This window comes from Carettochelys insculpta, chromosome 2 (assembly GCF_033958435.1).
Source record: "Carettochelys insculpta isolate YL-2023 chromosome 2, ASM3395843v1, whole genome shotgun sequence".
Taxonomy (NCBI): Eukaryota; Metazoa; Chordata; order Testudines; family Carettochelyidae; genus Carettochelys; species Carettochelys insculpta.
Window position 1 is genome coordinate 250,208,672 of NC_134138.1, and position 276,192 is coordinate 250,484,863.

The 276,192-nt window shown below is 44.1% G+C and overlaps 2 protein-coding genes and 1 long non-coding RNA gene across 3 annotated transcripts in view; 1 reads left to right on the top strand and 2 right to left on the bottom strand.

The window, feature by feature from the left end:
- The window catches only part of ZNF438 (zinc finger protein 438), a 7,619-nt gene extending 3,391 nt beyond the window's left edge, over positions 1-4,228 (bottom strand). The window contains 1 exon segment of the mRNA XM_074986291.1: positions 2,980-4,228. Within this exon segment, the coding sequence (XP_074842392.1) occupies positions 2,980-4,070 (1,091 nt within the window). The 5' untranslated portion in view covers positions 4,071-4,228.
- Positions 4,229-28,562: 24,334 nt separating this feature from the next.
- On the bottom strand, positions 28,563-95,183 carry LOC142008925 (uncharacterized). The gene is made up of 3 exons (XR_012644269.1): positions 95,091-95,183; positions 79,900-79,943; positions 28,563-28,619 (listed from the first exon to the last, which is right to left on the bottom strand). It is a non-coding gene; the product is annotated as an uncharacterized LOC142008925 (long non-coding RNA).
- A 1,149-nt stretch (positions 95,184-96,332) lies between these two features.
- Positions 96,333-240,629, top strand: LOC142008330 (uncharacterized). Its single transcript, XM_074985511.1, has 5 exons — positions 96,333-96,411; positions 98,929-99,210; positions 189,934-190,083; positions 234,353-234,492; positions 240,447-240,629. The coding sequence occupies exons 1-5, from the start codon at positions 96,333-96,335 to the stop codon at positions 240,627-240,629; spliced, it is 834 nt and encodes a 277-aa protein (XP_074841612.1).
- The last annotated feature ends 35,563 nt before the right edge of the window (positions 240,630-276,192 follow it).

Consider the following 276,192-nt stretch of genomic DNA (forward strand, 5'->3'; position numbering starts at 1 on the left):
GAGGAGAACAGAAAGTCCAAGGCAAGAACCACACTGAATTCTGGGACTCAAAAAGCAGGGGAGCATTGCTTGATGGGAAATCTCTGCTCCAGATACTAATGAAACCATGCCTGCACACACCCAGCTCAGCAGTTATTGGACCAATTCTAGTAAATAAACTCCTCTACTGGTACCCAGAATGCAGTTGTGGCATAGCAGTAGGGACAGATACGTGCTGAACCTAAGACATATGACCATTGCATCTTAAAGTGCTATTTAGCTGAGCCTGCTGCATCCAGGGCATATGAGGGTTATAGCGTGGCACTGCTATTCAACCCTGCCTATTGAGTCCAGGGACAGATAAGGGGTCAACCTGCAAGTGCTGATTTACCACTCCTCTTGGGAGCGCTCTGTTAGTGTGTGTGTTCATCTCATTCTAGACGTGGAAAAACCTGGCCATGGGGAACCTCGGTTCTGCAGGATAGCTCCACTGAGAGGGAACTGGCAAAAGGAGATGTAAACCTTCATGTGAAAACACAGATGACACAAGCAGCATATTGAAAGGATTACTGACCCCCATCCTCACCCCTCTCCAGAAAAGTAACTCATAAATAAGCATGCCCAAAAGTAACAGGCAAATCTGGTAACGCTACTTCAATACTAGCCACATTTGGAATTAGAATGGAAGTTCCTAATTTTCTAACTTTTAAGAGATGGAAAAGGAAGAGGGATTAATGGAACATCATATTTATTAAAACCAGGCATTTTTTACTGCAGTTAATAAAATGTCTGATTTATAAGGACTGAGAAAAAAATAAAATGATAAAATAGTAGGTAGTATAGAGTGAACAAAACAAATTTTAAATTGTACTAAAACTAAAGCTGTCAGGCAAACTATTGTCTCCAAAACTAGGCTGTACAAAAATAAATTTTTTACCAACTCCAAGATGAATTTGAATGACATGTTAAACAAGCAAACAAACAAACAAATAAACCCCAGCATATATTGGCAACCTAAATACTGCAGCACCCTGCTAGTAAGATGGAAATGAAAATGATTCCACATTCTACATTAGCCTACTTTCCTTTATTGACAGGACTAAAATCCAAGTCCTCTTTTATAAGGTAACAACAGGAAAAATAAAATGGATTTTTAAACTTTTTTTCATTTTAAAAGTCTAAGAAACTGTTGATTATATAGGTAAAGATTTTTAAAAACATATATTTTATAACCAATGCCTTTTTAATTTCTTTCTGTGACAAGACAAACTTGAAAGATAAAGGAAATATCTGTACAGACTGCATTTCTTTGATTTGAACAAAGCTTTCCACAAGGATCTACAGAACACTTTCCCATAGTAGCTGGAAAAATATATAACTCTTATATGGCTATTTACAAAACTGACTAAAATATTCAAACTAATAGAGTAATATTAAATGATTTATCGTAAGATGGACATTGAAAATGAACGAGGTGCAATGCTATTAAAATTTTGATTAGCATTTCAAAGGATGAAATAGCAAATTCACTAATCAAACTCACAATGGTACAAAGCAGAGAGAGGTCAAATTAAACTACAGTATGGTACTGACAGAGTAGGGTAACAAAATGAACTTAAACTAAATTTTAATACATGAAAATGCATACTAATACAAAATATGTCAGTATTTATATGATCATGAAAAGATTAGTTCACCAGAAGATCATACTCTGTAGGAATGAGTGCATTTTCTACTTTCTGTAAGAGACAGTAGGGCTGTATCTACACCTGCATTCCTCTTTCGAAAGAGGAATGCAGATGAGGGAAATTGAAAATGCAAATGAGGTTCTGATTTACATACCTTATGCTTCATTTGCATAATCTCTCTTTGGAAGAGATTCTTTCAAAAGAAAAAAAACAGTGTAAATGGGGCCTTTCGAAAATAAACCCCATCTTCAAAAGATCCCTTCTTCCTGAAACAAAATAGTAAAAAAGGTTCTTTAGAAGGTGGGGTTTATTTTCAAAAGAGCGCCCCATCTACACTGTTTTTCTTTCAAATGACTCTCTTCTGAAAAGAGATTATGCAAATGAAGCATAAGATATGTAAATCAGTGCCACATTTGCATTTTTTATTTCCCTTATTTGCATTCCTCTTTCCAAAGAGGAATGCAAGTGTAGGCACAGCCTAAAAAGCATATGTCAAATGCATAAATACGGACTAGGCAGCAGTACCGATAAGAAGGAACATACTGACTAGATTAAATATAAACAATGCAATGCCATTTGATATTTTGAAATGATACGCCAGTTCTGGATGCCATTCTTTTGAAAAATGCAAATTGAAAAATACATATTAGAACAAAGCTGAAAAGTAAGAATAAATATTAAGGAACACTTAACTATCAGAAGGTCAGGGAATGGAAAAAAACAGCTTCACTAGTACTTGTGCTGTTACAGGTTGAACTTCTCTAGTTCAGTATCCTCAGGACATGATCAGTGCAAAATGCAAAATCTGGTAAACCATGGGAGGTCAATAATGTCTAGCAGCATTACTAATACGTCTACTGTTTAGTGGATCTAAGTGGTAAATTAGAGCTAAATAACAGCATAGAACACTGAGAGCCAGGAATGGGGGCTGCAAATAAACTTTATGAGACCATGAAAAACTTGGACACACCGATAAGTGGACATCCAGCTAACTAAAATCACATACTTTGCCAGACTAGAGAGGTTCAACCTGTACTTTAACATGAAATAATCAAGACTAGAATAGACACCAATATGTCAATGAAGATTTAGGATTCATAAAGCCTGATGGACTGTGGAGGTAAAGGGATGGGCTGGATGACTAACAAGAGGTCTCTAACAAAATCTGCAGGCAGTTGTGAATCTCACCTTGGAAGAAAAAGATCATAAAAGTTAAAAAAAAAAAAAAAGTGTATAGTAATAGAAGCCCATATATGGTACTTGTATAAAGAAACCATTTTATCATTGCCATTTAACTTGCATATGCACCCACCTCTCTCTTGTTTTTTCTGACCCTTTTCTATTTAGATCTCTGCTCTTTAAAGCATCTTGCAACTGTTGTTCACTCATGGAGGACTCAGTGCTGATAACAACTCTGTGTACTTCCTTCATATGGCCAAAGTGCACTCTTTCATGGCCAAATACTTTGGCACAGAACTCACAACACACAAGTTTCTTGAGTCTACCTTCATTGTGATGAAGCTTCATGTGAGTGTTTAAGCTTCCTGAATGAACATATGCTTTATGGCACATTCGACAACTGTAAGGCCATCTGTTTGTGTGTGAATTCATGTGGTCCTGAAGATAGTGTTTAAATTGGAAGCTGTAGTTACAAACATGGCACTTATGCCCTGGCTTACGTATAATAGAAAATACATTTCCACATAGGTCACTTGGTTTAGTAGAAGTACCATCACTCTGCTTATAAAATAAACATTTATTTGGAAGTGAATCATTTAAAAGAATTTCTTGTTCTATACAGTCAGGAGTCTGAGTCTCTATTATAGGTGCAGGAGAAGTCAGTGAAGCTAACAGCTGCATAACTACTACAGGTTTCGGCCTAATACTACGATATTTTTTCACTGACTCAATCTTTCTGTCTTTTGGTTCCTGGAGATCAATTTTTATTCTTTCTTTACCATCTCTAAATTTATTAATGATACACTTCCTTCTTTTGGTCTGAACTGCCAGTATATCATCTGGGGTTCTTCGTTTTCTGCCTCTTCTCTTAGAGGCTACACCATTCATTTTCTTAAGATTATCAACATCCAGTTTAGTGGCTGGACTGAAGGTATTTTCAAAGCTGGCTTGTTTTGGTGTTTGTGCAAAAGATACAGATAGTAATTTATCATAAACTCTAGTAGAAACATTAAAGGTTTTCACCAAGGATGGTCTTTTTTCACATTCGGGTCTTTGCCTAAGAGTAGATGTTGCCACAATGTTAGAATTTTGTTTAGATTTACAGAACATCGCATTTTTCATTCTTGAATATGGCAAAATAGGAAGTTTTCCTTTTGGTGTGGACTGAGTCAATTGAAGTTCATTGTCAAATATTGGTGGTGACAGTATAGTGACAGAATTCATCAGTTTTTCTTTAAGTTTTTCAGATATTATGACCCTTTTGTGGTTTCAAGAGCTGATTTAATAGAATTTAGATTTATTTTAACATGATTATTTGCATTCACTGGCTTGAACAAAGGTTCCTTAAGGGCAGATGGTCCCAAAATACTAACTTCAGGAGTTTCTGTTTTGCTTTGTAAAGGAGAGACAGATTCCATACAGTTGTTTTCCCGGTGTAAAGTAGCAACAGTAATTTCAGTAGACCCACAACCAATTAAACTAACTTGTTCAGATGAATCTGTAGTAGAATGAGTTTCAGGAAGATCACCAGTTGTTGATGTCTGTGTTGAAATTTGCGCTGTAGTAGGAACCTTGATATGTGCACTTACAGAAGACGTTTGAATTGTTTTTTTTTGTCAATCAGCAATTTATGTTTTACAGATTGATACTTAGGAATAGGTATTTTGAGATTTTCAGGAGGGGTCACGTTTGATTGTTGGATTTGTTGTGCTTCCGGTGCAGGGGTAGAATGCGGCAAAGATATAAGAGAAAAAGTTCCTTCATGACCAGCAACTTGCATTAGAGTATAGTTTTGTGTTGGCATTATAAGTGGTTTAGAGCTTGCAGCTGAAATAAGGTTAATGTGTTCAGGAAAAACAGGTGGAAGACAGGACACCACCCCTGATGTTATAACTTTAGGTACTATTTTTGGTGCAATAGTCCTAAACTGTCTTTTATTCTGAAAATCTTTTCCACTTCTTATCATCCCAGAGGAGGCTTTCCATGTATCTGAAATAATGAAATACAACACACAAACGTAAGTATTTTTTTAAAAAAGTACTTCATCATAAAGGAACTCGTATAGGAGGGACTCCATTTCACAAAATTTACTACAAATATCTGACACATAAACCACCACTAGCTTAAATATAGAACTGTTCACTTCTCATAGACAAACAAAAAGACTAATAAACCTGAGAAATTTCAGCTAATGTGTTCAGCTATATTTAAACCCCTTCATTTTGAGTTTAAATTGATTTCTACTGAAACATTTCTGGGTTTTACAAAAAGTATTATTTTTCCTACTTTTCACCCTATTTTTGTATCATTCAAATATATATAAATAGCTTGTTTTATTAAGAAGATGCAATAGGTTGCACAAGATGTATGTATCATGATAATATTGATCAATGTGTATATGCAAAACTGCCTTTTGAAGTAAGGCCATAAGTTAGTCTAGAAAATACAAGAAATAGGCACGCACAACAGCTCTGATCTGTGTGTGCATATGAACATACTGATGAATCTCATGCCTACCATATAAACATTTCATGTTGTTAGAAGAAAATGCTTTAAAGATTTGATTCAATAAAAACAAGAAAACAAAAATCTGTATCAGACTAAGTTTCAGAACACAAGGAAATATTCAATAGTTAAAAAAAACAAAAACAGGAGAAAACAATGAAGTTGACTATATGCACTGCAAATGGCATGGTCCAATGATGAAATGTAAATAAATACTTATAGTTTAATAGTTACAGAGATGTAGCTGTGCTAGTCTGTATTTTCACAAACCAGAAAAGCAGTCATGTCATACTTCAGAGACGAACAAAACAATTTATTATTTAATAAATAAATAAATAAATAATAAATTATTTGTAATAAATTATTTTGTTCGTCTTTGAAGTGCGACATGACTGCTTTTTTGTTTTGTTATAGTTTAACAGTTCATGTCTACAACAGCAAAGTGTTTATTCAAAGGAAAAGTATTATTTGGGCATCAGAGATATAATAAACAACATAGTAAACACTGGTAAATTCCTAGGAAAAATTAAATGAAATTAACAAATGAAAATGAAGCCCCCAGCTGTACTTAACTCCTGCAAACAAAAACTTTAGTTTCTCTTCATCTGATCACTAATCCTAAAACATTTTTCACTCCACATCATACACTTCCTTTGTTTTCAGCACTTATCTTCATCGGCCGCTCGTACACTTGAAAATGGTATTAATATTCCAGCAATAACAACTCTGTATTGGTATCAGGAATGGTGTAAATGGTAGTGTAAACAGGGATCAGGTATTTTTATTACAGTGGCATGAAAATTTGCTCAGAGTGGTTGCAACTGTGGTGGACTATGTCTCCAATAAGAGCACAACTTTTTTCAAAGCAAACATACCCACACTGAGCATACCATTTTAGTATCTTGCAAATCCTTTTTACACCTGTGGGCTTTTTTCATACACACAGAGGCTCATCTGATATTTCACAAATTACTGCTACAATACATGTAAACGTATTAAAATGACAAAGTACCTTTGATAGGGGTTAAACAGGGCCTGTTGGCCCAGCCTTGCCTGGCCTTGCTCTCACCCTTTTACAGGTCCCATCAAGCGTGCCAAAGTAGTTGGAAAAACCCAGGTCAGCAAATCCCACGAAGACGACATGGAGGTCCCCAACACAGACAGCCCAGAGCAGAAGCAGGGTGTTTATCACTGTGACAACCTGCATGGGGCATGTAGACATGCACTTTTGAAAGGCAATCTTTTGTATTTCGAAAGTTTGCCTTTTGAAATTGCGCTGTAGTGTAGATGTAGCCCAGGTATATATAGTAGGCATCCTTCGATCCTGAGGGATCATGGGTTTGCGCTCCAGTTGGACTGATTCGAGCAGCATCTTCTGTGGCTGTGCAATCCAATCCGGGAGTGGCAGTCCCTTCTGCATTGTGAGCAGCAGTAGGCAGATGTTGCTCTGGTATCACGGGCATGGATCTTCCTGAGGGCTCTCCTGTCTTCCGCTTCCTTCACCAAGGTAGTTTCACACATAACAAGAGCTTCCTTCACCCCGTTTCCAGGCATGCCTGTCTGAGGCGAGAGAATGCCAGGTGTTCACACTGATAGAGAGAGCGCTGAGGTCATACTTGCATGTGTCCTTGTAGCGCAATTTAGGTCGCCCTTTCGGCCTCTTTCCAGACACCAGTTCACCGAAGAGGAGGTCCTTTGGTATTCAGCCATCCGTCATGCGTGAGACATGGCCCAGCCAGTGCATACACCTCTGTTTGAGAAGGGTGAACATGGAGGCGGTGCCTGCCCTCTCAAGCACTGCGCTAATGGGGACCTTGTCCTGCCATGAGATACCGCCTATGTGCCTAAGGCAGCGCATGTGGAATGTGTTGAGCCGCTGCTCTTGTTTTGAGTGCAAAGTCCACGTTTCACTGGCATACAGCAGTGTGCTCAAAACACAGGCTGTGTAGACCTGCACCTTGGTGTGTACGGTGAGCTTATTTTTTAGCCCATACTCTCTTCGTCAGCCTGGAGAACGTTGTGGCGGCTTTTCCAATGCGCTTGTTGATCTCACTATCAAGTGACAAGATGTCCGAGATCGTCGAGCCTACGTACACAAACTCATGGACGACTTCTAGTTCTTAGTCTAGCACGTTGATAGATGGCTTGTTACCCACGTTTTGGCCCATCACCTGGGTCTTCTTTAAGCTGATTGTGAGGCCAAATTCCATACATGCATCCGCAAAGCGAGTTATGAGTGACTGCAGTTCCTGCTGAGTGTGAACAGCAATAGCTGCATCGTCAGCAAAAAGGAACTCCCTTAGACACTTCGTAAGCACCCTGGTCTTCGCTCTAAGCCTCGACAGTTTGAAGAGGTTGCCGTTCGTTCTTATGCGGAGAGAGATGCCCTCTGTAGCAGTTCCGAAGGCATATTTGAGTAAAACTGCAAAGCAGATGCCGAACAGTGTTGGAGCCAGCACACACCCCTGCTTCACTCTGCTGAGAATCTCAAAGGGTTCGGATGTGGATCCATCATATATGACAGTCCCCTTCATGCCTTCATGGAAGGCCCTAATAATGCTGAGCAGAGTTGGGGGACAGCCAATCTTAGCCAGAAATGTATGATGGGATCAAGCAGGCCATCGGTCCCTCACAAAGAAAGACTGCCCCACGTAAGTCGGCCACAGGCGAGGTCTTGAAGGACAGAACCAAGCAGATGGAACGCTGGGTGGAACACTACTCACAGTTGTACGCCAGAGAGACCATAGTTACAGAGAGAGCCCTGAATGCCATGGAGCTTCTGCCCACCATGACTGAACTCGATGCTGAGCCCACCTTGGAGAAACTCAGCGATGCACTAAAAGCACTCTCTTCTGGAAAAGCCCCAGGGAAAGACGGTATTCCCTCAGAAATCCTCAAATGCGCCAATGGTACCCTAGTTTCAGAGCTGCATGGAATACTTTGCCAATGCTGGAGAGTAGCCGTGCACCGCAAGATATGAGGGATGCTAACATCGTTACTGTCTACAAGTACAAGGGTGACAAAAGCGATTGTAACAACTATTGCAGCATCTCCCTTCTCAGTACCGTGGGGAAGCTATTTGCATGTGTTGTTCTGAAGAGGCTCAATCTTCTTGCGGAGAGTCTACCCTGAGTCTCAGTGTGGGTTCAGAGCTGAACGATCCACCATAGACATGGTTTTCTCTGTTAGGCAACTACAAGAAAAGTGCAGGGAGCAGAACAAACCTCTGTATATTGCCTTCATCGACCTGACCAAGGCATTTGACCTCATCAGCAGAAAAGGTCTGTTTGCAAGCCCAGGTATACATCGACACTTAAAGATCAATATGCTGGCAGTCAATCTTCTGGGTTTCAATTTAGCGCGCCTAGTGGGGCTGCACAAAATCAAATTGTCACTGTGCCACCATTAACCCCAGTATTCCTGGCACTCCCAAGCAGTATGGGAAGTCAACAGGAGAGTTTCTCCCAATGACCTCCCACTGTGAAGATGGCAGCAAAAATCAATTATAAATATGTCAACTCTAACTAAGCAATTCTCAGAACTTGATCTGTGTACCTAAAATTGATTTTATCTCCTATTATAGAGCTGGCCAGAATATAATCAGAGTGATGAGAATATGAATTTTTAAGATTAAGGTGGTTTCTCTAGGAGGACATACTAATATAATTGTTCTTTTTATCAACCATTTGAAGCTTCTCCCTGGGGACAGAGAGACTCATTACACACTAAGTATCTGCTTCTGGGAACTCCAGATCAAAGATCCTATATCTGTAAAAAAGGGTGGACTAAACTTGTCCTTTGAGTGTCCTTGTTCAGAGCTGAAGCTCTGATGAACTTATAATCACAAGGAAGCCCCGAAAGTGGAGAGCTGTAAGATTGTTCTGGCCAGACCCCATATGAGAGTTGGAAAGAATTTTGGTAAGTTTACAAGGATTCATGGAAGTTTAAAAAAATTAAACCTGGTTTCTCTGTAATGATTTTCACCTTAAGAATAGAACAGGTGTAGCTAGAAAACTCTAAGTAGTAACTTCTCTATAGAAATTGTTCATCAGAACTTCCAGATCTGAAGAAATGGGTCTTTAAAGTGCTACGATTGCCTTTTTGTTTTCTAGAAATCTCTGTTATTAAAAAAGAGAAAACAGGTTTGTTTAGCAGACTGCCTTTACTGGAAAATGCACAGAGAAGTCATGGAATTGTGCAACCTGGACACACCTTGGTCTAAAGAGAGTGAGAAATGGGTCTCCACCCAGAAAAGCAACAGCTGGGCACCTGGAAGCTGAGTTTGAGTGCCCTTACTTGATCACTGAGGGGTACAATGGTTCTGAACCCGCTACGACTCAAGAGTTCAGTAATGTCAGGCACCATAGGAATGATTAATTTTGCGGTATGAGGCACTGTCTGTGAAATCAGCTGCATTAGATAATGGGTATTTTTGCATATTGTCCTTCTGTGAAACTCATGTATTTTCTTTATTACAAACTTAGAACAATAAAATATTTATTAAAAAGAATTCTCTACACAATCTTTCATTCTGAAGAGACAGTTTCAAAGTTCTTAGTCAACAGACTAATAATTTATGAAATGGCTTATATAATAATGGCTCTGTAGCCAACATTCATAAATTTTTATATTGCATATTGTAATGTGAAATGATTTAGCTGAGTTTGAGACAGTTTCTATACAAAAGCTAAAACATCCCATGTTTTGTCTGGGTGTTAAGTGCCCAACTCCTCCCACCCCCACTTTTTTTCTTTTTTGGCCAATCTTACATTAGCTAGTCTGGTGAAGAAGTGTGGGTTGCTGTGGTTTTGGTAGTGTAACAGAATCTGCAGAGGGTCATGTGGTCTACAGTAACACACTTATATCGTCACCCAGTGGGAATGCCTTTCAATCTAGGTCCCCATCCCAGAATGGGTTTAGCTTCACCTGTGGTTTACAATGTCTTTTCTCCTTTGTTCCCAAAGGGGGATGGTACAGCTGGTGTGGAAGCCTCAGACCTCTCATGCTACCAGGCACAGATCCAAGGACTGTCACTCTACAGTGCCTCTGCAATCGTCCTGGATCACTCCCTATTTTCTGTCCCTCCCCAGGGCTCCATGTTCAAGTCCTGTACTAAGAAACCCTCAGGATATGTCTGCCTTCCTCCTCTGCTTCCCCTTCTGAGCTGTGTTGCTCCCTATTTAAGCTTCCTCTCCAACTACGTATACACTGCAGGCCTGGAAGGGTGAGACTACCTGGGCCCAGTATTCTACCCCTTTGGGGCCAATGTGGCATCTGCACAAACATGCAGAAGGTACTCAGTTCTATAATTCCCTCTCACCCAATCCAGTTAGTGCAATTAAGATTCTTATCGAATAATAGATATTCTGATACTAGATGCAGACTAGCTGCGGTTCATTTGAGCTAATTCTAGTACATTTACTCCCCAGCTTGGTCTAGCAGAGCCAGATGCTGCAGGTTTTCAGGTGCAGGTAGCAATGCCTATTTTTCTCCGAAACTTTTAAGGCTATGTTTACACTATGAAATAAAGTGAAATTTATTAAAGTTGACTTTTTACCTCTAAAATGTGTTTAGTGTCCATACATGTCCAGAAAGTCAACATAGTGTGTCCCCATTACTTCTGCTACATTCAACTGTGTCAGCAGTGCATCGTGGGTACCTATCCCACAACTCCTACAGCCCCATTGAATTCTGGCTTTCTGTGCCACTGTGTTATGAAAAAAAGTGCACCACAAATTGTTGCAGGTGTCTGATGTCATCCTCCCACAGTGCATTGCCCTCTCTCTGAAAACAAATGGCCAAGGAATTTCTGCGCCACTTTTTCAAAGCCTTACCCTGACAAACGCCATAACAAGGGGCTAAGCATAGGTCTTGAGCATCTGAGAGCTGTTACCCAGTGAGTTATGGCTACTTCAAGAACTTTCCTGCAGCATCTTATAAGACAAAGCAAGTGGGAGGATGAGGAAGACGCAAACTTTGATACAGTGCATGTTGAAGAACAGGAGATCAGGAATGCAGTGTTAGTGACTACACTGGATGTATTGCATTCAGTAGAGTGCCAGTTCTGAAGCCATGAAACCAACTCATACAGGTGGGATCACATCATTTTGCATGGCATGATCAGCACTGGGTGCAGAACTTCCAAATGCGCAAGGCCACTTTCATGGAATTTTGCGATTTGTTGTTCTCCACCCTGCAGCGCTGTGACACCAAAATGAAACCTGCTTTGACAGTTCGCAAGTGAGTGGCAATTGCTCTGTGGAAGTCTGCAACACCTGACAACTACAGGGCAATGGGAAATCAATTCAGGGTGGGCAGATCTACATGAGGGCTGTGGTGATCCAGGTAGCCAAGGCAATCAATTCCCTTCTTTTGCGACAGACCATGATGCTGGGAAATGTGCAGGACACAGTGGACAGCTTTGCTGCCATGGTATTTCCTAACTGGAGTGGGGGCATAGATGGAATGCACATCCCCATCCTGGCCCTGGACCACCTAGCATCAGAGTACATAACCTTCAAGGGGTACTACTCCATGGTGTTGCAGACACTGGTAGATCATGAAGGTCATTTCACTGACACTTACATGAGATGATTGGGAAAGGTGCATGACGTGCATCTTTAGAAATTCAGCTCTGTACAGAAAGCTCCAGGATGGCACTGTCTTCCCAGACCAAAAAATCAAGATTGGTATTGTGGAGATGCCCATAGTGATGTTGGTGGCCCTGCTTACCCTCTGCTCCCTTGGCTCATGAAGCCATACACAGGGACCCTGGACTGTGGCAAGAAGCACTTCACAAGATGAGCAAGTGCACAATGGTAGTAGAATGTGCCTTTGGCTGTTTAAAAGCCAGATTCAGGTGCCTTCTGACCCGTTTGGACCTCAGCAAAGCCAACATCCTTGCCATGGCTGGGGCGTGCTGTATTCTCCATAACAATAATATAATAATCTTTGCAAGTAAAAATCCAATACTATTTTTATTCATATGAACTATACAGGCAGAGATCTTGTCTAAAAGGAGGAGATAATAATACTCTTATCAGCAGCTTTGCTACAAATTACTGATATCTAAAATACTCTGTGTTACTCTGGTCCTCAAAGTTTAAGAAGTATATGGGCAAGCTAGAGAAAATACAGAGAAAAACAAACATGTAAGAGGCTAGATACTATTATTATTATGTATGTGTACAAGGATTAGGGAGTATCACATGAGGAAAGAAATCAATTTATTACAGCTGTTAAACTTATTAAATTGAGTCCTCTTTCAGTGTGACCAGCAGGGAGCAGGAAGAGAGTGAGTGGCAGGTGCCGTAAATGTCTCCTTAAAGAGCCACATGCAGCTCAGAGCTGCCGAGCTGCCTTCCAAAATGGTGGCACCAGAAAAAAGGGTGTTGGAATACCATTCCATGGCATTCCAACAGGAAAAAAAGCCCTGATAACACAGAATATGAAGTGTACAGTGCTCACTTTATTTTTTATTACAAATATTTGCACTTCAAAAACAAAAGAAACTGTATTTTTTCAATTCCCCATTACGAGTATTATAGTGCAATCTTTTTATCACGGAAGATGAACTTATAAATGTAGAATTATGTACAAAAATATCTGCACAGTTTCTGCACATAATTGGTATGAATATACTCTCCTCTGGTGATTTATATAATGGTACTTGTATTGCGCAAAAATATTTTGACTGATTTGTTATATATCAATGGGACGAAATGCTCACATGTTCTCATTGCCCTCAGTTTCAGGACACTGATATGCAGAGTTGACTTTGCTGAAAACCAGTGTGTTTGAATTGTATTTTGTCATATGTGGGATCCCCAGCCCTGTAGCAATACATGTGCTGTAACTGTTAATGTCTGTGCAGTAAAAGGAATACTTTGTTGCACGTTGCAGGGTTGTGTCCACCAGTTTAGTGATAGCTTGATCCTCCATGGCATGCTCAGTTTTTTGTGTGTAGAACATCTGTGGGGCTTGTAGACAGTAGTTAGCCATGCCTGGAAGCATCTCATATGGAGTCTTGCCTATTTTACCACAAATGTGGTGACTGACATGTGACACAGCGGCTGCAGCATTGTTTCACTGTGATTTGAGGATTCTGCTGGACTGTAGTTATTAGGGTGGTCATGTTGTGATCTCTCTCCAGGGGAAGTATTGTTCTGGCTTGGATGGTATCCAGGTGTGCCCCTATAAAGTCCAGTTTTTGAGTAGGCAGTCAGGTGGGACTTGAAAACATTTACCTGGAACCCTGGGGCTGTTAGAGTGCATAAGGAGTCTCTTACTGTGTCATTTGCCTATTGAGCTGAGGTGGCAACTATCAGGCAGTTGCATAGGTGAGGAAAAAGTCTGATGCCCATTTTGTACAGATGATTTGGCTACCACAGCAAATATTTTTGTAAAGACCCTTGGTCTTGATCATGGTCAGTCCAAATGAGAGGACCTGCTACAGGAAGTGTTGATCTTTGATGTAGAATCCCAGGAATTTCCTGTGTGCTGGAAGTATTGAGATAAAAAAGCAAGCATATGGAAGGTTGAGATCCAATCTCCTGTGAGTAGTAGCAGGATTATTGTTGCCAGTGTCACCATCCTGAAATGTTCATAGTGCAGGTATTTGTTTTGATCTCATAGATTTAAGATGGGCCTCCATCATCCACTTCTCTTCTGGGTGAGGAAGTATCTTCAATAGAACTCTTTCCCCTTGTAGTAGTACCTCTTCTGTTGTTCTTAGGTAGAGTAGGTGTTGGTCCTCCTTTTCTAGGAGGGTCTCACGTGAAGGACCCTGGAAAAAGGACAGGGAAGAGTGGTAGAGGGTGCAGACAAAAAAGGGATGGAGTATCCGCTGGTTACAATCTCCAGTACTACCTGTCTGATTTGATGGTGCACCATGTTGGGTAGTATGGGAGGAAGTGATGGCTGACCGCGGCCCTGGAAAGTAGAAAGTGTTTTTGTTTGGAGAGATGGCGAACCCTCGACCAAGGCTTCAAAAGGACTATCTCGATATTGAGGGTTATGATAATTAGGACAAATCTTGTGCCTGGTGTCTGTCTCAGTCTCCTCTGTTAGTCATACAGTCTCTGAGACTGCAGTTGGAGAGAGAATCTAAATTTTTTGTTTTAGATCCTGTTTTGCCTCTTCTTGGGCCATGGTATGTACATGCCTATCATTTTTAAGGTGGCATGGGAATCTTTAAATGTCTGAAGAGAGGCATCTGTTGAGCCTGCAAATAGCTCCTTGACCTCTAATGATAAATCCTCTACTGTATTCTGAGTCTCCTTAGGGAACCCTAAGAGATGCAACCAGGAAGCTTGTCTCATTAAGACCATCATGGCGAGGGATCTAGCTGCTGTGTTGGCAGACTCTTAGGAGGCCTGGAGAGCTGTACTAGCAATGAGAAAACCCTCCACGAGCATAGACTTGAACTGTTCCATGGCCTCCAAGGTGTTGAATATGTACTTTGACAGGAGGGCGGCAGAAGAGCATCCCTTTCTCCCAAAGAGGTCCACTCCTCATCATAAGGGATAGACTTGAATTAGGTCTGTTTACTTCTGCAGTGTACTGTGGCCACAACCAGAGAGTTGGGTGTGGGGCACCTAAATAAGAATTCTGCACCTTTTGTTGGGTCATAATACTTCTCCACCCTCTTTGATGTAGGGGGTATAGTGGCTGGTGATTCCCATATTATTTTGGCTGGGTCCAGAATAGCCTTGTTAATGGGGAGAGCTTTCACTGAGGTCTAACCAAGCCAGGAGACTCCTGAATCTGGCTTTTAAATGGCCAAATGAACATTCTGCTACCTTTCAGCACTTGCAGAGTCAGTAGTTGAACTGATCCTTACTGCAGACCAGGCTGCCTGTATATGGCTCCATGAACCAAAGGAGCAAGGGGTGAGCTGGATCTCCTATTATCATTACTGGCATCTCCATATCTCCAGTGGTAATTTTCTAGCCTCGGAAGAAAGTTCCATTCTGAAGCTTTCTGAACAGACCAGAAGTCCTAAAGATGTGTGGAATGTGCACCTTCCCCGAACATCCCATGTTGATGTCAGTGATACAACTCTTGTGATCCACCAACACCTGCAACACCATTGAGAAGTACACCTTGAAGTTTATGCAGAGGGAGCTCCAGGGAGGACATTGAGGTACAAGAGGGGGTGCAGTGTCCTGGAGGGACTTCAAGTGAGGAGGGGATTCTGACCTGAGGCAAGAGTGCAGGAGGTGGTGCAGTGTGTGGTAGGAAGTTTGGATGCAGGAGTGGTTGGGGTTTGGGACAGAGTGCAGATGTAGGCTCTTGCTGGGAGGTGATAAGCACAGGTGGCTCCCAGCTAGCAGCTCAGTGGGTGCTGCTGCCAGCCTGTCATGGCCTTACACATAGCTCAAAGCAGCTACCTGCTGGGGACAGTGTCTCTCTACCTGCATGCCCCTTGGTGGGGTGGGGGGAAGCTAATTCCAGCCAATGGAAGCTGTAAGAGTGGAGCTAGGGGGTGGGAGCAGCATGCAGAGACCCACTGTCCTACTCACACTAAGGGGGGCACAGGCAGAGATATGCTTGCCTGAGCAGCCAGTAGCTTTCAGCAGCATGTAGGGCTGTGGCAGACAGGCAGCTTGCCTGAGTGCCCCAGTGAGCTATGGGACATTAGCAGCCTGGAATTTCCTGGTAGGCCAAATCCAAATGTGTGATGGGCCGGATTCAGACCTTAGGCAGAATTTTGCCCACACTTGATCTTCAGGAACCAGAAGTAATTCAAAGTCAGCAGGCAGCCTTCTCAGGCTGTCCTAAGTAGAGATGTCAAAAATTGTATTTATTCAGAGTACCCAGCAGTTGGTGTCAGGATATTCTCCCACTCCCAGGAACACTATTTTGAAAAGCAATGAGTTTGAAGTTGTCCTGTATCAGACAAAGCAAGTTAACTGTGGTGAGACTACTACATTGCTACAGTCCAACAGGGGATTTTGAACTAAAATAAAGCTCCTGTTTAAGCTGTGGGGTGTGAAATGGGAATTCCTAGCTGAGCAACAAAGTCCAGAAGAATGTGCATTTATGGAAAGAATGGGTATATAATTAATGTGCTCTCTCAACTTAGTATAGCAAGTGAACTATCCTACAATACACTAGAAACAACAGACATTTTAAACTACATCTTGTATGTTTGTAATACTGTTTTTATTGAAAAATATTATCTACTTTGAAACATTATATGACAAATCATGTATTACCTTCCAACATTAATTTATTTTAATTAATCTTTCAAAATGTCTCTTACTATTCAATCTTTGCATATTTGAAACTCTTCCTAATCAAACAAGATAGTTGGCGTATCTTTAAGTGCATGTATGTATATTTTAAAGCATGACACAGCTAAACCTGTAATTATTCCAAGTGACATATTTAGAATGTTTTGTAAGTAATTGTGCTGAAGTGAAACATTTTTGTACTCTTTAAGTGGATTGGCACAAAAATCACAATGGCAAAACCAATGTGCTTTGTTTTATGAAAAATATTAGCATGTTTATATGGGTTTCTATTCTTGTTTGTGGCAGATATTTGAAAACAAAATATAGTTGTCTGACCAACACCCAACAAATCTTTGTCAAAGTTTTCTTTTTTCATCATCGCTCAGCTCATCATGCAAGCAATCTGTATAAATAAAGATGTAAGCATCTGTTATATAGCAAGTGGTCTCAGGGACAGATGTTTTTATCCTTGCATTCATGTCACTAGGCTTAGATACAGCATTTGAACAGATGTACACAATCTGAAAGTGATGTGTCCCACAGTGAAATATCTCCAACTGCTTGCTATCAAAGTATATAAATGCTATTTGCACCTGCATTTATATTAATGATATAAAGTCAGCAGGGGTTCTGAATTGAAGTGTGATAGCTTTGAGCTCTAAATGACTGTACTGACATTGAAACACACTGAACTATGCTGTATGAACGATTTTTCTTAACATGAATGAATTGATAAGGCCTTGCTCAGCAGGAAACCTGTGATTTCAGTTTACCATTTGTAAGATTTTATCCACTGCATATTATAAAAATAATAGTAAAATACAGTACATTCCTGGGTACACCTGACCAGTTTCATGTTGTAAGACCAGTTCATATTAGTTTTATTTAGAGGAAAAAATTTATAAATCACACATTTCCAATATGAAGCTTTGTTAGCCCTCCAACAGCCTGATAATTCACAGTGGTATTTTGCATGCTATTAAGCTTTGGTTAAACCTCAGTTTCCAAAGTTAAGGTGAAAAAGATGCTTTCAAGGCCTTGTCTACACTAGCCAGAAACTTCGAAATGGCCATGCAAATGGCCATTTCACAGTTTATTAATGAAGCGCTGAAATACATATTCAGCGCCTCATTAGCACACAGGCGGCCGCGGCACTTCCAAATTGATGCGGCTCGCCGCTGTGCAGCTCATCCAGACCGGGCTCCTTTTCAAAAGAACCCTGGCAACTTCGAAGTCCCCTTATTCCCATCTGCTCAGAGGAATTGCATGGCCATTTCGAAGTTTTTGGCTCATGTAGACATGGCCCAAGTGAAATTCTGTGTCTAAGGTAAAAGCACAATATACTACTAACAAGTTACTAGCCTATGATGTTTCAGAAGGGATCTCAAAATTCTAGGAACCCGCCCCCCCCAAGAGTTTAAATATTTACCACAAAGACAATTCCTTTGTCATGTAAACAAATTCTCCATGAAAAGTTCTGGTCATAAAATGGTGTTTTCCTGGCAAGAATGTATGTGCCCCACAGGAATTTATTTTCAGAAGTACTACTGGTATTATATCACAAATGTAGACATAAAGGGTTTCAGTTGTCAGTCAAGGAAGTTGCACTTAGAGTTACTACTCTGACTTTATAGCTGAAAAATAATGGGCACTTTCAAAGAACAGATTTATAGGCTGATAAAACAAATAGCATATTGTGTGTGTAATTGACTGAAAAGTTCCACTTTCAATATCATTTGTTTTCTCACCTCGTATTCAAAAGAAATGTATCTGGTTATCATTGCACATAAATCATTATGAATTGTTAATGTAATGACAGAATTTTCACAGTGCAACAGTTTAAAAAAATTTTATTTGTGATTTAAAAGAACAGAACACAATTGATGGCAAAATACAATGTCACACCAAGGCTGCGTCTACACGTGTACGCTACTTCGAAGTAGCGGCAGTAACTTCGAAATAGCGCCCGTCACGTCTACACGTGTTGGGCGCTATTTCGAAGTTGAAATCGACGTTAGGCGGCGAGACGTCGAAGTCGCTAACCCCATGAGGGGATGGGAATAGCGCCCTACTTCGACGTTCAACATCGAAGTAGGGACGTGTAGACGATCCGCGTCTCGCAACATCGAAATAGCGGGGTCCTCCATGGCGGCCATCAGCTGGGGGGTTGAGAGATACTCTCTCTCCAGCCCTTGCGGGGCTCTGTGGTCACCGTGGGCAGCAGCCCTTAGCCCAGGGCTTCTGGCTGCTGCTGCTGCAGCTGGGGGTCCGTGCTGCATATACAGGGTCTGCAACTAGTTGTTGGCTCTGTGTATCTTGCACTGTTTAATGAAAGTGTGTCTGGGAGGGGCCCTTTAAGGGAGCGACTTGCTGTTGAGTCCGCCCCGTGACCCTGTCTGCAGCTGTGCCTGGCTCCCTTATTTCGATGTGTGCTACTTTGCCGTGTAGACGTTCCCTCGCTGTGCCTATTTCGATGTTGGGCTGAGCAACGTCGAAGTTGAACATCGACGTTGCCAGCCCTGGAGGACGTGTAGACGTTATTCATCGAAATAGCCTATTTCGATGTCGCAACATCGAAATAAGCTATTTCGAAGTTGGGTGCACGTGTAGACGTAGCCCAAGACTACTAAATTTTTTAGAGTACTAAAGCTTCACGCTGATGTAACTTTAGTCAGAGTCCTGTCAGCATTTCCTAAATAACACTTATTTCCAAGTTTTATGCATAGGCATTATAATTCACTCCAACATGAAACTTGGCACAGGACATCAACCTTGGATGAATTTTTCTTTTAAAAACAATTAAAATTTGGTTCTGCAGTTTCCAAGTATTAAAAAAAAATAGCTGTCTCACCACTTTATGGGGTTTTTTTCCCTATGACTTAAAAAAACATTTAATATAAAACATTATGGCCGTGTCTACACTAGCCAAAAACTTCGAAATGGCCATGCAAATGGCCATTTTGAAATTTACTAATGAAGCACTGAAATACGTATTCAGCGCTTCATTAGCATGCGGGCGGCCGCAGCACTTCCAAATTGACATGGCTCGCTGCCGCGCGGCTCGTCCCAACAGGGCTCCTTTTCGAAAGGACCCTGCCTACTTCGACGTCCCCATATTCTTATGAGCAGATGGGAATAAGGGGACTTCGAAGTAGCCGGGGTCCTTTTGAAAAGGAGCCTGGTCTGGATGAGCCGCGCGGCGACGAGCTGCGTCAATTTGGAAGTGCCGCGGCCGCCCGCATGCCAACGAGGCGCTGAATATGTATTTCAGCGCTTCATTAGTAAACTTCGAAATGGCCATTTGCATGGCCATTTCGAAGTTTTCGGCAAGTGTAGACATAGCCTATGTGTGATTTCCAACATACTCAAAAGCCTTTTATTATATAAAAAATATAGCAAAGACTTTTCAGTTAAAGGACCAAGAGCATATGCAAAACACATGGATTTATACAACAATAAAATATATCTCGAAAGAAAGAATGGTTCTGTGAGGCCTAGCATCTGCCAACAAAGAGGAATTTATAAGACATACCATAATGGCTTCCATAGAACATTTCCAGCATTGCATACAATAACGACTTTTTTAAAAATGTCAAAATAAAAAAATATATATAGTAATAGCTCTCTTTAGTCTTCAATTTTAATTTTTTTTTAAATTATGTGAGCACTACAATACATATTTAACAACAACCCCCTTCGAAATTCCTGCAGGTTATTATGGCTTATCACAACACATCCATGACACTTCTCTCAGGTTTTAATACTTCCATTAACAAGAATATTTTTAACTTTTGAATTTCAGTTTTGAAATGTTATTGTTACGATCACATTTACATAGTACGGGAACTGAAATTAGAGATGAAAATGCACAGAAAATGTCAGCATAATGAAGATGCATTATAGCATACATATATTCCTAACCAACAGCACTGACAATTGCTGCGGACCCTGGGGCAAGATGGAAGTGGGGCCTGACTCCATGTTCCAGAAGGACATTTGCCCCTGAGTGATGACCAGACTGAGGTGCTGCTCCCACTTCCCTCATAGCCATGCACAGCAGTGCTGTCCCAAAGTAGCAGTGGTGGCTAGAGGTCCAGGCTCCTTTGAAACACTGGGCCCATCGGCAACTGCCCTCTTTGTCCTCCCCCATCAGTGAGCCTGCTGCAATCAATACTGGGGGGAGGCAAAATGCACACTTTTTAATTCCACTAAAAATGAAGGAACAAAAGGGAAATAATATAAATACAAGGACTGTCCCTCCTAAGTGCAACAAGAGGCATATAAAGAAGCACTAAGCACTGGAATCAGCATACTTGAATAAAGATTTACAATTTTCTAGTTTGTATTAGTTACACTTAGTAACATTAAAACAAATATATGAAATAATAATGGAGAGAATATTTTGTAAATGTTATCTTTCAAAATTCCACTATAAAAGCTCAAAGAAAAATGAATATTCAAATAAATTTAATAATCTTCAAATTATTTAAAACAAGAAAAGATCCAAATTATTTTCACAATATAGGAGAGTACAACATTTAACCTTGCTGAACAAGCTATTATTATTTTCTATTTTCCATCACAGATGGTGAATGTATATAAAGTACATCTGCCAATTTTCTTCGGTAACAAAAAGTTCTCAACTGTTCAAGCTGCAACAGTGATTCTAGTACACACACACAAAGTAAAGGTAGAGTAATCAAAATCCGAACTCATTTTCATTTAGTTCTGCCAATTTTCTACCATATTCTAAATCACAAAACTACATGTTTTTGAAAAACTAATTAGAACGTTTACTATACCTTCAAAAAGAGCTAAAGGACTGCGTTATGCCCTCTGATAGTCACAGTAACTTTCCTGAAGAGGAGAAACAAATACAATATTTAAAAGCCTCAATGCTATTTTTCAGCTTTTTAAAGAAAAGCAACAAAATATTTCTAATTCAACACACTCAAATGTAAGATTATGAACACATTTACTAAAAATCACTGATTTTGGGGAGCACTGCTTTTTTTTACTGTCCTGAAGTTCTTGTTCATAAATGCAAGGGTCAACAGAATTAGCCAAAATGAAGGCTATTTAGTTCTAAATGTAAAAGTCAAGTTATTTTCCCCCCATACCTTTCCTCTTATTAAACCTATTTGTACGTAAAGTGCTTGGACCTTTACAGAACACCTTCCACCTTGAGAACTACAAAAGTATTTCATAAATGCTTTGCTATGAAACTGCCACCCTTAAGCATGGCTGTTTTTAAGGCCAATGAAGCTGTAGCTTCGTTTCAGAATGTATCATCCTTACTGTGATTTTTGCTTGCCGGTAATTTTCCAAAAAGTCACAGGCATACGAAATCACAGCATTAAGCATCTGCATAAAGAGTAGTTACACAAACGAAACAGTCGGTAAATCATACCATAGTCTTTATTTAGGGTGTGAACAAAGTCCAGGGAAGTTAATCACAAGGATTCATTTTTTCAGAAGACTTTGGACTAGGCTTTAAAGAACTAACAAAATATGATGCATACATTACTTTCACTGCTTATTTTTCTGTTAATATGTTACGTTATGCCCCAATCTTTACTCACAGGAACTACCTCTAGAAGTGACAGTTCAATTGCTAGGGCCCACTCAGTCACATGAAACTTTCAACGAACATGCCAACTGTATACTTAACACTCTATGGCTACGTCTACACGTGCCCCCAAACTTCGAAATGGCCACGCAAATGGCCATTTCGAAGTTTACTAATGAAGCGCTGAAATGCATATTCAGCACTTCATTAGCATGCGGGCGGCCGCGGCACTTCGAAATTGACGCACCTCGCCGCCTCGCGTCTCATCTAGACCGGGCTCCTTTTCGAAAGGACGCCGCCTACTTCGAAGTCCCCTTATTCCCATCAGCTTATGGGAATAAGGGAACTTCGAAGTAGGCGGCGTCCTTTAGAAAAGGAGCCCCGTCTGGATGAGACGCACGGCGGCGAGGCGCGTCAATTTCGAAGTGCCGCGGCCGCCCGCATGCTAATAAAGTGCTCAATATGCATTTCAGCGTTTCATTAGTAAACTTCGAAATGGCCATTTGCGTGGCCATTTCGAAGTTTGGGGCATGTGTAGACGTAGCCATAGAGTGTTAAGTATACAGTTGGCATGTTCGTTGAAAGTTTCATGTGACTGAGTGGGCCCTAGCAACTGAACTGTCACTTCTAGAGGTAGTTTTTTGCTTAACAAAGGACAAGTCCTCCACTTTGCTCTGCAGCTCCTTGGGGACATCCGAAGTTTGAAGCCAAGATGCCCTTCTCGTAACTATAGCCATGGCCATAGATCAAGCCACCATGTTAGCCACACCAAGGGCAATCTAGATGCTGGTCCTGGAGGCAGCATAGCCTTCCTGGATGATAGCTTTCAGCAATGGCGTCTTAGAGTCAGGTAAATACTCCAGTAATGATATTAGCTTGAAGTAGTTATCAAAGTTGTGTTTGACAGATGTACCACATAGATGGCCATTTGCAACAGAAGTGTAGAAGAGGAATAAATCTTCTGGCCAAAAAGGTCAAGACGCTTGGAGTCCTTATTGGTAGACATACTGTGGCGCTTTAGCTCTCTACTGAGAGGACTCCACCACCAGCGAGTTCAGCAGGGGGTGGGTGAATAAGTATTCCATACCCACTGATCGGACAAAGTATTTCTTATCTGCCCTTCTGTTGGTAGTGGGATCGGGGGCTGGCATCTGCCATATGTTGTCAGCTGGTTCCACAATGGCCTTACCCAAGGGGATAGAAATCTTTGAGGAAATGGGGGGCCTCAGGTTCTTTAAGAAGCCTTGCCTCCTCTCTTGGATTTCTGCCAGTTTAACACCTCGTGTACTGGCCACTCTATGGAATAAGTCTTGAAACTCCCTGAGATTGTCAGGGGTAGATGTATCACCAGGAATAACAGCCTCATCAGGTGAAGATGAAGACACATCAGGTGGCAATAATAGCCTAGGAGGAGCATGAGTATCAGAAAAATGGGCCTCCTCCTCAGCAGACTGAGGTGGAGGAAATGGAGGCTGAGACTGTAATGGTGGTGGAGATACCAGAGACAGGCTGGGAGACCAGAATGCCACAGAGTACCTTTCTGCTCACTCCCATCGTTCGTGCACGTCTCGTTCTCGATACTTATAGTCCCGGGATCTAGAGCAGCATGGGTGGTGACGATGCCTCGCAGGCAAATAGCATCTGTATGGGGAGTGGTACCTATAGCCATGCCTGTGTGAAGAGTAAGACTGTAAGCACCTGGACAAGGGATGTGGCGATCTGGAGGGGTGGCTACTCTGGCGTCTCTGTGATTTGGCCTCATATAAGAAAAGAAATCATGGCTTTAAAAATGGTGATGGCAACCTTGATCTGTGATGAGACAATGTGGGATGCAGGAATGGTGATGGAATCGAACACCATCCTGGGGATATCTGTGAGGTAGCAGAAACAGGTGGTGACAATGACTCGTGCGGTGGAGGCTCACGAGTACACCCGTGATTCGTCTTAGAATTAGCCTTAATGTGTTTAGTGACTATGTCTGCAGCTTTAGTTAAGTCCTTAGCAGACTGTGATACAGTTGCGGCAGGCTGTTGGTGCCAAAGAATCATGGCCAAGTGCCTGTATGTTCAGTGCCGATGGGGTCTGTGCCAGCATCAGTGCCGCATGAGTCGATGTCTTGATCGGTGCCAGGACCTCCGGTGCTGCTGGACTCGGGGCAGTCAGTACCAAATGTCGTAACACGGAAGCCGTCGGTGCCACCTTTGAACAGTTGGGAACCAATCTAGCAGTTAGTTCCATTTCATGCGCCGGTGCCATTGGCGGAACCGTTTTCTTCGTCTTGGCCTTTCTCCACATGCCAGAGACTGTTTCAGCAGTGCTCTCAGCCTCACACGCCATTCCTCTGGGTAAACTAGGCAATGATCAGTCAGGGAGGCTCTAGGATGATTATGCATCACAGCTTCAGTAGAGAGTACTCTGCCCTTGTGCTGGCTCTCTTGAGAAGGCTCATCACTTTCAAGCAAAGAAGGCTGGAGGGCCTTGTCAAAACAGGATCATGCATAGATGCATTTCCTGGTCTCTCCGGGCCCACGTGGTAAGCTTTGAACAATGTGGGCACTTCTGTGGAACATGCCCTTCCTCCCAAAAACCGGATACATTTAGAATGGCCGTCCAAGGCAGCCACTGCCTCACAGCAAGAGTCACATTTCTTGAAAACCGGCTATGCTGGGCATGATTATTACAGTGCTTTAAAATGTAGATTAAAGTACTTAAAGAAAGATAAGGAGTCCCTTTGCTCCATAGGGATTGTCAAGGAAGCTTAACTGGTCGTTGACTTAACAAGCAAATTGAAAAATTCAACTTTAAACTTCAAACTTTAAACTGTAATTTAAACTATTAACTGTAAGAAGTCTCTATTTCAGGTAACAAACCTGAAGAGAGGAGATAGGAGAAGAAGAATAAAGGTTGAGCTGAGGAACAGGTATAAGTTCCATCTGCAGTCGCTGGCAGTTGAGAGGAACTGGCTGAGACCAGACTGTGCATGTAGTAGAAAGAGCACAAAACCGTGTTTTGGAGCCTGCGTATGCACAGTCTAGCTGAAAACAGCTATCAATATCTCCAAGCTACGGTGCCAGGGCAAGCCTGACACCTAAGGTGGAGCACAAATGGGGACACTCAAAGAAGAACAGATTTTTACAGCCTTGTGGTGCCTCTGGTGGTTTAGACTGAAAAATTTCAAATCTCTTCCTCTCATTGCAGAACAACAGTTGGTTTGAAAAGTTCTTTGACCTCCAAATGGTAGAACTTTGCCTCAATAAAAATGTTGATAAATTGAAGAGGATTCAGAAACGAGTGACAAGAATCATTATAAGATTAGAACAACATTATATACAATGGTAGATTTAAAGCACTCAATCCATTTAGCTTAACAAAGAGAAGTTTAAGGGGTGACTTAATTGCAGTATGCATGTATCTGCATGGAGAACAAATATTTAACAATGGGATCAGTCTAACAGAGGAAGGTGTAACATGATCCTATGGCTGGAAGCTAAAAGTAGATAAATTTAGACTGAAAACAAGTTTGTTTGATTTTTAACAGTGAAGATAATTAACCGTTAGCAATTTATTAAGAGTCACAGTGGATTCACAATCTCTGACAATTTTAAGTCAATACTGGATATTTTTCTAAAAGTTAACCTATATAAGTTATTTTGGGGAAGTTCTGTTTCACAGAGGATCAAACTCACAATAGCTTTATCCAGCATTTGAATCTCTGACATGTGGTAACTTTTTCAGTGACACAAGATTGAAGTTTGACCCAATTAGCATTTACTGTCAGTCATTTATAAAGCGATCCTAATCAAACTAAGATCAATCGAAATTTAACTATTATTAATGATCATTGAAAAGACTACCTTGTGTTGTAGAGCTCTGATCATTTAGAGGCTAGAAAACTCTTGAAAATCATATATTACTTCTACACTGAGACAATGTACATATTGAATATATGCCTTTACTATAACTAAGGTTAAAATTACAAATGGGTATTTTTAAAAAAAATCAGGGACAAGTTGTGAGCAATAAGCCAAAATTCATGGATATCTGCAGCCTGTCCCTGGCATTTACTAAAAACATCTGGGAGGGCAGAGAGAGTGCTGCCAGTGGTTTGGTGCTGCTTTAGTCCCTTCTGCTGCTCCTGTGGAAGGGACTGAACACTGCTGCTCCAGCCCCTAGGAGGCTGAGCCAACACTAGCCACTGGTTAACAGACCACCAACCGCTGCTCTGGCAGTCCCAGGACCAGGCACTAATCAGCTGTTCTGGCATCTCTGTGGTTGACTGCCAGCCATTGCTATTCAGGTGGCAGAGATCACAGAAAACTACTGAATTTGTTGCCTCCATGACAGAGTCGTTGTAGGGTGCGAGAAGACTTTGTAACGGTCGAGAGTGCAGTCTGACCTCTCAGGAGAATCTAAACAGACCAGTCTGTGCAAGGTGAAAAGCTGCAAAATAACTGCCATGGGAACTACTGCAGAACAAGGCACGCTTGCCAAGACTTCGAGGCTATGCTGGCAGTAGGCCACAAGAGATAGTGATAAGAAATGCATAGGCCATTTTAGGCAATCTTATGTTAATGAGTTCAGCTTTATCAGCTAGTGTTAGCAGGCCTGTTACAGAGCCTCGCCCCAAGCGAAGCTCCGACACGTCGGGTTTTCCCCCACTGGTGACTGCAGAGTCTCCGGGGCTCCTGTCGTGGGTGTCACGTGCTTTCAATAAACCAAATATAGCACTCGCCTTCTGGGTGCAGCCTCGTTTCTGGGGAACCCGAGCCTGGTTGGTTACAGTCGTATCTTTGACTATACCGTAACCAACAGGCTACCCTCAGGCACTAATGACAGTGACTGGTTCCTCTGAATCTCAAGTACCTCGTGAGGACCAGCTGGCTGGTGATATGGAAGTATATGGCCTGCAACCACAAATGAGTGAGAACCATGAATGAGTCCTGAGCTTGCAGACATGAAATGATGGCGGCAAGCATTACCATCCTGAATGTGAGACAGTATTTGATGAATCCCCTCACATCTATAACACAATAAACATTCTTCTTCTTTAGCATATGGAAACATTGGAAGAAGAAACCTCTTCTGAGGTATTTCTTCTATGGCTCTTAGGCAAAGCAATTATTACCAAACGCAGAGCTTCCCAAGACTATTTGCAGCAGCCCCATGAACGAAGTGCAACAGGCAATCATCAATAATGCATTACACTGTTTCTGGCAACAACTGCATGTGGGATCCTCTCCTTGGCCTCAGTACAAAGACTAGTTGCACATTGATACTGGCCGCTTAAAAATCAGTTCAGAAGAGTTCATGTGTGATGTGGCAAGTCAATACTGGGTACATCCATGCTTGGGTCATTCACAAGAGACTGGTTTCTAATATCAACTGCAAACCACTCTTCAAACCACACTGATGCTGCAAACAAATCTCGGCAGCATAAGTGGGCCACAATAAGTTCTTTAACAACAAGCATGCTCTTGGATAGTCAAAGGAATCTGTATGTAGTGCTAGGTTTGTGTTTGCCACAATCTTCTTAACCTTCTGGCTGTGGCAACCTCACAACAAATGTATGAAGGAATAATGTTGCTTAATACAGGACACAACAACACTGGTGTTAGCCAAGCTGTCCCAAACACAATGAGTTTGGACAAGGGTAAGTGCATGTCAAACAATTTGAGATGTGATGAATGGAGCCAGATGAGAACACAGTACTCTCCTGCACAATTACAGAGGGTACCAGAAAATGGAATAATCAGAGAGTTTGAGCATTTGCTCCCCCTGGAATCCTGAGCAATTTGCTTAGCAGGTTGTTATACGACCCCATCTCTGCCCCAATTTTTACCTCGTGGTTGAGATACGTGACAGATCTATCTAGGGTTATTTGGATATAGACTTGGTGGAATGTGTGTTTCAAGCAACATCCATTGAGAAAGATATTCATTTCTGGGACTACTCTGGTATTAAGACTGAACATTGATTACAGTATTTGGACATTTCTAGTCAAGTAAGAATTTAGGGTGTCCTCAAGTTCCAGGGAATGGTTATGCTTGGATACCAATGGAAATGTCACCTGAGTATGTGAACTTACAGTATGGGACAAATGGTAACTTGTTTGATGTATACACTGAAAACTGTCAGTGTCAGCCAAGAGCCTCGGAGTAGACCGTTGTTGTCTCTTTTGTGTGTGCTACCGCTGTCCCCCCATGTGAACTCAGAAACATCATTTGCAGAGAACAAGGTCAACTGCATTGACTCCCCATGCTAGGAGTGCCCTTGACAATCTAAGACACCCTTTATATGATGATACAATATGCTTCTGTCAGGTTCAGAAATACAGCTCTGGTCTTCATTTTATTTTGAAAACCACTTGATTGCAGGTACACCAACCTCGCTGAATACCTGTTTGCTCGACGCTGGTTACTGATTCTCCTTGAGATGTGCTGGAGAATTAGATGCTCCACTACCCTGAATGGCAAAGACAACAGGGATATTGGTCAGTATCTTGCAGTATTAGCTGGATTGTTTTCCAGTTTCAGGAGAATAATTATTTTTAACATTTGCTACGTCTTTGGAAGTTGCTCTTTGTTTACTATTTTTATGAAGCACAGCATGGTCACTAATGAGTGTGAGTCCCAAGGCAAAGTAATAAGTCTTCTTCTCTTTTCCATGAGGAGGAAAGCATGCAAGTGAATAGAGTAACCAAGGGTGAGGATGTCCAACAACTTCTTGTCAGCTGTAATAGTAGACCAGGACAGGTTGATAGGGACAAGCAGTTCCTAAAGATGGGAGCAGGCATTAGATTGGCTCCCATGTGGGTCCTAACACTTTCATAAAGCCTACTGTTTGTGTGACAGTGTAAGACAGTGGTTTTCAATCTGTTTTATTTCTGGACCCCTAAACATTTTAAGTGGGTTTTCCCTTTGGAAATTTTAGACCTTTTAAAGACCCCCCCACTGGTCTGTGGACCACAGGCTGAAAAAATGGCTACCCACTTTTTCATCACTTTTGTTCTTCAAGAGGTGATGCTCATATACATTCTGTTCTAGGTGTGTGAATGCCCACATGAGCAGCTGTATGAAATTTTTGTCTTAGCGGCATCCATCAAGCCAGCTGTGGCACACCTCCTTGAGTGCTGCATCTTATAACAGCATCCCAGGCACTGCCAGCCCTACATGCTCTCAGTCTTGCCAACAACTCCAACAGGGGGGCAAAAGGGCAAGTAACAGAATGGACATAAGCAACACACCTCAAAAACAATTATGAAAAAGGTGGTAACCACTTTTTCTTTAAGTACTTACTCATTTTGATTCCTTTCTAGATGACTCACTAGCAGCATTAATGGAATTTAGCTCACAGTTCAGTCTAACAGTTTTGCTCTCCTAAAGCCAGCATCATCTTGAGCTTGCTGGGTAAATACATAACGAGAAGTGAACATGTAGCAAGATGATCAGGTAGTGGCCCTACATGTATCTTGGACTGGTATCTGTGCCAGGAAGGCCACTAGTGAAACTTGTGCTCTAACTGAATGTACCATCATGATTGATGAAAGAGGCACTTTATCAGCTCCTAGTAGTAGCAGGTTCAGGCCATGATCCAGGATGAAGTCTTCTAAACAGACAATGAGTGACCTTTCATTCTGTCTGCCGCCAAAATGAACAAGTGTGCTAACTTCCAGAACTGCTTTGTTCTATCTACATAGAAGGCCAAGATCTTCCTTATGTCCAGAGTATGTAACCTGCATTCCTCAACTGATGATGTCACCCTGTGGGGTACCCCAAGCTTTTACCTCTCTCTCACGAGAGAACTTGGAAACAAAGTGAAAAAACTAAATTGCAATCTGATAGCTGACCTTTGGTCTAGGCATAAATACACAAAGACCTTTCTTTAGGACACAGGAATCAAATCATGGCCTTAAAAAAGGTAATTTATTAACAAAACAAAAGATGAAAATATACACAGAAAGTGATAAAACATACTTGGTTGCTAGGTGTTTCAAAGCACTGAAACCAAGGTTAGAGCACAGAGAATTATTTCCCTGGTATTCAGTTCAGAAGTCACAGAGCACAGGGGAGAATCATCAACCAGCCTAAGAAATCCCACACCAAACCCAAACTAAAAATAACCTGATCGTGTCTAACTAAACATTTCCTTTCTACTTACGCATCTGTATACCCATATTATGATGTGGCCAGGATACTTACTGCATTCATTAAGACTGTTTAAGATTAAGCATCTTGGTCTCTCTCCCTGCTAAGGACAGAAAACAAAAGACCCCTTCAGCAAGCAACTGCTTCTATTCAATCAGTCTTTTCTCCCATTGGCTCACCTGGGTACTTCCAATGGAGATCCCACTCTCTCTAGGTTTAACCTTTTTCTGTTGGCAAAAGATATGCAAATCGCTCAACACATTTGCGTATCTCTTGGCAATAGTTTTCTTGGGAGAAGCTTTCCTGACATACAGCCTGTCCACATGGGGCAAAATGTCGGGAAAGCCCCCTCTGCTGAGACATCCCTTCTTCCTCATGGAACAAGAAAGTCAGGGATGTTGCCAGAATGCTCCCGAAGTGTCAGACTTTTGCCAAGAAACTGCCTATCTCCTGACAGAAGCCTGAAGTCTAGACACAGCCTTAGACATAGTCTGCAGACTCCAGCTGTAAACCATTCAAGTCACAGAGCATGCTAATGAAAAGAGTATCTCCTAGAATAGTGGTGTTTTTTTCTTGGTGGGTACCAGGCTGCCTGATGTGGGAGTAGAATGGCATAATTTACATTTACTGAAGATCAGAGAGTGAAGGTGCATGAGGTAAAAATTTTTATTTGACCACCTTCTGCTGGTGAACAGCTAATGATAGTATGTATACACTGTTTTGTAAGAAGCCAGCAGATAGCTACCTAAGGATCAGACTGAAGCCCATAAAGAGCCCCATTCCTTCAACAGGCACATCCTCTGTGGTGCTTTGCACCTCTTTTGGGTGCCATATGCTAGCAGCCATAAACACCACCACCTGGACATGGCTCTGGCCACTAGCCTTTTTGCCATCTAGGATACATCAAAAGTCACTTACACAGCTGTTCTGGTAATCACCTAACCCTCCATTATGATCTCATTCAGTTCCTCCTTTTTCTCCTGTGGGCCTTTTATCTGAAATGGAATGATGCCTACCCAGATGAGGAAGTTGTATGTTGTGAACTGAGCCTGACAGTTCATAATGTAGTACTACACGGAGGTGGAGGAATATGACTTACGGTACCAAAAGGGTCCAGCTTTGAGCCCTTTCCCTTCAGGGTGCTTTTTGGTGACCTGGACCAGTGTTCCCTGTAATTTTTTACATCTATGTCCCAAAATAAATTCTGTTATGTGCACTACCAACAGAAACACATGCTGTGTACACGGTACTAATCAATGGGGAAGCATCTGACTGCCTCCTGGGTGACCACCCAAGTGCTCAGCTTAAAGGGAACACTGACCTGGACATTTCTTGGATTGCTGACACCATCAAATATATTGGTTCTAAGTATGTAAAGAAGTATTCAACACAGTTTGGAGGCTTGCTTTTCACTTGCTTATATGTGGGAGGCGGAGTGATTGGGTCCATCCCTGTACCTTCCTGGCTTAAACATGTTCTTGTTGATCACATTCATGGGCAGTTCTGACTAGTGCAGTAAAGTTCATTATATCAAAAAGTTTATCAGACCTCTCCCTGACTACAGTGGTTTCAATGTTCAGGGTTTCCATGACCAGTACAGCAGTTCCAGAAAAGCCTTAAAATTGTCACTCACCAAAAACAGAGACAGTGTCACTACTCAGTTCACAACAATGGTAATACCGGAGGTAGAGACTGAAATTGGTCTTGTCCTACTATTCTTGCCTGCTGCTTCACGTTGACAGGCTCTGAGGTAGGTGGCCTGGATATTGAGGTCACTAGGGAGTGGGACCTCCACTTCTGTGATGTACAGGAAGCAGGGGAGTTATATGGGAGGCAGAAGGGGCCGTAGTACCCACCCTTCAAAGAACCCTACCACAGCTGAGCATTGGCTCCAGTCTCCCATCTACCAAGAAGAGTGAGGAGTGTAGGACACTTTATTTATCCCTCTCTGGTTCTGCAGTGTCTCTGAGCCTTCCCCCCATCGGCAGCCACTCTGCCTGAAAAGCTACTTCCCTCTTCTCCCTCCTCCCCCTCTGTTTACTTTTTAATATTTCTGAAGGTAGCAAAGTCTCTCTAATCTGAGTGTCTTCAGTGAAAGTAATGGAGGTGATGTTTATACTCTCAAATCCTTAGAGAAACAGGAGGATTGGAACCGCCTTCCAATCTTTTGTATTTATTCGTAACCAGGGATGAACATAAATTTGTCACACATAGGCTACATCTACACTACCCCAAACTTCAAAATGGCCACGCAAATGGCCATTTCAAAGTTTACTAATGAAGCGGTGAAATACATATTCAGCACTTCATTAGCATGGGGGCGGCTGCGACACTTCGAAATTGACGCACCTCGCCACCGCGCGGCTCATCCTGACGGGGCTCCTTTTTGAAAGGACCCCACCTACTTCAAAGTCCCCTTATTCCCATGAGCTGATGGGAATAAGGGGACTTCAAAGTAGGCAGGCTCCTTTCGAAAAGGAGCCCCGTCGGGACAAGCTGCACGGTGGCGAGGCACATCAATTTCGAAGTGCTGCGGCCGCCTGCATGCTAATGAAGCGCTGAATATATATTTTAGCACTTCATTAGTAAACTCGAAGTTTGGGGCTAGTGTAGACATGGCCATAGTGTACTGCCAAAATCTATCCCTTGGAAATAGTGGAGCAGCGTAATAAAACAGTGCCTACAAGAAATTTAAGTGTTGGGTGAGTGCAGAGGGTGCAGGGTAGAGGGATAGAGTTGCGGGGGGTTCAGGAGGCAGGGGGCAGAGTACGGGGCACTGTTTCCTCCATGTTTTGAGTGAAGTCATGTGCTTGTTCAGATGCGTGCCACTACAGCACAGCACCCATTGTTACTAATGGAACCATTTTTTAAAGCTGATGTGTACATGTACCCCCAGAGGTAAAGGGAGAGCCTGCTCACCCACACGCAGTGAGACGGGGGGCACCCCAGCCTTGCCACACACACCCCAAAGGGAAGGTGGGAGCCCCATCCCAGCCCCTCCATACCCCAGAGGAAAGGGACAGCCCCAATCACCCTCCCAGCCACCCTTACATTCAGAAGGGAAGAGCCCAGCCACACGCATACACATAGGGAGGAGAGAAGAGCCTAGCCCCTGCCCCCACACACACAGAGCCCCAGAGGGACAGGGGAGATCAGCAACGCCCCCCCCATACACTGAAGGAAAGAGGGAGCCCAACCACAGTTGCATATACACACTACAACAAAATTGGCCCTTGGACAAGCCCTTCAATTCATTTCTAGCCTAAGGTGGAGCTTGAAGAGTGCAGCCTGTAAGGCCCTCAATGGGTTCACACACTGATGGAATGAGATGGAGAGCTCTATTTTGGGGCCTCTAAAACTCTTCCTTTCTGAGCTTCTCCCTCTCCCCTCAAACATGCGATAAAAACTCCAAAGCCTAGTTGTGACATAACTGTGAGGTTGTTTTTTGGTTTTTGTTTTTTGTTTTTTATTTTTGTGGGGTTTTTTTTTTGGCTGCATATAAAAGCCCGGGGGCCACTGTCAGAGGGTAACAAGAAGGGTAATGCCCAGGACCTCACACCACATGGGGTAGTGGTCATGGAGCCAGGCTGAAGTCTCATGTGGTGAGACTTCAGTTTTCTGTCCTGGACCCGAGAAGTATAATCCCAGCCACACTTAGTGAACCCCTGAAACTTGCTGGCAGCCCTGCAGTACACTCCAGAGGCTCACTGGTTGAGAACCACTACTCTATTCAGTGCTGCCGAAAAAAAGTAGCTCTGGATGAACCATGAGAAATGTGTTCCCCACAACAATATGGTTGTAAAACAGTATGAGGACAGTGATGGACACCACTTCAGTGTGGCTGACATCTCAATTTCTTCAACAAAAGGTACAATTCAGAGCCTTAAAATATTTGGCTGTTGTCCTGTTGCCAGGATCAATACTGAGGTTAGCATTGGGCCAGCTATGTGACACCATTGTTATTTTTCAGAGATTAACAGATTTTTATGTGAGAAGAGACCATTAAATAATTTTTTACCTCCTCTGTTTCTAACACAATTTCACCCACTTGCTCCTGTATCGAGACTACGAACTAGTGTTTGACTAAAGCATTTCTTGCAGACATGCACCCTGTCTTGAATTGAAGATTTTAGAAATAAAGAATCCTCTACTTTCCTTGGTGGTTTATTCCAATGGTTAATCACCCTAATAAAAATTGTGCTGTGTTTCTAATTTTAATCATCCTGGCTTCAGCTTCCAACCACTGCTTCTTGTTATGCCTCTCTCACTAGAATGAAGAGCTCTTTAATATCTGGTATTTTCTCTCCGTAAGACATTTCCACACTGCAAGCAAGTCACCTCTCAGATCATTTTGATAAACTAGACAGATTGAGCTCAAAGTCTCTCACACTAATGGATTTTCTCTAGTCCTCAAAACTCTTTTTTATCCGTCTTTACTGCATCTCCAATTTCTTCAACCTCTTTTCTTAAAATGTGGACATGAGCACTGGACTCAGTATTCCAATATCAGTCTCACTAGTGCCATAAATACAGGTAAAATCACCTCCCTACACTTTGGTGCTACTCTCCTCTTCATATACTCAAGGTTCACATCAACCCTTTTTCTAACAGTATTGCATTGTGAGCTCATGTTGCTTGTCTACTATGTCTCCTAAAGCCTCTTCGGAGTTACTGCTTTCCAGAATGTAGGTATAACCTGCATTGCTTGTTCCTAAATGTACAATTTTGCATCTGGCCCTATTAAAACATATTTCAATTGATTGGGCTCGTTTCACAAAGTGTTCCTTATTGCTTTGTATGGTTGTCCTATCCTGTTCATTTACCATTATGTCAGTCTTTGCATCATACCTACATTTTATGAGCAGCGATTTCATGAATGAAAACGTTGAACATCATCAGGCCTGTCACCAATGCCTGTAGAGCCACAATAGAAACACAATACTATCTGATGATTGCTTACTGACTATTTTTGGAAATCTTTTAGTGAACCTCTTCCTAATCAAATGTGCTCTCATTAATATTGCATATTGTACTAATTTGTTTAAAATATGTTGCACGGTAGCAATCATATTCCTTACAAAAGTCTATTATCTTGGTGCAGTTACCTTTATCAGCCAAACTTCTAACTGCAAAGAATTACAATCGGTTTGTGTCATAAGACCAACTCTGCATTAGACCAGCTTGACTGGCATTAATTCTATTTGTATCCTCTAATTCTTGCCCACTGAATCTTGTGTCAGCTTTTCCCATTATCTTGCCAGGACAGATGTCAAGTAAAGTCATCCCAACTGCCCTATTGGCACATCAATACAGTTCCAGCCTTCTGTACATTCACTAGTATCCCAAGATTATTAAAAATGTACAATACCAGGCCAGAGATGCCATCAGCCAACTTTTTGAGGACTCTTGGAAGCAAGTTATCTGAGCTCACTGACAAAAATGTTTATTCCTAGTAGATTTTGTCCAACGTACTCAGTTACTTATGAACAAGAAAGTAGTTCTTCAGCTTCATACAAGTCCAGCATTCTGTTTCTCTCCACAGGCAGAACAGAAATATTTATTGGACATTTTTCTGCATCATTAAGTTTTATGACCATCATGTAATAAAGGGCCCATATCACTGCTGAAGCTTTTAAAATTCTACAGAGTCTTTATTCTGTTTTGCTCATCTTTTAAAAGCAACGTTAAATAACATAGATAAAGATTTGGGCCTCAATAACTTAGGATGCCACCCCTTTAAGCTTATGATTGACTAGTTACAGATGGAAAGAAGAACTATTGTTAAAAGTTCAGTTCAAGTGATATCAGCAATTATTGACAGGACTCTGCTAGAAGAAAAATGCATATCAGTGTCACAGAACATGTTCCATCAATTGTGTTGCTATGTAGTTGCCACAAAAATGAAATGATAAATTGATTTCATTACTGCAAAAGACAAACTAGATTAAGTACACTGAAAAAAATCCTAAACCATATCATAAATTAGTCTTTAAGAGGCAGTAAGCCCAAGAAAGCAGAGTGTACATGAACAATAATTTAAAAGATAATTTAATGGAAAAAATACCAGCAACTCTTTTTGTTAAGTATGAAACGAGTGTCTTGACAGACACTCTAACATCTGAATATCAGGTGAACCCAATTAACCTAATTTTTTTCCTTGTCCATATTAAGTGGTTACTTTAGTTGTTACACTATTCCACAAAATCCTTTAGGGTACTACACAGAAAACCATAAACAGGCTGTAAAGGTTATGACATTAATTTTGCTGTCATTCTCATGCCTTAAGTAGGCATCAAAACTCAGAACCTTGTCCTATGGGAAGGAAGAAGAATCTGAAACTAATTATGGTACTTATTATCATAATACTATTAAATTAAGCCACTCTGACCCTAACTGGATTTATTTTTGGTGCTTTTTGTTAACAGAACAAAGCTTCTAAAATAACATAGCTGTACTTTCTGATGTGGAGAATACCATTTCAGACTCTTAAAAGGAAGCAGTTAATCAAATTTTGCAATTTCACTCAGATTAAGCTTAATTATCAAACAATTTAAAACAAGTCACAAAGAAATATGAGCTAATGTATTTATTATATTTCACTTCAGACGTGCAAAATTCAAAAGAAAAGGGAAATTTAACATTAGGTGCAGTTTAGAAAATGGTTTATATTAACTACAATACATTAGTGTTCATTAATACTTTAAAAAGTAATTTCAGTCATTTCATTTCTCTCGGCTGTTTTCTTTCAAGTACTCTGTCATACCATAGGTTAGGATTTTAAGTCATGGTTAGAACTATTACTGCAAACTGCACTGATTATTGGCATGGGGAAAAATACAACCATTTTTGTGCGAAGCTTATACCTCTCTATAGATCCACTTATTTTATATTTGCAAAGACTAAGACTGAAATCAAGAGGCATCACATGTTATATATCTGGCCTTAGTTTACTAAAATACAATAACAAAGATTTAACTATTGTTGCTGCTCAAAGGATGATCAGAAAAATTTAGATTAATACTTCTGCAGGCTCCTTTTTTTCAATCTTTCATCAACAGTGCACTGAGACCTCAAAATAACATTTTGAATAACATTTTCATTCCCTAATTTTTTTATTTTTTGGCTTATCCTGGTGAGCAACTGTCATCAACTCATACTGCATGCACATGTAAAATAACATTTATATTCCTTCACAATTAATACCAATGCCATTTTCTTGATCCACTTGCAGATGAACTTAAGCACAGAATTATAATTAATAAATATTTCCCATAAACCAAGTATACATACTGCTTGAGTAATAAAGCAAGGAAAAGTTAAATTACATCATGGAAGTAACTTTGGGTGTGATCCTAGAAGGTACCGAACATCCTCAACACACACTGACATGGTATTTTCACTTTACTGGATCAGACCCACAACTATTGCCAGAAGCGCAGCATATCATAAAATATCCACAACTGCTTTTAAACACAGCAAATTTGTATTACATTAAATACTATTTAACTGAAGCTTAATAAAACTGCCCAAGTTTTAAGCTGGAAAGGGGGGAGAATATATTGTCCAGAAGGCACAGGAATACAGCAAGTTGCGAGGAAGAGTGTGGATTAAATTATGTGTTTAAATAATTTACATATTACTCAGGATTTTATGAAGCACTTTTTTATAAATTCAGTGATATCAGAGGATTTCAAGACGTTCCATAAATTTTGCTCTATTAATTCACATCATTCCTCCAGAAGAGCTATCCTTCCAATATGAAAAAACCCAACCCTGAATAAATGCAACATTTAAAAGGAATCTTTCTACACAGTATGTGTTATGGAGCGAAATATTTTAAAAAATGCTTTATGTGAAGTTGGCATGAAATGCTGCTTTTGATAATTGTAACATTCCATTTGTTACTCAGTTACTCTTTCAGAATTATTTACTCTTTGCTTTTACACTGTAGAGTCTTATGGTATAAACACACTGGGCTAGATCCGCATCTGATGCGAACTGAAATAACCTGAAGTCAAAACACATAAAAGAAATAACCAGGTCACTGCAGCATATAGTCATTCTCACATGTCCTCACCCCAAAACTGCTTGGAATAAAACTAAATTTCAGGTGCTTTCTTCTAGGAAAGGAACTAAGGAAGGTTGAAGTGAAAAGTTGAAAGAAGAAGAAAAATATATATGTCCATTTGCTATATTACGCATCTTTTTTTTACTTGTTCCTTTATCATAAATATCACATAAGAACTACAGATAGGGAAATAGTGCAGTACAACAGAGCAAAAAAAAGAGGCAAAATTACCAAGGACAAAAGAGAATTAAATATGGACAAACTAACCATTGGAAAAAGACCAAGAAGCTGTTAATCTGCTGTTGGCATCTACTCCGTCTTTACCAGCTGAATGACCTTTTATTAAAGAGACAGAAAAGAGAAGTTACTCACCGTAGTAACGATGGTTCTTCAAGATGTGTCCCTGTGGGTGCTCCACGATAGGTGTCGGGCTCGCCCTGGCACCGCAGATCGGATCTTTCCAGCAGTTTCTGCCGGACCACACATGCGCCGGCGCGCGCCGCTCCCTTGCGCGCTCCCGGCCACGTGCGCGATCTGGTCCCCGCCAGTTCCTTGACCGACCGCCTCGGATGCTCCTGAAAAACACCAGAGATCCAAAGCGGGGAGGATGGGCGGGTGGTGGAGCACCCACGGGGACACATCTCGAAGAACCATCGTTACTATGGTGAGTAACTTCTCTTTCTTCCTCGAGTTTCCCCTTGGGTGCTCCACGATAGGTGACTACCCAGCAGTAACCCAAGAAAGGAGGTGGGTAATCGGGTTATGTGCAGCTTGCCCCCGAAAGGACCACTGTCGAGAGGCGGGTATCCTCTTGGAATACCCGGTGTAGGGCATAATGCTTGGCGAAGGTGTCATAGGATGACCAGGTCGCCGCTCTGCAGATGTCTTTTAGAGCGATGCCCTTGAAAAAGGCTGTTGATGCCGCCACCGCCCTGGTGGAGTGAGCCCTAGGCAGGGCCAGTAAAGGAGTTTTTCGAAGTTCGTAGCACATCTTTATGCAGGACACAATGTGCTTCGAGATTCTCTGTGAAGAGAGACCCTCTCCTTTTGACCTGGGAGCGAGAGAGACTAGGAGTCTGTCCGTTTTCCGGAAGGACTTAGTCCTGTCTATGTAGAAGGCCAACACCCTCCTCACGTCCAGGAGGTGCAGGTGTGCCTCCTTGCTGGAGCTATGAGGCTTCGGGTAAAACGAGGGTAAAACTATAGGTTCGTTAAGATGGAACTCTGAAGAAACTTTCGGAACGAAGGCTGGGTGCAGCCGTAAGGTTACTGCCTCCTTTGAGAATACTGTGCAGGGCGGCGTTGCCATAACTGCTGCGAGCTCACTCACCCTGCGAGCTGACGTGATTGCAAGAAGGAAGGTTGTCTTTATCGTAAGGAGACGGAGGGAAACTGTGGCTAAGGGTTCAAATGGTGGTCCCGTTAGTGCGCTGAGCACCAGGTCCAAGCTCCACGGTGGTGGAAACGGTTTCCGAGGGGAGTACAGGTTTACCAGCCCCTTCAGGAACCTGGTAACAATAGGATGGGCAAACACCGTGGGCCCTTCCTCTTCATGCCGAAAAGCCGATATAGCAGCGAGATGGACCTTCAACGAGGAGACGGAGAGCCCACCTCTCTTGGGGTCCAGTAAGTATTCTAGTATTACAGGTACAGGCACCTCAAGGGGAGCTAACTGCTTGGTGGAACACGATGCAGTGAATCGAGTCCATTTCTGCTTGTAGGTCTTCCTGGTGTAGATCCTTCGGCTACTTTCCAGGACTTGTTGTACTCCCTCCGTACATGTACTTTCTAGGGAGCTGAGCCATGGATTAACCATGCTTGTAGGCGCAGGCCTCAGGGGTGGGGATGCACTATGGACCCCTCGGCCTGCGTAAGCAGGTCCGGCGCTAACGGAAGGGGAAGCGGTGGACGATCCAAGATGCGCAGAAGCAAGGGGAACCACTGCTGTTGATCCCATGTTGGGACCACTAGGATCATGCGGGCTCTCTCCCTCCTGGCTTTCTGCAGGACCTTGTGGATGAGCACTATGGGGGGAAATGCGTAAAGCAGGGGGTCCTTCCACGAAATCGCAAACGCGTCCCCCAAGGACCCCCGCCCCAGTCCTGCCCTGGAGCAGTATTGGGGGCACTTCTTGTTGTGCTGAGTGGCAAACAGGTCTATCTGGGGAAATCCCCATGCATGAAAGATCGGTTGTAGCAGATCGGAGCAGATCTGCCACTCGTGTGCAAGTGCGAAGTGCCTGCTCAGCTGGTCTGCCTTCACGTTGTGAACGCCTGGTAAGTACGAGGCTTTCAACGTTATATTGTTGGCGATGCACCAGTGCCACAGCCGGACTGCTTCCGCACATAAGGCACGGGATCGAGCTCCACCTTGTCGATTTATATAAAACATGGTGGAAGTATTGTCTGTATTGATCCCGACTACCTTGCCTTGTATGTGGTCTCGAAAGTGTTTGCAGGCGTTGAACACTCCTCTGAGCTCCACTATATTTATATGTAGTGACTGTTCCGTAGGGGACCACAGTCCTTGCGTCACCTTTTCGCCAATGTGTGCTCCCCACCCTATGTGGGAGGCGTCGGTGGTGAGAAAAAATAGAGATTTGTGGTTGGTGAAAGGGTACCCCTGTTAGCATGTTCTTGGGGTTTACCCACCATTGCAGGGATCTGCGCACTTCTGTTGTGGGGCGACACCACCCTGCGGACGGTGTGGGATACCGGCTTGTAGACGCTCGCCAGCCAATGTTGCAGGTTGCGCATATGCAATCTGGCGTTCTGTACCAAGAACGTTGCCGCTGCCATGTGGCCTAGCAGCTGCAAGCACGTTAAAACCGGCACCGTGGGGCTATATGTAATGACTTGTACTAGGGAACCGATGGCGCGAAAGCGAGCGTCAGGTAGATAAACCCTTGCTGTGATAGAATTTATGCATGCCCCTATGAACTCTATGTCCTGTGTGGGGTCGATCTTTGACTTCGCAAGGTTGATGACCAGGCCCAGCGAAGAAAACGTGTTTGCTGTTACGCGTATCATGCGTAGTACCTCTGCCTTCGAGGCCCCGTTCAGTAGGCAGTCGTCTAGATATGGAAATATAAATACCCCCTGTCTGTGCAGGTAGGCTGACACCACTGCCAGGGTCTTGGTAAAGACTCTGGGGGCCGAGGAGAGGCCGAACAGCAGAACCTTGTATTGGAAATGTTCTTTGCCGACCATAAACCAGGGAAAACGTCTGTGAGCCGGGTGGAGTGTTATATGAAAATACGCATCTTGTAAGTCAAGGGCTGCAAACCAATCTCCATCGTCCAGTGCCGTGAGTATAGAAGCGACTGTGATCATCAGAAAGCGTTGTTTGCGCAAGTACCGGTTGAGGCCTCAAAGATCTAAGATGGGCCTCCAGCCTCCTGTTTTCTTCTCTGTGAGGAAGTATCATGAATAAAACCCTTTCCCCTGGAGTCGCTCCGGCACTCTTTCCACCGCCCCTACAAGCATAAGGTGGTCCACCTCGTGCTTGAGTTTCGTCTCATGGGAGGCATCCCTGAGATGAGGCCTGGGAGGAGGTCTTGGTGGTGGGAGCGACTGAAAGGGGATCACGTAACCCGTGGCTATGATCTCCAGTACCCATTTGTCTGTGGTGATCTTTTGCCATTGTGAGTGGAATGGTCGGAGGCGATGATGGAACATTAATTGTGGGTGACATTGCGCGATGGTAGTAATAGAGCAGCCCTCGACCTCTCCGTCAAACTTGTTGCCTTTGGGCCTGCCCCGAGGATGCACGGCCTTGTTGGGAACGTCGCCTAGGAGTTCTATACTGTTGTTGCTGTTGATGCCGCCCTTGGTCGTAGCCCTGTTCGTACTGAGCACGCTGAGATTGGTATGGGTATCGCCTTTGTTGAGGGTAATACTTTTTCTTTCTGTATGGAGGGGCATAAATACCCAGGGTTCTGAGAGTAGCTCTCGAGTCTTTACTGGAATGAAGGACCGAATCAGTTGACTCTGCAAACAACTTCTGCATGTCGAAAGGGAGATCGACAATATTTGCCTGCAGATCCCTCGGGATACCCAATGTCTGGAGCCAGGATTCCCTGCGCATGACCACTGCCGTAGCTGTTGAGCGTGCCGCCGTGTCCGCTACATCCAGGGTGATCTGGACACCTATCCTCGAAGCTGCATAGCCCTCTTGCACGATGGCCTTCAGCACCGGCTTCTTATCTGCAGGAAGTGAATCCATGAGAGAAGTAAGCCTGGAGTAATTGTCGAAATTGTGGTTCGCTAGATGTGCTGCATAATTTGCCACTCTCAGCAGCAGGGTGGAGGAGGAGTATACCTTTCTGCCGAATAGCTCTAGCTTCTTGGCATCTGTCTGTTCCCCCCACTTTGTACTGGGAAGTCTTCGATCTCTGCTAAGACAATTCTACCACCAGTGAAATTTGGTTGTGGATGACTAACCAGGAACTCCATGCCCTTCGCCGGGACGAAGTATTTCTTATCCGCTCTCTTGTTTATAGGTGGAGCAGAAGCCGGGGTCTGCCATATGGTTGTAGCAGACTCCATGATTGCTTTGTTGAGCGGGATAGCAATTTTGGACGAGGCCAGAGGCCTCAGGTTTTTGAGGAGCTTGTGGTGCTTCTCCTGCACCTCTGCTGTTTGGATGCCTTGCGTGAAAGCCACCCTTTTAAACAGCTCCTGAAACTGTTTGAGGTCGTCCGGGGGGGCAACATCCCCGGGGGCCATAGCCTCGTCGGGGGAGGACAAGGAGGAACCACTAGGGTAGACCTCCCTTGAACTCTCAGAGTCCTGCTGTCGGTGGTACACCCTCTCACTGGAGGCTTGCGAGGGAAAATCTCAGGGTTCCAAAATCAACTCCCCCTGACACAACTGTGTTTCCGTCCCCATCCGTGAGTGCCCGTGGGGGTACTGGACGGTCGAGGGGGACCTGCCCCTGGGTGTATGCCTGTTGTGTCTATGCCCAGCGTGATAAGGACGACTGTGGCAGCACGGGCACGGTTCCTGGGATGGAGACCTGGACCACTCTCGAGGTGCATACCCCCTATGTCTGGGGGAGCGAGATCGTCTGGATGACTGAGACAATGGTGAAACTGGTTTGTGATAGTACTCCAGAGGGTCAAATCCCAGAAAGGGCGAGGGTGGCTTGAGCCATGGTGACGCTGGTTGGAGGAACGGAGAAGGCGGCTCTGGGTAGGCTGGGGGAGACCCATGTCTCCTGGTTGGTGTTCGCAGCATAAGGGGAGGACTTGTTGAGAGCAGCCCCGCAGCCCTGTCCAGAGAAGGGCTGCGGTGCCGGGTTTTCGCTGCTGCCTTTCCCCTCCCCTGCGGGGCTGGCTCCGCCCCTTCCCGTGCCAGGGATCTTGGCCCCGCTGTCAGTGCCGTGCTCGGCACGCTTATCTGTGCTGCCACGCGGGTGGTCTCCTCCGGTGCCTGCAGGCTGCGTGCCTGTTGGCCCTGCACCTTTGGCGCCGCGGGGGTCTGTGCCGCCAGTTCCAGCGCTTGCCTGGCCGCCGCTCTGAACGCTGTGCGGACCAGCTGCTTAGTAATCGGAGGCTCAGCCTCTGCCCACGTGCGCTGCTGCGCTGCCGTTTGTTTGTGACTGCGGCTGGGGGCTGTGTGCTACGCCCGTCCTGCTCGCTGTGGCCGCTGGCAGGGATTGGGCTGGAGAGAGCTTCCTCTGTTTCTGCACCGAGGGGGTGAGGGACACCACCTTCCTTTTATGGAGCCCTGTGGGTCCCTCCGGTTGAGGCCTCTCCAGCACGTCTGGCTGGAGGGCCTTATCAAACAGCAGCATTTTCAGCCGCATTTCTCTATCCTTTCTGGCTCTGGCCGTGAGCTTTGCACAAAAGGAGCATTTCTGGGTGACGTGTGATTCCCCCAGGCACCTAATACATTGACTGTGCCCATCAGAGGCTGGCATAGCTTCACAGCACGACTCACACTTCTTGAATCCTGAAGAGGACATTGCGGTGAGTCTTTGAGCTGTTAATAGGGTACTTAGCACCTTCTCTGTGCCTGTTCCCCTCTCACGGACCGCAGCCTGCCACGGCAGAAGGCCTACTGGCCTTCACATCCCCGGGTTGCCTCCGCTCCTCCTTCTCGTTTACTAAGACTTTCTACTTATATATATATATTTTTTTTTTTGCAATAAAGAAACAAACAATCTAACTAAGAACTCTGAAAAGAAACTCTAAAAACTCTGAAAACTCTAAATATGCTGACTCTGGCCACAGCCTGAGCAGATTCTGTCTGCAGCCGATGGCGGTTAAGAAGGAACTGATGGGGACCGGATCGCGCACGTGGCCGGGAGCGCACAAGGGAGTGGCGTGCACCGGCGCATGCGCGGTCCAGCAGAAACTGCTGGAAAGATCCGATCTGCGGCGCCGGGGCGAGCCCGACACCTATCGTGGAGCACCCACAGGGACACTTGAGGAAGAAGATGTATTTCTGGTGGGTTAAGTAGTAACAGAGAGATAGCTGTATTAGTCTATAGTCTATCTAAACAAAAAAGCATTTCAGTAGCACTTTAAAGACTAACAAAATTATAGACCGATAAGTTTAACATCAGTACCAGGCAAATTAGTAGAAACACTAGTAAAGAATAAAATTGCAAGGCACATAGAAGAGCACGAATTGTTGGGCAAAAGTCAGCATGGTTTCTGCAGAGGGAAGTCGTGTCTAACTAATCTATTAGAATTCTTTGAAGGGGTTAATAAACATGCGGACAAGGGGCACCCAGTGGACATAATATACCTAGATTTCCAGAAAGCCTTTGACACGGTCCCACACCAAAGGCTTTTATGTAAATTAGGTGGTCATGGGATAGAAGGAAAGATCCTTTCATGGATCGGGAATTGGTTAAAAGACAGAAAACAAAGGGTGGGAATAAATGGTAAATTTTCACAATGGAGGAGCGTAACTAGTGGTGTTCCCCAGGGGTCAGTCCTGGGACCGATCCTGTTCAACTTGTTCATCAATGATCTAGAAAATGAGGTAAGCAGTGAGGTGGCAAAGTTTGCAGATGACACCAAGTTGTTCAGGATAGTCAAAACCAAAACAGATTGTGAAGAACTACAAAAGGATCTCAGCAAACTGAGTGATTGGGCAGCAAAATGGCAAATGAAATTTAATGTGGGTAAGTGTAAGGTAATGCATGTTGGAAAAAATAACCCAAATTACACGTACTACATAATGGGATCAAATTTAGCTACGACAGATCAGGAAAGGGATCTTGGAGTTATAGTGGATAGTTCTCTGAAGACATCCACGCAGTGTGCAGCGGCAGTTAGTAAGGCAAATAGGATGTTAGGAATTATTAAAAAAGGGATCGACAATAAGACAAAAGATATCATACTTCCCCTATATAAAACTATGGTACGCCCACATCTTGAGTACTGCGTGTAGATGTGGTCTCCTCACCTCAAAAAAGATATATTGGCATTAGAAAAGCTTCAGAAAAGGGCGACTAAGATGATTAGGGGCTTGGAACGGGTCCCGTATGGGGAGAGGCTAGAGAGACTGGGACTTTTCAGTCTAGAAAAGAGGCGATTGAGGGGCGATATGATAGAGGTATATAAAATCATGAATGGTGTGGAGAAAGTGAATATAGAAAAATTATTTACCTTTTCCCATAATACAAAAACTAGGGGACACCAAATGAAATTGATGGGTAGTAGGTTCAAAACTAATAAAAGGAAATTTTTCTTCACACAGCGCACAGTCAACCTGTGGAACTCCTTGCCCGAGGAGGCTGTGAAGGCCAGGACTCTATTAGGGTTTAAAAAAGAGCTTGATAAATTTTTGCAGGTTAGGTCCATAAATGGGTATTAGCCAGGGATAAAGTATGGTGCCCCTAGCCTTCAGAACAAGGGCAGGAGATGGATGGCAGGAGATAAATCACTTGATCATTGTCTTCTGTTCTCCTTCTCTGGGGCACCTGGCATTGGCCACCGTCGGCAGATGGGATGCTGGGCTGGATGGACCTTTGGTCTGACCCAGTATGGCCATTCTTATGTTCTTAAAATAATTTATTAGGTGAGAAGCTTTCATGGGATAGGCCCACTTCTTCAGACCATCGCCATAACAGAACAGACTCAATATTTAAGGCACAGAAAACCAAAAATAGTTATCAAGGTTGTCAAATCAGAAAAACTGTAATCAAGGTGGGCAAATCAGAAGAGAAGAGGAGCATTAGGAGGGGGGGGAAGTCAAGAGTCAGATAAAACAAAGTTTGTAAAAAAAGAGTTCTTATAAAGGATTGCCTACAAAGAGTGTGCGAGCTCTCTTTTATATTCAAGTTTGACACATTAACACGTGGTTTGAACCGGGAGGCCAATTACCTAGCCCTTTATAAGGACTCTTTTTCATACTTTGTTTTATCTGACTCTTGACTTCCCCCGCTCCTACTGCCCCTCTTCTCTTCTGATTTGCCCACCTTGACTACCATTTTTCTGATTTGTCAACCTTGATAATTATTTTTGGTTCTCCGTGCCTTAAATATTGAGTCTGTTCTGGTCTGGCTACGGTCTGAAGAAGTGGGTATATCCCATGAAAGCTCCTCACCTAGTAAATAATTTTGTTTTTAAAGTGCTACTGGACTGGTTTTTTGTTTTGGTGGTTTAAGGATACTGCATCTAGATGTTGTATGGCATGAGGCAGACTGACCCAGACTGTACTTCTAAAAGGATACTGAGGCCTAGATTTTTAAAAGGTATGTAGGTGTTGCTATGCTATGCTTTGTTTAACTGATCTAGGAACCTAAATAATTTTCAAAAGGGATTTAGGCATTCCCACTGACAATGGGTAGGATTTAAGATAGGAATTATGAAAGTGAGACAGTCCCCTAAACCAGTCAATCTTTGCAATACTTAGCACAAGAATTCCTAAATACCTTTAAAAATCTGGGCCTTAAAACTTCTATTTTCCTACTTAATTGATTCCTCTGAACGTAACATTTTAAAGGTCTCTGTCATTATGACAGGGACTCTTTCATCATATTTATGGGCCTGAGTGTAAAGAATTGAAGGTATAGCTCAGATCTGAGATCATTCCAGCACAAAAAAAGACCATTAACGGTCTAGGAAAAGCAAACACATTTGTTATTATAAAAAACGGCCAGCCTCCACAATTAAGCCATCAGCTTCACCCACTTCTCTGGTTGACGTCATTGACAATACTGCAAATAAAATTTTAGTGTTACTACTTAACAGTTTCAAAGCTAATACCAAAGTTTTCTGAAAAGCAAATGAGCAATGGAAAAAAACACATACCCATTCTTCTGCTTGGACTTAATTATTTGGGCCATTCATAAAAGGAACTATAAAAGCTTATTTTATCAAGACACTAACTTCAATTCTTAACAGGAAGATAAATTATTATAGGCCTCTTGTGTGAGAGTACATGCAGGGTTTAATTATCTTTTTCTGACAAACTGAGTAATGAGTTTGGAAGTTTTTAAGGGTACGCCTGTGAAGAAGTGGGGTGTGTGAGGATTTTATTCCTCTGCTTAGATGGCATGTGTTGCCTGATGCCCTGTAGTTCACTGCAGTTTCCCTATGCTCCAGTAAGCAGCATTAGTGTATAATGGCAATGTGAGCCAACAGGTGACACCTTTGTTCCCAAGAAAGAAAGGGGATAGGAGGGACTTGGCCATTTTGAATGAGAACTGGGCAGTTGGAAGGCAGTTAGCCGAGGCTACCGGAGAGAGACAAAGGGGATGGGGGGGTCAAGACCCCAGCTCAGTGGGGCTCCCATGGGACCTCCACTCCCCAGAATGGATTGTACTGACAGTTTCTGGCTGCTGTACTGACAACTCTGCTCCCATTGTGTCCCTATTGACTAATAAACCTTCCATTCCACCTGCTGAATAAGAGTCACTCCTGCCTGCAGTCGAGGTGCAGGGCCTGGTGAACCCCACATTCTGCAACAGCATCTACATTTACCGGAAGACCAACATGCTGGCAGTCAAAGTTCCCAGTCTACACCATGGGGCAGCTGCTCAGCCTAGTGGCGAAGTGTTCCTTGTTGGGGTCCAGGCTGCCTGTGCAGGCTTTCACAAGCCACTGCAGCAAAGGGTAGGCTGCGTTGCTCAGGATGACTATGGGGGCATGTCCACCTTCCCACTTCTGATGGTGCAGTCGAGTAAAAAGGTGCCAGTGTGCATCCTTAAGAGGCAGGAATTCTGGAGGATGGGGGCCTTGTGCGCCTTTCCTGACCATCCAACAGTGACGTTGGTGAAGTGTCTCTGGTGATCCATGAGGGCCTGCATCACCATGGAGAAGTACCTCTTCCTATTGGGGTAGATCACAGGCCAGACTACACTTCCCAGAGTGACGACCCTCCATAGCAGGACATGGCTGATGGTCTTGGCCACCAGCAGGCATATGACCCTGACTGTGGATTTCCCCACATGGAATTAATTGCTGATAAAGCAGGAGTTGTCCATCACGGGGAGCTTCTACAGGGTGAGGGCCATGAATTTCTGCATGGGGATGGCCAGTCTCATGAGGGTGTCCTGTTGCCTGTTGGCAGGGGGTGAGCCACTCACAGAACTCCAGGAAGGTGACCTTCTCCATCCAGAAGTTAAACAGACACTGCTAATCATCCCATCCCGGCAGTGTGATGCAGTCCCACCAGCCTGAGCTTGTCTCACACCATCAGAAGCAGCGTTTCACAGCATCCAGGGGACTGGGGTGCACGCTTAGCAGCAGGAGCACCAGGATAAGGGGGAGCAAGGCCTGCAGACTACGCTAGGGTACTTCCTGCTAGAACAATAGGCAGGCAGCTTAGCAGTGCTGTGCCATGCATTGCTGCCTGTGGCACATGTTCTGGCGCTATGTCTTGCATGCTGTGGCATCTGCAAGGGCAACCAGAGCACAGGGTGGTGCATGCCTATCGCATTCCTTTGATGTTATGCAGAAGGCGGTGGTGGCAGAGTGGCTTGTGAGACATGGCCATGGCAGTACATGTTGCAGCTTGCCTGACCCAGCAGCCACAGGGAGTATCTACCCTCCTGGTGCCATCCCCATTGTGCTTCCAGGGGCTCTAACTCCAGGGCAAGCTCCCTGCAGCATGGACATGCTATTTTGGAATAGTTATTTTTTTGAGTTATTAACTCAAATTTTGCTATTCCAGAATACTTTCCTAGTATAGACACACCCTTTACGTTAAGGACTCACAGAGCCATCTCTCTGTTCCAGATTCATGGATGCCTAGCCATTAGCAGTAGCTCATCATGGCCAATGTCAGGGACGAATGGCACTTTGCCAACAAGAATGAAAATCTCTTTCACTTCGCAAGGTAGGTGGTTCTTGCAGAGGATATTCTGCTCCGAAGGAGGATGTGTCTAATCTAGTCTGAACAGGAAAACTCCACCAGGTTCAACCATGGTTTCACATCAGCTACATCTATACTAGCTCCTTCCTTTTGGAAGGGGTATGTTAATGAGCAAGTTGGGAAAATGCTAATGAGGTGCTGCCATGAATATACAGTGCTTCATTAGCATAATGGTGGCTGCAGGCGATTCAAAAGCACCACTTTCAAATTGCATGCCGTCCATGTAGATTGGGGCCTTTTGAAAGGGCCCCCCGTACTTCGAAAGCCCCTTCCTCCTATCAGGTTTTAGGAAGAAGGGGCTTTCAAAGTCATGGGGATCTTTTTGAAAGGCCCCCGTCTACATGGGCAGCGTGCGATTCGAAAGCGGTGCTTTTGAATCATATGTGGCCACAATCATGCTAATGAGGCACTGCATATTCATGGTTGTGCATCATTAGCATCCTCCCAGCTCACTCATTACCATGCCCCTTCCGAAAGGAGGGGGTTAGTGTAGACGCGGCCACAGCGAAGTGAAGCAGCTTGAGGTCTGGATGTTCAAGATGACTGGTCTCGTGTTAGAAAGTCCCGGAAGAGCAATAGGGTGATCAGGGCTTCCACGGACATTTCTATCCAGGACAGGTAACAGCACTGACAGGGTCAGGGTGGTGCTGTCAATGTGACCCAAGCTTGTTCCCTGCAAATCTTAATACCTTGTGAGTGAGCGATATATAGGCAGAAAGACATATAGGAAAAAATCTCCCCAGTGAAGGAAAGAACGTGTCTGCTCTGGAGCCTAGGTTAATTTCAGAAGGTGCAGAACTGATGGCATTCCATGTTGTGTTGTTTGGTGAGTAAGTCTAGGAAAAGAGTGAATAAGTCTAGAGAAAGAGTGAAGAGGGAAATTGCGATGTCTGGGTGAAGGGACCACTCAAGGATGCTGCATAATCAAGTTTCTACTGTACACAGGATATGTTGATGAGGTAATGCAAAGCAAGGGGTATTTACAGCCTTGTCCTTAAAATTAAGACACTCCCCCATCTACTACCTTGGTCAATATTTTTTCTCCATTAAAATCCAATGAAGCAGTAAGCAGATCTTGAAAGGCTGGAAAAATGTCTACAGCAGCATGCAAACGTCAGAAAAATTGGTCAGAAACAGAAAAAAAAAAAAAAAAAAAGGCAGTCAGCCTCTGAAGGATTAATGGCAGACCTACGGTACCGCCTTTATTTTAGCTTCACCCCATAAAATAAAACATTACAGTCTGAAATGCAAAGCAAAAACTAACTGACACAAAAGATAAAATTATTTAAGGAGAAAGGGCAAAGACCAGCCTCTCTCTACTGGTATGGAGTGTCTTGAATACAACAGAAAGGCTATGTTTGCATTGTCTTAGGTGAAAGTAGAAGAAACAGGCTGTAAGAAGGGCAACTTTCTTTATACCTTTTAATACTACATAAAAAAAGAAAAAAAAAATGTTCCCCATTAACTCAGACAACATGAGAAAGAAACGCTCCACATCATCTTTTTTACCGTCATGGGGAATCCTACTCAAAACTGCCCAGTAACCTCAAATGTGGCAGTACATAAATGAGAGCAATCATACCTTAAATATGAAGGTCCCAGGCAATTTAATTTTTTACAAATCAAAACTACCACGATAACCTCCACCCAGAAGCCAAAAGACAGCCATTCGTGTATATGTGGGTCATCATAGCCAGTTCTGAGTCTGATAGAAGCAAACATCTTGGCTACCACAATAGAAAAAGCATTTTTTCCACATTATTTGACCTTGCATCATCATTTAGGAGTCAAAACATACCTCAAGGCTAGGAACTGACTCTCAATTTTGTATTCCTCAGACTGCATTTCCATCAATGATGCATGAGTATACTTTCTTCCTACCCATCTCTTTAGCCAATGTTCAGGCACTTTAAGAGCAAGTGAACGGAACAAATCAAAAATTGTATGTTAAACCTGATAGGGGTCTGAATGAGAAGTGTTATAATGAAATGTGTAAGAAATCATTGGCATACCCTGAAAGGTGTCATGTTGAAATATTTTTCATGTTGTTTAAAACTACAGCCACATTTCTAACATCAAATGTGGTTGTGAAGAACTTGTTTCTTATTACAACTCCGATAAAAATGACAAGATGTCTCTTAGCATAACACTTTGTATATCCATCAGCAATCATTCCCAACACAAGTTCCATGATTCTGACAGCACCAAAGCCCGTTTCTCTCCACCCCAGAGAAAATGGAGTCCAGATGACACAAAATTATTTTCCCTTTATCTTTTGAGCCCTGACAACAAAAAGATCAAGATTAAGTCTCAGAGAAAACAGCCTTTTAAAAATATACTCAAGAGCAGGTACCAGAATATGACTAAACTTTGGTGAATTTCACTGAACTTGAAAGAGAGAAACTACAAGCAAAATATAAGTAATTCTACAAAAAGGACTTTTACACCTCATGGATATGTATAAATGTTAATTTCAGAAAAGCTATTAAAAAGTGAGTCACCTTTGCCTTAGATAACTGAAATGACAATAACTGCTGCACTGCTATTTTAGACATATTTATGCACATTGTCATAACAGAATTTCCGCGTATGCCTTAGTGGAAGGCTTGTACCTTTCATGCAAGAAACTCAATTACATTTGTGCAAAAGTTTGAAAAAATACACAATACAACTTTCTTTTCCCTTGAGAATAGCTGTTAAATGTTTTCAATCAAATTAAACTTGCTTCTGTAATAGATACTGAAGATGATGGGTGTAATCCTCCCCCGGAATTCCCTGGATATTCATGACAGAGAAATCCGGGGCAGTTAGAGACTGCTCTAACTTTATCTAACAAAGGATCACGTGATCCTTCTCATTACCCATTCCGATATTGTGGCAAACTCAGAGACTCCATCTCTGCCGTCCTGACTATTGGACATTGATAAACCTATCTAGGTTTTTTTGAACCCTATTATAGTCTTGGCCTTCATAGCATCCTTTGGCAAGGAGTTGCACTATGCAAAAAATAATTCCTTTTGTTGTAAATCTGCTGTTTATTACATTCACTTGGTTCTTAGTTATCAGAAGGAGTAAACACTTCCTTATCTACTTTCTGGTTCTTAGTTATCAGAAGGAGTAAACACTTCCTTATCTACTTTCTCTACACCAGTCATGATTTTACACTTCTATCGTATCCCCACTAAGCCTCCTTTTTTCTAAAATGAAAAATCCTAGTCTTTTTAATCTTTCTTCATATGGCACCAGTTCCAAACTCCTAGGGGCTTTTGTTTCCCTTGTCTGAAACTTTTCCAATAACAAGATATCTTTTTTAAGACAAGGCAGTCACATTTGTACGTGGAATTTAAGTTGTGGGCATACCATAGATTTATATAGATGCAATCAATTATTCTATGTTTTATTTTCTATCCATTTTTTAATGATTCCTAGCATTCTGTTTGCTTTTTTGACTGCTGCAGCACACGGAGTGGAAGTTTTCAGGGAACTATCCACAATGACTCCAAGATCTCTCTCAAGTGGTTATAGCTAAATTAGTCCCCATCATTTTGTATGTATCGTTGGGATTATGATTAAAGTCGTCCCCATAACTGGGCAGTAGATAAAAGGATTACTCATAAAAATAAGGAGTTAGAATTTGACCCAAGTCATTTAATCCAACGTGTTTTGAAGCTTTGGTTACGTAATTTTATTGATACTTACATGAGTGCATGTTTGTCTGTAGCTCAGTACAAAAAGTGGAAGTAAAGAACTTAATGTGGAAAAAATGCTACTAAAAGTGGCCTCCATGTCTTAGTTTGTTGATTCCACTATCAGAGCTATTTAATAGAAAAAAATAATAATAATGAGCTGGTAGTCAGAATTCAGTTCTCAGTGAACAATATTCACATCACAAAAAAATGCCACCACTCTTCATGCTCTTTTGGTAGCTTTACAAACTGCATAAAGAACATGAAGAGTGAACTCCATTCTCACCCAGGCCTGGTCTACACTAGGAGATTAAGTCAAATTGAAGTGTCTAAGTTCAGTTTTATAAACTATGCATCTACAGCCCAGCGCTCAACAGGTCAATTTTAAGGGGCTCGAAGGTTGACTTCTGTAATGCTGACTTCCCCTGAAGTAACAAGAAGTCGAATTTGCAAAGTCAACTCTATACGAGTGGAGATGGCAGCATTATTAAAATGAATGTTATTAGCCTTTAAACTGTCTTACTATGCCCCTCAAGGTGTCCTTTTCGGTCATCGTTCCACTCCCGCTGCTCTTCAGGTGAGCTGGAAATAGGTGACAGGAAGTGGTGGCCATCAGCCCTGGAATTTTGATTAGATTTCCTTTCCTCTGTGGCCAGTGTGGCAAGTAGATGTGTGAATCACATCTCAGCAGCACACCTAGCAGACCCTGTAGCCATGAGTTCCCAGGATTCCAAAAGGGCTCCAGCATGGAGCCATCAGGATATCTTGGACCTCTTTTCAGTGTGCGGAAAGGAGCTGTTTTCAGTCAGCTCAAATCCAGCAAACGGAATACTGACATTTATGCTAAAATTTCACAAGACATTATGGAGAAAGGTTACAGCAGAGACACTCAGGAGCTGTGCTGCACGAAGATACAGGAGCCAAGGTAGAGCTAACAGAAATGCAAGAAGACAACAGTCGGTCTGGGGCATCTCCCAAGAAATGCTGACACTACAATGAGCTTCACACTATTCTGGACACAGATGCAACCTCTTCCCCCAAAAGTTGCATCAACTCCTGTGGCTGTGGGGAATATGCTGAAGCACAAACTGATAAGGAAGGGGTGGATAACAGTGGGGTCCATTCCAGCACAGAATTAGACCCTGAAATCCAAGAGTTGTTTATCAAGATGGAGCCAATGGATCCCATCCCCTCAACTCAGGAGGCAGCTTCAGAGGCTAACCCAGAGAGAGCACTTCTGGTAAGTAGGCTTTTTTCCTATGATAATAGTATGTTGTAATCGTGGGGTGGACAGTATATGCTCCATTCCCTTAGACCAGCTTGTTAATATGCCTGGGGATGGAGCACAGATCCGATTTGGACAAAAAGCTGAAGGTCTTAGCGAAGCACTTGTAGATTCTCCTCACAAGATTTCTGGGGAGACCTAACTTATTCCTGCTTTCACAGTAAGATACATTACCACGCCAAGCCACCAGTAGGTGATCTGGAAACAAGGCCCCACAGAGCATTCTTGTAAATTTTCCAACATGGTAGCTGGCTTTTGAATATCCAAAGGCACATTCTACCACCATTCTGCAACTGCTCAGCCTGTTGTTAAAGAGCTCCTTAATGGTGTCCAGGACACTTGCACAGGGCTTCATGAGCCAAGGGAACTAGGGGTAAGTAGGGTCACCCAAAATCACTATGAGCATTTCCACACCCTCAATGTTAATTTTCTGCCCTGGGGAGAAGGTACCACTCTGCAGTCTTCCAAATAGACCAGCATTCCTGAAGATTTACGTGTCATGCCCCCGTACCGACCACCTCCCATTGATGTCAGTGAAACAAACTTTGCAATGCCTGCAACACCATAGGAAAGTACCCTTTGCGATTAATGTACTCTGAGACCTGGTTGTCTGGTGACAGAGTGGGGATCTGCATTCAATCTATGACCCCACCGTAGTTAGTGGATGGATTTGCTGCCATGGGGTTCCTTATGTCCTACACATTCCCCGGAGTCACTGTCTTCCACAGAAGAAGCCTGTTGAGCGCCTTGGCTACTTGTACGACGACAGCCCCCATCGTAGATTTGTCCACTCCAAACTGATTGCCTGCTGACGAGAAGCTGTCTGGGGCAGCAAACTTCCAAAGAGAAACTTCCACATGCATCTCAACTGTCAAAGCAGGCCGTATTGCTGTGCCTCAGTCCAGGAGACAGCAGTTCACAAAGCTCCTTGAAAATGGCCTTATGCATGCAGAAGTTTTGCACCCTAACCCATGACTTCAAAATTATGTGATCCTACCAGACTCTGCTGGTTTTGCAGCTCCAGAACCTCTGCTCCAAGCTCTACAGTGACTCCAGTGCTGCCAGAAATTCCAGTTCTTCTCTCCAGAGATTCATGTCCACCAGTGCCCGCTGAAACAAGATCATTCTGCATGGGCATTATGGTCAGAAGAGACTGCAGCACAGTGTGGGAAATGAGCACCAAACACTGCAAACTTTGAAGCATATTGGAATCCATGTTAGGCTACATCTACACTTACTAGAAAAGATCAACTGGACCAAAAATTGTGTAGCAGCCGTCAACCCTCAAGATAAATCTAGACGCAGCCTTGCTGTCTGTAATGGCAGCTGGCAGTCAAGACAAAATTGTGCAAAAGTGCCACTTTTTTCAAGCCAGAAAGGGGAGGTGAGAAAAATGCATTCTAGGATGATGACATCAGAAGCCCAGAACCACTTGTGTCCACTTTTCTCCCAGAAGACATTGGCACAAAATTCCAAAATCCAACAGAGCTCAGAAACTGTGGGATAGGCACCTACAGTGCACTGTTATCACAGTCGGATTCAGGCAACCATGTGGGGACACACTAAACTGAATTTCTGAGCTGGCCATGACACTCACCTTCAACTTAAAAAATTTAGTGTTAAAAATTTAACTTTAACAAATTCAACTTTCTTCCCAAGTGTAGACATGTCCCCAGACAGACAGTTTCTCTAATTTAGAGTTGCAGAGCAGCTGTGAGATAGGCCAGGGAAGCTCCATTGACTGTTCTGCACCAGTTCTGTGAATTAACAGAGGACTTCGGTCTCTAGAGTTTTGAATCTAGCATCCTTCACCAGTACCACATCCATTTAAACAAATTAAAAATAAAAAATAAAAACTGTTGAATTCTTACATTTCATTATGGATAATAAAAATTAGGTCAACTATAAACAAGTAGAACCCTATGGAGAAAGGTAAAGATAAGTAATATCCTCCCTTTTTCTGTAAGTTATGCAGCTTCTGCGAAAAATATAAATGAGAATCATACAATTTCAACTAAGCGGTTTTAATATTCTAGGCAACTTAAAATGATTTGCCCATTATAATGACAAAAGTGAAATCTACTGCCTTTTTGTATCACAACCTATATTTCAAACATGTTTAAGAAAAGACAATCTTCAACATGAACTAGAAATCATTCAAACAGGATTCAAAAATTCTAAACCCTCACAGTTGATTTGTCAACTATTTGTCTGTAAAATCTTTGAAGGTTTAAAACACTGCCTTATTATTATTTTACAGAGTTTTCTTCTGGGATTGCACAGCAAAGGAAAGAGCATTTAACCTATCTTACACAGGAAAGAGGAGAAATTTTTATCCTTAAAAACAGGAGGTTCGCCCACATGATCACCTGGGACAAACTTGGCCAGTGCAAGCAGGCTAGAAGGTTATAGGAGCCTGGGAATGTTTAACATCAAGAAAGTAATTACAGCTGAGTAAGATCAGAAGGAATTACACAGGAAATATGAACAGTAACCCTCTCATGCCAACAAAAAAAAAACAAAAACCACACACACACAATCATGAAAAACTGAACTTTTCTACTGCCAGCCTATAAGACTGTACAAACCTACTGCAAAATGCAGGAATGGAAAATATACTATATATTAATAGACTACAAATACATAATGTGTTAAAATTGTACTTCCAAGAACAGAAACTTTGATCTTTCTTGTTAATATGCATAAACTGTAAAATTGAAAGTCCAGAAGAAACATGACAATCCTTCAAACAGAATGTTAGAGGCGGCTGAGGGATCACTAGTATTTTTAGAAGTTTTTCATTTTATGCTGACCAAACAGTCTCTGCCTAAAAAGGTGGTTAAACATCTTGTTCTTATTCAATCACGGAAGCTCTTCTTCCAAAATAAACAGTAAATTACCCACGCAAAAATGCTAACTCTCTTAATTATCTATTCTATAAAAAAGTATTTCACAAATTCCAAAATAAACCATGAAGCTCAAAGTTATCTCAAGCTGATATACTGACTTCAGAAAACAAAAGCTTAGCTTTCCTGCCATCACAAGGAAATCTAAATACTCTAACTATAGCTGAATCAAGTTAAAAAGTCATCCACCACTCATGTTTTGGAAGTAGCTGTTAGACCATTGATCAGTGGTGGGCAATCTGCAGGCCACTGGGGTTCTCTGTGTGGCCCGCAAGACATTTTGTTTACCATTGCCCGTGCATAGGATTGCCAGATTCTGCCGGTTTTCTTTGGCACAGGTTTTTTTTATTACCAGTATTGCAAAAGTGACACACATTTAAAGCCAGTACACATCTCACTTCATGTGTCCTGACTGCACTCAGCCATGACCTTGAGAGATGCATGCTTCTCCTCTACATCCAGTCAAAGTGCTGCGACAGTCCAGGTGGCACTTCATAAACCTTTAGGTACACCACTGCAGTTAGCAAAATTACCCTATTGCAGGAGACTGTCTTGGTTATGATAATCTTGTGGCCCACTAAGATGGAGGGCCACCCATATGGCCAACTCAGTAGCCTAGGTTGCACCTCACTGCTACTGACACTCTTCTGTATGCCCTTGAGAACAACCAGGAGTGAGCAGGAACTCTGCTTCCATTCTTTGCTGAAGGACCTGGAAAGAGCTGAACGATCAGTCAAGGCATGTACTGAAGTTCTGGCCCCTAGACCACAACAGCTGAGTGAAAGGGTGGCTTGGACAAACAATACTGTATTCTTTATACATAAAATCAGAACTCTGTCAGTATACGTATCTTATAACCATCCGGTTAACACATTACAAGTTTTCATAAAAGATCTTACTTGATATATTTTAAGATAAAATAACATCAAACACACCCAGTTGTTTCAATTCCTTACTCTTTACAGTTCTCCCCTTAGGATTTCTAGGCCCTTTACTCTCATGTCCTCATTGTGAATTTGATAATGAACTTCCTGTAGTTTAGTATTAAGGATTCATAACTGGGAACAATTCTAAATCATATGTCAAAGTTAGACTCGAGACTCACAATTTGTCAGACCACTCTGTTTATTAGCAAAGCTGCTCTGCTAATACATTCAGAAAAAATGTGAGCCCGCACCTATGGCTCAGGTGTCTCAATTTATACAGACAAAAGAAGGCAAGTTAATAAACAAAGAAAAAAAACGAAGGGTCCTGTGGCACCTGATAGACTAACAGAAAAGTTTAGAGCATGAGCTTTCGTGAGTTAACTCACTTCTTCAGATGCCATCTGAAGAAGTGAGTTAACTCACGAAAGCTCATGCTCTAAACTTTTCTGTTAGTCTATCAGGTGCCACAGGACCCTTCGTTGCTGCTACAGATCCAGACTAACACGGCTACCCCTCTGATACAAAGAAAAAAAACAGACACACACACACACCCCACATAGCCCCTGAGACTAGTCATGTATCTTCATTTCCATATCACCTTCAGCAATCTCCTATTTATGACTCTCTGGTTACCTCAATTAATTACCGTCTAACACCGACTGCTCTGGTTCCTGCTTTCCCAGGCACACCTGGCTCCATCCAAACCCACCCTACATTCCTACACACAGCATCAACATAACTTCCCCTTCTCAAGCTCAGAAGCAACATTGTACCATAGTGTGATTTTTACAATGTAACCCTTATACTTCCACACATATAGTAGTAGTAGTAGGCATCCTTCAGTCTGCATTGACTATGGATTGCGCCCTTTATAGTTTCAATTGAGGACTTCATTTACAGCGTCTACTGTGACTATGAAAACCCACACGAGAGTGACAGTCCTTGCTGCATCTCTTGCAGATGTGGTGGGTGTCTGGCAAGTCCTTAGTGTGCTTTCTGTGTGCTCGCTTCTCCTCTGCTAGCTGTCTGATCCTTATCTTGCCCTTCTGAAGGCCCTTGTGTAACCCCTGCCTCCATCTGCTGCAGTCATCTGCTAGTTCTTCCCAGTTGTCCAGCTCGATGTCTACCTCTCTGAGGTCTCTCTTGCAGACAGCTCTGTAGAGCAGCTGGGGGCATCCGGGAGGTCTTTTGTTAGAGGCGAGCTCACCATACAGGATGTCTTTTGGAATCCTTCCATCATTCATCCTGCGGACGTGGCCAAGCCAGCGGAGCCGACGCTGCCTGAGGAGGGTGTGAATGGTTGGGATTCCAGCTTGCTCGAGGATGGCGGTGTTGGTCACTCTGTCCTTCCACGATATTCCAAGGATGCGCCTGAGGCAGCGCAAGTGGAAGACATTCAGCCTCTTTTCTGGGCGGGCATACAGGGTCCAAGTCTCGCTGCCATAAAGGTGGGTGCTGAGGATGCAGGCTCTGTAGACTTGCATTTTGGTGTGAGTGTACAGCTTGTTCTTATTCCACACTCTCTTGCTGAGTCTGGACAGAGTTGTGGCCGCTTTTCCGATCCTCCTATTTAGCTCAGTGTCCAATGACAGGGTGTCAGTGATGGTGGACCCAATGTAAACGAACTCGTGGATGACTTCTAACGTATAGTTGTCAATGCTGATTGATGGGGATTCAGCAACATCCTGACCGAGTACGTTTGTCTTCTTTAGGCTGATGGTAAGCCCAAAGTCCTTGCACGCTTTGGAGAACTGATCCAGCAGTTTTTGAAGCTGGTCTTCTGTGTGAGACACTACAGCAGCATTGTCTGCGAACAGCATGTCTCTGATGAGGACTTCCCGCACCTCAGACTTAGCTTTCAGTCTTGCAAGATTAAACAGTTTCCCATCAGATCTTGTGTGCAGCAAGATGCCCTCTGTTGGAGATCCAAGGGCATGCTTCAGGAGGAGTGTGAAGAAGATCCTGAACAATGTCGGAGCAAGCACGCATCCTTGTTTGACACCACTCCCAATTCTGAAAGCATCTGATAATGCGCTGTCATATTGGATGGTTCCTCTCATGTCTTTGTGGAACGACTGGATCATCTTGAGTAACCGTGGAGGACAGCCTATCTTGCGGAGCAGTTTGAACAGACCATCCCTGCTCACCACGTCAAAGGCCTTGGTCAGGTCGATGAAGGCTATGTAGAGTGGCTTCCTCTGCTCCCTGCACTTCTCCTGCAGCTGCCTTAGAGAGAAGACCATGTCAACGGTAGACCTCTCTGCGCAGAATCTGCACTGCAATTCGGGGTACACCCTCTCAGCAATCTTCTGGAGGCTGCCAAGGATGACGTGAGCAAACAATTTACCAGTGACGCTTAGGAGGGAGATTCCATGGTAGTTGTTGCAGTCGCTTCTGTCTCCTTTGTTCTTATACAACATTACAATGTTAGCGTCATGCATATCCTGTGGAACCTCACCCTCTTTCCAGCACAGGCACAGTAGCTCATGTAGGGGTTCCAGGAGTGTCCCCGCAGCACACTTGATTACCTCCGGTGGTATACCATCCTGGCCAGGGGCCTTTCCAACTGCAATGCGGTCGATGGCTCTCTTCAGTTCATCCACAGTCAGTTCCTGATCCAGTTCATCCATTACCGGTAGGAGCTCAATGGCATCGAGGGCTGTGTCAACCACAACGTTCTCATGTGAGTACAGCTCGGAGTAGTGCTCAACCCAGCGCTCCATCTGTTTGGCTTTGTCAGCGATGACTTCACCAGATTTGGATTTCAGAGGTGCCATCTTGTTCTGGGTGGGTCCTAATGCCTTCTTCATACCCTTGTACATTCTTCTGAGATTACCAAAGTCAGCGCAGGTCTGGATGCTGCTGCATAGCTGGAGCCAGTGGTTATTGGCACAGCACCTGGCTGTCTGCTCTACTGTTCTTCTGGCCACTTTAAGTGCTTCCTGGGTACTCTGGCTCGGTGAGCGTTTGTACTCCAGGAGTGCAGCGTGCTTCTTTATAATGACTTTCCACACATATAAGCTGCTACTAAGTGATTTATTTAAAAGCTTTCTACAGCACAAAAAATGCATTTCTCCATACATCCAACAGGTAATACTGAAGGGCCGCATCTACACTAGCAAGTTCTTTCAGACTAACCAGGAAGAACACATGGAACTTCCACACACAAAATGTGCAAAGGTGTTGGGCATGCTCCAAACTGTGGGGGGTCCTTCAGTCTCCTGCCCACCCAGCTGCCACTGCATCCACCCATCCCAAAACCAGAGACCCTCACTTTCCAGCTGCCTGACGACATCTTGCCTGCTGCTCTCTGGGGCCTCATGGCCTCGCTCATGACCAGGGCGGGCCACACCAAGGCTGGGCCAGTTCCAGCCCCCTCCACCCCTACTTCCCAATGCTCCCAGCCCCTTCCATGCCCCTGAGTGGGAAGGGCTCCCACGGCTGCCATGGCTTGTAGTCCCCCACCCCTCCTTGGAATAATGCCTCCCAGCCCCAGCACCCCCATCCATGTTGAAATGCCCCACAATCCCAAGCCCCCGCCCCCCTAAGTATATAGTTATCTCTGATCACCAACATATATATTGCAATGCACAGTTTTTATTTTAATGATGTTCCTATTTTTGAGTAAAGTTTAATATTTGAAACACCCTCATGTCCCCCATTGTTGGTAAGGGGAATGGGGAGGGGTGGATGGGTGAGAGGTGCCTGCAGTGTGTGCCCAGGTGTGGGGGGGGAAAATCACTTCAGCTCATGGGCAGAAGCCTCCCAGAGGGCCTCCTGGATGCAGAGCCCAGTGCAATGCACCTGGCAATCAGTGGCCACATTGGGCTGCTCGAATCCAGGGCTGGCCTCAGACATCCAGTCCTGGGGGAAAATTTCCTTCCCGGCCTCAACCAGGTTGCAGAGGGCATAGCAGCACCCCAGGACCTGGGGGACGTTCTCTACCCCAACATTGAGGCATATGATGAGGCACCTAAATCTTGTCGTCAAGCAGCTGAAGGCACAGTCAACAGGGTAGCGTGCCCATGTGAGGCAGATATTGAAGACCTCCTGGCACAGGGTGAGGTGGTCCAAGTACGGCTGCATGAGCGGAGCTGCAGGGGGTAGGCCAGGTCACCCACCACGCAAAGGAGCATGGCAACGTCCCTGATGGTGCAAGTAGGTCTGTCCCACGAAAGCTCACCTAAAACTATTTTGCTAGTCTTTAAAGTGCATAGACTAGCACGGCTTCCTCTCTGTTACTATTCCCATGGGGAGATGTAAGTCCCAGCCTCCATCCTGTGGTACAGGCCAGAGTTTCTGAAAATGCATGCCTCATGCACCCAGACTGGCCAGCCCATATAAATCTCCATAAACCAGCCATGAACCAGCCATAAACACTTGGAGCACAACAGAGTAGTATCACTTCCTCTTCACATATTGGCCAGCACCGTGGTCCAGGGTGCTGATGGTGATATGTGAATCGTCAATCACTCCAAAATAAGGGGGGGAGCGGGGGGGGAGGAGAGGGGCAGCTCCCTCCCCCGGCACCCCCCTTCCTCCCACTTCCGTCCCCACCCACAGAGGATGCCCCATGCCCAGCAGCCCCTCCTCCTTTCCTGTGTCAGGCTGGTGAGCAGAGCATGCTTACCTCGAGGACGACAGCTCTGAGGGTGGACTTGCCTATCCTGAACTGCTGCCCGATGGAGCAATAGTTATCCAGGGTGGTGAACTAACATACGGCAGTGGCTAGGCACTTCTCCACAAATAGGGCTGGTTGCATCTGGGCATCCTGGACGGAGGCGAGCCAGCTGCAGAGTTCCATGAAGGTGTCCTTCATTCTGAAGTTCTTCAACTGGCAAGCATCACCCCACTTGGCCAGAACCATCTGGTCCCACAAGTTGGAACTCACGGGGAGGGTCCAGACACACCAGGAGGCCCGGGGTGTGGTGCAACAGGGGCCATGGTGGGTTGGGGCCCTTGGGGCCAGGTTTCCCGCACCGCAGGAGGAGGAGGATAGCTGCCAGCAGGATGGCCAGCAGGAAAGCCAGAGCAATCCTGTGGGTCCACAGCTGCTGTGGGTCCATGGCTCTCACAAGCAAGGGTCAGAAACAGGCAAAGGCTCAGCACAGGCTCAGCTTCACTGTAAACAATTTGGCAGGCCTCAGCAGCTTGTGCAGAGAGGGACTGTTTGGGAGGACGCCTTTAAGGCAGTGTACGGTCAGCACCTCCAGAAGGGCTTTCCGGCCATGCGATCCCATCCATGGCGTTTCCTGGCCCATTCTTCTGAAAGGCCACCCATGGCTGTGTGGATGTGCTCTTTCAAAAGGACAGACAGCTCTTCCTGTATGCTTTTTGTGTGTGGACACACTCTTTTGAAAGATGATCTTCCAGAAGATCATCTTTCAAAAAAAAAAATATTGCTGTAGTGTACACATGGCCGAAGAGATTAAAAAAAGCTTCAAGGGGATAAAACAGGAAAGGCTCTTCTAGGTGTAACAGTAAGCAAAAAGACTTTGCCCCTTAAAGTAAATTTTTAAGTAGCACAATAATCACCTGACAGCCTTGTTGTAAGCAAAACTGAAGCAGCTACGGTACTTCCTCCCACCCCCCATAATAAAAGTCCACCAAAATCTAACTCTGCGGCTTAAGCAAGAACAGGAAAGAAAGAACTGCAGGGAAGTTCAAAACATTGCCAACATTCTCAGTTCAATTATACATTCATAGTCAAAGAAAATGATTAATTTTTTCATTTTTTTTTTTGTTTCTTTGAAATGAATATTCTCTGTTTCTGTAAAATTAAAGGCTAGAGCAGCGCCACCCTGTCAGGCATTTATAATGAATTTATCATGGTAGCATCTAGATGCCAGCATTGTAACATTTCTTGCCCTTTTCTATTAATGTCTTGTGGTTTACGATTGTCCCTCACTACCTCACTTCCCCACGTATTCCTCTGACAAAATCTTCCTCTGTTATCTATTTCCTCCTCCTCGTTCTCCTGTATCTCTTGGAATTTTCCTACTTCCCAGCCTCATATTCAGGATACAGGAGACAATTCTGAAATCTAACCAGCTGCTTATTCAGTGGATCTGTCAAGTGAAACAAACTGGACAAAAAACAACGGCAGAGCACAACAGGTAGGCAGAAAAACAAGGCAGATGTGGTACATGTAAAATCCACTGCCCCAGAGGGCCAGAAAGATTGTCATTAACATTAAAACCTGCACAAATAACTATGCAAGTCATCTTTGGAGGAAATGAAACGCTGAAAAATTTACTGTTACATTTTCCATCATTTTATTGAAGTATGGGCAGAAGAGAGACAATTACCTTGATCGTAAATTCATTTTCTGGGTGAAAGCTGAAATAATGATGCCTCCTTTTCCCAAGGTTATAGGCTAACCTTGCTCTTTGGGTTTGTCTGTATGGGAAAACTAACCAGAATAGCACATCATTTTGACATGCTATTAAAGAATAATTAGATCACTTCCAAAGTGGAGTAATTATTCTGGAATAAAGTATTTTTTAATCTGGAACGGTGCCCACATAAGGAGCTATTCCAAACTACCTTATTTCACCATTGCTATTACAATCATTTCCCCCATATAGAGAACTCTTATTCTGCAACAAGCTTTTACTGGTCAGGAATAAATGCAAGATCACCTTCTCTTCTCATGCCTGTTAAGGAACTTTAGAAAAAACTTCTAATGCTGCTACCACAAATTTAGTTGTGCTAGGCCTATTGTTCATAAGACTCCAACCTTTTCACTGCCTCAGATTTAAATGATGTGCCTGGAAGGGGTTGGGGGGATGGGAGGGAGGAGAACTGGAATCTAGGAGCCACTGTGACTGTTGTCCATGCAGCTAAATTAGTGGAAATTCTTCCTAAATTTCCCCAGAGTAGACCACCTCAGAGGTCAAGTACTCCCTCCTGTTCTGTTGGTTTAGAATCAAAGAACTGTAGGACTGATAAATCCAGGTCTCTCCCATGGCACTGTAATCATTAACAGTAAGATCGCTAAGCTAGTTACAAGTACTTTAGAAAAAAATTATTCATTTATTTTGGTAACTCCAGAAGATTGGAAATGAAAATTGAATCAACTATTTTATTCCCTCTCCCGTGACTTACACATAAAGGTCTGTTAATGAGTTCTGGAGGGCTCATTTTGATTTTAAAAAAGATTAATAAGGGTGGACTTTGTTTTATATAAAGCAAGATAACTAGGGGGACTTTGAAAACAGAAAAAGAATGTACAGGAAGATCATATTTCACGCTCACATACCTTAAAATGTCATTTTAAAAGAGGGTTTAAATTACACTACTTTAGTTAAAAGCTGCTAAGTTTCCAAACATAATTATAGATAATTTCAGTGACAAAATTGTTTTTAATGTACAAATCCATGAACCAACCCTTTCTGGAATGTCAACTTTCCAGCATTCTGATTGGTACCGCAAGAAGGGAGTTTGTCTTTAAGTTAAACATTCCATCTTTCCCCTCTCCCTCTCCCACCTTCCCCTCATGCAGTACTCAATAGCTTCATAAAATATAACCACCACCAAGGATGAAATAAATACAGCTATCTTGACATGTAAACTGAGATGCTGGAAGAAAGTAAGAGAAGTTGCCATAGAAAGCCTAAAGCTTTTTTTACCCACCCCACCTCCACCTCCCCTCAAAGCTCTCTCCAAGGATGTGTGTTTGGGCATCTAACATTAATACAGTCATCTTACAAAAAAGGAAAAGCCTCTTTATGTTTATCACAATAATCCTTATAATTATTTTACCAACATGGGGATGGTCTTTCTACTGTTTAATGTCAAATTGTTACCCAACAATTTTATATTTTTCTGAGAGTTTTTAAAGAGTAATGAATACACAAATATTTGTTTTTAAATATAATTCCCATGGGTGATGAAGCTTTACGTTGTCTGAGCTTATTACTCTTCATATTACACAAATAAGAGATAGAAAGACCTTCTAGGTTACCTGGTCCATTCCATTCTGTTACTCTGACAAGGCAGGACAATTGCCACGACGCTTCCCAGCATTCTATACAGTTTAGTTTTAAGTGATCTGAGCAATGATACTTTCATAGTCCACAGTTGAACAGATCACATCAGGAAGCTTTTCTTGTTATGTAGGCAAGTTTTCTCTATCTTGATTTCATTTATGTATTTCCAATTACAGCCTCTTGCACAACTTGAATACTGTTTGGGTTTCCTTTTATTTTTAAATATCTATACATTTACTACTGTTTTCTGAACTGAACTCTTTCCCCAAACAGGATGAAAAAAATATTCACATTCAAGCAATTCCATATTAAATAGCTTGTGTGAAGGAAGTTCACAGCAGACTACCAGATTATGGAAATTTTCCAGTTCTCACAAATAACTCAGTAAAATCATCTCTTCCATGAGATTACTTTAAAACCTAGAAATACTAAAGACAATATTACCCCAGGATTACTTTTCCTGGGGTAATATTGCATGCTTGCTCTCTCATCCTCTACCACCACCAATCACTCAATAACAAATGCTAGATGATAGGGTTAAACTCTCTATAGCTGATTAAATGTTGTAAAGGGGGATAAACAACATTGCCAAATTTTGCTAGTGTTGCTCAGAAAGATTATTTTTAGGTGATCATTTTACTATTCCAGTTTTCCACAGGGTATACCAGGAGCTTCATCCTCTGCCCATACATCTTATATATGACAAAGAATGTCTGTATCTTACATCAAAGCCACTGCCACGTTATAATGCAAGAAGACTACAATAAAGATTTGGGTTTATTGATAGTTTCCTCTAATGACTGCAGCTTTTTTCAGCCTTCATCACACAATGTCATATTAGACAGCAGATTTTACTCCTCGTATAATCAAATTGCAAATGCCTGCAGGGCAAGGCATGTGTCCATGTGATTATGAAGTGTAAAACACACCGTCAATGTTTCATAAATAATGAAGAGGCATAAAAGCACCACACAAAACACTCAGAATAAAACTGGTCCATCTTTTACAAATGCCCGCTGAGGAAGATGAGATTATACAGCATTATGTAACAATGAAAATAAATTTAATACTTTAAAATGTCTTAGTCGTAACAAGAACATGCTTTGACTTCATCCCATACTCTAGCTTGGCTATAAAAAAAGAAATGTTTCCAAGATCATTTAATGGTATAAGAAAAAAATCTATTATACATGGGATGCCACAGTTTTTACTGGTTGGATTCATGCACATTGTGCATAACATCTTTCTGGCTTCCAAATTCTGGACACTATAAAGTTTTACCAGAAAGCTTAATTTTAGAGCACATTTATGGCCTGAGCAAGACTTACGTTTCAAAGAAGATAATTTTTTTAATTCAATCCACTCCTTAATGAAGGATGTGCAATCTTCAACCCACTAATCTCAAACTAGTAGGATTAGATATGATATTTTTCCAATAAAATAAATCTGCTCAACTATTAAATTAGAAACGTATTACTTTTCGAGCTCTTCCATTTCTCTTATTCAAGAATAGCTTCCTTTAAAACAAACACAAATTTTATTCCACATTAGCCATAAAACAGAATTAAGCTTGTTGCTACCTAAAAATTGTAAACAATTTTCATTCATGAACATAGTTCTCTATACATGAGCATCAATATTTTTGACCAATAACTTCAAAAGGATTTGTAAACACATAGGATTTGATGCATGTGGATGGAGTGTCAAACAGCCTTTCAAACCATGATAATCACACTTGTAAAACTGCTTTTGGCATAGTAAGCCATAACAAGCACAATGTATCAACATTCCAAAGAAGCAAGCAAAGAATATGCAGTAAATAAAATGTGTTTTAAACATATGCATTTATATATTGCACAAAATATTAATACTGTTGGCACAGAATGCTGCCTAAATATGTGGCCTTACTCTTTGCTTGATTCTTATCTTAAACTTTATTCTGTTCACATGCAAAGTACTTCTTGGTGTTGGGATCTTTTCTGTCCTCTGCCCTATACAGAGTGGACAAAAATTAATGATTTTTTAAAACTATTTTGATTTTTTAAATCATTAATAAAATACTAAATTTCTCATTTAAAAATAAGTTACAATTAAATCTCATTACAAACATGCTATACATACACTTTTTATAAGTCTCATAAAAATAATTGATCTAAATCAAGTTACAAAAAAAGCCAAGATTGTCTGTGCTCAGAATGTACTTAATTTTGGATTAAGCTCCACTGAACTCACTGGAACTTCTGGGTTTTTCTGTTTTGCTTTTTTTAAGCGCAGAAGTATAGAATGGGGTGTCCTTGGAAAAGCAGAGTTATGCTGAAGTAAAATAGGGACTAGATTTCTGGCTTCCCCCCTAAAGCCTGTGGCTATGGAATCTCAAAGTAAGAGGCATGTATTACGCAATGTAAAGTAAGAAAATGATACTCAGTGGTAACTGATCTCTCTAGAGTTCTTGTCAGCTACGTCTACACTACAAAATACCTTAGAAATTTCTTACTTTGAAATAAGGGAGCAGGAAATGATGCAGGCAGGGCTCGCAGCCAGCTGACCTCTTAAAGGGCCCCTCCTGTCATGTGCACTCCATGCCTGCCCAGACATTCCCCAAGGAGGACCTCCTCAGCTCCATGGCCAGTGCACAGGCTATGCTGCTTGCTGTGCTATTCCATCAGCATGTCAGGGTTACCTGGAGGGGCCCCATCCTCCAGGCCCTGGCCAGGGCCCTGCTGCCTCTCCCCCCAGCTCCCTGATCCAGCACTGATGGGCTTTCGCCACCAGCACCAAGTTGTGGGACCAGCTGGTGCTGGGGGACTGGGACAACGAGCGCTAGCTGAGGAACTTTTGCATGACCCAGCAGACATTCGAGGACCTCTGCCACTGGCTCACCCTAGTCCTCCAGCACCGGGACACACAGATGCGGCTAGTACTCCCAGAGCAGAAGAGGGTGGCCATCGCACTGTGGAGGCTGACCACCCCCCAGCCGCCACCGGTCCACCAGCCACAAACTCAGAGTCAGCAAGGCCACCTTCAGAGTGCTGATAGAGATAAGCCTGTCTCACACCACAGACCCACCCAGGGAGTGGGCTACTGGGCAAGAGGAAAGGGTCCCCGGCAGGGAAGGGGACCACCCAGTCTGGCATTCATGGACGTCTTCCTTCCACCCCTGCAGGACATCTAGGCCATCAACATGGTGCTCCTGCAATGTGGTCACCCGCAGGGACCTGGATGCTGCCCTCTCAGAGCTGGGGTTCCCAAATTGTTTTGGAGCCCTGGACGGGACGCACACGGCGATCCAGGTCCCAGAGCCCAGGGGTAGGGGCACCTACATTAACAGGAAGAGGTGCTGCTCAGTGGTACTCCAGGCCCTGGTGGATTTGAGGGGCCATTTCCTGGATGTGTGCGTGGGGTGGACGGCTAGGGCCCAGGATGTCCACTTGTTCTGGAATTCGTGGCTGAGATGCCAGATTCAGGAGAGCACATACATCCCCCCGCAGGAGCTCCCACTCAGGGACATCATGATGCCCCTCTGCATCGTGGCTGACACCAAGTACCTGCTGCAGCCATGGCTCATGTGGCCCTATACCAAACACACCTTCCCAGCGGAAGACAGCTTCAACATCTGCCTCAACCATGCCAGGGACACAGCAGAGTGGGCATTTGGGAGGCTGAAGAGGTGGTTTTGCAGCCTCCTTATGAAGCTGGATATCAGTCTCCCTAATGTCCCCATGGTGGTCACTGCCTGCTGTGCCCTCCACAGTCTTGTGGAAGGCAGACAGGAGCCCTTCTACCAGCGCTGGGCTGTGCACCCAGGTATGAACAGCTGCCCACCGTCCCGTGCCACCATACCCAGACAGATGGGGGTCAGGGTCTAGGAGGCCTTGTGCCAGCCCTTTGGCCAGGGCCTGCCCTGACCCTCCCAGCCACACTGCATACCACAGGCTGCCCCACTCCCATCCCTCACACTCCCCACCAAACGCACCCCCTCCTGCTCCCCACCACCACCACGCACCAGGGACACAAGGTTAGAGTGGGAACAACCCACATATCTGTTGGGGAATAAATGTATTTGAACAAACAAAACAGAACATGTCGAACTATATACAATGCACGAGGGGAACGCTCCACAGAAGAGAGGCAGGGGTCTGGGATGGGAGACCCCCCACATCCTTGTCCTGCCAGCACTGTCTTCATGCGACCGCGCAGGGATTCAGGCTAGGCGATGGGGCGGCCTCCCAGCCCCCTGCATCTGCAGGCTGCTCCGATGGGCTGTGGCAGCTGCCCAACAACAGATGTGTGGAGACAGAAGGGGACGGGGGGGGACAAACGGGGGTGCTGGGTCCCAATCCTGGAGTGTGGGAGCCCTCACTCCACTGGCCCCCATCCCACTCCCCTGCCGTCCAGTGACCCGTGAGCCCTGTGGGATCCTGGGTGCCAAGGGGTTCCCACCTGGTGAGGGTTGGGCTGTGTTCATTTCCCCCCACATCCTTCCCCAGGAGCGTGGGCTGCTCCTGGGCCGGGGGGGATGCATCCCCAGGCTCTGTGACATCCTAGTCACCGTATACCTACCAGCTGCAACCTGCAAGAGCTCAGGCAAGGCTCGGGTGGGCGAGGCTCGGCTGCTCATCCCGGAGGGTAGGGCAATGACGAGAATCCTGTCGCTGGAGCCCTCGTCATCACCCTTGGTCTCGGTGGACCAGTCCCCCGTACAGGGGGCTGGTGGTGCTGGAGGGGCATGCCTCCTCACTGGTGGGGGGAGGGGAGGGCCAGTGGTGTGCATCAGGTGCTCCAGGGCGGCCACCTCCCTTGGCCCCAGGAGCCTATGCAGCTCCCTGTAGTGGGGGCATTGCACAGGCTGTACCCCCAACTGGCTGGCAGCATCACATGCTTTGCAGTAGGCCTGCCTCAGTTCCTTCACCTTGATCCGGACTCTGCTCCCAGTGCAGCTGGGTGGCCTCCGGCACTGAGCCCACTAGCCAGCATATCACAGGCCTCCATGTTCTGCTGCCAGGCACCAGTTTGGTGAAGGACTTCCTCCTCCCTCCAAAGAGAGGGGAGGTCCTTCAGCTACCCCTCAGTCCAGGAGGGTCCCCTCCTAGCACGCCCCTTGCCCAGGCTCTGTGAGCTCTCAGACTTGTCATCCAGGGCCTCTGGGGAGGGCAGGGGGGGTCCTGCCATGCTGGCCGGCTGTTGCAGGCACTGGCTGGAGCCTTGAGCAGGGGCAGTCCTAGTGAGAGCTCATGCTGCCCCTGCTTGCAGCACACTCAGCTTCCTGTCTGGGGTTGCCAGGGATCTGGTTCCTGTCAGGCAGCTGGTAGGGACCACAGAGTCATGCTTGGGCTGGCCAGAGTGTCTCCATGCTCCAGGGTGGACCGCCACCATGGCAGACCCCTTACTTCAAAGTAGTGAGTGCAAAACCTCTACACACACTGTACTTTGAACTTAAACTTCTAAGTAGGGCACTACTCCATTCCTGGAGTAGTGACTTTGACGTCAGCCTCCCTTACTTCAAAGTTAACTTCAAAGTAAGGAAAAGCATGTATAGATGCTCTGCAGGCTACTTAGAAGTAGCCCTTTACTGCAAAGTTATTTTGTAGTGTAGATGCAGCCTTACTGTAGCTGTATACATTATATACATGAGAGATTTATTCTAAATTTAGTTAGCTAATTAAACAAGCTATAAGGATTAGCTAAGCTAAACTTTTTTCCTAGCAATATCCAACACAGCATACAGTTTGGGAATTTTACTTTTACACTAAAAGGCATAGAGAAAGTCTTGAATGCTGCATTTAAAAGTGAATCGTTTAAGTTATTAACCAGTTGATTCACTCGGCCATATTCACTTCTTCATCCACACCAGTTTCCCTTATGATATTTCATTCTTACAACTAGGCCCAGAATCCATCGTCTTGCATTGCTTACACTTAGCACATTTTCCTTTTTTACCCAGGGAAAGAATGTCTTCAAAATATTCACAGATAGGTCTCTCTTAGGCCCAGAAACCATGATACCTTTTCTGTAGCAACACTCGTGGGGAATATAGGAAGCTGTGGGTGTGTGCTGAATGTTTCCCCTTTTTCTTTCAACTTCACTCCACTGTTCCTTTTTATACCTTTTCTGTCCTTTCCTATATAATTGTCTCTCTCTGCCTTAAGACAACATCTTTAACTCCTTTGCCATGCTTGGCAAAGGTCCACCACCACATAAGCACTGAACAAAAACAGTCCTACCCAGCTTGTGTCCTTCTCTGCATGTATCACTTTAATTTCCTGAGAAGCAGAAAGTGGAAGCCCAGAACTTTGAGCTAATAAGTATGCTGCACAAACTAGATATGTTAATTTATTTCCATGAGACTCTATGTTTAAATAAAAATCTTGTTCTTTAAAAACCATCGATATTTAGATTGTAGTCCACTATGCTCTAAGATCCCTTTCCACAGTACTCCTTCCAAAGTAGTCATTTCCCATTTGTGTGTGCAGCTGATTGTTCCTTTTTGAGTCTATGTCTAAACTGCAGGCTTCTGTCGGTGGGTGGGAAGGGGTTCCTGATATTTGGCCCTGTGTGGATGGACCAAATGTCAGGAAAGTCTCTCCCAACAGAGCTGTCAGCAGGAAACAAGCAAATGCTTTGCACAATTAGTGTATCTTTTACTGACGGTTCTCTGCAATTTAGACATATCCTAAGTGAAGTACTTTGCAACTGTCCTTACTGAATTTCATCCCATTTACCTCAGATTATTTCAAATTATAATCTCATCTTGCAAAGCACTTGCAACCCCTCCCATCCACAAACTTTGTAAGTATACCCTTTATGCCATTATCTAAATTATGGACGAAGATACTTAACAGAACCCATCCAAAACCTGATCTCTGTGAAACCTCACTCGTTATGCCATTCCTACATGACTAGAAACCATTGCTAACAACTCTTGAGGATCAGTTGTCCTGCCAATTGTTCATTTACCTTATAGTAGCCCCATTTAGAATGTATTTTCCTAATTTATTGATAAGAAAGTCAGGCAAGATGGGTTGGCAACCAAAAGAGTAAGAAGAGCCACTTTTTTTAAATTCAGTTAAAAAAAAAAAAAAAAAAAAGCAATAGTTCAAGAGCCACAATGCATATGAATACAAGACAGACCTTAACAAATATTGTCAAACCATACTTTTTGTAACACCTTTTTTTAAAAACAGAGCACAAACAACGATTTGTAGTACAATACAGGACATTCACAACCTTTACCTTATTTCTTCACACTTTATACATATGCGTTTGTCCCATCATCTTCCTGATTTTCACTCTCAAACTCTCTCTCACTCTGGAGGACACTAGATTCTGAGCAATTTCGGTTTTGTTTTTGAAATCACTGTACAAGTGCTCTGATACTTTCACAAAGCACTCTTCTACATATACTCATCCCTTGCTAAACGAGCACAGTTGATTCCCAAATTTCTGCATGTAGGCAAAAACCTCATAAGAGCGACACTAAATTCCCATTAACATACATGTAAAAGTCTCCGATTGGTTCCAAGTGCTTGTAACTTGACATAAACTAGTTGAGTTTAGGTACTTTTCTGACGTATTTGACTAGTTTGGCACCAGATATAGGACCTATGTAGAGCAGAGATTCCCAAACATGGGTCCCATTATATTTGTTAAAGGTCACCAGCTGGGCAGTTCCCAGCTGCATGTGGCTGTTAAAGAAGCCACTTGCAGTTTCTTAACACTGCCGCCTCAGGCAGATATCTATCAATACCGATAACTGCTGGAGATGGCAGCTCTCTCTATCACTAGAGATAGCAATTACCTTATGCCTACATGCTGAAACCTTAACACTAGAGTTAATTGGTGTTCATGACTGTTACCTGCTGGGAGCAGAAGGGCTGGGGGAGCCACCCAGCCTAGCAGCCCCAGTGAAGAGGCTGCAGAGGGAGGAGAAGTGTTTAAGGTTGGAGCCATTTAAGGATGGGGGTGGGGTCTAAGACTCAGGGAAGTCTGGGGCTGCTGGGAGGTGCATAAGCCTGGGGGCAGTTTGGGGCTGATGAGGGGCTCTAAGCTGAGGGTGGTTTGGGGTTGTTGGGGGGGACAGTCTAAGGCTGGGGGCAGTTTGGAACCTTGGGGGGTTAACACCTGACCAAGGGTGAGGTCGGTGGGCAGGGTGGAGGGGGCGGGGAACTAATACAGTAAACCCTCGAGTTACCCAGAGGTGGTTCCGGCAACCGCTTCATAACTTGAATTTTCCTGCAAGGGGACAGGAGCCAGGAACTGCCAGGGCTGGTCAATTTAGCTGGGAACCAGGGGTAGGCTGGTTCCAGTCTCCCCATGGCTTGTGGCACCTGGAAACTGATCAGCTCACCGCTGGTCAGTTTCATGCTCTCGCCAGTGCAGGGGAGGGAACCAGGCTAAGAACCTCCCTCTCTTCCCCCAGCCACTGGGCTGTCAGACAGCTGCATGTTTGAGGGAAAGGAGGGAGAAGGCTCCAGCCGCAGGGCTGAGAGTCTCCCTCACCCCCAAGCCAGGGACCCCACGACTGGGTCATATAAGTGGGGGAAGTTCACTTGTTCAGTGAACAAAGGTAGGTATGTGTGTCCCTCGTTTTAGTGAGTACTCATAAGTAAAGCACTCCTTAAATGAGGGATGAGTGTATTACCATTCATGAACACCTTTCCTCATTTTATGATCTCTTGAATTGCTACAAAAATAGCCACAGTTATGCTACTGGGTGATTTCACCCATTTAGCGAATGTGTTCTTACTTTGCTCTGCTTTGCAGAGCAGCTCCACCACAGCTTCTTTCTGGCATTTCCAACTAGATTCTGCGTCGGAAAAGGTGTGCATTTTTTGAGAAAGTCTCAGGGTTGCATTTTTTGTTGTTGGTGAATTTCTAATAGCAAATGAGACAAAGGGAGCTCAGCTCAGCCAAACTCGGTATAAATGCAAAGGACTGGCTCCATGCAGTTTACAATTCTGTTTTCAACTTCAATTTTCCTCTTTTTTTAAGCCCTTCCAACCCCCAGTTTAATAATGCCAATTTTCCTTAATGTTTAATTTTAGTTTTCTTTCTTAAAATGTGTTTTGCCCTTCACAGTAGGAATGCCACAAGCTTTCTTTTCCTTTTCAAAATCACCACTTTATTAGCAACATTATCAAAACATGGATACAGTATCATATCCAACAAGGCACTGCACTTAAAGGGGAAGTTATCCAATATTCCGAGATCACATTATTTGGTATATAGATATGAGTTGTTCAATGTTGGGCTTTTAGACATTCACCATTTTTGAAAATCAGGAGGGTTTTTCCCCCCACCCTTTGCATTATAGTGTTGGGAGCCACAAAGAAGTCCTTGAAGAGCTGCATGCAGCTCCAGAGCTGCAGGTTGAAGACCCAAATGCTTTACCAAAGCCAAGGTATACCATATCTACCACTTCCCTCCTTATCTGGAGAGGCTTATTACCTATCAAAGAAAGCTATCAGGTTGGTTTGACATGATTTGTTCTTTACAGATCCATGCTGTTACTTATCAGCTTATTATTCTTCAGATGTTTGCAAATGGGTTCCTTCGTTATTTGATCCATTATCTTTTCCGGTACAGAAATTAAGCTGACTGGTCTGTAATTTCCTGGGTTGTTCTTATTTCCCTTTAAAAGATGGGCATTGTATTTGCACTTTCCCAAACTTCTGGCCTCTCCTTGTCTTCCATGATTTTTCAATGATAATAGTTCATCTCTCTCCTCAGTCTGAGTATTCTACGATATATTTCATCAGGCCCTGGTGACTTGAGGACATCTAACTCATCTAAGTAATTTTTAACTTGTTCTTTTTCCTATTTTAGCTTCTGACATTACCCCATTTTCACTGGCATTCATTATATTAGGTGCCCAATCACCACTCATCTTCTTCTGGTGCTGCTGAAATATGGAAAGAACTTCAAGAGACATTGAATAAATATTCAACAGTTTAAATGCAGGCAGTAAAGATGCAAATGGATCAGGAACTTACTCCATCTAATTTTCACTCCAAAGTGCCAAAGGAGATTTAAGAAGAGGCTGCTGCTATGACCTGGGCACCTAATATTCACCTATCCATCACACCAAGCAAAATAAACATTGTGGTTGGAAGTAAAGCTTTAAAGCGGGATATGTTTGCTGATGATCATTATAGAAAGTCAAGACGTTGATTTGCTGGAAGTCGCTAGCTAAAAAGAGCTAAGAATCTGTAACTACACAATTTGCAATACTAACCCAGCTTTTAACAACTCTTGACCCTTCCGCAGGCAGAGAAAGTGTATTTTCATCCTCTGGTCTAATTAATTTAAAGTTGAGAAATCAACTGCAAGTTAAAGTACAAAAAAAAAAAGTTATTTTCTTTGTGTCTATTAATAAAAACAAGATCAGAAAGGATGAGATCTACTAGTTAACAGTTAAAATGGTAGCTTAAGCTTAAGCGACTTCAGAGACTTGCCCCCTTTCAAGAGACTTGGGCAATAGGAATTTACATTCCAGTCTCTTTGACCGGGCATATTTGAAAACTTTTCAAGGTTGACTTAAAATAATCAATTTCATTCACTGACTACAATTAAGCCCCGCTTTTTTAATTAATCTTTTTCAAGTACTTCAGAAGCAGGAAGCCTGCTGAACCACCAGTTGGGCCACTGGGCAAGAAACGCTCAGGGAGCGCTCGAGGAAGATAAGGGCACTGATGAAACATTAAATGAATTCTCTGCATCAGTCTTTATGGCTGAGGATCTGAGGGAAATTCCCAAACCTGACCCATTCTTTTTAGGTGATAAACATGAGGCACTATACAAAATAAGTCACCGGAACCAGATGGTATTCACCCAAGAGCACTGAAAGAACTCAAACATGAAATTGCAGAATGACTAACAGCAGTTAGTAACCTCTTATTTTAATCAGCATCTGTACCAAACAACTGCAGGATGGATAATATGATGCCAATTATTTAAAAGCACTTCTGAGGAGATCCCGACTATTACAGGCCAGTAAACCTAGCTTCAATAGCAGGAAAACTCATGAATTACAGTAAGGAATGGAATTGTAGGACAGTGAGATGAACATAGCTAGTTGGGGAAAAAGTTAACATGGGTTTTGTAAAGGGAAATCATCACTTGCCAATTTAATAGAATTCTTTGAGTGGATCAACAAGCATTTGGACAAAGAGGATCCAAGGGATATAAAGTACTGACTCGGTGTAAGCAATCTGTGGCCCACTGAGGCTTTATCTACAGCCCCAGACCCCTGTCTGCCTGCTCTATGCACCTCTTGCACTTTGGGTCACCAAAGTCCCACACTTCTACTCCTCTCCCTCCCTTCCAGCACTTTCAGAGCACCACAAATGCATTGATTTGCATTCTGTTCCCACTACTACTCCTCCCACACAGAGCTGCAACACCATGAATCAGCTGTGGCCCACTGAGGAAAGTGCAGTGCACTCACTCTTCCAGGCTTCCCATTACTGACTGTGGCTACGTCTATACTAGACAGTCAACCACCGATACACAATTTTGACTACACCAATTGCGTAACTAAAATTGACTTATCAGTGGTCGACTGTTACAGCTGTCTACACAGAAGCATTTCTGCCATCAACCTTCCTTAATCCTCACCGCTTGCAAGGAGTTCTGGGGTCGACTTTGACCCTGGAAAGCACCATTTCATGCACGTGCAAAACAAAACCATGGAACTATTAACAGATGTAGCCATATTAGTCCATATTATAATGAAAAAAACAGCAGTCATGTAGCACTTTAAAGACGTTCATAATTATTTGTTAGGTGATGAGCTTTCATGGGACAGACCCACTTTTTCAGATCTATAGAATTTCCAGTACAGATCCAGTTATACAGTACAGCAGTCCAAAACAAAGTTGGCAACCAACCCCATTGCCAACTTTGTCTACATATTTATTCTGAGGCTACCATCACTGGACCTAACCACATTAATTACAAGATCAGGGGCTCATTCTCATGTACCTTGAAAAATATTATATATGCCATTATGTGCCAGCAATGCCCCTCTACAATGTACATTGGACAAAGCGGGCAAACACTTTGCTAAAGAATGAACGGACACAGAGCAGACATTAGGAATCTCTATACACATAAGCCTGTCAGTGATCATTTCTATGGAGTGGGGCATTCTGTTAAAGACCTGACAATATGCCTCCTACAACAACAAAGACTTTAAAAACAGATTACATAAGGCGATTAGTAGCTGGGGTTCATATTCAAATTTGACACATTAACACTTGATATGAACAAGGACAACAATTGTTTCACATATTACAAGGACTGCTTCCCTTCCTTTAACGTTCATAATTATCTCTGTCAAGACACTTAACATCCTCCCCTGCCCCAACCCCCTTTCAGTTGTATGTATTTTGTCAGTTTCAATTGTAATTTTTTGCACCGCTGTACTATATAACTGGATCTGGACTGGAAATTCTACAGATCTGAAGAAGTGGGTCTGTCCCACAAAAGCTCATCAGTTAATAAATCATTCTACTAGTCTTTAAAATGCTACATGACTGCTGTTTTGTTTTGTTAAAACCATGGAAGATCAACCCGCTCAGGGTCGAGCTTTCATAGTAGTGTGGCTGTAAGCTTAGACTTTCAGAAAGCCTTTGACAACATCCCTCTTCAAAGGCTGTGAAGCAAAGCTATCATGTGATAAGAGGAAAGGTTGTCTCATGGATCAGTAACTGGTTAAAAGACAGGAAACAGAGTAGGAGTGAATGGTCAGTTTCCAGAAAGGAGAGAGGTTAATAGTGGTGCCCCCCAATACATGTATCAGACCAGTACCAAGCAACTAATTCATAAATGATATGACAAAAGGAGTAAATAGTGAGGTGGCTAAATTTGCAGATGATATAAAGCTATTTTAGAGATAGTTGGTCACAAGCAGACTGTAAAGAGCTATGACATAATCTTACAAACATGGGTAACAGAGAAATAAAATGGCACCAGAAATTTAAATTTGATAAATGTAAAATAATGCACATTGGAAAAACAAAGCTCAACTGTAAATTTAAAATGCTGGTGTCTAAATTAGGACCGTCAAGCATTTAAAAATTAATCAGTTTATCACACAATTAAACAATGATACCATTATTTCACTTTTTGCATGTTTTCTACATTTTCAAATATATTGATTTCAATTACAACACAGAAAAAGAAAATGTATAGTACTTAATTTTATTACAAAAATTTGAACGGTAAAAAACAGTATTTTTCAATTCTCCCATTACAAATGCTGTAGAGATATTTTATAATGAAACTAACTTATGAACACACAAAAAACTGCATTCAAAACAAAATAGTGTAAAACTTTAGAGCCTGTAAGTGCACTCAGTCCTACTTCTTGTTCATACAATTGCTCAAACAAGTTTGCTTACATTTGCAGGAGAAAATGCTGCCTGCTTCTTGTTTAAAATGGCACCTGAAAGAGAGAACAGACATTCTCATGGCACATGATATTTACATGACAGAAGAGGTAAGGATTGATATGTGCTCTCATGCTTCAATCATCATTCCAGAGGCCATGCATCCATGCTAATGATGGTTCCTGGTTGATAATGGTCCAGTGGTGTTTTGGCTTGTGTAGTTTCTTCACTGGAGTGTTGGTCTTTTAAAAACTTCTCAAACAATGCTCCAGAACTCTTTCCTCTAAAATTTTGGAAAGTACATCAGATTCTTAACCCTTGGGTTGAGTGATACAGCTGTATTTAGAAACCTCACATTGGTACCTTATGCACTGAAACCATTCTGAAAAACAAACATATTAGTTCACCAACCATGTCTGCTATAACATAAAACATATGACAGAATGCTGGTAAAATAAAGCAGTTAACATACACGTCTCCCCTTTGGAGCTGAACTGCAAGTTTAAATAATCACTTTTTTAACAAGTGTTATCAGCATAGAATTATGTCCTCTGGAATGGTGGCCACAGCTAAAGGGGCATATGAACATTTTGTATAAATAGCACATAAATACACTGCAATTCCAGCTAAAAAAGGTGCCAGGCGAACACTGCATCTCTTTCTCAGGTGACACTGTAAACAAGAAGTTGGCTGTATTATCTCCCATAAACGTCAACAAACTTGCTTCTCTAAGTCACTGCCTGAGCAAGTAGCAGCACTGAGTAGACTTGTAGGTTCTGCAATTTTACACTGTTTTGTTTTTGACAGCAGTTATATAACCAAAATATTTTATATTTCTGAAGCTGAACTTTCAAAATAAACAAATTGTATTGGAGTACTTGTATGAGGTGAAGTGAAAAATGCTGTTTTTATCATCATAGGGCAAATATGTGCAATAGTAACATGAACATTTTACAGTTTATATTCTGTGATATAATTGCAATCAATATAGCAGAAAATGTAGAAAGACTCTGGAAAGATTTAATAAATTTCAACTGATATTCTATTTTAACAATGTGATTAAAGCTGACTGTTCACTTTTTTTTTTTTTGGGGGGGGGGGGGGGGGAGAGAAAATCAATCACATGAGTTAACTGCAATTAACAGCCCTAGTCTAAATTAGCTGTTGCAACTCAAGAAAGATCTTGGAGTCACTGTAGATAACTTTCTGAAAACAGACAAAAACTAAACAGAATGTTGGGAATCATTACAGAAGAGGACATACTGCTTCTATATAAACCCATAGGTACGCCAAAATCTTGAATGATGCATGCAAGTGTGGTTGCACCTCCTCAAAAAAGATGTACTAAAACTGGAAAAGATGGTTTTAAAAAAAAAAAAAAAAGTGGGGGTGGGGGACAAATGACCAGGGGAATAGAATAGCTTTTGTACAAGTTAAGAATAAGACTGGGATTTTTCTCTTCTCCAAGCTGAAGACTAAGGGGAGAAGGGATAGCATAGAGTTCTATAAAATCATGACTGGTGCAGAGAAATTAAGCAAGGATTTGTTATTTACTCTTCATAACACAAGAATTAGAGATCACCAAATGATATTAATAGCAGCAGGTTTTAAATAAACAAAAGGAAGCATTTCTTCACACAAAGTCAACCTCTGGAACTCTGCCAGGGGATATGATAAAGATTGAGACTATACTTCAAAAGAGGAAGTAGAAAGAGCAGAGAAACAACTGAAGAACAATAAGAGCTCTGGAAATGAAAAGATCACGGGAAAGATGATTAAATATGGTGGAAAAAGTATGATTCAGGAAATACACTGACTACGTAACATAGCATGGAAAAAGGGAAGGCACCTAAGGACTGGACAAGAGCCATGCTAGTGACAATACCCAAGAAAGGAAGTGCATTGGAATGCATTCCCTCTGGGGCACCTAGCATTATCCATTGCTGGGAGACAGGATACTGTGCTAGATGGACGTTAGATCTGATCCAGCATGACCACTCTCATTATCATTTAGTTATAAGCATGACAGATGTTTTGATATGAGATGTTTATATACCCAAAACATTTAAGAAATATTGTGTTTTGTATGTTTAATTAAATTTCATTTACCATTCTAAGGCAGCTTGACACAAATCAAGAGCAAAAAGTAAAATATATACCACACCCAATGTAAAGGCTCTGTTTTGTTACAAATCAATGTTTTACTGGTTATATCAGCCAATGAGAACGCACATTTTGTTAGAAAATAAGTGGAAATGGAAAAACTAATTAAAATCAATTTATTTAAAGTAAGTCTTTCTACTTGGTGATTTAAATCATTATTTCAATTGATAATTTAAATCTCTTCAATTTAAAAATCCATCTACCCTGCGAAGGACTAACACTGAGAAGCCATCATGTCTGAAATCTACTGCCATTGCCACCGTAGAATAGTTCTTCTACATAGAAGATGGGTGTTTCTCACAGTGCAGGACAAGGAGTTAGTGACTATTTAACAACAGGTTCTGCTCTGGATGACTGGGAGGGGTTGGATCACTACCACACAAGAAGGACTTAAGGGAACAAGAAGATAGGCTAGATCTGTTCAGTCTGAAACACGAAAACAACTCACAAAAAAGGAGTAAGTTCAGACAAGAGGATGATGCAACCCAGGACTTTTACTATTTTCAGACGTTTGTAACACTGGAGTTCTTTTGAGGAGTAAGGTCACTGTGATTAAGAAATTCCTTTGTTATGCCTGTATTCCTTGCTTTCCTGCCATGGTATCTCCAGAGGGGTTAAACTAGAAGCCAGGAATGCTCACAGTCTGGTGTAACTCAGAAAGAATGTGTAAGTTACAGGAGGAAGAGCCGAGGCACTGGTCTTGGGGATAACAACAGCTGGACTGTGGAGTTCCAACACCCTAAAGCTGTGGGGCGGTGGGGGAGGGACACACGACAAGAAGGCTGAGAAAGGAAGCATGTCCTTGAATTCCAGAGGTAGAAATAGCAGCTAGTCTGTGCACACCAAATTGACTTGGAAACAGATGGAACCCCGTGACTGGGTCAACACAATACAGACCAATATTTGCAGAACGTGATACCGGGTAAGGCTGTAACAGTGATGGGCAACTTGCAGCCCATTTGGGTTGTGTGTGGCCTGTAACACATTTTGTTTACTGTGGCCTTAACGCAGGGTTGCCAGATTCTGCTAGTTGCCATCCATGTATTTTTTTTCCTACCAGTATTACTAAAGTGAAATGCATGTAAAGCAAGGCCACGTGAATTGAGGTGCATACTGATGGCACACAACATTGGCTGCGAGAGCCACATGTTCCCTTTGTCTCCGAAGTGCTATTGTGGGTCAATCAGCATATCCCAACAAATTCTAGGTTTACAATTGCAGTTAGCAAAACTACCCTATCCCATGGGGACAACCTGGTTAGAACAATCTTGCAACCCACTGAGATGAAGGAAAGCCATTCATCAGTCTCACTGACTAGCCTATCGCTGTTGTAACACCATCAGCTTACAGATAATTCTGAGCTAAAACTGTAGATTGTTAACAGAAAACCACAGATGCAATCTTTGCAGCTCATGATCCTGCCAATACCTGAAATCACTTCTCATAGGAAAGATTAATGCTTTAAATTGAAATAAAGAGTTGCAAGCTTAGAGGAAATGACAAACATGAAATATCACAGAGTAAGCTAAAGAACATCCTCTAGAGTTGGATGGATGCGACTGACCTGTAAATGGATGCAAGTGAACACCTTTAACTAGGAAGTGACTCATGGAAGGTGAGTTTTTTTTTTTCCTGGAAGCAGAAAATGGGGTATCAAATGCTTTCAAGGTTATTTTCTTCTCTGCCATTAGGAACAATACAATCAAAGGCAGTTTGTTGAGGCTTTTGGAAAGATAATATGTATCTAAAGATTTGCCCAATTGTTCTTCAGCTCCATTTTGCTGAATAGAATAAAACATTTTTGAATACAACAAAAGGCAGCTGAATCATTTAGGTACAAGGAAAAGTATTTCTTTCCAAAAGTAAGACCAACTTGTTTTCCACTTTCAGCAAAGCAAAAGCATTTGTTGAATACAGCAACAATAAAATCCATTGAACACCCAGACAAATTATTAATTATAGGCACTTTTCCAGTAAACTGTTAGTGGGAGATTGTTCAATTCATCATAACATTGTGGGGGTAAGACAGCGTATCTGTATGAGATTTTTTACAGTCCTTTTTATTTTGTAACAATATTTTTCTGCTTTATGCACTTGCACCATTTATTTAAAGAATAATATTTGAGAAATAGCAACGCTGGGTTGAAAATTCAGATTTTAATTCCTAATTTCTTAATTCTGAAAGTGTGCTATCTCCAGACCATCCACTTTGTTCTGAATGAACTGAGACATATTGAAATCACCAAGCTATAGAACTGAAGAGGTTCATCCATTTCTGTTACACAGTAAGCTGGTAAACATCTAAGCCAATAAGCAGTTGTACAGTACTACCAGCTCATAAACCAGTGGGTAGACAGGTTAACCAGACAGGCAGTCCAAAAGAGCTCAGTGCTCAAATTCGGTTTTACATACTTGTGCTACACAGAGGTGAATAAACATGAAACAAATATGCCCAAAACAATACAATGTACTACCAAGGACCTTTCCTGCTTTCTACTGTTAGGAAATGAAAGGCCACAGCTTTCATCATGAGATAACCCTTTCCTGGCTGTTGTGGAAAGACTCACTACTAGAGCTTCTTTAAATTTGGATCTCTTCAGCCTACTGCCCTATCTAGGAGGTGAGTTAATTTCTGTCTTACTCACTGCAAGTCACATGGTTGCTCCTACTCACGTGCCTTGTGACTAAAGCCCCACATTTTAAAGAGTCCAACAACTCTCAGGTACACTGGGAGACATACCTGAGAGCCCAAGACCTTCTTAGAGAGATACACTATGAAACTGAAATTATGCAGAGAAACCCTACAAATAAGTATGCATGTTTTACCCAATGCTCCGACAAAAGTATAAGACACAAAATAATGACATCTAGCAACTCAAGCAAATAGAGAGCAAAATTTATTATGTAGATACCATAAGAGAGGAATGTGGACAATAAAGCTAGCCATTTTTTTTCGTCTTTATATGGCAAGTAATGAACAAATTTAAAAATTCAGACTGATCCATTGCTCCTGTACTCAAGACTACATAGATAGCAACAATGAATGCTGAAATAGAAGAAGTTTTCAAAGAAAATCTCTCAGGTTTAACAGTTTGTAAATCTGCATTAAAATAGAGTTAAAATTTTAAAATATCGTATATTGGATAAACATTTGTAGAAATTTAAACTATTTGTAACTGTGTATGTCTCTGACTTTATATTAGGGAAGAAGATGTACTGAAACTGACCAGAGATGGTAGTATCCCATAGCTCCTTGCTTTCAAACTTTCCTGGCCCCTCTCTCCTCTCAACGTAAAAGCTTCAAAAGAAATTCTTCCCCATACCTCTTATATGCACTTCATTTTTAAGGGATGCCACATGTTTTCATTTAATTGATCTATAGTCCACACAGACTATATGTATTTCCCTAAAAATACTTACCTCAAATTAAGTATCACGGAATCAAGATTATAGGAAGATTCCTTCTGTTAAAGAAAGGAGCCCAGGGGATTTTTCAGTTTCCTAAATGGATAGTTTTTATTTTCAGCATTTTGATTCTTTGCCACACACTGATTCCCATTATTTGGGTTCTAGCAACTTGACAGATATGATTCTTCCCCACTCAAACTTTACCTGGAGAACAAAATTCTCCCCAAAGGCTGAACTCAGATTGCACTGATAATCCTAGAACTTGGGACCACAGTAGGGTGACCACATTGCCCTATGGCAAATATGGGACACCCATCTCCAGGAATGGGGGTGGCAGCTGTTGTTCTATGCCAGGCCTCCTCAGTGATGGGGGGCAGCTGCCCCACAGTGAAGCATATGGGATGAGGGCTCCACAGCCATCTGATGAGGAGGAGTGGAGGATGGAGGCTCCACAGCCTCAGGGGAATAACTGGAAATGAGGTGGATGCCTCACGGCAGAGCTCACCAGTAGTGGAGCTGCCTCCGTGGGGTGTCAGGGAATGGGGCAGCCTCCCAGTGGAGGAGCTCCCTAGTGGCAGAGGCAGCTGCCTTGAGACACCAGGCACCCTGCAAAATACAGGAGAATTTGCCCATTTCCTTAAAAAAGTCAGAACGCCTGTGAGACAGCTTAAATAAGGAACTGTCCTGGGAAAAATGCGACAGATGGTCACCCCTACTCACACTTAAGTTTGACATAAGCTACCTTGCAAAATATCTGTGCATGTCTACACCCCCTTTAGGCAATACAGTGGTGTGGAGCCACAGCCAATGTAATGAGGTCAATGCTCTGCTAGTGCAGACATTGCTTGACCTCTGTTGACCATATTAGTCCTCCAGCATCTTTCCAACAATGTTCCACTGCCTGTGAATGATCTCTCTGGTCACATTATTAAACTCCGCTGCCCAGAGGTCAGAGAGACTGAAAGTCACCTCCTCTTTAAAACTTGAGTAATCAGGAAAAGGTGTTTCAAAGTTACTCAAGTAGGGCTACGGTTACACTAGCGAGTTATGCCAACAAAATCCTGGTTTTGTCGACCCAACTGGTGGAACATCCACACAAAAAAATACATTGTCAACAGTTTGTCGACAAAACTCAGCACTTTCGCTGGCAGTGGTCTGCCTCTCAGCCATCAGGTATAGTGCTGCTGTCAACAGATTCTGTCAACAAAAAAAGCTGTGTGGACACTGGGGGGGGCGGCCCTTCTCTCAACAGACAGGGCATCCATAACAACGGGCAGTCTTGTCTGCTGTGCTTCTGGGTGCCTGTTGCATCAAGAGAACAGCCAGGCAGTCCAGCGACTCTGTAGATAGAGTGGAGTGCTGTTCCAATTGGCTTTTGTGCAGCTGTACTGTCCATAGAAGTTTTGTTGGGAAATCTCTTCCAACAGGGACTTCGGTCAACAGATCACTGTAGCGTAATCGTAGCAGCTACCCCTTAAGTCCAACTGCCCACATGCCTGTGCTAGGTCTATATATATATATATATATATATATATATATATATATATATATATATATATATATATATATATATATATATATATATATATATGAGAAACTCCCACCTAGAATAGACAGGAGATCCAGAACCTCCTAGGCCCATGGGGAGAAGAGGCTATGTATGCAAAAGTACAAACAATCCACAGAAACGTGAACATCTATGAACAGATCGTCTGGGGAATGCTGACAAAGGGGAACAACAGGAAGCTGTAGCAACATCATGTGAAAGCAAAGAAAATGTGCCAAACACACCACAAGACCAGGAGGCACAATAATACAGCTGTTGCTAAGCCACATACCTGTCACTTTCATAATGAGCTGCGTGCCACACTTTACAGAAACACTTATCATCCCAGAGACCACAATGGATGCTTCAGAGGAAGCAGAGACAAGGACCCCTGCCATAAGCAATGAAACGTAGGAGTGAAAGACTCAGCAGTGACTCCAGCCATGCCATGACCTAGGACCTGCTCATGACATCACTGCTGTCTAGCCAGCCCTGGCAACCAAGCATGGATGAGACCAATGAAGGGGAAGGAACCCATAGTAAATATATGCATGCATTTGTTCTTACAGCATCCAGCCTAACCTGAAGTTAACAAAACATAGGTATTAGCTTTTGAAAGTTTTACTAGGACAGCTACATCTTCCTGTATAACAAAATAGAGGCACAGTTGGCATCTGATTTCATCCTCCTGCTGGGTTAGACAAGGAAATGCCACACAGCACAGTTTGTCCACGTTCACAGGAAAGTCCCTTGTATCTTCCTGAGAGATCTAAATGAAATTTAGATGGAGAGACCCTAAAGTCCTCTCCTGAAAGTTTCAGAGATGGCTGCCTTATGTCTTTCTCCTCAGTAGGCTGCTTTCCCATACAATTGTGACAACTTTGGCTGGCACCATTGCAATGGAACAAGCTAACACAGGATTGTCATGCTTCATTGTACAACTGACTTCTGACAACAGTTCCTACATAATCCCAGCAATGAGGACTATAGCCTGAGCCCATGTGACCCAAGCTACCCGAAGGCACTGGGGAGGGAGCCAAAGAAAAAGGACTCAGCCCCAGGCAGGGGACCTGTAATCTGAGCCCTGCCATCTAGGGCTGAAGTCCAAGGGCTTCTGCTCCAACCCCAAGCAGTGGGGCTCAGGCTTTGGTCCCAGCAAGCCTACCACCAAAGCTGGCAGCCCCAACAAAATGTGGCTTTGACCCACTTTGGGGTGACAACCCACAGTTTGAGAATTATTCACTAGTGGCATATGAGCCCAAATAAGAATATAAGAATGGCCATACTGGGTCAGACCAAAGGTCCATCCAGCCCAGTATCCCATCTGCCGACAGTGGCCAATGCCAGGTGCCCCAGAGAAGGAGAACAGAAGACAATGATCAAGTGATTTATCTCCTGCCATCCATCTCCTGCCCCTGTACTGAAGGCTAGGGCACCATACTTTACCCCTGGCTAATAGCCATTTATGGACCTAACCTGCAAAAATTTATCGAGCTCTTTTTTAAACCCTAAGAGAGTCCTGGCCTTCACAGCCTCCTCCGGCAAGGAGTTCCACAGGTTGACTGTGCGCTGTGTGAAGAAAAATTTCCTTTTATTAGTTTTGAACCTACTACCCATCAATTTCATTTGGTGTCCCCTAGTTTTTGTATTATGGGAAAAGGTAAATAATTCTTCTATATTCACTTTCTCCACACCATTCATGATTTTATATACCTCTGACATATTGCCCCTCCGTCGCCTCTTTTCTAGACTGAAAAGTCCCAGTCTCTCTAGCCTCTCCCCATATAGGACCCGTTCCAAACCCCTAATCATCTTAGTCGCCCTTTTCTAATACCAATATATCTTTTTTGAGGTGAGGAGACCACATCTGCACGCAGTACTCAAGATGTGGGCGTACCATAGTTTTATATAGGGGAAGTATGATATTCTTCGTCTTATTATCTATCCCTTTTTTAATAATTCCTAACATCCTATTTGCTTTACTAACTGCCGCTGCACACTGTGTGGATGTCTTCAGAGAACTATCCACTATAACTCCAAGATTCCTTTCCTGATCTGTCGTAGCTAAATTTGACCCCATCATGTTGTACGTGTAATTTGGCTTATTTTTTCCAAATGTGCATTACCTTACATTTACCCACATTAAATTTCATTTGCCATTTTGCCACCCAATCACTCAGTTTGCTGAGATCTTTTTGTAGTTCTTCACAATCCCTTTTGGTTTTGACAGTCCTGAACAACTAATAGCTTCAGGATACCAACAGCAGCTATGCTCTTTGAGCCTTAGTGACCCTGAGGAGTGAGATATCAGCTAAAACCACCACCACCTTTGAAAAACAGTGGTAATATTCACTGCTAATACCCTACACTCATACTTTTGCAATAAGGATCAAAATGTTAGTATTTCCTGCCATCTACATTCTTTCCCCACTGCTTCTTGCTTTTAGTGAGTTGTCCTTACTACGGCTAGGACTGGAGAGTAGTGCTGTGCACAGAAACAACATATCTGAAACATCAGTAAGCATGTGTTATCAAGGAACACCAAAGAAACCCACATCTTCACAAACAGCATTTCTCACAGGTCAGTGTACGTGTAGCCACAATGGGGTATATTTGTGCACTGCAAATCGACAGAAATGTTTGCTGTCTTTCCAATGTCAAAGTCTAATTACATTGATTTTCCTTTTTTGCACAATTTTTTTCCTGTACCGCTTTTGCCACGCAACTTTCTATTTTGGTAAGAATATAATTATAATCATTAGTTCACAACACATTACAGACTACACCGTGGTACTCAAAGCACATGCTATTTATACACACACAGCAAGTACCATCACACACATATCTTCAGGAAAACATCAATTCATGTATTTAAATCCACAGCAAGAACTACACCATTCCTACTAGCCACAGAAGTTCCAGACCCAAAGAACAGTCTAGCACAGAACACTACTGGGGCTGACCACTGAAGTCGTCTCTCAAATGCTCCCTCAAATGCATAGCTCCCCACTGAGCTCTTATAATAGCCCTTATGTTTGACTGTTCTTCTCACGTTAATGAGGTCAGGTGTATATTCATTCTCTGATAAAACAATGGTGTTAGGAGCTTGTATTGCTTAGCAAGTAACTGAATAGTACAAGACTACGTTTCTGGGGTGGAAGGCTGAGTCTGCCTAATGACATGCAGGTGTCATCCTGTATGGAATTCGAGAGTGGCTAGGCATAGTACTCGATAGTTATCTGCATGTGACCTGCATGGCAGAAGTCAAGGCAAGTAAGCAGAATGGCAATTCACACAGCAAAACAGGACATAGCAAAAAGACAGTTGTTTTACCTCTTATCTGGTACTGGTACAACCAGTACTGAAGTACTGTGCCTAGTTCTGGTGTCCACAATACAAAAAGGATGTTGATAAATTAAAGCAGGCTGAGAGAAGAGCCATGAGTGATTTCAAGGGTTAGAAAACATGCCTTATAGTGATATGTTGAATTTCTTGAGTCACTTTAGCTTAACAATCAGAACTTCGGGGTGACTTGTCTGTAAGTACCTACCTAGGAACATATGTATTAATGCGAACATCAATATAATATAGAAAGCACAAAAGGAATCTAGACATATCCAGACTAGAAACAAACCCTCTGAACTAAGCACTTAGACAGCTGCCCAGGAGATTAGCTGCCGTGGAGTTGCATGGGCCAGATGAAAGCAAAATATCCCAAGAATAGGGGCTGCAGGCAGACCATAATTAAAGCCAACAGACCCATTGAAATGCTTATTAAAGAACTGGCTAAGAGAAAGACAGGCTATCTACACCTTTCTTTTGGCACTTGAATTACCCTCTGTCATAAGAGAAAGAGAAATGCCTTTATTTTGAATGGGTCAAACACATGCAGAGAGAATCTTTCAAAGACATGTTGCATGTTGCCTAAAACACCTAGGAATCTTGCAGTGTTTCAGAAGGCCATGTGTACATGATCAGGACCATAATGGCACTGCTAGCACACCATAGCTCTGCTAGCATACAGCTGTACGGTTGCTAGGACCTACGACAGGAGTTTTTCCATCTCCCTAAGGAACAGAAACTAGGTTAGTGGAAGCACTGGTTTGTTGACATAGCCACATCCACACCAGAGTTCAGGTCACTGCAGCTACAGTAGTCAGAAGTGTGGATTTTTCATACCTTTGAAAACTGCAGCTACACTGTCCTAAATTTGAAGCGCAGAGCAGGCCCAAGTATCACTATAAATAGTATCAGCAAGTTAAAATTTTTGGTAAAGATACTGATTTTCTTACTTACCTTTATTCACCCTGCTAATGTTATGGCAAATAAAACAGTCCTTCCATGTCAATTCTTACTTGCAAAAAGCATCTCACCAATTACGTTTAGTAAAATATAGAATATTGAAGTATTCAGTCTACTGTTCATTCATTAAGGCACAAAATAATTCATGGACACTGTACAACAACATTGTTTCATGTATTTTGGAAAGTACTAAATACCGTTAAATTACAATACTATGACTATTTGTTTTCTTTAATGATTCCAACACATCCTGAAATCTGACAGAAGGCTTAAAAGCTGTTTTAGTCCAGAAATCACAATAATAAGTACTTTGAATTAATACTGCTCAAAAGCTTATAAAACCTAAAGCAGCAATAATTTTATTTCCCATTTTAAAAATAAACATAATTCCTAATACTATAAGTTTAATGTTTTCAGCTAAAAACTTCTTAAAGCAGCACAGCATTCTCGCAAGGCTCACATACATGTGATCTGACATTACACTTGCCTCCAGAGAAGAAGAACAAAGAACAAAGAAAAGTAAGATCTTTGACCTGTAGATTTGAAACATTGAAGTATTTCCATACTTGACAATTACATTTTAACGCAACACAAAAATCCATGAAATGGTCCTGGCCACATAAAAGTCATGCTTGAGTTTAACGTAGCACAATCACAAGGCCTTTCTGTGGGGGAGACACACACACACCCCCCCACACACACACACCATGTAAACAGATGTATGCTATATTTGTGTAATTTCCAGTGCTAATGTTATTAACAAGACTACAGCAAATAGTCTACTCAAGAAACCAAACCATTTGTTTTTACACTAATATCAAGTACCGCACATTTCATTATTTTGACAAGTACTTAAAAGAGCTGAGATCTGAATTGAAGCCTTACCATTTTTTCCAATAGCTAATTTATGCCCACCCAAGACAAGCATGGGCTGGAGGGGTTAAGACAAGGACAGGAGTAGGGGGCTCAACTCAGCTTAAGAGGATGAGTCCAGGCCCCTGCACTCACAGCAGGACCTATCACCATTCCTGACAGATTTTTCTGTTTAAATCTTACCTGCCCAAAACCTTGAAAGGTCCCCTCAAGGGTTAAACTCACAACCCCAGGTTTACAAGGTCACTGCTCTAACCTCTGAGCTATCCCTCCCCACCCCAGCCCCTCAGGTGAGAGCAGGGGTGCACCTGGGAGCCAGAGAGACACTAAATTATAGCTGGGGGTACTCCCATCCCCACTGTGAGCTGCCCTGGGTCCCACCATGCACCCCGAATGTTCCTCCACACATCCCCAGGGGAGCACACCCCAGTCTAATGACCACTGATCTAGTAGATACTGCAGAGTATTGATAACCAGTCTTGCCACACACTAGCTTTGAAATCTCATACAGTGCACATTCCCTCCATGCCTCAGTTTCACCAAATGTAATGCTTCCTTGCTTCTTATATGAGACAAAGTGTTTTACAAACGGTACTGAATTAAGATCCATAAATGAAAGCAACTGTGCAAATCAGAACTTCTGGGACTTTTAAATACTGAACATTAACTAACCCTGTATTGAGTATAAACTTACTTCTTACAGAACTGTAAGCATATTGGGGCACAAACTGTTTCTTTCACGTTTGCACATTACACATAACTCAAAATATGACTTATACCAATTTTCACATAACAGTATTACCAATTTGACGCTTACACTTTGGGTGCATAGCAAGGATTCAATAACTCTTAGTATTAGAAACTCAATTCTATGAGCACCTATTCTGCACCTAAATCTTCAGCAGCACTAGCTATGTGCTTCAGGATGTTAAAAAGGCATGTCTTCTTGGAGGTGTAGTTAAGCAGATTAGTGGCAGTGGAATTACTATTAGTGTGGGGATCATGAGCTACACTTCACCACCACCCCCTATTTTCATCTGTCAAAACCGATCCCCATTCTGGCACTCCAAGTACAGAAGGACACTGCCACTGAAGGCTCCTGCTTGCAAAAACTCCAAACGGTCACTGATTCCCTGACACTGGGTGATATGCTGCCACCACCCAAGTGGAAAAACCCATATGAGTACCATGAAGACACACTTGGGATGTCTCTCTGTGGCATAATCCGAAAATCTTAACCCACTCTTGGGAGAGAGCTTGAAGACAAACTGTAATTTCTTAATAGCTAACCTTTCAGTCGCAGGTAAGCACACAGAACCTCCTGCTTTCTAGAGTACAGGAATCAGATCATAGTCTTAAAAAGATGATTTTATTAACAAAACAAAGACCTAACTGCTAAATTTTACAAAGCAATTTAAAAAGGTAGATTAAAACACTAAATCATTTCCATGGGAGTCAGTTATTTTTATAATTTTGGGTTTTGTTTCTGGGATATCACAGGCTGACATAAGCACCCTTTCCTGTACATTGTAATTTTTAAACTATCACATCTGACTAAATATCCCCTTCTTCTCACATATCTGTTGTTCCAAGAGGCAATCCCTTACAGGATTACTGAAAAATTCCATACCTGGTCCATACATACATCTGATGAAGTGGGTCTTTGCCCAGAAAATCTTATGCTCCAAAAAATCTGTTAGTCTATAAAGTGCAACAGGACTTCTTTGTTTTTATGGACACAGACTAACAGGGCTACCCCTCTGACACCTAGCCCCTGGTTCATTTCATCTCACTCTCTCTCTTCTGCCCACAGAAAAGACTGCCAGGCAAATTATTGCCTCCAATTCAAATCCCACTTTCTCCTCCCATTGGCTCAGATAGCTGCCTGATAAAACTGCCTGAAGATTCTCAGGGATTCACTATCTCTGGGTTTAACCATTTAAAGTAATTTAGTTAACTGAATAGCTTGAATGTCTAGAGAAGGATAACAGACCTCCCATCCATCACAGCATATCTCATCACCCCTGGGTGGGGTCACACCTAGGGTTGCCAATTTCCCAGGATTGGATGTTATTGATGCAAATGGCATCCCGAACATCTAATCCAAGAGAGTTAGCAACCTAGCTGGATGCAGCTGCAAAGCCACTGGCTGAGACCAGGACCAGAGCCCCAGCTCAGAGTTAGGACCCTAAGGAGCAGTGGCGCCTCTAAGGCCAGCGGCCTGGACCCCAGGTATAACAGGATGCAAAGTTTGTGGGGATGGTGGGACCCTGGGGGTAGCAAAGCCACCAGGGTCAACTGGATCCTGGAGCAGTCAGCCAGAGACCAGGACAAGCAAAGCTGATGCCTGGATGCAGGGAAGCAGGTGCAAAACCCAGGGGCATTGCAACACCCTCCACATTCCTACTTCCCTGTTTATGAAGCAGATGCAAACCCTTGTATGTAGAACCACACCACTGACATTCTTCTGCAGACCTGTTAATTCTTGGTGAGGTGAATTCAATAAGCAACCAGAAAGACTCCCACTGACACAGAAATCTCTGTAGAACAGCAGTGCTGCAAGGACATCACCAATGTGCAGGTGGCATTCAAGCACTTGCAGATGTGAGACATTTCAGTTCCAGGCAGTGTCATGAAGACCACAGCCAACACTCACGTGCTATAGCCTCAGCAGACCCCGTGGGGCCCCCCACAGCGCAGCCGCCTCACCCCCTGCAGGAAAACATTTGGCAGACTCCTTCGCACCTCAGCCCGGACCCACGCTAGGCCTGAGTCAGCCCCGCCCCCGAGGATCATGTGGCAACGCCTCCAGCTGCACCCTGGCCAGCAGCTAAGGCAGCATGTAACCAGGCAAGCCCACCCCGCCCCTCGCAAGCGGCTGCCGCGGGATCCGCCCGAGACCGCTCCGCACCGGCCATTCAAAGCCCAACTCCGCAAGGCAGAGCGGAGAGCGGGCGGCGCAGGGACACGTTTGGTTCCAAAGGAAGGCGGGGCAGGAATCCTCCTGGGCTTGGGCCGGCGCTCAGCAGCTGGCCCTGCGGGGCACCAGCCCCTCCACGCGCTTGCGGGCTGGGACACCCCACCCTCAACGAGCGCCGTCCCCGGGACCGGCGCCAGCAGCAGAGCAATGTGCCCGCCCCCGCGGACGACGAAGGCAGGAAACGCGAGGCCTGAGGCTAGAAGTTGCCCGGAATAGGAAGAAGCCGCCACGTCCCACCCCTCCAAGGCAGAACCCGTAGCGCTAACGGCTGGGGGAAGGGAACTTATAGGTCTCCCCCGCAACGTGCTGCGTCACGCCGCAAGAGCCACGCGCGCAGTGACGTCACGCAGTAACGACCTTCTCTTCTGCCTCCGCCCCGCCTTCGCGCCTTATGCGCAGGCGTGGCCTGTTCACCTCGCTGGAGTTGGCGGGAAGGTGGCTGCCGCGTTGCTAACGGGGGGGGAGGAGGAGGGGCAGGAAAAGGGTTGGTGAGAACGGGCCCAGCTCTTTTTCTGTGCGCCGTGCAGCCGCGCCCCTGAGGCCGGACAAGCTGTGTGGTGGCGCAACACGGTCCAGTCCCATTGGCGTCCCAGGTCCCACTCCTGTAGCAGGGTCGTAACTACGCCTCCCGCTTCCCGTCCGCTCTCAGTCACTGGATTAAAACCCCCGGGCCCTGCCCCCCATGACAGCCGTGCTGGCCTGGCGCTGCGGGCGCCTCTAGACGGAGCTGACGCGCTGCCGCTGGTCGGCAAATTCGCGTAACTACTTGGTGGGGGAGGAGGGGAGGGGCGCACAGCGGGCCCAGGGCAGCCTCGCGCTGTGGGCCGGGGCCCTCGTCCCGGAGTGCTGGGGGCTCTGTGTGAGCCTTGTTCTGGGAAGGGGGGAAGTTTGATTTTGGCTTGTAGCGCGAAAGTCGGTAATATGGTGGGGCTGGGCAATGTCGTGTCTGGCCGGTGCTGCAATAGCTAGGCGGGAGCCTGGGGTGACGTTGCTGACCGATTGGAGATAAAATGGAGTTTGCAGGGAAGGTTCCAGGCATGAGGATTTAGGAGCACGCAGAGGGGAAAGGAATTTGAGAAGCAGAAGGCAGATTGAAGAGGTTACACTGAACCGTGGGAGAGAGCCCAGCAGAAGAATGCAGAGTGCTAAGGGAGTCAAAGGAAAATGGGGAGGATGAAGGAGGCTGAAAAAGCTCAGGAAGGGATAGTAAAGAGGGATAATGAGGGGTACAGCCATGAGGAAAAGTGTGAGAGTAGGTGGAAGTGTAGATAATTGGAAGCAGATGTAGCAGAAGGTGAGAGAGGGCAAGTAAAACCCCTTTTCAACAACCAGTAAAGATGAGCACCGTTTTTCGTTAAAGCTAAATTTTTGCAAGCTTACCTACAACAGTAAAAAGGCAAATACATTCTACTTTATTTGTGGTTTCTTTATTGTGATCTTGTACCTTTCCCAGACCCAAAGAAGAGTTATGTATAGCTTGGAAGCTTGTCTCTCTTACCAACAGATGTTGGTCAAGTAAAACATGGTACCTCACCCTTCTTGCCTCTATTTTAATCTCAGAATTTTTAAACCAATTTTATGATGTTTTTGTGTGTGATGTGTGTGTGGTTTTTTTTTAAGGCTTGGGGGGTTTGGCAATACTAAAACATTTATACTTCTAACCTTCAAAGGAAAGAGAAGTGTGGTATATTGGATTATTTGCAATTTACTGGAAAAATAAAATTTTGTGTTCAGCTTTCCCTGGGAGTGGATGTAAAGCAGAAGTCAGTTTTGAGTGCTGATACAAGTTTATGAATACAATAACAGGTACCTGTATCTTGGTGGAATAACATAGGGTGTGTCTACAGAAGGAACTAACTTTGAAGTTGAGTGTGAAGTTAAGTGCTACATCAAAGTAGCCTGCAGAGAGTCTACATGTTTTCCTTACTTTGAAAGTAAGTTCAAAGTAGGGAGCCCAAATTTGAAGTCCTTACTCCATTCCTGGAAATGGAGTAGTGCCCTACTTCGAGGTAGGGTATAAATTTGAAGTCTGTTACTTTCAAGTTTTACTTTGAAGTAAGCAACTTCTGGTCTGGCTATGGTCTGAAGAAGTGGGTCTGTCCCACTAAAGCTAACCTAATAAACTATTTTGCTAGTCTTTAAAGTGCTGCTTGACTGCTTTTTGTTTTGATAGTGTATAGACTAGCACAGCTTCTTCTCTGTTACTATTTTTGTAGTGTACACATGACGTAGAGTGACCAAAACATACCTGTGCAGTGGCATCAGGAAGGATAATCTTACTAGTCTTTGAAACCAAAGTGCTACATTACTGCGGTTTGCTTTGTATTGAAACCAAAGTTATGATAATACGCTGTGTGATATTTCTGAAGTCATATAGCCCTTTAATTAGTATCTATTATGGCAGAGTACTCATTGCCTTACCTGAGAGAACTTTTTATTCTTCAGAATTGTTAACCTTAAAAACACAGCCTTAGGCCGTGTCTACACGTGCCCCAAACTTCGAAATCGCCACGCAAATGGCGATTTCGAAGTTTACCAATGAAGCAATGAAATGCATATTCAGCGCTTCATTAGCATGCAGGCGGCCGCAGCACTTCGAAATTGACGCACCTTGCCGCCGTGTGGCTGGTCCAGATGGGGCTCCTTTTCGAAAGGACCCTGCCTACTTTGAAGTCCCCTTATTCCCATGAGCAGATGGAAATAAGGGGACTTCGAAGTAGGCAGGGTCCTTTCGAAAAGGAGCCCTGTCGGGGCGAGCTGTGTCAATTTCGAAGTGCCGTGGCCGCCCGCATGCTAATGAAGCGCTGAATATGCATTTCAGCGCTTCATTAGTAAACTTCGAAATGGCCATTTGCGTGGCCATTTCGAAGTTTGGGGCTAGTGTAGACACAGCCATAGAACCATTGAAATACAATTAATTTTGTACTGATGAATGGCAACTGACTAATAGCACATTTCACTGCAAGGAGACAAAATTTTGGAGATTAACAGCAGAGCAAATAATTCATGAATAATACTCATTAATTTTTAATATCCATGCCAAATATATAGGACTTTGGATTTTAAGTTCTGAAAACAATGATCATCAGGTTAAAAATCTATATATACATATTTAGTTCTTTGTGTAAGTCTTACAGATGCAGTTGTAGTTTTTTAAGCAAAACTATTGCTATGATTAATACAGGTAGATTATCACCAGCGTGAACAATGACTTAGCATAAGAGAGTTGTGGATATTAAGTGTCTCCCACAAAAAAAAATTAGTATGATATGCAAGCTCAGTTCTGTATTTAACAGTGCTAAGTTTAAAAAAATCATGATCAATTTATCTGTTCTTGCTTAGAGATAAGGGCCCTGATAATCATTGTGTTAATATAAACTTAAATTGTAAAAGATTCTGCAGCCACAGAAAGGTTAATATACTGTTTATAAGGAATATTATCAAATATCTTTTTGCACTGATAAGAATAATAAATGCAGAAAATTAGAAGAGTAAATTATTTAAATCTGGATTAGATGTCTTTAAAGTGGTGGAAGGAATAATTATTAAAGTTATAGGTAAGAGAAATCTAAGGAGTGCTAAGTTTGTGGGAAGCAGCATTTCAACAGTAGCTTTTCTATTTTTTTAAAAGAATCTTTTCTTGCAATACATTCTTTTTGGTGATATGTGAGAAGACCTTTTCTGAGCATTTTTTGGTTCTTTGTGGCTGTCTGCGTTAGACATAGATGTTGACAGCAGATACACAATTTTAGCTGTGCCAATTGCATAGCTATAATCAGCTTATCTGCGGTCTACTTCCACGTCTGTCTACAAAGGGGGAGGTTGAAGGGAAGGGGAAGGTCAACAGGAGTGTTTTGCCCTTCAACTTTCCTTATTTCTAGCCTCTTGCAAAGAGCACTGGGGTTGACTTTGACCCCGATAGCATCATGTTGCACATGCACAAAATCAAACCCCAGAAGACTGACCCTGAGTGGATTGATCTTCTGCAGTAATGTAGATGTAGCCGAAGAGTTTGTGATTCTGAGTTTTGAAGAGTTAAAGACAAGAAAGGGTAAGCGGTAACCTTAACTATACTTTTAAGTTTTTTGTATGTGAATTTGTTTTAACCCAAGTTCTGGAAAGGATGATTGTAACTGGAATTGAAGATAAACAAATTTTACTCAATGATTTTTTTTTGTTCACTAGAAGAATCAACAGTTAATGCCAGTGCAAACACTGCTTTTTGTCGTTGGCAGTTTTACAGACCAAAGTGATTTTATTATTTATAGACTAGAATGCAGGGTTATCATAAAGTAAAATTACAAGAATCACAGCATCCCTTGTTCACTTTTAAATTAATAATAATGATAAAGCCATGTCACACTGTGTGGACTTTCTTTGCAGTTAAGTTTTAGTTATGACTTTTTGTGAATGTTTGAAGAAGCAATATATGCTATTTACCTGACATGCTTAGAAAAATCAGTCAAAATATTTAGGGACTAAAATGAATTAAAAGACTCTTGTAATACTAAAACCTACCTTTTTGTTTAGCAATGGAAGGATTGTTTGCAGAATTAATGCAACAAAACCAGAATAGTAGTATTTCATCATTACACCAATATCAGCAGCAATTTCAAATACCTGGTAAAAAGGGGATGCTCTGGTATGTTGTGGAGTACCTTAGGCCATTTTGGAGAAATGAACTCGCTGATGTGTATGCGCCTATAGTTTAAAGAATAGGTATATAAAGCAGGAATTCCCTAAATACTATTAGTGACCCTGATTTCTGAATGAATTCTGCACTGATTACACTGGAGGCAAATACATATTGGATACCTGCCCCATACCACATGTCTTGCCAAACCCTACATGCAGCAGTCCATTTCCCACAAGAGTTCTCCATTATGTATTTTGAAGAGAATGTGGCTAACCTGTTTTAGAAACTCAGAGAAAAAGGGGAATTTTAAAAGCCAAACATTGTGGTTTTATTTTGAAGATCAGTTCTTGGAACTGGACACATAAGGGGAAATGTGCAGTCAGCCAGCTCTCCGCCTGCATGCTCTATGTCCTATGTGTGCCAGCCCAACCTCCTTTTCAACAGCCTGTTCTATTCTTAACTATCTCTTGCTTTCCTTGATTTGATCCTAACAAGGCTTAGAAAGTTAATTCATTCTGCCTTGCTCATCCATAATTGGAGGTCAGGGTAAATTATTGTGTTCAGAGAAAAGTCAGTGAGTGCACATGTTGCAGGACAGCCAAAAGGGGGTTGATAACTTGATCTCCTTAACCTGTATATGCTGGTTTAGTTGTGGCTGAGACAAATGCTTTTGAAAACACAGATTGAGCTGTTGACACCAAAAACATACTGTAAATTCATCTTCGTCAAACCCAGAATGCTTTGGGAACATGGGCAAAATCAAACATCAGCTTTGAAAAGTGGTGGGGTAGAGCCCTGCCTAGGTACCAAGTTCGTATCCACAGCTGCAAAAATGATCTGTTGATTTCTGTGGATGCAGATATCTGCAGGTTTGCAGGGTTCTAGATATAAAATTTGTATCCACGTCCATATCAGCAAAAATGAGCTGTTATCCACATCTGCATATAAAGCAGATACCCACAAGTTGCAGTGGTGGGAGCTGTAGCAACCTGGCAGCCTGCTTAGCTCCATTTTACCACTTTCTCCCATGCCACTGCGCTCTGCTTCACAATGGCAGACAGAAGCATAGCACCTAGGGCCGGGGCACTCTCTCCTGCTGCCATAGTCAGAGCACAGCGGGTGGGGATGGAGTAGTAGGGTGCAGCAGAGCAGGCTGCTGGGGTGCTCCAGCTCCTCCTCTCTGGTGAGTGGGGGAGGGGCACCTGTACTGCTGCCCTGCATCAGGCCTGCAGACCCCCAGGCCATCCTAAGTCCTGTTCAAGAGGCAGCTGCTGCAGAGCCTCACAGAGCATAGGGTCTGCGGCAGCCACCCCAACTAGATGGGTAGACAGAGATCTCACACAAACCACAGACACCCAGCTTTATTTACCACTGAACCCCACAATCATTGGATGGTAAAATAGAAGACGATTAAGACTTACACAGCTTTTAAAAATCCCTCTGAACAGTCTTAAAGGTCGTTCTGCTCTGACAGATGCTCAAGAGCACTCTCTGATGCTAGCGATCATGGGCTCGTAGCCATTGCACAGCACAGCTGCTTGTTGCTGAGATAAAATAACTCCTTAGATGAGAGACAGAAGCCTGCTTGAGTTGCTGCTGCAGTGGCCCCTGCTGGCTGGGTAGCAGTTATGGCCATTCTCCAGGGCAGTGCTCTTGAACCGGTGTGCCGTGGCACGCCTGTGTACCGCAAAGCAGCACGTAGTGTTCCTCAGAGCCATGCCCTGGGAACATCATCTGCCACTCTACACACACACACACCACCACTTGGTGGGAGAAGTGCATGGTGGTGGCAGCAGCACCTCTGTGGCGGTGGCGGCTCTGGTGAGTCGCCAGCACTGAACTGGGGGAGGGCTGGGGGTGCCTGCTTCTGGGGGAGGGGGAGGGGATTGGGTTATATATGCAGTACACTCTTTCATATCTGTCGTATCATGCAGAACTCTCAGATAATTGGTATTTTAACCATAAGTACATTTGAGTCATGTTTTCCTTAAGTATAGTGAAAGTAAATACAAATAAATACAGTGTGTCTAGAGTGTATAATACTGCTGTTATTGGTAAGTAAAATACTCAGCATACATTTTGGTGTGTTTCTTAATATCTTGTTTTTCTTTAGTGTTATGCATTGGTAGACATACCTCTCTATTATCCGGAATATTTGAATATCCGGCAACCTCCCAGTGCTGCAATGCTGGATGAAAGATTATACTGTATTGCAGCATTTCCCAAAGTGTGGTCCACAGCCCAGTACCGGTCTTTGGAAAAAAAAATACAAGTCCTTAGAAAATATACAAATTATCACTATGTGCTATTGTTATTGTGAATAAATAATAAACAGTGAAAATGTATTCCTTTTCCATTTTTTTAATATGCGTTTATATTTTTGGGCTGCAAAAAAAGGTAATGAAAAAAAAGTCGGGTCCCAACCATATAAAATTCAGGAAACCCTGCTGTATTGGATGTGCTGTGAAATTGTAGTGAGTGCTGAAGTATGCCATGAGGTGGTGAAGGTTGTTGAGCAGTGCCCTGTCTAGGGCATCCTCAGAGACCTATGAGTGGGCTACTGCTGCTGCAGTAGCTGTTTTACAGGCAACTTCTCCTTTGCTGGGCTCCCCATATACTGTTGTCACTTTTCCATTAGAATCTTCTTTTGGGGTGTCCTTCAGAGTTTAGCCTGCTTGCTGCTTCCCTCAAAATGTATGATTTTGCCACTTAATAGGATAATATACTACCATAATTCAGTCATATTTCAGAGATTAATATATGCTAAGTTATTTCACATTTACTGACATAACTCTCAATATCAGCCAATCAGCTTCCAGGGATTAACATATGCTAAATATAATCAAATTAAATCATAGGCACAGGAAGCTTAACCTATCTCTGTGGGCTTAATATATTTCTGTGGAGCCTTTTAGCTGACCTTTGGATGACCCCATCTATTTCCTATTTAGAAGCCTGGTGTATTTCTATGGCCTACAGTCCTGCAGCTGGCGGCATACAAGATGGATCAATGGTATGCTTTTTGTGTAGTGAATTCTTTGTTTCTCCTCATCTTGATTTGCAACACCCAATATGCTTCTGACATTATGCCTGGGGTATGTATTTTAAACAATAAGACATTTAAAATAATAGTAAATCTTGGTTACTTTTTCCTTTCTTTCAAACTAAATTATTTTAGTTTACTTTAATTTATTTTAATAATTTCTTTTTATGTTGACCATGACCATGAAAACCACATTCTCCTTTTCCAGATTGCTGTTGAGGATAGGTAGTCTTGGAGGTAAAAACTGTTGCAGGGGTTCTAAACCAGGATGGTCATAAGCGTTCTATCTTGCCCAGATTGCTAAATGAGAAGAAGGGCTCTAGTAGGGGGATCCTGGCATGGAAAAATTTGAGAATCACTGAATTACTGGTAACTTTTTTAGGAAAGTACTTTGTCTTGTTTTCAGTATATATGTAAGTTGTGGTTTTATTGTTGTTGTTGTTGTTATTGTTATTAATTTGCCACTCTTGGTAATCTGTAATTTTTGCTTCCCTTGTCTTCATTGCATGAGAGCACTATAAATAAATGTAGGTGTCTTCAGTTGCCTTCTCTCCTTAGACAGTTCACAGTAAAATAAGGTCACTGAGCCTGAGAACAGACTTCCCAACTGCATCTCAAACCCACATTGTGTTGGTAGTGCCACATTGTCATTCTGAATCACATGATATGACCTCTTGTCCCACAGTGCTTGGGCATATTACCAAAGGTTCATCTCAGAGTCACTAACTCCACATTTAATCAGTGATATTTTAATCCAAGCAATGTCGTAGCATGATAGAAATATGAAACTATCCATGCATGCACAGTTTGGAATAGAAACATGAAATCAAAGCTCCTCTTCAAATGTTTCCATTTCCAGGGCAAGGGAGGGGAACATCACATGTCAAATATTTGCATTTTATATGCTTCTGTTTCCAGACTGGATATACAATTATAGGTACAAACTCTGGTCAGAATGAAGTATCATGTGCTCAAACCTCTTCATGCTGATACATCACCAGCTAAATTGAGTAAAGATCTGCGTACAGTAAAATGATACAGACCCTTTGGCAAAGATCTGTCTTCAAATTTCATAGGGAAGTATACTAGTTATCTGATTCAAGACAAGAGTCTGCAGAGTTGCGTCTTGCAAGCCCTACAGCCAAAACCATGGAAATCCAATTTATATTTGTATAGTAAGTATCTTTGTTGCAAATGGGTACGTACGTAAGAGTCCTTGATGCACATCTCCAGCTAATTTACCCTTAATCTGGAAAAATCAATAACTATTTTTATATAGCAGACTTCAGATAAAATATGCAGTATATCTCAGTGGTTATGAAAACACTTTTTCTCAGACATTGTTAACAAGGGAAAGTTAAACAGAATTTTAACCATAATCTTTCTACAAATATATTCTGAAGGCCTGATTCTCATTTATACTATCTCAGTGTGAAAGGTCTTGAAATGGGTGTCAATTACAATTGGAATCAGGCCTTGTATCTCTTACACTTTTATGATACCTAAGGTTTTCTCAGTCTGAGACGTCCATAGTTCCAGCTCCAGGGAACCGAGAGAGAACCTGAAACAGACTCAAAAATACATTTAAGCAAGAGTATGACTTCAGAAATCAGAATAATATGTTTTAAAACATTCAGAGTTTTCATTTTTGTACTTGTTCTTTTCAGAATTAATAAATTATTATAAAATAGTGAAACAGGAAAAGAGATGTCATAATCAAATAAAATAGTTTATTTAACAAAGTTAAATTGTTATACAATTTATTCATATGTACACTGAATAGATGAAGTACTTAGTCCATGCAAGGAAAATAACCTGAAATTGTATTTTAAATACATGAAGGCAACTATGCCAATTTATAGTTTCCTAATTGGTAAATTGGGGATTATGTGTACTTCAGAGGGTTATTGTGAAGCTAGTGGATTGCTAGTATACTGTCATCCTTAGATGATGTATAAGTACAAAGTATTATTTTACCTTTACAGTCATAACCAATATTCTGTACTTGACAAAAGAGAAAAGGAAGAAAAAGAGGGGTCCAAGGTAGGTCACCAGCACAGTTATTGGATGGATATAAGTTGATGAGCACTGAAGGAAAGGAAGAGGTTAGCAATTGACCAGGGGCTAGTGAACTTTTGACAAGACATCTGTGTTCTGGAAAAAAAAAAAAAGTTTTGGTACAGAGTAAAGCAAGTCAAAAAAAGGTGCTGGATACCCTAATTCCAAGGACTTCCTACCATCTAGTCTGTGTGGTTTTAAAAAAAAGAGCACAAAAAGGAAAGGAAGACTTGCATTGTTCATCAGTCACTTAAAGGATGTGAGACAAAAGAAAAGATGGCTGCCCTAGGTAATACCTGAGGTTCTGCTGTACTAACTACAAGCTAAGGAAGAAGTTTGATAATGAAGACCAGCTGATGGAAGGCACCAATGATGAAGAACAGAGGGATCTAAAATGATTGATACTGAAATAGCTTTATTGGTGACCGGTGGGATTTGCACGTAATCTGGAGGAGGATCAACGTCCCATATTCAAAAGCAATAAGACCTGTTAGACCATATTTAAATAAAGGTAGGAACAGAGTAGAAGATATGCTTTTGTTTACTTTGGATTACATAGCCATTATGTACAGCACACTAAGAAAAGCAGGAGATGAAGTTCTCTTGAAACAAATAGTGAATGAGACAAAAAGTCTAATATTAGCCCTAGTAAAAGGTCTGTACCAGAAACACAAGGAATATGGTAAGCAGTCAAGAATGATATACTGTACATAACTGAAACCTGGTGTGATAATTCTCGTAAATAGAATGTCAGTTATGTACAATATAAACAGGAGACATAAAGAGGAAACAAGCAGTAGCATGACTTGTCAAAAATATTTATAATACCAACACCCTCCATTTCAACCGTGGAGTGTGTGACATTTTTGGATAGAATACAAAGAATAAAGCATACTGGAGAAACAATAGTGAGCATTACAGTGAATGCATAAAGCTATTGGAAACTCATCTGTACTACATATTTGTCCAATTGCATTAAATAGACTTGTTTCATATGAGACAATACATTTGGTATGTTGATTATACATTGTAGAAATGCATGGCTATTCCTCTCAGTCAATCTCCAGAGAAGGCCACACCTCTGCACTGTCACATATTTAGAATGATGATCTGTAAAAGGAGGCAAATTAGCTATCTCTAGAGCTAAGGGTCTCTGGGTTGGGACTAGCTTTAATCCGTCATCGGGACTTATCCTGACAAGTCAGATGTTGCACCCAAACAGCATTAGGGACACTGGCCCACAGGTAGGTCAGAGTCATAGACAGTCCAGGAGCCCAGGCACTTCAGCGAGGCAGAGCTCCAGCCTAAGACTCCAGCCCTCAGGCAGGACAGAGCAGTTAATAGGTTAGAAGCCCAGGCCCTTAGGCCAGGCAGGGCACCAAACAGTCTAAGACTCCAGCACTCAGGCAGAGCAGCGTAGTACAGTGTCTAGCATCCTAGCTCTGACAGATGGTAGATTAACACAGGCCTCCTTTTTTAAGGTAGGGAGGCTGCCAGCCCAGGGGTCAGGTGGCCGGGGGAAGGGTATCTAGGCCATTCTATTCCACCACGTCCCAGGCCAGGGCCATAATATTGGCAGAGTATTCAATCACTGGATCAGCAGGAAATCCCGGCACAACGTGCTGACCTGAATTCAGGTAGCAAAGCAGTCAGATTATAGTTGACTGTCCCTGGGCTACATCAGGATGTATCTGGGTCCCAGGGTCTTCCTCCATCTCCCCAGGATACACTACCAGTGTCAATGCCAGCAGCTCCTCCCCACTGGGGAGGTCTGGTGGCTCTAATATTATCTCGAGGATGTAGGTGGCAAACAGTTAATGAAGATGCCACACAGTGCCCTGGCCGGAAGTGCAGGATCAGCCCTGTACCAGAGTCTGTCACCTGTGAATTAAATCAATTTGCTGAAGTAGATTTTTTCTCTTCCTTCTGGTGTAGGTGTAATAAGATGGAAGTGATGTTCCAGTGCAAACAAGGAAAGACGTTTCAGAGTTGATTACAAAACAGGGAGAAATGGGGAAGATAATCCAACGCAAATATGACAAACATAAAACTACTGACAGTGACAGCAACAAATGGGGCTTAAAGCCCAAACCCATCAAATCAAACCCTTTGGCTCAGTGATAAAATGGCAAGAAAACCTCTAGTTACAGTGACCTTTCATTCCCAAGGACTTGGTAGTGGTGAAGGTGGCAATGCCAGGACCTTGCCCTGGGGCCCGTGGCAGCTGTCAGCACTGCTGATCCTAGCAAAAACCTCCATACCAAGAAGTAAAAATCACATCCAGACCTTCCAGTGCCTAGCAGGGCATTATGGAACATTTGTGCCTGATGTGTAGGGCAGTCTAGATATGGACAGTGGGCGGCATCTTGCCCACCCCGCTTGACCTGGTTGCCCTTTAAAATTTTTTACCTTAGATAATGCTAACTAGTATTCCCAGTGTAGTACTTCCTTTGTACTGAGTATAGAGGACCGCTAGAGAAAACTGCATCTAGTTAACAGAGATAAGTCAAAATATTCAAGTTTGATCATTTGTATGTAATTGTAATTGCAAGGCTTTCCTAAGAAAGTGCCAGATTCTTAAATCCTGAACTGCTCACCAAGATTCTCCAAGGGCTTATCCCATATCCCTTTCTCCATGGAGCTCCTGCTGGTCTCACCCTTCTTTCTGACTACCTCTGAAGCATTTCTAAAGGGCAAATTAGCATGCAGCAATCTAGGGTGTGAATTTATGGCACACTAGCTACTCCACAGTAACTCCCCCTGTGGAAATTTACTGTGGAAAAGCTTCATATTTAATAGGGCCCAAAAAGCAGCATACTATGGGAAATGTTAAAGCACAGCAAGAGTGTCCACATGTGGAGTTGGTATGGAGTAGCTAGTGTACTGTAAAGTGACAGCCTAAATTTTCAATGCACTAATTTTTTCTGTTATAGATGAGCCCTTAGTTTAAAAAAAGGGATGGTTCCCTAGTCTAGTAGAATCATAGAAACAAAAAGCAGTCAAGTAGCACTTTAAAGACTAGCAAAATAATTTATTAGGTGAGCTTTCGTGGGACAGACCCACTTCTTCAGCCCATAGCCAGACCAGAACAGACTCAATATTTAAGACACAGAGAACCAAAAACAAGGAGGACAAATCAGAAAAAAATGATCAAGGTGAGCAAATCAGAGAATGGAGGGGGCGGGGGGAAGGTCAAGAATTAGATTAAGCCAAGTATGCAGACGAACCCCTATAGTGACTCAGAAAATTCCCATCCCGGTTCAAACCACATGTTAATGTGCCATTTTTGAATATAAAAGCCAGCTCAGCTGTTTCTCTTTGAAGAACGGTGCGAAAGTCTTTTTTCAGTAACACACATACTTTTAAGTCTTTAACAGAATGCTCCATTCCATTCAAATGTTGACTAACTGGTTTGTGGATCTGGAGTGTTTTGATGTCTGTTTTGTGCCCATTAATCCTTTGTCTAAGGGAGTTAGAAGTCTGTCCAATATACAAAGCATCTGGGCATTGTTGGCACATGATGGCATATATGATGTTAGTAGAGGAGCATGAGAAAGTGCCCGTGATTCCGTGGTTACGTCCAGTGATGGTATTTCCAGAGAAGATATGTGGACAAAGCTGGCAGCGGGCTTTGTTGCAAGGAAAGGTTCCAGGACTGGTGTTCCTGGGGTATAGATTGTGGCTGTTTGTGAGGATCCTCATAAGGTTGGGAGGTTGTCTGTAGGAGAGAACAGGCATGTCACCTGGGACCTTCTGGAGTGTGGCATCCTGATTAAGGATAGGTTGTAGGTCTTTAATAATTTGTTGTAGTGGTTTGAGTTGGGGGCTGTAGGTGATGACCAGTGGTGTTCTGTTCTTGGCTTTTTGGGGCCGATCTTGGAGTAGTTGGTCTCCGGGTATTTGTCTGGCCCTTGATCATTTTTTTCTGATCTGTCCTCCTTGATTACTGTTTTTGGTTCTCTGTTCCTTAAATATTGAGTCTGTTCTGGTATGGCTATGGTCTGAAGAAGTGGGTCTGCCCCATGAAAGCTCACCTAATAAATTATTTTGCTAGTCTTTAAAGTGCTACTTGACTGCTTTTTGTTTTGGTAGTTTATAGACTAGCACGGCTCCCTCTCTGTTAGAATCATAGAAGATTAAGATTGGAAAAGACCTCAGGAGGTCAACTAGTTGAATGCTCTGCTCAGAGCAGAACAACCCCCAATTAAATCATTCCTGCCAGGACTTTGTCAAGACTCATGTTAAAAATCCCTAAAGATGGAGATTCCACCATCCCCCTACGCAACCCATTCCAGGGCTTAACTGCCCACCACACTGTTCAGCTACCTAAAGAGTGGTTCTTGTAGAAACTTTGTTTCACCACAAGGTGTGTCACTTAGGGAAAAGCTTTTATTAAAATAAAAATATAATACTTGACTTGTGCAATATGGAACCAGAATGTTTTGACATCTGCAACACTGACTTTCATAAATTCCAAGATACGTACACCCTCTTCACATACAAGGCAATATGTTTGGTTATATGTTCCACTTGAGCAGCATGATCCATCTAAATTAATGTTCCCATTCCAGTGACAATTTTTTCTTGTACAGGTTTCTTTGGCTGTATGGACCATATGCACAGAAGAACTAGACTTATAATCATCGATGGATCCCACTAGAAAGTCAAAGCTAGTTTTAAAGTACACTCATCCCTCATTTAATGAGCACTTTACTTACGAGTACTTGCTAAAACGAGGGACACATATACTTACCATTGTTCACTATGCAAGTGAACTTCCCGGTTTATATGAGTCAGCTGCAGGGTTCCTGGCCGGGGTGGGGGCGGTAGGGGAGATCCAGAGCACCCCCCCACCCAGTCCCAACATTCCCACAGCTGCCTGCACAACCCCCTCAACCAGCTCCCAACATCCACCCCATCCGGTTCCGAACCCCCCAGCCCACTGCACCTCCCCAAGGTACCTTTGCTGCAGCCCAGAGGAACAAGCCACCACCTCCTCCACCAGAGCCGCCTACTGGTTTTAACCCTCCCTCCCGCTCATGGCCCCAAACTGCCCCCAGCCTTTAACCCTCCTCAACCCCACCCTCCAACCCAAGGTTCACTCACCTTTCCAAAGCTGCACCTTCCTTGAGTTTGGATCATTAGGAACCAACCAGACACTTTTGTCCCCTCTTACAAGTTTTTCCCTACAAGCAGAAAGTTGGGAACCAATTGTGCTCATATACCGAGGGGTGAGTGTACTTTAAGTTCAGTACAATTATGCAGGTCAAAAATACAGTAGGACATTGTTCAGAAACTCTTTACTGTCATCTCCATGCTTCAGAAACATGTGAATTCTCAAAGCCTCATATTTAATATGGCCCAAAAAGAAACTTAGCAAATAAATCTGTGCCACTGTCCCCTTTATTAAAAGATGCTACTGCATGTTTATTGAAGAAGAGATACTAAAATGTTGTGACTGGTCTGTTGACAAAAAACTGTTTAGATGTCAAATTAACACAGTGTAATGCAGTAAATACACACCAGTTTCATTTCCAGGTAAAACTATGAAATCCCTGCAAAGTGTGTCGGTATCAAGCAATAGTGATATTTTACATATCTCGTGTGACATTCAGGACCAAACTCAGAGAGGACTGATTTAGGAGGAGAAGCTAAGCAATTTGGGCTTATTTAGTCTACAGAATAGAAGAGTGTATTTTATATTTCACAGCAGCCTTCTGCTACCTGAAGGGGGATTCCAAAAGAGGATGGAGAGAGGATGTTCTCAGTGGTGACAGATGGCAGAACAAGAAGCAACGATCTTAAGTTACAGAAGTAGAGGTGTAGGTTGGATATCAGGAAAATCTATTTCACCAGAAGGGTGGTGAAGCATTGGAATGCTTTACCTTTACAGGTGGTGGGATCTCCATCCCTAGAGGTTTTAAGTCTGGGCTTGACAAAGCCCTGCCTGGGATGATTTAGTTGGGATTAATCCTGCTTTCAGCAAGGGGTTGGATTGATGACCTCTGAGGTCTGTTCGAACCCTATGATTCTAGGATGTTATAGCATTTTAAGTTAGTGTCTTCTGGTACCCTCAGTGTGTAAATTAGACTCCAATTCCATTACATTGAGATTCACTTTCCAACGTGTGGCTTACATTCCTTTACACAGACCAGCAGGGGCACTGGAACAATTTGTATAGTGAGATGGTGACAGCCATTGAACCAAACTGTAGACCTTAGCTCCAGCACCTATGCTGCCTGGGAGAGGATTGAGGCCTATCTTATAGTACTGTCCTTCAACCAGAACTGGTTTTACTCTTGCTGAGCCAGCTTGTTCCCTGAGGTAATGCTGCCTGAAGAGGCCACGGAATCCACAGAAACCATTTCCAGCAATTACTTGTTTTTATTTTAAGCTTTCTAAACAAAAACAAATCTGAACCTCACAAACTCTTCTCTCAAGGTCTGTGCAGACAGAGTAGTCCCTTCTCCAAGTCTGTCCCCCCTCAGTAAGTTCAGCAACGCAAAATTCATGGGTCTTACATCAGTAGCCTATTCCAAAAGGCCATGTCTACACTTGGGCAAAACTTCGAAGTGGCCATGCTAACAGCCAAATCGAAGAATACTAATGAGGCGCTGAAATTAGCCCCTCATTAGCATGCCACAGGCTGCGGCACTTCAAAAGTGCCATGTTTCGCTCACCCACAGCTCGTCTACATGGGGGTCCTTTCTGAAAGGACCCTGCAAACTTCAAAATCCCCTTATTCCTATCAGCTGATACCTGATTCCAGTATATCAGCTTATAGGAATGAAGGGATTTTGATGTTTGCAGGATCCTTTCAAAAAGAATTCCCGTGTAGATGAGCCACAGGCGAGTGAAACATGGCACTTTTGAAGTGCCACAGCTGGCGGCATGCTAATGAGGGGCTGAATGTTCATTTCAGCACCTCATTAGTATTTTTTGATTTGGCCATTAGCATGGCCACTTCGAAGTTTTGCCCAAGTGTAGACACAGCCAAAGAGGAAGAACATAAAGAGAAGGAAAAATATTTCACTTTGAAAGAACAAAGTGGAGAAATGTTACTTTAAAAAAAAAACTTGCATAAGTTTCCTTTGCTTGTGAATCAGTACTAACTTGTATTCGACCCTTTGATGTGGGATTTCCTTTTCTTACCACCGTTAAGCAAAGAACAATATCACAGCAATAACTGTACTATTTACCACACACCACAGCCTTTTTCAAAGGGACAAACCACAAAAGTGTAATTTTTAAATTCATCAGTTAGATCTGAGTGTCTGTGTCCATTTCTCATAAACACCATGTGATTTTCTACCAAGTATCCAGCTGCTGTTCATTTTTCTAATTGCAAAATTAATACTGAGCTCTTCTACAGTTGTTTTCATTCACAGCTCCCTAAACACTTTATTTTTAATTTACTCACCTTATATATTAGGGAAGCGACACAAGGTCTCATCAGATTTTGCTTTGCCTTGTACTTGTGTAGTTATGTACTGTGGAAGTATAAGAGTTACATTGTAAAAATCACACTATGGTACAATGTTGCTTCTGAGCTCAAGAAGGGGAAGTTATGTTGATGCTGTGTGTAGAAATGTAGGGTGGGTTTGGATGGAGCCAGGTGTGCCTGGGAAAGCAGGAACCAGAGCAGTAGGTGCTAGACGGTAATTAATTAAGGTAACCAGAGAGTCAAAAACAGGAGACTGCTGAAGGTGATATGGAAATGAAGATATGTGACTGGTCTCAGGGGCTATGTGGGGTGTGTGTGTGTCTGGTTTTTCTTTGTTTATTAACTTGCCTTCTTTTGTCTGTATAAATTGAGAGACCTGAGCCCTAGGTGGGGGGGCTCACTTTTTTCTGAATGTATTAGCAGAGTAGCTTTGCTAATAAACAGAGTGGTCTGACAAACTGTGAGTCTCGAGTCTAACTTTGACAATTTGGAGGTTCCGCCAAGATGGCAAACATCTTCACTGAGGAATAGTAACAGAGAGTAAGCCGTGCTCGTCTATACACTATCAAAACAAAAAACAGTCAAGCAGCACTTTAAAGACTAGCAAAATAGTTTATTAGGTGAGCTTTCATGGGACAGACCCACTTCTTCAGACCATATCCAGACCAGAACAGACTCAATATTTAAGACACAGAGAACCAAAAACAGTAAGCAAGGAGGACAAATCAGAAAAAGATAATCAAGGTGAGCAAATCAGAGAGTGGAGGGGTGGGGGAGAAGGTCAAGAATTAGATTGAGCCAAGTATGCAGACGAGCCCCAAGAGTGACTCAGAAAGTTCCCATCACGATTTAAACCATGTGTTAATGTTCCGAATTTGAATATAAATGTCAGTTCGTCCACTTCCCTTTCTACAAAGGAGCGATAATTTCTCTTCAGTGACACACATACCTTGAGGTCATTGACAGAATGCCCCATTCCATTAAAATGTTGACTAACTGGTTTGTGGATCCACAAACCAGTTAGTCAACATTTTAATGGAATGGGGCATTCTGTCAATGACCTCAAGGTATGTGTGTCACTGAAGAGAAATTATCGCTCCTTTGTAGAAAGGGAAGTGGACGAACTGACATTTATATTCAAATTCGGAACATTAACACATGGTTTAAATCGTGATGGGAACTTTCTGAGTCACTCTTGGGGCTCGTCTGCATACTTGACTCAGTCTAATTCTTGATCTCCGCCCCCACCCCTCCACTCTCTGATTTGCTCACCTTGATTATCTTTTTCTGATTTGTCCTCCTTGCTTACTGTTTTTGGTTCTCAGTGCCTTAAATATTGAGTCTGTTCTGGTCTGGCTATGGTCTGAAGAAGTGGGTCTGTCCCATGAAAGCTCACCTAATAAACTATTTTGCTAGTCTTTAAAGTGCTACTTGACTGCTTTTTGTCTTCACTGAGGCTGTGTGCTCCCTGACTGCTTTGCAGGACGACCGTGGCAGCCGGCACCTGGACATTTAGTCCGAGTGGTCCTCCGCGAGACAGAAAGGTGCACAACCGCAGTGCGGTCTTCGCCATCGAACCTGTTGGTTCCCACTCTGTTCTGGTAGGGGTCCCGGGATCTAACTTCTGGAATCTGGTCCTGATCAGATAATTATTCTTTCTGGGTTTTGACTGGTCTGAGGACTGTCCTGTCTCTGTGTCTATCCGTCCTCCCTGTGGTGTGCTTGAGTCTGGGTGCCGTCTCCATCCGGGGACCGGCTCACCAGGGGGTTCCCATCCCCACAGTCCGGATAAGTGAAATCTGCACAATTGCAGACACACCACACCTTGGGTATAACCCCTGGTGTGAAAGCAAGGGCGATTGAGGCAGTAGCCTGTGGGCTCCTTTCTGTGTGTTGCACCGGGTACCGCTCTGAGAAGCCCGAATTTCCTTCTTGTGTGAGCGGTGTGTGAAGTCCTCCTGTATGGGTAACCAGACGTCTAAGGTGGAACAGTTCCCTAAGGGGATGCCGGCTCATTTTATGTATTTTAGAAAGGGTCCAGACTCTTATAGATTTCTTGAGAAATGGTCTAAACTGACCCTGGAGGACCCCAAATTGCGATGGCCACTGTTAGGTTCTTGGGACAAGGACTGAGTGAACGCCTTAAAAGACAAACTCGTCCTCCCAAAAACTAAATTGGCTAAAGGAGAGGTAGACTACTTCATGCAGTGGTGTGAAGAGGCAAATCATAGGTGGACTGAATCAAAACTCACCTCTCTTAGAAATTCTAATGATAAATTAAAAGCCCAATTGGATGCAGTTTCTCCCACCACCAGTCCGAGTGCTCCTCTTTGCCCAGTTCTGTGTAATGATCCGGATCAAACCCAACCCCCACCGCACTCCTGCCCTAGAAAAGGAAAAGGGAAAGAAATGCCCTCGGTAACTACCGATGGTGAGAGTGGTGATGAGAATGAGGAAGATACTCTCATTGGCCTCACAGCCCTGCAAAATGTTAAGAAAAGACAACCCAAATCAGACTGCAAAAATTCTCCTGATCTCACTACCTGGCCAAGAGAATCTGATGGGAGGTTGAAAAAGGACTCTGATAAAAATGTTGTGGCACTTTACAGGTCCTTAAGATGGAAGGAAGTGAGCCTGTATGGAATTATAACCCCTGGACCCCTACGGAACTTTTGTCTATACTTAAAGGTTTTCCTAAACCTCAGGGAAATCCTATCAAATTTGCTGAGGAGTTTCTGTTAATCTGTAAAACCTATGAACCCTCCAAGACAGACCTCCTCCAACTGTGTAAACTGTTAGCCTCTACCAGTCAGTATGAAAAATGGTTGACTGCCTCAGACTGGCCAGCTGAGGCACGCCATTCAACTATGAAAAGTACTGGTGCAGATACTGCACATAGAGACCGGTGTAGGGCTCTTTGGAGCCGCCTCCATGAAGCCACTCCTAAAGTGTGGTCCCCTAAAACAAACTGGACAGCCATACGCTGCTGTAAACAGGGGCAAGGAGAGAACCCGGGAGACTATCGGACCCGGCTAACTGATATTTTCCTACAACATTCGGGAATACAACAGCCTGATGTAAATGGACAGGGAGCTCTGGCACATGCATTTGTTGATGGCCTTCTCCCTGCTATAGGCAATATGTTAAAATGAATAAGTGTCAGGTGGGAGACCGAAACTATGGACAAATTGCAGCAAGTAGCAGAGCATTGCTACCGAACTTTAAAAGGAAGGGAGGAACATTCCTCCCAAAGGTTAATGGCTCTGCAAATGCAGCACTACTCAGGGCAGAGCAGGCAGCACTAGCGACGGGGACGCGGTTGCCGAGGGGGCTGTGGGGCTGGACTTTCAGGGGTTTGTAATTACTGTAAGTAGCCCGGACACTGGAAGAACGAGTGTGCAAGCTGACCTAGTAACCATGCAGTGACCAGCTAAACTCTCTGCTGGTCCCATCAGCTAATCCCCCACCCTACTTTGCGCTGCAACAATGACAGGATGCTGGGGAACCTCAGGAAATTTTAGCTCCCTTATTACCTCTATCCCCTACTAGGGAATGTGTCCTGACTATTAATGATCTTTCCCTCCCTTTCCTTGTTGATATTGGAGCTTCTCTTTCTACAGTCCATACCACTGACCTACCTGCGGTTCCCCAGTCTGGAAAAACTGTGCCTGCTGTGGGCATTACGGGAATCCCTACCTCTTTTTCCCTTTCAAAACCTTTATCAGTTCAGGTTGGCCCCCTCTCTGAGGACCATGCATGCCTTCTCTCTGATTCCACTCCTATAAATCTCCTGGGTCAGGATTTGCTATGTAAACTTGGCTGTACTATTTACTGTTCCCCAGACGGTGTCTATCTACAAATTCCTCAGTCTTCTCTGTGTGATTCTGCAGCCTCCCTGCTGTCCGAAACTTCCCTTTCCAAGCCAGTTCCTTGGTGCCCCTTAGTCCCGTCCCTCAAATGCCTAATTTCACAGGTTCCATCCTCTCTAAGGCCATCACACCCATCTGAAGTGGGCCGATTAAACACTGACCCTGTTCGCATTACTGTAGACAATTCCAAACCTCTGCCTCGCCTGTCTCAGTACCCTTTAAATCCTGAAGCAGAGGCTGGTATTGCTCCAGTTATAACTGCACTGAAAGAACAAGGCACTATTGTTCCCTATTCCAGCCGCTGTAACACCCCTATCCTCCCAGTTCGAAAGGCTGATGGTAAATCATGGTAGTTTGTTCAGGATCTCTGAGCTATTAATCGCATTGTCATACCCACTTCTCCAGTAGTCCCTAATCCAGCCACAATACTGGCTTCTATTCTGCCAGATGCAACCCATTTTACTGCCGTGGATTTGTGTTCTGCTTTCTTCTCTGTCCCAGTTGACCCTGAGTCCCAGTATCTTTTTGCCTTTTCTTATAAGGGTCAGCAATACACGTGGACTACGCTTCCCCAGGGGTATACAGAGAGCCCATCTTACTTCTCCCAAGCCCTAGTCAGGGGTCTTGCTGCCCTGGTTTTCCTGTCAGGATCTACATTGATCCAATATGTAGATGACTTACTCCTCTGTTCCCCTTCATTGTCTGCCTCAGAAACTGATTCGTTGGTGCTCCTTACTGCTTTAGCAAACAAGGGCCATAAGGCTTCTCGCTCTAAATTGCAGCTCTGCCAAACCTCTGTCATGTACCTTGGCTTTCTTCTTTCCCAGGGCTCCCGTACACTTTCTCCCACCCGGGTTCAAGCCATCCTTAGCTTTCCCCAACCTCGCTCTCCATGCCAGGTCAGAAAGTTTTTAGGCATGACAGGTTTCTGCAGGTAATGGATTCCCCAATATGCTTCTCTTGCTAAACCGCTCCAGGAGCTTACTTGGTTCTCTGTGCCTTGACCCCATGCCATGGTCCCCAGAAGCAAACCCTGCCTTTACTTTTCTTAAACAGAGCTTAGCTTCTGCCTCTGCCTTTGGATTACCTGACTATTGCAAGCCTTTCAACCTTTTCTGTCATGAACAATCTGCTTGTAAACTCGGAGTCCTTACCCAAGAGCATGGTGACAAAAATCGCCCAGTAGCTTATTTCTTTGTTCTGGTCTGGCTATGGTCTGAAGAAGTGGGTCTGTCCCATGAAAGCTCACCTAATAAACCATTTTGCTAGTCTTTAAAGTGCTACTTGACTGCTTTTTTTTTTTTGATAGTGTATAGACTAGCACGGCTTCCTCTTTGTTACTGCCTTGGATCCTGTTGCCCAGGGTTTACCCACCTGCCTGCACACTGCAGCATGCCTTGGAACCCCAGTGGAAGGGTCCATACCAGGTACTGCTCATTACTCAGACAGCTGTAAAGCGATCCAGCATCGCAGCACGGATTCACGCTTCACAGTGTAAGAAAGCACCATCACCAGCAGACCAAGCACCACCTCAGGACCCGCAGAGCCAATTTTGGCTCCAGAAGAAGATGCAGAGGAACAGCCTGCAATATCTTACAACCTATGCCCCCGTAAGGGTTGCCAGAAGCAGACAGTAAGCAGATAGCAGGACTCAAGAAGAAGCAGTAGTGAGCCTAGCGCCTGCTGCCTGGTGGACATAAAACTGTGACTGCAGTTCCCTCGAGAGAGGTTGTCAGAACCAGAAAGGGTTTTGCCTCCAACATGTGTCCCTGGTGGAACCTAATCCTCGGCTACTGGTGTCTTAAGGTCTGGGGAATCTGAAGTGACAATGACAATTCTTTTATTCAGCAGCAAGTGTGGCTGGCTCAGACTCTCAATATCTCTAATTGCTGGGTCTGCAGCCACATCCCAGCTCACTCACAAGCTAGCATCCCCGTCATGGCAATTCCTCTTAATTCCTCAGACCTCACCAGAGGAACTCATCCGCTTGAAAAGACGTGGAAAAGAAATGACACTTGGGGATTGGTGAGAACAAATGCTTCTAAATGGATAAGTGTGGTGGAGGGAAAAGGCCACTGGTGCTAGGTATGTAATGGGGCAAGGCTGAATTTAGGGAGGAACAGCTGTCTCCAATATATTGTGACCCATGGGCTACGTCTACGCTACACTGCTCATATGAGCAGATAGGAATAAGGGGACTTCGAAGTAGCCGGGGTCCTTTCGAAAAGGAGCCCCGTCTGGATGAGCTGCGCGGCGGCGAGCCGCGTCAATTTCGAAGTGCCACGGCCGCTCACATGCTAATGAGGCGCTGAATATGTATTTCAGTGCTTCATGAGTGAACTTCGAAACGGCCACTTGCATGGCCATTTCGAAGTTTTTGGCTAGTGTAGACACGGCCATGGTGTATGGGACTATTCAAATAAGATTGGAGAATGGCAAACCGGGTATGGGGATATGAATTTTTTCTCAATCTGGGATCAAACAGGAAAATCAATCTCTTGCTCCCCCTACAGCTTCCCTGAGAAAAACAGTACAATCTTTCAATGCCATGCAAATGTTACCGCTCCCTGCAAGGAAGATTATCCTGTGCCCTTCGAGGGATACTACTCGTCTTTTATAGACGCCTATATGTCAAATAGGTGCAGCCAACCTTTCCTGGCTTTCATAGGGCATCATTGGGTCTGTGGGACAAAAGCTTGTAACTGGTCGGGTATCTGTTATCCTGCTCCGCTTTTCCCACAATTCCATGTGCTTCAATCCCTCCCATGAAATCGCCTCCATAATTTTAGACAAAAAAGAAGAGATTTGTCAGATGCCCAATAGTATGTGGATAACATAAGCCCTTTGACCTGGCAGGAGGCTATTGGTGGTTCCTTCGTCCCAATTGGAGGAAAAATGCACCATGCAAAAAAGGCTTTTAAGATTACAAGCGGTAGTTGAAATCATGGCAAATGAAACTGGAGAAAGTCTAAAGGCTTTGGCAAAAAAAAAAAAAAAAAAAAATACAGGAGCAGTCCGACAAGTGGCCTTCCAAAACCGTCAGGCTTTAGACACAATACTAGCAGCAAAAGGAGGGACCTGCGCCCTCACTGGAACAGAATGCTGTGTATATATACCTGATAATACCAAGGATGTAATAAATCGTGCTAGCCACTTGGAGCAAATTGCATACCTTCCCCATGAAAAGCCAAGTTCCTTGTGGAAATGGCTAAGTAGCTTATTTAATTTCTCTAGCCTAGAAAACTGGTTGTTTCAAGGAATTCTGACTATCTTATTTGGAATTTTAATGATTTTTGTATGTTTCCAATTAATCTCTTGTATCCAAAGCTGTGCTAATCACACCATCCAGTGGGTTACCCCTAACCAGAGTGCTAACCTGATGGTTTTAAATATTATCGATGAAAGGAATGAAAAGGAACCGTTAATGTATGTCGCCCAGTAATTGTTGGTCGTAGGCGCAGCTTGACCAAAAGGAGGGATTGTGGAAGTACAGGAGTTACATTGTACAAAACACACTATGATACAATGTTGCTTCTGAGCTCAAGACGGGGAAGTTATGTTGATGCTGTAAGGTGGGTTTGGATGGAGCCAGGTGTGCCTGGGAAAGCAGGAACCAGAGCAGTAGGTGCTAGACGGTAATTAATTAAGGTAACCAGAGAGTCATAAACAGGAGACTGCTGAAGGTGATATGGAAATGAAGATATGTGACTGGTCTCAGGGGTATGTGTGGTGGGTGTGTGTCTGGTTTTTCTTTGTTTATTAACTTGCCTTCTTTTGTCTGTATAAATTGAGAGACCTGAGCCATAGGTGGGGGCTCACATTTTTCTGAATGTATTAGCAGAGCAGCTTTGCTAACAAACAGAGTGGTCTGACAAATTGTGAGTCTCGCATCTAACTTTGACAGTACCCTTGGAAAAAAATAGATGCAGAACACAGTCTTGTCGTTATGTAGATACTGGCCTGAGCAAAGTGGTTGTAAAACAATGCTCTTCTGTTATGGCATCAGTCTGCACCTCTTTTGCACAAGTGTACATAACTCCATCAGAAGAAGGCAGTGCAGAATCAGGCCAAAGATCATCTTGCTACCTTCATTTTTGGTGCAATTAGGTGTAGTTCCACTGAAAACAGTTATGCCAGTTGATGCCAGCTGAAGATCTTGCCCCCTTTTTAGACAAGATATTAGCATCTAGTTTTGCCTACTGTGGTTCTGAGGTTTAACCCAGGGAAATATTTCTTCTGAACTCTGTTTCTGCAGAGAGGTAAGCTGAGTTGCAGGAAAACGGGAAGTGTGAGATCAATCAGTTAGCCTCAGACAGGGCACAGCCACTTTCTTAGAGAGCTAACATTTAATACATAAGCTGACATTTGAAAACAGTAACTGGAATTCTTGTGACTGTTAGGCCCTAGATCTACTCGTGTTCCTTATACATACTTCTCCACTTTGTTTCTATGTGATACATCAGTGCAAGGTTTCAGTAGAGCATATACACTTTTGTGCTTAATACACACAGAGGGACATATTCCCCTCTGATATTCCACAATGGGCTGTACTTCCCCACACCCTCTTTTAGCTGAGTTTGGCACTGCTGGGGGGTCTATTCTGACTTTCCATCAATGAGGGTATCACGTTTCCTGTAGAAGGGTCTGGGATAGAGAAATCAAAAGAAAAATTAATCAGAAATAAGTATGCCCATTGCATAAGGTCTCATAGAAGGAACATTTGAAATAACAGTTAAAGAGGTTTTACCTCATAATGCCTGATTTACAAGCTCTTCGACTCAAAGTCCTTAAGCAAGGTCTCAGAGTGTGGTCAGACTAGTTTTCTGGAGCCAAGAATGAGACTACCACCGATTGCAGGCTGAATGGCTTCTCTAGTGATTGCCTAGTTCCAACCACATAGTTGTTATTGAGGCATTTAATGCACTGGATGGGGTCCACCACCTGTCATGATAGGCATACATAGGACCCATGGATTTTGAAAGGTGTGTTGTTCATTGGAACTACATCTAGATACCAAAAGTTTCTGCCTCTGGGTATGTACACTGCTGCCTCCCTCTTAGGCATCGGGACACCTACATCCTCCTCAAGGGGCATGTCTTCACTATGGGGAGGATTGATGCTGCTGTGGTTGATCTGCAGTTCGATTTAGCATGTCTGCTAGGGATGCACTAAATTGAACTCAAAGGTGCCCCCATTGGTGCCAGTACTCACACTCCTTGTGAGGAGTCAGGGAAGTCAATGGGAGCATTTGCACCTATCAACCTCCTGAAGTGGAGACAGCAGGGAAGCTCAAATTAAGGTGTGTCAACTCCGGCTACATAATTAACATAGATGGAGCTGTATATCTTAATTCAACCTTCCCCTTTAGCATAGAGCTGGCCTAAGCCTCAGAGCAATCCATGAACCAAAGAGTAGAGAAGCTGAGGAGTGCCTGTCTCACCTGTGGAGCCCTATCTGGCAGGCATGAGTGGGTGAAGTGGAGGTGCTAGTGCCTACATTATAACTTTCAGCTATGTTAAGAAAATAAAACACTTGTTCAAATCATTTCATTTAATGGGGGAGGGGAGAGAACCTGTGTCTCTGAAATCCCGGGTGATTGTCTTAACAACTGAGCTAAAACTTACAAGGTGGGCATCCCCAGTGTTTGAGCAGGTGAGACAGGCACCTTACTTCTTCTTACAAGAAGCAGCTCAGATGCCTAAGCCACTTGACCTCAGGGGAGTGGTTCCTGGTTGTAGACCACAAGCAGAGATAGGCATCTCCCTTGAGCATGGACCTAGGCACCTACGTCCATCAGAAGAGCAGAGTTTTGGACACACTTCTTGGCATCTCCCATTTATTAGTGTAGGTTGCTGTAATGCCTAGCACAGTGGCCTTTTGTGGATTGCACACTTAGGTGCTCATCTGTCCCCAGGCAGTCTAGTGCCTAACTCAGGGTTTATGCAGCACAGTGTTCCTGGAATTTTTGATGCACGTAAAACTGAGCATTGTAAGGCAAAGTCGTTTGTGGAGCTGGGACTCGGGCCTTATAGTTAGGCCTCAAAAATTTCTCAGAGCGTCACCTGGATTCTCTGAAGCCTGAAGAGAACAGCAGCCTCTTAATTTTCTTCCCAACCTTTCAGAATCTCCTCAGGAGGAAAAAAAAAAAACAGCCCCAAAGATCCTTAAAATGAACAGCAGATTCTAGTCCCTGAACAAACAGTTGATTGTCTTAGTTTCTAGCAAGACTAGGAATTTGCATCCTGTATCCAAAGAGTTACACCTAAGGGGATGCAGGCTTCACATCAGTCCTAACACTTGGCCCTGCATCATCAGCCACTGAGCCCATAGCAATGTCTCTAACTCCCACCTTTGTAACTTTTCCCTCCTGATCTCCAGGTGGCACAGGTGTCAGATGGTAAAGGTGTGCACCGATTCCCTTAGTGGAAGCTTTCTGTACATCTTCAGAAAACAGTTACCGAGCACATCTCATTGACCACACACCTCATCTAGATGTCTCTCGGCCAGCAATGGGCAACGAAGATTAGTGAATGCACAGCACCAGTGGCCAGGGATGACTGGTACGGGGATTGTGGGGCAGGGGAATGAGGGGCATCAGCCAAATGCCTGTGCTCCACCCCCTCCCCACCTCTTCTCCACCCCTGGCCACTGCTTCCTGCAGAAGTACCATGCTGCTGCTTCCGGTGGGTGCAGGGGAAGTGCTGCCTTTCTCCTAGAGTTGCTCAGTCTACAAGTCGTGCTTTCGCTTTGCACCACTGTGGGTGATGGCGGGACTGCCCCTGTATTCATCGGAAGCAGTGAGGTGCTCATGGTGGGCGGGAGACACGGGATGCATATGTGCACCACCCACACATCACTTATGGGAATGCCCCTCCTTCATCTCAATGGGTCACATGTTCCACCTGCAGCCCACACACCTCCATCTGCTCCCCCCCCCCACTGCACCTCTCATGCACTGGAGCCCTGTGCTTCCTACTCCTTGTCCCCTCCCCCTGCACTTATGGAGAAGCCTGAATTCACTGACTCGGGCTCTGGTACAGCTCCTCCCCCTCCCTCCCTCCCACCCACCCACAGCTTGAACAACTGCAAACAGCTGATTCACGACACTCCAAAAGTGCCGGGCCGGTGGGAGAGGAGCAGGTAAGTGTAGGGCTCCTGTACTCCAGTACATGAGAAGCACATGAAGGAGGGGAGTAGAGGGAGTCTGTGGGCCACAGGTGGAGCCCCAGTACCCGCCACAGGTCTAGGTCCTTCCACCTGATCTGCCCTGCTTCCCGCCCATGTGCACATAGTTCCTTGAAAACATCCACACAGTGTGCAGAGGCAGTCAAAAAGGCAAGTAGGATGTTAGGTATTATTTAAAAAGGAATAGAAAATAAGACAAGGAGTATCTTACTGCCCTTATGTAAATCTATGGTACGTCCACATCTTGAATACTGTATATAGATGTGGTGGTCACTCCTAAAAAAAGATATCCTGGCACTGGAAAAGGTTCAGAAAAGGGCACCTAAAGTGATTAGGGGCTTGGAACAGGTCCCATATGAGGAGAAGCTAAAAAGACTGGACTTTTCAGTTTAGAAAAGAGGAGACTGAGGGGGGCCATGATAGAGGTATATAAAATTATGATAGGTGTGGACAGGGTGAATAAGGAGAAGTTACTTACTTCTGCCCATAATACACGAACTAGAGGACACCCAATGAAATTAATGGGTAGCAGGTTTAAAACTAATAAAAGAAACTCAGCGCATAGTTAACCTGTGGAACTCCTTGCCAGGGGAGACTGTGAAGGCTAGGACTATAACAGAATTTAAGAAAGAGCTAGGAAAATTCATGGGGGTTAGGTCCATAAAAGGCTATTAGCCAAGGGTAGGAATGGTGTCCAGGGCCTCTGATTGTCAGAGGCTGGAGATGGATGGCAGGAGACAAATCGCTTGATCGTTGTCTTTGGTCCTCCCCCTCTGGGGCACCTGGCACTGGCCACTGTCGGCAGACAGGTTACTGGGCTGGATGGACCTTTGGTATGACCCAGTATGGCCATTCCTATATTCACAAAGAGGATTCAATAAAACTCATGTCTCCTCCCAACTGTTCCTATTTTTTGGCTGAAATAAATATGTAAATAAAGCAAATGCTGCATCTCAAGTATGTGGATTATGCAATCATTAGGGTGTATTTGTAACATTTTAGTGGTTTATCCCTTCAAAATCTTACTGTGGCATCTATTTATTTAGTAACCTCATCTTCACACATACACTATAGTCAGCTTCTAATATGAGAAGATCTTTCATTCAGCTATGTTAAACAGCAGCAAGTTAAACAACTCTGGAGCCTGGCCTGGAGGGTAGTTTTTCTAATATGGTTTTTCTGTTTGAAACATGCTCTGGATATCGATAAGTATTTTGCTAACTTAATTCCATAGCTGTGCTGTCCCATGCATGCCAGTAACAAAAATGCTGTTATCATACAGAGATTTGTAATTAAACCAAACATCTCTGCACTGATATAGTTAGAGCTTTCGTGTGGCCAGCCCTAAAAATGGCTTCTTTGGGAACTGAATGTGCTCCAGCACCTGTCATGTCATCTTGTGCATAGGCTCAGGTCCTCCTAACAGCTGATCTCTGGAAAATAGACATTATCAAACACATGCTTTTATGTGGTGTTTTTTTCTTACATGTTATTCATATGGTACATTTTGGGTTTTAACTACCAAACCATTTCACTCTATCCCAGCTACATATCTACATGGAATCTAAAATGTTATTTCCAGCAGGAATATTTAAAATATGTATTTAAATTACATTTTTAAAAACATCCTCTTTAGGGAAGCAGAGTTCTAACAGCAACACACGTCCTTCCCTCACCCCACCGTGCAGCTTCTGTTAGAGGCACTACTGTAGAAAAACAATGTTAAACCCAGAACTCTCAGAACCATTTTCTACCACCCCCTTTTTGTCCTTTTTCTCAGTAGCCATAAATACCACCATGAAGCAACATTACAATACCTCTAAAAAGGCTCCCTACAACATTCCAGTATCTCCAGCCACCAACTATTCCTTATTTTCCAGTTAGTGGCTTAATTAGCTCCAAATGTTCCTTATTTTCTCCCTTGTAGTCCTTACTCTGAAACCTGATGCTGGAAATGGACACTGTCCTCTTGTGACCTTTTCTCTTCCTGTCTCTGCTGCTGACTAACTGTGCAAGCTCGAAAGCTCATCTCTCTCACCAACAGAAGTTGGTCCAATAAAAGGTATTACTTCATCCACCTTATCTCTCTAACTTTAAATTTGGAGCTTTAGTAGAATGGTGACAGTTGCACACTTTATCACTCTCCTCACACCTGGAGATCTGTTTGCCACATGGGTGAAGGCTGCGCTTGGCAGAAATCAGCTCTCCTGTCTTCCTCACTCACAAAATTATGGAGAGGCATTACAGAAGAGACTTCTCACTGCCTGATACAGCAGTTCTGCCACCCTGTTGGATAATTATCAATATAAACTATCTACCCACAATAAATCATCACATCATGTTATAAAAAACCAAACCACCCAAGTATCTCAAAAGCGGTTTTGGGTGCTTTGTTTTTCACAGACCTGATTTGAAAAAAAGGCAGGCCCATAATATTAATGAAATAGTTTCAATAAACCTTGTGGGTATGCATTAGAACTGGAAAGGAATCAAAAATTTTCAATGCAAAGATAACTAAGGTAAAGTACAAAACAAAAGACTGAGAAATGTTGTACTAAAATGGACTTTGAAAACTGAAGAACCCATTCCTAATGATGTAAGTCAGTATAACTGCATTCAAGCTAACAGAGTTAGGTTGATTTAAACCTGCTGAGAATCTGGCCTGAAAATCGGAATTTGTTACTAAAGCAGAGGCTAAGGGAAATAATTATGGGTGTGTAGACTGATGATCCCAATCACCAGCCTGGGACAAACAATAAACCAGCACATGTTTAGTCTGTAACCTTTTCCTGAGCTCTAGTAATTCATCACTGCAAAAAGGGGAAACTATAAGGAAGCAGTCCTATTCTCAGCCGTGACTGTGAGATCCTCTAGCCTCCAATCACAAACCATACTGGACCTTCAAAAGCTTGTCTCCCCCTCTTAAACACCTAGTGCTATAACTGGCAGAGTATACACCCTACCCTCTCCTGGGCCTCGCCAGCCTCTTGCTGTTCCCTCATTTACATCTCCCACCTGTGATTCATCAGTCCCAATCACTAAATGTTGCCCAGCTAGGTCAGCTGATTCCCAGCACCTTGCTTCTGGGCTCCTCTCCAGAACAGCAACAGCTGCTCTGTGACTCCCCTGGCTTTTAAAGGGGCAGGCTGCCCTGTTACAGAGCTTAACACTCATCCTAAAGCAATAAACCATGAGCAACTTGATACAATTACTGGCACTACACTAACGTAAAATAGGTATGAGAAAGGAATTAAGTCATATGTCAATACAAGTTTAATATTTGATGCTGAATAGACATGTTAATTTTTTTTTAATCAAATAATTTTTCTGAGTGGTACTGGACCCTTTTTAGTACTGATGCCTTATGAGAAAAACAGTATCAGAGTCTTATGCAATATTTACATAAGCCTGTCAGTACCAAGTAATAAATCTTAGAGTGTAGATACTAACAGAGAATCAACATGACACCCTTTCTATGCATATTTTATTTTAATACATGCAAAATCTAACCTCCGCTCTCAAATACAAATATGTATCATATAAATGTGCTGCTAGCATTTCTAAGGACCAGAAAACTAAAAAAACTGTAGAAAAAAGCAAGCATTTTTCTTACTATGAATGGCTAATGTGAGATCCCCTTCTGACAAATTTACCTATACACAAAATGTAAAGAATGAATGGAATGACTGCCTTTTGGGGCAATCTCTACTTAATTGTTAGTATTAAGTTGACACATCAGTTGCAACACTCTGTACCTTGGGGGAGTATCCTGTAACTCCCCATATTCCTAATTCTTAGATCATTGTGCTCTTGCATATAAAGTATGCTTTACCAGGTATCAGAGGAAGGGCTGTGCTCTGACAAAAGTCATTTCTCTATCCATATGTATGTATCCTCAATACTTACGTGAATGTATTGCATTGTTGTCACTAAAATATGCTGTGAGTTGGGGAAATCAGCCAGACATTCACTTCTCAGAGACAACAGCAAGGAGAAGGTAGGGGATAAAAACCAAATACAGGGGCCCATGCTTGGCCTTTCTCCTGCTCTACCATTCTGCAAGTGACAAGGACCCCAGCAGAGGGGTCTGGTCTGAAGTTGAAAGATGAAATCTTTGTATTTTAGACAGCAATATCCAGTGGAATGAGGGGAAAAATACTTTATCTGGTTGCTGCCTAGCCCAATAGGTTGAGAGTTTAGACCGCCTGTGTATATTTTAGTAACAGAGAGATAGCTGTGTTAGTCTGTATCTTAAAGAAAAAAGCAGCCCTGTAGCACTTTAAAGACAAACAAAGTAATGTATTATGCGATGAGCTTTTGTGGGGCAGCGCTATCTCCAGATCTGAAGAAGTGGGTCTGCCCCATGAAAATTCATGACCTAACAAAATATTTTGTTAGTCTTTAAAGTGCCACAGGACTGCTTTTTTGCTTTATTTATACTTTCTTTTTTTTTTTTTTGGTAACTACTTTTTGCCTAACATTTACATCCACTTAAATTCTATCTTTGTAATCAAACTTGCCTTACTATTTATCTTTGCCTGTAAGTTTGTATGAAGTGTGTGGTGAATCTGCTCAGGTTTTATAAGAGCTCGTGTATATCTGCTTTCCACTGATGAAGCAGTGATCTAATTGGTAAACTAGATGGTATATTCCTGAGGTACAGTATTAAAAGCTGAGGAGGGGTCTCTTCCTTAGATTCACGAGTGGCTCTGGGAGCATTTATGCAATCCAGCCCTATGTGTTGGGCTCCATATGTGGTTGTACTGAGTAATAATAGCTCCTTGAGGGTTCGTGCTTGCCACTAGCAAGGTGCTGAAAGAAAGCCCAGGTAGAGAGTTAAGGGGACACAGCAGTCCTATAGTCCCAGGCTGAACCTCAGGGGAATCCCATCACAGCTGTGCATTCAGAGCTAATCAGCCTGTACTATCAAGACTACATTTGTACACAGTGAGTAAGAACTCTATTAGTGAGTATTAATAAGTTCTACTAGGCAGAACTGAGAGGCAAAATCAAATCAGTATCTTAGATGCCTATATACAAATGCAAGAAGTATGGGTAATAGCAGGAAGAACTTCTAATAAATAAACACAACTATGACATAATAGGTATCACAGAGACTTGCTGGGATAATACACATGATTGGCTTACTCAGGAAGGATAAGAGCGGTAAACAGGGAGGAGGTGTTGCCTTATATATTAAAATGTACACAGCTGGACTGAAGTGGAGACGGACATAGGAGATGGAAGCATTGAGTGTTTTTGGGTTAGGTTAAAAGGGATATAAAAAAGGGTGATGTTATGCTAGGGGTCGACTACAGGCCACCTATCCAGGCAGAAGAGGTGGATGAGGCTTTTTCTAAGCAACTAACTAAATCACCCAAAAGCACAGGATTTGGTGGTAATGGGGGACTTTAACTATGCAGATGTGTGTTGGGAGACTAACACAGTGAGGCACAGACTATCCTGTAAGTTCTTGGACTGCATTGAAGATCATTTTTTTTTATTTCCGAAGGTGGAAAAAGCTACTAGAGGAGAAACTGTTCCAGATTTCATTTTAAACAAAAAAGTAGTAATTGGTTGAAAATTTGAAAGTGGAAGGCAGCCTGGGAGAAAGTGACCAAGAAATCATAGAGTTCATGATTCTGTAGAGTGGTAGAAGGCAAAATAACAAAACAGAGACCATGAATTTCAGGAAGGCAGATTTGGTAAGCTCAGAGAGCTTGTAGGTGAGGTTCCATGGGAAACATTACTAAGAGGAAAAACAACTGAAGAGAGTTGGCAATTTTTCAAAGGGACATTATTAAGGGTTCAAAAGCAAGCTATTCCACTCTGTAAGAAAGATAGAAAGTAGGGCAAAAGACCACATTGGCTTAACCAGGAGATCTTGGGTGATCCCAGAAACAAAAAGGAGTCCTATGAAAAGTGGAAACTTGGACAAATTACAAAGATTAATATAAGCAAACAATACAGAGATGCTGGGGCAAGATTAGAAAGGCAAAGGCAGAAAACCAGCTCAAACTAGCTAGAGACATAAAGGCTGTGTCTACACGGGCACAAATCTTCAAAATAGCCATACTTTGAAGATTACTAATGTGCTGAATTGAATATTCAGCACCTCATTAGCATTAGGACACTTCCGGGTGTGGCGCTTCGAAAGCCCCGCTTTCAAAAGCGCGCGGCTCAGCGTGGCTACGCGGGGGTCCTTTTGAAAAGGACCCTGCACCTTTCAAAATCTCCTTATTCCAATCGGAATATTCAATTCAGCGCCTCATTAGTAATCTTCAAAATGTCCATTAGCATAGCTATTTCGAAGATTTGTGCCTGTGTAGACACAGCCAAAGAGTGTATCTACACTAGGACCTAACATCAAAGTTAACTTTGAAGATAGGTGCTACTTCCAAATAGCCTGCAGAGAGTCTACACATGTTTTCTCTTACTTCAAAGTAAGGGAGCCCAACTTCAAAGTCCTTGCTGCATTCCTGGGAATCGAGTAGAATTCTACTTTGAAGTATAACTTCAAAGTAGAGTGTGTGTGGATGCTTAACTTCAAAGTCTGTTACTTCAACGTTGTACTTTGAAGTAAGCAACTTCGAAGTTATTTTTGTAGTGTAGACATGACCAAAGGGTAACAAGAAGATATTATGTATATTGGAAGCAAGACAAAGACCAACGATAAGATAGGCTCACTGCTCAGTGAGGCGGGAGAAACAATATCAGAAAACTTGGAAATGGCAGAGGTGCTTAATGACTTCTTTTCTTCAGTCTTCACCAAGACGCCCGATGAAGGAACACCTAACATAGTGAATCCTAGTGGGAAGGGGATAGGTTTAGAAGGTAAAATAAAAAAAGAGCAAGGTAAAAAATTACTTAGAAAAGTTAGATGTCTGCAAGTCACCAGGGCCTGATGAAATGCATCCTAGAATACTTTAGGAGCTGATAAAGGAGGTATCTCAACCTTTAGCTATCATCTTTGAATAGTCATGAAGTCCAGGGAGACTCCAGAAGACTCGAAAAAAGGCAAATATCGTGTCCATCCATAAAAAGGGAAATAAGAACAACCCAGGGAATTACAGACCAGTCAGTTTAACTTCTGTGCCAGGAAAAATAATGGAGCAACTAATTAAGGAATTCTGCAAACATCTGGAAGAAAATAAGGTGATTAGTAACAGGCAGCATGAATTTACAAAAAACAAATCATGCCAAACCCATCTGATAGCTCTTCTTGAAAGGATAACAAGCTTTGTGTATAAGGGAGAAGCAGTGGATGTGGTATACCTAGACGTGAGTCAGGCATTTGATATGATCTTGCATGATCTGCTTATCAATAAACTGGGCAAATACAACTTAGATGGGGCTACTATAAGGTGGGTGTATAAGTAGCTGGATAACCATTCTCAGAGAGTAGTTATTAATGGTTCACAGACATGCTGGAAGGGCATAGCAAGCGAGGTTCCCCAGAGGTCTGTTTTGGGACCGCTTATGTTCAATACGTTCATCAATGATTTAGATATTAACATAGAGAGTACACTTACTATGTTTGCAGATGATACCAAGCTGGGAGATTGCAACTGCTTTGGGGGATAGGGTCATAATTCAAAATGACCTGGACAAACTAGAGAAATAGTCTGAGGGAAATAGGATAGAGTTTAATGACGACAAATGCAAAGTACTCCACTTATGAAGGAATAATCAGTTTCACACATGAAGAATGCAAACAACTGTCTAGCAAGGAGTGCTGCAGAAAGGGATCTCAGGGTTATAGTGAACCACAAACTAAATATGAGTCAACAGTGTGATGCTGTTGCAAAAAAAAAAGAAGCAAACATGATTCTGGGATGCATTAACAGGAGTGTTGTAAGCAAGACATGAGAAGTCATCTTCTGCCCTACTCTGATTAGGCCTCAGTTGGAGTATTGTGTCCAGTTTTGGGCACCACATTTCAAGAGGAATGTAGAGAAATTGGAGAAGGTCCAGAGAAGAGCAACAAGAAGAATTAAAGCTGTAGAGAACATGAGCTCTGCGGAAAGACTGAAATAATTGGGTTTGTTTAGTTTAGAAAAGAGAAGACTGAGAGAGGACGTAATAGCAGTTTACAAGTACCTAAAAGAGGGTTGCAAGAAGGAGGGAGAAAAGTTGTTCCCCTGGGCCCCTGAGGATAGGACAACAAGCTATGGACTCAAACTGCAGCAAGGGAGGATTAGATTAGACATTTGGAAAATATTCCTAACTGTGAGGTTGGTTGAACATTAGAATAAATTGCCTAGGAAGGTTGTGGAATCTCTATCACTGGGGACATTTAAGAGGTTAGGTAGACATCTATCAAGGATGGGCTATATGGTACTTGGTCCTGTCCTGGGGGCAAGGGACTGGACTCGATGACCACTTGAGGTCCCTTCCAGTGCTAGTATTCTATTATTCTATTCTGCCCTTATATCAGATCTCACCTGAGGTTGTATTTGCTCTCTTGAGGAAATAATAATCAAAGGCTCATGTATTCTACCATGAGGCAAACTAAGCACAAGTTAAAACCTGGAGGAATGGACTGATTTTGCAAATATGGACTTATAAGGAAGGGGAGGACTTGGGACTAGGAACCAGGTTCTTCTGAGTCTCTTCTATCTTGCAATTTACTACTGTAAAAATTTCAAGGATGCTTTAAATCTACTGTTGCTTTAATTTACAGTCAAACTGTGTACTCCTCCAATTATTTCTTTCCTCTGCATACTGTCAAGGACCACCAATACCACTTCAAAATTAGATGTGGTCTGTGTTTAATCTACTCTCTCTTTAACTGCCAATCTTTTTTAAAGTAACAGTGTAATATTCTTTCCCTATGATATGTATCCTGCACTTGCAATGAGTCAGTCTCAATGATCCAGTAAGTCTTTTCCATCTCCACCTACTACAATTAAGACTATTAATTTTCAGACTCACACTGATTTCACTGAATATGTGCAAGACTATTTGCCACAAAAGCTGTACAGATCACTGTAGAAAATTTGAAATTCAAACTTTACACCCAACTTTGCTTACTGCACATGTGTATGGAAAAGCTATGAATATGATAAAGAGATAGATTTTTGCTGAGGTAAGGAAGAGAAAATAGGAGGCAAGTGGGGCTGGGGTTGGGACTTTGGCTGAAGCTAGACAGCCTGTTCATGGTCTTGGAGGCTGAGGCTGCTGACCAGATCACTGAGAGAAGATGGTGAGAAGGGATAAAGAAGTGCAAGATCCAAAGAAAAAAAGACAGGGTGGTCAAGTTCTCCCAGAGAAAATAATGCTGGTTTTCTACGCTGAAGCGGCCTAGTCTTGTCCTTCAGACTTTTGTTTCAAGAGCCTATGTAGGATTAAAACATCTAGAAGCAGCAGGTGGGAAAAGCCTCAAGAGTGTGAGAAAAAATGATCCTCCCTCCATTGACAAAGTACCACAAGCTACAACGCTGATGGAAATTCTGATTCTTTCTTCAGGTACGTGCCGACATTTCTAGGGCCTAAGAAACATTGTTCGGTTGCTACAGTCCATTACAAAAAGTGTTCTTTTGCAATTTAGATATTCACCCATAAAAATACTATCTTTTTCCATGAAAACCACAGTGGTCCCTGTTGCTGTTGTGCCTCCTTATCCTCCCCACATCCATGCACATTTGGCCAGCAGGTCTGCATGATCAGAGATCCATTTTGTCCATTCCCAAGACCCTTTAAGTTCTGGGTAACAGAGAACCACAAGGGATTCTACTCCAGGGAAGGAAGCAAGTATGAACCTACTGTACAGTATCCTGCTCTCTTACTTTCCCTATTCCAATTCAGTTAAGCCCATTTTCCCCCAAAAGAGGTTCTGTTCAAAATTTGTGGCTTCTTTTGCATAAGGGTTGAAATTGCACATGGGTATTATGCCTTACATGGTATCAAATGAATAAATATCAAGGAAAAAGTGCTACCAGTGAACTAACTGGACAAAGTTCTGGAGATCTAGAAGCTCTCCTTGCAAAGGCATCTTTAGGTCCCAACTTCAAGCAAGGACTTTAATGTGTTTGAAATCCATGAGAATCTGGGCATTAATCAGTACTGTCAGCTGAGCACATAGGCTTTGTCTATACTAGCTCCCAACTTCAAAGGATGCATGGTAAGTATGGTGTTGGGAGATTACTAATGAAGTGCTTTGGTGCAGATGCAGCACTTCATTAAGCTAATTCTCCCCCACGGCAACTTTGAAGTGCTGGCTTAAGCGTAGCTGCTGCTCACCCGCCAGTATTTCAAAGTGCCTGGGCTATTCCGAAGTCCCTTTACTCCTCAAAATTTTTCCGCTTCAAAGTTGATGCAGGGGAAAATTAGCTTAATGAAGTGCTGCATATGCACTGCAGCACTTCAGTAGTAATCTCCCGACACCCTATTTACCATGCTCTCTTCAAAGTTGGGAGCTAGTGCAGACACAGCCATAGAGGGGGGAAAAACACAACCTCACAGAAATTGACAGATAAAGAACTTCCATTTCCTTAAGAACGCCAAAGGGCAGAGTAAGCACTAAGGATGTGGCTCACATAACTGCACTGGAACTATGATTATGAACATGCCATTCTTTAAAAACAAAAAGTGAGCAAACAAACACTCGTTCCATTTGGTAATTTATTATGCAGGTGCAACGTTCCCATACTCCATGTTACCTGTTTTGTCCAACTGTAACATTTATTCCAGCAGAGAAATCCCCATCCAGCTTTTCTCTGAATATTCAGTCTTAATGTTAATTTAATGACCAAAGCGACACTCTTGTCCTTACATATACTACATGCTGGGGCTTAGAAAGAGCTACTTGCCCACAAGAATTGTTTTTCCCAGGGAAAAAAATACTTACTGGGCATGAAGTGCTAATGAATGACAGTGATAAGACCAAGGCACAGCTCTGTGCTAATAAGAAATCTGCAGAGAATTTCCTTTTTTTTCCTGAACCACTTCAAAAATCTGAAGAAACTTGACATTTAATATTGTAAATAATGTAAACATTTGAAACGCTATTCTATGACATGTCACACTGGCATGGTCAATCAATTTGTTTTGTCTCCTCTCCCACTCAGCACTCTCTCCAGGTCAAACTTCTAAACATGAAGAATGGGAATGTAAAAACTAAAACTTGCACTAAACGATATCTCAGCTGAGAAGAGTGTGCATGGAAGAGAGTACAGAAGAGCCCCCTTCTCCTCACTATTTTAATTATGTTGTCCTAACATAATGACATGCAAAAACTATAACAATACAAATGGTGAAAAGTCTAATAGACTTAACATCCTTGCAATTTTCAAACATAATGCACATTGAGCAATACTAGAGATTGATACCAGCTATATGTCTATAACTGAGCAGTATCCCAGCAGTGTCTTTTGTGTAGCTGGAAAAGATATTATCCATTAAACTCCCTTCATTTCTAATCCTTTTCCCTAACATTTATTCTGTTCCATCAGTAAATCCTATTTTTCCCCTCTCTTCATCTCCTTCCATTCCTATCTTTGTGCTTCCTTCGGTGTTATCTCCAAACTTAAATCTCCTTTTTCAAGCGAGTGCATTAGGCCCCCATCCTCTTTTAAAATATATCATGAGGATCCCACTGTTTTGCAAAGACCATCAGCCTCTAACCCAGGGGTCTCGAACTCAGTTTACCTTGGGGCTAGTGCCAGTCCATAAGCCTGCCTAGCAAGCCCACGGGCAACCCCTGCAGTACGATTCTGGTGGAATAGGAGTCCCCTGTGCATCTCCAGCCCCCTTCTCCTGGCCCATGTGTTTCCCTCCCCCAGCCCCACCTGCTGCCCCGTACGATTTAAAAGCCATGGGAGGGCCCCACCATCACCATCAGCAATGCAGTGGAGTTAGAGAGAGCTAGCGGCAGGAAGCCAATGTTGCTGCCAGCACATCCTTGTGGACCTGGCACCACTATCAATAGTGACTGCTCTGACTGAGTAGATTATGTTTGTTGGTGAATGGTATTAGAAGAGAATCCCAGCTGCTGCATGGTTTGTGGAGAAAAGCTAGAAAATGTGCCCCAAGTTCAGCCAAAGACCTCAAACGTCAGATGCTGAATTAAAAATACATTTGGATCTTTTCATCTGTAATTTCAAGAAGCTGTTCTCTTTCCTTTTGGTGCAGGGGGAGCAGCGGGGGAAGAGGGCTGATGAGTTTTGAATGCTTTTGGTTGGCAATGCAGGACATGCAAGTTGATGGTGTTTCCTGGGTCCAGGAGCCCAGAAAGAGACCAGAATCCTTTAAAAGGCACAAAACTGAATCCTCACGCTGTCACCCCCATATTCTTGTGCTGGGATGCATCCTCCCGCTCAGCTAACATCCCTGCCCTCTCTCTGTGTCCTCACGCTGGGATCCCATCCCCACCCAGAGTAACAAAGTGAAACCCACTGGTCTGCCCAGGGGCTGCAAAAGAGCATCAGCACAGGCAACTCCTGAGCCAGCATGGTTTGTGTCAGGGGGCAAATCTATTGCAGTTAATTAAATCCATTTTGTTATTAGGTGTACACTCTATGCAGGGTAAGACGTGAGGCCATGCTACTTCCTGAACACAATCGTGAGCAATCCAAACTTAAAAAATACAGGCAAGAAAGCCAGTTTTGCCTTTCATTTGCTAACTTTGTGTGTCCCCTGTCTGTTCTTAATTATTTCACTAGACTGTATAAAACCTTGTCCTCCATCCACTCTTCTTTTATCCTGTGCTAGGAGGGATCTAAGCTGGCAGGCCCCCTAACCCATGTATGTTCTCATTCCTTTCTGAGGGAATTTAGTAGCTCTTCAAAGGAGTCTTTGACTTCAGTTTGGTCAAAGTCTTGCTAGTAATGGTAAGACTGAACTACCTGTAGCGGGGAATTAAGTGCCCTCAGAGGAATACAGATAACTTCAACTCCTCTTTCATCTGAATTGGTGCTTTTTTGGAAGTAGGTCTTCTTGGCGTGAACAGAAATATTACAAGGTTTTATATCATTTATATTATAGTTGGCATCCTTTAGTGCATTAGCCTTTATATTTTCCCAGGAGAAAGCCCCAAATGGGAAATACAGAGGTGGCAGCAAGCACCACTTTAGTTAAGGTTGTGTCAACATTTCCTATAAACATGTTTTTTTCTAGAGCTTGTGACTGTAAAAACATTCTCAGAACTGTAATTTGGCATAAAAGAGTTCAGCCTGAGTGTAAATTTTTCATAAGTAAAAATGAAAAGTCAATTTAGCTCGTTCCAACCAGTATCTAGATAATGAAATGGAAATAAAGTTAAAGATGCATTTTCCTTTATCATAATTCAGAGGAAGCTTTTATTTAAAATCTTCAAAGGATTACACCACATTAATGGCACTTGGTCATGGTGACTATATCAGCAAATACCGGTTTACATGAATCTCTTTGCTATATATAGAAAAATACCTGTAGATTGGACTGGTAGATCCTTTAATATTCAGGCCACCCAACACTTCCTGCATTAAGACTCTTTCAGTTGCTTACAACATTGTCAAACTTTTAACTATCCAGGATGAAATTTTATGTGCCAGGTGTCTGCCTTAGGTTGCACTTTTTAGACAATTTCAGTCAAAATGGTTCAGGGTTTTCCAAAAGCAAGATTAGGAAAAAAGTTGCATTGCTGATGTTAAAATTCTGCTGACCTTTTATTGCAAAGGTCCAACCATCACCCCTGCTCCTCCATGCTTTTGAGCACAACTCTGACATTTGGCAGAGGCATGGCCTTTGCATTAGGGATGGCAAAAGGCATGTCTCTAATGAAAATATGTCCAAGTTATAAGCCTTTGGGGAAGAAAAAAGTCCGATTCACACATGCTTTGATTTTGATTCTGTCTTTACCTCTTGCTGCGCTGAGCAGACTATGTGTGATCCTTGCGGAATGTCTGAGTATGGGCCTTCCTATTACAGCACCTATGTGTAACAGAACTGCACCTGTCCCTACAGCGCAACTGAGCATGCTCCAGCCAGTGATGCAGAGTTGAAGCCAGATTTCCTCTGTAACGGCTGTTCCCAGAAGCTCTGAGCCAGGCGTGCTCAGGATGCTAGAACTGAAAGCAGGGAGCCTGTCTTTCCTATGTCTGGATGCCAGGAGAGGGTTAATGAGAGCCATGTTGTGCAGGAAGAGGTATGATTCAAAGGCAGAGACTTTTGTCCCCTGATCAGGGGAAGACTGCTTCCTAAACCAAGGTAGTCAACCAGTTAGGGACTAAGAGTGCTCTCCCCCAGAGCCAGGCAACCCCAGCCTCCCCGCTGAAACCCAATCCCCCTCCCCTCCCCCAGAGCCAGGCACCCCCAGCCACCCTCCCCACTCTAACCCAATGACCTCCCCCAAAGCTGCTCAAACTTGATGCACAAGAGCCACCACCATGTGTTTCTCCCATCAAGCGCTGGGCGCATGCGCAGCATGGTGGGCGGCACTCCTGGGGCATGGCTCCGAGCAGGCGCCGCATTTAATTGTTCAAAGAACCACATGAAGCTTGATAGCCCTGGGCTGGCCACCCCTGTTCTAGACAAAAAGCCTAGGAAGGGAGACTAGGAGAAGGTCCTGGGGAGGGGGGAAATTGGGACTAGCTAGAGAAGGAGACGGGGTGAGAAGCGGAGACTAGGAGTGGGTGAAGGGGGAGAATGGGAGAGGGACAAGTAACCATGGATGGGTCAGAATGGGGTCATACAATTGCGGGCTGGGGGGATGTGACTACAGATCGTTCTGCTCTAGAGCACGTTCCTCTGCAGAGTCTGGAATGGAACTCAGGATTCTAAGTTTCAACATTCCCATTCTGTCAGCAGATATCTGCTCATCTCATTCATGCGCTGATCCAGACAGAGGGTTAAATCTACTGAAATGTGTTAATCCACTAGTTAAGTGGTAGAGGTCTGGGTGGTGAATATAAAGGCTTCCCCCAGAGTCTGATAAGCCAATGTTCACTTTTTTTTCTTTTCTTAAGTACTTTCCGATTTCTCTCACATACCACTCAGTGTACGTCACTGAACGAACCTTTTAGGGCAAGGTGACTAACAAGGCAACAGACCTGGCCTGTTCATGAAGCAAGTTTCTGGCTCATGGGCCTTTCACCAAAGGCCACTCTCCCGGCAACCCCTCCAGATAAAACCAGGAGCACCATCTTGGGGGAACTGGGACTAGTTCAAATATCTATTACTGAGGTTCACAAATGTTCCATCATATCGATCTATCAATTTCTTTGGGGACTTATTTCTAAAAACAGAAAGGAAGCCTGAGTCAGCAGCCTACTCATCATGTACTTTACTGCCATATGAGGAGCCAAGTTTCAGTTCATTTGTGAAATGCTGACTCCTTACACCAGTACTTAATTTGAAGTATCAGAGAAATAGTGACTAAAGCATTAAGCTCCAGCTGATCTGAGTAGAGAACCACATTCTTAAATGGACTTGGTTAAAAGAAGTGTAGTACCGACAGGCACTGAGCCCTCATACTAGGGTGAGTGAAGTCTCTGCTCCACAGCATTGGCTGACAGCCACCTGGCCTTTTGCTCATGTGGTAGAGCACAGAGCTTTAGCCCCTATCATTGCAGGTTCAATCCCTAGTGAGGGTGACCTGCATCTGTCAACATTATAGAAGGAAGAGGTGAAAATTACAAAGTAGGATAAATCACAGCATTAAATATTCTATTTTAGTGTATGGTCTTTAAAAACGGCTCTCCAACGGTGCAATAAGGTTGAGCGCTCTGATTTTCAGATTGTTGCTTGACTGCTCCCCATAGAACTTCTGGCTGCTGGTGACATTTTGTGATCCATAACAGTATTTGCAAAAGCTTTCTTCTGAATGACCCTGATGCAAAGAGCCTAGTTCCCATGAGGTTTTCCCCCCTATTCTTGAGGTCCTCCTTAGAAAATTCCCAACCATTTGTCTTTTTCTGACAAATCCTTTTTTCAAAATTGAAATTTTCCAAGAAAAACTATTTTTTTCTTGTTCAGAAACAAAGAACAAATTGGTTTTCAGTTGGATCAGTCACTCATATTTTTCTTCTGTCAGCCATCCTGGACAGCACTTACCAATGTCACTTTTTATATACACTGCATTGACTTTTGAGAGCAGAACTTTCATTCTCCTAAATAGCACAGTGATCTGAGACATCTTCTGTGTATAGAAGCAGGTTGGTGAGATCCCTTGATCCAGTAAGGTAGCTTAAGACTAGTGCAAGAGCCTCAAACTTTTGAGTTTCCTTGCTAGACATCTCAGGCTCAGAATAACCCTATGAACACCAGGGAAGTTCAAAGCTGGAGGGGAACTTTGAGGCGTGGCCCTTTATCTAGAAGAAGCAGACAAACTTGAGAGAAGTTAGATTTTGAACTTCACGCATCTCTTCACTCTTTTCTTTAGTTCCATAGTTCCCTAACTGTGGTCTTGGGCTCACTCATTAGCAGTCCACACGTGGTTAATTGGTCACATGGTGAAGGGACTCCAGCGTTTATGCAGCTGCCATATCATGTTAAAAAAGCAATGTTTACATTAGCAAAGTACACAATGTCATTTTCCCATGTAAACAATTGCTACGGTTGACACTGAATAGTACCCTTATCACCAGTGGAAGCAGAGGTGACCCATTCAGCCATGATGGGAGGGGAGATGATCATTGCAATTGCATGAGGAGGGCAGGAGTCCAAAAGATGTTTTCCCTATTGAAACTATGATCCCACCTAGGAAAGTGTTTTTAAGATATCCTGGTTCAGCTGGTTTGCCACAACCCTTTATGAGAGGCTACCAGAAGGACTTCAAGGGAAAGACTTGAGAAAAATCCTGTACCTCCTTCAGCTGTCAGATGACAAATATTCTTTCACAATTTAATACTGCCCAGTTATGTAAGTCCTTGTTTTAATAATTGACCAGTCTATCAGAGCAACACCTAATGATGCTGCTTTGATCAAGAGAGTCTGTCAACATTTCCACACTGAACTTAGTTTATTAGAGATTTGGAAGTTGGCTGCAAGAAATTCCTTATTCCCTGAAACTTCACAGCAAAATCTGTGCCAGCCACCAATTAAAAGATCTGGGAAAGTGAAAGCACACATTGAATTTACTGGGTGTAAATACTAGCTCTTTCTTAAAAGCTGGCTGCTTTTTTGAAAGCCAAAGCTGCATATACTTCCAAAGCATAAATCAAGCCTTCCCTGCATTTTGAAGGGGGGGGGAGGAAGGGGGGAAAAAAAATCAAACAGCTGCATTTAAGGCAGCAGGTGCTTGAAATGGCTGAAAGTTTCCAAGATTTTATCTGTTTGTTATATAGCTTTTGAGGTTGCAAATATGTCTTCTGCAAAAGGTTGAGGGTGCCAAAATGCTCCCATGTTAGTTTGTGATCTCTACTTACAGGTTGGCATGTTAACATTTTTTGTAATACCACATAATTTGAAATTTTACCAGTGTAACCCCTTTTTCCTTCCTGGGACACTTAGGAGCAGGCAGCACTCACTTATATGTCTGTGCACCTGATGGTTTTAATATTAAAAGGAGATCCTGAGTGTCCCAGTGGTGATGTTGGATATTTGGGAATCCCCTTTCCATCCCTGATTCCTAAAGGTCTGTAAAATGGTGGTACCTCCACCTGGCTGGCCCATGGACACCCTTTATGTTGCACCCAGGGAACCTCCAGGAATACTTATTTATAATCTGGGTTAACTCCCAAACTGCAGTTCTAGATCATATATACCTAATAGACCCTATTAGAATTAAACATACACCTTTACTCAACCACTTAAAAAAACAGGGTTACAGACTAAAACATGAATAAAATCGATTAACAATATACAGAGATAAATGAAACATAACTAGCACAGGCACTGCCATCAGTTATCCCACCCCAGAGTTTACACTCTTTAGTTATCAAAGTTCCAATTACTTGTTGACATTGGCATGCACCTATTGTTCCACTGGATTGCAGACAGCTTGGTGAGGGCTCTGTGTGTCAGTCCAGGCAAGGCAACAAGCTGACCCAAGCCCTCTGAGCTGGAGCCGGCCTCTGCAGCACTTCAGCAGACAGTTTCTTTCCTACAGGGTCTCTCATTAGGAGGCTGCAGCTCCCCAAATCAGTTTCTGACTAAGAGAAATCTTCACACCTGCCCTGAAGCAGACTGCTGCACCAGACTTACCTCTCCAGCCACAGGGAAACCACCATCTTCTCTTTCTAGCCTAACCAAAAGCCCCCTTTCCTTCCCACAGCCTCATGGGAGTTGTAGTCTCTAGAGCCAGGTTGCAGCACACCAGATCTTCCCAGTATCAGCCAGAGGCCCCTTTATACAGAGGTACCTACACCTGGAAAAATCACAGGAGCAACCTTTGGTCAATTAGGCTTGGTGCGTTAGAATGTGAGGCTACAGCAACACACACACACACACACACAAAGTAACAACATATAGTAGTAGATAGGGACACATGCATGATGGTGCCACTTCCAGAAAATAGTCTGGGGAGACATCGCGGGGTTCAACCAGAGTGACATTGCGAACTAAAGTGTCTGCAGCCACACAGCAGGCAGAGATAGCTACCAGATGTATGTTAAGTGGGAGCATGGCATGAGTGTGCAGATAAAAGCAGTTTTGCATTACTTAGAGCTGTTTGCTGTGGCATGGCTGGGTGCCAGGCAACCAGGAGTACTGGCTCCTCTATGGGAGATGCAAGCTCAGCCTACTTGTGCTCAGCCAAAAGCAGATGTCCTGCAGTGCGCAATGCAGTTGATTGAAGTGTCAGGGGAGAAGCCACTTACATCAGTTCTGTCTTGTGTTCTATCAACAGCTATGGGCTCCCCCTCTTGCCCTAATAGTCCTGCAGTTGCAAGCTCCTTTGCTCCTGTCGCCCCTGCAGGTGCTCCAGGAGATACTGTCAGCTGCATGTGCTAGGTAAATGCACCGGGAGCCTGTCTGAGGTTAAGCTTTCCCTTGTCCATTTAGTTCAAGGGCAGTGGCAGCCCATGGGCAGGCCCGCTGGTGGGGGGCACCAAAAGAAGCAACTGCCCTGTCACCTGGAGTCCAGGGCCCTTCAAATCGTCACTGGAGCACCACATTACACTCTGAGCAGCACTGAGAGCTTGGTGGGGGGGAATATGCCATGGTCTGGGCGGTGCTGAGGACTGGCTTCCCCTGGCTCCACCACTTCTGCTTGATGCCCCGCCCCTTCTGGGAGCACACCTGCTCCCCTCACAAACTCCGCCGCCTTCCCCAGGGGCTCAGAGAAGCAGTCAACTCCTTTGCCCATGGGTCAAAAGTCTCATTTAGTACTCTGCCACAAGGTGCTCTCTGCACCAGTGGGTGATGCCTCCTTCCGGCAGTTCTGAAGATTATCTGTTTTGGATTCAGCACCCCCTTTCTTCCCTTTCCCTGCATTGTAGCACCTCCTCCCACTCATGCAATATGGCTGCTTCATAACTCAGCCCTCCAGCCAAATCCCATTGTGATTTCCCCTTCTAGGGGAGTCTTCCAAGTCTCTCTGCACAAGCAGTGTTGTGCAATCCTGGGATCTGGTGCCCTCACGCTGTTGCTCCCAAAATGACTCTAGACATCTTCCCATTTGCTGTGCCTAGCAGTTTTGCTCTGCATTGGCTAGTCGGTGTCATAGCCAAGATCTAGTGGTCAGGAACCAGGCAGTTAGAGTCTGGGATGGCTCAGTGAGCAGTCTGATAATCATGTGTCAAGAGGTCAGCAGGCTTAGGTTACCAGGAGATCAGGGTCAGGTTACAGGTAGCAGTTGCATAGCCAAGTTGAAGACAAACCAGGGTCAGAAGTCAGAGCCTAGGTTCTGTCACAAGCTGGATCTGGAGCAGAGACAGACAGGTTGTCTCTAGTGTTGCACAAAACCTTCTCTTCATGGCTTCCTGGTTTAAGTATGGATACCAGCCAATTAATGAGCTGGGAGGAATTGTCCTTTAGCTTCACTGGGTGGTACTTCCTGCCAAGCCCAGCCTCATTAGGGTCTTCTTGTGGGAGTCCAGGCTAAGCCACCTGTGGTGATGCAGAAGCATCAGCTTTCCAAAACACTTGTGGCTTTAGCCCTACAGGATCTACCAGTAGGGAAACCCAGATTTGCCCTCTTCTCTGGGTTCCAGTCCAACACCTGAAGGGTTCAGGGTTGGAGAAGACTCACATCTATTGCTCTAGTCTTTAAGGTTTTCCTTCAGCAGACTTATTAGTCAGACCCCTCTTTTAGGCTTCCTGATAGGTTCTCCTGAGAACAGGGATAGGAACCCACCTCCTTTTCCTTCTCTCTTACTGAAGGGAGAGACTGGTAGGGAGGAAACCTGATACTCTACCAAGCCTTCTGGCTTAATAGAATCATAGAATAATAGAGCTGGAAGAGACCTAAAGAAGCCATCTGGTCCAGCCCCCTGCCCTAGGCAGGACCAAACCCATCAGATCAGCCCAGCCAGTGCTTTGTCCTGGTGAGACTTAAACACCTCCAGGGATGGAGACTCCACTACTTCCCTGGGTAGACCATTCCAATGCTTCACTACCCTCCTAGTGAAAAAATTTTTCCTAATGTTCAACCTGGACCTTCCCAACCACAACTTGAGACCATTGTTCCGTGTTTTGCCATCCATGACCACTGTGAACAGCCTCTCTCCAGCCTCTTTTCAACCTCCCTTCAGTAAGTTGAAGGCTGTTACCAAGTCTCCCCCTCAGTCTTCTCTTCTGTGGACTAAACAGTCCCAATTCCCTCAACCTTTCTTCATAGGTCATATGCTCCAGTCCACTATTTTGGTCGCCCTCTGCTGGACCCTCTCCAGTGTATCCACATCCTTCCTATAATTGGGGTCCAGAACTGGACACAGTACTCCAGATGCGGACCCACCAAAGCCTAATAAAGAGGACTAATCACTTCTCTGGATCTACTGGCAATGCTCCTCTTGATGCAACCTAATATGCCATTAGCTTTCTTGGCTACAACAGCACACTGCTGACTCATGTCTAGCTTCTCGTCCACTACAACTCCCAGGTCCTTTTCTGCAGAACTACTACTGAGCCAGTCAGACCCCAGCCTGTAACAATGCTTGAGATTCTTCTGGCCCAAGTGCAGGACTCTGCATTTGTCCTTATTGAACCTCATCAGATTTCTTGCAGCCCCAGCATAAATGTCTCAGCAGTTCATTTGTAAATTTCCTTCTAATTAGCACTCTGCGCACAGCCCAAATCTCACATGTTTGCAGCTTACCTGGCTAATCAGCGCCTTCTGGCCTGGGCATAATTCTGCTCTTTCAGAGCCAGGCTGGGGAGCATACCCCATCACGCACATGCATCACCTTGACGTCTAAGCCACAGCAGGATTCTCTGTGTGTGAAGGTGACCTGTTCACAGTAAGATGCAGCACAGTTTAGAATATAGGCTTTCCCAAAATGAAGAGCCACGCGCACCTTGAGCACTACTGCGCTCCAGACGTCCCTAGGGTTCCAGCAGCTGAGGTCTGACGCAGAGTCCCCAGCAGTGGAATGTCCAGCTGCAGGGTAGTCGCAGGAGAGCAAGACAGCTGCAACACCTATTGAGCATGAGGGTTCAAAACTAGCTAGTACCTGCAGTGTCCAATGCATTTGCCACTCACCACATGTGGCAAACCGGACACCGCGGTGTGGCAAATGTGGCTCTTGGAGCTTTTAAATGCAGCTCCTCCTGAGAGCTGCATGTGGGGAGTGCCACCCACCCACTCTGCGCACGCAGCCCACCACTTGGTGGGAGGAGTGCCTGGCAGCTGTGGCTCTGGCGGCAGCCCCGGTAGCAGATCTGGTGAATTGCCAGCGTTAAATTGAGGGACGGGGGTAGGGAAGCGAATGTGGCAAATACAGAAAGACAACAGCCAGAAGTGTAGCAATCTTTGAATTCCTATTGGACACCACTGAGATAATACAGTTCAAAGTAGGCCCAGCTGGCCAGAAAGAGCTGTAGAGCCCTGCAGATCTGCAGCTATCCACTCAATAGCTGCAGGACTACATGTGGATATGTGCAGCTCATTTTTGCAGATATGGATCCCAATTTTGTATCCGTGCTGGGCTCTGAAAAGATGTGCCAAGACCCCTATCATATTTACCCATTCAGTACCTTGTGTGAACAGCCTCTTCAACAGGACCCCTGCTGGGGGTCAAAGCTGTCTTCTCTTGGGTGGAACTGTAGCTGATAGCAGTGGGAAAGCCACCCGCTCCCGCCGGGGTGTGAATGCTGTTTGTGCGGCTACCCCTGCTTTCACCACTCCACACATTAGAAAGGATTCAAGCCCTCTTTAAGTATCTCGTCCCTTAGCAGATGGCCTTAGTTATTCTCAAACTATATGTTTCAAGACAAGACTTAGTCAGCAGCATTGGGTGTATGCCCCCAGCTGAGTTCTCCAGACTCTCAATACAGAACAGAGCTTTGTGTGGGGTAGGTGGATACCAGAATGGCTCTGGGACCATGAAGCCTTGCATTAGCAGCCCTGTTGGGCATGATCCAGTTGAAGGAGGGGCTTAACAGGAGGTCCTGCCACCCTGCCAGGTGGCTAGCAGGGGGAATGGACCTGTGCTCACTATCACAGAAAGTGAAACAAGGACTCACAGAGGCCCCAGGGCTGGGCTATAAGGGATGTCTGTAAGTTTCAGTATACCTCAAGGAGGGCTGTACAGAGTGGTAGAAAAGGGCTTTGGGGAGCATGTTATCTGGAGTGCAGGTGTTAAACCCTATCCCTACAGTACTCAAAAAGGCCCTTGGGTCAAAACCCACTGGTATTCATAGGCCTGGGATCTTCAACCCTTCCCTATTTCTGTCACCATCAGCTCTACCCACTAAGCAGGGCTGTTGCCACTGGCTAACTGCTAGGGAAAAATAGCAAGTTATATGCTAATTAAAAGGGATTTTTCTATATAAATGTAAAGGGACTTCAGCCTGTGCATAGACTACAGATGAGCTCCCTATGAATTTTTAACTGTTCTCCATATCCCAAACTCTTTTTGTTACATGGAACTCGGTCATTGCCTCACCTCTATAATTAGACAGTAAGATGCTAGGGGTATAGACCTTGGTCCTGATTCAGAAAAGCACTTGAATATGTCATTTCCTTTTAAGTATGTCTGCACTCACATTCCTATTCAGCGAAATTCTTGCCTTCAGTGGGACTTATGCATGTACTTAAGTGTTTGCTGAATAAGGGCTGACGTCACTTTTCTTTATTGGCTCTAACATGCTGAGCACATTATTATTATAACTCCCTAAAAGTTCCATTTGTTACTTCAATGGCTGAATAGCTTTAAAATTTATTTTAACTCCAGTCTAGTTGCTCTATACAAATTTAAGTTCCCTAGGATAATCAAATAACCTGTGATATGCAGACAGTCAACTAATTTTTATTCTATAGCTAGAAGTAGACCAAGTGTCGCAATAGCCAAACATATCAAGAACTGAATAAGCCAGAGGCCCAGATGCTTTGCTTTATGTGAGGATTTGAGCAATTGGAGTTCCATCCTGCCTGAGCTATTCACTGCTGGGACCTGCAGGAGCGAAAAGTATCCCAGAAGCAGTACAGTCAACCTCAGGCAAGTTAGAGTCTTTTATTGCTTCTGTGGTTAACTTTTCTGGATAGCTTTGAAGAAATACACTCCAGTGGAAGTAGTTCTTTTTTTCTATGTGAGAAAGGGTCCAGCTCTATTACCCCTTTGTCTATCTCCTATCTCAGAATACAGTTTATAGAGATTAACTCCCCAGGCCACCCCCTCCCATCCCCTGTTAAATGTTCAATTCTTTTCCCCCAGGTACGTGAATCTCCCACTTCCAAAATGTGAGACTCTAAAAGCACCATCATGTACTTTTACCCTGCTCTGCCCATTTTCAACTTCGATATGAGAAAGCTGCCTAAGCTTTCTAATGAAATTAGACCCCATGTTCTAAATGAAGGTGACCAGATGTCTCAGTTTAGTTACAGTCTGGTGTTCTCAGAAGAATCATCAGGACACTGAACGGCCCCAGACTGCCAATCTTCTCCGTACAGATGGCTGCCTTTGATACCCTGCCCCACCTCCATCGCATGTGAGATGCAGATCAGCAAAATCAGCTGCAATCAGCAAGAGAGAAAACCTTTAAGTCATGCTCCTATTTAAAAAAAAATAAACCCTCTCAGGGCCCCTCTGATAACAATTGGAATTCTTCAGGGAGCCCCGGATGAAACTCCTTACAAAGGGATACACTGCTCTCACACTCCAGCTGCTTGTTCAGTAGCAAAACAAGGAGTGTGCAAATTTGGTTACTTTCATCTAAATCCTCTTAGTGTTACTGCAAAGGGTGAGCATTCGCACTCTCTTCCTTTGCAATCAATGCACTTAGTCTTGGGGGGTTGGGAAGTAACACATGCTCTCGGTGACGATTTGTTCTAGGCTTATGGGACCGTTTAACGCCACAGCCTTACAGAAACAAGATGCTCTTTCAATAAAATGTGGTGGGAATGTAGCAAGTGAAATAAACACAGCAGCATAGCAAGTAACGTCCTGGGGAAAAAAATCTTCCTGCCTTCTTTGCGGTGGTTTCCCTGGAAGATACTGAATGTTTCGTCTTCTAAAAAGCCAGATGAGCAGCATGAAGTCATTAGTCACCCAGGTATTTACAGTGTTTTTCCTATTTCCTTTCTCCCATGGCCTCTGCGGTCAACAGCATAAGATTCCTAGGAACTCCCACCTAAACACAAGTTTCCTGTTTATGCTCCCAGTGGCTTTTATGTTTAGCCGTTAAAAGCCATTGACTAAAGTACCATAAAAAGAACATGAACAAACGGCAGGTGAGCAGAAAAAACCATGACAGAGTTACATCTGTATTCTTTTTTATTTGGGAACAGGAACAAAGACGTCCAAATGATCACTGTTACCAATTAACAAGTGCATTATTGCCTTAGGTGAACCAGGCTATAGACGCAGAAAGGCAATACTATTATAGCATGTCAGCCAAACATTGCTGTTTTTCTGTGATCTCAGACTGAAAAATAATAGTAGCATCAGTACAAGTAATCATGACTTTATAGTATGCAAATCCAGACTGGTAATATATACTTAGAGCTTTAATAGGGCCGAATTCAAAAAGCTGAGAACAATTGAGCCAAATCAGCTAGGAGAGAGAATTTTATTCAGAAATATGCAAATGATTTAAGGACACTTCACTAGGTGCCCTGAAAGCCAGAATCCCACACTTGATGAAGAAGGCTGTGCTGGTTTAAAAAAAACAAAAAACAAAAAAACAAACAACCTATTTTAGCAGAGAAGTGAAAGTGGGGATTAAGAAAGAAAAGGGCAGTTAATGGTAATGAATACAAACTAGGAAGTGCAGAAAATTGAAAAGGGGAGCAAAGGGACACAAGGAGCAATCTCTGGGCTGAAGAGTTAAGGACAATAAGTTGGTTTTTAACAATATTTCAGGAATGAAAAGGTTTCTGACAATGGTGTGGGACCACTCCTGGTAGAATCGGCAATATGTAGAATGGGAGAAATAGAACAGATGGTATAGTCTCAGCATACTATTTCCGTTCCACAAGTATAGGGGTCTGCAACCGAAATAGCAAGAAGAGACATTTTTTTTTCAAATTCAGTTATAAAATCAATCCTTGAAGAGCTGCAATGCACGTGAATATGAGACAGTCCTTAATAAAGAATGTCAAATCGTGCTTTTTACACCCCATTTTAAGAAGAGCGCACAGACAATAATTTGTACCAGTTAGAAAGATAAGTTACCCCCATCTCCAAGCTGTACCTGCCTCAGTCTCCACATCTGGCCCCTAGCCCCAGGCTTTACTCCCCCAATCCCACAAACCCCTCCCCCCACCCCCAGGCTTAACCCACCTGAACCTCAACCTTCTCCTCCACCCTCAGGCTTAACTCCTCTGAGTTCCAACCTTCCCCCACCCTCCCACAAGTTTAACTCACCTCAGCACATGCAGTGCTGCAATGGCCATGGCCACCGCCTCCCCCTGCTACTTTCTCCCATCTCCTCCTCCTCAGTGCAGCTGTATGGCTCCAGCAGGGGCAGGGGCAGGCTCAGCTCCCCTCCCAACAACTCTCCTGCCAGCTTAGACTTCCACCTACATGGGGCAGCTCCTTGCCCAGCCAGCTTTCTTTCCTGTGCTCTCTGGCACTGCTGAATGCTCAGCACCTCTAGCTCCCACCGCTTAAACAAAAAAACTAAATTCAATTGGTGGAATGGCGGACAACTGAAGTTAGATTTTTGTTTAAATGGCGGCAGCCTCCAGAGACACAAGAGGGGTCAGTGGCAGCAGCTCTCGGAGCCACAAGCGGCTCCTTGAAGGGCCACTTGCAGCTACAGAGCTGGAGGTTGCTGACTCCTGCACTAGTGTTTCTGATGGATGTTAAAACAGAAGCTACCAAAGACAGAAGTTTTTAATTCAATAGGTCCAGATAACATGCTTCCAAGAGTTTTAAAAGAGCCGGCTGAGGAGGTCACTGAATTGTTGTCTATTTAAGTCTTGGAGCACTCGAGAAGTTCCATACTACTGCATGAAAAGTTAACATTGTGCCTGTGTACCTGGCACTGGTACAACCACTTCTGTAATATTGTGTCCAGTTGTGGTGTCTCCCATTAAAGTAGTATGATAAATTGAGGATGGTTCAGGGAAGTCACAAGTATAACTAAATAATGAGAAAATGTATCTTATAGTGAGAGATTCAAGGAAGTCCATTTAACTTGACAAAGAGAAGCTTAAGGGGTGATTGAAAATAAATATCAACATGAGGAATAAATATTTAATAATGGGCTCTTCAGTCTAGCAGAGGACAATATAACTTAATCCAATGGCTAGAAGATGAAGATAGACAAATGCAGACTGGAAATGAAGCACTGATTTGACAGTGAGGGGAATGAATCCATTGGAGCAATCTGCCAAAGACTGTTGTGGATTCACCATCACTGACTCCTTTTAAATCCAGGTGGGAAAACACCCCAATAGAGATGCTTAGAAATTAATGGAGAAGGAAGGGAGAGTTCTATGGTCTGTTATACAGGAGATCAGACTAGATGATTCTGGCTTTGGAATCTATCAGTATATGGAACTTAAAATATTTGATACTAAAAAATAAGTTTATCACTGGGCTGGTAAAAGCTGAGCAACTTTTGTAGCATGCTGTAATAAAGAATAATAGTTTCTCTTTTTACGGTCCCTATTTTAGTACAGTATCTCTGAGGTGCCACCATTCAGATTGCCAGCATTTGTTATAAACGTCTCATTTAAGGTCACAAAATGTGCATGGTGCTGAAACTTAGCATAAAAGGTATCAGCAGAAGAACAATGTTTAACTTTGGTGAGTCTGTTAGAGATGGGAAAGCACTAGTTGATATGCTTCAGTAAACCCTCGATTTAATGCACTAATGGGGAAGGGGTGTCTGTTAATGCCGAACGTCCATATATCCCGATGGTTACACTGTATGATGATGCACTGACCTTCCCAGCCCATCACTCACTCCTGTCCTCTGTCCCCGCTCTAACCTTCCCCCCTCCTGCCCCATTCTTCCCCTCACACCTCCAGCTCCCTCTCCCAGTTACCAGGAGAGGAGCTGAAGGCCAGCCTGGCTCCTTCCCCCTCCTGCGGCTCTCAGCACTGTGGTTTCTCCAGCTCCTGGCTCTGAGCCTCCTGCTTAAAATTAGAGCATGGCCTCCCCCAGCCTGCCAGCGAGCAGCAGCCTCCAACACCACACCTGCTGCTCAGCGCCATGCTCTACTCACATGGGATGGGGGAGGGGAGGTCCTGTGCCCTGCTGCAGCCCCTCCCCCGGCTCCTTTGGCCCTGATTGCCTCAGCTACTGCGGTGGCCCCTCCAGCCCCAGCGACCAAGCCACTCCAGCAGCTCCTCCAACCCTGGCAGTGGCCCTGGTGAGTCTCCAGCATTTATTTTTTGGCGGGGTGGAGGAGCTGGCAGACAGCATCCATTATTTCTGAGCTCCGTTATAACAGGGTCCGTTAAATTGAGGGTTTACTGTAATCTATTCCTGGGGCCAGTTGAGAATTCTATTTTGTGCTATATATTTAGTACTTGATCCAATCACTTGGACCCTTTTAAGCCATGCGGGAATCCACAAAATTGTATTTCGTAATTTGCATTTATCACTTCAAAAATCACTCCTGTTTAGAATAGCAAAATCTGCAGATTAGGCCGTGATCTTATGGATTTGGAAGATGCCTTCCTGGACTCTTGGGTAATTAGTATTTGTACAAAAGTATGTATGTATCCATGTAATATCACACGCTGGTTAACATTTTTTTAAAAAGAAAAATGTACTAAGCAGATACACATTTCCATAATTTTTCAGACTAAAAGAAAAAAAACTGAAGTCCTAAATAATCTGACAGTCCCCAGAATACTAGAAGTTAAAACTAGTATGCGACCCATAAAATGCCTTTTATTGCCCATAGTGTGACTTAAGGGTGGAGTGTTATTACCCTTGAATTTCCTGGCTTCGTTTGGGCCAGACATTTCATGTTATTTAAACATAGTTTTGTGTATTTAATTATATCATGAATGATTTCATTTTCACTCAGACACCCTTGACACTAATTTATTTCAACAGGCAATTAGTATAGAATTATTAAGCATTCAGTGCTGTTATTGCTTGTCATGACCTTTTGCATAGTGATTACCCCCTTTTAATTCGTGTGGACCCCCAGCCACTTCCTCAACTATTCATGAGCCCCCAGCCACCCCCCAACTGTTCATGGACCCCCGTCAAAGCCAATTCTAGCTACTATGTACATTTGAATGAAAAAGGAAAATAAATTTTCCGACAGCAATTAATAACATTTGGAAGATATTAAATTTAAATTTAAAAATAATTGTACCTCTGCAATTTGTTTAAAACTTACTTTCTGTGATCATTTTTATTTATCATTTTTTTTTCACGGACTCCCTGCAATACCCTCATGGACCCCCAAGGGTCCAAAGACCCCAGGTGGGGGACCACTACCTTTGTATCAAGTAGGACACACCTGTTCGATAACACACAAATATTAAAATCAAGATTTACTCACTCAGAATATATATTGAAACTGCACTATCTGAGGCCGAGTCGAGGCAAGTTCTTCTGGAAGAAGGTGGGGCTCTTCTGGAAAATTGCAGGAGTGTCTACACACAAAAGGCATTCTTCTGGAAGGAATCCGGAAGAACACAGTGCCTCTTCTGGAGTCCTTACTCCGCTCCTGTTTTCAAGAAAAGCACGTTCTTTCAGAAGATTCTTCCGGAAGAAAATGGGTAGACTCTCCATGAGCCCCTCTTTTGAAAGAACAGTCCTCCAGGGCGCCAGCCACAGGAAGCATGGAGACACTCTACACAGCACCAGCAGAGTGCTATGGTCTGTGCTCCAGCTACCCTTAAAGTGGCAGGGAGTCCCGCAGACCCCACTGCATGAAAGTGAAGGTGTCACACGAGCAGGGACACAAGGTGGACAGCAACACATCCCCACCCCCACCCCCAGGGTGGACAACCACATACCCGGCCCACTCCACGGACACCACACAGCAGCCTCGTGATGCGGAGGGGCCATGCCAGGAAATGGACACAGGCCCATAGGTCCTGTCCCATGACCACCCCTTGCAGGGCACCCTCAGCATCATGGGGCCCTCAGCCTCTTCGACCCATTGCAGCACCAGTGGAACCACCCACTATCACCGCAAGGGAACCACCAGGAAGTGCCTGGCACATCGTGCACACTGTAGTGGGCTGGGAGGGGCTAGGCTGGGCCAGTGCAAACCTCTGCCCTGCTGCCAGGCAGGCTGGCCACATGCCCATGCCCCAACCCCAGGGGTCCCACACAGGAGTGCCGCCCCAGCACATGGGCACATCCGAACACGACATCCAGCATGCACACCTGTGGACAGTGCTGCGAGCCACATGTCCATGGGGAGGGGCCTGGGAATGGACAGGCCACACATGGCCCCCATGTCCCCAACATAGGGACCCCCTGTGTCCAGGCAACCCCCCTGCCTGCCAGCCCGGTCCCTGGGGTGGCTGGGGGCATGGTCCTCCATGCCAGCTGCTGGACCAACACGCCATCTCCCACTATCCGTCCATCCCTACAGCTGCACCACCCAAGGGCCGAGCGGGACCCAGCCCACCACCAGACATGCTCAGCCCCAGCCATGGGGACAGGACACTAGCACCAGCACACTGGCTCAGCAAACCCATACCAAATGGGTCCGGCCATGTCTGCAGTGGGAGACACCATCGACCCAGCTGCCACCGAGACACAGAGGTCACCACCTACATGCCCACACCCCAACCACAGAAACAGCCCCCGTGGGACCTGCTGCACCAGCACTGTGCTGACCTGTGCTGCCAGCAAGAGGCCTGCAGAGACAGCATGGACAATGCCCCCACTCCTGGCTGGGCCCCTCAGGAAGAGGCAGCCCAGCCTCCTCCTCCCCCAGATGCCTCTCCTGATGCCTCACTCACCCCTGAGGCCCCCATTGCCCTGCCCCCAAAGACCCCTCCACACACACTTTCTGGTGACCCACAACCAACAGCCCATATTACAGGGAGCTGCGGGAGTTCCTCTCAGGCAAGGACCGCTCCCCACCCCACAGCCCTGTGGACATGACATGACAACCCCAGAGCCCCTTGATGCAATGGAGAGAGAGCCAGGGGAAGGCGAGGACCAGCCCAGGCCCCCCCAGCCATGCCAATGACCCAGAGCAGGAGGTCCTATCCCCCCAGTCCTAGCCCCTTGCACCCTCTGTCCTCAAGGGTTCCCCTCATCCAGCAGCCCACTCCCCATGTGGGACCAGTGCGCAAAGTGTGCTTTACATGGAAGACGATAGCTCCAATGATGGATTTGCCCACCCTCTTCATCACCCAGTGTACTTCATCCCACTCAGTCAGAACCACCCGGTCCCACCAGTCGGTGGTGGTGGGGTGAGTCCAGACCTGCCAGGTGGCCCTGGGAGGCCACGGTAGGGGCAGTGGTTGGTTGGGACCCACGGTACCAGGTCTCCAGCACTGCAAGAAGAGGAGGCCTGCCAGCCGGAAGGCCAGCAGGAGTAACAGGGCAATCCTGCAGGTCCACAGCTGCTGTGGGTCCATGGCTGTCAAAGGTGAGGGTCAGAACCAGGCACAGGCTCAGCTTCACTGTAAACAGCTCTGCAGGCCTCAGAAGCATGCTCATGGAGGGGCTGTTTGGGAGAGGCCCTTTAAGACAGCACATGGCTGGCACTCCTGGAAGGGCTTTCCAGCCTTGTGACTCCATCCACAGCATTTCCTGGCCTGTTCTTTTGAAAGAGCTGTGTGGATGAACTCTTCTGGAAGAACGGCTGGCTCTTTTGGACCGCGTTTTATGTGCAGATGCAATCTTCCAGAAGACGATCTTACATCTTCCGGAGGATTGATGTATTGTAGACACAGTCAAAATATTTATACACAAGGAAAGGACTATATAGAAATCTGTCAATGTATTTTGGTCAAAGTCTATATGACCATTCCTTTCTGAGATTATGACAGAGCAGAGAGGGGACGCAGAGTGCTGAAATACGTAATGTAATCTTTCCGAAGGAACACTACAAAACTAGGAGCAGGCTGTTCCAGAGCTGCTTGCAACAACGTAAACCCCTTTCAGACATGCGTTAACTTGCTTGACCATCCTATGTGTTGTAGGAGATTATAGGTAACCTAATTCTTATTGAAGGGACTAATTCAATTTACAATATGTGGCATCTCCTGGACTGTCATCGTCTCATCATGCTGAGCTTCTTGAGCAAATGACCTTAACTGTAGATGTCTTCTGCCCAAATATTATTTCTTCATCGTATGTAATGGAGTATGCTGAAGTTTTCTCCCTTTTGCAAGGCAAATTTTCAGCTTCCTCATGAAAATACATTCCCTGAATTAGACATAGAATCATAGATACACAGGGGCTAAAGGCACTTCGGCAGGTCTAGTACAGTCCCCTGCACTGAGATGGGATCACGGATACCTCGACCATCCCTGACAGGAGGTCTAGTATAGCCCCCCAGCTTTGAGGTGGGATCAAGCATACCCTGACCAGCACTGCCGAGTGTCTATCTTGTTCTTCTAAAAGTCTCCCATGATGAGGATTCCACAACCTGCCTTGGAAGCCTACTCCGGTGCTTAACTACGCATATAGTTAGATTTCCCCACATTTCATTCCCACATTTCATTCTTCCTTGGGGAAGGGGGAAATCACAAAAGGGACTTAAAAATTATGGGCCCCAGTTTATCAAGGCATCATTATTCAGCAAATCACTTAAGGACATGCTTACATTTAAACACATGCTTAAGTACTTCTGAAGCCAATAGATCTTAATCAGAGCTTAATTTTAAGCAGGTGGTTAATTACTTTCTTGATCAAGGAGATCATGTTTAAAATATTTCCCTCGTGCTTTCTGAAAGTTGTTTCGTTTTGTTTTTTCTTTTTTTAAGACTTCTAATATAGCTTGATCTGCAAACTCAACATCTTCCTTTGGTTTGTATTAAAAATGCATTTGAATGGTTTATTTTCTTACGATTGTTTGTTGGGGGTGCAGTGTTAGTTTTGCTTGGAGTCTAGATATTCATACGAAGATAGACAGGGCAGGAGTTGATCCTATAAAGAGGCCATAAAGAATTGGGGAAAAGGAATTCCTGAAAAAGAGACAAGAAGGTCTCTCTCAGCGGCCGTGTCTACACGAGCCCCAAACTTTGAAATGGCCACGCAAATGGCCATTTCGAAGTTTACTAATGAAGCGCTGAAATGCATATTCAGCGCTTCATTAGCATGCGGGCGGCCGCAGCACATCGAAATTGACGCGCCTCGCCGCCGCGCGTCTCGTCCAGACGGGGCTCCTTTTCGAAAGGACGCCGCCTACTTCGAAGTCCCCTTATTCTCATCAGCTCATGGGAATAAGGGGACTTCGAAGTAGGCGGGGTCCTTTCGAAAAGGAGCCCCGTCTGGACGAGACGCGCAGCGGCGAGGCGCGTCAATTTCGAAGTGCCGCGGCCGCCCGCATGCTAATGAAGCACTGAATATGCATTTCAGCGCTTCATTAGTAAACTTCGAAATGGCCATTTGCATGGCCATTTCAAAGTTTGGGGCGTGTGTAGACACGGCCAGCTTAGCATAGGTAACAAGCGCTCTCTTTCTGATAGGCAATGACCAGGCCTGCCCTGAATAGTTTCAAGCTAACAGTCTGATCTTAATAAGTAACATATATAGGCACAATATGCCTTTGTGAGAGCATCTGAGAAAGAAGAAGGAAAGGGGCTGCCCCTCCACAAGAATTAAAAAAAAAGAATTGAAGGTCACAGGCTAATTTTGCATCTAATTAAATTAGAAACAGGACAATGCAGCACCACGTTCTATCAATTCTGACTTGACAAAGCAAAGCAAACTGGGATTTCTAAAGGAGAGCGTCTTGGTTCCTGCTACAAATTTAAGGGCTGTTGTCACACAGAACATGTAAGCTCTAGCAGTGAGTGTCTTCCCCAGTCACCAGTGCTGATTATATAATTTATTTAAATCTTTGTTTTCAACCTTTTGAAGATAGCTTCTTGCACAAACAAAAATATTAAGAGTGAGATATGTCATTTTATTATCAGGTTGCTAAGCAAGTGCTTGCTAAGGGTAACCTTCACCTACAGCCAGGCTGTGTGGAAAGAGCAGGCAGTGTGCCACCCACAAAGGGCTTGTGTGATGGAGCACAAACTATTTTCATGTTTCATCCTACAGGGATTAGGAACAGGCTGTGAGAGCTGTACTTACTTGACTCCTAATTCATTGTACAAGTGGTACTTCACTTACAAGTGGGACAAAGCTCTTTACCCCCACCCCACTGCCAGCAAGCACCTGGATATGCATATTATTTCACTGATGTATTTCCTCTCTGGCCTTCAGCATGTTCTACACAACTCAAGACATTTCCTTTTGTCAAGCAAAAAGTACCTCTCTGTACCATTACAGCTGGAACTAAGAGTCAAATAAAACAGTTTTCAATTCAATTTATGTTTTAAAATAGAATAATCCTATTTGGAGGCTCAGGCCTATCTCTGGGTATAGATCCTAACTTTATCCTAAAGTTCAAATGTATCTGAATTGGGTCTATTTTTAAAATATGTAAAATAAAATAACTAAATCCCTTTTCCTTGTTAGATTCATCCTATTTGCCTCAGAACATTTTGAATTATAATCCTATCCTTCAAAGCACTTGCAGCCCCTTCCAGATTGGTATCATCTGCAAACTCAAAACCTCTATGTCATTATCTAAATCATTGATGAAGATACTGAACAGAACAAAAGCAGTTCCAAAACTGATCCTTGCAGATTCCACTTGTTATGCCTTTCCATCCTGACTCTGAGCTATAACTGAGCATGATTATCCAACCATTTATGTACCAACATTACAGTAAGTCCAATTATGTTGTATTTCTCTAGTTTATTGATAAGGTCATACAAGACTGTCAAATGGTTTACTAAAGCCTAGGTATACTACACCTACTCCTTCCCCCTTATCCACAAAGCTTGTTATCCTATCAAAGAAAGCTGTCAGGTTGGTTTGATATGATTTATTCTTGACAAATCTATGATGTGTGTTACTTACCACCTTATTGACTTGCAGATGGATTCCTTAATTATTTTCTTCATTATCTTCCCTGGCACAGTTGTCTGTAGTTTCTGGGGTTGTTCTAATTTCCATTTTTATAAATGGGAACTATATTTGTCCATTTCCAGTCTTCTGGAATTTCTCCCATCTTCTATGACCCGTCAAAGATGATAGCTAATGGTTCAAATATCTCTCTAATCAGCTCTTTGCATATTCTAGGATGAGTTTCATCAGGCCCTGATGACTTGAAGACATCTAACTTGTTCATTTCCCATTTTAACTTCTGAGCCTACCTCCTTTCCACCAGCATTCACTATTGTAGGCATCTAATCACCACCAACTTTAATGATGAACCGAAACAAAAGTTGTTAACCTCCTCTGCCACTTCCACATTTTCTGTTTTCCCTTCTTCAAAGAGCAGTGGACCTACCCTGTCCTTTGTCTTCTTCTTGCTTCTCATATATTGGTAAAATGTTTTCTTGTTACCCTTTGTGCCTCTAGGCTGAACTTATTTTGTGCCTTTGCCTTTCTCACTTTGCCACTACATTCTTGTGGTGCTTGTTTATATTAATCCTTTGTACTTTGACTTAGTTTCCACTATTTATCAGGCTTCTTTTTGATTTTTAGATCATTGAGGATCTCCTGGTTAAGCCAGGGCATTCTCTTGCAATGTTTCCTATCTTTTCCATGTAGTGGAATAGTGTTGTTCTTCTAAGACCTCCTTTTTGGATTGAATTAGAATTCTGGGTGGTCCAGCTTCCATAGAGAACTTAAGTTGTTATATCCCTGAACCACAGCTGGATGAAACTTTTATAATGAAACATGATGCCAGGCTCAAAAACGTTTCAATGAACCTGAGCCAACTTCTGTTGAAACTCTGTTTTTTCATGCTTTTCATCATAACTCAAAACAAGACATAATTCAGTTCATAATTGAACTGACTGGCTGTGTGCATATGAATGTAATGGGGAGCAAACCTATACAAATCAAAACCATGCCAAACCTCTGTGGGGACCCTTGAGGCTAGGGAGACAAATCTATTGTCCTGGGGCATGTTTATCCTTATAACTTGTCTACATTGGCAAGTTCTTTCAGGAAAAGGCAACTTTCAACAAAACAGTGAAGGAATACACATGGTAATGCCAGTGGTAGTGACAAAACTCACTTTCATTAACAAAATAAAACCACTTCAATGAGAAACATACGGATTCAATCGACAAATTGCAGGAATAGACTCTGCACTTAATTTGTCCCTTTAATTGGTCTCTGAAAGGCATCCCATAATGTCCATCCCACCTGCTCTGGTCAGCAGTTCCAACTCTGTTGTCCTGCAGCCAGGTAAGCAACCTTCTGCCCTTCCCCTGTTTGAGCCCCAGGGATACTGGAAATTCCACTTCCTGTTTACTTGGACTAGGGAGCTCCCATCACATCTTCCCAGGTGACCATAGCAACTCTATGCAGGAAATGCTCTCATAGAGCAATATGGAGCTGCTAGATCTGTTCTCAAGTGCTGCAGTGCTACAGTTACACCAATCCAATTGCACACAATGGTGCTTAGTTAAGATGCTACCTGCACCAGTGGAAGAACTTCTCCCATTGGAGCAAATACTCCACCTCCCCAAAAGGCAGCACTAAATAGTACAGAGGTTAGGTTGGTATAGCTGTTGCTCAGCAGTGTGGATTTTCTACACCCTCGAGCAATGTAATTATACTGACATAAGTTGATAGTGTAGACCAAGCCCCAGATTACTTCCTGAATAAAAGTACTGGGGCTGTCAAGTGGTTAAAAACATTAATCACCATTAATCATATCGCTAAATATAAATAGAATGCCATTTCGTTATTTTGGGAGGTGTTCTACATTTTCAAATATTGATTTCAATTACAATACAAGCTATAAAGTACAGTGCTCACTTCCTTTTTCTTACTCTCATTTTTACCATGCATATTTGCATTTTAGTTCACCTAATACAAGTAGTGTAGTGTGATCTGTTTTGAAAGTTGAAACCACAAATGCAGAATTATGTACAAAAACTATGTTCAAAAATGAAAATATAAACTTCACGCCTACAAGTCCACTCAGTCCTATGTAGTCTGCTTCTTGTTTACAGTGTCACTTGAAAGTGAGAACAGGCATTTGCATGGCACTGCTGTTGTTGGCATCACAAGATATTTACATATCAGATGCACTTATAAATTCATATGTCACTTCAGTCACCATTCCAGAGGTCATGGATCCATCCTGATAATGGGATGCACTCAAGAATAACAAGGCAGTATGGACTGATGCATGTTCATGGTCATCAACTGAATTACATGCCACCAGCAGGATGATTTTGCTTTTTGGTGGTTTGGTTCTGTAGTTTCCTCATTGGAGTGTTGCTCTTTTAAGACTTCTGAAAGCATGCTCCACACCTCTTCTCTCTCAGGAAGAATTGAAAAAACTGCTTCTTATCTTTTTTACAGTGCAAATATTTGTGATTAAAAGTGAGCACCACATGCTTCATATTCTTTATAATTGAAATCAATGCATATAAATGTAGAAAAAAAATCCAAAATAAAACTTTCCAATTGGTAATTTAACAGTGCAATTAATTTGAGTTAATCATGTGAATTAATTATGATTAATGGACAGCCCTAAAAATGCTTTCTATGCTTGTAGTCAATGGGAATCTTGCCATTGACTTTATTATTTTAGTGCCTCGGAGTCAGACTCTCCAGACAGCCTTCCGAAAACAATGTAAAATCCTAGGGTGGGGGTGGTCACACGTCTAGCTCTTCCAAAATCCAATCCAAAAATCATGAGAATTTTTCCACAGGAGTGATGTTCAGACTCCACAGCTTTGAAGTAGATTGAAACTGACCTTATCTCTAGCTCAGAGAGCCTGGAATAAAGACTAGTTGAAGGAGACTAGAGTGATGTGCAAAAAATAATTAGAAAATGTCCAAAAGAAGTTAGTTGGTCAGATAATTGTTCTCCTAGGTATGTGAACATTCATTTTTACTAAAAGTGCTGCATGCGCCCAGAAAGAAATGGGAGAAAAGGCATATCATAATTTAAAAGTTCCAGTCAATCAAGTGACTCAGCTCACTCCTGGATTCAGAATAAACTACAATAAAATCCTAGGCTGGGTGACAAGGAAAGGGTTTTATTAGTGTGTCACATACAGCCACCTCTGCAAGCACAAGTAAATCATAGACTCATGGAAATATGAGATGGAAAGGGACCATGAGAGGTCCTTAGATCCACCCTTCTCCACTGCAGCAGGAGAAAATAACGAAAGACCATCCCTAACAGGTTGGACAAACACCTGTCCTAAAAACTCTCTTTCAGCCCTGGCACTTTAAACTCTGCTCTCTATTCAGACTCTCAAATAACTGCTGCCCCTTTGGGGTTTATATCACTTTGTCTATGGCCAGTAGGGGAAGCCAGGCCCATCTGGTACTCAGGATTCCAACCCTATATTATGGCCCCTTTTGTCTTGAGAGATGGTGGTTAGCAGTGGCAGTGAAGATCTTGGGCAGTATTTGAGTCTGCAGCTTCTCTCATGGCTTATCCATCCAATATTAGATTTGCAAATTCTTGAGTCTGAGAGATTTTTGTTCTAAGACAAAGTTCTTTTGCATGGCTTGCACATATACTATTGAAGGATGATGTGCCCTGTTATAGCAATTGTCACCAGGTATTTTGATCTGATCATGTAGATTCCCAGGATTTTGGATTGATGTTGAATTTTTTTCATGGCATTTATGGTGTTTGTGCATGTATCCTTGAATCTTAGCTTTGGTCTTCCTCTTGTTCTCAACTCACATGACAGTTCACCAAAAAGGACTTCTTTGGGAAGACATTCATCACCCATTCTTCTCCTATGACCAAGCCAATGTAGCCTTCTGCTGTTGAGGATCGCTATGAGGCTGGGTATACCAGATCTTGACAGGACATCTGCACTTGGAACTTTATCTTGCCAGTTGATATTCATAATTCTGTGGAGGCAGCGAAGATAGAAGCTGTTAAATTTTTTCTCCTGGTTCAAGTAGGTGGTCCATGCCTCAGACCCTTATAGCAGGATACTCAATACACATGCCTGGTAGATTAATATCTTCATTTTCACTGTCAGCTTAGGATTGTTCCATGCTTGTTTCATAAATCTACCAAAAATAGTAGCTGCCTTCCCGATTCTGATGTTCAGTTCTTCGTGCATGGATAGGTTTGTGGTGACCGTAGATCCAAGGTAACAGAATTGTAGAACCACATCTAATGGGCTGTTATCCAGAATGACATTGGGCCGCTGAAGTACTCCTTGAGTGAATACAACAGTTTTCTTCATGCTTATGTCAAGGGAAAACAACTTGCAGGCTCTGAACAGAGTCCATCAGTGACTGTAGAGTGTCTTTGTTATGAGCGACAAGAGCTGCATTATCTGCAAAGAGGAGTTCCCTAATGAGGATTTTCTTGACCTTAGTTTTGGCCTTGAGTCTTGCCAGGTTGTAGAGAGAGCCATCTAATCTTGTGTGGAGAAATACATCTCAGTGGTCGCGTCTACACATGCACGCTACTTCGAAGTAGCGGCGCCAACTTCGAAATAGCGCCCGTCACAGCTACACATGTTGGGCTCTATTTCGAAGTTGAAATCGACGTTAGGCAGAGAGACATCGAAGTCGCTAACCCCATGAGGGGATGGGAATAGCACCCTACTTCGAAGTTGAACTTCGAAGTAGGGCACGTGTAGACAATCCGCGTCCCGCAACATCGAAATAGCAGGGTCCGCCATGGCAGCCATCAGCTGAGGGGTTGAGAGACGCTCTCTCTCCAGCCCCTGCGGGGCTCTATGGTCACCGTGTGCAGCAGCCCTTAGCCCAGGGCTTCTGGCTGCTGCTGCTGCAGCTGGGGATCCATGCTGCATGCACAGGGTCTGCAACCAGTTGTCGGCTCTGTGGATCTTGTGTTGTTTAGTGCAACTGTGTCTGGGAGGGGCCCTTTAAGGGAGCAGCTTGCTGTTGAGTCCACCCTGTGACCCTGTCTGCATGTGTTCCTGGCACCCTTATTTCGATGTGTGCTACTTTGGTGTGTAGACATTCCCTTGCAGCGCCTATTTCGATGTGGTGCTGCCCAACGTCGAATTTGAGTGTCGACATTGCCAGCCCTGGAGGACGTGTAGACGTTATTCATCGAAATAAGCTATTTCAATGTAGCGTGCACGTGTAGACGTAGCCAGTGTGAGTTTTGAAATGTACAATTTAATAGAACTGAGAAGAATATGCCGAAGAGGGTAAGGGCAAGAACACACCCTTGTTTGGCTCCGCTGTTCATTGCAAACGGTTCTGGTGTAGATCCATCATATTGTACTGTTGCTTTCATGTTTTCGCGAAAGGATGTTATGAGCTTGAATAGGGTCATGGGCAGCCAATCTTGGTTCATACTCTGTATAGTCCTTATCTACTAATTGTGTCAAACCCCTTTGTTAAGTCCAAAAATGCTATGCATAACAGCTTTCCTTGTTCTCTGCATTTTTCCTGTAGTTGTCAAAGAGAGAAAATCATGTCCATTGTCAACCCAGGGATCCTTTAAATATCAACCACCAACTGTTCAATTCAGTCCCTCCACTGCCATTCCCCTGAGCATTTTTCCACTAGGCCTTTTTATCTCCAGCCTGTCTCTGAGCCAACATGTCAGGGCCATCTCTCTGCAGTCTCTGTTACGCAAGTTCAGCTCACTACAAACTCTGGCTGTTTCTCAGGTTCCTTTGGCCAGAAAGAGAGGGACCATTGGTTACTCCTCTTATCCCATCCTGGAGCTGACCTGCTAAGGAGGAGCAAGTCTCTTTCTGAAAATCAGAGGATGCCAGAAAGTCTTCTCTAGGCATCCTTGAGGATCCATCTGCCCTGCTCCACTCACTGAACTCCTGGGAAAGAGGAGAAGTCAAACAGATCAGCTTTTTACCTCCTTCACACCACAGCTCAGAAACCTTGTAACTATTCTCCTGTAGCTATACAACCTGTGAGGAGGTGACAAGAAAGAATATTCCAGATCTGCCCAAAATAGGTCAAAAGCACTAGTTTTATGGATAAGCTAAACAGCCTGAGCTTCCTCTGCTTTGGTTGCTGGAGGCTTGCAAGGGCCTTCCCATCAAGTGCTGCACAGTTAACCTAGTAAGGTGAAAAATCTGGAAAAATTGGGTAAGAAATTTTGACAAGACTTACAAAAGTCTAGATCCATCCCATAAGCCAAAAAATGATCATCAAGGGGCCAGGGAATTCCGTGGGCTCCTGAACAACTCCAGCTGCACAATCTTGGACACAGGAGAGCTTCCTGCAAGGGACTATTAATGTAGAGGGTCAGGTGCCTCCACCCTTTCTACTGGAGAAGGGGAGTACAATGCATAAAGAGGGTCCTCCTGTCTGGATCCTCAAGATATGATCTAACTAGAATTTCCCCCAAATCATCTTCCAGTCTGGGCTGGTTAATCAAGAATGAGAAAAATTGGTATAAACATTTTCTAACCTTGTGTATTTTGAGGAACTCAAACATGGATATAAGATTCTTAACAGAAAGTCTTTATAATCAGTCTTAGATAAACCCTTTATTGAGGGTCAACAAAGAAAATTCTCTGCTCCCACCATCCATGAAGTCTCTTCTAAATAAACAGCCCCCAAAGCATCAAAAGCAAGAGGTTACACAGAGTTATAATAGTTGGAAAAAGGCATTATTTCAAAGTGTGTGGGATCAGAGCAAAAGGAGCTTAAGATACAAGTGCCACTAGAGACTTACCCATGGATTATATCAAAGGGAAAATTTCAGTCATCAGCTGCTCCGTCCAAAAACACTGCTTTTCACAGGGGACTTACAAGCTCAAGGTTATACAACAGATGTCATAAATTGTCTCCAGATGTATCCAAGAGATGCTTCTCAGGCTGCTCCTTCCTACAAACCCCATAATTCAAATTTGAACTGAGGTGTGTAAATGTTTGTACTCAATGCTTGGTTGGCACCTGGTTCCCCATACAGTCTTATTTCTGCTTGGCTTTGTAAGGATACAAAACTTCAGACAGAGGATATGTCATATATTTTGTTTCTGCTGACTTTGGCATGTGACATATCCTGCTTGTATGGATGACAAGCCTGGCTGCTGCTGGGGCCAGCTAGAAGAATCTCATAAAGGGCTACCTCCCATTGGAGTAAACTGTTTTCTTTCTCAAGGAGAAGCCAGGAGACTTTACAATAAACAATCCAAAACACTGGAATTCCTGAAATCTAAAAGAAAGCAGACAGTTAGGACACTACTTGTTGGAGTGGTGACTTACTGCAACTGTTAATTTTTGTGTATGACTCAGAATGCAATAGTACTAGGATATCATTGAGGAAATTAACACATGGTTACTCCGCAATTGTTACTTTTCCTCTAGGCATTTACAGCTCAGACACCCTCACATTCAGTAGAGGCTGAAACTGTGGTAGAAGTTGCTTCACAATATTGTGTGCCATCTTACAAACCGACCTGGAGATCCCCAATATCCCTTACTCTTAAATATTATACATACAGATCTCTTAGAGATGGAAAGAACCCTGCGAGGTTATTGAGTTCAGTTCCCCACACTCACAGCAGGACCTATAACCATCCTTGACAGTCTTAAAAAAAAATTAACCTACCCCAAATTCATGCAAGGCTCCCTCAGGGATTGAGCTCATGGTCTTGGGTTTGACAAGGCTAAGGCACTAGCCACTGAGCTATCATCTCAAATTGGCTGAAGTAGCTCCTTAGCTGATATCTGAACTCCTTTTCAAAATTCACTTGACATCTTGTTTTGAGAGAAAAGTACACAACATTCTGAAAAATGGAAAGAGAAAGAAGGGACACAAATCTCCATGCCCATTTGCAAAGTAAGATATCGCTCAACATAAGAGCAGCAGAACTAAACCCTAGAGTTTGCTTTTCTGGCATACTATGCCTCTGTTCAGACATACTACAATTTATGTGTGTACATGAAATTAGCCCCATGACGTTTTTACTTTATACTCCTATGTCTTTCCACATTTTTAGCTCCTAGAATGGAAGAAATAAGCATAAGGCAGCTGGGTCCTGACAACCCACGCATGTCTGAAAAACAGCCTTTCTTACCTGGCATTACATATAAATTCCCTGTCTGTTTTCTAGCCCCACTGTGAATGCTCACATATGTTTTTAAAGAGACACAATTTTGTCTTGTTGATAGCAATGTAATTAGAAAGCTATTTGGCACATACAGACAGCCTCAGTAGTAATTTGGCACTGCTTCAGCCTTCTACCAGCAGCTCTGAGTTTGCTCCCCTTTGGCTGTTTTCCTAGATGCCTTACAACTTGTAGACACATCATCAATGGCTATTTGGGCAATAACCGTGGCAGAATTCTAATGCCAAGTATAGTATGTCTGACAGCCCTGTGCCTACACTAGAGTACGATGGTGGCTTCTTAACACACCCCCCGACTGTGTCTTCTGATGTAGCACAACACTATCGACAGATGCATGGGTAGCTTTATGAAAGGCAGTATGCCATTTCCCATTGACTCAGCTTCAATCACAGGAGCTCATTCATGTCATGTTTAAGAATGGGGTCTAACTTCAATTCCTCAATGGAGTAAGGCTGAGGTGCTGCTAAGAGAAAGTAAGCATTTCCCCCAATTTTATTTCATACAGAAACACAAGGTGCATGTTTTGGATTTCAAAGGTTGCATATGTCCTTTTTGATGAAGACAATGGTAAGAGAATGGGTCCATCTCGTACAGCAATGTACTATACGTAATGTGACATTATACCCCATATTTATAGAAATAGGCATATCCATAAGCATAACTCATATACGCTTTATGCAAAATATTGTATCTAACCCATCACTGGAGAGCTTGTAATCCCCGAATGTGTGTATTCTATTTGTTTTGAATTTACTATTTCTGTGTCTGAAATGCAGGGGATTGACTGTAGATTATCAGTGTGATCATGTTGAGAAAATCCTATTTCCAGCCCATCAGGAACAACAATGAAGAGGCCAGACACGGAATCAATACCCCATTAGCAAGAGATAATTGAGTGAGGGAGAACTGTCTCCCTGCAGGATGTGGTACTTTTCCATAGGGGTGGGGGATCGAACAAAGGCTTTCTTCCTCCCCCCTGCTCCCACCCCAGAGATTCTATATAAGGAGAGGGAAGTAAACAACTAACAAGCAGTCCTATGGCACCTCATAGACTAAAAATGTAGTAGCTCATGAGCTTTTGGGAGTAAAGCCTGAAGTGGATTTTGCCCATGGAAGCTCATAACTTAATAAATTTGTTAGTCTCTAAGGTGCCCCAGAAGTGCGTGTTATTTGTGACACTACAGCCTAACAGGACTACCCCTCTGGGAAGTGAACGATGATTGTCTTCAGCTGACTTTACAAATGGCCTCCCTCCTCTGAGATGGCACATAAAAACTCCAGGAAATGAAAAGCCTGGAATGACGGGGGTGGAGGAGAACTGCTTTACCTGGGTCAGAAAAGACTGTGCTGGCTTGAGAAGGACTTTACCTGAAGAAAAGACTGAGTGAGAAATCTATTATTTCTAGCAAGTTCTTTCAGTGTATTCGGCTTTACTGGCATGATTTGTTTTATTTTGCATTATAACTTACTTTGGCTTGCCTCTCACTTATAAAAAGTATGATTTAAGTGGTTGTATTTCACAAAATCACTTCTATTTATTAAATCCAGTGTAAATAATTGGGGTAGGGGCGGCAGGAGAGGACAAGAAGTGTGCGTAGCTCTCTTTTACTGATAACAGGAGCAAGCAACCTTTGAGCTTCCTGGTCTGTATAACATTTTATGCAGAGTAAGATGGCTTTATCAGTGATTCTGGTCCCGTTGGGGCTGATACCTGTGTGCTGTGTCAAGTTTCTTTCACTGACTCTTCCCAGAGCGGTGTGGATCTCAGAGTCTGTGCTGTGCTTCTGTGGGCTATGACCCCAGTTCTGTCCAATCCCTGGGAGAGACCAGAGGTCCTGGCCCAGCAGGAGAGGGTGGTGGGATCCCCCAGATGACAGGGAGGTGGGCTCAGTGGTATTTCAGCACATCAAGGAGACCAGTCTCAAGGGGATCTCTGTGATCCAATCCATCACACTTAACATTTTTGGTGGTGGAAATCATTCATTCTCAGTTTCTTCAAGGCACTTGGTTCATCATCCTGTAGCAGCAGGGTCCAGAGATCTCTGTAGCAGTGATCTATTTCTTATGTTTCATGGCTTACAACAGAGACATTACATAGATACATAAAATAGTCTTGCTGGAGGGCTGAAGTCTAATACTGTTTCTTTGAATTCAAAATAATAACTGGGGCCCAACCACATTCACAGTCTATTTTGTTCAGTTTTAGTTATAGGATTTTAAAAATCATACATTTCATTGTTTCAGCTATATAAATCTGAGATGTCATGATACTGTCATTCTAGGAATCCTGCCCTCAAAAGGAAGTGTGCGTGTACCTTTTTTTTGGAAGAGAGGCGAGGCGGGGAAGTTGTTATAGGAGAGCTTGCAATGCTCTGCAATACTGTACCCTTACTTCCGGGCTGTTTCTGACGGGGTGCTGGCTTCAGATCTGGGCCAACACCCTACTTCAGTAGGCTATTTCTGAAGGCAGTGCAGGAGTATGGCCATGGCTACACTAGCACCTCCCTTTTGAAAGGGGGATGCTAATAAGCCGCTTCAGCAGATGCTAATAAGGTCCTGCCATGCATATGCAGTGCCTCTTTAGCATAATGGTGGCCAGGTGGGTTTTGAAAGTGCCACTTTTGAAATGCACGCCGCCAGTGTACCCGGGGACCTTTCGAAAGGCTCCCCGGATTTCAAAAGCCCCTTCTTCCCATTTGGTTTTGGGAAGTAGGGGCTTTCCAAATCCAGGGGGTCCTTTCAAAAGGCCCCCGTCTACACTGGTGGCATGCGTTTCGAAAGTGGCACTTTCGACATGCACACAGCTGACATTATGCTAATGAGGCACTGCATATGCATGGTAGCACCTCATTAGCATCTGCCAAAGTGGCTCGTTAGCATCCCCCTTTCGAAAGCAGGGTGCTAGTGTAGCCACGGCCTAAGGGTGGCAACAACATGCCCCTTTGGGTTAGGAGCCCCCAGCTGAGAAATGATGATCACCCCTGTGAAACAGATATAGGGGCAAAGCACGCGTGCGCACACAACCAAATTTGATGGTCCATGATGCTTTTTTCATGGCTGTGAAGTTAGTAGCCCCCTCCAATAGTACTCAGTGACCTAAAAACAAAGAGGAGACAAAGCAGACTGTTCTTTTGTTCAGAGAGGAACAACTGGCCCAAAATTATTTTTACTGACTTTCCGCATCCGACAGCTGCTGAGCCCAGCTTACATGCTTCTCTACAGACCCCTCATAACCTGCAACTGGAATCAGGAACTCCCATAGAACTTATAGTAACAGCTTACAATTTTAACAGTTTTCCATGCGCTGTTGTTCCCCCTGTGGGGTCACAGATGCAGTTGAGGTCCTGCTCCTGGCTGTTCCCCAGACTTCTAGGAGAAGATCCAAAGGCTGAATCCCCATGTGCATTAAGCCTCTGGTGTCTGAACAGAGTCCAAGCACTGCCCCAGATGAGGATTGAGATCTCTCTCATACTCAGGATGCATGTCCTCTGCCTCGCATGCCCGTTCCCCTGAGTGCTGACTTCAGTCAATCTGCTTAGCCCCTGGAACTAGTAATTTATGCACAGCCCTTCTGAGATTTCCCACCTGGTGGGCCCACATTACCTCTTCCACGTAAGTGGTAAATGTACATAACAGAGAGGTGCAAATATTCACAAGAGTCTAAAACACCGTTGCTCTCTACATACTAGACAAAGCCCAGGAGAGTACAGAGCTTGTGGCAAACAACGAACACCCTGAACACAAGGCTTTTGAGCTCACCCTTCCCTCAGGAGCCTGTGGGGGGATCATCTGTGATCAGGTAGGTTGTGTCTCCCGTGCCTCGTCAGGCTCCTGAAGTCATGTCATTCAGCTTGACCTGTTGAAAATGGCCAGTGACCCTGAAGAGAGCAGTTCCTGCTCCCTATAACCCTCTTGTCTCTCTCAGGTGATCAATAGGTTGTGAGCCAGCCTATTTTCTAGGATGCTTGGATTTGAATAGAAGAGCACTTAGATTTAGCAATGCTTTATTGTCACATCCTTTGGAACTTCAGTCCAAAAGGGCAAAAAAAAGGCAACCTGCTCCTGTATTCAAAGGCAACCCACTTTTACATACAGAGAGTTAATAATCTCACAGAGAATTAATTGTACTGACAAGTATCCCAAACTGCCCCAAGTGGTAACATGGTTGTTGCCTCAATTTACCGCTTCCTGATGGGGTAGTTTAGCTCTCTGGCTAAATCAAAAAGAAATGATTACTTACAGTAACTGTGATTATTCAAGATGTGATGCAGATGTGTATTCCAGCTGAGTTGTGTGTACACCTCAAGCACCAGAGCCATAGATTTTGCATAACAGTAGCCGTACAGGGACAGTGCTGTATTGTGAAGGTCTGTCTGTCTCCCCCACCTTTCATGGTATAGAGAGGATGTCACCTGTTGATCCCTTAGAGGCAGAGGGTAGTTAGCACTTTCTGCCTTCATGTGTTCCAGCCTTGGAGCCCTCAACCAGGAAGCAGAGGTTACTCTTGACCGCCAGCTCTTTCTAGATCATCTACCCCAATGCTTCTTCCTCTGCTCTGCCAAAGTACCTTAATTTCCCTTGAAGGAGTTGATTTTCTTTCTCTGGCCCATTAACCAAAGCAACACCTCCTTCTGGCCATTCTTGCCCAGCTGTCTGTCTTGATATTTAGGCCTCTTACTGGACCCTTTCCCCACACTCTTCAGAAGCCCCATAGCAGGTGCTCCCAGGCCCTTGGAATGGGGACACCCAAAGCTATTGCCCCTTTCCTAGTCCCTGTTTCAGTAGAGGTAACAAGCAGTCCTATAGCATCTAAAAAACTAACAAATTTTTTTATTAGGCAATGAGTTTTCATGGGTAAGACCTTACCCAGAAAAGCTCATTACCTAATGCATAGGTACCTTAGTCTTTAAGGTGCTAAAGGACTCCATGTTAGCCTGTAGCTTCACAAGTAATAGGGGTACCTCTCCAAGTCTGTAGAGATACTGAACAAGATCTGCTGTTGTTTCTGTCTCTCCTTTTTCCGAGGGGCCGTGTCTACACTAGCCAAAAACTTCGAAATGGCCATGCAAATGGCCATTTCGAAGTTTACTAATGAAGCGCTGAAATACATATTCAGCGCCTCATTAGCATGCGGGCGGCCGCAGCACTTCGAAATTGACGTGGCTCGCCGCCGCAGAGCTCATCCAGACGGGGCTCCTTTTCGAAAGGACCCTGGCTACTTCGAAGTCCCCTTATTCCCATCTGCCCATAGGATAAGGGGACTTCAAAGTAGGCAGGGTCCTTTCAAAAAAGAGCCCCGTCTGGATGAGCCGCGCGGCAGTGAGCCGCGTCAATTTCGAAGTGCCGCAGCTGCCCGCATGCTAATGAGGCACTGAATATGTATTTCAGTGCTTCATTAGTACACTTTGATATGGCCATTTGCATGGCCATTTTGAAGTTTTTGGCTAGTGTAGACACGGCCAGGGAGTGGTAGTCTATACCCCCTCACACTCCTTCCTAACATTCTTTGATATTCCTATCAGCCCTGGGAAAGAGTTAGAATTTACATTTTTAATGAAAGCTCAGATTCTCACATAATTGCAACTTCAGGGCCTTTCAGAAAAATGCCAAATATGGTTAGACTCCTGATAAAACAATACAAGTCTCCCTCTCAGCAAAATCCTACAACAACAAATAGGGCTGCTGTGGGTCTATGATGCCATAAAGGAACAAAATGCCCTGTTTCACTCCTGCAACATTTTGACATAGAGCAGCTAGAATAACTGTATATGTGATTCACGTAAATGTCTCAGATGTTTTTTCAATCTTACAAAACTCATTTCCTCAGTAACAGCTTTCAGCAGTGAATTCCACAAATTTATTATATATTGCTTAAATACTTCCTTTTTTCCTGCTTTTAAATGTATGGTCTTTAAATCTAAACATCCTCTTTTTCCTGTATATTGAGACAGGTTGAACTGCAGTGTCTGATTGGCAAGGACACTGATCCTCTGTGCTCATGAAAATGTGGAAGGAATCATAGAATTAGGTCCTTTGTGCAGATTTGAGTGTATTATCCAGTATCTAAGCTTTCATTTAAATAGCAAATTAAGTCTACAGCCCTTCTGGTTGCAAAGATAACCTCCACAAAATGCAAACTGAGGCAGGGTTGTCTTTTTGAGTCTGAAGCCAGTAACACAAACAAAAGCAGTGAGTTATGAACTTCCTCTATTCATTTTAATAGGGAGTTAACCTTGAAACCTGATTATCAAGGATGCGAATCCACCACAGACATAAAAACATACAGAATTCCACTGGCCAAAGTGTACCTAAACTAGAATGTGGCATTCCGGTCTGTTACTGCTTTGGTTTTGACACTTGACCACACTCCCTTCCACGTTTTTGGTCCCAGTTTCATCCTTGCACCTCCTTACAGCCGCTATGAGCTAGTTTTACAGGTATCCTGAAAAAACACCATTTCGCCTGCCAAAGTTATGTCCTGTGGTCTATAACCCTAAATAATAAATAAACCCCATGGACAGACCAGGGAGGAAGACCAAGGAGAAGACATGTCACTGAGAAGATGATTCTGGAGAAAATCTTGCCTGAACTGATCCAGTAAATTCAAAGAGGAAGTGGCTGTGGCTCAAGACTGATGACCTCAACACTTCCTACACTAGAGTCTCCTAACAAGGCTGACTCTCGTGCTTGGGCCAGAAAGATTTGATGCAAGTGACTAGTCTGACCATTGTGGGTCCATTTGTTCAGTTTGGAGAGGAGAGTTTATCCTCTTCTCTCCTAATCTTCCCCTTCCAAGGAAAATTATTTAAACCTCTCCATGTCTGTTCCTTTACCCATTTTTGTAGCCCTTCTCTGAGACTTCTGTTTTGGACAACTGTTGTTTAAAATACAGTATCTAAAAGAATGCTCAGTATTCCAGGTGAAGATGCACCATGGGGAAGTGGGATGGACAGACAGATGGACGGACACACAGACACTTACTAACACAACCAACATCTCCACAGCCTAGGTGTATTTTTGACAACTGCTGTTCAGATATGTTCACTGAGCTGTTCGGTGATGCTTAGATCTTTCCCGAGAGATTATATCATAATTCAGTGTATCTGAATAATGGAAATTATTTTGTGCAACGTGCATTACCTTTCACTTGTCTGTATTAAATCTCGTCTGCCATTATGTTTGGACAATCATCTCTTTTTACCATCATCTTTTGGTGGGCCACACGACTCTTCACACATTTTATTAACCTAATCAATCCTTTGTCATAAACATATTTTGATTTTTTTCTACCTTCTTACAGTATCAATAAGGACTGTACGTACAACTAAGCCACTGAATCTACAAAACCGGTTTCAAGACCTAAATAGCACGTGAAGTAAATGAAGAAAGCTTGGTAAAAAGCAATTTTAAAGTTCCTGATTAGATCCGCACTTGTCTCCTTTCTCTTTTATACAGACCTTTTTAGCTGTAGGTCTCTTAACCAGTTTTCAGTCCATAACAGGACTTTACCTCACCATGAGGTTACCAGGTTTTCATTGTACCCTCCTGGGGAGAACTTTTATCAAAAGCATTTTGAAAGTGTAAATAAATTATATCCATTATTTCACCATACTGCACAATTTTGTTAATTCTCTCAAAGAGAACCACAATTCACCAAGCAGATTTGTCTATCAAATCATAGGAATTTTTGTGATTTACTACTCTAATGATTATCAGTTAATTTTCCTGGCCCTGAGGTAAAGTTCCGCAATCTGTGATTCTCGGAGTTAGCCTTAGCTCCCTTTTTAAAAATGGGCACCACACGGAGCACCTCTTTTACTTTAATTGGTAGCTCAGCTTCCACTCTGGCTGTGAGAATATCCTTTTACTCAGTGACTTAATTATAGGCTAACTTCGTATACAACTGTAATGCTGACAGACCCAGGTTACAAGCCCTAGGTGTAGGGCCTGCAAGCATAGGGTCTAAAGCCCTGTACTCTACCACCTGAACTAAAGGCCAGCGGCCTCTCAGCTGAGGCTGTAGAGCAGAGACTTCACTCACCCCAGATGAGGTCTCAGTGCCTCTGGGTACTACACAATTATCAGGTCAAAGCTTTAAAGTCACTCTAATAAATCAACATTTTGTAGAAATAAGTTGTTTCCAACACTAAAAATATCATTTACAGATGACCATTATACTACAGATATGGTTCACTGTCATAATAAATCTTATACTATACTAAGCACTATGCATAAGTTATTCTAGTATGGGCATTTCAATAAACTGTTATGTCACATACATTGTGGTGAACTGAGATAAACAAAAGCTCTGTGTGAATTTAACTATAGGAGCTCAAGTGTGCAGCACTTAGCTATGAGTACTATTATTAACCCAGTCATAGAAACAGTGACTTAAATAATAAATGAGCTGTTACTGCTTGCTGTGGAAAAGATTTGAAAGAGAAAATGCAAGCCTCTGGTTAGCTATGGAAAAGAATCAACGAACTTCAGTGGCAGATATTTTCTTCTATCAAATGCTTAATTTCACTTCAGAATTAGTATGGGAAATGAGACAGTATGTAGATGTTTAAGGGCTGGGGATAGCAATAATGACCTCCTCTGTAAAGCCATTGGAGAGCTACTGAGGAAAAGGAGTATGAAAGAGCTCAGTATTGTTATTATTAATTTATTTCCATTAATTATAGCATGGACTTTAGACTGTACTATGCATTATGGGGCAAAATAGGCAATGTAGATGGGTCATTCAACAGCAGAAGCCCAGTGGCTTTGTAAGTGACAAATAGAATTCTCTTAGGGGACCTTGGCAACTGGCCATGCTGGACCTCCCTGCATTGGGTCATGTATTGCTGCCGTCTGTGTGAGTGTGAGAGAGAGAGAGAGAGAGAGATCACACCCAGAAGCACAGGGATTTTTTGACTGCTAACAGATTTGCAGGCAGCTATCCACGCTGTCTCTCAGGTTTTATTTCTACAGGGTTACTTCAGAGCCCAATCATGTGTATGAATAGTTCAGACTGTTCCTCCCTATGTGCATTAACTTTTCTTTATCAACAGAGGATTTCCATAGCCATCGTACTGCCATACATCTAGCTCTGTTAGGTCCTCCTGCAGTTCTGTTGCCCCATCACAGGTAGGGATGCTCATTTCAAAGAATCCATCAACTATTTCCTGCACATCATCCAGAGTCACAATCCTGTGCAGCAGGAAGTACTTAATGGACTTCCCAGCACCAAGCTAATTGCTATTGGGCAATTGAGGAGAGGGGGTGTAATCTTCCAGTGTCCAATAACTACCCATTTCTCTAGTGTCAAAGCAGCTCTCATCTGGTGTCTCTGCATTGCATAGCTGTGTACGTAGCTCTATACACAGAGCCAGAAACATGGCCTTTCACATCTGAAGGGTCTGTACCATTTCTAGTTTGTTGTTCATTCATGATCCAGTCCCTGTACTCTTTGCTCATTTTTCAAGCCTAGAACTGTTGATCCATCATGTGTAACTGATCACTGAAGCTAATCGACGTGGCCTGAATGAACTGTTTGAACAGTCCCAGAAAAGGGCTAGATTGTTTGCTGCTGGAGACACTCGGTTCCCATCCTGATACGTTTTCCTTTCCTTTTCCTGCTGGGACTGTCTCCTCTGCTCTTTCCTTCTCCAGGCTATCTGCAATGGTCAATCTCCAGGGCCTGTGCTCATCAGCTGAGGCAGCACTGATCTGCAGGATCTCACTGAACATTTCATTTCAAGTCCTCTTATTATTTTTCTCCCTTTAATGGCTCAGGCATTCCACAGGGGTGAAGGGGGACCCCTAAAGGCCACAGTGGCTGCAGCTGCAGATAAAGCACACAGACACCATTGTCAGTATAGTGGCAATGGTAAAGGAAACTTAAGATGCAGAAATCCCTTCCCTTGCTCCCCTAAAGTTGTAAGCAGTGCATGTGCATTGACAGTTCTGCTTGGGCGTGCTTGATTATGACACCAGTCACAGCACCAGCCAGGGTGACTATGGCATACCAGGAGTGAGGGAAATAGGGAATTGATCAGATGCATGAAACTGTAGGACTGTGGCACTGGATACTAGCACCATTTTCCACAGGTGGTGGTAATTTTAGTTGACATCTCATTCCTGGGATAATAAAGACAGAGAGAGAGCGCAGCTGCTGTTGGCATCACAGAGGCATCTGGGCTGGTTTGCTCCTAGCCTATGTATTATGATGGTGCCTCGCATGAGAAAGTACTTTACAGGGAAGGATAAAAACAAAGCTGACAGCCCTAGAAATCCTCCAGCAAGGAACACCGAAATACTTTCATGGAAGTCTCTTAAGGATGTCTCCGTAACCCTCATATATATCTAAACAAGCTATTCTCCATGCCTCCTCCAAACTTGAATGGGGAATGAAAGCAAGTAGCAGCCACATCTCTCTTTGTTGCACAACTGCTTCTTGTACTACGAGTCCATTAATGAAGTGTCAGAAGCTGTGTCCTGCTAATTTGGGGGTGCCAATATTGGATGTTTACTCCCCTGTATTGCATCCACGCCCAACTGCTGGGACTGACTGCTCTGCAGTGGAGTCAAAACCAGGTCCCGGTTCACACCATCCCCTCTACTCCTCTTCCACCACCTTCTCCTTGCTGTTCATGGCAAGGGCCTGTGACTCAGGCTCCTTGGAAGTAATCAGGGTGGTGTGCGGAGTGATGATGGGACCTCCACCAGGTATGGCGTGCAGCTCCTTGTAAAAGCAGCAAGTCTACAGATCAGCATTGGACTGGCTGTTGGCCTCCCCAGCCTTCAGGTACGCCAGAGGCAGTTTCTTGATACTGCTGTTGACCCCATCATACCCTATCCCCTGAGGAAATCTGCTTGCCAGATGTCAACATTTCTACAGCTGATCCATAGTTTGCCTTCACAGCCTCTTCTCCACACAGGTCCAGGAGATCCAGTATCCCCTGCCTGCTTGAGGATGGAAGATATTTTGAAGAGCTCGCCAGAATTGTCAGCTGGGCTGCTGCATACAGCAGTGAAGATCTGCTTGTGGTTGCCAAGCTAGACAATCAGGAAAAGGCATTTTGAAAATTCATAAATCTTCAAAGGAGAGAGGGAACTTCTAGTCTGTTTGCTCCTGGGCACAGAAGATCACAATTGTGACCAGCGTGGTCAGTGGGAAGCATTGTGGGAAAGCTGCTTGAGGTCAGTTAGTCAACTTACGTAATGTAATGTCTATACTTATGCTGCATCAACCTCACTACATTGGCAATGAATCTATGACAGAAGGTGAGGTAGAGTGTTACTAAGTTGATTTAACAGGATAATTACATTGGAGGGAGACAATTTTAAATGTGGATCATGACCAGTTAGGTTGACACAGATGTTATGTCAATGTAACTTTGTAGTGTAGCCCTTGTCTAAGTAGCTGTGAAAAGGTAGGTATTTGTCTAACATCCTCTGTGAACTGAAAATAAAAATATCTTCTCTACTCTCTTTGTCCACTTTAGATGCTCTCTTTACTCTTTGTTTTTCCAGTAGCTCTACTGATTCTCTCATAGGCTACCTGATGCAGATATAGTGAAATAATTTCTTGTTAGATGTTTTTACACCGTTAGCTAGTCACTCTTCAGATTTCCTCTAAGCTCTTCTGATGTCCATTTTATATTGTACCAGCAATAGTTGGTGTTCCTTTCTATGGACTTTACTCAGATTGGATTTTCATTTCCTAAAGGAAACTTATTTGTCTCCAATAGCTTCTTGAGCCTTGCTTTTTGATTATGTTGTTGGACCATGCATTAGTGGGAGTTGCAGGTGCTTGTGACTGAGCTATGTACGTTTACATTTCACTGACTTTAACATTGTTTATTCACAATATGAACTACATGACCACATTTGAGGGCCAAATTTAGTTCAATGTTTAAATCCTTGTAGCTAGTACATGTTATGGAAATGGTAAACATTTGTTAAACAAGACCTATTAGAGAGTGAGTTTAGGATGAGATATATTTTGGAAAGAAAAAGAACTGCATTGCCTGTGATTGGCAAGACCTCATTACTTTGAAACTTCTGACTTTTTAAGCATGTTTTTATTGGCTTTTCTTTACCAATTTTCCTTCTCCAAACCTGAATCACATGAGAAAAGAAGCCAAAATATATACAGCAACACAAAAGTCATTTAAAGTAAGACTAGATTATTTTTTACATTGTTCCAAGATATGGAACAGCTAACATGCCTGAGGGCAAAACATATTTGGACTGCTTTCATATTTTAATGAAAAGTATATTCCACTGAGTATTAGCACTAAACAACATTACCTAGAGATATGTTAATAATAGTTTTGTAGCTTACTGGAAAATTAAGATTTGACAATTCCTGCAGAGGCAAAGCATTTTATGCAAATTCCTCTTAAACCTGGACAACAATGCTACAGAACTGCTAAATTTATTATTTTAAAATGTCAATGGAGTATGACCCCGGAGATGAAACATCTCATTTTCAAGAACATCTTCAGGTACAACGGCAAATTACAGGCACTCACAATCATGTACTTCACTTTAAAAATACAATAGTTTATCAGCCATGACGAGTGCAGAATTACTTAAAAAAATAAATTTTCTTAAAAAGTAGATAGATTGTGAAAGACTCCAATAATAAAAACATACAATTACATGGTTCAGTATAACTAAACACCTTTTTACTTTTTTACTTTGAAGAATTAAAAATCTGTTATCTCCACAGCCCTCAGTCTGTATTAGCTATAAAGCAGGACCTAGTATTGCAGTAGACAAAGGAATAATAACCTAATAAACAGCAGTACAGTTGTATGCAGCCAGACTTCATTTCACTTCTAACTCCCAGTGAAACTACATGGGAAATTCCTGTTTCTATTTTGTGTATGGTATTCTTGCTAGGTTTTATGATTTTTCTCTGATTAGTTTGTTATAATTTTAGCATGCATGTTTCTCCTTTTTTTCTTCTTCAAATACACTTTTTTGGATCTTCCATTGTGTCGCAAAGATGATCTCATGACCAAAAACATGCCAAGAACATAACTGAGTTTTCATCTGCTGAAACCAAGTCATGAACATTTTAATAAAAATGTTCTACTTTCCATCAGAGGATATCTCATCAGTAATCCAGGTATTAACCTATCAGTAAATATGCATCCAAAGGTCATAAAATGTATGGAAGCATTTTAAGGCCTCAGTGTATGATTTTCTTACTAAGAATGGAATGTTGTACTTTTTTTTTTAACTCTTTAGCCGTGTCTACACTTGCACGCTACTTTGAAGTAGCGGCACTAACTTTGAAATAGCGCCCGTCACGGCTACACGTGTCGGACGCTATTTCGAAGTTAACTTCGACGTTAGGCGGCGAGACGTCGAAGTCGCTAACCCCATGAGGGGATAAGAATAGCGCCCTACTTCGACGTTCAACGTCGAAGTAGGGACCGTGTAGTCGTTGCGCGTCCCGCAACGTCGAAATTGCGGGGTCCTCCATGGCGGCCATCAGCTGAGGGGTTGAGAGACGCTCTCTGCAGCCCCTCAGCTCAATGGTGGCCGCATGGAGCGGCCCCTTAAAGGTCCCTTCCCCCTCCCTTCCTGTGCAGGAAGCTGAGGGAACGTGCAGGCAGCAGCCCAGACACGTGGCCAGCCTGCACGTCCCTCAGCCACCCAGAACAGGGCCAGCACCTGCCATGGCTGCCCGGCAGCCCCCCCAGCGCCCCCAGGGGACCCCCCCCAAGGGGAGCCAGGGCAGCCAGCCCAGCCAGGTGGGCAGCCAGGCTGGCAAGCGGCAGCGGGGCCCCTCCTGGATGGAGGCCGAGCTGCGGGACCTGCTGGGGCTCTGGAGCGAGGAGGAGGTGCTCCAGGTAATGGGGAGCAAGAGGCGGAACGCGGATGCGTTCGCTCGGCTGGCTGACGGCCTGGCTGCCCGGGGTCACCCTGCCCGCACTCCTGATCACGTCAGGAGTAAGGTGAAGGAGCTGCAGCAGGGTTACTCCCAGGCCCGGGATGCAGCCAGCCGATATGGGGCCGCCCCCGTCACTTGCCCCTTTTACAGGGAGCTCAGGGACATCCTGGGCCCCCGGCACACCTCCTCCCCTCCGGCCACCCTTGATACTTCGGCCGACGAGCCCCAGCAGGCCCTTCAGCCGGAGTCCGCCCCGGAGGTAAGCCCCGCACCCCGGGGGCCCCCCCCAGAGCCCACCCCCAGGACATCGCGGCAGGAGGAGGAGGAGGAGGAGGAGGGGGGCTCCTCCTCTGCAGAATCTGGGCTGCAGATCCTCCTCCTGCCATCCCGGAGCAGCAGCCGGGCCTCCGCCCCCCGGGGATCTCCGGACCATGGGAGTGGACCGACAGGTATGTACCCCCCTCTGGTGTATACCCCTGGGCTTGAGGGGCGGGGGGTAATAGATATGTGTCCAGGGCCCCCCACATGCTCACATGGCCATGGCCCCAAGGAGAGCAGGGCCATGTCCCTCACAGCACTGCATCAGCCCCTGCCCCCCCACCCCCCGACCCCGCATGACAGTGCCATGCCCCATCCCCGGGGCAGGGGGGAGCGGAAACTCGAGGGGCCCCCGGGAGGAGGAGGTGGGACACCCTGCAGCAGCAGCAGCAGCAGCAGCATGTGATGGAGTGGGGGGGAGTGCAAAAGGGAGACAGGCTAGATATGAGCAACAAGAGCCGAATAGCTCCCAGGGGCAAAGGAGGATCCTGGGGCTACAGCTGGCAGGTGACACCTCTGCCCTGAACAAAGAGGAGGGAGGAGCCGAGCTGGCTTTGAATTGGGGGGGAGGGCGGGGGCCACAGGTAGAGGCTAGGGGAAGGGAGAGCTGGAAGGCAGCCAGCCTGAGGAGGGGGAAAGCTGCATCCCAGAGGGGCACCCCTTGGGGTCTTCTCCCCAGGACAGGTTGGAAGGACTGTCTCTTCCGACAACTGGTGCTGTCACTCCTGGGAGAAACTGGGCATCTGTGGCCTAAGAAACCTCTCCTGTCAGACCCTGCGGAGTGGAGTGAGAGTCGCTCCCACCAGGGGAGGGGGTGCAGTGCAGGGGGACCCCTGAACCCCATCCATCACAGCAGCATCTCCCGGGGACAGGGATGGGGAACCTGCAGCACAGGGCTGGGGGGACAAAGGCCACGGCTCGGGGCCCACACTAACGCCTGTCTCCATTTTTCTTCCCCCTCTCCTCTCCTGTGTCCCGCACCTGCACCATCAGAAGGACCGGAAGAGAGCGCCGGCGAGGCATCAGTGGTCCCGGAGACCCCTCCGGGGCCATCGCTCCAGGCAAGCCCCTCGGCCGAGGACCGACCGGCCCCACGGCGGGCTAGACGGCGGACCCCGCGCCACCACCAGCCAACGGCGATGGACCCCCAGCTGCTGGCCATCCACCGTTGGCAGCTGGAAGTCACGGAGCAGAACCTGCAGCTGCAGGAGCGGGCGCTGGCCTGGCGCCAAGAGACATGGGGGGCCTACATGGAGACTTTCAACCGCCTGGTGGACTACCTGGCCCCCCCATGCCACGCCGGCCACCGCAGCGTCCGCCCTGCCTGCTCCACCCGCTGCTCTGCACGTCGCCGTCCCATCCGCCGTCGCCCCACCACCCACCGCCAAGGGCCGGAGCGCCGAGGGACCCCTGGAGCCAGCTGAGACTCACCGGGCATATCTTCCGGTCTGCCCCGCCCCCAGCCAGCCCCGGACAGGGCTGCGGCCGCGGCGGGGCTCCCGGCCGCCCATGCCCAGTGCCGGACTTTAGGGGCGAGGGGCCCGGGACGTGGCCCCCCCCTTGTATATAGTTGGGACTTATTATTTTGTGCCCCCCGTTTGCCCCATCCCCCCCATGTAAATAGTTCTCCCCTTTATCATCCCCTGGTTTTCTTTTTATTACTGAACACACTTTTTTATTACTATTGTTTTATTTGTACATATTACTTTGGTTCCACACATGTTGTATATAGTTTGTTCTTGTTTTATTTATAGTTAAAAAAAAAAAAGTTCTAAAAGAAAAAACAGTTTAAGTTCAGCCACAAGTGCGTGCTGTCATTTGTCCAGGAAAAGTGGGAGGGGGGTGCAGTTGGGTGCTCCATGGTGTGGGCGTTGGGGCAGGGAGTGCGGTGGAGGAAGGGGTGGGCAGTGGGGGGCCTGGCAGAGTTCACCCCGCGGCCTCATCATTGAAGTGGGCCCACAGGGCCTCCCGGACCCGGGTCCCTTCGGGGTCCACCTGCCGACTGGGGGCAGCGGGTGGCTGCACGTCGGCCCTGCCGGCCTCCACTGCCCAGCCCTGGAAAAAGGCCTCCCCCTTGCTCTCCACCAAATTCTGCAGGGCGCAGCAGGCACCCACAATCAGGGGGATGTTGTTGGGGCCCGCATCCAGGTGGGTCAGGAGACATCTCCAGCGTCCCTTCAGGCAGCCAAATGAGCGCTTCACCACCTGGCGCGCGTGGTTCAGGCGCTGGTTGAAGCGCTCCTGGCTAGCAGAGAGATGGCCCGTGTACGGGAGCATGAGCCAGGGCCGGAGGGGGTATGCCGCATCTGCGATGACGCAGAGGGGCATGGTGGTGTCCCCCACAGGGATCTCCCACTGGGGGATGTAGGTCCCCGCCTCCAGCCGGCGGCACAGGCCCGAGTTCCGGAAAACCCGGGCGTCGTGGGTGCTGCCAGGCCAGCCCACATAAATGTCCTGGAAACGGCCCCGGCTGTCCACCAAGGCCTGGAGGACCACAGAATGGTAGCCCTTGCGATTGATGTAGCGTCCTCCACTGTGATGCGGGGCGCGGATGGGGATGTGAGTCCCATCCAGAGCCCCGAAGCAATTGGGGAAGCCCAGGGTGGCAAAGGCCGCGATGGTGGCATCTGGGTCCCCCAGCCTCACGAGCCTGTGCAGGAGCATGGCATTGATGGCACGCACAACCTGCAGGGAAAGCACATGGGACAGCACCAATGAGGGGTGAGCAGGATGTGCGTGGCCCTGCCCTGCCCTCCCCTCCCCTCCCCTGCCCTGCCCTCCTCTGCCCTCCCCTCCCCTCCTCTGCCCTCCTCTGCCCTGCTCTGCCCTGCCCTGCCCTCCCCTGCCCTCCCCTCCCCTGCCCTGCCCTCCTGTGCCCGGGCCCCCCTCCTCTGCCCTGCCCTCCCCCCGTGGGTTCTCTTACCTCCATGAGGACAGCCCCGACGGTGGCCTTGCCAACACCAAACTGCTGTCCCACGGATCGGTAGCTGTCTGGAGTGGCCAGCTTCCAGAAAGCAATGCCGACCCGTTTCTCCACTGTGAGGGCACGCCGCATGGCAGTGTCCTGGTGCCTGAGTGTGGGGGTGAGCCACTGGCAGAGCTCCATAAATGTCTGCCGGCTCATCCTGAAGTTCCTGAGCCAGCGGTCGTCGTCCCACTCCTCAAGCACCAGCCGCTCCCACCAGTCAGTGCTGGTGGGGTAGCTCCACAGCCGCCGTCGTGTGAGGCGGGGGAGGGGGCGGGGTGCTGCAGGGTTGGGGGTTGAGCCCTGCTGCCCTGGGGGCAGCTCCTCCTTCGGTGTAGCAAGGAGGTGCTCAGCTGCCTCCCGCATGGCATGGAGCAGGGCAAGCCCTGCTCCTGCCGGGAGGGCTGGGTGGACCTCTGGCTGCTGCTGCTGCTGCTGCTGCTGGGGGTCCATGCCTGCGTCGCCCGGGGTCTGTGTGCCTATGGCTCCTCAGACCGCGTGCTGTGCAGGCTGAGTGTGTCTGGGAGAGGCCCTTTAAGGGAGCGGCTAGCTGTTGCCCCGGAAGCGCTAGTCCGCCCTGTGACCCTGTCTGCAGCTGTGCCTGGCATCCCTATTTCGATGTGTGCTACTTTGGCGTGTAGACGTTCCCTCGCAGCGCCTATTTCGATGTTGTGCTGCGCAACGTCGAAGTTGAACATCGACGTTGCCAGCCCTGGAGGACGTGTAGACGTTATTCATCGAAATAAGCTATTTCGATGTAGGCTTCACGTGTAGACGTAGCCTTTAAAATACAGATTTTAAAGAAGGATGCCTTTGACCAATATCTGGATGTAGAGCTTAGGACATACACATTGATACCACACTCTAAAAATAGAATCTATCAAATGATTCATAGGCCTTTAGGCTCAGATCCTCAGCCAGATCGATCAGCGCAGTTCCACTGATATAAATGCCAATTTACATTTGTTGGTAATCTGGTCCTTTGTTTTTTAGCCATTCCACATTAAGTATTGTACTGTGAGTTAGACCTTATAATTCTTAGCTTTACTGAATACATGAAAGATGTCAGAGTGATAGTCCTTGAAGCTCAAGTGTTCTGTCTACAAAATAAATACATTTCCCTGCATCATCCACACAAAGTACCATGATCCTGTTCTGCAGAGACCACCTCAAAGTCCTTCACGGTAGGTTCTTATTTTATTCTTAAAATCTATTGTACTTAGAGTATCTCTGCACCAATGAGTTGTCAGGGCCTTGTTTTTGCTGCCTTTCTCCCAGTGCAGTCAGTCACTCTTTCGTAAAATATGTAGTGATGATGTCATTCTGCACTAGTAGTGTTTAAACCCATATTGCTCAGATGTAATTGATTACCCAAGGAGGGTTTCAAATGGGCTTCATCATAGAAACTGAAACAACCTTCTCTCTGGGGTTCCTAATGCAACTCAGTAATGAAAATGAAACCTAGTAAAAATGTATATGTATGTTGAGTGACACAATTGAAGAACCTACGAAAGCTTCTGGGTAGTTTTAATGATTGCCGTTTAGTTAGAAGCTACTTTTCTTTTTTAAACTGCCACTATTTCTATTGAGAACAATGACAGTTGTTCAACGCACTTTACCTAAGCACATGAAAATATTGGTGGTTCTTGGAACCTTTGTTTCACAAAAGCAAGAGATCATCCAGGCTGTCTTGTTAACATTTATACTGTTATATTCATTTATTTAGACTTACCATAAACACTGAGCTAATAAACCTACACTATATATACACAATCGATCCCAAATACAATAATTAGAACAGTTTTCAACCATTTCCCTGTTCACCTAATACCCTTCAGACCATCTTTAGAAAGGTAATACTTCCACTGCACCTTACCAGATGAGGAAACTGAACAATCTTCAATTGAAAACCACCAAAGGGAATGTAACAGCTTTGTCGCAGGGTAACTGGCCCTTTAACAAGGGAGGGGGGCCAGTGCACATGTGATTGATTACGTCCTAGGCTAGGCTTAAGAGGGAAGGCATCTAAATCCCATAAAGAAGAAAACATGAAGATGAAAGGGTGCAGAGCAAGGTGGGATAGACTTGGAGTTTTTCTGCAGGCTACAAAAGAGTCTTAGGTGTCAGGGCCATTTTGTTTGCAAAGGAGAAAACTGAGCGCAGGTAAAGTTGAACAAGTAGAACTTGATTAAATTCTGCATTTCTTTATGTGACTGAGTTGCTTCTCAACTCTAAGTTCCCTGTTTCACTGGTGTGCCAACAATAATGATCCCTCCAGGGACAATGGATCTCAGGACTCCAGTTTCAGTGATCATGATACATCTTCCCTATTTTATGGACATTTAAAAAATATGTCTTCCCTTTTCTACAAAGATTCTAATGGACACCTAGCCCCTTGCTTTGTGTCTCTTAGGCCAGATATTGCTAACACATAGACAAGCTGGAGCAGCATCTTTTTTCCACAGACTCAGCTGGTTGTCTTTGAAATAGTTTGGTCTTCTCAACAAGCCACCACATCAGAGGTGACCCATCTCAGCTTCCCCATCACATATCTCCCAATCTCACAAAGTAACTCTCTGTGGAGTCTCCTCCCTCCCTGTCGGGTTGGCCTAAAGATGGTTCTCTGACTCTATTGTGTGTCACTATTTCAGTAAGTCACTTGTGCCTCTTGCATGGTCATGTCTCATCGCTTGCGTCCCAGAGTATCCCTCACTTGATATTCAGTCTGTTCCTTCTGGTGTCTGTCTTGTGGCTGGATCCTCACAGGAGGATCCTGTCTTGAGGGCTGATAGATCCTTGGCTCAAACTGTACACTCCAGTGCCTTCTTTCTGTGGTTGTTTGCTGTCTGCTGTTGGTAGTATCTTCATCCTTGTGGCTGCAACTGGTCTCTCCTCACTGGCAGTAGGGTTTTATTCTTTTGGCCTGTCAGTGACTGTGCTGAATGTTTTAACACTCTGATGGGATACTTCTGCGTGCCAAAAATGCAAATGAGGTTTTCACCCAGAGGAAGCAGTCTTATGTAACAGTTTTTTAGCAGTTTTCACAACTGGTTCCATGTTACCATACTCTGTGGTTCTGGGGATTTGTGTGCAAATTCCTTGAATTCTTCTGAGGCAGGCCGGGCTCTATCGTCAGCGAACAGAGTTTCTGGAATGCTGTATCTTGTAAAATGGGCCTTTGGTTCACCAAGCACTGCCTTGCTTTTAGTTTCAGACCAGGCATTTGACCTCCCAAAAATGTAAATAGTAATCTAGTATTGCTTTTTCTTGAAGGAAAATAAATCTGTTCCCACCATTACCCATAAGGTGAGCAGCTCATAAGGCATCAGAGTGTCAGATAACCAGTAGGTTTCACACCCGCCTATCAAGGAACAGAGTTGTGTGTTCATTCCCAGACAGAAGCACACTCTCCAGCCTGTCTAAAAACTGTTTATGTTCAGGTGTGAAGTATATTTGCATGTATCTTTGTGTACTGAGATGGGGACCACAGCTCTCTGTCCTCCAAAATATGATTCCATCCTGTATACTCAACTCATCTTTCAACTGAAGTACTAGTATCTGGTCTTTGTCTTCCAGGAACTTTGCTAGAGTCACCGTGCTTTACTGCCTGTAGTTGGATGTCCTCTTACACAGCCTCTTTGATTTCAATCAGCTTTGCTGTTGAAAATGGGAGATAGTGCCCTGACCTCCTTCTCCCAACTCACAAATGCTCTTCTTCAGGTCTAGGAAAGTTCTGTAGCTTGTTATAGTTAAAAGTCCTGCTCAGAGTATCAGCTACTGCTGGTAATCATCCTGGACAATAGCTGATCTCTACCCAGTAGTGCTGGAATCACACCAACATAAGCTGAAATCTCTTTGGAGCGCAGAGAAGGACTTTGTCAGGATTGTTTTTATTGTTACCAAATCAAAGCAATCACTCCACTCCAAACACCATAGCAAGAGGCTCTTTTTCCATTTTGGTATATATCCTTGTTTGGGAGACCCAGGGACGGGGGAGCACAAACAGTCATATGCTCTCTCCAAATGCCATGACAGCCAGCGTTGTCCAACCACTTGGGTCCCATGCTTTGGAGGGGCTCAAAAGGCCCAGGGAATTCACAGGGGCCTGGTGCCAGCAGTACAGATCAGCCCCTGCCCACCACACTCACTGGCCATGGCAGAAAGCAGAGTGACCTAGCTCCCAGACACATTGCTCCACTTCCCACCACTGGCGAGTGGAGAAGACAGTTCCACCCCTTCCCATAAACCCAACCCCCAGCAATAGACTGGTGGGAAGGGGGCTGGCACAGGCTGCAGGAGTTGGGGTCACCTCTTCACTCACCAGCTTACTTTAGCATAAGTAGTTATCACGTATTCTAAGGGAACAAATTGCTTATGTTTAACCAGGACTTTTTTCTGGCAATATGTACCAGTATGGCAGACAGGCTCTCCAGGGTTCCTGCAGCTTGGACTGCCAGCAGGGCTCAGCACCTCAGCTGGCTCCCAGCCACGGGGCTGCTGGAGCCCTGTCAGTCCCACAGCAGTGCAGGACCAGAAGCCATCCTGCATCAGCATGGGGCTTGGAGCCAGCCCTCCCCCGAACCCCAGCCATGCAGCAGTGTGGGAGCCGTGAGGCTGCCATGGGGCCAGAAGCTGGAGCTCCTGCCACCCCACAGCAGTGTGTGGGGGAGGCTGCCATGGGGCTTGGATCCAGAGCCCCCCACTCTGTGGCAGAGCAGAGCTAGGAGCTGGCACCCCCACCACCCCTTGGGCAGCCTCAGGCACAGGAACCCAGAGGCAGGGAGGGGGAGGAAAAGCAAGGAGCCATACTGGCTCCACATTGCTTTTTAACATTAAAAACACTGTGCTTAACTACCTGTTATATCTTGTATTTAGCTGTGGCACTCTTAGCTCCTTTCCCAGGGAACATGGGGCCTCCATGCATCATGATATAAGGCAGTGGTCCCCAAACTTTGACAACCCCTTCACAAAAATGAATATTTCCAGGGATTTCTCCCTTGCCTGAGCATAAGTTATAAAACCATTGATCTTGGAAACATAAAATTTGTTATGAAACACATACTGTTATTTGTCACTACATTAATTTTATTATATTATGAAAATGACAACAATTTTCCAAGATTTCACTTGACAGTCTTGATCACCAATGCATATAAAGCCATATATTACGTAATTGTCATCATATTTTCTTTTCTTCATAAGCAACTTTCCAGGACCATCATTATCATTTGACTTAAATTTTCCATACTTTGGACTTGGCTAAACACTAACTGATGCTGAACATTTGTTTTCCTGTGTCTTACACTTTCCATTTTCAGCACTTGTCCATTTTTGGTGTAGAACAACTCAAATAAAAGTAACACACTGAGAACCCAAACAAATGTGTAAGGTAGAAGACTCACTCACGTCTCACTGGAGTAGAACAGCACAACACAGAGAATGACTTTATGTGGATTAACCGAGGGACATTACCTCCAATACATTAGCTATAATGACGGTGCTGGTTTATCACACAAACACTTTTTTCCACCAACATGGATTTTTTTTCCCAGGAGGCCCCTGTAACATTTTGCAAACCCCGAAGGGTTTGTGAATCATAGTTCCGGAATCACAGCTCTTACGGCTCCCCCACTGATTTCTCAGCCCAGGGAAGAGAGAAGAGAGACTGGGAAATCTTACGAGAGATGTTATCAGGAAAAGACTGTTTGCTGAACCATCTGAGCTTGAGAACTTACAGGGGAAAGGGAGCCAGCTAAAGATGAGGCTGAGTAAGGCCTTATCACTGGCCTAAATTACAACCCATCTCCAAGGAGAGGAGTCAGGGAATTTTTTCTTGACTGTTTGACTTACAACCTTTCCTTCAGGAAGGCAGATGGGTGGACCTCTTGAATAAGGCCAAGAAAAATCTATCAGAACTCTTATAGGGATCCAGAGTGGGTGGGAACTTGAGTAACTAAAGAAGTTAATTACTCTCTGTAGGAAGAACTAATGAACCAGCCCTTCCATGTTATTTCAAAATGATGGGCCCATTGTATAGGTGTGGGGCAGCTATTTCGGGATACCAGTGTATCCCGAAATAGCTCCTGCCATGTAGACAGAGCCCAAATGTCCTAAGGAACAGCTGAGTCATACAGGTTAGCACGTTCATCTATTTGAGATCTGGCAGGGTGGTGAGTAAGAAAATGCTTTATCAACATTTCCCTTCATTTCAAAGAAAAAGTTTGACAGCTAGAGTGCCTACACTGATGCAAATGTGGCAGAATCACAGAGGGAAAGAGGCGGTTTCTCAAAGAGGCAGATCTCAAAATATTTAGGGCTTTATATAGTTCAAAATCAACAGCTAACTCCACTGAGGAACTAATAGACAGCCAATGCAGATAATGGAGCATGGATGTTGTACTCGCTGGATGAAATATTACTTAACAGGCAGCCAAATTCTATGCTAGCTCGAGATGCCACATGCTCTTCAGGTGCAAAGCACAAAGGTCGTCATCTAGAAAAAATGGCCACATGCGTCTGTCAAAAGCAGACAAGAACAGGTGCTCTTGGTCATCCTTGCTATCTACTCCTTCACGTGTACTGCAGGGTACAGAAAAGCCCAATAACCTGCAAACCTGTTTAAGAAATGTGTGTGCCCTTTTTCAGGAAACAGAGCTGATATAATTTCCATTATCTCTTGCTTCCTGCGTCTTCCCACTCCTGATGGACCTCACCCAGCTAGACCTCATAAAAGACCAGTGTCAGCCACATTCTGGATCAAGAGTTCAACCACACCAGCCACAAATAGACAAAAAGGTATGATGTCAAGTGGGAGACTGTCTCCCAGGCCTGCCAGTGAGTGTGGGGAGGAGGGGAGAGAGGGAAGAGGGAAATTGCTTTGAGGCCCACTGATTCAAAAGGACCCACGGCTCCTGGCTGGCAATGCTGCTCCTCCAAGAACAGCGGCAGCCAATGCCCCAGGCCCTTTAAATTTCTGACAGAGCACCATAGAGCATGGTCCAGGTAGCTATGAGGGCTGCCTGGGGATAAAAGGGCCATGGTGTGTTACACTCTGGGTGGTGCTGAAGGCAGGTGTCCCCATCCTGCCTCTTCTGCCTGATACCCCACCCATTCTAGGACCACAGAGCTGGGTCCTCCCCACCTTGTGCAGGGGCATGGAGAGTCTCTATGCTGCTACTGTCACAGAAGCCAATGCTGCCTCCCTAGCCCATCAATGTACTTTATATGCACATTGCACAATAAGGGTAAAAAAACAGAACTGTGGTATTCTGCATAAAAGAACCTAGGGGCAAAGGAACAATCAGTCAGTAGTATTGTATGGGATCTCTCAACTAAAATGAGTGAAGCTTCCCTCTGCCAATTCCATCCATCCCTTGTAAAGATTGCACGCCTGTCACACACACAACACCCCACCACCACACTCACTGTCAATAACTTCAGCAACATCTGAGAGTTCCTTTAAGAACCAGTACAGATTTCTGATTGCCCTGAACCGCCAGGAGGAGTCAGCTACTGTCAACAACTCTTGGCTCTTGGCCAACATAGCTAATGTAGTTTTATACCATATGTAGCCCCTGAATTCAGATAGATGGGGGTCAAAAAAGTCTGAGGATTCTAGATATTGTAAGAATAGTCCTTTCACAACTTCCTCAACAGTCTTACCCCATAAAACAGGTTTAGAACAGTTAAATAGGTGAGCAGATGGTCAACCTCAAAGGACAGTTGCTGGAGCAGAGCTCTCCCAAATATTTAGTGAAGGCTAGGTAACACACTCCTCTGCCTAAAGAAGGCATGAGTGATATTGACATGCAATGGACCTAGTGCTTCCCTATGGCCTTCATCAGCCAGGAAGCAGAGGATCAAAATAGCAGTTTGTGGAGCTAAGTTTCCCCAGCTACTTACTGCAGAAATTTAATGAGTGGTTCTAGCCAAAACTCAAGTAGAAAGTGACTCAGCATTTGTCTTGAGACAGAGCTTTGCTACCAAAAGTAGAGTCTAGATGTAAATGCATTTACCTGCAAAATAACAGATGCTTCTCAAAGCTGGAAGTACTTAGCAGATAATGAGTGAAGGCACTACCCAGACCAGCATCAGAGGGGTAGCCGAGTTAGTCTGTATCTTCAAAAGCAACAAGACATGTGGCACCTTTTAGACTAAAAGATATTTTGGAGCATAAGCTTTCATTGGCAAAGACCTGCTTTGTCAGATGCGTGAGTGAGGGGCTCCAGAGGAGAGTTTAAAGAGGGAGTCTCATCAAGGGGAGGGCCAGAGTTGACAAGGTCTGTGCAGTCACTGAGGATGTGGCCCATTATCAGTAGCTAATGTGGAGGCGTGAACATCCACTATCTAAGACTTTACTATGGTGGATGTGAAATAAGCTTGTCATCTCCTAAACAGCCACCAAATAATATTATGAATAATATTGACTCTTTATATTTGGCTGGTAAATCTGATTCTACAATCAGTGGATAAAGATATCGAAAGGATTAAAAGGATGCTGTAAATATCAAGTTCTAGCAAATTGTGCAGATGTCCACTTACATACATGAATATGCTACTGAGGATTTTTTTTTAATAAAGAATAAAAGTAAACACCAAAAATCTTTCAGGTCAGAAAACTAGAGACTATTTTTCTGCTTTGAAGAAAAGGTTATCATTACCCTGTCCAATTTTCACATTTTAGGATTTCAAAATGACAGTCACATATTTTTTGTAGTCATTGCAGCAGAAACATCACTAATTATCTGTGAAAAATGAACAGAAAAACTTTGAAGGAGAGATTCTGGTGACATGCTATATGCAAGGGGATTGATAAAACATGCTAGACACATTTACAATAAACTGAATTGCAATCATAATTTAAATTTATTGTTCAGGTACAGATTCACTCTCTTCAGAGTTGCTGTTGCCAGAAATATATACAACATTGAATTATGAAATACTTAGTTAAATATTTTAATAAATTTCAGTACACATAGCATTTTACTTAAGCATATTTTTCAGAGAACAAAATACACTGCTGTTTCCTAATTAAGATTTTGAGTCATTAAAGACAGCAACACAAGCTTACTTTAATATGGGAGGAGCTTCCATTAAATGATGGAAAGCATGTTAGACAGTCTCTTATAGTCTTGGCCAGGTCTGGGCTGAATGAAAACCAAATGTACTTTTGCTGAGGTGGACAATAAATGGCTCATCCACTTATGGCACAGGATTTGATTTTACTTTTAATTTTATTTGACAAGAGATTAATAGATATTGGAAACTTCGTTTAAAATTTCAGAGCACACGAATCATAGAGGATCAGTAAGCCAGGAAAGAATATATTAATATAACGGCCTGTCTATCTTAAGGTAGGGGAAGTATCACACTAACTAGTGTCCTTTACAAAGTTATTTTTCCATTTTGCACATCTGCCAATGTCTCTAATCCTACTTTTGTTGAAGTAAATGGCACAACTCCCATCAACTTCTGTGGTTCAGAATCAGGTTCAATGTGAACAATTTCATAAGCCCTGTCTCTTGATTTGGGCAGGTCTTCCTGAAGGAAACCCCTGGAGTTTCTTGAAGGTTTATGCTCTGCAATTTTGGAATCAAGTTCTCCTAAAAGACCTTATTATACTATTATTATTTATATCAACTGTAATTATTTATATCAACTGTAATCCCCAATACTATTAACATTCCTGCCTTTAGTCTGATTTTGAGAAATTCAGACCTTCATTTAAATTCTAGATTCTCTTTGGCCAGTGCTTAAAAATGCATATGTGATGTCTCAGCCCTAAACTTCATGATGGCTATTCCAGCTTCTGTACTCTCCACCCTTCATTTTTCAGTTCTATTCACTGACAAAATTCTTCATTAATACCGAGTTCAGGTTGATAGATGGTATCTGGTAGCCTTGCAGATTGTTGGGTTCAGCAAGACTCAAGCTTTGGCAAAGCAGGGAATACAGAGGTATATGCCTGTACAACCTTAACTCTAGCTCCTGGAGATGGCAATAGCTGCTAAGAATCACCGCACGCATGGTGTAAGATGCAGCTGGATGGAGAAGCAGACCCATCAGAGTAATTTGGTAGACTTGCATTGCAATATGTGGTTACCTTAAGGGACTCAGGCCCTTTGAAGGTATGCGAGCCCCTTTGCCTGAAAACTGTGTTTAATCATATGAAAGTGGTGCAGGTGAGCCTTGAGAGATCCAGTGTGTCCCATTTCAGTGCTACATTGTGTAGGCTGTGTCACCTCAGCAGCGCAGGGGTCTTCCTGACATGGGGATTGTCAATGTAAGGTAAGAGATGAATGGGGTCTGTGGATTTAATGAAGGGCAGACCAAACCACAATAGATTATATTCTTTCTATGGAATAGTCTAAATACTGGGATGTGGGGCAGGTGCAGGAAGCTCCTATTCATTACAGTGGAAAGGCAGAGTGAAAGTATGGCTATTATCAGTGTATGCCAAGGACCAGAGCTGCTAGGGACAGTTGGTGGTCTGCTTCCCGACTAATTGCTCCACTGAGCCCATGAGCATCACCTTAGAACTCTGAGTGGCCACTCCCCTAGCTGTCTACTGGTTTATCAATCCTGCCCTCACAGCAGATCAGCAGCTGCCTGATATGTACCATCCCTGCAACTGTTCTTGCCCTTGTTCCAGTCCTTGGTCCTTTGCCAAGTTGCAGTCCCTGCTCCTGGTCGTTCCAACCCTTATCCTAGTCCTACTCTGCTCCACAGTCTGCTCCCTTCTGGCTTGGATTTCACCTGTGGCTCTGGCTCTAGCTTACAGCTCTGATTGACCCTCCAGGTATGACCCGTGTCTCTCTCTCTAGCTTATGACTCAGGTTTCCTCCACTGCTACCCAGTTCTAGTACTTGGTATTTAAATCCTGGTACTGCCCCTTGACTTGTTTGTGGAATTTCTGCCATTCTAGACTAGGTTCTAATCAGTAGGCTGAACTCTGGCCTCCACCACCAGGCCTTACCACCCACAGCCCAACTAGCAACAGTTTGAGCAGCCCCAATACAAAGGCTATGTGTCCACCTTGCCAACATGAGCTCCGCTCAGGCCAATGCTTCCTCAACAGAATTGCTGCAGGCCGAGCTTGCAGGTCCAGGTCTTCACCTTTATGGTTCAGAATGCAGGCCTACAACCTCAGGCGTCTTTGTCAGCATTCCTGGCTTCTGCCACCTGGCAGCCAAAGGTCCCATTCCCAGACACATTTATTGGCAATTGTAGCTGGTTCTGATGTTCCCTAAACCATTCAATCCCTTTCTTGCTTTGCCCCAATCTTCCCCCAACCCCTGACTAAGTCTGTATGGGGATGATCATTAGTTTGCTCACCTTGGAAGTCTTGGCCTTAACCTCCACACTCCTGGAACAATCTAGCCCTCTTTTGGGCCTGTTCAAACAGTTCATTCAGGCCATGTCGGTTATTTTCGGTGACTCTCCCTGCACCAGAACTGCTGCAAATTATACAGGACATCAATCAGCTGCCTAACACGCAGCCAAATTCTGTCACATCTCCACAATCACTGAGTGGAATTAGGACATGCAGTGTCATCAGTTTCAGACTGGGCTGAGTGATGATATGCAGGCTGAATTGGTGCAGGTCAAGCCACTCTCCAATCTTGACAACCCAGTGGAGCTATATGTCAAAATTGATGACAGGTTTGCTGAATGCTTCCATGAACATGGTCCAGTCACTCAACCCCTGATGATGTCCTGGCTTCCCAGGCCTCCCAAATTTGGAACTCATGCACATGAATGGGGATTGACCATGCGTGTCTGAAGCTGAGAAGACCCCACACCAAACTTGAGGCCCATGTCTGTATCGTGGAGGCAATGGCCACGTCACCTAGAAATGCCCTCCAAAGGTGAGATCAGTTTTGGGGTTGGGAAACATCAGGCTTTTGCCCACATAAGGGGGATCCAGGCTGGGACAATCCTCCCCCCCCGTGCCCCCCCGCAAAGATTCTCGACTGCTATGTGTTTCTGTAAGGACAGCAGCAACTGCGAATCCATTCTTGCTGCATCTCCAACTGCCACTTCAGGTCCAACTCACAATCAGCCCAGCAGGTCACCTGAAGGTTGTTATCTACTTGAGCATCTCAGCTAATTTTATGGACCAAGATGTGGCTAAGTTCGACAGAACTGCTGCCATGCTTAAGAATTGCCTGGATGTGATGAACCATTGGTGTGCTTACTTTCATCCCAGGGATGGTCACCCTTCAGACCACTTCCTTAGGGCTGGCTACCTTCCAGAGGTACTGGGAGACTCTTCAGTTCAGTCTGATTCAGGTCCCGCCTCCCCCAGGCTGTGGTCATCCTGGGAATGCCCTGCCTGTTCCTAATGGCCTCTGAAAACTCTGGTGAAGAAGGACAGCATGCTTTTGTTCCCCATGCTGCCAACAGTTGTGCCTTCCAGAAGCCAAAGAGAAAACTAATATCCTCTGAAGCACACACCATCCTGCGGGGAAGGCCTGCTGTGAGAGAATGAGCCAACGGGAATAAGCCAACCTCCAACCATCCTGCCTGCCACTGAAATACTTCACAAGTACTTGACTTTATGTAAGTACATGACAAGGGAAATATGGACATGCTGCCCTCACAGGAAAAATATAATTATCCAATTGACCTTCAGTTAGACACTAAAATTCCCTTTGGTCATTTACACAGCCTTTCTGAATCAGAGCTCCAGACCCTTCATACCTAATTGCAGAAGACTCTGTAGAAATGGTTTATCTGGCATCCACCTCTGGAGCAGTGTCTCATTGCAGAATCACAGAATCATAGAACTGGAAGGGATCTCAAGAGGTCATCTAGTCCAGCCCCCTGCTTCAAGCAGGATCAACCCCCACTAAGTCATCCCAGCCAGGACCTTGTCCATCTGGGACTTAAAAACCTCAAGGGATGGAGAATCCACCATCTCGCTAGGCAATGCATTCCAGTGCTTCACCACCTGCCTGGTGAAGTAGTTTTTCCTAATATCTAACCTACACCTCTCCCTCTTTAACTTCAGACCATTACTCCTTGTTCTGCCATCTGACACCACCGAGAACAGTTTCTCACCCTACTCTTTAGAGCTCCCCTTCAGGAAGTTGACGGCTGCTATTAAAACACCCCTAAGTCTTCTTTTCTGTAACCTAAACAAGCCCTTATCTTCTTCATTACAAAGAAGGATGGTTTCCTCAGGCCTTGCATTGACTGCCAGGCCCTCAGTAATGTGATGGGTCGAAACCATTACCCACTTCTTCAGGTTCAAGAACTATTAGACACTCTGTCCTTATTTTTACATTAGACTTCAGTGAGGCCTATAATTTGGTGAGGGTGGAAGAAGGACATGCATAAAAAAACAGCTTGTGCAGCTGATATGGACACTTTGAATATCTGGTCATGCCACTCAGTCTGTGTAATGCTTCCATGGCCAAGGAGTTTATCAATGACATTTCCTTTGGTTTGCAGGATCAATTTGTTTTTGCTTAATCTCAGGGACATTTTTATTTTTTACCATGACCATGATTAGCAAAGGCTTCAGCTGTACCATGTATATTCTGAACCAGAAATATGCCAGTTTGCCCAGTGGAGTTTCTCAGCTGTCATCTCTCCTGAAGAGCTGGTTGTGGATTCATACAAAAGGCACCCATGGTTGTCAGGGTCTAGCACTTTTGAGGTTTGCCAGTTTCTATAGATGGCTCATTAAGGGTTTCTCTGGGAGGGTTTCCCCATTCACAGCCCTACTGCAGAAAGGAGCTATTTTTTTCAGTTCCCTGGGATACAAGTGGTATTTGAGAGCCTTCAGGAGAAATTCATCACAGCCTCTATTTTGTTTTATCCTGATCCCAGCCAGCTAGTTATGGTACAAGCAAATACCTCTAAATTCATGGTGGGACCAGTCCTCTCCCAAATGACTACCTCACCCTAGTGCTTTTTACTTACATGTGCTCATGCCTGTGAAGCAAAACTATGACATCCTCAATAAAGACTGCTTCATCATCATCGTCATCGTCATCATCAACAACAACAACAACCATGGGCTCAGTGCCCATTGGTGCTTGATGCCTCTATCATTATTTCTTTCCATCTTCCCCTGTCCAGTGCGGAATGGCTTCGTTTCTGTGGGCTAACACCATACCAATCTACTATATCATCTCCCCATTCTCTGTGGGGTCTGCCTCTCCTATTCAAGGCATCCACTATGCCAAATCATAGAATCATAGAGCACTAGGTACACCACAGCTACTGCTTCTCCCCTATCCACAAGGCTCGTTATCCTATCAAAGAAAGCTATCAGATTAGTTTGACATGATTTGCTCTTTACAAATCCATGCTGGCTGTTCCCTATCACTTTACCATCTTCCAAGTGCTTGCAGATGATTTCTTTAATTACCTGCTCCATTATCTTTCCCAGCACTGAAGTTAAGCTGACTGGCCTGTAGTTTCCTGGGTTATTCTTATTCCCCTTTTTATAGATGGGCACTATATTTGCCCTTTTACAGTCTTCTGGAATCTCTCCTGTCTCCCATGATTTTCCAAAGATGATAGATAAAGGTTCAGATACCTCCTCTATCATCTCCTTGAGTATTCTAGGGTGCATTTCATCAGGCCCTGGTGACCTGCAGACATCTAATTTTCCTAAGTGATTTTTAACTTGTTCTTTTTTTATTTCAACTTCTAACCCTACCCCTTTCCCACTAGCAGTCACTATGTTGGGCATTCCTTCATCAGACTTCTCAGTGAAGACCAAAACAAAGAAGTCATTAAGCATCTCTGCCATTTCCAAGTTCCCTGTTACTGTTTCTCCCTCCTCACTGAGCAATGGCCCTACCCTGTCCCTGGTCTTCCTCTTGTTACTAATACATTTACAAAAAGCCAGGGTTTTTTCACTCCTCATTCATTCTGCAGGTAGGCCTGAATAGCTGTAGCTTCCGTTGTATAACCTTGTGCAGTAGGTTCTCTTTTATCTGTATCTTTATATATAATTCCTCACTCGTGACCTTCTGCATCCATCCTGTTCTTGGGATCTTTCTATAACAACTCCTCTCAAATGCCAATATTCTTCTTTTCAAATCTATTGTTATCACCCATTTCTCACATCCATACAATATGCTGCTGAGTACACATGTTCAAGAAGCTCGGCTTTGTTCCCAAGGTAATAGTTTTGCTTTTCCAGATCTCATCCATGCCCTTCAAACTCACTCTTGCTTTCACTATTCTAGTCGCTGTTTCCGTCTTACAATCTACATCATATGTCATATTGCTCCCCAGATATGTGAACTTCTCTATGTTCTCTAGTTTGATCACATTTACACTGATCTTCCCTCCTATTTTCTCATCTCCAAATACCATTGTCTTTGTTTTATCAATGTTCATAATCAGTCCATACCGCTTCCCTTCCTCATTTAGCACCCGCACTGTTTTTGCTAGCTTCTCTTCATCTTCCTCAATGATAACTATATCATTCATGACCCTCAAGTTGTTAATTCTCATCCTGTGCACAGATATCCTTTCTACTTCCTCCTTGATCTTGTCCATTGCTCTGTCTAGGTCCATGATGAAGATACTCAGTGATATCAGATCTTCTGTCTCGTAACTCTACTCATTCTAAATCAGCTTCCTAACTCTCTGCACATTCTCACCGCTGCCTGCGCATTGTCCTTGATATCCTTCAACAGCCATTATCAGTCTGCCCTCCATTCCATACAACTCCAACACCCCCAGTCACTGTCTGATCTGTACTGTCAAATGCCTCCTGAAAATCAATGAAGCAATGGTAGATGTTCTTGTTCTTTCATCAGGTTTTCTCCACCATTAATCTTAGTGCCAATATCTGCTGTGTGGTACTTATATCTGTCTTGAATCCCACTTGCTCATCCACTAAATGTTCTTCTATCTGCGATCTCAGTCTCTCTGTCAGTATCATCCTCAGCACCTTGCCTAGATGACTCATTTGGGCAATTGTGCTGTAGTTCTTGCACTCTAATGCACTTCCTTTCTTGTGTATTGTCACTAGCATGGATATTGTCCTTTCCTTAGGTGCCTTCCCTTCTTTCTGTGATGTATTACAGTCGTCAGTGTACTGTCTATGAATGAGGCCTTCAGGGAATGGCAGCGTCTTCAGGAGAACACCAGATTCTCAATCCAAGTTAACACTAAGCAGAGAAATCTTGGATTCCTATGGTGGCTTCATACCTAAATAAGCAACAGGCCCAATGCTCTCTCTTCTTAACACAAAATTGACACAATGTTGACTTATAGCCCCAGGCCCAGGAATGTGAAGGCTGATGCATTATCCTGAAAGAAGTACGGCAAACCTAACCAAGAGACACCATCACAGACCATCTTATTTCATCTTGGATACCACTATCCATGCCCTGCTTCTCTGAATATGTGTCTAGCTGCCCAAAGATCCCTTCCTTAGCACAAGCCAATGCCAATGCCCGGACTGTCTTGATCTTCACCCTTCATGAAAAAGTTCTGTATGAGAGAGGGTGAATGTACAGATCCCTTGGTCAACCTATGCTGTAAGTGCTACAAATCTGCCAAGATGCTCCCCTCGTGGATCGCTTTGGTCAATTCAAGACCCTCTCCTTGGTGTCAAGGGGTTCCTGGTGGCCAGCACACCATGCCTACGTAGCAACCTATATCCAATCTGTAATGTCTGTGTTTGAATCAAAATCTCCCATGTGAGATATCAAGACACCCCAGATTCCATAAGAAGGGACAGAGAAGCTCAAACCCCCCTAAAGGGACAAGCTCCCTAGACTCCAGTGAATGCATGGGAGAGGAGAATGTGGGTTGACAGTGCCTCTCTCCCAGTTCCTCTCATTTGCCCTGTCACCTGCCTCCATATTCTCAGTCCCAGTGTTCTACCCTTCACAACCTTGGCATCTCTCTTCTACGACTTGAGTCCCCCAGCTACTCTTCTCCAATACCACCCATCCCCATTGAACCTATGTCCATAAACCCTACTCCCCTCACTGTGCCCCCAAACTCCTCCCCCACTAATTCCCACTCCCTAAATCTCACTCTTCTCCCAGGAAGCCTTTTCATGTTGACTTCTTCTTCTGTTTAAAGTGTGAAAATCATCAGAATGTTTTGCTCTTCTCAGATATCATTTCCCAAAGAACAAACAGAACTCCAACAAGAACCAACAGAAGCGGATGGTAGTAAAATGCCCATGTTTTTATTTGTGCCCGGCATGGATGTGAATTCTCAGTAAATGAGTGATGCTCAGATTTGATAGCTGTAGCATTCCTACAGAGCTCCCCTGCAGCCTGGTCATCTTTCCACACTGGTGGCTTGTGAGTATTACACTAGATAAGGAGTTTAACTCTTTTATAAATATTGTTCTCAGATTTGCTTCTCCAAGGGAGCACTGTTTGCCATATACTGTCTGGTGTAAATACCTGGCAGTTGAGACCATTTTGGCCAGGATCAGAGACATGATTTGAGCCTTAGGTCTCCACTCATAAAAATTGCCAAATTTCCCAGCCTTCAGAAAATCAGGGGGGTTTTTCAGAGTGGGTCTGTCTCAGGAACCCATTGGTTAAAGGACTACAAATTTGGATTACTAACTACCTTTTATCCATGACACAGAGACAAATTTAAGGCTATTTATGTAACCTTGTAGATTTTGCATCATTCATAGCAGGCCTTTAAATAAAAAGCTGAGCATAACATTCTTAAGTCTAGTAGAACTGACACTCTACTTTAATTCAGTTCCTTAGTATCATCATCACCTCAGCACCTTTCAGAACTGCATTAAATGTGACTAACATTTGTCATGTGTGATTGGGTTAGATACTTTCCAGCGCAGTGACTTTTTCAGGAATACCTTCACTTTCCCCATCTAGCATTCTTAGCGTTATGTGTAGACCATTTCTTCTGTTAGTGGTCCAATTAATCAATCATTATTTAATCAATAATAGGTGTAATAAGCAAGGACAAAGAGGACTGAACATTGGGCCTGATGCCACCAACAGCCCCCTGAGGGTACATGCTCAGCATGGGTAAGCAATGCCTCTGCTGCCACTATGTGCACTACCATGGCTATACCCTTTATACCTGTTTCAGCTTGAAGGGAGCTAGTGCATGTGTACATGAATGGGGATTCACACACCTAGCTGTAGCACAGCCATGGCCGAAAGTTGCTAGTAGGTATGATAGGAATGCATCTTCTATAGAATTGAAAGGACTGTTCTCTCAGAAACTTGATAGTAGCATCAAGAAAGTACCTTCAAATGGAGACATATCCTATTATGTGAACATATTTCATCCTGAGCCTGCAGGAGGCTAGCCCATTACAAGCTAGAATAGGTTATCATTATGCTACAAGGCAAATGCAGGAAATACGTGTTCTGATAACCAGCAGACTTGTCCAAAAGCCAGTCCTTAAATTAGTGTCTTAATAAGTTTCTCAGAAAACTAATATTTTTCCAGTAAGTTAGACGTTTACACTGATCATGGCTGTTCTTCCTTTGCTTCATCTACAAAAACCTAGTGAAAAAGAATCTCATGCAGAGCTCACTCCTGCACCTTCAAATTCAGTGGGAATTCTGCCATTGAACTGAATGGGAGCAGAATCAGCTTGTACAGCTGCCTAAAACAGACTATTATTCACAACATTCTTTCTTTACAATGCCATATATTTTATTGGAAGAGCGTTGTAAATCTTGATTACTGCAATAGCCTTTTCACTGGCCTTGGCACATGCAGTCTAGCTGCACTCATTCATTCAGAATGCTGCTGCAAATATCATTTTCCTAGGCCATTACTTTGACCATGTGATCCTCTTTGCAGCCCTCACCTGGATTACCCTTCTCTATGACATGAACCGTAACCTACTGGTCACAACCCTCTACCCTGCCTATTGTCTCTCATGTGCTACTGAGCGGTCAGCTCCTATCTCTGCTCAGCCCAATATTGTCATTTGTTACCTTTTCAACCTTCAGTGCTTTCTTGCATGCTGCTCCTCGTGCTTGGAAGAAAATCCCCTTAAACATCTGAAAAACTACCTCATTATCTTCCCTAAAAATCATTGAAATTCTGCTTTTCGATGATGCCTATAAAAAACTTGACAATGGGGAAGTCACTGGTGTAATGGAATCCAAGCTACTACCATAATGTAAATAATCATCGTAATAATATTATAGAGAATTACTCCCCTGCCAGACACTCACGGTTTCATTCAGTGAATGGCAAGAAAATGGCAGGGTATGAGTTACAAGTCTAGGAACTGACTAGAATCGTAGAGAATGTTGGACTTGGAAATTAAAGTACTGTCTGGAAAATGTTTTATTATGATTTGTTGAGCACCAACAATATGCTCAGGGTGGTATGGAAGAAAGAATGACACAAATCTTGCCTAAAGGGCTTGTAATCTAACTAGCAGACATATTATATGTCACTATTATTAATTCTCCTAAATAATAGTTCTGCTAGAAATAGATTTGGGTTCCTGATGCACTCTGGTCTGTAGTGGCCACTATTTGCATATCCATGTTCTCCATAAAGCACATTATCAATGCATTAATTAGTTGGTCATTTACATGCTATACTCTATTACCTCCCTAAGCTTACTCTATACATAGATGCTGTCATCTCTTGGGTAATCAAGAATGACACCTTAAATATTCATATCTAGAAGTTTTTTTTATTATAAAATAACATATTTTGTTTTAAACATCACACCAAATCCTGTCCCCTTTAAAATGAACGGCAAATCTCCCATTGTCTGTCATGCAAGCAAACTCAGGTTCAGTATGTGCAAAAAACACTCTCAGGGAAAAAAAATCACCTAATCTACATAACAGAGATGGGAATGATTACTAAAGATTAGCTGGACAATGATTTTTTTGCCTTAGAATTATTAACAGCAGCAGTTGTAGTTATAGGGCCAGATTTACAGGCAGGCGATTCAGGTGTAAGGCTGCGATTCTGGGCTTGGGGGGGCACTGGCTCTGCATTCTGTCTTTGTTGTTATTTAAAAAAGGGAAAATATAATGTCCAAAATAAAATGTTTCAGAATTCCATACACAGAGTCATTTTTCACTGACCACATAGAATTTTCTGGAACATTGTAGACTTGTGGAAATTCCAGACTTTCTGAGAACTGTGTTTTCCTTGAACGTTCTAGAATGTTGTCAGCTGTGTTCTCACAGATATATAAGGAGTGGGACATCACCAGTCAGCCAGAGAGATATAAGAGCAAACTGAAGAGAAGTGAGAGCCCAGCTGTAATTGTGACAATAAATTTGTGTTTTCAGACATTTCAATTATTCACATAATTAAAATGTTTCTATAAGCCTAGAGGAAATTATTTTATTTTATTTTATTATACATGGAATGAATAAATACATATTTACAAAAGTTCCTGCAAACTGCAGGGAAACTTTTTATAGACACCATAATAGAGGCTAAATATCAATGTAAAGTGCAAATTACAAAACACTGTAAGAGAACCAAAAAAGTGCCATCACAACAAAATAAAAGAAGCAGTGAGACAAAAAGGTATCCTTGAAAAAGTGAAAGTGAAATCCTAATGAAGAAAATAGAAAGGAGCATAAATTCTGGCAAATCAAGTGTGAAAATATAATTAGGAAGGCCAAAAAAGAATTTGAAGAACAGCTAGCCAAAGATTCAGAACTAATAGCATTGTTAAGCACATCAGGAGCAGGAAACCTGCTAAACGACCAGTGGGGCCCCTAAGGCAGTCAAGATGCTAAAGCAGCGCTCATAAGGACAAACAGGCCACTGCAGAGAAACTAAATTAATTTTGTGTGTCAGTCTCCACAGCTGAGGATGTGAGGGAGAGTTCCAAACGTAAGCCATTCTTTTCAGGTGATAAATACAAGGAACTGTCCCAGACGGAGGTGTCAGTACTGGAGGTTTTGGAACAAACTGATATACTAAACAGTAATCAGTCACTGCGATAAAATGGTATTCACCCAAGAGCTCTGAAGGAATTTACATGTGAAACTGCAGAACTACTAAACTAGGGTTTGTAACCTGTCATTTAAATCAGACTCTGTACCAAGCAACTGGAGGGTAGCTAATGCGATACCAATTTTTTAAAAAGGGCTTCACAGACAATCCCAGCAATTACAGTCTGGAAAGCCCAACTTCAGCATGGGGCAAACTTGCTGGAGCTATAGTAAGGATCAAAATGGTCAGATATATAAATGAACATTATTTGTCAGGAAAGAATCAACATAGTTCTTGTAAGGGAAATCATGCCTCACCAATCTGCCAGAATTCTTTGAGCAGGTTAAAAAGCATGTGGAAAAGGATGATCCAGTGGATATAGCATACTTAGATTTCCATAAAGCCTTTGAAATGCTCCTTCTCCTAAGGGTCTTAAGCAAAGTAAACTACCACGGGATATGAGGGAAGTTCCTCTCAAGGATTTGCACCTGATTAAAAGGTAGGAAAAGAAAAAATAGGAATAAATGGTCAGTTTTCAGAATGGGGAAGCATAAATAGTGGCATAGTAAATATAGTAATAGTAAATATATAAAATGATGGGGTCTAAATTAGCTGTTATCAATAAACAAAGAGATGTTGGAGTCATTTTGGATAGTTCCCTGAAAACATCCACTGAATATGTAGTGGCAGTCAAAAAAGCAAACAGACTGTTGGGAATCATTAAGAAAGGGACAGATAATAAGATATCATATTGACTCTTTATAAATCCATGTTATGCCTATATCTTGAATACCGTGTGCAGGTGTAGTTGCCTCATCTCAAAAAAGGATTTATTGGAATTGGAAAAGGTTCAGAAAAGGGCAAGCAAAGATGATTAATGGTATGGAACTAATTCTATATGAGGAAAGATTTAAAAGAAAAGGAAGTACTTTTCACACAAAACACGTTAACTTCTGGAACTCCTTGCCAGAGGAGGCTGTGAATGCCAAGGCTATGAGGGTTCAAGAAAGAACTAGATAAATTCCTGGAAGATAGGTCCTTCTATGGTTATTAGCGAGGATGAGCAGAGATGGATCACTGGCTACTGAGCTAGACAGACCTTTAGTCTGGCCCAGTATAGCCTTTTAAAGTTCTTATGTTCTCTAGATCAGTCCTACAGATGCCTCACCTCAGGCTGCTGTACTGAGTCATAAGTTTCTTGGGGATTCCTCAGGGCTCCCTCTAAATGGTCAGGTATTGAAAAGTGTATCCTGGGAACACTATTGTATTTAACAGCAAATGAATCAAATTATCACACCAGTTTAGGAACTTTGATTTGAACAAATCATGTCAAACTAATCTGATAGCTTTCTTTGATAGGATAACGAGCCTTGTGGATAGGGGAGAAGCGGTAGATGTGGTATACCTAGACTTTAGTAAAGCATTTGATACGGTCTCACATGCTATTCTTTTAAAAAAAGCTAGGCAACTACAATTTAGATGAGGCTACTATAAGGTGGGTGCATAACTGGCTGGATAACCATACCCAGAGAGTAGTTCTTAATGGTTCTCAATCCTGCTAGAAAAGTATAACTAGTGGGGTTCTGCAGAGGTCTGTGTTAGGACGGGTTCTGTTCAATATCTTCATCAATGATTTAGATATTAGCATAGAAAGTACGCTTATTAAGTTTGCAGATGATACCAAGTTTGGAGGGGTTGCAACTGCTTTGGAGGAGAGGGTCATAATTCAAAATGATCTGGATAAATTGGAGAAATGGTCTGAGGTAAACAGGATGAAGTTTAATAAGGACAAATGCAAAGGGCTCCACTTGGGAAGGAACAATCAGTTTCACACATACAGAATGGGGAGAGACTGTCTCGGAATGACTACAACAGAAAGCGATTTAGGGGTTATAGTGGACCACAAGCTAAATACGAGTCAACAGTGTAATGCTGTTGCAAAAAAAGCAAACGTGATTCTGGGATGCATTAACAGGTGCGTTTTGAACAAGACACGAGAAGTCATTCTTCTGCTCTACTCTGCGCTGGTTAGGCCTCAACTGGAGTATTGTGTCCAGCTCTGGGCACCGCAGTTCAAGAAAGATGTGAAGAAATTAGAGAGGGTCCAGAAAAGAACGACAAGAATGATTAAAGGTCTAGAGAATGTGACCTATGAAAGAAGGCTGAAAGAATTGGACTTGTTTAGTTTGGAAAAGAGAAGATTGAGGGAAGATATGATAGTCGTTTTCAGGTATCTAAAAGGGTGTCATAAGGAGGAAGGAGAAAACTTGTTCTTTTTGGCCTCTGAGGATAGAACAAGAGACAATGGACTTAAACTGCAGCAAGGGAGGTTTAGGTTGGACATTAGGAAAAAGTTCATAACTGTCAGGGTGATCAAACAGGTTGTGGAATCTCCATCGCTGGAGATATTTAAGAACAGGTTAGATGGATGTCTATCAGGGATGGTTTAGACAGTACTTGGTCCTGCCATTGGGGCAAGGGGCTGGACTCGATGGCCTCTTGAGGTGCCTTCCAGTCCTAGTGTTCTATGATTCTGTGGCAGTCATGGAAACTGAATCAAGACTGGACTGCATGATTGGCTGAATACAAATTAGAGTCTCCTCACAGAGCTATCGGCCTTAGTCAAATCCTATAGAAGTTAAAACAAAAAAAGCAGTAGAGTAGCACTTTAAAGACTAGTAAAATAATTTATTAGGTGAGCTTTCGTGGGACAGACCCACTTCTTCAGACCATAGCCAGACCAGAACAGACTCAATATTTAAGGCACAGAGACCCAAAAATAGTAATCAAGGTTGACAAATCAGAAAAAAAATTATCAAGGCGAGCAAATCAGAGAGCGGAGGGGGGGGGGCAGGGAAGTCAAGAATTAGGTTAAGCGAAGTGTGCAAAAGAGCCCCTATAGTGTCCCAGAAAATTTGCATCCCGGTTCAAACTACGTGTTAATGTGTCAAATTTGAATATGAAAGAGCGTTCAGTACTGTTCTGGTATGGCCATGGTCTGAAGAAGTGGGTCTATCCCACAAAAGCTCACCTAATAAATTATTTTGTTAGTCTTTAAAGTGCTACTTTACCGCTTTTTTGTTTTGATAGTATATAGACTAGCACGGCTTTCTCCCTATTGAAGTTAGTTTGCCAGTAGCTAACTTGTTTTCTGAGTTCCTAAGAAATATTGAGAAATGTACGGATAGGCTTCCTATATAAGACAGAGACCCATTTCTCTGATATTTTTGTGGGGGGAGGAGCTGTTTCTGTTCAGAAAAATCTATTTCTGATGTCAATAATTTTTAGTCGCTGACTGTATTAACTGTACAACTAAAGATAAATCCCCTTAATTCACAAACTGGACTTTGCAAAGTCCCTTTATGAAACTTTTGGTTTGCATAAAAAAAAAATAACTGTACTAACTGACTCAAGACAATTAAAATTTGTTCTCTGACTCAGGAACAGCTGCTAAAATACTTCTGCCTCCCACTTCCAACCCACGCTGTCTCATTTCTAAAGTTGCATTCCTAGTAGTTTGAAAAGTCAAGAGGAATCCACCAGAACAAGAAACACTTTGGTGCTCTCTGGTTACAAGGCAGGTGGAAGGTGAAAGTACTTGAATGGAAACAGAACATTAATAATTTCCCAGAGATGCTTCAAATCCTTCTTTCACTGAAATGACACTATTCTTTCTGAATTTTTATTGAAAAAGTCTTTTTTTTTTCTTGAGGGAAAAATAGTAGACTCTGCCAGTACTTTTTCCTTTGATCAGAAGTCTGTTACTCTTTCCTGCCCTGACTGAACCTTTTTGCAAAATACACACAATGTTGCTATTCCTTGGAGTAGAGGAAAAGGACTGCCTTTAAACGTGGACTTTTAATTTACAATTAATTTGTTTGAAAAACAAAACAAAAAAGAAAATAAAAGTTTAACAAGAAGTACTGTACAAAAGGGATTCGCACTACTCTGGGCTCAGAAGAAATGCAGACTCCTTTTCTATCAAATTAAAAGTGTGCCTCAGACAAGTTAGGAAAAGCTGTTTCTAATTAGCATATTCATTAGAAAAGTGAATCGGATTTTACAATACCATGCACTCAAAGAGATATAAAGACAAAACTTTAAAGCTTAAAATTATTTTCTTTGGAACATACTGTCTGTCTTGGTTACTAATAATATCTGTGGGCAAGATTATGTTGGTAAGCCACTGAGCATGTTAGAGAGAGTTGTGTGAGGAGGCCCACATGCAGATTATCCATTTCAAGAAGCACTGGTTAAATTCAGTTGATGTATGAATTGTTGGCATTTACATCCCCTTTACAGTAACTTGAGTTACTTGACTTAAATTCTTGTACTCTGGGTGGAGCTCAGGTCATCTACATGTCTCCTCCACTTCACTCTGTCTGGGGACAAAACTTCTAGCTGACCACAGGAGTACCCCAGTTGTTGTCCTTCAGTCTCAGAAGATCTTCTCCATGTTGTCTGAGGTATTCCTCTTTTGTGGGGGGGTTTTTTCGGTGGGAGGTGTTCTAAGTGAAAGCTTGACGGACTATGCTGGATGATGGATTTCTGAGAGTGTGGCCCAGCCATCCCCACTTTCCCCTCTTGATTTGAATATACAGTGGTTCTTGTCCTGCTCTGTTCCAAAGCTCCTCATCTGTGACCAAGTCTTGCTATTCGACGTGAAGGATGTACCTCTGGCATTTGTTTACAAATGTCTCCCATTTGTCCTCTGAAGACTTTTTTAGTCCACTAGATCTCACATCCATACAAGAGCACAGCGTTTATTTTGAAGATCTGCAGTTTTGTCTTCACAGATATTATTTGTGATCTACATATGGGATGAAGAGTCTTGAATGCAGCTGTTGCTTTCCCTATTCTGGTATTGATATCCTTGTCTGTTACTCCATCTCTGCCCATAATACTCCCCAAATAGGTGAACTGCTCTACATCTTCCAGGCCATTCCCTCCCAGTGTGGTGGTTTTGTGTTGGACTGGTTGATCTCCATTGTCTTGGTCTTTCCCTTGTCGATGTTCAGTCCAGCTATTGAAGCAGTTTTGTCTTGTGTTGTGACTTTTTATTCCATGCTTTCAGGTAGGTATGAAAGGAGGGTGACATCATCAGCTAAATCAATATCCTCTAGCTGTTCGTAAAGTGTTCACAGAGTGCCCCATTGATTGCCATTGGTTGTCCTGCTCATAGTACAATTCATTGTAATCAAGAACAGGAAAGGTGACAATATGCATCTTTGTTGCACTCCTGGAGAGTATGTTGAAGGATTCTGTCAAGACACCATAGTAACTTACACTGCGTAAAATCTAGTTACACATGATCTACCAAAAATAAATAAATAAATTGGTGATATTTATATGTTGAGGAGCAAAAGAAACTGTGACCACTATGTTGTTTCGATTTGCATCTTTTTCTAACTCCCTGGCATGTAATTCATGGTGAGTTAGGTTCCTGTACACAATAATAGAGCAGATTGAAGTAGATCTAAGGGCACCTGAGTACAATGTTTCACTTATATCACTTTGCATGAATATCACTTTGAAATCTGGCCCATTTTGCCTAAGCTGATGCCATTGGCAGTGTGTGCACCAGGGGAAAGAGGTCTATTGAGCTCTCTTACTGAATGCAGTGTGGTCTTCCATCAGCATCAGACCATGGTCCTTCCCTGCTCTGCATGGCTAGGAGTGCCAGAGTTCCGTAGAACTTGCTCATTAGAGAACAGGATTATTTTTACCCCTGCATGGGGGTAAAAACAAAGGAGGGAATGCTTACTATTTAGCCAGTCACAGTCTAGTACTTAGATTATTACAAATTTTAGTTTTGAAAATCTATCTTTTTACTATCAAAACAAAAAGCAGTCAAGTAGCACTTTAAAGACTAGCAAAATAGTTAAACTATTTTGCTAGTCTTTAAAGTGCTACTTGACTGCTTTTTGTTTTGATAGTGTATAGACTAGCACGGCTTACTCTCTGTTACTATCTTTTTACTATTTCTGATGTTTGTAGACTCTCCATATGTCTGTGAAACTTGACAATAAAAGATAGTATCTAACTTCCACTTCAATTTTAAGAATTTTCACATTCAAATTCTCATTACTCCACCATGAAGCTTCTAGGGGGTTCCACACCAGTCCCAAACCTGGATAAAGGAGGCAAGCTGGTCAGATGAGTGTTGATGCACTGATCATGAAACAAAAATACAAATGAAGTCTGATGTGAGTATGACTAATTGATAAAAGATGCTGGCTCAGATGTCATCTGGATAAACAAGGTCTGTGGCACCAATCAGCTCAGAGCCAGAGGAGCATTCTTCGGATACAAATTGGAGAGTGCAAGAATAATGATAGTGAGATTCACAGCAAAACTGTTCAACATCTCAGTTGTTCAGCATGGAGGAAGAGATTGAGCATTTCTAGAAGGACTTGACAAAGATGCTTGCAGAGATAGTGAGAAGAGAGGTGTTGATCATCAGAGGAAATTGGAACGCAAAGGTTGGAATGGATAATGAAGGTTGGGAGGGAGTCATGGGAAGGTTTGGATATGGAGAAAGAAACAAACAAGGTGAGAAACAACTAGAGTTTGCTATGGAGCATGAGATGATGAACTGCAACACAAGATTCCTACAAAAGGACTGTAGGAAGTGGACATAGCGACCAAATGATGGGAAGTCTAAGAACATGATGCATATGATCTTGGTAAGAAGAAGATGGGAAACATCAGTACAGCAGTGCCGAACTTTCCAAGGAGCAGATATAGACTTGGATCACAGTCTAGTGATCACAGACATCAAGATGAAACTCAAGAGTATAAGACACAGTTTAAGAAAAGAAGAGACATGGCAGGGCTAAGTGAGGAAGAAATAGGGAATGCATACAGAGCAGCACTCAAAGAGAAGATTAGGAATGCGGGGACAGAGAATGACCTAGATAACAGAGTTGAAGGAATAGCCACAGTGATAGAAGATGCAATTGAGCATACTGCTCTGGAAGAAGAGAAGACCAATAAGAAGAGGATTATGCAGGAGACACTGAAGTTGGTCCAAGAGAAAAGAGCGCTGAAGATCAGAAGGGATGTTTCCAAGAGGGTGGAAAGGCAATATAGAGTGAAATGCAATGACTTAAGCAAAGTGACCAGAAAGGATAAGGCAAAATGGTTACAGGAGCAGTGTGAAGATATAGAGAGGTATTACAGTGAGAGCAAGACTAGGTAGGTGTATAAGATGATCAAGAATATTAATAGGAAGTGGCAGCCAAAGCAGATGGTGATCAAACACAAGAACGATGAGGTGCTCATAAACAAGGAGAAGGATGTGCAGCAATGGACAAGATATTGCACCAATCTGTACCAAGCACAGTTGGAACTGAGTGTCGCAGAGGGACTGATCAAAGAACTGAAAGAGATATCTCCAGCAACATCGAGAGTGAGACCAATATTTCGAAGGAGGAAGTAGAAAGAGCAGTGAAACAACTAAAGAACAAAAGCCCTGGAAATGGTAAGATCGCGGGAGCGATGATCAAATATGCTGGAAAAAGTATGATTCAGGAAATACACCAACTATATAATATAGAATGGAAAGAAGGGAAGGCACCTGAGGAATGGACAAGATCCGTACTAGTGACAATACGCAAGAAAGGAAGTACATTGGAGTGCAAGAACTACAGAACAACTGCCCTAAAGAGTCATCTAGGCAAGGTGCTGATGATGATACTGATGGAGAGACTGAGACTGCAGAAAGAAGAACATCTAGCAGATAAGCAAGCGGGATACAGGAAAGATAGAAATACCATACACCAGATGTTAGCACTTAGATTGATAGTGGTGAAAGCTCAATGAAAGAACAAGAACATCTACCTTTGCTTTGTCCATTTTCAGAAGGTATTTAACGGTATAGTTCAGAAAGTTATCAGAAGGTGTTGGAGTTGTACGGAGTGGATAGCAGGTTGATACAGTTGTTGAAGGATACCAATGACTATGCGGAAGCAGTGGTGAGAATGTGTGGAGTGTTGGGAAGCTGGTTTAGAATAAGTAGAGGTATGAGGCAAGGAGATCTGATATCACCAAATGTCTTCTTCACACATCTAGAGAGAGTGATGGACAAGATCAAGGAAGAGGTAGAAGGGATATCTGCATAGGAAAATAATTAACAACTGGAAGTTTGTGGATGATATATTTATCATTGAGGAAGATGAGGAGAAGCTAGTGAAAATGATGCAGGTGCTAAATGACGAAGGGAAGTGGCATGGACTGATTATGAACATTGATAAAACAAAAAGAATGGTATTTGGAGATAAGAAAATAAGATCAGTGTAGATGGGAACTAGAGAACGTAGAGAGGTTCACATATCTGGGAAGCAACCTAACATGTGATCTAGACTGTAAGAAGAAAATAGCAACTAGAATAGTGAAAGCAAGAGCGAATTTGAAGGTGAAGGATAAGATCTGGAAAAGCAAAGCGACTAGCTCTGGAAAAAAGCAGAGCATCTTGAAAACATGTTTATTCAGCAGCATATTGTATGGATGTGAGACATAGGTGATAATGAAAGATTCGAAGAGAAGGATATTGGCATTTGAGAGGAGTTGTTATGGAAAGATCCTGAGAATAGGTAGGATGCAGAAGGTCACCAATCAGGAATTATGTAGGAAGATACAGCTGAAAGGGAACCTACTGCAGAAGGTTACACAATGCAAGTTACAGCTACTCAGGCACATCTGCAGAATGAACGGTGAACGAAAAATCAAGCCCCTGATATTTGGCATAATGGATGGTTCGAATAGGAGAGGCAGACCCCACGGAGAATGGGTGGATGATATCGTAGATTGGTGTGGAGCTAGTCTACAGAAACTAAGCCACTCTGCACTGGACAGGGAAAGATGGAAGGAAATAGTGAGAGAGGCATCAGACACCAACGGACACTGAGCCCATGGTTATTGATGATGATGATGATATTTGCATGCAATAGGGAATGCTGAAATGTTGGAGGGCTAAATATTGTTGAGGAACATGCTTTTTTTTAAAACAGCTTGTACCATTTAAAAAACAATTTGCATGGAAATATTCTTGTGAAATTGGGGGGTGGAGGTTATTGTGTTTTAAGTATTCTTTATAAAGCATAAATTTTCTCACAAATTAGACCTGAAAATCTCTGTTAGCATTTAATCAAACTTGGAAAACACAGCTACCTTAGCATTTCTTCTGGAAATTATACACTAGATCAAGTTCTATGCAAGACAAATGTTTTAAAAGTGATAATTGTCACTAATCCTCCCTTTTCAAGCTGGCTATGTCTACACTAATGATCCTTCGAAAGTGCTTCTGGAAGATCTCTTCTGAATTTTTTTTTTTTCGAAAAAGCATGTCCACACACACAAAAAAGCAGATCAAAAAAATTTCAGTATATAGCATCCACACAGCCCCTGCTCTTTCAAAAGAATGGGCCAAGGATTGAAAAATCCAGCACCAGGAGGACTGCTCTTTTGAAAAATGAGCCCCTGGACTGTCTACACATTTTTTTCCAAAAGAATCTTTCAGGATTCATGTTTCCTCTCCTTCATCTGGGAGAGGAAGAGGGCGACCAGAAAAAATGCTGCGTTCTTCTGATTTAATATTGAAAGAACATATTTTGTGTGGAGATGCTCTGTGGGATTTTTCGAAAGAGCCCCAGCTTTTTTGAAAAAACTCGCTAGTGTTGATGTAGCTGGTGAGCGCCAATTACCACACAAGATTACTTCATGGTTGTTGTGAATATATTTCCCAAACCAGAAGAAGATCATTCTGTCATTTTGAAAGCTTGTTTCTCAGACACAGAGAAGTCGGTCCCACAAAAAACATTTTGTGGTCCAACTTGTCTCTTTAATTCCCTCGGACTGATAATGCTACAAGAAAACCAGATATGAAGTTGACAGTGACCATTTAAATAAAAATCTAATTTGTCTCTATACTTAGCAGACTTATATGTGCCAGCAAAGGTTAACTTTTGCTTTATGCTGTATACTGAAAATGTACACATGTGGCTAGTGAATAGTGCATTGGACACCAGGGCTGTAACATAACAGAAAGCACTGGGGGTGACAACCACTGTGAGTCCCAGGGCAAGGTCTAGGGCCAACCTTGGCTGGTGCCGTGGAAGGCACAGGGCCTCAGTGGAAGGGGTGGGGCCAAGGGCAGTCAGTCCTTAGCACCACCCACACCACAGCACACCCCCAGCCCTTGGAGCCACACAGAGTGGCAACTGAAAAACACCTGGGGCTTTGGCTGCTGCCGCTGCTGCAGTGCTGGTGCCTGAAAGCTCTGAGAGCCTCTTTGAATCACCAGGCCCCATGGCAATTGCTCTCTTTGGCCTCATTCTACCCATTCCCACACCTGCCATGGTGGGCCTGAGAGAAAGGCAATAGATGATAATGCTATTGTAGAAACAGTAGTGGATCATTCAACCCAAGTGTAATACTGAATGTTCCCAAGAGTACAGAACTAGGGCTGAGAATGAAACTTGCATTTTGCCAGTTCCTGATTTTTGCATATTCACACTGCCCCAGGGAATATGTTCAGGTGCTCATAGGTCTCAAGAGGTTGTGCACCTACAGTTTATTATCCCCATCCTACTGACACTCTCCAATGGTTGGTGTATATGATGGTAGAAGCCTGGCCCCAGCCCCCTTTGTAGCACTGTGTATCCCCCAAAGGAACAGAAAAAGAAGAGTCTTTCTGCTCCCTAGAGTGCAGGAACTACTGTCTTGCCTGGCCCTTATGTGGTCTTTGCAACAGCCTTATGCCTTCCCTCCTCTCTGAGATCCCATAAGGCCCAGGAATACTCCATTACACAGTTTTGCTGACTTTTTTTATTATTTCATATGGTTTGGGTTTTTTAAAAGAAACAAAACTAAGAATAATACTCTCTGGAACCTTGCATCTCTACTGAATTATGGAAACTTGCTTACAGCTTTTGAACATATGTAAAATCTAAAAATATTTGTCTAAATCCGCCCACCCCCACCCTGAATGTCTTGCCCCCAGGCACCTTGGAGGACCATGAGAGAGTCCAGGTCTGAAGATTCTGAGAAGCATCAGAGTAGGGCACCTCCTATATGGCACATAAATGGCTTCAAGAAGAGGCATGGCCAGATTTCCAGCTAGGCATAAGGAAAAAATGTATGAAACATGAAGGTCATCTGTAGGCAAGGGCAGGGTCACTGAAGATGCTGTGCTGAGGGATGTGAAAGGTATATACTAGCCATGAGAGGAAGTCCGCAAAGAAATTCCCTCTATGTTGTCTACTGTACATGCACGACTGCTAGAAAAACTCGACTCTTCTGATCTTATTACTAAAGAAATCTTCAAATAGTGGGATGGGGGGAACAATAAAGAGACATATGAAGGTTGTGCTAAGCAAAAAATGCAGAGGTCTGTCTAAAAAATAAAGAGCATGTGGGTATGAATACAAATATTCATACAGAAGAAGATAGGTAACTCAGTGCCAACAGGTGATTGGTGAGATATTTAAAAATATTATGCACATGCATACAGTATAATTACACCATACACACAAAAGCCAAAAATGTAGCAAATGCACAATGGCTGCGCAGGTGGAAAATACAAATAGCAAGCTGACCCTTTGAAAGAACTCTTAGAAAGAGAAATGAATGGATCAAAAATTACAGCAGAAATACAAGCACCAAATTCTGGGAAACAGAGGCTTTAATGGCTCATCTGCCGACAAACACAGAATGTGTCTGATGCCTGAGTAAACTAGACTAGATCTGCAGAAACAAACCGTGGGCTCAGCCCTTTGCACCTTACAAAATGATCTGGAGCTGCTCCATGCCTTTGCATTCCACATGGTGCCTAGAAGCCCTTCCCCTAGCCGCACATTTCCCTGATCAGCATAATAAATGTCACTGTGCTGCTCGCATGGTGATCTGGTACCCACATGATGGGCATGGTATAAGAACCTGAAAAGGAAATTCAGTTAACTTAGTAATATATGCTAAACTTGCCCGTTTTAGGAGCTTAGCAAATAATCTACAAATACAGTCAGTTTCAGAGTTTCAAAGGCTCATAACTCTGGAAATCAAAACCAAGTCATTAAGCTATTTTAATAAAGCTTCAGTACTATAGAATGAGATATGCAGTATTCATTACTCTCTTTTCTGATTTCCTTCCAGGTGTCTTGGTTTCTGTGCTTGTTATAGTGTTAAAGGATGTGGTTGGGTGTGCTGTGGCATGGATTTATCAAACAAAAACTGAGCTATCCTTTACTATGGAGACAATGCTAAGACACCTCGATGAATAAGAACTCATGAAAGGAAGTTAGTCATTTATCGGTGTCTATTTCAGTTCAAGGTCATGCGTGCTAATGCATAAATATCCAAAATGGGGGTGGTTCTGCAAAATATCCTTTCTACGATGCACTCTGGTTACATAGCTTACAGCTTTTTTTCTTTTATTATTAACTTCCAACCTCAATAAGAATTCTTAAGGTCTGAATCAAGATAACGTCTGATTCGAAGCACCTACTGAAATAAAATAATTTCTAAATAACTGACTCTAAAGGCCAAACTTTGATCCTTGTGCAAAACCAGAGTTTTCTACAAAGACTTTGAACAAGGTCACTAACCCCTCACTCGACACTTGCAAAGCCAATCCACAGCTGCTACTGCAGCCTTAATATCTGCAGCAAAACCTGTAACACCTTCGTTTGGGAGGTTATGGCCTATGAAACTGTGTAGCTACTGATCCATTGGCTGCATCCTCCAAGATCTCCCATGTACATACACAACTCACAACACAGCAACACCTACCGCAATATTCAGATGGGGCAGAAAGTCCCTCCTTGAGCTTCCAGCTCAACAGCAATGTCCACCTCCACTGACTTTGATAGTCTTTGTGCAAAGCACAGAAAGAGTTTGGCCCTAAGGTGAAGCTCCCACAATAGACTCTACTCTGCTACTCAAAATCATTTAGCTGAACTTGGATAAGGGCAGCTTCTATGGACTACTGTACTAAAATGTCTATGAATGCTGAAAATGCCTTACAGTTACTATAGTGTTACTTTCCCATTAGTGATGCTATTTTTGCTTCAATGGCCTGTTATATGAGCCCTCAGGAAATGCACAAGGTCAGAATTATGGAATCTGGATTACAAAATGTGAAAGAAAGCAAACATAACTGCAGTTCCTGGACTAGAATGCTTACTCACCAGGATCCAGAGCTGATGCACGGGGTGTGCTGCATTTCAATGGCTGCTTCAATTCCCATGCAATTGGTCAGCTTGGGAGCTAAGAGAATGAAAGTAGCAGGTGTGCACCTTGTGCACTGCTGGGTGAAGCAGTCAGCAGTAGGCTAGGAAAGTGTGGACACTAAAAATGAAGTCTCTGGACAATCAGTAATTTTGGAAATTTCTCTAAAACTGGGCAAATTTTGGATATTTTGGTCCCCTATGCACCTAAAACTATTTCACGTTTTCATTGGCAAGCTTACAAAAGCCTGTGATCTCAGTTTGCAGTCTGGAGTGCAATGAAGAAATCTTGTTTTCAGAAGGGATTTATGCACTTGCTTGAATCAGTTAGGCAGTGTGATGCTGAATGCAGCAACACCTAAATGCCTAAGCTTCATAATAGTCCAGATACTGACCTATTGTTCTCAGTTTTACAGATGAATAAACTGAGGCTGCCTAGTGTCCGATGCAAATCACCGGCAAAAGAATTCTGAAGTTCCTACTCCCAGTCACAGACCATAGCAACAGGGCAACATTGTCTCCCAAAGATGACTGAAAACTATTCTTCTTGCCCTCTGCAACAGTTTGCAAGGTTCTCTGTGAAACAACCTTCTGTGAAATCTGAATAAGACCAACAGCCCTGTGAGGAGACTCTAATTTGTATTCAGCCAATCAGTTTTTCATGCGCATCCAGTCCAGACTTGATCTAGTTTGTATAACCGGCATCAAAGTTCCTACACTAATGTGGCAATTTGTTGTTTGCTGTTGAATACAATACTGGTCCTAGAATACATTCTTCACTGAGCTGCTCCTCAATATGTTTACTGAGTAGCTCCTCAACAGGATAAGAAGAGTCATTATATTCTGGACAGTATCACACTCAGATACCTGCAGCTCTGTAGTTGTTTTATCATGGACAACTTTCTTTGTTTCTTTTCACCCTCCTCAACCTTGCCATGATAAGTCACTGACAGCTCTGTTGTCATGTCTGCTGTACCAACTTCCCCTCTCTGTGATTTGTTCTCAGCAGATATAACTGGGGACGGGCTGTCCTGGGACCATCCTTGCTGTAGCTTTTTGCCAAGGGACAGGAACTCAATTTTTTTATTTTTCTTCATAGTTTCTATTTACTTTTTCTCTCCTAAAGTTTTTGTGAAAACTGTATTTTCCTGGATCAAATATTCTGTCATAATTTGGGTGCATGCAATTGGTAATTTTATTCTGCTGGCGTCATATATAATTTCCATACACGTTGCTGCCTTTGATCCATTATCTTCCGTTCTCTTGACTTTTGTCTGGGAGGACGTAAGGGAGGTCCTATTCTCCAGGGGTATCTCAGGCTTTCCAGTGAAATATGCAGCAAAGATCTTCTTTCCTCTTCTATACTTGTTTTGAATCAGAATGAGGCCTTCCTTCATCAGAATATTGCCTGCCTTGTCTCCCACCAGGCGTATGAGGAAATTAAATCAGTGTTCCTCACTCTTCTTTAAAAAGTCCAAATGCCAACCAAAAAAATAAAAAGCAGCTGAGAAAGCACTATACATTTTTGTCATGCTGATTTACCAGCAAAGTTACAGCACTTGGGAGGCACTATGGGAACCATTAGCTCCATTGTCCCTGTTAATTTCCTGCATCTTTATTATTAATTTATTTCTGCTGCTTTTGTCCCTTTAAGGCAGCATGCTCTCCCTTTCTGTGCTCCTGTGGATATGGCCACTCCCTTTCTGTTTCAAGGGCTCCTTGCTGCAGCTTTTAATTGAGTGTATTCTTTTGTGCTCTTGCCTGCTTTTTCTTTGTCTCCCCTTGTGTAGGCTGAAGCTTTTCCTGCCCTCTCAACTCTTTTCTCTCTGCGTTTAGCTCCAGCCTGCTCTGGGCCTGTCCAGTGCATCAGGGTGAGGAACTCAACTCCCTCCTCTCACGGAGGAAAGTTTTATTGACTCTTTATTCATTCTGGAGCTGGCTCTGTCTTACCCCATATAGCGTAAGCAGAGAGAAACCAGGCTCTGAGGGTGAGATCCTTTGCCACTAATAGTCCCTGGAAATTTTGCTACTGACTTCATTGGAGCCAGCATTTAACCTTATGTGCTTAAGCAGAGGTCTGCAGTGACCTCCTACATGAAATCCCTCATTTATTAGGTAACAAGTCCTTCCTACAACCTTATCCTACACCACCTTTGTACTCTACAAGTTCAACTCATCCGCACAAAAGCCAACTGTAGCCAACTATGCATTTGAATGGGTCTCTGAAACAAGTGGCAGAAAGATTTTTTATTTCCTACACACAGGAGTTTGTTAGAGAGAGAGAGAGAGAGAGTCTAAGTGCTGGGGCACTGAAGAAAAAGCTGGGAATCCCGGGTTTCTAATCCAAGCTCTAAGCCATTCTCTGGCCTTGAGCACGTAATTTAATCTTCTGCTCCATAAAATAGGGGTAATAACACATATATGTTCTGGGGGAATCAGGGTTGCCAGCTGTCTCAATTTCTTTGTGTGTTATGTCTGTTTTTCCACGGCTTGACCCAGTGGTCATGATGCAGAAAGTTGCAGCCCTTGTGAATGTCTTTCCCTGGGGGGGGAACCCCTGTGATTGGTTGTCATCCTCAACTTGCTATGCAGAAGAATGGCCATAGAGGGCTGCTGCAGGAACCAGGGAGAGCTCTTTCCCCCTTGCCTCAGAAGTAGGTGCCTTCCAGGAGGGGAAAATGAAGAATGAAGAGCCCAGCACCTCAAAGAGGTGATAACACATCTCTCTCTCTGTGGCACAGACACTTCCGATGTCAATAAAAAGGATTTTTCCATATATTTGTAATAAATTCACCCCCCTGAGAAGTAGTACTTAGCTCGTTGGATGAATTCTTCAACTGACCCAGCTATGTCTATGCCAGGGATTCAGTCAGGACAACCTATGTTGCTCAGGAGGCAAATTTTTTCACAGCCCTAAGCAATGTGACCCCAGCATAGAAAGGGGCAGAGGGCAGCTTGCAGCAGCCCCGCCACAAGTCTGAGAGACAAGGGTAAGAAACCCAGGAGCTGCAGGAAGAGCCAAGGTGAGGCTGGGATGTATGGGACAGAACAGATATGGGGGCTGAACAGATATGGGGATAGAACTCAGGGGAGAGCTGGGTGATGGAGGGTAAAACTAATTGCTGAGCACATGTAGGGCTGAGAACTCCCGCAATGGGATCCAAAGCATCTTTGTTCACTTGGGTGCGTTGACAACATTAATTATCAAACACACCTGCATCTGCAAAAATCAAAACCACCATATAATCTTTAAAAAAACCTCAAAGCATAATTTCGCAGCCTTAAAGATTTGGTGGGTTGAGCATTTGACTGATAAGTTTTGAACCCCTTGGGCTCGCAATAACAGAGCAAAGCAGCACCTTGGAGAATAAACATGCCATACGCTGTAAGCATTGTTGACCCAAACTCTATCTGGGTGTAGGCAAATGCGACTCAGTTTCTTCAAGTGACCACTGAATATTCCCAAGTGTGAGTTTCAGGCAGGAGCCATTTTACAGCCCAGGGCAGCATATGTTTTCTGTACTCTCTTAAGAACCCCACCCACCCCCAAAAAGCCAGCAAGTCATTTGGGGGTAGGGGGAAATGGAAGGGTAATCATCAGAGAAGCAAAAAAGACTGGCAAAGCAGAGTGGAGAATAAAATGCCATGTGGAACAGTGGTTTGGCACTGTTCAGCCATGCCTAGAACTAGCCATAGATCAGGGTCTGCAACCTGCAGCTCTTTTAGGACTTCTTTGTGACTCCTGAAGCTATAATTGCTAGGTAAAAAAAAAAAAAAAAGGAAGAAAAAGAAAAAAAGAAAAAATAACCTCCTGATTGTTTTTGATAAACAGTGAATGCCTAAAAGCCCAGCAATGAACAATTTATATCTAAGTAGCAAACAATATGTGATCTCCAAACATTGGATAACATCCCCTTTAATATGTGCAGTGCATTGTGGGATATGTCACTGTTTCTGTGTTTTGATCATGTTGCGAATAAAGTCTTATTCACGTGCATTGCGGCTCTTGAATTATTGAGCTTTTTTACTGAATTTGAAAAAAAAAAGGCTCTTCTTGCTGTTTTCGTTGCTGACCCCTGCTCTAGCTCAAGGCATCTGCACCTGCACTGTGAGGGAATGCAGTGTCTGTTTGAGCCTCTTGCCTCCTGTCCTCCTCCTGGCCTGCCCACTCCCATGGTCCTTTCCGGCTGCCGAAGGTGCGGCAAACTCAGGTTGCAGTGTCCTCAATGGATTCCTCAGTCTCCTCTGTTTTTCTTCTTCACTCTCTTTGAGGACATTTTGGGTTTTGGTAAACCTGTCAAGAGCTGGTCTTAAGGGCGGGTGAGCCGAGCGGTCGCCAGGGGCCACCTATTTCAGGAGGCCACTGAAATGGACAGGCCCATGAGGAGCTGGAGCCAGCAGGCACTTGCCATATGGGGACAGGGGAAGGGCAGGGCTTCAAATGAGCGGCCTGGTGGCCAGAGCATGCTGCAGGCAGTCAGGAGTGAAGCAGGGCCCAGCAGAAGGGTGCAGCAGCCAGGAGGGCACCCATGCTGCCAACCCTGGGAGAGCACCTGGCACCCCCACCCGCCATCAATTAGTTAGAACTGGCCCAGTTATTCAGTTTTTTCTTTTAAAAGATGAGAGGAGACAGCCATCCAGGTTGGTCTCTGTCTGGGCCCACAGACACAAAAGGGCAGCTTCCCACATCCTTACTGAAACTGGTGGCTCCTCAGGACCAGTGGATGAAGCTGGCACTCAGTAAGTTCAGTATCAGCTTTGAAGAGTGCCTGGCAGCAGCCTGCTAGGACAAGATGGGGAGGGAGAGGACCCACGCCCAAAATGGATGCTACCTTCCAGAAGGCCCCAGCAGCTGAAGTGCAGGCACCATGATCCAACAAATGTGATACACAGGCTCATCTCAGAGGATTTTAGCTGCAGGTAATTAACATTCATCTGGCTACACCTGCTTATACCATTGGGTGAAAACTGGCCCATCATGTAGCAATATTAGACCAAAGGATATCTGTCCTCACCACAAATAGCATCGTTGGCTCTTCCAGTAGGTGTATTTTGAACATTGGAACATATAGGCTACGTCTACACGTGAAGCCAACATCGAAATAGGCTATTTCGATGAATAACGTCTACACGTCCTCCAGGGCTGGCAACGTCGACGTTCAACTTCGACGTTGCGCGGCACCACATCGAAATAGGCTCTGCGAGGGTACGTCTACACGCCAAAGTAGCACACATCGAAATAAGGGTGCCAGGCACAGCTGCACACAGGGTCACAGGGCGGACTCAACAGCAAGCCGCTCCCTTAAAGGGCCCCTCCCAGACACAGTCGCACTAAACAACACAAGATACACAGAGCCGACAACTGGTTGCAGACCCTGTGCCCGCAGCATGGATCCCCAGCTGCCGCAGCAGCAGCCAGAAGCCCTGGGCTAAGGGCTGCTGCCCATGGTGACCATAGAGCCCCGCAGGGGCTGGAGAGAGAGCATCTCTCAACCCCCCAGCTGATGGCCGCCATGGAGGACCCGGCAATTTCGATGATGCGGGACGCAGATCGTCTACACGGTCCCTACTTCGACGTTGAACGTCGAAGTAGGGCGCTATTCCGATCCCCTCATGAGGTTAGCGACTTCGACGTCTCGCTGCCTAACGTCGAAGTTAACTTCGAAATAGCGCCCGACGCGTGTAGCCGCGGCGGGCGCTATTTCGAAGTTAGTGCCGCTACTTCGAAGTAGCGTGCACGTGTAGACACAGCTATAATGAACAACACATGATGCTCTGTGGGATGGTTGAAGTTCAAGAGTGAAGAACAAAGGTTTTGTTGTTTTATTCCTGTGTGTTTTTCTAGATGACAAAAATATGCAATAACCTGTAGAGAGAAATGTGCTTAAAGATGAAGGGTTTGTGTCAACACATGGAACCAGAGACTGTTGGCTGAGGTCATTCCATCTTTTAAACCAAATGTGTTTGTGCATATATATATATAGAGAGAGAGAGAGACAGAGAGAGAGAGAGTGTATATGAACAAATGCAAATCTTAGAGTCACATAAACATTATATTTCATCTGTGGACATTGAAATAACAAAAAGGGCAGTGTCAAAAAGCTTCTCTCAATAGACCATCTTTAAATGTATGCTAAGGGCTGACGTGACACTGGAATAATAACACAAAGAACATGGAAAGTGAGACTAAAGGCAATATTTATATTATCATTTATTTCTGTTTTTAAGGGGATTTTAAATGTTGCCTTACCAAAGTCTGATTGAATTAGAGAGCAGTTTCTATCAGTTCCCCAAAGCTGGATGATGTGATGGTCCCAAAATGGTTAATGTATTTTACTGGCTCAAATTCCCAATAGAGTTTAAAGTAATTTCTTACAGAAAAACATTTACTGCGTAAAGCTGATAAAGATCCATCAGAGTTTACACTCTTTTAATTAAAGTTCCACGAATCCCATAAAAGAAATACCCCCTCCTGTGGCATTTAGATTACTTTTGAAAAAGTCACACTTTTAGCTAGAAGCCCATTATTCGTCATCAGGAAAAAACGGTGAGTAACCTGATCCAATCCAAAATGCAGGGACAGTGAAGACCGGTGTTTGTGAGAGTATCTTGTCCTCTCAATATGCTCTCTGCTTTATGAGTGCAATTCACCTATCAGACTAAGAGCTGCGGAAGGTCCACACCACTACTACTGCAACTCGCCACCATTGTACAGAACAGACATTGTACAGAGATACCATTCTGCAGAACTGCACATCCCCTATTTGTTGCAGAGCTGGCCTATGTTGCCCAACATGGGAGATGCAGACACATAGCCACGTCTACACTGCAGTGGTATTTCGAAAGGCGAGCTTTCAAAGGGTGTCTTCTGGAAGACTGCCTTTTGGAAGAGTGCGTCTACACACCGAAAGCAGAATGAGGTTGCAATTCGCTCTTTCAAAAGCGAGCATCCACACAACTCCAGGCACCCTTTCAAAACAATGAGCCAGGAAACACCGCGGACGGAGTCATATGGCTGACATGCTCTTCCAGGGGCTTCAGCCTGCCACTTCCTTAAAGGACCCCTCCCCACAACCTTGCTCTGTACACATTGAGGGCTGCCAGGCTGCCTCTAGTACCATAGACCCCAAGCACAGAATAGAGCCACTGCGGAGACCCCTATGGATCCCCAGCAACTCCCTGACAGGGAACTCCTCAAGGCCGTGGTCAGCCTGCTCACCAGCACTTCTGGGAGGGTCGCGTACCTGGCCATGGTCCTGCAGGCCATCTCTTTGGGGCAACATCTACAACCCCTCCTCCGGGCAACTCAGCACTTGTGAAGCTACCCCACGAGCTCTGAGTGGTGGGACCAGCTTGTCGTGGGGGAGTGGGATGATGATTTCTGGCTCCAGAACTTCTGCATAACCAAGCAGACATTTCTGGAGCTATGTTGCTGGCTCACCGCTGTCCTTCAGCACCAGGACACTCACATGTGGCTCACATGCCTCCTGGAGAAGCAGGTCACCATCACCCATCCACAAACTGGCCACCCTGGACAGCTATCAGTCAGTCAGGCACCAGTTTGGGGCAGGCAAGGCGACTGTCAGGTCTGTCCTCATTGAGGTAAGCCATGCTCGCACCACACACCCACCCTGGGGACAGGAAGGGAGGCTCTGGAGGGAACAGGAAGAGGGGAGGGGGATCTTGAAAGAGAGGGGAGAAGGAGCCCTGGAGGGGACAGAAGAGGGGGCAGGGCTGGGGCTGGGGGTCCTGGAGCACCATGTCATGCACTCACGGGCATGTGTGCCCTCCATCCCCTGCAGGCCATCCAGGTGATCAATGCTGTCCTCTTGCACAGGGTCCTCCACATGGGGGACCTAGATGTCACTCTCATGGGATTCCCAGCCCTGGAGTTCCCTTCATGTTTGGTGCGTTGGACAGGAAGCACATCGCCATCCAAGCCCCAGAGCACAGCACCGGAAGGTACATCAACAGAAAGGGACATCACTCCGTGATGCACCAGGCCCTCATGGACTTCCATGGATGCTTCATGGATATCTGTATGGGCTGATTGGGCCAAGGCCATAATGCCTGGGTCTTCCAGTACTCCTGGCTTGGGTGCAGGACGGCGGAGGGGAACCTACATCCCCCGCTCAAAAGGAGCTCCCTGTCAGGGACATGACCATGCCCCCTAAATAGTGTCTGCTGCCACCTACCCCCTGCACCCATTGCTCATGTGGACATACACAGGACACACAGGCCTGAGTTAGGACCTTTTCAATGCATGCCTGGACCAGGCCTGCAACAGTAATGGGTGTGCACTGAGGCACCTGAAGGGGTGCTTTTGGTGCCTCCTGACATGACTGGAGGTCAGCCTCCACCACGTGCCTGCCGTGGTGGGGGTATGCTATGCTCTCCATATCATGGAGAGCTAGCATGAGCCCTTTGTGCAGGTATGGGCTGCTGAGACCAGGCCTGTCTACAAGCAGCTGGCTACTGCCCCATGTTGCCAGGCATACTGGGGCGGGGTGTGGGTGAGGGGGGCTCTCATGAGGCCTTCACAAGGGGGACCCAATGAACCTCCCCTAGACATCCCACACAACCTCCTCCATATATACCCACACACGATGCACCGCTCCCCCACCACAATCCTCCCCACACACACACCATGCACAAGGGACTTCAGGGTGGTGAGCAATAAACACTTTAAATATCTGAACTGTGTCATAACAAAAAGACAAAACAGGAAATATTTACAGAAGAAACCGGCAGGGGGACACAATATACAAGGTAGGGTCCTGGCACGGGGCTGGGGGCACCTGAACTTAGAGCAGGACCAGGGGCTGGGGTGGGGGACCTTAGTCCTCAGCAGGGGTGGAGGGCCATAAGCTGCACTGGCTCTATGAGCCTCCATCACCTGGGTCTTGGGGGGGGGAGTCCCCCTCAGGGCTGGGATGGGACTGGGACTATGGGGTGGTAGCAGTGTGGGCTGGGGGCTGCAGCAGCCTCAGCCTTGATAGAAGGCCACAAGGGGGAAGGGTGCTGGAGGGCTCACTTGCCAAGGCCCAGTCTGGCCATAAGCCACTGGCCAAGTTCCAGCTGGGTGGCTGCGGGGAGGTCAGGTGGGAGCAGGGCAGTGAGGACAGAAGCTGCAGGGGGGCTGTTGGAGAGACTGAGGGAGGGGTTGTGGGAGTGGGTGGTGAGGGACCAGGGCCCATAGCTGGCAGGCAGTCATGGCCTGGATGAGGGCATGAAGGGTGCTCACCTCATGCCAGGCCTCTTTCTCTATTACCACCCACTCCTGCATAGTGTCTTTTAATTCCTGCCAGGTGGCCATGTGGGCAGCACTGGGCCCCTCATTGTGGAGGTGGCGGCATGGCCTCCCATCACAGACCTGCACAGGTGGGAGCATGCCCCAGCCCCCTCAGCAGTCAGTGTGGGGCTTCCCTGGCCCTGGATGGGGCGTGCACAGCCCTTAGACAGTGGAGCTGTGGTGACAGAAGGGGAGAGAGAGATGACCTATCAGTCCCATGACCTGGCCCCAAGGGCTCTGCCTCCAACTCCCCTGGCCAGACCCTCCCCCATCCCACTGTCTACTGGCCCAATGATCCTGTGGGATCCTGGGCACCAGGAGTCCCTGAAAGGGTGGGGCATGCACTGGGTGCAGTCTGCCACCCCCTTGCCAGGCATATGGCTTTTGGTGCTGTCCATGGGACCAGGTGCTGAGTGCCTGCACGTGGGCCTCTCTTCAGGCCAGAAGATGCAGCCACCTGAGGTTCATCCAGAAGGAGCCAGTGGCCATGTGCCAGCCTGCTGCTAGCTGTGGCAGGGGTGGGTGCCCCTTCCTCATGCCCTGGGGTTTCTGAAGGGCTGGGTACTGCAGGTCATAGAATCATAGAATCATAGAACAATAGAGCTGGAAGAGACCTAAAAAAAGCCATTGAGTCCAGTCCCCTACACTAAGCAGGACCAAATCCATCAGATCAGCTCCGCCAGGGCTTTGTCGAGCCGAGACTTAAACACCTCCAGGGATGGAGACTCTACTTCCCTGGGTAGACCATTCCAATGCTTCACCACCCTCCTAGTGAAAAAGTTTTTCCTAATGATCAACCTGGACCTTTCCAACTGCAACTTGAGACCAACAACTTGAGAGGTCCTTCAAGGAATTCAAGGGAGGCCTGGGAGGAGGGGGCCTGGCTGGAGGACCTGGACAGGAGGGCAATGACCAAGGACCCCTCTTCCTCCTCTGACATGGGCATTGGTGGGGGTTCTGCCCAAGGGTCCTGGCCAGTGCTTGGACTCTGGCTTAGTCTCAGGCCCTGGGTCTGGCCAGGGGTGCCCAGCAACTCTACTAGGGGGCTGCTTTCTTTGGCCCAAGGAAGCAGTCCAACTCCTTGAAGTAGGCGCAGCTGGTGGGCACTGCTGCCAAGCTGTTGGCCGCATCCCAGGTGCGGCAGTAGGCCTGCCACAGTTCTTTGAGACTGGACCTTACTTGGTATGGCATAAAGCTGGAGTGCCCCTTGGCACTCAGGAGCTGCGTCTACACGTGCACGCTACTTCGAAGTAGCGGCACCAACTTCGAAATAGTGCCCATCGCGTCTACACGCGTCGGGCGCTATTTCGAAGTTAACTTCGACGTTAGGCGGCGAGACGTCGAAGTCGCTAACCTCATGAGGAGATAGGAATAGCGCCCTACTTCGACGTTCAACGTCGAAGTAGGGACCGTGTAGATGATCCGCGTCCCGCAACGTCAAAATTGCTGGGTCCTCCATGGCGGCCATCAGCTGGGGGGTTGAGAGATGCTCTCTCTCCAGCCCCTGCAGGGCTCTATGGTCACCGTGGGCAGCAGCCCTTAGCCCAGGGCTTCTGGCTGCTTCTGCGGCAGCTGGGGATCTATGCTGCAGGCACAGGGTCTGCAACCAGTTGTCAGCTCTGTGTATCTTGTGTTGTTTAGTGCAACTGTGTCTGGGAGGGGCCCTTTAAGGAAGCGGCTGGCTGTTGAGTCCGCCCTGTGACCCTGTCTGCAGCTGTGCCTGGCATCCCTATTTCGATGTGTGCTACTTTGACGTGTAGACGTTCCCTCGCTGCGCCTATTTCGATGTTGGGTTGAGCAACGTCGAAGTTGAACATCGACGTTGCCGGCCCTGGAGGACGTGTAGACGTTATTCATCGAAATAGACTATTTCGATGTTGGCTGCACGTGTAGACGTAGCCAGGCTGATGGATGTCTGATTGAAAGCCACAGCATTCTGGCGCTGACCACTGGTGTGGAGGAGGACCTCCTCATCCCCCCAGAGTCCCAGGAGGTCACAGAATCACAGGGCTGGAAGGGACCTCAGGAGGTCATCTAGTCCATCCACCTGCTTCAAGCAGGATCAACCCCCACTAATTCATCCCAGCCAGGACCTTGTCCAGTCGGGACTTAAAAACCACAAGGGATGGAGAATCCACACACCCCCCCCAGGCAACGCATTCCAATGCTTCACCACCCGCTTCTTTGACCTCGGCCTCCATCCACAATGGTGCCCTCTTTTTTTGGCCCTGGCTAGAGTCCTGGAAGCTCTCTGCTGGCTCAGAGGGGGATTGCTGAGGGGCACAGGGCTCCTGGGCACTGGCCATAGGGACATCCAGGTGCATCAGGTGGTTCGTGGGTGGGCTGGACAGCATGCTGCTGCAGGGTCATGTGTTTGCTGCTGCTAGCACACTCTCAGCTTCCTGCCACAGGGTTTCTGGGTACCTGCATCTTTAAACACTGCTGGCTGCAGAGACCATAGAGCCCTGTAGGTGCTGGCAGGGCCCTCTCTGTGCACTAGCTGGCTGGAGCCATGGAGGACTGCTGTTTCTCAAGAATGGCCTGCAGAATGTCTACACACATTTTCTCTTGAAAGACTCTCAAAAGGGAATGCTCTTCCTAAAAAGGGAAAGGAACAGCAATTTTGAAAGGTGATCCATGTTCTTTTGGAAGTACTTTTGAATGAACATGTTTTGTGTGCAGAAACTTGATGGGATCTTTCAAAAGAGCCCCTCTTTCTGAAAAATATTTTGAAACAACATGCTCGTGTAGTGAATCCATTAGTCATCAATAGGAGACTGTGCAGGGGTCACACTCCCTTTTCAAGTTCAGGTTTTGGAAAAAAGAACTTGGAGAGGACAGGGCAGTGCCCAGTGTCTTATCTATAGCTTGATGGACTATCCCATGCGCCACACAGTTCCCCTTTACAAAACTCCTTTACAGAGTCATGGGACTGGGGATAGAGTGAATTCCACCTCTGTGTTTCTCAAGATTTAATTGACTTCAACCTCATCAGATTTGGTCTATGTCAAGTAACTCTAATGGTTGTGTCTCTATGGCTACGTCTACACGTGCCCTAAACTTCAAAATGGCCACACAAATGGCCATTTCGAAGTTTACTAATGAAGCGCTGAAATGCATATTCAGTGCTTCATTAGCATGCGGGCGGCCGCGGCACTTCGAAATTGACGCGCCTCGCCGCCGCACGTCTTGTCCAGACGGGGCTCCTTTTCGAAAGGACCCCGCCTACTTCGAAGTCCCCTTATTCCCATCAGCTCATGGGAATAAGGGGACTTCGAAGTAGGCGGCGTCCTTTCAAAAAGGAGCCCCGTCTGGACGAGCCGCGCGGCGGCGAGGCGCGTCAATTGCGAAGTGCCGCGGCCGCCCGCATGCTAATGAAGCGCTGAATATGCATTTCAGCGCTTCATTAGTAAACTTCGAAATGGCCATTTGCGTGGCCATTTCGAAGTTTGGGGCACGTGTAGACACGGCCTATGACAGATATAGTTATTCTAGACCACCTAATCCCAAACTTCTTTAAAAGAACCTGCAAATGATCCATAATTTCAATTATTCATACTGTAAAATGATTCCATATCTAACACTTTATGGAATGTTACTACAGGACAGGTGGCTTGCTTGGGGCTCTACACAGTGTCCCAAGCTCTCTGGGCAGCTTTTACCACAGCTTGGCTCCTCGCCTGGCCAGCAGGCTTCTTGCTTGGCCAGTGAATAGGGCCTAAAAGGGAGAAAAGGTCCTAGTGCTCTGGTAGGGGTGCCAAATTTGGCTAGGGTCCCTGAGTATGAGTACATGACCCACCACTGAGTGTAGTCTGTCCTTTTTGTCAGGTAAATAAAATCTCTAACAACAGTATTGCAACAGGCTGTACTGACTGGCTACATCTACACTACAGAGATCTTTCGAAAGAAGTCTTTCTAGAAGAACTCTTCCAAAAGAGCTCCTTTCAAAAGAGTGCATCCACACACAAAAAAGTGGATCAAAAGAGTGATCTGCTCTTTTGAAAGAGAATGTCCACGCAGCCCCTGCTCTTTCAAAAGAGCAGGCCAGGGATTGAAAAAATCAGATGCTATGAGGACTGCTCTTTTGAAAAAAAGGGCTCATGGAGCATCTACTCACATTCTCTTTTGAAAGAAGGCGCTTTTCCTGAAACGGGAGTGGAAGAGAGTGCTTTTGGAAGGAATGCTGTGTTCTTCTGATTTAATTTTGAAAGATACTTTTTGTGTGTAGACACTTTGCTGGATATTTCAAAAGAGCCCTTTCTTTCAAAAAAAAATTTCAAAAGTACTTGCTACTGTAGATGAGGCCACTGTGAGGCAAGAAAGAGACAAATCAAAATGCAAGAGAATTTTACATTTTTAAAACTTTCTAAGGGAAAACTCAAAAAGTGTATCAGGAGCATAAAGTAACAAGTACTCAGTACTTATAATAATAAATGATAGGTTACCAACACATTAACCATTGTGAGCATATATATGCCATTCATCCCTATGCTGCACAATACTAAATATATTATTAACAAGAACAATAGAGAATCCTCTACAATACACTTTGTCACTTGAGAAAAGAATCAAATTTTCCTCACCTTGGCTGTAAGTCCAGTTTCACAATTGCTGGCTTAGTCTTTGCTTTTCTTTGCCTTGAAGTACTCTTTAGTGTCAATGTTCCCCTGGCTGTAGGTTTCTTCACCTCATGGGCTATGTCTACACTAGCCAAAAACTTTGAAATGGCCGTGCAAATGGCCATTTCGAGGTTTACTAATGAAGCACTGAAATACATATTCAGCGCCTCATTAGCATGCGGGCGGCCGCAGCACTTCGAAATTGACACGGCTCGCCGCCGTGCAGCTCGTCCAGATGGGGCTCCTTTTCAAAAAGACCCTGCCTACTTCGAAGTCCCTTTATTCCCATCTGCTCATAGGAATAAGGGGACTTCAAAGTAGCTGGGGTCCTTTCGCAAAGGAGCCCTGTCAGGATGAGCCGCACGGCAGCAAGCCGCGTCAATTTCGAAGCACCGCGGCTGCCCGCATGCTAATGAGACACTGAATATGTATTTCAGCGCTTCATTAGTAAACTTCGAAATGGCCATTTGCATGGCCGTTTTGAAGTTTTTGGCTAGCGTAGACACAGCCATGGGTTCTTACTTGTCCTTTGGGAATCCATGAACTGTATTCCTTCAATAATTGTTCAGACAGTCATTCTCTCTGTTCAGATCCTGTAAGTCTTTGTGGGTAAGCATCTCATTTACTGTTTCCAGGATTTTTTTCATCTAACACAGCTTTTTGATCAATTCCCTTTATCATCAGTTATGTTTCCATTCATTTTTTCCCTTGATACACCCTCTCTGATATATTGGTGGCTTTTATTTTCCTCTGCTTCCCTCCTCTAACAGCACCTGTTCACATATCCATCTCTATTTTTTAGCCTAATTTTGCTCCCACACCAGGCAATGGGAGTTCAGCAATAGATGTCAGTGGGAGTGGAGCATTTTTTAAAATCCTCTTCTTTGGTTTAAAGTTATTGCTTATGCTCAAAACTCGGTGAAATATTTTGAGTTCTTCTCCTCACCCTTTACATGAATTAATTGGTTTGGAGCTCTTGAGAGGGAGAGGCTGGTGGAACTGACCAAAATGATGCACAGGGCAGGGGGACACATCGCAGGCCTCACCATACAGCCCTCCTCACGCATTCAGATACTAAACAGTTTTAGCACAGCCAAACAGAAAATTGCCTGGCTTGCATTTTGTAAAATGAATTCATTGCCAGGCTCAGACCACATGGGCCAAATTTCAGCGCAGAATGTACTTTTATGGTTGACTTATAAAACCCTGCACGTACTGGTTTATAAAGCTGCCCCCCTTCACTACAACAGCTAATATCTATGATATTTTATTTACCTTTAGCAACGGTAGCACGTAAGAAAAACTGAATAATGTATTCATATGATTACAGATCATTTCATCAGGAAAACTCACTTGTGATTTTATTTGTTAGGTTAAAACTGCAGTTTATGTATTGATTAAGCAAAACAGGAACAATCTGTGTTTTTATGCATCATGGAATTAAAAATTTTCACTAAACAAAGCTCCTCAATAGTTAAACTAAAAATGAAGACTGAATAAACGTCTTATGCGAGAAAAACTTTCAGAAAAAATATAAAATAATAAAATGAAATAAAACTAAAGCTTGATACAAAATATGTAGAGCCATTTTGAAAGGTACATGTGAATATATAGAAATATGACTAGTGTACACAATTATTAGTTGCTTATTCTTATCTTATTTAAGTTACACATAGAGTGGAGAGCTCAGAAGTAATCTGCTGTCTCATAGAACACTAGGACTGGAAGGGACCCCAAGAGGTCATCGAGTCCAATCCCCTGCCCCCACAGCAGGACCAAGTACCATCTAGACCATCCCTCATGGCTTCTGCAGAGCCGAGCAGGATTTCAAAAGCGATGGGCTAGCCATTTTGAAACAATAAGACAGCCATTCATAGCTATTCTAACTAGAACAGCCAAACATTGTTGATATTGATTGGCCAGTCCCTGCTGGTGACTTTAAGAAAACTTCAGTATTGTGGTGTAGAAATTGCTTGAGCAAGCTCTCTGTAGATTGCTGATACATGGGGTCTGGTGTTTGTGATTTGGCAATGATGGACTACAACCACCCTGATAGTCCATTACAAATCTGATTGTCAAAATCCTCTAAAGAATAAACCTAAGAATCCCATGAAGTGGTTTTTCAGGTATACGTGTTTCTTCTGGCTGAACTACATTCAACTTTGTAGGACAGAAGACACAGGTCGATGCACATAAAGTGCTTTGTTTTTTTGAGTGGTTTAATATCATAGGCCAGATTTTAACACCTTTATTTCAGTTTAATAGCACCTCACTGTGTGAATAGTCTACAGACTTCAGTTCAACAATTCCTGGCGTAAGGTACTGTTCATCTGGAGTAACGTTATCATGATCTGGCCCTATGTGGTCAGTTCTTGAGCGTCAGAATTCAAGAGCAAGCTGTTATAATATATAAAGGGTGTATACCATATGGAGAAATTACCAGAAAACAGACAAGTTTACAGGCTGTACATGGCACCCATCTAAAACAATTTGATAAATTAAGACTTCAGTTTTATTGGCATTTGTTGAAATAAAAAACAATTATATTTTATGATGAGATAAAGCAACATTTTTGGGCACCTTCTCACCACTTATTCGCATAACTCCCATGGACTGTTCCTCTGAGCAAATGTCGCACACACATTATTGGGTGTGAAAAAATGTTCATTTATGTTCAACATCCATTGACAAATCCTCCACAGCTCGATTTTGGTTTTGAACATTTTTATTTATATCTTTGAATACCTTTGAACTGACAACTGCCAGCCTTATTTTCCTGTTTTTCTTAAAAATAGTTTGTTTACTTCCCCACCTGCAAAGCAAACACATTATTTGCTCTGTAATTTGATGTCTGCCTATTTTCACTCCAAGGTTGATTTGGTAGTTCCCTGACAAACCTCACTTGTCGGCATTAAATATCTTGGCCATTTCAATTCTCATTGGACTAAAACTTGGCAAACAAATCCTTGGCTTTGATTGCAAATTGCTTTACTAAAATGTCTTTCTTTTGGCAGATAATATAGAGCTACTTCTTCTTCGATTAATCCCCACTCCAATCCTATTTCTCCTGAGGATCCCTACCATGAAGGTGAATCACATTGGAAGGAACAGACTTGGAATAACTGCTGATTTCCCATACAAACACTTAAATCAAGTGAGTTCAGAGCTACAAAAATGTAATCTGGACTTAGTTTCAGGTGCTTTTTAAAAAAGTAAATGTCTATAATAAAAAGGCTTATTAAAACATATATAATTTTTACTGGCACCTCTTTAATGGAGTAAACCCTTTTGGTATTTTAAAAAAATATGTTTTTAACAACTGAATTATTTCAATGTGAAAATTAGCCATTCAATGAGCAGTTACATTTTTAAAAACAGCTTGTTCTGAAGCATTAGTGACATCACAAGCCAAATCTGGTAATTGTAACACACCCAAAAGGCTCTGGGTCAAGCCCTAACAAAACAAATTAATAAGTAACCTCTTTTATTTGTTCATGGCATTGCCTCTGCAGATCCCCTTTGAAAATACTAGCAACTAGTGGCAATCCTCAAGAAGAGGAATAAAGAGGAGGAGGAGGAGGAGGAGGGAAAGTGACTGAAATACTGCTCTTCCAAATGAAATATCTGTTCTGAGCCAAATATGGTGGGGACTAAATAACACTTTGCAAAAGTATGACCTAAGCACCAGGTAGTAACCAGGCAGGTCTCAGTGAACAGATGCTGTAGAAGCCGTCGCTTTCCCCCAAATCCCAATAGTAGGAGATCAACAAGAGGTCCTGTGGCACCTTATAGACTAACAGATATTTTGGAGTAGAAGCTTTCATCAGATGCATGGGGGCTGGTTTAAGGAGGTATTTAAAGAGTGGGATCCCTGTAAAAGGGAGGGCCAAAGCAGACAAGGTCTATTCAGTCAGAGTGGAAAAGGCCCATTATCAGTGGTATGTATGAAGAGAGGAAAAAACAGGTCGGATAAGACAGGGGGGATATGGCCCATTTTCAGTCTAATGTGGAGATGTTAACACCTAGGGCAGAGAAGCTCCTTTTGTAAGGTGTGAGTCACTCCCAGTCTCTGTTTAATCCTTGGTTAATGGAGTCAAATTTGCAAATAAATTGCAGCTCAGAGATTTCTCTCTCCATTTGATTTTTGAAATTTCTTTTTTTCAGGACTGCCACCCTTAAATCTGCTACTGAGTGTCCAGGGAGATTGAAATGCTCTCCCATAGACTTCTGTACATTACCATTCCTGATGTCTGGTTTATGGCCATTGATTCTTTTACGTAGAGACTGTTCAGTTTGGCCAATGTAAATTGCAGTGGGGCATTGCTGTCACATGATGGCTACGTCTACACGTGCAGCCAACATCGAAATAGTCTATTTCGATGAATAACGTCTACACGTCCGCCAGGGCCGGCAACGTCGATGTTCAACTTCGACGTTGCTCAACCCAACATCGAAATAGGCGCAGCGAGGGAACGTCTACACGTCAAAGTAGCACACATTGAAATAGGGATGCCAGGCACAGCTGCAGACAGGGTCACAGGGCGGACTCAACAGCCAGCCGCTCCCTTAAAGGGCCCCTCCCAGACACAGTTGCACTAAACAACACAAGATACACAGAGCTGACAACTGGTTGCAGACCCTGTGCCTGCAGCATAGATCCCCAGCTGCCGCAGAAGCAGCCAGAAGCCCTGGGCTAAGGGCTGCTGCCCACGGTGACCATAGAGCCCCGCAGGGGCTGGAGAGAGAGCATCTCTCAACCCCCCAGCTGATGGCCGCCATGGAGGACCCAGCAATTTTGACGTTGCGGGATGCAGATCGTCTACACGGTCCCTACTTCGACGTTGAAAGTCGAAGTAGGGCGCTATTCCTATCTCCTCATGAGGTTAGCGACTTCAACGTCTTGCCGCCTAACGTCGAAGTTAACTTCGAAATAGCGCCTGACGCGTGTAGACGCGACGGGCGCTATTTCGAAGTTGGTGCCGCTACTTCGAAGTAGCGTGCACGTGTAGACGCAGCTGATGGCATATATTATATTAGTAGATGTGCAGGTAAAGGAGCCCCTGATGGTATGGCTGATGTTAGGTACTGTGATGATATCACTGATGTAGATATGTGAGCAGAGTTGGCAGTGGGGTTTGTTGCAGGGATTGGTTCCAGGCTTAGAGTTACTGTTTTGTGATCTATAGTGGCTGGTGAGGATTTGTTTCAGATTGGCGGGCTGTCTATAGGCAAGGACAGGCCTGCCTCCCAAGGTCTGTGAGAGTGAAAGATCATTGTTCAGGATGGGTTGCAGATCGCTGATGATGCGTTTGAGAGGCCTTAGGTGGGGGCTGTATGTGATGGTCAGTGGTGTTCCATTGTTTTCCTTGAAGGCCTGTCTTGTAGTAGGTGGCTTCTGGGTACCCATCTGGCTCTGTCAATCTGTTTCCTCACTTCCTTAGGTGGTACTGTAGTTTGAGGAAAGCTTGGTAAAGGTCTTGTAGATATTTGTCTCAGTCTGATGGATCAGAGCAAATACGGTTGTACCTTAGTGCCTGGCTGTATACAGTGGAGCATGTAGTATGCCCTGGATGGAAGCTGGAGGCATGTAGACAAGTATAGCGGTCCATGGGTTTTCAGTATAGGGTGGTATTAATGTGACCATCGCTTATCTGCACAGTAGTGTCCAGGAAGTGAATCTCTTGCGTGGACTGGTCCAAGCTAAAGTTGATGGTGGGGTGGAAACTGTTGAAATCATGGTGGAACTCTTCAAGAGCCTCCTTCCCATGGGTCCAGATGATGAAGATGTCATCAATGTAGCGCAGGTAGAGGAGGGCCACTAGGGGACGAGAACTGAGATAGCGTTGTTCCAGGTCAGCCATAAAAATGTTGGCATAGTGTGGGGCCATGCGGGTGCCCATAGCAGTGCCACTGATTTGAAGGTATAATTTGTCCTCAGATCTGAAATAGCTGTGGGTGAGGACAAAGTCTCAAAGCTCTGCCACCATTTGTGGCTTGGTCTCATCAGGGATAATGTTCCTAACAGCTTGGAGTCCATTTTCATGTGGGATATTGGTGTAAAGGGCCTCTACATCCATGGTGGCCAGGATGGTGTTTTCAGGAAGGTCACCAAAGGATTGTAGTTTCCTGAGGAAGTCAGTGGTATCTCAAAGAAAGCTGGGGGTGCTGGTAGCATAGGGTCTAAGTAGAGAGTCCACATATCCAGACAATCCTGTGGTGAGGGTGCCAATGCCTGAGATGATGGGGTGTCCGGGATTCCCAGGTTTATGGATCTTGGGTAGCAGGTAGAATAAACCTGGTTTGGGTTCAAGGGGTGCGTCTGTGTAAATCTGTTCCTGTGTTTTTATAGGGAGGGTCTTGAGCAGATGCTGTAGCTTCTTTATGTATTCCTCAGTGGGATCCCCGGACAGAGGCTTGTAGAATGTGGTATTGGAGAGTTGCCTGCCAGCCTCCTTTTGGTAGTCTGTCCTATCTATGATGACAACAGTGCCTCTCTTGGAGACATTTGAGTCATACAGGTATGGTTCCTTCAGCAAGAACATAGCTGTCTTGATCCATTCAGATTGCATCTTGACTGAAACCAATTGGACCTTACCTTTTCCACCAAAAACCCATATCACTCTGGGGCCTTTATAAAAGGTTTTGTCCTGTGAGGAAGTGACAAAGAAGCCTCTTAATATGCAAGATGTGCAACCCACCTTAACCTGTAAAATCAGCAAGCTTAGAAAATACTGGTCCAATATGTTTGATTTAAATGAAAATCCACGGCCTCTGTAGTGAAATTTTGGGATGGGATTTTAGAATTACTTCATCCTTCTGAAAATGTGTATAAGGAGGATCTGCAACAAATCCTGCTGCTCTGAATTCCTCCTGATAGATGCTTTAGCCACTATGAAAAAAACCTTCAGTGACAGAAATAGAAGTCAAGAATATCAAGGAGCCTCCATAAATCTTGAGAGAACAAAACTTTCAATGTCTTGGGTCACCAGGTTTTACCTTTGAATACATATTCAAACCATTAACATACTGTTTGTATGGGAAAAGATCAAACTTCTTTGTTTTGCCCAGATGCATACAAAGGGACATCTGGTTGAATCCCAGAATGATCCTGAACCCTTCAAAGATATAGAAAAATTCTAAAATGGTCAGTGTGATGGAATGTTTCAACTCCAGACTAAATCAGAACAGGCCTATCTGACTCACCTGGCCAATGAGCCCCAACCCTTATAGCCTCACTAGGCATCCTCCAGCTGCAGGCCTGCTATAAAGGCCTGTGGAGCTAGTCAGTCTGGGCTGGCTGCTGTTGGAAAAGGAGATACCCGTAGATCTCCAGACAAGGAACTGCCTGCAGACCAGTCCATGGATGCTCATCTAGCACGGACAACTGGAGAAGCCCACAAACTAGAGGGATATGCTGCAGAGGATGGCTGGGAAGGCAGGTAGGAAGCAGCCCACAGAGGGGAAAGCTCCCTGGTAACTTGGCGTGTTTCAGTTGGAGTCCTCACCAATCAGTGGTGGGCCAGCCCCACCATTGGTAGGGCCCTGGGCTGGGGGCCGGTGCAGCAGGGAGGGCCTGGGTCCCACTACCCTCCTCCCAAACCCTAACCCATCGGGCCTGCCCTGCAAGACAGGCCTTGCTATATTGACTTGGGTCACTAGGCCATGTTCCCCTGAGAGAGGGGTCTTGCTGTATTGATTTGGGATGCTAGTTTATGCTGCCCTGAGGAGGAAAAAAAGAAGGCGGGGGGAGTTCTGAAAAAACCACCCCCTGACAGTTGGTAAAAGAAGAAGCGACTAGAGACACCTCTTGAAGCTCTCCAAACTAAACCTTTTAACCATTTTAATTGCCAGCATGTGACTCCCCACCGCAGGGGTGACCAGCTCATGGCTCTGAGACTGCATGCAGCTCTTTGAGCCATTAAATGCTGCTCTTCCTTGGAGCAGTGCGCCAGGAGTGCTGTCCTCCACGCTGCGCACACGCCCCAGTGGTTGGTGGGAAAAGTGCATGGTAACAGTGGTGCCTCCAGTGAGTCGGCAGCATTGAGTTAGAGTGGGCAGGGAGAGGAGGCTGGGGGTGCCTGGCTCTAGGGGAGTGGGAGGGCATTGAGCCAGGTACTATATATTAAATTCTATCTAACTAGATATTATATCTGGATAGATAAATAAATATACATGTGGCTGTCTGCACTCTATCTTCATGTCTCTCTGTATGCTGTCTGTGGCTCTTTGTCCCTAACTTGTGGGCCACCCCTGCTCTAGTGGAATATTTTGTGACTCCACAAGCAGAGCAGCAACTTTTACTGAGAATTAGAAGCATTCACTTTTCAACAAGCTGTCAGCCAAGCAATCAGATAAAGAGATTTCTAGTGGGGGCGAAGCACCTGACCTTTTTTATTGGGCGAGAGATCTGGACCCAGGCAAAGAATTCATAATCATGCAAGAAAAAGAGGACTGCCAAGGAAATTAAAAGGTACTCATTTTAAGATATAAAAGGAAATACTTTTATTATCTAATGCATAATTAAGCTTGGGAACTTAACTGTCACAAATTGTTAATGAGGTGTAGATTTTAGTTGGGTTTTAAAAAAGATTAGGCATTTCTATAAATATTAAGGCTATACAAGTTACATTAAATAGAAAGAAATTAGAAGGCATAAGAAATCTCATGTTTCAAGTACTAACTTCCTGAAATTAAGAAGAAATCGGCCTCATAAGCATGTTGTTGCATAATTTTCTATTCAGTTCTATATCATCCTTTGAGGCATCTAGAATTGATCAGTATCAGATAGAAGATACTACATGAAGTGGCCCAAAATCACAGATTTTAATACTAGTTTGTAATCTTTACCATCAGAAGTACAGATGTGGATCAGTTTTTAGATTGCAAACTGGCTGACATATCCCATCACGGCACAAATGTAGCAGCTGAAGCCAGGAGAGGCCCCGGCAGAGACAGCTCTTGTGATAAAGACGGCCTTGTTGTAGAGGAAACCTTAAATCCAAGAAAGCTCCACTGGTTCTTAGGATAAGGTGGAATGAGTGTGTTTGCAGCCCCAGTCTAGTGAGTGTCTATGACTAGATATTAAAATTCTGCTGCATTTTTGGCTAGAGACCTGGCATCCTGCTAGAGGGCCTGGAGAACAGCACCCGTGATGCACTCTTGATGAGGGTTGTTGAAGATGCCCACTACTGTCTATACAAAGCTCTTGAAGCATTCAAGAAGAGGACTGGACTCTTCCAAAAGCAGGAAATTCCACTTCAGGACTTTTCTGGTAACAAGGCTAAATATTAACCTCACGTGGGTCAGATCTGTGGGATATGACTGTGGCAGTGTCACAAATGGGAGACAACGCTGTTTAAGGAACCCATGACACTTGATATAATCCACATAGAACCTATAGAATAGGGGCAATTTGGGCTCAGGGACAATGGCTGTGAGAGTTAGGGAGACAAAAGACATTGCCTGAGTTCGTTCTGAGCTGGAGAACCATAATGTGGCAACATTAGCCCGCGGTTTTGCAGGATCTCAACAACATCTGAGAAGGTGAGTGGCCACAGCAGGAGTGCAAATCTGTAGGGGAGTCTGGTAAAAGCAGAATCAGAGGGCAGAAACGGAGCTGTGGTTATGAGACAAGCCAGCTGTTAGAACTAGGAGTCAGAAATCAGTTCAGAGGTAGGCAGGGACTTGGACTGGAACAGAGCAGGCATGGGCTGAGCAAGAAACAAGTATGGCAAAACTGCAGACACAGAATGCACTGGGCAGCCATTGTGCTGCTATTGCTACAACACTTAAGTGCTGATCAGTTGGCTCATCTCCCAGTCGGGGGGACAGTCTCTTACTGAGAACTTATTAGGCAGAGGTAGACTCATTGAGTTGCTAGGCAAGTGAACCCAGAGGCAGCTGAGATACTGAAAATTGAGCTCTTTGTCTCTAATATACCACTCCCCCTGTGCTGGACTGTTCCCTGCCAGACACTACTGAATTTGTGAGTTCCTACTGTTCTAGAACTCAGTTGGCTCAACTGGTGTTCCTCCACACAGAAGACCTTCTGATCACCATCAGATTAGCTGATAGCAGCAGGGTCCATTCTAGATGTTTTGGTTTCCTAGGACAGAAAACTTTTTCAGTGCCTCCAAAACCATATTTGGTACTTCCCGAAGTTGGCTCCCAGGGCAACTACCATGATCACCTGCCCCTAAGCCTAACCCTGAATGACAGAGAGGACTATGGCAGGAAATAAGTTACTTCTAAGCAGTGAGCTGGAGCTGCCGGTGGGACACCCAGCCATCTCCCAGCCATGGGCCTGGCGGGATCCCTCTACCAACCAGCCAAGAATTCTGGCTGGAGCTGCTAAGGTGCTGGTATGGCATAACAGCCTGTACCACCCCGCAAAAAGCACTACTTCTAAGTGATTCTGCCGCTGGCGGTCGGGAGAGAAACGTGCATACATGTTGGAAAGGAAAAGTTCTCCCCATAATCTGAAGTTTTTACAGGAAAGGTGATTACATTTATAAGAACTGTACATCAGCTTCTGGGCTGCCAACTGAATTTCTGAGCTGCTGCAAAGGAAGAGTTGTTTTTGACTGTGGCCTCTTTTGAACCTCATATCTAGCACTGGAAAAGCTGCCTCATTTATTAGTGAACAAGTGGGATGACATTCTTCTGAGCCTTAATGCAATATTTGTCAATGGGGATGGGTAGTATGGCATCTGCTTGCTATCCTGGTAAGGCAGTTAAGATGTGTGACCATACCTAAATTTGCATTCCTCAGTTATGACCAAAGCATAATGAGAAAAGTATCCTATCAGGAGAGCAAATAGCCTCTGCAGGTGCTGGACATCTGCAACTCCCTTGGCTTCTGAGTCCATTAGCTCAAGAGGAGAATTCTTACTGGCTAGTCACCATATTTTAACAAACACAGATTTTTAGTTCACCATTTTGATGGTGCAAGAAACCCAAGGAGTTTTATGATCAGCAAATACCACATTTGTAAACGTTAGCTGTGGTCATTGTTGATATCACAATGGTTTGCCCTTGGAGTTATAACAATGTCATCAGAACTCCTTGAAGGGCATTTACACTGTGTCAATTACTTGCATAGAATCTGCTATCTCCAGTATAGATCTAGATATATAATTGGAGTTTTTATTGTGTCGTGAACATAGACTATATGTATAAAGCCACTTGACTCTGTAAAGGTAACTTTTACTGAAAATTTAACAAAGCAAATTATTTTTAGTTCATGCAGATCATATGTGGACATTTTACAGAAAATCCTACAAAAGTTAGTTGTACTTTCTGGTAGTAATTACCTCCCACAAATATGACTCATTTTTGCAGTTTAAATGCAATGGTTTGGTGTCCCAAAATCAACAGTTTTATTTATAATTCTCTGAATCACAGACTGAATGCCTGAAGTGTTTAAATATTTCTTACTGGTCCGGGAAGAGCTTTCAGTTCAGGCTTTTACTTCATATCAAATTCCCAAGGAATAATACTGATACTTAATGTAGGTAAACATAGATACAATAGGTAGGCTACAGCGAGATTTATATAAGGATCACTTAAATTTTCCAATTCTTTTATCATTCACTTAACATCAGCCAGGACTGTAAAGTTGGATGTGAATAAGACCTGAGATGGAATTAATTTTCCTATTTTACTGCATCCCATTTTCTTAAAATAAAAAATTAAAAAAAAATTGAGTTTGAAACATTTGTTGAGGAATGGCAGAACAAATGGAGCTGTGTGGGACCCTTCAGGAATCTCGTTGGGAGGCAGCCTGATCACTCCAGTAAATAAATGCTGACTGTATCAGTTAAGAATGTTAACGAAATAACAGGCCTCTCCAGAAGAAGCCAAGTGACTATTTTTAAATTGATAAAGAACAAAAGTCCTCTTTTGGACTTCAAGTAGCTGAATTCTAACACCCTAACCTAGAAATGACAGTACTATCTCTTTGAATGAGATGCCAGTAGAGGCTGACGTGGTCCACAGAGCCACGGTTGCCCTCTTTGTAATATTTTAAAACTGGGCATTCCAGCAGGAGATCTGCACCCTTCCTCCATCTGCATCTCCTTCCTGATGCCCCACCTCTGCTTCACTTCTTTTCCCCAAGGTCCCAGCTCTGCCCCACCTTTCCCAAAGGCTGCTCCCCTTGTTCACACACCTTTCCCCCTTCCCACATAGCTCACTGTCCTTCCCTTACACTCCTCACATTGGGAGGGACTTGCCGATGGAGTCAGGGCTGGGAGAGGCAGCTGCCTTGCATAGTAGGCACCCTGTCTGAGTAAGAGCTAGCATGGGTGGTGACCCAGTGCCTCCCTTCCTTCCCTTGACTGCAGTAATCAGACTTCAGGGATCTGGTAAGTAGATCTGACCAGATGCCATCAGTTCCTCTTTTCAGCCATACTTTCCAATTGAAAACTGGACACCCTACACCGATCTGCATTCATTTAGAGTGCCGGTGGTACCTGTTAGAGACACTAATAGTCCTACCTATGACAGCGTCATTAATAAATAAATCAAGATGCAGAGCTTTACCATTTAGGTGGTGGTTGGTAGCATTGACTGGTCTTTTGTTAATCCACAGGAGGCATGGCTTTGAGCAAGCTCCTAGTTGCATGGGGGTGGGGGGGGTCGGGCTGAACTCCTACCTCATGCCAATGAAAATTGGCTTATGTGCCACTCTTGGCACCCATGGTGGGGGTTGCTGACCACTGGTTTGGATCCTGAACTTTTACTGCAAAAATATTCTGATAGAGGGTCTGACACATATCCTTTTTCTTTATGTGCACATTGCAGAGTCAGTGAATCTCCCAGATAGCTTAATTTGCAGTATCTGGACTAAATGCATTGAGTAACGAAACTGAAAAGGAGGGAAAATAACTTTTCTTCACACCATGCAAGCGAGCTACAAACCCTGAAGTGAAGAGCCTCCATTCCCAATGCAGCTGCTTAAAATAAATGTTCAGCTTTTTCTCGATTTGCTGCTTTTTTGCAGCTCTTCTCTGCTGCTGTTCTGTCTCCAGCTAATTGGGAGAACACAAGGAAACACATAGGCTCCATTGTAGCCAAGGGGAAAAACTTCTGCCAAAGAAACTAAACTGCTGATAGAGATCACCAGACATTATTAACTCTTTAGGGCCAGAGTCTGCTATTCTTACCCATACTGAGCAATACTTTTCACCTCAAGGGCTGTGTCTACACTTGCATTCCTCTTTCAGAAGAGGAAAGCAAATGAGGGAAATCGGAAATGCAAATGTGGCACTGATTTACGTATCTTGCACTTCATGTGCATAATCTCATTGTGGAAGAGATTCTTTCGAAAGGAAAAAAGCAATGTAGACTGGGCTCTTTCAAAAATAAACCCTGTTTTTGAAAGACCCCTTATTACTAAAAAAAAATGCAGCAAGGTCACAACAGTCACAAGTGCAACATTCGCAAATTCAGTTATTTGCGAATGCCGCTTCCCTGGGGCGTCACGGGGAGTGCTGGCAGCTGCCACTTCTCTGGGACCCGGAGCACCAGCAGCTGCTGCTTCTGCAGGGCTCCGTGCTCCCCTATTCACATAAATCAATATTTGCGAGGGTTCTGAACATGGAACACTTGTGAATGTTGAGACCCTACTGTAGTAGTCTAACTAGGAAAGCTATACTGATGTAGCTATACTGCTATAATGGCAAAGTCTCCCAGTGTAGACAGTTTCTTTCTGCATAAATGTACTCTTGCAGGGATAGCTTGTACCAGCCCCCCAGGCAAAATAAGGTATAAAAGCAAAATAACTTTATGCTGGAAAAACTATCACTACGCAAGGATTTGTGCCAGCTGGGAAAAAAAAGAGGCACCCCCAACTGGCATTACAATACAGGCCATAGTTCCTAGTGCAGGCCTTTTCTAAGTGACTGCCAGTCAAATTACACATAAACTAAGATCCAATCTGAGAGCAGAGCAGAAGCATTTCCAATCATGTATTAATTCTCCATGTAACAAATAGCACCATATATGTAATATTCAGGTTGCACAAGCAATCGGAAATTAAAAGCAGATATATAATTGAAAGCTATTAACATTGACCCCTATCTCTATTTAATTAGAAGTTTTTAAGAGCTAGAGGACACCAAATGAAATTAATGGGTAGCAGGTTTAAAACTAGTAGAAGAAGGTTCTTTTTCACACAGCACACAGTTAACCTGTGGAACTCCTTGCCAGAGGAGGCTGTGAAGGCTAGGACTATGAGAGTTCAAAGGAGAGCTAGATACATTCATGGAGGGTAGGTCCATAAAAGGCTATTAACCAGGGGTAGGAAAGGTGTCCCTGTCCTCTGTTTGTCAGAGGCTGGATGGAGACGGATGGTAGGAGACAAGTCACTTGATCATTGTCTTTGGTCCACCCCTCTGAGGCACCTGGCACTGGCCACTGTAGGCAGACGCGATGCTTGGCTAGATGGACCTTTGATCTGACCCAGTAATGGCCTTTCTTCTGGTCTTATGTTCACTTAAAACACATGTTGCTAACTGGAATTTTTTATGTGATGGGGTAGCCACATTAGTCTGTAGGTTCTCAAATAACAAGCAGTCCTGTAACACCTTAGAGACTAACACATATATTAGGTCATGAGCTTTCATGTGTAAGACCCACTTCTTTAGATGAATGGAGTAAAAGCGAGTCTTCCTCATGAAAACTCATGACCTAATAAATGTGTAATGTTTTGTATTACCTTATATTGAGAGGGAGGGGAGAGAGCCAGGGACAGTAATGCTAAGGGCACACAGAGTGAGTGACACTGCTGACTCCCATAGGGCTCTGTCAGAGCCCGATGGACAGGAAGAAGGTCTTGGGCTCTCCTATCACCTGCCCTTGCTGCTGGAGGGGCATAAAACTCATTTCAATCCCATAATTACAAAATTATTACTCTCAATTTGTTGGTCTCCACAAAAATATCCAGGCCTTTCATAACACAGCCCATGAATGTATGTATATATGAAAAGAGACTGGACATGTCTTAGCTCAGGATCATTTTAGTCAATTGCATAAAGGATGTGAGGTGGCACTTTCTAGGGCTGTGTCTACACTAGCACCCCACTTTCGAAAGGGGGATGCTAATAAGACACTTCAGGATATGCTAATGAGGTAATGCAATGAATATGCAGCACCTCATTAGCATAATGGTGGTTGCGGCACTTCGAAAGTGCCACTTTCAATCGCACATGGCTCGTCTACATGGGCTCCTTTTTGAAAGGACCCTGCACACGTCGAAATCCCCTTATTCCCATAACCAAATAGGAATAAGGGGATTTCAACATGCATGGGGGTCCTTTTGAAAAGGACCCTGTGTAGACAAGCGGCGCATGATGAAAAGTGGCACTTTTGAAGTGCTGCAGCTGCCATTATGCTAATGAGGCGGTGCATATTCATTGCAGCGCCTCATTAGCATATCCCAAAGTGTCTCATTAGCATCCCCCTTTTGAAAGGGGGGTACTCTTGTAGATATAGCCTAGAGGTTTACACTGTATCTACTTGTGACCCACACAATGACCAGACCATCCCAAACTTCTGTAGTTTGCGCAGGTGCATCCCAAGAGAGGTGATGCTGCTGAACGCTGACACTAGTTCCAGCTCTCATGGTTTTATTGAGAGCATTCAACAGTTTGGTGCTTTTCTTAACACCCCTTTCCCTGAGAGCAAGTGATTAGGTGAGAATCTCAACCTTCATTTTTTTAAAAAGGAAGTTTCTAATCCTCAGAGTCATAAATTGAAAACATGACCCAAGTGCACCCTAGAGACTTGAAAACCAGAAGTCATGTAAAAAGAGTTCAATATTTATTTTAAATATCATGCATGTTAAGCCAATCTCATGATTTTTAGTAGGGCTTCATAGCTCTCAGGAGAAACAGCATCCTACTGATATTGTGACATCTAGTGGGGGTGGAGCGAGGTTTTAGCAGCCTTGCTTTTCCTTCAGTACCTATGGAGAAGCCAGTCACAAGCAGGATTATAGTCCTACTACTGCAGTTCGCCTGGGGCAAAAAAAAGAAAAGCTTTTGCCAGTGTGAAAATGAAGTTATAGAAGATGGGATGCTCTCAATATACTTCTGTATTTGGTGACAAGGCTTGAAAGTAGTAGTTGGTCATCTAGGCCAGTAACAGAGAGATAGCCGTGTTAGTCTATGGACTGCTCTTTTATCTAGGCCAGTGGTTTTCTACCTGAACCTCAAGCGTTTGATTTGTCTTGCAAACCTCCAATCCCCTCATTTAAACTGATTGTTTACAAAAATCAGATATAAAAGTCAAGAGTCGTAGCATACTGTTAATGCAAATTTATTTCTCATTTTACCATAAAATTATAAATCCACTGTAATATAAATATTGTACTTACATTTCAGTATATAGTATATATATAGAACAATATAAAAAGTTATTGCATGTCATTTTAGTTTGCACTGCCTTTGCTAGTGCTTTTTGTTTAACCTGATGTCAAATTAGGCGAATATCTAGATGAATCAAGTATCCCCTGGAAGACTTCTGCATACCCCAGAGTTACATGTTACCCCTGGTTAAGAACCACAAATCTATGATGCTACTGGATGTCTCTGTATAATTCATTTCCAGGCTGAAGAGAAAATGGCATTTGACTGATAAATGTGAACTGCAAAGAAATTAACCATAATTGTGCTTTGTTTCTTTGTGACCTTCCAATTTGGATTTGATTGTGTCATTCTGAGCTCAGCACATTTCTACACCTTGAACGGTGCAAAACAGGAATTTTCCACTTACAAAAAGGAATTTGTCTGCATACACATCAGGAGGCTGGATCAGCTACTACTTGGTTGGATGGTTTTTATTTAATAAGGTTTTGAAAAGCATAAGGGGAAAAATTCTATAGCGGTGCATTGAACTTAGAAATATGTTGTGCCTGGAGGAATAAGCTTTTAAGAGCTATTAAGCTTTTGTACCCATGTGTAGCGTCCTGATGCAGTGCTGTACGTTTAGGCTTGCTTTATCACAATCTCTGAGGCTGATGTCTGGACTGTACCCTTCTGAAGGTTCGGTTTGTGTGCCAAAGAGCTGATGCAGAAGTTTTTTTTTTTTCTTATAGATTTTAGCTCAAGGCTTTGAGTTTTATAATACTCTTTTTGAAGTGGGTTGCTTTTTGGAGGGAACTCTATTAAGTACTCAATTCCTTTTCCTCAAAGTTCCCCCAACCACTTCCATATGGCAATGTGCAACATACAGTAAGTGGTCTTTCAACTTTCAAGGGACAATTCAAGTGTTGTACATTTGTTTTGCAATACTTGTTTGGAGAGGTCCTACTAAGGTGATTTAAAGGTAGGTCATTTCTGTGCAGTTTGAAGTATGACATATTTTAATGGTATTTGTTTAAACTAGATGCTTTAATTCTGTGTTGCCAGTGGAAGCATTTCTGAATGTGAGTAGGAAAAACTAACACATAGGAACAATTTAAAATAGAGGCAGGAGATGGGGTAGTTTCCACAAGGAGCTGAGCGTCAATGATTTGCAATCAGTGGGAGCTGAAAGTGCTCAGTACCTTGCCAGATATGGTTTTATTGGCAATTTTGAAGACACTTTCCTTTCAAAAAGTTTTCACTTCCTATTTTTTCTGTATGCAAAGCAGCACATGTGATCACACCTCAAACCAGGCACTAGCATCTTGTTTTTAAAATGAATTAATTTGAAAATATTACAGTCAATGAGACAGCATTCTTCACGTCCTAAGTCCTGAAAATGGTGGCTTAATGGCAACATTTAACATCATTGCATTTTATTTTCCTGTTTCTCTGATTTTAAAGGCCTCTTCAGCAAAGGTAAAAATTGGTCAATGCCTCAACCCAGCGAAGTCTTAAAACATGCATTTGTAAAAAGCGTGTGTAAAATTTTGCAGGATCACAGCCCAATTAAATGAAAAGAGGATGCTGTAAAGCAGATTATGGAGATACACATCTCATAGAGCTGGAAGGGACCTCAGGAGGTCATCAAGGCCAGTCCCCTGCCCTCTTGGCAGGACCAAGCACCATCCTTGATGTTTTGGGAGTTTTTTTAATCTATTTGCCCCAGGTCCCTAAATAGCCTCCTAAGGATTGAGTTTACAGCCTTCAGTTTAGCAGGCCAATGCACAGACCTCTGAGCGATACACAAAGTGTATTCATATGCACACAGCAAACTGACGGAAAAAAACCAAATTTTTACTACTTTTAATGTCATTATATTTACATGCTACTTTCAAGTATGAAAGGAATTAAATTTTTCGGACTAATTTAATTTCCAAATTGAAAGTATCCCTTTAAAGTTAATTTCTAACAGGTTTTTCTATTTTTTTACAAGTTCAGCATACGCTATTTAGAATCATAAGCAGTTTTCTCTGTTAGCTTTCAATGAAACTGACGGTTGAAATTCTTGTAGTCTTAAAAGGATTCTTACATCAATAGAAATTATCACTCTCGTTAAAAAAGTTACTTTCTCAATTCCCAACAAAGAATTACTGACACTGCAGGTATGTATAAACAGGTTTGGAAAGAAGAAAAACTCAAAGAATAAGATGTAAGCAGAAGAGGAAAGGAGACAAGTATAACCACTAACAACCTGAATAAACATGAACAAGAAAAGACTCCCTGAAGGGAAAAGGTCTCTTTCTCATGACTTCTTTGTTTATTGATTCAGACGAAAGAAGATAGATTCCCACATTGTGAACCTGTTTTCTAATTAGTAAGCAAACTCAAAAAAAGTACAATTAAAGCATTTGAATTTTAAAAATGCATGAAAAACACCCTTATTGTTTTGACTATAGCTTGTTTAGTCTGCTTGGAGCATTTTAGAAACTCGCTATCAAAGGTTACAGAACAGACAGAGAAAGCATTGCAACAGTCCTTTTTTCTTTCTTAAACTGCACAGTTGCATTCAATAGGCAGGCATCTCCTATCCAATTTGTGCTAAAAAGACAGCAAACAACTCTAGTTTTAACTGTACAGTTTGTAAGGACAGCTCATGTTCTAATTTTTACTACTGCCAGCTATTTTAAACAATTTCTCTAGAATGTTGCAATCTGACTTGATCAGTTGCTTTACAGGGATATTTTTAAGCTGTGTTTTCAAATACTATACAATATACTGAAAAGTAATTAAATTTGTACATCAGACACTTCCTATTTTGATTCTGGCTTTAGTTTCCTACTTTTCTGTTCATTATGTGGGAAGGCTTATTTCAGCACTTTATAAATCAGCTGCAAAAGTCAACTTTATTCTACCATATTCTGCATGGCAGATGTCAAAGCTTTGCAGTACCCACAGATTACAGGCAACTTACAAAAACCCATGGGCTGTAAATAATTTTCAAGCCTATTCAAATAACTTCTTAAAATAAAATTCATCAATATGTGCATATTTGCTTAAATCAGTTATAAATTTCTTTTAATATTGGGTTCACTACAAATGAAAGCTCATAACTAATCCGGTCTATCCTTGTTTTTGAGTGAAAAGGAAGAGGGCAACTGCATCTGGGGCACTAGCCGAAGCCTGCTAAAATCAATGGGAGTATTTCCAGTGCGACCCTTGTCTCCGCAACTGTACGTTGTACTCTGGTCTAAGTTGTTTTTAAAAACAGATTTCCATTTCTCTATGTAAGACAGAAAAAGGGGTTAGTGAAGGATTATATTTCCCATATAAGAAAAAGTGTAATTGTCCTGTTAGCAGTCCCTTTTTTGCATTTTAAAAAAAGAGAAAGGGGACGGTACTCAGCTGTCTTCTCCCGCCTTCCTTCTCCCCTCCCGCCCCCGCCACCTCACCCACAGCCAGCCAGTCCATGGCTGGGGCTGCCAATGCCAGTACTAAGTACCAGCACAAAAAGAGCACTTCCTGTTAGATAGCTTAACCTAATACACTGGAGTGGCTGACATCCAAAGGGAAATGAAACAGTAGGCATCTGTTCTTATTTGCTAATGTATGGTATACCATGCAAGGATTTTTCATTAAGAATATAATGAGGACTAATTCTGCTTGTGGTTTTTCAACAATACAAAAATAAATATTGTCTTTTTTTTTCTCCTAGAACTAGCAGAAGTAGGGCAAATATGAAGGAAATGAAAGTAACTGAGAAGAGAGGTTTTTGGTTAGACTATTGTGGGACATAGAAAGCTTAAGAACCAGGAATTTTGTCTTCTGGACCAAATGTTATATATTTAGTACCCTAGTAAGTTTTAGCAGAAACAGAGCAGCAACATGGAATGAAACCACACAGTGTATATACAGTTAGCCTTGATTAATCTGTACTGTATGAAAGAACACACAACTGATGACCTAAATGTCTCACCTTTATACATCATAGACATTCTCAATTACATATTTTAAAGGTCAATATCCAAAAGCCTTTTATTAATGCCTTCTAGAAGCATTACATCAGTGTAAAGTATTATTATTAGTCCATTATTATATGACAAATCAGAAGATCTTATTTGCCACAAAGCTGTTTATCCCTGTACTTCTGCTGATACTATTTCTGGGCAAGAGAGAACAACATTTTTTCTGTTAGTAAAAGACTGAGAGAAGTCTTTTCCAATGAAATATCATCTGTTCAGCTGTCAGTATGTTAAAACTGCTGGGAACCTGAAAGTAGACATTGTTCAGCTGCCTTGCAACATTTTTACCCCCCAGTCAAACCAGCTTCTTAGCATATTTAGCTGATGTGGTAGAAATCTCAGAGCTTTTTCTGCACTTGGGCTCTCATCAATGTGAAAAATAGTATGTGCTCATGTAATTAAAAATGTTCACAACACTCCCTGTCTGCACCTGCCTCCCATGCCCTGGGGTGTGTGACACATAGGGCACTCAACAGACAGACCCTCACCAAGCTCAGAGGATGCCTGGGAAGGTCCTGGCTGCCAGGGACCAGGTCCAGCACCATGACAAGGCTGCTTGCCTCAGAGTCTGGCTCCTGTGGTGATTGGCCGTCTGCTGGTTGCTCCTTCTCCATGGGCTCCTGCTCCCCTGGGGGGGCCTCAAGCCCCATACCAAGGCTCAGACAAGGGGTGAGGCCCCCTGCCTGCAGGATCTGGTTAAGATCCCTGTAGTAGGGGCAGGAGGGTGATTCTGCCCCCGACCAGCCCACTGTGTCCGGGCCCAGACATATCCCTGCCTGAGCTCTTTTACTTTAGCCCTGACCTGCTTGAGGATACAGGAGTGGTGGCCCCATTCAGCCAGGGCCTCGGCCTTGCAGCTGTAGATCACAGCATTTCAGTGCCTGGCCTGGGGGGTCCTAGAGGGTCTCTGCCTCGGCACAGAGATCCACCAAAGAGGTTCCTGGGAACCCTGAGGCTGCTCCTGTGAGGGCCTGGCGGGGGGTGGGGTCTTGGAGGGCCTCTGACTTCATGGCTGGATGCAGGTGTGGCTCTGAGGGTATTTGACAGAGCAGCTTGTGGCTCTGCTGCTAGCACACTCTCAGCTTCCTGCAATGGGGTTCCCCTGACTCCCTGTGGCTTTAAGAAGGGCTGAAGGCAAGAATCATAGAGCACTCATTGCTGTGGATAGGGTGCACACTGGAGCACCTGCACAGCATCCCAGAGTCCTTTTCTGTCGATAGAACCCACCCAGAATGTCCAGACCTGTGTTTTGTTGACTGAGCTCTCTCGACAGAGGTGTCCTTCCTCATGGCAAGTGGGGCACGGCTCTTGACAAAAGCGCTCTGTTCTGTCAACTTACTGTCGGCAGAATGCGCTTCACAATCTGGATGCTAGGTGGGTTTTGCTGACAAAACCCGGCTGTCTAGATATAGCTTGAGTGGGCAGCACCCACAAACACCAAGTGTACAACACTTTTGGAGCTTTGCCACTTCCTCCAGATGGGTTTCCAGGAAGGTTGTCCTATCTGCAACCCTACAGCAGAAGTCAGCCTGTTTTTTCTTGGTCCCCAAGCAGTTTTTTATCACCTAAAGCATAAATTCATGACCCTCATTTTCACTCACCACCAAGGAAAAAATGTGTTTGTTTCAGGATGACTGCCTTCATGGTTTGTCCACAAGTGTAGTAACTGGCTGGAGATTCCAATTCATTTTCTGCTTTTGGCAGGAATTTCTGTGCTTTCTGTGCGTCAAACCTCACACCGTGACCACTTACCACTGTGTAAGACACCTTGACCACTTACCACCCAGAAAGTGTTAATCAGATCTTGGAACAGTATCAACACCGCTTCCTAAATATCATGAGGATAATTATCTGGTGCTTATTTCCCATGCAGAATTTACTTGCAACAATTCCACGCATGCCACAACTCATCAGACCCTTTCTTTGAGAATTATGGATTACACCCCATGTACCATCCACAAATCCTCCTCAATTTAACATGATCACCGTTGCTCACTGCTACCAAGTGCATCAAGAATTTAGACACTGATTAGAAAAGGATTAGACTATGTACATGCACCATGCCAACTGAAACCATCAGCCAATATCCACCCTCAAGGTAGGGAATAAGGTTCTGTCTATCCAAAACATGTGATCTGTCCATTGTTCCAGGAAGTTGGACCACAAGTACTTGGTGCCATTTGTGATCACAGGATAACTGAATCCAGTAGTCTTTTGACTTCAGCTGTCAAAATCTCAGCATCCACTCTGGGTTCCATATCTCCCTTGTGAAACGTTTAGTTGAGAGTCCTTCTCACAACACACCACTCTTCCCTTTTGCTGATTAACTGTGCAGAGCCAATAGCAATATGTGGTCCAGCAGATACTGGACACCTACTGAGTCTGGGGAAAACTCTGATATCTGATTAACTGACTGGGGCTACATCTACAAGTGCCCCAAACTTCAAAATGGCCATGCAAATGGCCATTTCAAAGTTTACTAATGAAGCGCTGAAATGCATATTCAGCGCTTCATTAGCATGCGGGCGGCAGCGGCGCTTTGAAATTGACGTGCCTCGCCACCGTGCGGCGCATCCAGACGGGGCTCCTTTTCGAAAGGGCCCCGCCTACTTCGAAGTCCCCTTATTCCCATGAGCTCATGGGAATAAGGGGACTTCGAAGTAGGTGGTGTCCTTTCAAAAAGGAGCCCCGTCTGGACGCGCTGCGGGAGGGATAGAGCTACTGGACCACTTCTGGGAACTCATGGACAAGGGTAAGATTTTGTCTAAGTTATTCTCAGTAGGTCACAGGCAGGTCTCGGAGGCAAAAAACAAAAGTTAATGAAAACTGTGACCTGACTTTTGCTACTGAGGCTCCATGGGTTTTCCCCATCACCATGGTGGCTGGAAGCTGTGGAGTTCCCTTTCTGCCCAGTCAGCTGAGAGCTGCAAGGTCACCATATTACCCAAATTGAAAAGGGGACACCCGCAGCCACTTGCCCGAGGCACACGGCTCCCCATATAAACAACAACAAGTCCTGTGGCACCTTATAGACTAACAGATTTTTGGAGCATGCATCTGATGAAGTGGGTCCTTGCCCACAAAAGCTTATGCTCCAAAAAATCTGTTAGTCCATAAGGTGTCAGAAGACTTCTCTTTTTTGCAGATACAGACTAACATGGCTACCCCGCTGATACCTGTCACCCCTCCCATGTGAGGCTGTCGTTTGTTCCTGGAACCCTCTTGGTGGGGGTGAGGGGCTGAGGAATCTGTCGTATGTCACTGGAACTCACTGGAGTCCCTCTAGCTGCCAGCTCCAGTCCCACAGCCCCTGCTGCTGAAGTAGAGACTATCTCAGTGGTCTCCGTAAATCATAGATTCTGTAACTTCCAGGACCTCTATGACTAATATAGCCTTACCCATGGAACATGTCTAATTCCAGGCCTCCTTCACACCTTCCACTCAGCCTCCCTCACAAACCCATCCCAAAGTCTTCTAGAAGCTGCCCCCAAAAGAATGGAGATGCTATAAGGGAGTAAGCCACTCAGAACCAGCTGCTGACCTCCTCTGTGATTGACTTGGTTCTTATGTAACCAATGAGCCCAACCACTCTTCCCTGGACCTGAAAGAGCAGGCACAGACCCTGACTAGCTGCTGGTTTAACAGCCTTGCTTATACACCTGGCTCCCACAGCAGAGCTGCAGCTGCTCAACATATATAAGATCTGCAGAGCTGACTTTGTTCTAGTCCCTGCCCTTCCTCTGCTTTCCTCTGGCTTTAGTATTCTGGTTTTGATCCCCAGCTCTGCCTCTGGTTTGTGTCTCTGCTTGACCCTCCAGTTCTGGCATTCTGTTTCTGTCTCGTGGGTACTTCTCCCTGGCTCTCAGTGGCTTAGAATGCTGATTCACCCTCTGAATCTGCATTTGAGACAGATCTTTGGCTTGTCTCCTGGTGCCCGCCCACTGTTGTCCCTGTTCTAGCTTGTGGGCTAAGCTTTTGGGCTGTGTCTGCACTACAGCTCTGTTTCAAAAGGATGGCTTTCGAAACTGGATGTTGAAAGACAGCCTTTCAAAATGGAGTGTCCATGCAGGCAAATGGGGAGCAAAGGTTTGACTCGCCCTTTTGAACAGCCCCCACTGCACTTTCAAAAGAGAGCATCCACATGTCCCAGGGTGCTCTTTCGAAAGCACGGGGCAGGAAGTGCCACAGGCAGGGTCACATGGCAGATAAGCCCTTCCAGGGCCACCACCTGCCATCCCTTTAAAGGGCCCACCACTTCAAGCCTTGGCCTGCACACGCTGAGGGCCAGCTACCTGTCCCTAGCCAGGCAGGGACAGTGAGCAGAGGAGGCACCCCAGACCCCCATGGACCCTGAGCAGTGCCCCCCCGCATTAAATCTGTGGCCAGCACACTGGCCATGGTCCTGGCCACCATGTATCAGCAGCTCTGGGTGACCACCCTACTAGCCACCCTCCAGGAGGCCATCCTCAGGGCACGACATCCCCACCTGGTTCCCTGGGTCATCTGCTGCTTGTGGGGCTTCCCCACAAGCAGTGACTGGTGGGGCCAGCTGGTGCTGGAGTACTGGGGCAACGACCGGTGGCTACAGAACTTCAGGATGACCAAGGGAACACTCCTGGAGCTGTGCCACTGGCTCACCCCAGTCCTCTGGCACCACGATACCCACATGAAGCTGGCACTCCTGCTCCAGAAAAGGGTGGCCGCGCCCTCTGGAAACTGGCCACCCTGGACACTCACCAATCCATGGGCTGCCAGTTAGGGAAGGGCAGGGCCAACTTTGGGGCCGTCCTCAATGAAGTAAGCCCGGGTCATGCCCCAACCATATGCAGGTACCAGGAATGAGGGAACCCTGGCATGTGGCATCGTTGGGGACCAGGGGTGTGGCCCCCACCAGGGACAGGGACAGGGATGAGGACAGAAGGTCATGCAGCGGGCAGTGGGCTGGAGCCCCAGGGAGGCCTACCCTGCAGGGGACAGGGCAGGGGTGGGCATGGGGAGGTACACTGCACCTCACCCCACACTCGTGAGCATGCCAACCCCCATGCCCTGCAGGTCATCCAAGCCATCAACAAGGTGCTCCTGAAGCAGCTGATCCACATTGGGGACCTGGACGACACCATCTGGAGCATCAAAGAGAGGGGCTTCCTGGACTTCTTTGGGGCCCTGGATGGCATACAGATCACCATCCGGGCCGCGGAGCACAGTGGTGTGGCCTATGTAAACCACAAGGGCTACCACTCCGTGATCCTGCAGACACTCGTTGCCACCAATGGTTGCTTCCAGGACATCTTCATGGGCCGCTGCATGGCCGAGGGGATCTTCATCTCCCAGCATGAGCTCCCTGCTGGGGACACTGTAATACTGCCCTGCACCATGGCGGACGTGGCCTACCCCCTGCAGGCCTGGCTGATGAGGCCATACACAGGGCACACACAACCTAACCAGGGCATTTTTAATGAGTGGCTCAACTGGGCCTGCAATATAGTTGAGTGGGCGTTTGGCCACCTGAAGGGGCACTTGAGATGCCTTCACACCAGGCTGGAGGTGGGCCTCCACAGCGTCCTGGCAGTAGACGGGGCCTGCTGCACCCTGCACACTCTTGTGAAGGTGAAGCATGAGCCATTTGTGCAGGGGTGGGCCATGAGGTGGGGCACAGGTACAAACAGCCCCCATCACCCTGTGCCGCCAGGCCCAGCAGGATAGGGTGTGAGTACAGGAGGCCCTGTGCCAGGCCTTCAAATGGGGGTGCAGTAACCCCCCCACTCTGCACACACATGCCCCACCACCCCCACACATGCACAGGGGACACAGGGTTAAACACAACAATAAATTGTTTACCGGAACATACTGGGGGAGTGGGGCCGTCTGGCCTGCATGTGCCCGGGGCTGACCGCCATGTGGGTGAGCTGCAGCCACCCCAGGTGGGACCAAGCACCCCCCTCCCCAAGCCCTGCAGCGACTCGCATGAACAGCACATACCTCTGGGTCCCTCCAGGAACTTGGGCAAGGCATGGTCAGAGGAGGCCTGGCTGGAGCGGCCAGATGGGGACATCAATGACGATGGCCCCCTCGCTCAGGTGCTTGTCATCACTAATGGTCTGGAGCCTCCACAGGCACCTGGTGCCAGTCGCCGGTCCGGAGCAATCCTCCCGCTCAGTCCCCATCTTGGGCTCTAGCTCAGTGTTGGGGTCCACTGTGTTGAGGACCACAGCTGGAGGTCCTGCCTACTTGGGCCCAAGGATGCGGTCCAGTTCTTTAAAGTAGATGCAGCTGGCGAGTGTTGCCCTGACCACCCGGCCATATCCAGGGCCCTGCAATAGCCCTGTCGGAGCTCCTTGACCTTGGACCTCACCTGGTCTGGGGCGTGGGTGGATGACCCCAGCTGATGAGGCCCTGGGACAGGTGCTCGAATGCCGTGGCATTGCAGCGCCAGACCCCCATCTGGTGCAGGACCTCCTTGTCTTCCCAGAGAGCAAGGAGGTCCCACAGCTCAACCTCAGTCCTCAAGGGAGCCCAGCACTTCGGGACCTGACTTCTCTCCTGGGAGGACTCACCAGTGTCCTTGGGTGGCCCCGGCATGGGCAGGGTCTGGGGCGCTAGCCATAGTGCTGGAGAGCAGGGAGGGCTGGCTGGAGCCTCGCAGCTAGGAGCAGGCTCTGCGGCAGCATGGGCTCCCTGCTGCCTGCACGCTCTCAGCTTCCCGCCTGGGGTTTTGTGGGATCCTGCTTCCTTAAACACAGCCAGACGCTGGAGCTATAGAGCTACACTTGTACTGCAAGCAGCGCTGCTGCCTGCCAGCTGATCACGCCATGGAGGACTCCATCTTTTGAAATAGCAGGCCACAGAGCATCTACACCAATGGCTGAGTTGACAACACTCATTCTCCGCTACTCGGGTTCCTCATCCTAAACCCATTTTCCTTGCCCAGTCATGTTTACTGGCATCAGCAAGGGTGCGTCTAGATTAGGACGTACTTTTGAAAATGAGGTTGAAAGATGTCCTTCTTTTGAAATAACTTGTGGAGCGTCTGCACACAGTCTGCGATCTTTCAAAAGTAACTTTGAAAGAACAGAGCCATTCCGTCGAACTTGTCCATTCCCACAGTGGGAAGAGCACCCCCTTTCGAAAGATTATTTCAAAAGAGAGCAAGGTGTAGATGCTCTGCAGCCCACTATTTCAAAAGACGGAGTCCTCCATGGTGCCATCAGGTGAACTATGTGAAGTGAGCTATGCCAAAGCTGAGACCAGAGCCAAGACAGACCACCAGAACTCAAAGGAGGTGGACGGTCTTCTGTGTTGGCAACACCTGATGGGTCCAGGCCGTATGGAGGAGAAAGCTACCTGAAAAGTGGATTAGGGGGAGGAGAGAGAGAAAGTTTACATGAGAAACCAGGCTGGGGGCTGGGAGGACAGGCAGGTACAGCCAGGATGCCTCCACCAGCCGGTCCTGGGGGGCTGGCAGGTGGCACGGCAGGCGGCACGGAAGGTGGGGCAGCAGGCGAGGCAAGTGGACCGGTTGGGGGGCATCAGGTGGAGTGGCAGGGAGGGTGGCAGCGGGGGCAGCGGGGGGCGGGAACCGGGCAACAGCCTCCTGGAGTGACCCAGCTATGTCCCGGAAGATGCCCATGAATTCCTGCCACACCACCCAGCGCCAAGCGGACTCCTCCCTTTCGACATGAAGCCTTTCCTCAGCCACCTCTGTCTGCCGCCGGAGAGCTGCCAGGAGCTGGGAGTCCATGGGGGCCATCCCCTGTGTCCGTCTGTAGCGTACCCATTCTGCTGGCCATGGAGACATCCCCGGGCACTGGTGGTGCCTGGCCTCCGGTGGGCTCTCGGGGACCACGGAGGGTGCCTGGCTGCCTGGGGCCTCAGATGGTACAGCTGCGGAGAGGGAGAGAGGGAGGGGAAGGCTGTTAGTACTGTGCCCTGGCCCATGGCCCATTCACCCCATCCCTCCTTGGGTGCTGGGTCTCCATCCCCCATCAGTGGGTGTAGTGTCCCTGTTGGGTGGCCCCATTGCATGGTTCCCTGCCCCAAGCGTTAGGGCACAGTGCTGTCCATGGGTATGGGTGCTGATGGGTGCTGATGGCCATGCTGCTGTCCTGGGACTGTGCTATGGCTGGGCAGTTGGGGGTTGGGGCCCTCTGGGGGTGTGTGAGGCTCCCAGTCGTGTCTGGTGGCCCCACCCTGTGTCCCAGGGATGTGCACCCTGTGGGGTATGTACCTGATCATCCATTGCCACGGTCAGGGGAACCCCAGTGGGCAGATGCCCAGCTGGTGCTCGAAGAAGGGAGGTCTATGAGGAGCCCCCCTCCTCACTGCTGGACCCCTCCTCTGCTGTCCCAAGCAGGGGCTCCATGGGTGGGTCCCAGGATGCAGGGATGGCCTCTGGGCTGGCCTCCAGCTCCGAGGCCTGCTGGGACTCCTTAGCTGTGGTGTCCAATGTGGCCTGGGGGGAGGAGGTGTCCTGGGAGCCCAGGATAGCCCTGAGCTCCTGGTAATAGGGGCAAGCAGCAGGGGCGGCCACACCCCAGCTGGCCAAGTCCTGGGCCCAGGCATAACCCTGCCGCAACTCCTTCCCCTTGCTCTGGACATGATCAGGAGTGCAGGCAGGGTGACCCTGTGTGGCCAGGCCTCAGTCAGTCAGGCAAATGCTTCCACATTCCAACACTTGCTTCCCATCACGTGGAGCACCTCCTCCTCGCCCCAGAGCCCCAGCAGGTCTTGGAGCTTGGCCTCCGACCAGGAGGGGCTCCTCTGCTTTTTGGCCCCCCGTTTGGCTGCCAGGGGTCCCTGGGTCCCCTCAAGGGGGGGGTGCCCTGGGGGCACTCAGGGGGCTGGCTCAATGCCATGGTGCTGGGTGGTTGAGTCGGGGTCCGTAGAGGGCATACCAGGCTAGCATGTGCGTGTGCTGCTGCCTGCACGCTCTCAGCTTCCTGCCACAGGAAATCCAAGTCTGTGATGCTTTAAGGGCTGCTGCACAAGGTGATCATAGAACCCCGCAGTGGCTGGACAGCACATCTCAACCCCTCAGCTGATGGCCGCCATGGAGGACCCCGCTATTTTGAAGTAGCAGGACGCGGATCATCTACACACACCCTACTTTGACGTTTAACATTGATTTAGAGCGCAATTCCCATCTTCGGACAGGCATAGCAATTTTGACGTCTCACTGCCTAACATCGATTTCAACATCGAAACAGCACACAGTGTGTACTATTTCAACTTTGTGCCGGCTACTTCGAAGTAGCCAGCTAGTGTAGACGCACCCAAAGTGGAGGCACAGACATGTCCATGAGAAAAGTTTGTGGCAGCAGTGTTCCTTATCCCCAGCAATCTGACGATTAAATAGCCATTGGCATCCAGATGTAAATTAGAATAGCCCACAAGATCTAACTTGTCCTGAGGTCTTGTTACATTCCCTGGCTGCCCACAGATCACAGGAATGTGAAGGTGGCTTGCAACACTCGGCCAGAGTTGAGGAGCTGGCCCAAGCTGTAAAAAGGTGAATGGATACTTTGCCAGGGATCTTGGATTTCAGAAGACATGGTTTCTCTCTAAATATAGACAAACTGCATTGCCACTTCCCAGGAAAAGATCCTCTTTTTGGTTATTTTGGCAAGCTCTAAACATGTGAACTGAAATTTGCCATCCTGGATGTCTGCCTCAGAGTGAAACATTTTGGAAAACTTTAGAAAAAAATGGTTCAGCCATTTCTGGGAGTAAAGCTAGTGAAAAATCCATTGTTTTGCCCTGTTAAAAAAATAAGACATTTTGAGCTCCGGTGTCTCCAGTATTACCAGTGCTTTGGAACTACTTTACTATTGAGGGGTATAGGCAGTGTGGCTACATATAAACTAGTGAGTTTTTTTGAAAAAGCTGGGGCTCTTTTGAAAAATCCCCTGGAGTGTCTACACACAAAATGCGTTCTTTCAATATTAAATTGGAAGAACGCAGCACTTGTTCTGGCGGTCCTCTTCCTCTCCCAGTTGAGGAAGAGCACCTTTTCCCAACAGATTCTTTTAGGAAGAAAATATGTAGATGGCCCAGGGGCTCGTTTTTGAAAGAGCAGTCCTCTTGGCATGGGATTTTTCTATCCCTGGCCCGTTCTTTTGAAAGAGCAGGGGCTCTCTGTCAAAAGAGTGGAATGATTTTTTTCAATCCGCTTTTTTGTGTGTGGACACGCTCTTTAGAAAGAAGTTTTTTTCAGAAGAGATTTTCTGGAATAACTTCTTTTGAAGGATTGATGTAGCGCAGATGTAGCCTGTTTCTCTGAACTGATCTGGCAGGTTATAAGAGCTCTGCTAACAGTGGGAGGGTGATCTTGCAACTACACTATATCAAAGACTGCATGAGAGGTCTTTTCTGCTGAGAAAAGATAAAGTTGAACTAAATGGCATCTACTGTTGGAGAAGATGCTGAGGCAGCTCCTACACTTACATCAGGAGATGTCTGATCATCAGGCTCCAGAACCATGTCCTGCCATTCAGTGGTTCTACTGGTTCTTCCTCTGAGAGCGTATCTGAGACTCCCATCAGGCACTGCTCTCTCAACTCCAGAGATGCAAATACAGGAACACCAAAGCAAATGTATTGGAGATCCCCTGACCCCTTTGAGAAGATGTGACCCTGTAAGAGCAAACGTATTCAGCATCCTGATCCAGGGAACTGCTAATCCTGCCAATATTTTGCATCAGGTTCTCTACTGTAGTGCCTTTTGGTTTTTGGGTACTCTAAGGCTGTGGCCACACTAGTCCCTCCTTTCGGAGGAGCTATGGTAATGTGGCACATTGGGATATGCTAATGAGGCACTGCCATGGATATGCAGCGACTCGTGAGCATAATGGTGGCCGCACGTGCTTTGAAACTGCTGGTTTCAAAACTTAGCCGCTTGTGTAGCCGGGGGGACCTTTCCAAAGAACCCCCTGATTTTGAAAGCCCTTGAAAAGGCTCTGAAAATCAGGGAGCCATTTCGAAAGGCTCCCCGGCTACATGGGTGGCTGCTTTTTGAAACCAGCAGTTTCAATGTTCCCGCAGCTGCCATTATGCTAATAAGTTGTTGCATATTCATGCATGCCTCATTAGCATATTCCACAGTGCCACATTACCATAGCCCCTCCAAAAGGAGGGGCTAGTGTGGCCACAGCCTAAGTGTCAATATGAACTGCTTGGAATAGCTGAGTAATGTTTGCCCTGGCACACTTTCTTTTTAGGTTATGGGAAACAAGGCAGTAGTTTAATGTCTGTCACAATGCACTTAGATATCAGATTGTGGATTTAATTCTGAGGCAGTGAGTAAGGGAGAAACTAGTGGCCTTGGCCTTCTTAACACTGAAAAGGGAGAGACACACTTCCCTGGTAAGCCCACTGGAGGCCAACAGGGAGGGAGCGAAAGAGCTAGATAAATTTAAATCTGCTCCATCATCTTTTGTAATTTCATCCCATCAAGACAGCAGAAGGAAATGACCCTGTGGCTTTTATATTATTCTCCTAATCACTCCATCCCAGGGATGCTGGGATCTGCGAAACCTTCAGATATGATCCTAATTGCAGAGATGAATTATGTACTTGGGCAAATACTGTTATTATAGCATATGCTGATGGCACTGAGAGCTTGGAGCCAACATCCAGAGCCAACATGGTCATTACTTTAGGGGTACAGGGCTTCTTAAGAGGCTTGTCTTGTGTCACGGGCTTAGCCTCTGGCATAGGTTTCAGAGATGTTTAGGGAACCAAGCCCAAGGAAATCAGAGACAAACCCAGAACAGCATTTAGTTCTACTAACAGGACCCATCTCATGCTGTACTCGTATGCAAAACCACAGGCATCAGGTCTAAAGCAGTGCTCCCATGAGTCTTATCCACACTAACAGAAGTTTCTACCTGTGAGGTTCCACTATGTCTAGAAATAGGATCCAGGAGCCTAAGAGCCTTAGGTTTTGCAGTAATGGAAGATGGTTCCATCTGTGGGACTTTTTATTTCCAAAGGGGTTAGAGCAGGCTGGGCAAAATACAGCCCTTCTCCCAAGCAAGCCAAACAACTTGCCTGACTCAGTAAATACAGAAGAACAAGAAGCAAGACTCTTAAATCATGGCTGCTTCCCCAAGGACTCTGCTAGAGGATCCACAAGCCTGCCCCAAGGTATGAGAACTAAGAAAGAGATACTGTTACAAAAAATAGCAAGCTAAACGTCTTATGCCAATGCTAACTAATTCAGTGCCTTAGATTGCTTAGTCTTCAAGGTTTAAATTCAGTCCAGATCAGCCTGAAGAGGTTTCCAACTGTCTGTTGCTGCCATTGGAATGAATTAAGGCTGTCAAACTGCCAGACACGCTTTTTTAGCCTCATCCTAGAATGTTCAGGAGCAGTGAAGATGGTCAGAAAGGGTCACGTGGTGGGGCTCCCTCAGCCTTGGAGTGCTCCCATGCACCCTGGCATGACGTTACTGGCCTTCTCTGCTCCAGTGCTTCCTGCTGACAGTCTCTAAGACTTCCATTGCTCAACCCTCTGGTAAACTCCCAAAGATCAAATTCCTTATGGGGTATTGCAAACCAGGCTAGAGGAATATGAACAACTCTCCTCCCCCTCTGATGGCAGTGCAGAAGGCAGTTAGTGCTGCAACCCCCCAAAAATAATCTTGTGGCCCTTGGCAATTCCCTTTTTTGACAGGGCCCCCAGTTTGAGAAATACTGGTTTCCTCCCAAAATCTATAGAGTACAGGGTAAAAGTACACAAAACACCAGATTTCACAGTCCATGACATGTTTTTCATGGCTGTCAATTTGGTAGAGGCTATGGTTAAATAAGTGCATTCTAGGAGAATCTGGAGAGGACTCTACCTTAGTAAGTGATAATGCCCAGAAGACACATACACAGAATAACGTACATTGATGAATGCACTCTTGGATGTTTTACCGCACAAAGCTTGAAGCAGGAACAATCAGTTTAATTAGGTTACACAGGCAAGGGTAAGACAGTCCCAAAAGCAACGCCAAGTAAGTTGTACAGCCTGGTTACTGGAAAATAATGATGTGTCACTTCAGGCTGATTGCAAGGATAAGACAATTAGCAATCATCATCATTATTAAATAGTGCATTAGCCATGACATCCAGGGAGCCAGCTATGTCAATAACTAGGTACAAACATTTAATTTATACTGTAGACAGGAATAAGTAAGATGCAGTTATGAGAAAGCAGCTCTTCATTTTAATGCTCATGATAATTTTGATTTTTACTATGAAATGACCAAGTTCTGAGGTCTCATTCAGTCATTATTCAGGCACAACTCTGGTAGACGTTAATAGTTTTGCCTTAGTAAACACTAACACATTTGTCCCTAGATTAGTATCTTTCACCCACAGATGATTTGTCAATACTAGAAGTTTAAAACTAATTAAATTATATCAAGTACTACATAAAACTGCTACCAGAAATGGGAATCATTTGGCACCTTAAAGACTAATTTACACCCTTTGTCAGATACACTGGCACTGCTCATTTGCACACCTAAGAATTAGGCCCACTGTGTTTAATGTCTTAATGTTTCAGCTGGCATCTCATAAATTTAGTTCATAATCATTACATTGTTCCTAGTTTTTTCTGTTTGGTTTTTTCCTTGTTTTTTGTGATTTCCATAAAAAACACCAAAACCAAACAATTGAGATTCTTTATTTATTGTGGGGGTTATATTTCCTTTTTGATTATCTTTATGCTAATACTGTTTATTCAAGGAACATGCTCCAAGCCCCAAATCCACAGATTTTACAGACATATTAAGCACTTTGCAATACAAGAAAACAAATGACAGAAGAGAAAAAATGAATGACACCTAACAAGAAAATAGCCATGTCTATACTACAGAGTTTTGTCGACAAGACTCAGGGAGCATCTACACACAAAAGCTGTTTTATGGACAGAGTTTTGACAAAGCACTTTCCCCGATGGTGTTATCTCTCTCCATGTTGAGGAATAACACTTTTGTCAACAGAGTTCTGTTGCCAAAATTGCAGTGTGAACGCTCCAGGGTACTTTTGTCGACAACCAGGCCTTCTGGTTTACCAGGCAGACCTGTTTGCAGAACTTCCAATCAGCAACTCTGTCGAGAGAGGCCAGGCAGTCTGGCTGCTCTGTGTCGACAGAGTGGATTGCTCTTTTGATCTGTTTTTATGTGTAGATGCAGTCTGTCAACAGACGTTTTGCCAGTAGATCTCTTCCAACAGTGACTTTTGTCGACAGATTGCTGTAGTGTAGATGTAGCCAACCTGTTCCAGAAATTAAAAAACAAACAAAAAAATCCCCAAAACTTAAAATGTAAAAACTATATTGTGAAATAACCAAAAAAGAATTTTAAGTTTGTATTTAAAGATGTGAGTGGGCCAGCTGTACTTATAACACAACAAATGGAATAACGCCAAATAAGAGACACACAAGCAATGGCACGCCATTTTGAGACAAAAGGAAGAGGGTGGGTAACAGACCTAATCAGAAACAGAATGCAAATTACAGGAGGAAACAAACATGAACCATATGGAAAAATATTCATAACACATTAGTGTTTAATTAAATAATAAGCTGGAAAGAAGGCTTATGCAAGTCATCCTACGCATATAAAAAGAATATATGAAAAATGTGCTGCTCATAAAACTAGTTAACCTTTTGCCCTCTAATTGTAATTTGAGCAGCCACAAGTTCAGATACAGTGACTTAAAGCTGAAAATAATTATTTTGCTACATTACTTTGCTACTGTAAATCAGAGGCTATGGATTAATGAGTATCAAAATGGAAACTCTAAGATATTGTAAGAAGGAGCTACCCATGATCCAAGACATGAGCCCAGAACTAATGAGTCATGCTGAAGAAAAAAAGTGTAAGAGTGACAGTAACTCCTCTCAAACAGAATATATTTAGAATGGTCGTAAAACTTCCTGTATGAGATTCCTCCTCTCCCTACATAGCAGTTTTTCATGGAAGGTTTTTATAAATCCATGTGCCTGATCCATACAAGTTACACACAGGGCATAGGTCCTCAGAGTAAAATTGTCAAAACAAAAAGCAGTCAAGTAGCACTTTAAAGACTAGCAAAATAGTTTATTAAGTGAGCTTTCGTGGGAGAGACCCACTTCTTCAGACCATAGCCAGACCAGAACAGACTCAATATTTAAGACACAGAGAACCAAAAACAGTAAGCAAGGAGGACAAATCAGAAAAAGATATAATCAAGGTGAGCAAATCAGAGAGTGGAGGGGTGGGGGGGAAGGTCAAGACTTAGATTGAGCCAAGTATGCAGACGAGCCCCTATAGTGACTCAGAAAGTTCCCATCACGATTTAAACCTTGTGTTAATATGCCGAATTTGAATATAAAAGCCAGCTCAGCTGCTTCTCTTTCCAGAACGGTGCGATAATTCTTCTTCAGTAACACACATACCTTTAGGTCATTGACAGAATGGCCCATTCCATTAAAATGTTGACTAACTGGTTTGTGGATCTGGAGTGTTTTGATGTCTGTTTTGTGCCCGTTGACCCTTTGTCTAAGGGAGTTGGAAGTCTGTCCAATATACAAAGCATCTGGGCATTGTTGGCACATGATGGCATATATGATGTTAGTAGAGGAGCGTGAGAAAGTGCCCGTGATTCTGTGAGTAACCTGGTTAGGTCCAGTGATGGTATTTCCAGAGAAGATATGTGGACAAAGCTGGCAGCGGGCTTTGTTGCAGGGAAAGGTTCCAGGACTGGTGTTCCTGGGGTATAGACTGTGGCTGTTAGTGAGGATGCTCAGGAGGTTGGGAGGTTGTCTGTAGGAGAGAACAGGCATGTCACCCAGGGCCTTCTGGAGTGTAGCATCCTGATTAAGGATAGGTTGTAGATCTTTAATAATTTGTTTAATATTTTAAAATTATATATTAAATTATTAAAAAATATTTAAAAATTCGTTTGATAAATTCTTTAATTATTTGTTTAATATTTAAAAATTATATATTAAATTATTTAAAATATTTAAAAATTCGTTTAATAAACGAATTATTAAAGACCTACAACCTATCCTTAATCAGGATGCTACACTCCAGAAGGCCCTGGGTGACATGCCTGTCCTCTCCTACAGACAACCTCCCAACCTCCTGAGGATCCTCACTAACAGCCACAGTCTATACCCCAGGAACACCGGTCCTGGAACCTTTCCCTGCAACAAAGCCCGCTGCCAGCTTTGTCCACATATCTTCTCTGGAAATACCATCACTGGACCTAACCAGGTTGCTCACAGAATCACGGGCACTTTCTCATGCTCCTCTACTAACATCATATATGCCATCATGTGCCAACAATGCCCAGATGCTTTGTATATTGGACAGACTTCCAACTCCCTTAGACAAAGGGTCAACGGGCACAAAACAGACATCAAAACACTCCAGATCCACAAACCAGTTAGTCAACATTTTAATGGAATGGGCCATTCTGTCAATGACCTAAAGGTACGTGTGTTACTGAAGAAGAATTATCGCACCGTTCTGGAAAGAGAAGCAGCTGAGCTGGCTTTTATATTCAAATTCGGCATATTAACACAAGGTTTAAATCGTGATGGGAACTTTCTGAGTCACTATAGGGGCTCGTCTGCATACTTGGCTCAATCTAAGTCTTGACCTTCCCCCCCACCCCTCCACTCTCTGATTTGCTCACCTTGATTATATCTTTTTCTGATTTGTCCTCCTTGCTTACTGTTTTTGGTTCTCTGTGTCTTAAATATTGAGTCTGTTCTGGTCTGGCTATGGTCTGAAGAAGTGGGTCTCTCCCACGAAAGCTCACCTAATAAACTATTTTGCTAGTCTTTAAAGTGCTACTTGACTGCTTTTTGTTTTGATAGTGTATAGACTAGCATGGCTTCCTCTATCTTACTATTCAACATGCAGAGTAAAATTGGAGTTAGAGTGTATGTCAGCACAGCAAAGTTATTTCGGAATAATGGCCGCTATTTTGAAATAACTTTGTGAGCATCTACAAAGTGCAACTGCTATTTCAAAATAATTTCAAATTAGTGTATGGCTTATTTTGAATTTGGTAAACCTCCGTCTGCAAGGAATAGTGCCTTTTCCAAAATAACTATTTCAGAACAGGGGCTGTGTAGACAGGGAATAGGGGTTATTTTGATATAAGCGGTTCTGGAATAGTTGGCCAAGTCTACGCATGCCCCTCACTTTTGGAAGGGACATGTTAATGAGGCACTTCAGAACAGGTTAATGAGGTGCTGACATGCATATTCAGCACCTCATTAGCACAACAGTGGCCAGTCATGCTTCGAAAGTGCTGCTTTCAAAACACAGACTGGCTGTCTAGATGCAGGTGCTTTGAAGTAAACCTCACACTTCAAAATTCACCTGTTCCCAAAACAAATAGGGAATAAGGGAATTTCAAAGTATGGGGTTTATCTGGAAGCGCAGGCATCTATACAGCCAGTCTACATTTCGAAAGCATCACTTTCAAAGCAAGACTGGCTGTCGTTATGCTAATGAGGCACTGAATATGCATGCCAGCACCTCATTAACCTGTTCCACAGTGCCTCATTAACATGCCCCTTCTGAAAGGGAGGGGCATGTGTAGACACAGCTGTTTATTCTGAAATAACACTGCTGTGTAGATCTAAAACACTGGTTGCAAGTGCCTATCTCTTATGTGCTTCCAGGGCTCTGATGTGAAATAGGCTTTATTGTGTGGACACACGATTTTGCAATAAATTTTGTTTATTTTGGGGCTTCCCTATAGTGGGGATGGGTTATTCCAGAATAGCTTATTTTGGAATAATAATTCCAGGATAAGATATTCCAGAATAGCGCTGTAATGTAAACATACTCAAAGTGGAGAATCAGGTCCTGTTTATCCTGGCCATTAAGTTTGTACAATGATACTCTCCTAAATAAATTACAAAATTGGCATACACCATCGTCACAGCTTACTTGCCTTCTAACACAAGACCCATCTGTGACAGCACTGGGGATGAAATAGGAGTGAAAAGTACACAGAACAAACAAAACAGTAGGGAAATATCTGGATATGCATGGTTCTTCATATGCTTACCAAGGTAATTCCAAAATAAAATACCTAAGTCTGACTAGCCCATAGTAGGTGTAATTCACCATGTGGTGCTCAAGGCACTTAGTTTTCACTACACTTGAGACTTATTGAGAAGTCTCTTCTCACTCACTAGAGAGAGATGTAGAATTATTTAATGTTATATAAATTGCATATGACATTTTTTGAAGTTGATAAATATATTTGGATGATAATGTTCAGCAATATTTAATGTTCAGGGTTCAAACACAGAGAATTTCATAGTAAAGTTCTCACACAGAGAAAAAAATTTGAGAATATAAAGTAGATGTAATCCAAGATTTTTTAATTATTATTTTGATGACTTATATAAAGATCCTAAAATATACAACACAATAATAAATACTTATATTAATAACCATGAGCATAAAATATTCCCATTTTATATGGTTTATAGGGCACTTGCAATAACGTGACCAGAATTCTTTCTGTAAAGAAATATGTTTACAAACCAGGCTATGTTTAGAAAAAGCCACAAGGTACATCACTTTGCCCAGACCTTGACAAATAAGTAAACTATTAATTTTGAAGTTCCAAGCTGAACAATCAGATAAAAAAGACAATAAGGTAGTACATGTTTCTTAATTCTTATTTACTATATAGATTAATGTAATTTAAACCTTTTAAGATGTTTGCAACTATTCCATTGATAGGTATCTCATAAAGGAAGTAGTAATATTTAACTAATTGGCCTGTATCAGGAATCAGAAGAGATTCATTGGGCCAAAATGTCGTATCTGACAAGAGTATCTGAAAAATAGCATAGTGAGCACATGGAATTCTTCACAAAAGGCTAAAATATCCACAGTTGCTTGGTAGTTAAGTATAGCAAAGATCAAAAGTTCAATTATCTACTTGTTAATGGTAACTGGGAGACTTTAAATGGTGAGCAGTTGTTGTGGACTAAATCTTCAATGTATGCAAAATCTAGCTTCTCTTTTTTTAGGTCCCAGAGCTTACGGTTGCAAAGTTAACCTTCCAAATGTAAACTAATTCAGTGCTGTCATCATGGGACTACAAACAGATCACTCTAGCTTCTAGTATTATTTCTAAGCAGCGGCACTATGAATTTAAGAATGTTCCTACCAGTTTCACTTCTGCTGTCCACAAACTGGTGGTAAGCGGAGAAAATGACAAGAAATGTCATCTTTTTTCTTTCAGCTTTGCTTAAAAATCTCTGAGAGACCACAGTGCCAAAGGGCACTGCCACTATTCACAAGGACTATGAGATAAAACTGAACAAAACTTCGGAGGTGAGGCTAAGGAAAGTGAAGAATAGCAAGTGATATCCCCCATCACACAGTGCAACCAGTGGGCTGAAGGAGAAGTAAAGAAGCAGAGAAATGATACTTTCCCACAACAGTCAAGAGACTTGAGGAAGGAAATAATCTTCCCCTTCTCCCTCTCAGCAGCCAGAATAAAATGCCTTGACAGGAGTTGCAGTTTCTTTAAAATTAAGAGCCAATGTGATTTTCCCCCCAAAGATGAAAACTTACAAAACAATTTTTTTTAAAAAAAGGCAATTGAAGGACGCATACAAAGGAGAAGTTTAGATTTTCATACACGTTAATCCTCTCTAGTCCGGCACTGTCTGATCCAGCATGATTTCAGTTGGCTACACCCATGAAAAGTTGACATTCAGCTATGTTTCTTGTGGTCCCATAGTTTGTTTACAGCCATCAGTTTTGAGTCTCAGTGTTCTGTGCTATTACTTAGCTCTAATCTACTCTAAATGTCTTCTAAGGCTACGGCTGCACTGTAGCCACAACTCAAAATAACTTGTGTAATTTATTTAGAGTTATTTCAAACTTGGCACCCTCAACACAACACCGAATTTTGAAATAAGTGGCTATTTTGAAGTTTCTGCTACTCCTCGTACAATGAGGGGTACTGGAACCGCTGCTGTTTGGAGCATGGGGTTTAGCTGCAGAATTGCTATTTTGATATACTTTATATTCTAAAATAGCAACTATAGGGTAGCCATAACCTCAGAGCCCAGTAAGCAGTGGAAGTGTGGGTAATGGTGCCAGACACACTGCCGATGAAGAGGAGGAGGTGGCAGGGAGGTAGTGGCAGTAAAGGAGCAGAGGCAGCACAAGGAGCTGACCACATGGTACCAGCACCTGCTGGCTGAGTATAAGCACATGTGCTAGTACCACACGCACCTGCAGTTCAAGCTGTGTCAATTCTTCCAGCAGAAGGGTGAGGAGCTGGAGGAGCTTGTCTGCTGAGGCGGGTTAATTGTGGGGATGTGGTGGGGCAGGTTTGAGACTTAGAGGGGCTAAGTCTGAGGGTGGGGGGCAGGTTTGGGGCTGACAGGGATTAAGCCTGGGGATGTGGGAGCGGGTCTGAGGCTAAGAGGGGTTTATCCTGGGGTTGGGGGGGTGGGTTGGCAGGATGGGGGTAAAGCTTGGGGATGGAGGGCAGATTTGGGGGCTGATGTGGGTAAAGCCTGGAGGGGGGGCAAATTTGAGGGCCAAGGAAGATAAAGCTTTGGAATGGGGAGTGGTTAGTGGAGTGTTCATGCGAACATTGCTCCTTCCTGCTAAACAGCATATCCCCAGGTGCAGCATTGTCCTTGTCCTCATTTACTCTCCAATCCGGGGTGAAAGTGACTAAAACTTTCTAACTGGTAAAAATCATTGCAGCTGTGTTTACACACGCAAGAAACTTTGAAACATCTGACCCTCTTTCGAAAGAACAGGAGGAGCGTCTACACGCGTAACCTGGTCTTCCGAAAGAAAATCAAATGCAAACTTTGAAATCCGAACCCTGACCCGTATCAAAAAGAGCATCCCCTTTCGAAAAACTATTTCAAATGGGTACATGTGTAGACGCTCCATGTCCCACTCTTTCAAAAGAGGAGTCCACCACGATGGAGCACAGGGACACTCTAGCCTGCAGCAGTGGGGCTCTGTGATCCCTCTGTCTGGCTGCCCTTTAAGCAACACGGATGCAGGAACCCCATGGCAGGAAGCTAAAAGCGTGCTAGGAGCAGCCCCATCATGTGTTCCCCCAGCACACCCTCTGCATGGCCCCGGAGCAGCAGTGAGCGACTACCAACAGCCAGCCCCCACAGGAGCCCCAGGGTCCCCACCCCTAGAGCTGTCACAGGGTTCCCAGGGGTCCAGGGCTGCAGAAAAAAAAGGGCCCTCTCCTGGATGGAGCAGGAGCTGAGACACCACCTCAGGTTATGGAAGGTAGAGGAAGTCCTCCATTAAATGGGATCAAGTGACAAAATGCCGCCGCACTCACCCGCCTGGCCCGGGGCCTCCTCATGAGGGGTCACCTGGAGTGTACTGCAGACCAAGTTCTCAGTAAAGTTAAAGAACTGTGCCAGGGCTATGCCCAGACCTGCAACCAGGCCAACAGCTCTGGGGTAGCTCTGGCAATATGCCAGTATTGCAGGGAGCTATGGGGCATCCTGGGGCCCTGGGACAGCTCCCCATCCCTGGCAGTCCTGGACACCTAGGCGGACAACCCGCAGCCAGAGGTGCAGCCTGAGCTGGGACCCAGGAGGCCGAGGGCACCACAGAGTGTTTGAACGAGGAGGGGGACCTCAACGTCCATATCCCCTCCCACTTGTCCAGCTGTGCGACTGGGAGCCAGGCATCCCCAGACATCACCGTGTGGCTCTTGGACACATACATGGTGGGGCATGCACCACAGGCTGCAGGGTGGGGGTGATGCACCAGTCAGCTGGCCACACACAGGACCAGTGGTCCCAGGCTGCACACTTCCCATCCTAGTGTGGTACATGGCATTCTGTGACAGCCAGCACCCACCCCTGGGGGACAGAGCTGCAAACTGTTCACAGGGCAGTGGGTAGTCAGGGCTAGACAGCACCCAGGGACTGCTCCACAAGGGCTGGGAACCCCCACCCGCCCGACATGCCCAACAGCCACTGTGCCATTGGGTGGGATGCTGGCCCTGGGAGGGGAGTGGATCCCACCCCATGGTCATGCTTCCCAGGCCATAATACAGTACTGGCATGCTGTCCTTCTCTCCCTACAGCTGTACCATCTGAACAGCTAGGAGCCCCAGGACCTCCATTGTTCACAAGAGCCCCCCAGCCGATGTGGACGACACTGAGGCCCCACCCCACACGGCGTACCATCAGGGCCACGACTGAAGGGCCCCTCGGCGTGAAGAGGATGACCTGGCCAGATGCCACCAGTCCAAGTGGCACTTTTAGCTTGCAGGGGCGGAGCTGGAATGGTGGCGAGCAGCATGGGACAGGATGCTGGCCACCTTGGAGGGCATCAGCAGCACCCTCAGGGAGCATGCAGCAAATGTGGCTCCCCTCTTCACCCCACTCACCATCCTGCCTGCTGATGCTCCCCCCCGCTGAGCCCCTTCCACAGCCTTACCTGCCAGTGCTCCCCACCCCCTCCCTGCCCTGCCAAATACCCTGAACCTGGGGGATGGGTAGGGAATCCCAGGGCCAACGAGGCTCGCAGCCTACCACCCCAGCCCTGGACTGAGTCCCTTCAGGTTATGAGCCCTCCCGCCCCACCCTTCATACAACATTATCATCCCACTCTCTGTACACAGTTTCCCATTCAGAGTTTAAGTAGTGCGTAGATAAATGGCTTATTTTGCTAACACCAGCACGTGCCATGCTCTTGAGGGGGGTACAATGAGTGGCAGATGGGCGGGTGTAGTGGTGGTGGCAGGGATGGTGAGGGGTGGATGTAAGTGGGGGAAGGGTGTGGGTGTGGAGTGCATCACTTGTATTTCATGGTCCATTTCACTTTTTGATTATAGGGTTCCTTTGTGTTTGGGTTTCAGAAACTTTTAATTCATAAAAAGATTTCTATTGTGATTACAACTCTTTTTTAAAAAAAAAACCTAATGGGCAAATCCCATTTGTCAAACACTGTCACAATTCCATTCAACTCAATGGAGCTCTGGTAACTATACCAGCTATGGATCCGCTCCTAAATGCTGAGCCAAAACTTATCCAAATTTTCAGAAGTATGTACAGTCCAACAATGATAATAATGATGTGACTGTAAACGAGGGCAGTGGCATACAGGCCTGAGAACACACAAATCCATCACTTGCATACACTTTTGAGACAGCAACGAAGGGTCCTGTGGCACCTTATAGACTAACAGAAAAGTTTAGAGCATGAGCTTTCGTGAGTTAACTCACTTCTTCAGAGCATCTGAAGAAGTGAGTTAACTCACGAAAGCTCATGCTCTAAACTTTTCTGTTAGTCTATAAGGTGCCACAGGACCCTTCGTTGCTGCTACAGATCCAGACTAACACGGCTGCCTCTCTGATACTTTTGAGACAGTGGACTGCTTTGCACCTTTAATGCAACATATAGAATAAATACACAGTGGTAACAAATTAGCTTGGTTAGATCAGTTGTGAGAAAGTATTTGAAAAATCTGTGTAATCTCATGTTTCTGCTTTCTCTACACTTTTCAATGCAGAAAAGGTGACCTATTTTTAAAAAACCCGTTGTTTCTACAAAATGAGATGATATATATACATTAATACACAGACTACCAAGAAGGATGTGTTAAGGTAATTTAAGCCCTGAATTTAGTAGTTTTAGGTGAATTTTTAAAATCCAATACAAGTAGAAATGTTTCCCCTGAAATATACAGTGTTTTGTTCAGATTTAATCATTCACAGAAGTGTTGGCAACCTAAACATTATAGAATTGTTTGAGAACATGAGGAAAACTAGAAATAAGAGGGAAACTAATGACCAGGAGTTCTGTGACACCTTAAAGACTAACAGATTTATTTGGGCATAAGCTTTCACAGGCAAAGAACCACTTCTTCAGAGGTATTGTGGATAGACTAACATGGCTCTCCCTCTGATACCTGAGAGAAAATCACTTGTTTTCGTTCTCTAATCCAAACCGATTGAAATATAAAAAGTAAACAAACAGCATAAATGGTGAAAGAACAATTAAGTGTTTAACATTTTCAGTTTTTTAATACCTTGTTTATTAAAGAAACATAAGTTTTTCATTTTAAATATAACAATATTTTGGTATGTGTAACCTCTCCCCACTACCCCTCCCTTTGTAAAATAGAAACTACAGTTTGTTAAAAAGGTAGTTGAAAAATTCTTTACATAGCGGAGACAGCTCACATTTCTTCCTGTTTTTTTCATTCTTGGTTAGAACCCTGTAAGGTGATATTAACATAATTTATGTAAATCATCCTATATTAACACTTATGCTTTGAAGTACATGACAAATCAATTACACTTCATAACTATATGTGGATGGACTTGATGATAAGAGGTAAACGTGGTCTAGCTATACAAGTGGAGGAAGAAATTATAAATATGTGGCATACTTTATGTTTTGAAGCGGTTATGAATACAAGGGGAGCTTCTCTGCTAGTTTGCACTTGGGAAGT

Excerpts from the sequence above, each read along its gene's own strand:
- LOC142008330 (XM_074985511.1), top strand. The coding sequence starts at position 96,333 with ATGAAGGAGGCTGAAAAAGCTCAGGAAGGGATAGTAAAGAGGGATAAT. Across the intron at positions 96,412-98,928 it reads CCATGAGGAAAAGTGTGAGA|CTATAATCAGCTTATCTGCG; the intron begins GTAGGTGGAAGT and ends CCAATTGCATAG. Across the intron at positions 99,211-189,933 it reads AGAGTTAAAGACAAGAAAGG|GAAACAGAGCTGATATAATT; the intron begins GTAAGCGGTAAC and ends GCCCTTTTTCAG.